This window comes from Schistocerca nitens, chromosome 2 (genome assembly GCF_023898315.1).
Source record: "Schistocerca nitens isolate TAMUIC-IGC-003100 chromosome 2, iqSchNite1.1, whole genome shotgun sequence".
Classification (NCBI taxonomy): domain Eukaryota; kingdom Metazoa; phylum Arthropoda; class Insecta; order Orthoptera; family Acrididae; genus Schistocerca; species Schistocerca nitens.
In genome coordinates this window covers 86,315,629-86,603,986 of record NC_064615.1, presented here as the reverse complement: position 1 = coordinate 86,603,986, position 288,358 = coordinate 86,315,629, and the positions used below count along the sequence as shown (strand labels likewise).

Here is a 288,358-nt window from a genome sequence, read left to right as displayed (position 1 = left end):
AAATATCACAAACACTTATCGTGTTAACTACAATTTTAACATTGACGACATGTGGACGCAAATTAACGAACATCTAGAAATTTGTAAAATAGGTATAATGCAGAAACACGAGAAGAAGCTCAGCAATCATTTTTGTCTGCTTTCTAATGAAAAATGCCCTCAGAATACATTTCAAAAAAGCAGTCACGTCTTTCATGAAACATTTTTAAATAAAACCAACATCGTCTTTACTGATAATGAAGAAGTCCTGTTAGGAAAAGGACTAAAATACAGTGTCAGCCCTAACCTGTCAGACAGAAATGTAGGAAAAATATGCTTGTTGATTTAAAAATCGGTCTCGATTATAATAAGATAGATAATGCTTCTCAACCCAGAATTGCGTATGATGTAACCCGCATGCTTGAGAAAAATGCAGCTACTTTGTCTAATGCTACGCATAACGACAGAATTTTAGTAACTTCCATTAATAATAAACTTAAAACAGCAAATGGTTTAATAACTAAATCCGATAAAGGTTGTCTAGTCATTGCTTATATTTCTGAGTATATTTCGAAAACTGAAAATTTCTTCAGTGAAAACAACATATCGGAGCTGCATGATGATCCGACTCCTGAATTACAGAAAGAAGTAAGGTCAGCCATTAACAATGCAAAATATCTTATAAAACCTTTCCAAAAGAAACTACTCATCAATATGAACCCTCAGCCCCCTAAAATTTGGTACCAGTTCAAAATTCATAAACCTAATCATCCAATACGTCCAATCTCCAATAGCATGAATAGCGCATATCACGATTTGGCCCGATTTCTACACGAAACTTTGAAAAATCCATCGTTTTCGAAAATAATTATTCCGTTCCTAACAGCCACGTTTTGGTCCAAAATATTAAAAACTTAGTATTCAGTTCAGACACCAAGCTTTTTTCCTTCGATATTAAAAATCTTTATACCAATGTCCCGGTACATGAGACGCTCTTCATTGTGGAAGAAAACTTACGTCAATTTAAAAAAGATCTTTCAGATGAACAGATTACTGATTTTATGAATCTCATTAATGTCGTTGTCAAGTACAACTACTTTGAATTCAACGGACAACTGTACCAGCAGTCTGATGGGCTGGCTATGAGCAACCCTTTAGCCGGCATCCTCGCCGACATCTTTATCAATTCCTTGGAAAAAAAAGCTGTTTAACCGTGTCTCAGTCGCTTCACTAGGTATCCTTTCTTGCACAAGATACGTTGATGATATTCTAGTCATCTATAACGGACCCGCCGATAGAATTGATCATATATTTAAACTTTTGAACGACCTCCATGAAAAAATTTCTTTCACTATTGAACTCAAAACGCCAATTAAATTATTTAGACTTGACGCTTACAATAGAAGGCAATAACATCACTTTCAATATTTTTCGAAAAGAAACGTATACTGACCAAATCGTGCCTGCTTCCTCTTTTCATCCACAGTCTCAAAAACTGGCCTTTTTTCACTCAGCCGTCCACCGAGCCACCTCCATACCACTTTCAACAGAAAAGTTTAATGAGGAGATTAATTTACTTAAAACCATAGCAGTCAATAATGAATATACGCCTAACATAGTGGACGATATCCTAAAAAAGAAAACTGCAATAACTACCACGCTCAACACCTCATGCACTGAAATTAACACAAAAAAACGTTTTTCTATTCCTTTCACAGGACCCATTTCCTATCAGATTCAGCGCATGCTTCGCAACAAATACAACTGCAATGTTGCCTTATCTACTAATAATATAATCTAAAGAGAAATTTCATTCATAATTTGAAATCCATTCGCTCCCTTACAGAAAGTTCTGGCGTTTATAAGATCATCTGCGATACCTGCTCCTCCTATTATATAGGGCAAACCGGACGTGCTTTCACCGTCAGATATAAAGAACATCTTTTGAGAAAGAACGGCACCAGTCCCCTAAATTCATCCTTTGCCGACCATCTCTTAATTACTGGACACGTACCTAAAGCCATAGGCGATAACAATATTCTGCATACCGAAAAGAAGGGGCGTAGGTTAGATGTCTTAGAGGAATTGGAGATTTTCAAACGTCTCACTCGTCATAATGGCCTCATTCTCAACGAACAGCTGCAGCTGAGAAATAAATACATTTTTGACTGTATCAAGCCATTGCTTGATCTTTGATTCAGATTTCCTCATGCAGTTTACCGAAATGTTGTTTTCCTGTCATCTTTGCTGTTTTCTTGTATGTCACAACTAACGTTCTTACGTTACAAAATGTATCTCTATTTAAAGCAGATAAATATGTAACTTCATCCTGTTATTATTAATGCTTACGTTATGCCTGAATCAGCTGCATCACAATTTCATGTGTCTAATTTTGAATGTACAGTAGCCTAGTTGTTTCTGCGGCTACTAGATGGCGCTCGTAGCAACACCATGTTTAATTGCCCACACTTTCTAAAGTGGGCACCTCAGTCTTGTTGCAACCCTTGTCCACAGTACGAGCAGCCCTTAGCGGCTCGCTATCGCACAAGTGTTCATGACGTCGGCTTTCCGGCTGAGATCTTTTTTAATATGTGACTTGTAAGTACTGCATCTTTTCGAGTCAGTACAGACTTTAATTTTATTAATGTACTATATACCTAATGTTTTAGTACAGTTAGTCTAATTCTGAAGACAACGCTCATAGTAGCGTCGAAACCAGGTCAATTTTGACTCAATATTTGTGACCGAGGGCTTATTTGTTACAATATAATTCTGACACGGTCACTGAACCTTAGCAGCTATGTTCAAAGATATGAATACGTTTTACGGAACTGTGTGCTGTGTACAGGAGCAGAAGGCTGGCGATGACTGTGCACCCTGTGATAAATGTTGGCCGTTGTTTGTGGACAGCAACGTCCCTGAAATGGACAGGCCTGTTCAGAGCCCCGATGTGAACCTAATGAAACACCTTTGAGTTAAGTGAGAAAGTCAGTTTCGCTCCAGACATCACCGTCTAACATCCTTATATTTTCAGGTGTTGGCTCTTGACGAACAGTTGGTTACCTTCCATTCACAGTCATTCAGGGACCTCACTGAAAGTGTTACCAGCAGAGCTGAAGCCTTCATGGAGACGAAGAGTAAACACATCCCACATTGATGTCTACAAATCGGGCGTTCGATACATTCGATGAGCTCGTCCATATTGCTCTGGAAGAACTATAACGTGAATATTGTCGAGGATTTTATAATATGTTAAACTGCACTTTGTTTTCTGAACACTGTTTCCAACAAAACCGTTGTCTTTTCACATACTATTATTATTACCGAGTTACATTATGTGGTTGTATTCTAACAGTACGAAAATAGTGATCCTAATCCATCTACTGGACTTCTTCGCATAATCTGTAACTGTCCCATTTGTTTTTTATTATATGTGCCCCTGGATTCGAAAAGGACCCATGTTCTAGAGGGATTCCATACGATGACAGTGAATGTGAATTCACATAAGATCTCAAAGATTTTTTTTATATGTCAAATACCTTAAAGAGTCTCTAACATTAAAGGTGATCCCATTTCAAAGTATCTATTCCATGAAAACAAACAAGACATGCAATATACATTTTTTCTCGAAATATGACAAAATGCTGTACGAGTAGGCATTTTAAGCCGCTCGGACGTCGCCGCTGAAATGCTAGCACATATGCAGCAGTCGTTCCGAATCGGATTCGGAGAGTGTATTGCCGCTGCCGGTGGTCACTTAGAACACAACCTGTGATGGTCAATTGTCTCGTTACTAGCAAAATCCACGTAACAACTGTATGCACTTGTTTTGTTCTTTAGTGTGTTCGACCACAAGTATTGTACAAGTGTCAGTGTGGGAACTTTTCGAAATGCGATAGCTAGTAAACGACTCGCACTAAAATCCTGCAACAAACACCACGAACACACTAATTTACCCTAATTTTAGTTTTTTTAATTTCAATAGGCACTGTTCCATTTAAAACGTGTATGTTAGCAAAACAATACACTTTCTAAGTGTTATTACAATCTGTTGATTGGTTAACAATACGGGCCCCTGATTAGCAGTCCATTTTGTGAAAAACACACATCAACAGCACTTTCCATTTCCGCAGTATTTGAGAAGCAAGTCTTAGGTGATTCACCCTGTATATCGTCTTCTGACACCATGTGACTGTATCTAGCAAGTATATGTTCAATAATGGTATTCTGATGTCACGAGTGACAATCATATAAAGTTTTAAATTTGTATAGTGAATGTTTCATGATTTTGTTAATAGGTCCTGTATTTTGTCTGGCTCAGCCGGCTTCTAGTTGAAGCACTTATTATTTTATACCGGAGCTTTTTGTTTGACCACTGTTTCTATAAGAAATGTTCGAGTTTTGTCCATTCCATATTCGCTTATTGTTTAACTATGTTAGCCTCACTTTAGAATTTTGTACGTAGCTGGAACAGCAACTATAGAATGAAAGCTTCTTGTACAAATAGTAAGCAGCAAACCAGTTGCAAATTGGAACGTTTATTGCAACCACTTTACCATGCTTTCAACATTTGGGAAACGTCTTCTTCAGAACTGTATGTGGCGAAATAAATAAAAAACATTTTACATTTTAAATTCCACGTCATTGTTGATTTAATCAGAGTTCTCACCTTAGACGTAGAATTAGTCCTTCTGCCACAATATTAATTCATTAGTCGCCATCGATGTTCTTCTCTTTGTTGACCGTGTGTACCATCATGAGTCGGCATCGGTTCACTTCACGAAGACGGTGGAAACCAAGGAATACAATGCCACGTCGCTATAAATAATTTTCGTAACACTTCGATACTTTTAACTAATTTTTATTCACAACACAATAAGACTTGCTGTGCTCGTCGCACAAACCATAATTACTAACTACATGGCTGCCTTTTCGCACAGTCCAAAAATCACGTCCATCCTCCACAAGGCAACAATCGAAAGTGTCCCTTAGCTCCTTGGAGTATCAAACAAAAGAGAATCCAATGTGAACTTTACAAAGATTATAATATACATGCCTCTCAATTTATCTTTGGCGCAGCTTTTAAGATATTGTATGTCTCTGCATAGGAATGTGTCATTACACGGACTACAGGAGTTGTGCGATTTGGGAAGCAAAATAATTAATGATGGCCATAGTAGAAATGGTATGAAACGTAGACTTGTAAAGGCAAGGAAAGTGCTTCAGAATAAGAAAAATTTTTTAACATCGAGATTAGATTTAAGTGTCAGGAGGTCTTTTCTGAAAGTAGTTGTTTGTAGTGTAGCCATGTGTGGAAGTGAAACATGGACGATAAACAGTTTAGACAAGAAGGATATAGAAGCTTTTGAAATGTGGTGTTACAGACGAATTCTGTAGATTACATGGGTAAATCACTTAACTAACTAAAAGATACTGAATAGAACTGCATAGACCAGAAATTTGTAACTAAACTTGACTGAAAGAAGAAATCAATTGACAGGACACATTCTGAGAGATTAAGGCATCATCAGATTAGTATTTGAGGGAAGTGATGGTGGTAAAGATCCTAGAAGGAGACCAAGAGACGAGTACAGGAAGCAGATTCAGATGGATGTACGTTTCAATAGTATAATACACTGAAGAGCCCAAGAAACTGGTACACCTGTCTAATGTCGCTTAGGGCCCCGCGATCACGCAGAAGAGCTGCAACACGAGATGGCATGTACTCGACCAATGTCTGACGCAGTGCTGGAGGTAATTGACACCATGAACCCTGCAGGGATGTCCATAAATCCGTAAGAGTACGAAGGGGATCAGATCTCTTCTGAACAGCACGTTGCAAGAATTCCCAGATATGCTCAATAATGTTCATGTCTGGGGAGTTTGGTGGACAGAGGAATGGACAGAGGAATATTTAAAAGGTCAGAAGGGCGATCCTGGAGCCACTCTGTAGTAGTTCTGGACGTGTGGGGTGTCGAATTGTCCTGCTGGAATTGCCTAAGTCCGTCGTAATGCACAATGGACATGAACGGATGCAGGTGATCGGATACGATGCTTATGTATGTGTCACCCGTGAGAGACGTATCTAGACGTATCATGGGGTCCCATATCACTCCAACTGCACGAGCGCCACAGCATTGCAGAGCCTCCACCAGCTTGAACAGTCTCCTGCATGCAGGCTCCATGGATTCATGAGGTTGTCTCCATGCCCGTACATGTCCATCCGCTCGATACTATTCGAAACGAGACTCGTCTGACCACGCAACATTTTCCCAGTCGTCAACAGTCCCATATCTGTGTTGAGGGGCCCAGGCGAGGGGTAGAGCTTTGTGTCGTGCAGTCATCAAAGGTACACGAGTGAGACTTCGGCTTCGAACGCCCACATCGATAATGTTTCTTTGAATGGTTCGCACGCTGACACTTGTTGATGGTCAAGCATTGAAATCTGCAGAAATTGGCGGAAGGTTTGCTCTTCTGTCACGCTGAAAGATTCTCTTAAGTCGTCGTTGGTCCCGTTCTTGGAGGATTGTTTTCCGGCCTCTGCGATGTCGGAGATTTGATGTTTTACCCGATTCCTGTTATTCACGGTACACTCGTGAAATGGTCGCCCGGGAAAATCCCCACTTCATCACTACCTCCGAGATGCTGTGCCCATCTCTCGTGCGCCGACTATAAGAACACGTTCATACTGATTTAAATCTTAATAGCCTGCCATTGAAGCAGCAGTGACCGATCTAACAACACTTGTTGTCTTATATAGGCGTTGTCGACCACAGCGCAGTATTCTGCCTGTTTACATATTTTTCTATTTGAATATGCATGCCTAAACCAGTTTCTTCGGCGTTTCATTGTAGTAGTAATAATATAATAAGGTAATAAAAGTACAATAACAGTAATAATGCAGAGAGCCGACAGCAATTATAATACTTATATTACAGTAGTAACGTAGTCGCGAAGCTAAACACCAAATTAAAAAAAAAAAGCGAAACAGAAAACACAGAACCACAGAACAACAGAATCAAACACTATCACAAATACTCAGTACTTTAAAAACTACATGGAATAATCAGGAAAATATAAGAGAAGACACAAGACGGTACACAATGACATACCAAGACAAACTCAGATATAAAATTAACAATATCTTCAAAAGACATTGCGTAAATGTAGCATATACTTCCGACGGTTCTATCCAAAAATGGGCCCTAAAAGTGACAAGAGACGTAGACAGGTACCAGAAAGCGAGTATATATCAATTACAGAGTAACACTTGTGATGGCATATACGCAGGACATACAGGAAGACTGTTTAATGTCAGATACAAAGAAGACATGAGGGCTTGGAAGTATGGGACGAACCGCTCCACATTTGCAGAACACCTAAAAGAACGTAATCAAAAGCCAACCTCTAGAAAAAAAGACATGAAAATATTCGACAATGAAAAACACCTCCAAACTCTGCAAGAAAATTACCACAAACAAAAAATCAAAGTAGAAGAGAAAAGCATATTGGATTAACAAGCACACATGACAAACAATTCTCTGTTTACATTAATAGATACAATAATAGAATAACACTCCAGCAGAGGATTATTATGATAATAATACCACCTAACCCCTTTCCACTCACTCGTCCATGTAACTCTCCACCAAACACCAAAACTCAAGTCAGCTGAACACCAAAACTTTCAACCACTCGCCCTAAATAACCATCGAAACACACGAATAAACATACATATGCACTCTCTCTTTCCCTCTTTCTGTTACACACACACACACACACACACACACACACACACATACACACACAGGTTTAACGGGAACAGAAATGAACAGATATTAGTTTTCAGCATATGATTCGGTTTGTTGACAACATGTACGTAAACAAACCAAATAAGAAGAGACATAACATGAACACACAGTAGTTACAACGTTAAATCACAATTTTTTTTGTAAATTATCTACAACTAAAGATAGAAGACAAATAATGATCCACAGAAATTTGCGCAAAGAAGATAAAAAATTGTGAAGAAAAAAGTTCATAATATGACAATATGTTAATGTTTAATAAATGAAGTTGTACTGCGACCTACAGCACGTGAACAGAACGCTGATGCCAGCCGAAAACGAGAATAGCTGTAAGTAATCACTTATTTACGTAAAAATTAGGACCTTAATTGTTTTATAATCTAAAAATATCGCATTTAAAAAAAACTGTATCGCTGTAGATTCCACTGAAGATGCTTTAAGGTAAAAGGCGAAATGCATTTGGAAAAAGTTAAATACATTGCAGCAAGGAAAAGCTGGCTTTTATTTACAAAACAAGTGTCTCAGAAGTCATTTGCAGATGAAGAGGATTGCACAGGATAGAGTAATATGGACAGCTTGTGGCGTCGCAACTAGTGTGCGATAGCCCATTTGTCTATTAAAAGCTTTACTTCAGAATGTATGTGGGCTGCAATATAAGCCGGTAGAGTATTATACGGTCAGTAACAGACGAGTTGTGTCCTGAAGACTGACGTCACGACCATCTGTTGCTGCTGCGCGTGTGAAAGCAGTTGAGTAGCGCTGGCAGGCCACTTAGATTATACGAAACTAAAAATATTAATAACTAATAAAGGAATAACCTGAGAAACGTCATATTTGATGTACAATCTTCTGTTGTGAAAACAAACAATATGTCATAGTCTGAGATCAAAAATGGTTGTATTTTGGAAGTTAGTAAAATTCCATAAAAAAAAGCCTAGTTTCCCGACAGACAAGAATTTAAATAAATATAGTGATGTAATAGTTCACCTTCAGTGACTATGTACGATGATCTGATAACACTTTCAGTGTTCATATATAAATTTGGAAAGTTTTTAGTTTCAGAAAACCTCTGTAATTTTTCTATAATAATAATTTCAATAATTCTAAGTAAATATGTGTATTGTGTGTTAGGGTGTGTGTGAATGAGAATGCGTGCGTGAGAGTATGTGGGACGTTCAGCATTATTAAAAATCATTCATGGAATTCTCTACAGGAACTGGCAAGTGTTACAACTCTGTAACGTGGGAACGAATCCACTAGTGGTTCCCCTACTAGTGAATGTCGGATGTCCAAGTATGTATGCTTATGTATAAGACAGCCAGAACATTCGCGACTAAATAATAAATTTCCAGATATACAGTAAAGCTTATAGTTCATTTTGTTTTGTTTTTTTAATTAGAGGGTTTTGTGTTACTTAATTTGATGACGTCAATGAGCCTAGAGAAGTGGTTGGTGTTTGCTAGATTTTGGCGCGAGCCGAACCCTAGAAGTGAGTTCTCATTGGTCGTAAGTGCTGACAGCCAATGAGAAGCGAGACGGTTGGCCGCCTAGCGAGGAGATATAGTTTGGAGTGTGGGAGAGTGAGAGGGGAGTCGCGAGCTAGCTTTGATTGGAGGCGGTGATGCTGGATGTGACTTTTCGCATTATGTGTAAGATGAAGTATTGGGATGACTTCCGCGTTATGGCCCAGTGTTAATGGTATCTGGTAGTGACCAGAAACTGTTTATGAAAACTTTAGAGTGTTGTGATAATTCGTGCTGGCCGCGGTAGTCTAGCGGTTCTAGACGCTCAGTCCGGATCCGCGAGACTGCTACGGTCGCAGGTTCGAATCCTGCCTCGGGCATGGATGTGTGTGATGTCCTTAGGTTAGTTAGGTTTAAGTAGTTCTAAGTTCTAGGGGACTGATGACCACAGATGTTAAGTCCCATAGTGCTGAGAGCCTTTTTTTTTTTTTTTTTTTTTTTTTTTTTTTTTTTTTTGTATATATAATTCGTTCCGACGAAATTCGCGAGTGAACTTTGAATTATACAGAGTGGCGATACTGAGTGTATTCTTACTGAGTATTTTATGGCGAGCATAAACTTAAACTAAAGACAACCACTGAATATCGTGTGCAGAAGTAATTGGCCGATCATAGACTGTCTTACAAGTAATTGGTTTCGGAATTTGGGAAGGTAAAAGTTCTGGCTGTTTTAGGTATGGTGATAACTGTGAGCAGAAACTTTAGTAATTTTCGTAAATGTGGGCTGATGATCTTGCTTAACGGCAATAAAGATCTATTGAAGGTTTAAATTTGAACTTCATGTTTAAAGTACGAGTGACATCCCCTTTCCGAATCATTTCTTTAAAGTACATAGACAACTTTCAGCAAATTTTACTTATAGCGGCCTCCGGCGCGTAGCTATGAGGTTACAGTTTCCTCAAAACTGCTTTTCTGTGATCTCGTAAGTAGCTGCAGTCAGGAGTTTACGTGCGAAGATCTACCGCTGTAAAGAGGTAGGTGAACTAAAATTATAAAAGAAATTGCATTGCAGCAGCGATGTATAATCCGTCGCAATTGGTGCATCGCACGCACGCACGTAAAAAATCCGTCGCAAGCTGCACCAAACCACTCTTCAGACTGAAGACCACAACAACAACAACATCAACATCAACAACTGTGCCTGCAGATTCTAATAGCCCTATGTGGACAAAACACCATAATTTTTATTGCTATTTACTTCTGTACCAGTAATTTCTAATATTAGGTTTCCATTAAGAATGTTTTAATGATATTAGCTGTGTGTCAACTTTTTCGGCCATGGTCTATAGATTATACCTTTTTTGTGGCTTGTATTATAACAATTGATTGGAAAAATTATAGATGTGCACAAACACTTCTGAGGCGATGATTACTATAAAATTCCTCATGAAGATACCTCTCTCATTCTAAATCTGCCTATTTACTGCCATGCTTTGTGATTACATAATATCAGGCACACTAATTTACCTTATAATTTGGTATTTGTAATAAAGTGCATTACGATTAATTTGTAATTACTATGTATTACTAATGTTGCGAAAACAACGTCATGTTTTTAAACTCAGTTTCGCCGCCAGTCGACAGTTCTTGTCACTTTCTTTCTGTGAAATCCTTTGCTGAATACTGCATTCTGTACACATTGTTCCATATACTCCTTTTTAATCATATGTCTAGTTTTATAGTTCAATTTTCCTTTTATTATTCATATTCTAAATACAAGATTGTTCAACTACTTCTACGGGCATAATAAAGCGCCACTGTTCTTATGCAGGGTGACCCAGAAGAGCGTTAACATTTAAAAATTAAATACTTCCCGGAATAAAGTAGCTTGTGAGTTAAAATTCGACTCAGATGCTTGAAATGACATGGGGATTATTGAAACAAAGAAAAGTGTACAAAATAGCCCACTATTTGTGCTTCATATGATAAAAAAGCAATAATTAGCATTTAGATATTTTAGTATTCAATGTGTCGACCATCATTTATCAACGGACGATTTTGTGAGTAGCACTGTACAGTAGATATGTTCTCTTTTAGCATCCGTAACGGAGATACCTATGGTCTAGGGGTAGCGACTTTGACTACTTATCAGAACGTCCCCGGCCCCGATACGGACCCAGTCACTGCTTACATTTTGAACAAAAATCATCAGCAACGCTTCCAGCATAAGATCACCCTCAGTCAGCCAACGGCAGAGCGCAGGAGCGGACAAGGTTCAGGGTACTCACTTGCACTCGGGGTGGGAAACTGCCCCTACAGCAGGAAGAATCTGCAGTGATTAACGGCATAAGAATGCACTGCACTACATCAGGGACACATAATGTGTAGCTATTCACAAGACATGTGGCCTGTAACTGAAAAAAGTGTCATGATGATTCTCTCCAGTGGTAAAAGATTCCGGACTAGTTCCTCATTCGGAACTCCTGCAAGGGACTGCCAAAGGGAAGATGACCATGAGAGAAAGATTAAATAAGCAACGAAAGGATGGCGCTCTACTAGTCGGGCAGTGGCATGGCAGAACTTTGAACGTGGTAGGAAAGCCATACAATCTGAAAACGGAAATGCCAAGGTTCAATCTAGATATAGTGGGTGTCAGTGAAGTGAAATGGAAAGAAGACAAGAATTTCTGGTCCGATGAGTATAGGCTGATATCTGCATCAGCATAAAATGGTATAACGGGAGTAGGGCAGAGAGTGAGTTTCTGTGAACAGTTCATTGATAGGGTTGTTATCATCAGAATCGACAGCAAATCAACAACGACAACGCTAGTTCATGTATACATGCCGACGTGGCAAGCCGAAGATGAAGATATAAAGAAAGTACATGAGGATTCTGAACGGGTAATTCAGTACGTAAAGGGGGATGAAAATCTAACACTCATAGGGTATTGGAATGAGGTTGTAGGGGAAGAAGTGGAAGAAAGGGTTTCGGGAGAATATGGGCTTGGTACTAGGAATGAGAGCAGAAAAAGACTAATTGAGTTCTGCAATAAATTTCAACTAGTAATAGTGAATACTGTGTTCAAGAATCGTGAGAGGAGGTCATAATAAGAGGAAGTATGATTGGAAAAGGCCGGTAGATACAGAAAGATTTCAGTTAGATTACGTAGCCCGGCAAATACTTCGAAATCCAGATACTGCATTGTATGGCGTACCCAGGAGCAGACACAGATTCACATCACAACTTAACATTGGTGAAGAGTAGGCTGAAGTTTAGGAGACTACTCAGGAAGAAGCAATGTGCAAAGAAATGGAATACGGAAGTACAAAGTAACGAGAAAGGTACGCTTGAAGTTATCTGAGGGTATAGATATTATGAAAAGGAATAGCTCAATAGGTAGTTCAGTTGAATAGGAATGGACATCTCTAAAACGAGCAGTCACAAAAGTTGGAAAGAAAAACTTAGGTACAAAGAATGTAACTTCAAAGAAACCAAAAGCAACAGAAGAAATACTTCAGTTGATGGACGAAAGAACGAGGTACAAAAATTACTAGCGAAAATCAGGAATACTGAAATACAAGTCACAAGGAACAAAGTAAATATGAAATGCAGGGAAGATAAGGCGAAATGGCTGCATGAAAAATGTGAAGAAATCGAAATGAAATGATGGGCAGAAGGAATGACTCACGATATAGGAAAGTGAAAACAACTTTCGGTGAAATTAAAACTGAAATGGTTACACTAAACGTGCATGGGAACCCAACTGTTAAATGGAGAAGAGAGAGTGGATGTGTGGAAAGACTACATCGAGGGCATCTTTGAGGGAGAGACTTGTTTCATGACGTGACAGAAGAAGAAACGGGAGTCGATGTATAAGAGAGAAGGAATCCAGTATTATAGTCAAAATTTAGAAGTGCTTTGGAAGATTTCAGATCAAATAAGGCAGAAGTGATAGATAACATTACATGAGAACTTTTAAAATCATTGGGGGAAGTGGCAACAAAACGACTATTCATGTTGGTGTGTAGAATGTACGTGTCTGTCGACATACAACCTGACCTTCGGAAAAACATCAACTACATAATTCCGAAGATTACAAGAGCAGACAAGTGTCAAAATTAGTGCACAATCAGCTGTTAGGCTGCATCCAAGTTGGTGACATAAGAATGAAAAAACAACTGGTGATCTGTTAGATGACGACCAGTTTGGCTTTAGGAAAGGTAAAGGCAAGAGAGAGGCAGCTCTCACGCTGCAGTTGATAATGGAAACAAGCCTAAAGGTAAATAAAACCTGTTCATATAATTTGTCGATGTGGAAAAGGCATTCGATAGTGTCAAATGGTGATAGATGTTTGAAATTCTGCGAAAAAAAAAGAAAAAAAGAAAGGTGGTCAGCTATTGGGAAAGACGGGTAACATGGGTAACATACAATATGTACAAGAATGAAGAGGGAACAACAAGTGGAAGACCTGGGACGAAGAGCTCGAATTAAAAAGGGTCGAAGACAGGAATGTATTCACTTGTTCTTACTGTTCAATCTATATAGCGAAGAAGCAATGACAAAAATAAAAGAAAGGTTTAAGAGTTGAATTAAAATTCAAGGTGAAAAAATATCAATGGTAAGATTAGGTGATGATATTGCTATCCTCGCTGAAAATGAATAAGAATTACAGGATCTGCCGAGTGGAATGAGCAGTCATGAGTACGGATAATGGATTGATAAATAGACGAAAGACGACAGTAGAGAGAAGTACCAGATATGAGAAAAACGAGAAACTTAATATCAGGATTTATGACCACGAAGTAGATGAAGTTAAAGAATTCTGCTACCTAGGCAGGAAAATAATCCGCTACGAAGGAGGAAGGAAAAACTTAAAAAGCATACTAGTACTGGTGAAAAGGGCGATCCTGGCCGAGAGAAGTCTACTAATATCAGAAATAGACCTCAATTTGAGAAAGAAATTTCTGAGAACGTACGTTTGAAGCACAACATTGTATGGTAGTGGAACATGGATTGCTCGAAAAACGGAAAAGAAGAGACTCGAAGCTTTTGAGATTTAATGCTACAGACGGATGTTGGAAATTAGGTGGAGTGATAAGGTAAGGATTGAGAAGGTGCTCCGGAGAATCAGCGAGGAGAGGAACATATGGAAAAAAAATTGACAAGACTGAGGGACAGGATGGTAGAACATCTGTTGAGACATCAGAGTAATAACTTCCACGGTACTAGAAGAGCTGTAGGGAGTTAAAACTGTAGAGGAAGACAGAGATTGGAATACATTCAGCAAAAAATTGAGAACGCAGGCTAAAAGTGCTATACTGACAGGAAGAGATTGGCTGCAAAAATCAGTCAGAGAACTGATTACTTAAAAAAAATAGAAGGTCGCACGATAGCGGTACACTTTCAATTCAAGTAATCCTCACAACAAATAACCTCAAAGATTGAGGTCTGGGGATCTGAGAGGCCAAGAAATACGGACTTGGCGGCTCAGCATGCGGTTCTCTCCAAACGATGTGCGCAAGAGGTGTTTCACATGTGTAGCAATATGGGGTGGATCACCGTTCTCCACAAAGGTAGTACCTTCCAGCCGGTGTTTATCAGCCAGGCTGTGGTGACTTCCTCTCCCACAACAGCTCATTTTATACACGATTCTCATTCCACGTCACTGACGTGTTGCTGTCCAGCGCCTTCTGTCGGCCAATTTTTGACTAGTTTTTGGTTTCAGTTAAAACTCATTTCATTTCAGGCATGTGAGGTACATTCACGCCATCTGGCGGCAAGTGATGTGCTATGTTAAGTTCCGATACTGATGAGTGATACTCATAGTTCAGTATTCTGTATGAAGACTTTGTTCTTGATTTTTTTATGTCCACTCCTGTACTTTGTGTAAGACATCCTGTAAAACTGACTTTGCGTGGCGTCTTGTTGATTACATATGCGGTGACGATTTCGCATTCTTCCTTGGCATTTATTTATTATGATTTGCAGAACCCAAAACACGCCAATAAATAACCTCTGAACAGAAATGTGAATAATTATTTTAGCTACATATTCAGCAGCGGATAAAGATTGAAGTATAAATCTTTTTCATCGATTGCATAGTTTTGCGGCCATATATACAAATCAAACTTTCTGACTTCCAGCACCGTCAAGTGGGCTAAAATCCACGACCTTTCGACCAGCTGCTCATTGGCTGTATTCAAGAGGTAGCTTGGTGTGTCAAAAGCTCGTGGATTTTCGTATACAAGTAGTATCTATATGTACGGTTCACTAAAACCATAAGCACTTCACAATTGTGTCTCGCTATTAATTATGTGATAAAGTAATAATGATTGGCTAGGTCATGTAGCGGGCTAGCGACTATTATAATAAATAGGCGTAGATCAGTACCTAGGCTGGCCTGGTTGCATAAAGAGCCAATCATCATGTGAGGAATGACTGCTGTACGACTTGTTATCCGACCTAGCCAGCAGGTATACTCATATTTAAATAATTGTGTGCCTTAGGACTGACATAGCATATTTCAAAGCCCTCGTTCTCCTCTTTCAAACAAACGTTTCACTTTTGCCGAAAACTTTGTAATTCAAAAGTTATTTCTATTAAAAGTATCATATTCTACAATGTTCGAATCTTAAAATTCAGGTTTCTGTGTTGTTGTCTTGTAGCCCAAAATGTTCTCAAGATGTGTACTTTTACTAAAGTAACATGAAATGTAGAACATCTAACGTCCATTAAAATTGTTGAGTGTGTTTTGTAGATACAAATGTGCGCGGTAACTTCCACTACATGAAATAGAGTCATCATTTGTACTGATTTAAGAGCATCCACACTCTACTTAATCTAAATAATGTGTCTGTCTATTTGTATTTTGCTTTTTCTGGGTTTTATGTTAATATTTAAATTATATTATCGTAATATGTAATTTAATATTTTGTAATTATTTGTCCTAGACACGTCTTTAAACAGTGTAATCAAGACGTATTATCACTACGTTAGTCAAACAGAGTAATTCAGTTACATTTTCAGCGCGTTATACCTTTATTTGCTTACTTATTAGCCACACATCCGTGTAATTATGAATGATCATTTGTGAACATTTGTTCGGCTGCTTATAGTCTACAAGTTATTGAATGTAAGTAATTCACTGCAAACAAGCTAATCATCACGGGTGTTTAAGAACAGTAAATATGAATAAAGTGAAAATTAAACTCATTGCGTTGTATACAATAATTTAACAGTTATTTAAAGCATGGAATAGACATCAATAGAAGTCCGGAGAAGAAGAACCTCTACAAGACTAATGAGGCAGTGAACAGGGTGGTAAGCTGACAGATGTTTTAAATACTTATATAATGTAAACTGGTAATTACATTTATTTGCCAGTGACTCCTGGCGGTTCTTGAGTATGACATTTTTCACAAACTTTTAAGCAATGCGAGCTGAGCAGAGTGTGAAATTCTGGTGTTAGGTGAGTGGCAGAGGCTTTGGCGAGCGGTGCCTGGACAGGAGGTGCTCGTTTCGGCCGCCACTCAGCGTTCGTCCTCAGAGCCGGACAACGTCCGCAGCCGGGATATGACGGTGAGCGCCGAGCCGCGCCGAGAACCGAAGATCTGCAGACAGCGTTCCCTCCATCACAGGCTGTTCTCTTTGCGAATGTACAAATGAAAGTAGCAAACAGGCACAGAAAAAAATCAGCAACAGTTTAACAAATCAGACCGTTCAAAACAGTCAAGGTATGTCAATTGTTACAACTAGTTCTTTATTCTTATGAACTAATGGGCGGTATCGACAAGGAATCTCAAATTTATTCCCTATTTCGGATTTCCAGAAGGATTTTGATACTTTTCCTCACAAGTCACTTCTAACGAAACTGCGTGTCTCAGTTGAACGGCTGGATTCGTGATTTCCTGTCAGAAAGGTCACAGTTCGTAGAAACCGACGGAGAGTAATCGAAGCAACCACAAGTGTATCTGGTTTTAACCAAGGAAGTTCTATAAGTCCTCAGATGTTCATAATCTATGTAAATGATTTAGGAGACAATCTCAGTCCCATCTTCGCTTTTTGCAGATGATACTGTCCTTTATCGTCTAGCAAGGCCATCTTAAAATCAAAACCAATTGCAATGTGATTTAGACAGAATACATGTATGGTGCGAAGAGAGGCATTTGACAATAAAAAATGAAAAACGTGAGGTCATTCCCATGAGTACTTAAAGGAATCTGTTAAATGTTGACTATACGATTAACCATACTAATCAACGGCTGTCAGTTCAACTAAATATCAGGGGATAACAATCACGAGCAACTTAAATTCGAACGAGAATGTGGATTGTGTTGCGGAGGAAGCGAACCAAGACTGTGCTTTATTCGCAGTACACTTAGAACATGCAACAAATCCACTAAAGAGTCTGCCCATACTACGCTTGACCGTCTTCTACTAGATTACTGCTGCGCAGTATGGGATCTTTATCAGACAGGACTGACGGAGAACATAGAAAAAGTTCACAGAGAGCAGCCCGTTTTATATAATTGTGAAACAGGGTACAGCGTCACAAAATGGCTCTGAGCACTATGGGACTTAACAGCAATGGTCATCAGTCCCCTAGAACTTAGAACTACTTAAACCTACCTAACCTAAGGACATCACACAACACCCAGTCATCACGAGGCAGAGAAAATCCCTGACCCCGCCGGGAATCGATCCCGTGTACTCGGGCGTGGGAAGCGAGAACGCTACCGCACGACCACGAGCTGCGGACTACCCGAGATGGGCTGACAGTCATAACAACGTGGACGTTTTCGTTGCCGTGAGGTCTTTTCACAAAATTTCAATCACCAACTTTCTCTACTGAATAAAAAATATTTTGTTGACGCCAACCTACATAGAGAGAAATGAACATCGTAATAAAACAAGAGAAATCACAGTTCTACGGAAATATTTGAGTGTTCGTGTTTCCCGCACTGAGTTCGAGAGTGGAACGGAAGAGAAATAATATGAAAGTGGTTCGACGAAACCTCTTGCATGCTCTTAAGTGTAAAATGGACAGAAGTCATGTAAAAGTGGAATATTCCAAAGTAGAACTGCGTAACCGTGATATGTTTAAAGTCCGCTTATGACTCTGCGGTTTCTCGAGATCACTAGGTACAAGCGGTCGTTGCAGGGCGGGGGTAGCATGCAACTTTGCAAAGACACGCATGCCTTTGATTGTGCTAAGGGACCACCGCGCGCTTGAGAAAGGATCTCGCCAACGCTAACAGGTGCAACAGTAGTCCGCCTGTCCTTAGTTATGTTCCTTTGGAGCTTTCATTTACTGCGTCTCACGCTTAAAGGTTCAGTTTTTAGCAGTCATTCAAAGTTGCCTTTGAATTAGCACTCTGTCCGAGTGGTGTACCGAGAAATAAGTGGAATCTGAGTAGTTTTCCTCCACATTTCCTTCCTTGCGGCTGGTCAGTTCCGCGAATTGTTGAGACGGACTGAAATGAAATTACTGTCTACATTTCCTAGCAAAGAATAACAACATTCAAATAATAAAAGCAAATCTAAACAATATAGTTCTCGTTCATACTCCCGGCGTCTACATGTAGAAGAACACGTGCGATTCTGGGGCCTTTGAAGTGCCGCAGCCGACCTGGTCCTTGCAAGAGGGACTTCGATCCGCGTATAGTTTGCTTCATCAAGAACCAGTTTCACAACACTGAAACAGTGCTTATTGTGCGGATATAAGATTTTATAAAGGACTTAACAGTGGTAAAAAAGGATAGATAAATATAGTTGTTAGTTGAGTGTTTATTGCTACAAAAAGTAGTTTACCTTGTAGTGAAATTGAAGTAGATAGTTCCTGGGAGCTAGTATGGGTAGGGGTTATGCTTGACAACCGGAAGAAGTAAGTAACTGGTTCCTTTTACCGAACCCCGACTGAGAAGTCAAATAAAGCATGTTAGTTAAGTCTCTCTCCCTTCTTTCAGTGGTGGTAAGACGAAAGGGGGGGGGGGGGGGCTAGGCAGGTTTGCGCGTGGGAGGTTGAGGCGTGATGCGCCTTTTCTGGCACACCAGCTCTTTGGGGTGACACTACCGATTACCCGGCTGTACTAAGATCTTTGCCCCTGTTGTGATCTCGCAGGTGTTTGGCGCTCGGGGCGGCTGGTGTTGGAATCGCTACGAGGCGCAACGACGTGCTTGCTTGGAGAAAGGATGGAAACACGCATGCTCGGCCAGCAGCGGCACGGCGGGTCTACCTTGTAAGGCGGTCGTGATTTTGTGGTGGACCTGCCTGATGTCAACTCCGGGCGCTGTTCGTCGCATTGCCTTGGTGCCTGTTTTCTCGGAAGAGACCCATCCCTGGAAACCATCTCGAACAACGCTCTCCATCGAAGGTGTAAGCGATTTTGGTGCCTTGATTTCGTTGAACGATTTGCGTTGCAGCGAGTGTACTTGTTGCTTAGTTGCCCTAATGTACGTGTTGTTGAACTAAGACAGCCGGCAGAGTAAGTAACTGCATGGAGACCAGCAGTTACTATTTCCTTTTAAAAATCCGCTGGTTGGATTACTATTAGGAAGCTGATTAGCCGGCCGCTGTGGACGATCGGTTCTAGGCGCTTCAGTCTGGAACCGGGCGACCATTACGGTCGCAGTTTCGAATCCTGCCTCGGGCATGGATGTGTGTGATGTCCTTAGGTTAGTTAGGTTTAGGTATTTCTAAGTTCTAGGGGAAGACTGATGACCTCAGATGTTAAGTCCCATAGTGCTCAGAACCATATGAATCATTTTGAAGGTCATTAGCTCGAAAGTGTGTGTGTGTTATATTTTGGTTTTTCTGGGACAGTATCCAGAAGTTTATGTATTGTCAGTATGAGATTTTCAGTGTATTTTGATTGCCATCAAATCGACGTCCCTTGTATATTGCCGTAAAATTTGTGTCACTCCAATTGAAAGCACTTAGTTATTAGTAAAGACTTGTATTCTGTAAAGCTAGTCGTTTCTACGTAGTTCCTATACATACGTGCATTTATTTGAAAGCACTCACTCAGTTATTAGTAAAAGCTCGTATTCTGAAAAAGGCAGTCATTTGAACGTAGAATTTTATGCACGTGCATTTATTTGAATGCACTCACTCAGTAGTAGTAAAAGATCAATTGGTTCTTCATTTATTATTGATCTCTTAATTTATATTAATTGATGTTTGCTTGGTGTTTGCCATGTCTTCTGCGGTCTGTCTGTGTTCCAGTTTTCTGCGAGTTGGGGTGTTTGCGAGCGGCGCCACGTTCCGCTTCGGTGCACAGAAGCTGTGACGTGCCGTCTAATGGGAAGTGACTCCCGGTTGGGCCCCCGGTTTAGGTGTTGTTTTGGACAGCTGGTCTGCTGCTTCCGGCATTTTAAGTTAAGCTACCTTTTGTCCATGGCAGCCTGGCGTCACCGTCCGTTTGGTAAGCATTTAACGTGTTTCATGTATATTTAAAAAAATATAGGTTTTTTTATTTGCTTTGGAATTTATTGTATCAAATTGTAAGTTGTTGAGCTGCAAGTGTTATTTGGGCTCTTAACGAACTGGTGTGCGTTTCATAAATCACTTTCATATTGCAAATTATTTGTCTTTAAATAAATTATCTGTGCCACATTTCTTTAAATCACTTACTGATTGTAATTTATTGTTCCGATAAGTACTGAAATCTCGGTGGTTCATCTCTTTAAGTCAGTTTTCGTAATTGTAATTTGCTGCGTTGCTTGAGAAGCCAATTATCTGTGATATTTTGGTATTGACTTGAAGACGGCCACGTGTTGTCTCTTACCTACTGTATTTTATAAATATTTTCTTTGAATAAATTGTTAATTTATTGATTTGGTAGTTGTTGTGTTTGAGTTACATTATAGGGGCATTGATCTTCCATGCTAAGTGTACCTCTTATCCCGACTTCCTCAGTCACAACAATTACGAATAATTTAAATTGGAGCAATCATGTAGATAATGTTCTGGGGAAAACAAACAAAAGGCTGCGGACTATTGGCAGAACACTTAGAAAACGCAGCAAGTCTACTAAAGAGAACTTTGAAAATTCAGCAGGTCTAATGAAGAGACGTCTACTACGCTAGTCCGTCTTCTCCGGAGTATTGCTGTGCGCAGTGCGATCCACATTAGACGGAAGGGGACATCGGAAAAGGTCAAAGAAGGGCAGCTCGCTTAGTATGATCGCGAAATAGGGGAGAGTGTGCCACCAATGTGATACGCGAATTAAGGCGGTAGTCGTTAAAACAGGCGTTTTTCATTGCGGTAAGATCTTCCCATTAAATTTCAGTCACCTACTTTATTCTCAGAGTATGAAAATATTTTGTTGGCGCCCACCGACATAGGGAGAAATGATAATCATAAAAAAAGTAAGGGTACGACTTAAGTGTTCGTTTTTCCCGCGCACTGTATGAGAGTGGAACTATAGAAAAATAGCATGGAAGTGGTTCAAATGGCTCTGAGCACTATGGGACTCAACTGCTGAGGTCATTAGTCCCCTAGAACTTAGAACTAGTTAAACCTAACTAACCTAAGGACATCACAAACATCCATGCCCGAGGCAGGATTCGAACCTGCGACCGTAGCGGTCTTGCGGTTCCAGACTGCAGCGCCTTTAACCGCACGGCCACTTCGGCCGGCGAAGTGGTTCGAAGAACCCTCTGCTAGGCAGTCAGCTGTGAACTGCAAAGTAATCATGTACCCTATAGATGCAGATGTTGATAATTGAAATAGCTGCTTCCACTGTGGCAGGGGTACTGCATGTTTTTGCTGTCCAAGGCACCCAAAAAATACGGCAAATTCTATCTCACAACAACATAACGCGCGACATCCAACCGCTCTTCTCTAGAGTTTGGGGGATGCACGTAAACAAAAAATAACTATAACGGCTTTATTTTCACGTACAGTCGACAAACAAAACTGTTACGCGGAAAATGCGTAAGTCCCACATCGGGAATTCTCAGTATGAAGAGCCACGTCACAGTTTGTGGCAACACTTTCACCCCGTTAACGGTATAGCGCAACATATTATTATACAAGCCAGGCATACTATAGACAACACTGGAAATTAATATCAATTTACCGTTATACACGGAAGCATGGGATATCGACAGCGATCGTGAAATATACAGTAGTGGAAATTAGTATAAAGGCAGCATTCTTATAAAGGTAGCCGTACAAAGGCTGAAACACACATGTACCGTATTTATTATGAAAGCAATAGATATACGTAAGACATAAACAAACATAACGTAATTACATTGTTTCTTTCTCAACGCGAGTAACAGAATAAGGCGTTTGCATCTCCTGGATGGAAGCTGGTATAGAGGAAGTCACTATCCTGTTGTGCTGTTGCACGGTTATTACTTTGTCTAACCTCCCTTCCCTTTCTTCAGTGCTGATTTTATTAGAGTTTATACGTATTGCAGTGAAACTGGCGCCACTCTTGTCGTATCGCTCTTTCCACCTCAAATTGCCTTTCACTGCGGTCAATTCAACTTGCAAGGTTCAAAATGGTTCAAATGGCTCTGAGCACTATGGGACTCAACTGCTGTGGTCATAAGTCCCCTAGAACTTAGAACTACTTAAACCTAACTAACCTAAGGACAGCACACAACACCCAGCCATCACGAGGCAGAGAAAATCCCTGACCCCGCCGGGAATCGAACCCGGGAACCCGGGCGTGGGAAGCGAGAACGCTACGGCACGACCACGAGATGCGGGCTAACTTGCAAGGATTCCCCGAATGTTTTGCACGTGGTTCATATCCGGACTACGCGTAGGGCAGGGCAAGACGACGATATCTTTACCCGCAAACCACTTTTTGGTTGCAGCAGAAACATGCACGAACTTATTATCTAGTTGAAACACAGGACTCTCGTCCCCTCAGTTGTCGTACATTCCAATCCATTCTGTCTCTACCATCTCGGTGTAAATGTTAGCGTTCATTCTAGCGTTCAACCAAGCAATGTGTGATTCACTTTTAGAGCAGAAGGCTGCACAAATCACAGCACCTCCAGCATCAAAATTTCTGCTCATTCTTTCTTGCTGCTCTGTTCTCAGATCACGTTAACAATACTTAAATCCATCAAATCCATCTAAATTAAACTTCTTCTCATCACTAAAGTTCACTTTATCTCACTTTGAAGTCCATGACGTATATTTTTCAGCAAACTCCAGTCTAGGCTGTTTATATTGGATGCTGGAGCAGTTTTCTGCAGTTGTTTCTCGAATGCAAGGTGTTCGTCATGTGAGAAAATTTGTTGTACGTGTTGGCAGTTACTGGCAGCTATAAATCAGCAACAAATATGAAGCATGACGATTGGTGGCCCTTGCTCTGCGTAAAAGTAATCGTTTCGATGCCTCAGATAATTTTCTAATTTGCCTGAACTTTCCGTTCGGTCAATATCATGCACCCGACCTAAAGAAATTATTAGTCACTGTACTTCAGCGGTTCAACTTCTTGGTCATTTGATAATTAGAGGATCCCATTTTCTGGTACACACCGAATTTTATTTGTTCATCAAATGATAAAAGTTTTCGGCGTAGCATTGCCATCAGTTTGCTTCATGTACACAGCACGCACTGTAACTAATGGTGTCTCTTTCCTGTCTGCAGTGAAGGGAAGTGTGTAAACACACACACACACACACACACACACACACACACACACACACACACACACACACACAACACTACACCAATACCGTACTGAGACGACTGCTTTATACGGAGTTACATACACTGTGCTGCTAACATCAAATACAATACCATTCGAGTGCATTTGTCGGTATATGGGAACACATTCTACTGCATATACACCGTGCACAACTATTCCAAACAACAAGGTTAACTTTCCTAAAAATACGAATGCCTTTATAACGATTTCCACTACTGTATAGTGATTTGATCGGCAGTGCTAGAGGCGCTAGTGGCTCAGAGTCAAAGTGCCTGGTCGTCATTCGTTAAACCAGTATTCGTATCCGCCATCTGGCCAATATTTTTTTATGACCCCGTCGTGGTAGGTGCCAACGGCCTTTCTGTGGTAGCTTCTCTGTTTCATGAGTACTTCACAGGTGAATATTACTCTTAGTCTTTTAGAGAACTATTGTAGTACGAAATAAAAAAATGTATCACAAAACCCTTAAAATTCTAAGCAAACTTTTTCCAACTTGTTTTAAGGACATTTGTTTCATGGGATTGAGAGAACATTATTACGTCAAGTATAGCTATGTTGATTTTAGTTCAATCTGACTTCCAGCAACATTTTATGTTTTATGAAGCTCGTCGTACAAATACATGACAGAGTAACTACTCAATAATTTTTCAACACTTCGACACGAATGAAACTGGCCATGTTATTCCTTTCATCAGATTACATATCCGAATTTAAGCACCATGCTAAACAACAATCCTCGTAACATTAAAATTCATCAGGTCGCAATTAAGCTACCAAAGAAGAAGTCCTACTAGAGACCAGCAACTATGGAAGAAGCTATAAACGGCCTCTGGAAAACGTGACTTTTCTCATGTAACAGTAATCCACATCTGCATCTGCATACATACTCCGCAAGCCACAGTACGGTGCGTGGTGGAGGGTACCCACCACCAGTACTATTCATTTCCTTCCCTGTTCCACTCGCAAACACAGCGATGGAAAAACGATTGTCTATAAGCCTCCGTATGAGCCGTAATTTCTTGTGTCTTATCTTCCTGGTCCTTACGTGAAATTTATCTGCAATGGAATTGTTCTGCAGTCAGCTTCAAATGGCAGTTCCTCGAAAAAGAACTCACCTTTCCTCCAAGGGCTCCCATTTAAGATCCCGATGTACACTGAAGAGCCAAAGAAACTGATACGCCTGCCTAATATAGTGTAGGGCCCCCGCGAGCACGCATAAGTGCCGCAACAAGACGTGGCATGGACTCAACTAATCTCTGAAGTAGTGCTGGAGGGAATTGACACCATGAATCCTGCAGGGCTTTACATAAACCCGTAAGAGTACGAGGGGCTCGAGATCTCTTCTGAACAGCACGTTGCAGGTTCAATAATGTTTCTATCCGGGCAGTTTCGTGGCCAGTAGAAGTATTTAATCTCAGAAGAGTGTTCCTGGAGCGACCCTGTAGCAATTCTGGTCGTGTGGGGAGTCACATTATCCTGCTAGAATTGCCCAAGTCCGCCGGAAAGCACAAAGGACTCGAATGGACGCAGGTGATCAGAGAGGATGCTTACATACGTGTCACCTGCCACAGTCGTATCTAGACGAATCAGGGGTCGCATATCACTCCAACTGCATACGCCCCACACAATTACAGAGCCTCCAAAACCTTGAACAGTCCCCTGCTGACACGCAGGATCCATGGATTCATGAAGTTGTCTCCATGCCCGTACACGTCCATCAGCTCGATACAACTTTAAACGAGATTCGTCCGACCAGGCATCATTTTTCCAGTCATCAACAGTCTAGCGTCGGTGTCGACGGCCCAGGCGAGGCATAAAGCTTCGTCTCAAGGGTACGCAAGTGGGCCTTCGGCTTCGAAAGCCCATATCGATGATGATTCGTTGAAAGGTTCGCACGCTGACACTTGTTGATGGCCCAGCATTAAAACCTACATCAGTATGCGGAAGGCTTGCACTTCTGTCATGTCGAACGGTTCTCTTCAGTCGTCGTTGGTCCCGTTCTTGTAGGATCTTTCTCCAGCAGTATCGATGTCAGAGATTTGAATTTTACCTTACTGGAACGCAGTGATTTGTTTCACTGAGGCATGCAGTATGTCACCTTCATGTGAGTTCATAGATCTTTTTTTTCTGCAACTCTTTGTATCCCGCTTTACAGCAGTCTACTCTATTGGTAGGCAGCATCTTTTCATTAGTGACCATGTTTTCAGTTTCTTATTATCTTATACGCTACTTTTATACTTACGACAATAAAGTGCTTTACTGCTTGCTTACGGTGAGAATTGGTGTTATCTATTGCCAGTTACCACCTTTCAGCCAGTTGCATTTCTGTAGCCAAACTAACACGTTCCCTAGTTCAGTCGTGGGAATTCGGTTCGTCTTGACTGCATCTTACGAGTATGATTAGGACCCGGGTAGTTTATCAGCATGTCAGCGTTGTCCTTCATTTTCCATACAGTTTAGGGGGATGTTCCGATGTTCTTAATGGGGGTTTGTTTTGGTGTTCATGGAGTTTGATGATACTCACTTTGTGGGCTTCAGCTGATGATATGATGGTCTCCGCACACACATTTGCCTTTTAATTGTTTCCATACCAAGCTACCTACCACGACACAATTTGCTATGTCTTATTATTTATATCGGTTCGTCATGTATGGATAGGTCGTTAGGGTATTGCCTTATATGTCCAGGGAAATTGTATGACATTTTCGGCCGAGAACTTGGAGGATTCAACTTGGTTAAGTAGAATTTAAGATCCTTGTTGGTTATTCACTGTGGTAGTGCAAACCTATTAAGTGATGTAAAGGAAACTACATGATACCTTTTTATTTCGATTTGCTGTATAACCTAGGCCCAGAAGGTATTTGTGAATATTCTTAGCGTGCCTTTTGTATGCCGTTTTTCTATTAACATGTCGACTGGCGTTGGGTTTTGCGTCAAGTTGTTTTTTGATGCTGTGACAACAAATTATATCACCTATTGGGAAACTACCTAGGCCGTAAATATTGTAGTTCATAGATTACTACTGTACTTCATAGATTACTGTATGACGTTTTACTTTGAATGAAGATCCTAGGGGTTTCCTCATCTATAACCATTTTATAGGATTTTAAATTTAAAAAAAAAGTCAATCTTTATTTCAACGGAGCCCCTGATTGTATGCTGTCTAGTTCTGATCTTTTTAATGCTTTTGCATGTTCTCTTGTAAATCTGTGACGTTACATAGGTTTATGACTAACAGATATGTACATATGTTTTAGTCTATTGTGCTGGATGTACAAAATGATTTGGTTTAACACCAATAACAAATGCGTGCACATGTTTTGGTATATTGAGCTGGATGTACACAGAGATTTGTTTTCACGCCACTACTATCATTACTTTGTACGCCCTGATGTACACTAACGTATACTCTTTTATTATGTAGGGACCTGAAAGTGGCATAATGAAATGCTGAAACTGGTAGCCTTCAAAATAAAATGAAATAACTTCTTAAGTTACATGGCTGTTGGAGAATTTCATTGACACTGACCCAGTCGCAGTCTATCCTCGGAAGGTTAAAGTCGTCTGTAACTAGTATGCACGATCTGGGTATTTAGTGGTACTGACCGTAGACAGTGTATGAATAACTCTAGAACTTTCACCAAGGAATCGTTTGTCCGGTAACAGCATCCAAACATAAATTTCGTTACACCTTCACCTGTCATACTCGACGACATAACTCCACTGTCACACTTTACTACGACGTCAATAGAGATAATATTTTTGTCAACTGCAATGAAAATCCCCCTTGCTATGGCGTCTAAGCTATCTTTCCGATATTCGTTCCATGATTCGCTAAATATCTTAGGAGTTTCCACTACAGGTTTTAGTCATCTTCCGGTCTCAATAATCTGATTGCGAGTACTTTCTTTGAGGACAGTAAATTCAAGAATTTTGTTATGAATACTTACTGATAAAATTTTGACAGTCGAAGTGTCCTTACTCTAAACGCAGTCTGACATCACTTTCTATTTATCGACTGGCGAGTGTTGGACAGAGGACCTCAAACGAGGATAGCCTGAAAATCCTTATGAATACCCGAGTAGGTACTCCCTTTGTGTGGTATACCACTGACCTATCAGTGGGTGTCCTACAAATCACCATTCGATAACGCAAGTCTAGAAATCTGCTGCGAAGACTGTCACAGAGTCGACAAAGCCTTTTTTTAAGACCTTCCACTCGGCTCCAAACCAAACCGATTTGGGAAAAATACTGGAAAATTACGCGCTCTGCTTCCACCCCGCACAGGAAGCCAGCAGCCATCTCCGCCAGCCGCCTGTATGAACTGAGGATGGCCTCAGAACCCATGCGATAGGGGTCATTGGTGCTGACGTGCCGCGCAAGGTGCATACGACTTCACATCCAACTTCAATGCTGTTTTCGCAACGCGCCTAACATTTGAGCTCCCAATAGCCAGTAAACCTCTACCATGTGCGCTTGCTCGGACCCTGCTGGAGGGCCGGCCACCTGTTGGCGCATCGAGCGAATAGGAGAGGCCAGACAGGCAGCTTTCACATCGGCCCTCCGTCTCCAGCAACGCGAACGCGTTACCACCTCCACTCACCCTGTGAGTGCGGCCAGATCCACCGCTTTCTGTATACTACGAGGTGCCTGGACAGCAGAGCCCTTGGATCAAAAAAGCGACACCTGAGGTGTTCCACGCAATGAGCCAGATACTCCGCCATCACTACAATTCGAGGCAGTAGCATGAAGGCGGCTTACCGTTACCAAAAGCGCATTCACCTCTTAGCGAACTGCAACCTGCACCCACATACAGCATGCATATATCCTAGACATGCTAGCAAGACTGTCTGACATTAGGATATCATTTACATTTTTATTCAAATGGTACTGGTTTTGCATTATGCAAATTTACATCTATTAAATGTTAACACAATGCAATAACGGAAATTCAAAGTACTATGAATATGTCTCTCCACTCCATTTTCGGCCTAGTTCAGAACAGTAATCCTATTATCAAATAAAAATGCAATCTATGTTATAGGCATTTATTTTGAAATTGGCGCAAATCGCGAAGGCGCATCTTCAGGATTTCTTTAAATTAACATAAACGTGTATATTACATAGTATTCTGACAAGGAGCCTATCCAATCCATGTTTAGTCACTATTGACTTCAGTAACTTATAAAAGAACTAGTCTTAAACAGCGTGAACCGCACTAGCCAAAAAGAAAACACTGAATAGAGTGCTGTCGCGATTGTCAAATATAAAACCAGAAACCTGAAAAGGGAAATACATTTTATAAAATTTCCCTTGTAAAACAGATAACAAAAGGACTTTTCCATTAGAAGTAGGGAAAACCGTATTGCCGATCATCAAGTTAGAACATTCCCACTATCAACCAACGTAGGTTTTCGAGATGTGAAAAATCTCTATACGAATATATCATTGGAGGAAGCTATTAAAATTACTGTCGATAATTTAGCTAAGAAAAGTTATCTTATACAAGATGAAATTCGTGAGCTAACAGCTTTCCTTAGGATCCTAACGTCCTGTTACTAATTCTCCTTTAACAACAGCATATACCTGTATATGCAAAAAGACGGGTTATCCATGGGGAATTATTTAGCGAGGTACCTAGAGAACCTATTCGTCAACAGTCTCTAATGCAATTACTTTAAGCAGAAGTCCCCTCTTGCACAAAAATATTGTACTATTGTTGATATGTCGATGATATTTTTATCATTTTAACGGTCCGAATGAAGATGTAATTACATTTTATGGCTTGCATCCTATACTATCTTTTACGCACTCACTAATAATGCTAAGTCAGCCATTGAATTATTTGGATTTAAACGTTCAGTTAGTAGATGGGTGCAAGAAGAATGTTTTTTTTCGCAAACCCACAACAAGTGATGCTGTCAACCATGCATCCTCTTGTAACCCTGTAGCTCATAAACACAGTTTCTTTTTGTCTATGACTGGTCGAACGACTAAGTACTCCGCTAAGTTACGAACATGGGTAATTTGAAATATATCCCACACTTTAATGGCCGTAAACACCGTCTCACAGATAGGATGCACCGCTCGAAATTCGCCAATATGAATAATATCGTCCACAGTTGTCGAAGAATGGTGTTACACTCACTTATTCGCCCAGGAATCGGATTCAATATCAGCTTATCCACAACAAGAATCATAAAAGAAGGTTGTATACCTGGAAGAATCCTGGAGATACTAATAGGTATCAGATAGATTATATAATGGTAAGACAGAGATTTAGGAACCAGGTTTTAAATTGTAAGACATTTCCAGGGGCAGATGTGGATTCTGACCGCAATCTATTGGTTATGAACTGCAGATTGAAACTGAAGAAACTGCAAAAAGGTGGGAATTTAAGGAGATGGGACCTGGATAAACTGAAAGAACCAGAGGTTGTACAGAGTTTCAGGGAGAGCATAAGGGAACAATTGACAGGAATGGGGGAAAGAAATACAGTAGAAGAAGAATGGGTAGCTCTGAGGGATGCAGTAGTGAAGGCAGCAGAGGATCAAGTAGGTAAAAAGACGAGGGCTAATAGAAATCCTTGGGTAACAGAAGAAATATTGAATTTAATTGATGAAAGGAGAAAATATAAAAATGCAGTAAATGAAGCAGGCAAAAAGGAATACAAACGTCTCAAAAATGAGATCGACAGGAAGTGCAAAATGGCTAAGCAGGGATGGCTAGAGGACAAATGTAAGGATGTAGAGGCTTGTCTCACTAGAGGTAAGATAGATACTGCCTACAGGAAAATTAAAGAGACCTTTGGAGAGAAGAGAACCACTTGCATGAATATCGAGAGCTCAGATGGCAACCCAGTTCTAAGCAAACAAGGGAAGGCAGAAAGGTGGAATGAGTGTATAGAGGGTTTATACAAGGGCGATGTACTTGAGGACAATATTATGGAAATGGAAGAGGATGTAGATGAAGATGAAATGGGAGGTAAGATACTGCGTGAAGAGTCTGACAGAGCACTGAAAGACCTGAGTCGAAACAAGGCCCCGGGAGTAGACAACATTCCATTAGAACTACTGACGGCCTTGGGAGAGCCAGTCATGACAAAACTCTACCATCTGGTGAGCAAGATGTATGAGACAGGCGAAATACCCACAGACTTCAAGAAGAATATAATAATTCCAATCCCAAAGAAATCAGGTGTTGACAGATGTGAAAATTACCGAACTATCAGTTTAATAAGTCACAGCTGCAAAATACTAACGCGAATTCTTTACAGACGAATGGAAAAACTGGTAGAAGCGGACCTCGGGGAAGATCAGTTTGGATTCCGTAGAAATGTTGGAACACGTGAAGCAATACTAACCTTACGACTTATCTTAGAAGAAAGATTAAGAAAAGGCAAACCTACGTTTCTAGCATTTGTAGACTTAGAGAAAGCTTTTGACAACGTTAACTGGAATATTCTCTTTCAAATTCTGAAGGTGGCAGGGGTAAAATACAGGGAGCGAAAGGCTATTTACAATTTGTACAGAAACCATATGGCAGTTATAAGAGTCGAGGGGCATGAAAGGGAAGCAGTGGTTGGGAAAGGAGTGAGAAAGGGTTGTAGCCTCTCCTCGATGTTATTCAATCTGTATATTGAGCAAGCAGTAAAGGAAACAAAAGAAAAATTCGGAGTAGGTATTAAAATTCATGGAGAAGAAGTAAAAACTTTGAGGTTCGCCGATGACATTGTAATTCTGTCAGAGACAGCAAAGGACTTGGAAGAGCAGTTGAACGGAATGGACAGTCTCTTGAAAGGAGGATATAAGATGAACATCAACAAAAGCAAAACGAGGATAATGGAATGTAGTCAAATTAAATCGGGTGATGCTGAGGGGATTAGATTAGGAAATGAGACACTTAAAGTAGTAAAGGAGTTTTGCTATTTAGGGAGAAAAATAACTGATGATGGTCGAAGTAGAGAGGATATAAGTGTCAGGAAGTCGTTTCTGAAAGTATTTGTATGGAGTGTAGCCATGTATGGAAGTGAAACATGGACGATAACCAGTTTGGACAAGAAGAGAATAGAAGCTTTTGAAATGTGGTGCTACAGAAGAATGCTGAAGATAAGGTGGGTGGATCACGTAACTAATGAGGAGGTATTGAATAGGATTGGGGAGAAGAGAAGTTTGTGGCACAACTTGACTAGAAGAAGGGATCGGTTGGTAGGACATGCTTTGAGGCATCAAGGGATCATAAATTTAGCATTGGAGGGCAGTGTGGAGGGTAAAAATCGTAGAGGGAGACCAAGAGATCAATACACTAAGCAGATTCAGAAGGATGTAGGTTGCAGTAGGTACTGGGAGATGAAGAAACTTGCACAGGATAGAGTAGCATGGAGAGCTGCATCAAACCGGTCTCAGGACTGAAGACCACAACAACAACAACAACGAACTACGTAATAGAGATCACATTGCCATTTCTGAGGTCTACAAAGAGGCAGGCGCCCGTTGACTTCGTGCATCGAGCGGACAGAGGGAACGTGAGGTTAGAACACGTTTTCGTGAGCACTTGCTTATTGGTAGGGGGCTGTTGAAAAGAATTCTTCGTTTTCGGAGCATCTAAAGATCAGCGGGCACGCCGAATCACCAATACCTTCTTTACAAATTCTTCCCGTGGCAGCTTAGGATAAAAAGTGAACTGTACTAGAGCAATCTGAATTAACAATAGTTTTTATGTCTTCGGAAGATCTGAGTCTCAATGAGCAACTTTTCGCTAAGAACAATTTTTTTTGACATTGTAATGATAACTATACAAAAATTTCGCGAGCCGAATCGTCTATGGCTAAGTAATCACCTGCAGGATTGCCATTTCTCACCCACCACACGGGCACGTGTCTACTCTTTTGATTTTCAACTGTGTACTTCTAGCACTATCTTCTACCATTGTTCTTAATTAACTTTCATTACGTAAATGTGGCCACATACCAGGCACAACTTGCGCGATTACCAGCCGCTTGCAATCAGCTGTTCCTTCGCATTAGATCAGTTCGCGGCTCGCTCTAGTACCCAATGGAATGCATACTATTGTGCGATATGTCTGTTCACCTCAAGCCTATACACACACCGGTCTTCTCCATGATTTGGTGAGTGTGACCGTCTAATAACCCTCGGTTAGATTCGTCGTGCCCATAATGCGGAAAGTCCGTTCTAATAATTATCTATTTTAGAAGGAATTTTTACACTTTTTACCTATTTAGGATTACGATACCACACTTGACAGGTGCGATTACGGTTCAAACAGTAATTACTTTTTGACTAGTGCGGTTTACGCTAAGCTAAGTTTTTTTGTAAGTTAATCCGGTCAACAGTTACTTAGCAGGGGTTGGATTGGTCCTTAGTCACGAATTTATGTAATACATACGTTATTGTTAATTTTCAGAAGTTCTGAAGATGCGCCATTAGCGGGAAGCACATCAGTTTTAAAATAAATACCTGCAACAGGATCTGCCTTTTTAAATGAAAATTAAAGTACAATGTTTTCACCCATATTTCCAGTTAACAAATATGTAACAGCATGAGAGGTTGCAATATAAAATGGAAGTAATGTATGAGGAGGAAGGCTCGTAAGCGGTGCGCCTATCACTGGCACTTATTATCTGCCACATTCTACAAGGCATGGAGGCATTTAACGTCTGGAAACATGCCTCATCGTTCTCGAAACTCTCCTTTGTATTCAACACTAGGACCGGGGGCCCGTGTCGGCCAGTGTAAGTTCATGTGAAGCTTCAATGTGGCCCCCAAATATTCAACGGGAGTCAGGCCCTGCGCTCGTCCAGAGCAGTCGATCACGTCCGTGACAGCCACCTCCATAAACCTTTGCCGAATCATTCGACCATTGTGAACCAGTAAGTGGTCTTGCTGGAACTACACTCATGCTCATAAATTAAGGATAATACTGATACATTGTGAAACAACGGTCTGGTGGGCGGTTTGCGGTTTTAAATCACCTCGGTGTATGACCATGTGGTGCATTTGACCTGCTTTCGTCGCACGGTGGTGCTAGCAGCAGTCCACATAAGCAGAGGTGTGTTGGTGCATGTCAGTACGGTGCAGTGAGTAAGTGTGCAGACGTTTTCAGACGTGCTAATGGTGACTGTGTGTTGAAAATGGCTCAAAGGTCACATATTGATGACGTTATGAGGGGTAGAATACTAGGGCGACTGGAGGCTGGTCGAAAACAGCATGTCATAGCACGGGCCCTCCGTGTGCCACAAAGTGTGATCCCAAGATTATGGCAACGATTCAAGCAGACAGGATAAGTGTCCAGGCGCTACAGTACGGGACGTACACACTGTACAACACCACAACAAGATCGATATCTAGCCATCAGAGCCCGCAGACGGCCACGGAGTACTGCAGGTAGCCCTGCTCGGGACCTTATCGCAGCCACTGGAACAGTTGTCTCCAGACACACAGTCTACAGATGACTGAACAGACATGGTTTATTCGCCCGGAGATGGGCAACGTGCATTCCACTGACCCCTGGTCACAGGAGAGCCGGTAAAGCCTGGTGTCAAGAAGACAGTGCATGGTCAGTCGAACAGTGGTCCCAGGTTATGTTAAAGGACAAGTCCAGTTATAGTCTGAACAGTGATTCTCGCTGGGTTTTCATTTGGCGTGAACCAGGAACCAGATACCAACCCCTTGACGTCCTATATGGAGGTCGTGGTTTGATGGTGTGGGGTGGGATTATGGGATTACGATTGGTCCACGTACACCCCTGCATGTCTTTGACAGTGGAACTGTAACAGGTCAGGTGTATCGGAACATCATTTCTCACCAGTATGTCCACCTTTTCAGGGGTGCAGTGGGTCCCACCTTCCTCCTGATGGATGATAACGCACGGCCCCACCGAGCTGCCATCGTGGAGGAGCACCTTGAAGCAGATTAGGCGAATGGAGAGGCCTGCCTGTTCTCTAGACCTAAACACCATCGAGCACGTCTGGGATGCTCTCGGTCGACGTATCGCTGCACGTCTTCAAACCCCTAGGACACTTCGGGAGCTCCGACAGGCACTGGTGCAAGAATGGGAGGTTATACCCCAGCAGCTCGAACACCTGATCCAGAGTATGCTAACCAATTGTGCGGCCTGTGTACATGTGCATGGTGATCATATCCCATATTGATGTCGGGGTACATGCGCAGGAAACACTGGCGTTTTGTAGCACATGTGCGTCGGGACGGTTTTCTCAACTTCTCGCCAATACCGTGGACAGATCGGTGTCGTGTGTGTTCCCTATGCGCTCATGCTATTAGCGCCAGTTTTGTGTAGGGCCACATTGTGTGGCACCACATTCTGCAATTATCGTTAATTTATGAGCATGAGTGTAGATCACTTCAGTGGGATATGTCACTGAAACCGTCATACTGGGCGAGTGTCAGCACACTATATCCCGTGGCCCGCGAGACATCCGAACAGTAAATGACTGTTTCTGATACGCTCGCCTGTAGCCTAGTGCGTTATCATGTACGGCATCCCTCGGCTATGTTAGTGTTACGCTTGCATCACACAAACAAACAACTCGACGTAAAAAAATCGTAGTATCTAGAGGATAACAACCTTCCTTCCGTGGGTAGGCTACCACGTACCTATTACAGATCTGCTCCTATTTGTACGAGAATACTCAACACAGAAGTATCTCGAAGTATCGAAAAGATAAATCCTGTATACACAAAACAATATGGAGTAATTATAACCTCTCATATAAAATTAAAAATGTCTATAAGCTCTGCAGGTAAATAAGGAGGGAACATAGACATTGCTAAAAGTGTGTTACATATGTCACTGACGCCGTTGTTGTAGTATGTTGCATTCCCACGTGTGTGTTGTACACAACCGGAGGTATCCGGGCTTATTAATACACGTGAACAGTTTTGTTTTGTCGACTGTACCAGAACAGTACTGCATGTTCAGAATTAAACACATATTCGCATTCGTGTTAATGGCCATCATGAAATAAGTTCAAATGGCTCCGTGCACTATGCGGCTTAACTTCTGAGGTCATCAGTCGCCTAGAACTTAGAACTAATTAAACCTAACTAACTTAAGGACATCACACACATCCATGCCCGAGGCAGGATTCGAACCTGCGACCGTAGCGGTCGCTCGGCTCCAGACTGTAGCGCCTAGAACCGCACGGCCACTCCGGCCGGCATGAAATAAGTATTTCGTTTTCCACAGAGGGAAAGGTTATGTTATTTTCAACCTACCTTGTTGTAGTATTTCAGGTATTTTACCATACCCTTTGAAATTTCTGAGATGAAGTTAAATATCGATGCAGTAGATACCTTTAAGCTTCAAACTGAAGTAATCTACTCGGTAGAAAGCTTAGGAGCTAACCTAGTCGCTACTGTAAGGAGCAGTCATATGAAAACGATACAAATAGAAAAAAGTAAGTGAACTGCTTATTACCTCAAAAGTAATCGCCATAACTATTAATACGTTTATCCACTGTGAGAGAAGACAGTGAACGCCTTCAAGGAAAAATGTTTCCGGTTGCCTACGGTAACATGATTGTACCCAGGCGAACACGTCTTCGTCCGACGTAAGTCGACGACCATGAATGTCTATCCTTAGGGCTCCAAACGCGGAAATCGCATAAAGAGAGATCGGGACTGTATAAAGGATGTGTAAGGGCTTTCCAGCGAAACTTTTGCAGCGTAGCCGAAATAATCTTGGTAACATGTAGTACAACATGGTCCCGTAGGTAACCGCAAACGTACTTCCAGTCTTGTTTCATGTTAGATTAAATGTATTAACAGTTATGACGATTACTTTTGAAATAGTAAACAGTTTGCTTACTTCGATACCAGTTGGTATACTTTTACGGCCAGTGTTATTTTGAATAAAATGGCTTTCAAGCACGCTCTGGCTTAAACCCGTGGGAGGAGTGATTTTGGGCCCTTACATATTGATGGACAAGCTGAATGCACTCCTGTATCGTAGGTTTCTTTGAGACACTTTGCCTGGCGCATCAGAAAACGTTACACTTGGTGTTCGGTGGCAGCTATCGTTTCACCTTCACACTTTGTCCTCAGCTCAGAGTCTAGTGGCTAGCATTGCGACCTCTAGATCACGGGGTCCCGGGTTCGATTCCCGGCCGGGTTGGGGATTTTCTCTGCCAGGGGACTGGGTGTTTGTGTTGCCCTCATCATTTCATCATCATTCGTGACAGTGACTAGACTGAGCTTTGTAAAAAATTGGACAGAGTAAAAATTTGGAATTTGTACGGACGCTGATGACCGCGCAGTTAAGCTCCCCAAAAAGCAAACATCATCATCATGACCTTCAGACTTTAGGAAGAAACGCTTACAGAGATGTGGTATGGTCATGAAGGTCCTATGTTCTGGCCTCCACATTTTATTTGTTGGGAAGCTTAAAGAAACAAGCTTATAGTACTTCACCCATGGATGTACACGACCTAACAGCTCGTGTGCATGCTGTTCGGCAATGGTAGACACATGTGTGTTGCGTAGAGTCCAGCGAAGTATGATCCAATGAGTGGCGAAGTGTTTGCAAATGAAAGACGTTCGCTCTGATCATCTCTAAGGTGAACGTTGCTCGTCGTGTACGTACTGGCGCTGTGAATATAAGCCTGGACATCAAACGTACAGAACGGAATTATTATGCACAGCACAATATGTAATCTAGAGGCGCCTACCCATTTTATTTTATGTACCTCATGGGATACCATGTTACTATATATACTATTATTTTCTCTAGGCTTTGTTTGTGGCATGCACGAAACAAAGAGGTCGTTTATGCCTGTAAGAGGTTCTCATTGTGTTTTAATGTTTAACTTAAAGTAACAGAAAGAAATATGTAAAATATTGCATTGTGGAGATATAAAATGGATACAATTTGATGCTTTAACTGAAAGAAAAAAACATCTTTGGCACACCAAAGATGTTTTCGTACATGTACGAGTCTGGACATCTATTTCCGACAGCATTGCCTCGTCTCGCTGAGCTGATGGCACACCCCCAGCACAGTGCAGAGTTCATGATACCTGTTCTTGTCCGTGCTGCACACTGTTACAATGTTGGTATAGACTTGTTTTGTTAAACTGTGATTCTAATAAACCAACTGGCGGAACCACGTTTCGCCAGAGATTCTTTTGTTTGAGCTGAGGTGAGGAATCACATGCCAACTGTCAAGTGCAGCATTATTTCTTTATCCTTTATGCATATAGTATGTGTATGTGTGTGTGTGGCTGGTTTCTCCTCCCAAACCCCTGGATCGATTTGACCAAATGTGGCACAGAAACAGCAGGCCTGACGAATAATGGCACTGTGCGATTTATAATCTCCGAGCCGTAATAGGGGTATAGATATGGGAAGAAACGTGTTTTTTCCCAACTCCTGGCATGTAGGCTGCTCTGTACGACAGGCGTCTTGCATGGAAGCTACACATGCCACTGAGGATGGCTGAGGACAGACTGAGATGGATAGACGATGAACAGAGCGAGATGGAGGAGAAAGTGGAGAGAGAGTGTAGGGGCAGATGAATGAGGGAGGTGAACGTGTAGAGGGTTAGTGGGCAGGTGAAAAAGAAAGAGGGAGGGAAAAAGGAGGGATGTGGTCAGAGGGAGGGGAGGAAGATATGGTCTGAAAGAGGGTGTGAAGGAAATAGGCAGAGAGGAGGAGGAGGAGGACATGAAGAGAGAGAGAGTGGGAGGAGGAACTAATTAGAGATGGGAGAACGAGGTAAACAGACAGAGGGAGAAAGATGTGGACACAGAGAGGGGCAGGTGGGTTCGCTATATGTACTGAAAGCATACACAGGCGAGGCTACAACTAGTATCACAAAAAATGTTCAATAACAGCACCGCTAACTTCTATTGAGCTTCGGTATCTATGTAGCAGAGTAACATGAGTTCGATGGAAAGTGTGTCACTTGCTCTGTATGTGTTAGGACACTGCAAGGTTAGTTGCAACTAATTTCTCCTCTGAGTCTACAGAGGTTCAACATACTTCAGCTTTCATGTAACCTGTAGAAAGAAGTCTAGTGGGGTGAGATCCTGGGGTTTTGTAGACCAATATTCATCGGTTACCGAAAGTAAGGGCTACCCATATTAGTTGTACGAAGTGCGCTGGGAACACATGATCCTTGAACAGCAGCATCCCTCTAACATAGAGTCAGTAAGCAAGAACAGTCTGTACATTGATTAAGTCATGGAGGCAACATGAATGGTCCAAGTTAGTAGTTGCCCACAATACCGGCACACTAGTTTACCGCGAAGTGTGTCTGATGATCTGACATATCTGTTGCACTAGTTTTCATCCACCCATACTTGCAAGCAATGACAATCGCACACATTTCGGAGCATGCTTAGCGCTCTCAATAGGCATTTCCGAGAGCTCGCTGCTTGAAATGATTAATTTCTTGTTGACTCCGATATAATACACTCCTGGAAATGGAAAAAAGAACACATTGACACCGGTGTGTCAGACCCACCATACTTGCTCCGGACACTGCGAGAGGGCTGTACAAGCAATGATCACACGCACGGCACAGCGGACACACCAGGACCCGCGGTGTTGGCCGTCGAATGGCGCTAGCTGCGCAGCATTTGTGCACCGCCGCCGTCAGTGTCAGCCAGTTTGCCGTGGCATACGGAGCTCCATCGCAGTCTTTAACACTGGTAGCATGCCGCGACAGCGTGGACGTGAACCGTATGTGCAGTTGACGGACTTTGAGCGAGGGCGTATAGTGGGCATGCGGGAGGCCGGGTGGACGTACCGCCGAATTGCTCAACACGTGGGGCGTCAGGTCTCCACAGTACATCGATGTTGTCGCCAGTGGTCGGCGGAAGGTGCACGTGCCCGTCGACCTGGGACCGGACCGCAGCGACGCACGGATGCACGCCAAGACCGTAGGATCCTACGCAGTGCCGTAGGGGACCGCACCGCCACTTCCCAGCAAATTAGGGACACTGTTGCTCCTGGGGTATCGGCGAGGACCATTCGCAACCGTCTCCATGAAGCTGGGCTACGGTCCCGCACACCGTTAGGCCGTCTTCCGCTCACGCCCCAACATCGTGCAGCCCGCCTCCAGTGGTGTCGCGACAGGCGTGAATGGAGGGACGAATGGAGACGTGTCGTCTTCAGCGATGAGAGTCGCTTCTGCCTTGGTGCCAATGATGGTCGTATGCGTGTTTGGCGCCGTGCAGGTGAGCGCCACAATCAGGACCGCATACGACCGAGGCACACAGGGCCAACACCCGGCATCATGGTGTGGGGAGCGATCACCTACACTGGCCGTACACCACTGGTGATCGTCGAGGGGACACTGAATAGTGCACGGTACATCGAAACCGTCATCGAACCCATCGTTCTACCATTCCTAGACCGACAAGGGAACTTGCTGTTCCAACAGGACAATGCACGTCCGCATGTATCCCGTGCCACCCAACGTGCTCTAGAAGGTGTAAGTCAACTACCCTGGCCAGCAAGATCTCCGGATCTGTTCCCCATTGAGCATGTTTGGGACTGGATGAAGCGTCGTCTCACGCGGTCTGCACGTCCAGCACGAACGCTGGTCCAACTGAGGCGCCAGGTGGAAATGGCATGGCAAGCCGTTCCACAGGACTACATCCAGCATCTCTAGGATCGTCTCCATGGGAGAATAGCAGCCTGCATTGCTGCGAAAGGTGGATATACACTGTACTAGTGCCGACATTGTGCATGCTCTGTTGCCTGTGTCTATGTGCCTGTGGTTCTGTCAGTGTGATCATGTGATGTATCTGACCCCAGGAATGTGTCAATAAAGTTTCCCCTTCCTGGGACAATGAATTCACGGTGTTCTTATTTCAATTTCCAGGAGTGTATCTGTCATTCTGGACAGTGAATTTTTCAACATCATATACATACCAACTGAATGGAGGTAAAAAAAAATCGGTGGAACGCTGACAGAACTTGAACTACAGAATAAAAATAGTCGGTTCCAAGGAAGCCTCTCAACGTGCATTTGAAAATATAGGACACATTTCTCACACATTTTAGTCCTTCTGAATGTCACAGTAGTACACATTTTTCTTCGGAATGATTAAGAAAGTGCTATCATGAGCAACTTGTTATTGCGTCTCATTTTACAGGGGGGAGAGATTTTCAATTCCAAGACACTTGGTCGATGGAAAAATGAGTGGGAATTTTCACAGCAGGTCTTTCTGACTGCCTTTTTGTTGGTTAGAAAAACCCTTTACGTTTGGCGGTTTGTGGGAAATATGTCACCGCATGTGATTATATCAACAATATGTATGAGGCCATTACTATCACAAATCATGGAGTTTGTACTGATCTCGGCAATCTTTGACTACAGCACCAGATCCCGAATGTGATACTTCCAGGAAAATCTTTCACACAGCATCAGTGTTAAAAATTCATTATTCGGCGTAACTGATTATTTGATCACCTCACGATAAAGCTACTTTAAAGAGAGGCATCTGTCATACTATGCTCATAAGCCCATAAGCCATGTACACTATTTTGTACAGTTGTGAGAAAATACACTCGCAGTTGGCATTGAATTTGTGCTAACCAGTACACTGTTTGTAATACTGTGAACATGTAACTCTTCACTTTTACCAAAAACCATTTACTAAAAACCATTTAATTATTAGCAAATTATTAATGTTATAGTTGTTGCTGCGGCCTTCAGACTGGTTTGGCGCAGCTCATAACGTTAAGAAGCTCTTTCTCTGCATGACTGCTATAAGTTACATTTAGCTTCTCCTTCTGATTGTAGTCAAAACCTTCTTCTCCTTCTTCAGTATGTGTCTTCCACACTTTCACCAAATTCACTATTCCTTGACACCTCCGGACTTGTCCCATCCACATAACGTTGTGCCATAAATATCTTTTCCAGTCTATTCGATGTTGCCTCTTTATTAGTTATTCTATCTACCAATCTAATTTTGAGCATTCTTTTGTAGCACCCAACTACAAAAGATTCTGCTCTTTCCTTTTTTATGGTTTCTCGTCCACGTTACACTTCTGCACAAGGCTCCACTTCAAATACAGTGAGAAAAAGGATTAAAGGGATCTCCATCACAGACACACCAAGAGAAGGGATGAGATGTGGCTAAGAGAGGGTGCCACGGTCCATCGTGTGGGAGGTCCATGGTGGCGATGGACAAAGTTGTGATGAAATTTCGTGCCAATGTGACATGATTAACCCATATTACGCCTTAAATGAACTTATGAACTTCGTTCTGTTTTCTGAATGCGTCGACACTCGAACCAACCTACCACAACAAAGGTCAAAATTTAATAATGATTGTGGTGTTGCTCACACTGCTAAATACTGCATTTTCGGGCAACAACAAAGTTATTATGCGGCAGGTGTCATTACAGCACAGTTAGTAAAGTCATTTCATGTAATAATGAATAAATTAGCCACTCATCTTTTCTTGTTTCCCATGATGGTCTCGTAAAATCATTGCTCAATCGTCGAAAATCTAGATGGTGATGATTCCAAGCTCGGATGCAAAGAGGCCTAGGTTTTATTCTGCGATATTCAAAAGTTTTATAGATGTGTTTCACAAACCATTCTTGAAGATTAAACCTTTGAAAGTTAGCACAATAGTGATGTAAAAAAATAATCAGCACTCCAAATTTAAGTTACACTTTTTTTATTACTTCTGTTGCAGTGTCACGTAACGCACAAAACATCACTTCACAGTTCAAAACATACTTGAAAACATCTTCCTCAATGTTAAAGTTCACATTTTATAAGCTGACTAGAATATGCGTCTTTCCAACATGACGTCCAAGACTTGACCTTACAGTCTCTAACTCTCTAACTAAGTAACTGCTTACGCGCCCAAAAATCAAGAGTTACAAGTACGTCAAAGATCATAGTGACAAAAGAAAGAATATACATAAGAATAATACCATTGCAATACAAACATATCGATGTATCAAACTACCTCTACATTAATGAAATCAAATCTGAATGTTGTCTCAGAAATATGTCAACTACTTTACAGAAACACAGTAGAATATTGCTGGTATGGAGAGGTTGATTTGAGGTGAGGTGATGGTTATGTAATTCAAGTACCATTACAACACCTTGCTGTTTGAAACGTCGCCGAACCCGAGGTAACGTCGCAGGGCACCGCATTGGTTCAAATGGCTCTGAGCACTATAGGACTTAACATCTGTGGTCATCAGTCCCCTAGAACTTAAAACTACTTAAACCTAACTAACCTAAGGACATCACACACATGCATGCCCGAGGCAGGATTCGAACCTGCGACCGTAGCAGTCGCGCGGTTCCGGACTGAGCGCCTGGAACCGCTAGACCACCGCGGCCGGCGGCACCGCATTTTCTCACCATTACAGAAGAAGGTTGTAGGCAGTTTTGAGTCAAATATCGTTGTTCTAAATTTCATTCGTCTACGTCAAAATTGAGTTTTGGAAAATGACCCTTTAATTCTTTTGCACAGTGTTTTTTGGAAAAGGAGTTCGTAAAACTTAAATTTACAGTACATGTTACCAATTTATATTTCAGGAACATGTTTCTGGATTTTACCGCAATGCATTTTAAATTCTCCCCACTTCGATAATTGTCAGTTATTTTACTGTACAAGTAGTAAATCTCATCTATTATATTGTCTCACTTCCTAATCTAATAGTCTCAGCATCACCTGATTTTATTCGAATTCACATCATTACTTTTTATTGCTGTTGGCATCCACCTGACAAGTCTTTTTCAAGACAATATCCACTGCGTTCAACCGATTTTCCAAATGCTTTCAGGGCCTCTGATAGAATTACGTTGTTGCTGGTCATTCTCAGAGTTTTCTATTTCTTCTTCCTGAAATGTTATTGCTTTCCAGATTTCTCCTAAATTTTATTTTCTCCTTCCGCAAGGCACAGACTGGTGGATAGGTTACAACTCCTTCTCACTTCCTTCTCAACTGTTGCTTCTCATACACGTCCTTCGACTCTTATAACTGCAGTACAGTTTATATTCGAGTTGTAGGTAGGTAATATTCCAAACTGTCACCATGTTCCTTCTTTGAAGTTTGATTATTACATTTTCCCGGACGTCTGAGGGTATTTCGGCTTTCATAAGATGGAATAGTTTCGTCATAGTTGGCTATACTATCTCAATTAACCTAAGGTAATGTTGTCTACTACAGATACCTTGCTTTGACTCAGTCCTTCCAGTACTCTGTCAAAATTCTTCTCCCAGTTTCATTCTGACCATCATACTGTAATCTAGTTTTCCTTTCCTTTCCGCATTATTGTCTTGCTTCCTTTCATATAGCCAGCCCTCGAAATGTAGCTAAGCATTCCAGCTAGCCACATCTCATCCATGTAGGCAGTGATGGAACGGATTAATACATTGATCACAAACGCGCCAGTTGCACTTGGAATTTTAAGAAGGGATAAGGCGGTGAGTGATTGCAGTGGCAGTACTAAAACTCTCTGTGCTCTTACATTCTGCAGTCGCGAGATAAATGACAGTGAATAGGCGTACGTAAAGTGTGATATCCACTGACGTGAGAACCTTGCCAATTATTAGATACCGTTACTAGCCTGAATATCTATATACTACATGATGCGCAGCTATTTATAATGGATATTTGTTCCCACGATACGAAAAATGTCGAATAAATTATAACTGTATGTACGGACTGTTTTTGATTTTCGTAGTTAATGAAATCCCTGTCCGTAAGGAGGAGTCATAGAAAGTTAATTGGGACCCCCTCAGGATACATCGCTCAAGGTGCCATAGCTGATCAGGTTTTATCAGATTCCGTTGTGAAACTTAATTATTGAATACTTGCTCCTGTGGAATGATCTGGTTCAGCAGCTGTATTGGTCAGAGCAGTCAGTTAAAAAAAATCGCGGGTTTTCACACCCCTCCAGACATATCTTCCATATTTCAGTCTCTCTTTCTTTGCTTATTAATGGTTTGTAACCGAGCTCTTAATTTTCTGTTCCCCACAGTTTGTTTCCTTTTTGTGTTACCGAGCGAGGTGGCGCAGTGGTTAGCACACTGGACAGGAGGACGAAGGTTCAAACGCGCGTCCGGTCATTCGGATTAGGTTTTCCGTGATTTCCCTAAATCACTTTAGGCAATTTCCGAGATGCTTTCTTTGAAAGGGCACTGCCGACTTCCTTTCCATCTTTCCCGAATCCGACGGGTTCGATGGCTTTGATGTTTAATTGCCTCCCCCGAATCAACCAACTAACCCTTTTCTATACGCAATTTCTCGCTTTCCCACAGTTACAAACACCCGATTTGGATTTCCGAGGAGAAATGAATGTCTTACAATACTTTTATTCACTACCGGTTTCTCTCATGGACCACTTTACAGTGGAGAAATATGTATCGTAACAACTTCACATGGCATACTTGCTACTTAACCAGGGAAGTCTACGGCTCCAAGCACTATGGGTCTTAATATCTGAGGTCATCAGTCCCTTAGTCTTAGAACTACTTAAACCTAACTTACCTAAGGACATCACACACATCCATGCTCGAGGCAGGATTCCAAACTGCGACCGTTGCAGCAGCACGGTCCGAGACTGAAACGCCTAGAACCGCTAAGCCACAGCGACCGGCTGAAACTACATCTACATCTACATCCATACTCCGCAAGCCACCTGACTGTGTGTGGCGGAGGGTACCTTGAGTATCTCGATCGGTTCTCCCTTCTATTCCAGTCTCGTATTGTTCGTGGAAAGAAAGATTGTCGGTATTCCTCTGTGTGGGCTCTAATCTCTCTGATTCTATCCTTATGGTCTCTTCGCGAGATATACGTAGGAGGGAGCAATATACTGCTTGACTCCTCGGTGAAGGTATGTTCTCGAAACTTCAACAAGAGCCCGCACCGAGCTACTGAGCGTCTCTCCTGCAGAGTATTCCACTGGAGTTTATCTATCACCTCCGTAACGCTTTCGCGATTACTAAATGATCCTGTAACGAAGCGCGCTGCTCTCCGTTGGATCTTCTCTATCTCTTCTATCAACCCTATCTGGTACGGAACCCAGAATGTTGAGCAATATTCAAGCAGTGGGGGAACAAGTGTACTGTAACCTGCTTCCTTTGTATTCTGTTGCATTTCCTTAGGATTCTTCCAGTGAATCTCAGTCTGGCATCTGCTTTACCGATGATCAACTTTATATGGTCATTCCATTTTAAATCACTCCTAATGCGTACTCCCAGAAAATTTATTGAATTAACTGCTTCCAGTTGCCGACCTATACGCATTGCTGACTTGAAGACTAAAATAGTTGATACTTAACGCCTTCATACAGGCTTAACCAAGAAGAAAACAATGCCGAAAACATGGAAACCTGTTGGCACAGCTCGTTTTTATGTTTGCAACGGTTGTTTTTTCTGCTTTATTAAGCCGGTATGATGGCGTAGTTATCTATCAATTTCCTAACGTTTTTAAGACAACAAAGGCGTATACTTTCCCGGTTAAGTAGCTAGTATGCCATGTGAATGTATTACAACAGATATTTTTTCGCTTTGAATATAGTCCATGATCGAAACCGATAGTGAATAACTCTCTTGTGAGACAGTACAGTGTGTATTTTGAATTTCTCCAAGTATATTGATGTTGTTAACAGTTGTCTGAAAAAGTTTTCGATCTATATTGGCGACCGTCTTCATTTATCCTGACGCATAATATTATTATTGCCTTAGGGACGTCGGTTCAGATCCTTTTATTGGTTCGCACTCCCTTTTTAATACAAAGAAATGTTAGGAAGCGATTTGAAGTCCGATTGCTTAGCGGGCATTAAATAATCCTGTAAAAATTGGAAATTTGTGGTAAGTTGTATAGGACCAGACTGCTAAGGTCTTTGGTCCATAGGTTTACACACTACATAGTCTAACTTAAACTAAATTACGCTAACAACACATGCCCGAGAGAGGAATAGAACCTCCGACGGGACGTGTGGGAGGGGGGGGGGGTTAAGGGGTTAGGGGGGGGGGCGCCGCGCGAACCGTGGCAAGGCGCCAAAGACCGCGTGGCTACCCCACGCGGTAATCCTGTAAAAGGGATAACAGTTAGCTTACAGTAACTTAATCCACTGCGTTATGCATACCTTTACCGCGACGAAAACTGATAAAGTACGTTACAGGGAGTGTTACAATTCCTATTTGTTGTTATGCTGATAACGCTTTACTCACTGATCAGTCTTCTTTTCTTCTTGTTTTTCACATCTATTCAGTAATTTCCACTATATCTAACCGTGACCTACTAATTTTTCTTCTAAGGTTATCCAAACTACCGATTCCATTAAGTGTTCTGACGTATCACATTCCGGCTCCTAGAACGTCAGATTTAACTTTTTCTGATCTCTTCCTTCTCTTGAGTAGACCCCGCCCTGAGATATAAATGGGGTATGTCGTATCTCCGGAAAATTTTACCGTCCTTCCTGCTGCCTTCAGCCGTTCACAGCTTCGGCATATGAGGCCAGACCTGTCGCCCACACTGCTGCTACTGCAGCAACTGACAGGGCTTCTTCTCCTTCTAAGAAATCGTACACTTATCTAACTTCGCCACGTATAAGACTCGATGTGATTGCTTCTACAGTGGGTCACTCTGTATCGATGAGAAAATCAACGCATCCCTCCGTGGCTAGGTCTACGATTCGTGGGGGAGGAGTTTTCTGGAACAGCACACTCCAGTTTGCACAATTCTAGAAAGATTAATCGGAAGCACATAGTGAATAGGCAGCTGTAATACGCTTTAAGAGCTCCAATGATAGTGTTGTCAACGGATGTCCGTGTTCGTGTTCCATTTCAATACATATTTCTATTTCGCTAGCAAGAATCGTCGATGAGAATAGTATATCATTGGCACAGCGCTGTCACAGCATTCCCTATTCGTGCAGAATACTCGGTTCAAATATTCGCTGCGATCTTCATTGTGGGTAACAAATTACGAGCGTGGGGGCTGGTACTGTAGTGAACTGAGTCAACACGAACGTTGAAGATAGGCTTCACCACGGTGCTCTGCAAACCGCTACCCCCGAAGGCAGCACGTAAAAAGTTAATTGCTTCTTGAAAGTAGGCAGGCATTTCACTATGACACATTGCTTCCACAATTACCCTAGTGTGCATTATCGTGCACGAAATAATTGAGAATCCAGATTACGGAAAAGCTCGCGCTCATATCAACGCAAGCGTGTTCGTAGAATTAAAGAACAAATTTTCAAAGTTTTAAATCTGCTCATTAACATTTTCAGACACACAGAAATGAAGAAAATAACATTTTTATTATCTTATGGAAAGCCTCTCTAGAATCACGTATCGAACACAAGATTTTAAATGTGAAGAGCCGGCCGTTGTGGCCGTACGGTTCTAGGCGCTTCAGTCTGGAACCGCGTGACCGCTACGGTTGCAGGTTCGAATCCTGCCTCGGGCATGGATGTGTGTGATGTCCTTAGGTTAGTTCCGTTTAAGTAGTTCTAAGTTCTGGGGGACTGATGACCACTGATGTTAAGTCCCATACTGCTCAGAGCCATTTGAACCATTTCAAATGTGAAGACAAACGGAAGTTCAAAATGTACGTGATCTATTTACAGGATGAACAAGATAACTCCGGTGACAAACTTTCAGAGATTGCTCAGATACCTTATACCTAATTTGGTATAAGAGACGCACGGTCCCGTCGGCTCGTAAGAGTATTAATGTAATTAGATTTATTCAGTATGTTAGCACGATCATCCTTGTTCCTATGAAAATACATTCACAACAGCCAAGAAGCCTGTAATATGCAATAACCAAACTTTGAACACACAACATTGAGTCATGCAACAGGCGAAACACGTAAACTTATCACAGAGTGTCCATTCTGTTCTGTCAGTGTACACCGCGTAACAAATGCAGAACTGTTCTCCTACACGTATCATTCAAAGTTTCGAACGCCTTGATCACGGCAGAGGGTACAGCTCAAGAATTCAAGGAGTTTGACCCATTATTTCCGTAACTGCTAGAATCCTAGCGACCGGGTCCGAACGAGTATTGACCGGAGTCTCGTAAACTAGACTTTTCACATGCCCTCAGAAGAAGAAGAAGCCCATCGGTGCTACATCTGGTCTCAGGGCATCTTCTAGGAAATGTTGGAGGCAAACATCTGTTGGTGGCATTGCCGGCCGGAATGGCCGAGCGGTTCTAGGCGCTTCAGTCCGGAACCACGCTGCTGCTACGGTCGCAGGTTCGAATCCTGCCTCGGGCATGGTTGTGTGTGATGTCCTTAGATTGGTTAGGTTTAAGTAGTTCTAAGTTCTAGGGGACTGATGGCCTCAGATGTTAAGTCCCATAGTGCTCAGAGCCATTTGCACCATTTTGTTGGTAGCATTGACACACCAATGGGTGTGGATTTTCGTCACCTCATACATGACTACTCCTAGTGTTGAACATGCCCTCGCTTGTAGAAGTGGCCTCGCCTGTAAACAAAACGAAAGCACAAAAATTTTCTGTTCATTGCTGTAAGAATCAATGTGTATTCTCCACTCGAGATGATAAAGTCCGCACATTCTGTTTTTGGCACGATTGCAGTTGTCATTCATTGAAGAATCTCTAAACAGTTGATTAGGCCCTTCACATACCCTCAGAAGAGTAAATCCACCAGTGTCATTTCTGTTGACCGAACTGACCATGGAACCGCGACGAATTCATTGTCGTCCAAACTATGCTAAAAAAAAAAAAAAAAAAAATTTCAAATGGCTCTGAGCACTATGGGACTTAACAGCTGAGGTCACCAGTCCCCTAGAACTTAGAACTACTTAAACCTAACTAACCTAAGGACACCACATACATCCATGCCCGAGGTTAGATTCGAACCTGCGACCGTAGCAGTCGCGCGGTTCCGCACTGAAGCGCCTAGAACCGCTCGGCCACCGCGGCCGGCAAAACTACGCTCCATAGACTTCCAAACATCGAGTGCTGCGTGCCAGTGCTCCGTCATATTGAAACTACTTTAGCTGGCAAATTCTCAGAGCCACACCTTCTAGGAACTGTGGGAGGCAAACGTTTGTTGATTGGATCGACACACCACTGCGTGTGGAATTTTTCCATGCCATACATGCCTATTCCTCCTGTTCAACATGCCCTCTCATGTAAACGTTTGTAATAGAACGAAAGGAGGAAAATTAAAAGTCCGATGGCTGCAACGACTGCACTTTCTGTGGATAGTACGGATGCACTTCTTGTTAACTGAAGACTTTTGAAACAGACCGGCTTGTGTTCAGTGGTCCAGCAACGCGCCGACTCCCAGAGGCAGGATTGTCGCAAAAGCGTGTGTTACAAATTGTATTCAGTATCCGGTGACATACCTCGCATAGCCAGTATCTTCCATTCTAATACGGAAGGATCAATTCTCTCGAAGGCGCTTACGTACAGACGCAAAAGCACTGTGATATGTGAACAGCTGAACATCTCAGCTTACGTATTAAACCCCTTTCTGTAGTGGATTTTTAAGCCTTCCTTCTGCTTTTAGTTTCTCCAATTTTACGACTTTCGTTCCCATTGCTGCTAGTTTCCATTTTCGGTTTTTTACTGTTTCCTAAGTCACGGACCGGGCGCTAATGACCATAGCAGTTTTGCGCCCTAAAACCAAAACAAAACAAAAAAAAATCGCAGCTTACAAGCGTTGGGCGCTCTCCCATTGCAGTCAGTGAACCCATAAGCGAGGTGCATATCGGCCAGCACTTCAACACTAAACCTGGCCACAGTATTGATGTGTATCTCTGTTAACGCACAACACTGTGGTAAAACTAAACCACAGACAGAGCCGAACAATACTAGATGCAAGCAAGAGGAAAATGAGTAAGGAGAGCATTGCGGTTGTCAACACCAAGTACCTACATCGAATTGAAACAAGACACACCGCGCATACCATCCATATTTGCAGGCGAGTGCACTGTTATCAGTGCAATACAGATACAGACCTAACTGGGACAAGAAACCAATCTAAATAGATAATTATTTAACGAACCGCCGGAATCCATGGGTCTCTGATAAGAAAATTCTCAGACAGTATCCCTGAACAACATCTGAAAGTTTGTCGGTGGTGTTTCGGTTCAGCCTCTACAACGATATATTAAGACACGTCAAGAAGTAGCTTCCTGTCAGATGGGCATGGATTAAGACATGAAGTAGTAGCAGCTTTGTGAACGGAGGTAACAGGTCGAGAAAAAAACTTTCTGGAGACGATAAAGCTTGGTAGGTTCGAAAGTATAAAGTGCAATGTAATTGGCGCTACATTTAAAGATGAGGTCAGTAGTGCCACGTCAATCGACACATTGAATATTTCGAAACTGTTATCAAGTGATGAATTCTGTATGACGCTGTCAGAGTAAACCATATAAAAGAAAATGACGAAAAATACAGAGTGTCCCAAAATAATTTATGCACTGTTTGAAACTGAATATCTCTTTAATTAAAGGAGATAGAAATATAAGTTTTGTGGGTAATAATGCAGAAGGTGATCGAAAATATAACAACGCTTTCTTTTGTTTCAGGGTAATAAACAAAGATGGCGTTTGGTTGGATCAACAGAAATGGATGCTCAAAATGTTACTGGAAAACCATGAATGTGAGTGCCACGACATTGGAGGGTTGAATATGGAACACCACCACCATCAAGGGTAACAATTACAAAAATCGAAGGTAGGTCTGGAGTCAAAGGAACGATGCATGACATGAAGAAAAGAAGGGACGTTGAGGAAAAATGAGATGTTCAATAGACAAAGAAAGTTTCGATGGCATAACAGACTAAAGGCATGTTAATCTACCAGGTCTGGTGTGGTCTGTCCTCCAGAGGGTTAATAGGGCCGTATTTCTTTGAAAAAACTGTCACAGGAGACTCTTATTTGAAAATTCTGCATGTGATAACTCCTGGTCGTAACGACATTTTTTGAAAATGAAGATTATTACTTTCAACAGAATGAGGTGCCGCCTCACTTACACGCTGATGTGAGGGCATTTGTGAATCGTTCATTTACTGCCAGATGGATAAGATGAAGAGGCATTGTGGAGTTTCTTGATCGGTCTCCTGATATAACTTCTCTGAATTTCTATTTGTGGGGTACTGTCGAGAACACAGTTTATGCTGCAAGACCAGAAACACCGCAGGATCTTAAAGAGCGAATTGAGCAAGCCTGTGACGCTGTTTCACTAGGACCAATAAAGATGGCATGTCCCTCTGTTGTAAGTCGTTGTCGCCGGTGCACTGCGGCGGAAGGAGGCCATTTTCAACATTTACCAGCTTTAACTGAACCTAAAAGTACTCCACAAACATTGTACTGTATTTCTGACTCCTTTAATAAAAGAGGTACGCCGTTTCAAACAGTATATACATTATTTTGGGACACCCTGTGTATGAACAGACTGCATCTTTTGATTCGAAAACTGTTGTACTTCGGTCGTGATGCTCAAATTTAGAGGGAAAATAAAAATTGGTTATCGTGTCAAAACACTTAACAATCTCAATAAGTTTCCTAGAGGCAGCTCCTTCGCCCTGTAGACGCAATTTAGAAATCTAGATGGGTAATTATGAGGCACGACGCGTCGTTATAATCTGAACACACAAAGAAAAGTGTGGAATGGCGTTATACTGCAATGAAGTATTTGGAGTTGGGGAGGGCTGAGGGAGAGCCCGAAAAATGACTTACTGACAAGATAGTCAGCAGAGTAAACACAACAGGAATTTTAAATGTATCACTTTTACCTTTAGTAAAAGGTATTGGGAATCAACGGTCTCACCTATTTGATCTTCCTCTTCAAGAAATATCAGGAGACTGAACACCTGAAAGTCGAAAGAGGTGTCAGACAAGTCGTGTAGTGTGTACATTAATTGCCTGTTCAGAAGCACACTGTAATGACAGTGCAGATTTGATGCAACTGAAATAAGTCTTTGAGTTTTCTTAGCTCCTTCTGAAGCACAAATCAGTCATTCCGGTATAGACAGTATGAATGTCGCCAGGCAGGATAACAGAATCAGATTTTTTCTGAAATCACACAGAGAACGAAATAAATAGACTAATTCTAAAATAATGTGGATGGTGTTGTATTGTAATTAAGTATTTGGGGTGGAGGAGGGCTGAGGGAGACCCCGAAAAATGACCTACTAGCCAGATAGTCAGCAGACTATTCATCATTATTGTGTTTGTGCACAATAGAACATTGTATATTCAAAAAGCTTACCTCTCTTTGTGAAAAACTGAAATAAAATGATCGTGTGCAATTTTTCGCTGGGAGATCCAGTCTGGGGTTATTCGATTTCCTGGTGCAAGTCTTTTTATTAGACGCTACTTCGCAGCTTGTTTGTCGAAGATGATGAAATGATGATAAGGACAACACAACACCCAGTCCACGAGCGGTAAAAACATTAATTCCGTGACAGAAACGTTACCGTTTGTTTTGAAGAGGCTGTTGTAAACAGAGATATATACACTCCTGGAAACTGAAATAAGAACACCGTGAATTCATTGTCCCAGGAAGGGGAAACTTTATTGACACATTCCTGGGGTCAGATACATCACATGATCATACTGACAGAACCACAGGCACATAGACACAGGCAACAGAGCATGCACAATGTCGGCACTAGTACAGTGTATATCCACCTTTCGCAGCAATGCAGGCTGCTATTCTCCCTTGGAGACGATCGTAGAGATGCTGGATGTAGTCCTGTGGAACGGCTTGCCATGCCATTTCCACCTGGCGCCTCAGTTGGACCAGCGTTCGTGCCGGACGTGCAGACCGCGTGAGACGACGCTTCATCCAGTCCCAAACATGCTCCATGGGGGACAGATCCGGAGATCTTGCTGGCCAGGGTAGTTGACTTACACCTTCTAGAGCACGTTGGGTGGCACGGGATACATGCGGACGTGCATTGTCCTGTTGGAACAGCAAGTTCCCTTGCCGGTCTAGGAATGGTAGAACGATGGGTTCGATGACGGTTTGGATGTACCGTGCACTATTCAGTGTCCCCTCGACGATCACCAGTGGTGTACGGCCAGTGTAGGAGATCGCTCCCCACACCATGATGCCGGGTGTTGGCCCTGTGTGCCTCGGTCGTATGCAGTCCTGATTGTGGCGCTCACCTGCACGGCGCCAAACACGCATACGACCATCATTGGCACCAAGGCAGAAGCGACTCTCATCGCTGAAGACGACACGTCTCCATTCGTCCCTCCATTCACGCCTGTCGCGACACCACTGGAGGCGGGCTGCACGATGTTGGGGCGTGAGCGGAAGACGGCCTAACGGTGTGCGGGACCGTAGCCCAGCTTCATGGAGATGGTTGCGAATGGTCCTCGCCGATACCCCAGGAGCAACAGTGTCCCTAATTTGCTGGGAAGTGGCGGTGCGGTCCCCTACGGCACTGCGTAGGATCCTACGGTCTTGGCGTGCATCCGTGCGTCGCTGCGGTCCGGTCCCAGGTCGACGGGCACGTGCACCTTCCGCCGACCACTGGCGACAACATCGATGTACTGTGGAGACCTCACGCCCCACGTGTTGAGCAATTCGGCGGTACGTCCACCCGGCCTCCCGCATGCCCACTATACGCCCTCGCTCAAAGTCCGTCAACTGCACATACGGTTCACGTCCACGCTGTCGCGGCATGCTACCAGTGTTAAAACTGCGATGGAGCTCCGTATGCCACGGCAAACTGGCTGACACTGACGGCGGCGGTGCACAAATGCTGCGCAGCTAGCGCCATTCGACGGCCAACACCGCGGTTCCTGGTGTGTCCGCTGTGCCGTGCGTGTGATCATTGCTTGTACAGCCCTCTCGCAGTGTCCGGAGCAAGTATGGTGGGTCTGACACACCGGTGTCAATGTGTTCTTTTTTCCATTTCCAGGAGTGTAGTTCGATGTTTGGACTATCCTACTCAGATAAGTAGAAGTTGGCAGTCTCGCTGCAACCAATGACAATCATTTGTGTCGAAGCTGTACATTATATCCCCTTCAATAGATGTGGATCTGATATCAGTCAATCTGTGGTGACATCCTTTGTCACCCAGTACAGTTCTTTCTCTTCAATAAATGTTCGCGAACACCCCCCCCCCCCACACACACACACAAACGCATGTACACAAGCAGTAACGTTGCATTATTTTAGTTTATAACCAAATGGAATCATTTTAACAAAATTTTGAACCAGTTCACAACAACCGACCACTTTCTACATATCAGACAACACATCTACATCGTTCATTCATGAACGAAACATGGAGAGGTGTGCAAAACTTAAGGAAGAAGGTAGTTTTAGTATGACGTGTCGCTAACTAGTAACATAGTACCATGAAACTTGGGACGTACACAGAAATAACTGTTGCAGTACAGCTCCGCAAGCCACCTGACGGTGTGTGGCGGACGGTACTTTGAGTATCACTATCGGTTCAACCTTCTATTCCAGTCTCGTATTGTCGTGGAAAGAAAGATTGTCACTATGCCTCTGTGTGGGCTCTAATCTCTCTGATTTTATCCTCATGGTCTCTTCGCGAGATACACGTAGGGGGGAGCAATATACTGCTTGATTCCTCGGTGAAGGTATGTTCTCGAAACTTCAAAAAAGCCCGTACCGAGCTACTGAGCGTCTCTTGCAGTCTTCCGCTGGAGTTTATCTATCATCTCCGTAACGCTTTCGCGATTACAAAATGATCCTGTAACGAAGCGCGCTGCTCTCCGTTGGATCTTCTCTATCTCTTCTATCAACCCTATCTGGTAAGGAAGCCACAATGATCAGCGGTAGCCGGCCGCGGTGGTCTCGCGGTTCTAGGCGCTCATTCCGGAACCGCGCGACTGCTACGGTCGCAGGTTCGAATTCTGCCTCTGGCATGGATGTGAGTGATGTCCTTAGGTTAGTTACGTTTAAGTAGTTCTAAGTTCTAGGGGACTGATGACCACACATGTTAAGTCCCATAGTGCTCAGAGCCATTTTTGATGAGCAGTATTCAAGCAGTGGGCGAACAAGTGTACTGTAACCTACTTCCTTTGTTTCCGGATTGTATTTCCTTAGGATTTTTCAATGAATCTCAGTCTGGCATCTGCTTTACCGACGATTAGTTTTATATGGTCATTCCATTTTAAATCACTCCTAATGCCTACTCCCAGATAATTTATAGAAGTAACTGATTCCATTTGCTGACCTGCTATATTGTAGTTAAATGATAAAGGATCTTTCTTTCTATGTATTCGCAGCACATTACACTTGTCTACATTGAGATTCAACTGCCATTCCCTGCACCATGCGTCAAATCGTTGCAGATCCTCCTGCATTTCAGTCCAATTTTCCATTGTTACAACCTCTCGATGTACACAGCATCATCCACAAAAAGCCTCTGTGAACTTCCGATGTCATCCACAAGGTCATTTATATATATTGTGAATATCAACGGTCCTATGACACTCCCCTGCGGCACACCTGAAATCCCTCTTACTTCGGAAGACTTCTCTCCATTGAGAATAACATGCTGCGATCTGTTATCTAGGAGCACTTCAATCCTATCACACAATTGGTCTGATAGTCCATATGCTCTTACTTTGTTCATTAAACGACTGTTGGGAACTGTATCGACCGCCTTGCGGAAGTCAAGAAACACGGCATCTACCTGGGAACTCGTGTCTATGGCCCTCTGAGTCTCGTGGACGAATAGCGCGAGCTGGGTTTCACACGATCGTCTTTTTCGAAGCCCATGCTGATTGCTACAGAGTAGATTTCTAGTCTCCAAAAAATTCATTATACTCGAACATAATACGTGTTCCGAGATTCTACAACTGATCGACGTTAGAGGTATAGGACTATGGTTCTGCACATCTGTTCGACGTCCCTTCTTGAAAACGGAGATGACCTGTGCCCTTTTTCAATCTTTTGGAACGCTAAGCTGTTCTAGAGGCCTACGGTACACCGCCGCAAGAAGGGGGGCAAGTTCCTTCGCTTACTCTGTGTGAAACCGAACTGGTATCCCATCAGGTCCAGCGGCCTTTCCTCTTTATAGCGATTTTAATTGTTTTTCTATGCTTCTCTCATCTATTTCGATATCCACCATTTTGTCATCTGTGCGACAATCTAGAGAAGGAACTACAGTACAGTCTTCTTCTGTGAAACAGCTTTCGAAAAAGGCATTTAACATTTCGGCCTTTAGTCTGTCATCCTCTGTTTCAGTACCATTTTGGTCACAGAGTGTCTGGACATTTTGTTTTGATCCACCTACCGCTTTGACATAAGACCAAAATTTCTTACGATTTTCTGCCAAATCAGTACATAGGAACTTTACTTTCGAATTCACTGAACGCCACTCGCATAGCCCTCCTCACGCTACATTTCGCTTCGTGTAATTTTTGTATGTCTGCAAGGCTTTGACTATGTTGATGTTTTCTGTGAAATTCCCTTTGCTTCCGTAGCAGTTTTGTTGTACCACGGTGGCTCTTTTCCATCTCTTACGATCTTGTTTCGCACATACTCATCTAATGCATATTGTACGATGGTTTTGAACTTTGTCCACTGATCCTCAACACTATCTGTACAGAGTAGATTTCTAGTCTCCATAAAGGTCACTATACTTGAACATAATGACTGAAAGAAATACATATGAAACGATCAGGTATGACACTTTAATTCAAAGACAACAACTACCCGCTGTTCCTGCGGTTTATGATGGTCCACTGGACATTGAAAGCGGCGGGACGTGCTTCTCAGCAGGACGTGTCATCATCGCGGATAGCAATGCACTCTGAGCAACGTGTTCCCATACTGGCCACAAGCTCAGTAATTATTTCTTGTGGTAGGGCACTCCATTCCTCCACCAGCGCGGTTGACCATTACTGGATGGTCGTCCGTGTATGTGAACATGCAGCAGTACGTTTCCCCAAAGATCGCGCAAGTCTTCTACGGAATTTAAGTCGAGCTAAGGGGCAGGCCGTTCCATTCGCCGAATATCCTCATGTTCCAAGAGCTTCTCGATCTGTGCAGTCCGGTACGGTGTGCATTGTCATCCACAAATATGGAGTTAGGGCCGAATATATTTCTGATGAGACTCATATGTCCCAATAACGTTGACCGGTGAGTGCAGCGTCGTCAAAGATTTAGAGGTCAGAACGTCATGTAACATTACGCCAACGCACACCCTAACACCTGGACCACCAACTCATCACGTTCGACGTTGTTCCGTCTGCATTACTTGTTACCACCTCTCGATATACGACGGTAGCTAAGGCAACCAGGATCAATGCCGAATAACATCGTTTACATGGCCCAGGAGTCATGTTGCGGGGAGGTATAATGTTGACCTCGAAATCTTTGAACGTGGTACACTCACCGGTCTTCGTCTTTGTGACACTGTACACCTTTGCCATTTGCTTACGTTTTTGTGACATTGTACACCTTAGATATGTGCTTACGTTTTTGTGACACTTTACACCTTTGCCAGATGCTTTCTGTTCTGACGTCGTTGTTTACGAAAGACGATGCGCGACAGTATAGAACTGCACAGCCGGGGGAGCTCTTGGAACGAGAGGATATTCGGCGAATGGACTAACCTGCCGTTCCTCCGACTGACATTCCATCGAGCACTTGCGGTATTCGTTGGGGATACGCACTGCAGCACCTTACAACCGCACTTTTAATTGAGAACAATGTTATCAGGCTTATTCTCGTATAGGGGAGAGGTGATCGATAATATCGGAAATAATTAATAGGATTGAAAAAGTTTTGATTAAAATTATCGATATATAATGTCTCATCAGAATAACGCCCGCAGCAAAGTGGGGCCTCAGGGAAATCAAAGAGGGTTTAAAGCGGCTATTTTTGTTTATAAATTCTACTATATAAACCATGCGCGGATATTGTTAGCTCTCTTGTCTTGTTTTCTGCTCTCTGAATAAGTCTACGTTGCTGCGGCGTGCGATATAGCTGGCATTTCCGTGTGATATGCCACGGAACGGATCAGGGCACTTTTGTTAAACGGCAAGAAAATTGAGTATAGCTAATTTATAAGAGACAGACTTTTGCCGTAAGGTCACGCACAAAGAATACCTGAGGAATTGTGTCCGCGAGAAGAAGTACCGTTCCGTATTACATGCCGAATAGCCGACAATAGGATTGTGGACTAAACGACGGGACGTTAAATTCAGAACTTTTAACATTGCAGCGCGTCAGCAATCGCGAATAATTTAATGATTATAAAGAATCCGCCTCGATTGCAAATAGAAACTGGATGTTGACCTAGGTTTCGGCGCGGATAACCACGTCATCTTCGGAACACACTAAAACTACAAACTGCCTAAAGAGGCATGGTCCAACATTAATACAGAACGCCCTGAAGGGCAAAAGACTCGCATAAAATATAAAATAAACGGTACGTACAGCTACTGACATGGTACACACATACCGTTTATTCTATATTTTATGCGATTCTTTTGCCCCTCAGGGCGTTCTGTTGGACCATGCCTCTTTAGGCAGTTCGTAGTTTTAGTGTGTTCCGAAGAAGGCGTAGTTATCCGCGTCGAAACGTAGGTCAACATCCGGTTTCTATATGCAATCGAGGCGGATTCTTATAATCTTCACGTTAAATTGAATATAAGAACTGAATTGGACACTTAGCTTAGTGAGCGTAAAAGCATACGAAGTTTGAATGACTGTATCGAAGGACAATAATGGAACACAGTCCTTGCTGTAATACATTTGGGTGATGAACTACAAAAATCACGGACATTTTATTTGCCGTAATTGCTGAGAGTAATTGTAGGAACAAGCTTCCTTTTCTCTATATCCGAAATTCAGTTATTCATGATTTAATTATTATGAAATGTTGTTGATAAAAAAACTAAAGTGATTCCCACAATAGCGTATCTATTAGTAAATACGAGTAATAACTAACATTCAAAGACGTTATTAACTATCTTGTCTTCGGTAACGCAGCAACAAATAAAGGGTGACCGACTGAGCAAAAAGTTAACATCAGTTATTATGAAAACCCGAAATATAGTCGCCGTTACATTGAAGATGTTTGTGAGTGCTTCATCTGATGTGAGATATAACGAAAAGTTATAGTAGATAACAACATCAGTATCTTACGTCACAGATGCCGACGACAGCAGATCGACGGAGGGTGGTTGCAGCGTCCATATGCGTCATTGTCCACCCACCAGTTATCAACCTCGCTGGTGGAGGGACGGTACGCTCTACCACAAGAACTCCTTACCAACCTTGGGCCAGCGTGGGAGCACACTGCAGTACATTCATTTTCGTCCGTAGTGATGATGCAAGGATTGAGAATCATGTCCCATCTTTTGTATGTTTAACGAACCACCGCAAATCGCGGGGATTGTAATTACTGTTTCTGAATAAAAGTTTCATTTCTAACTGTCTCACTGAGTATTTCTTTCAGTTACCTTCTGTGCTGTGCTATACTATACTACACCATTGCTTTCAGCGTAAGGTCAAAGTTTTATCGAGCTTTGTCACTCGGCACCGACACATCATGCACACCATTGTAGTTTCATAACTATAGCGACAGGAAATTTTCCTAGCACTGTGCAGCGATCTACAAAAACGTAATATTTGATCGCTCGAGGGCGATATTCAGGTCACGCACAATATGTCGTTTTATTGCTCAAATAAATAAAACTTTCTTCCTTGTTTCAAATTTCATACATATTTCATTTCATTAGATAGTTATTTCATGTTATGAAAATTTACTCTATAAATATTGCAGTTATGAATTAATTTTTCGTCGTCATTAGAATGTGGTCATTTTTCACAATTTTTTTTTCAAAAGTCGAAATCAGTCCTCACTCACTGGGTGATGGGGACCAGTCGCGGGGACTCCTCACTGCCAGCCAGCATGGGCAAGGTCTTAGAAGAGGTGGTTTACCGTTGCCTTGTTCCGACCTGTTATGACGTTATTTTCTCCGAACCTGAGTGATCGCTGCATCTCCGCTACAGTGAACTGAACAGATGATTATCCTCTCCAGTTGCTGACACGTTTTGTGTTTTACTCCACGTACAGATTCCTCTCTAGCACTGACGTCACTTTCACTGACATTATAAATACAAACAAAAATGCACATAATGAAACAATGAACATCTGAAATTTTCGCTAACAAGTATGTAGGAATTTCGACATCGGAAACGTTACGTTTACGCATGTACAGTACGCTGTTAGTAAAATGCACAGTAATACTAGGTTTGCAGTTGAACACCAGCGGTATAAAAGCACTAATTTTTTTAAAGCTTACTCTTGCCAAGAATCAATACAGACTGGTTTTGGAATTTACCATGAACGTACGTCTTTCAAAGTTACTACTCCCGTCTAATCATGACGTACTGCTCGATATAAAAATACCTTCTTTCGATCTACAGTAAACAGACTTCTTAAACTACCACTACAAGCAGATAAAGCAGAAAGGAATTTGCTTGGTAGCGAAATATAGCATAGAACAGCGGCTGTCACAGCATGGCAGTCTCCACAAAACGACGAACTGAATAAACAGTTTGCATCGATTCATTTCTAAGGCCGGGTTTCATATAAACTCAGCTATTTTTAACGCACAGTACTAATACAACAAAAGACTTACACAAAAACCGTTGCATATACAAAGTGTACTGTTCTGGACGAAAATTTAACTACTTGGAATGAATTTTGGAATACGACATTAGGAAAAGCTGGCATACTATGCTTACTTTCATTCCATATTGTCATATGGGATTATTTTTTGGGGTAATTCATCAAGCCAAGCTAAAGTTTTCCGGGCACAAAAACGTGCAGTAAGAATTATATGTGGTGTGAACTCAAGAACATCCTGCAGAAGCCTGTTTAGGGAACTAGGGATACTAACTACTGCTTCCCAATATATTTATTCCTTAATGAAATTTGTCATTAAAAATATATCACTTTTTCAAACCAACAGCTCAATTCATGGACTCAATACTAGGAATAAGAATAATCTTCACAAGGATTTAAAGTTACTTAGTCTAGTACAAAAAGGTGTGCATTATTCAGGAACACACATTTTCAATAACTTGCCAGCAGCCATAAAAAGCTTAACAACCAACGAAATTCAGTTTAAGAGAAGCCTAAAGGATTTATTGGTGACCAACTCCTTCTACTCCATTGATGAATTTCTTAGTAAAACCAACTGATTTGTATATAAGTACAACATAACTTCTGCACAATTTCAGTGCAGTAATGTGTTCATTGAAAATTTGTGTGTGTGTGTGTGTGTGTGTGTGTGTGTGTGTGTGTGTGTGTAAGTATAATCTAACGTCTGCACCATTTCAGTGCAGTTATGTTTTCATTGTAAATAAGTATTACAGTAGTTGTATTACATGTTATTAGCTTATAAATAAATAAAAAACTTTTTTATTTTAAATTCAGTGCATTAGTATTTGTAAAATGACTCTTAGTGTTCATTAAAAAATGACGATCATTCCACTTGGGACCTGTGGAATGGTACATTAGCTTATTTGTTTTAGTTGTAAATATTTGTCATGTATTGTTGTTTTTTCTGACATGTTCCACATCCTGGAGGACCTCCTCACTACGGATCAATTGGAATGAAAGTAAATCTAGAACACAAAAAATTTTATAAGAAAAAGATAGGAAGTGGTTACAACTTCCCAGTTCACCTGATACAAAATAGCCACACGATATAGAAAATAACCTTGTAATTTATGGACGTATAAGAAGAAATAAAAATTTATGCCAACCTGACCACGGGAAAAGACGCTCGATAAACAGTGCACGTCGAAAGAAGCAGTTTGTGGTTATATGCTGCTCCGTTACTCAGATTTCTGTCAAGGAAGTCCGCAATTTCATAACTGCGATCAAATATTAGTAAACATATTCACATTTTGTAAGCAGTCCATGTTGTATCCATGAAACACCAAACTCCTCTGCAGTTCCCTCTAACTTTTGACCGCTCATGCAACAGAACGTAACTTTACGTGTGACGTAAACGCACGCTTCCCCTGCGGTTACTTTAAAAATTCATGAAATGTAAACAACGACCCTCAGAATTTTTGTATAATTCTCAGAACATTGCTGATTATTCCCCTCGAAAGTTAGAGGATACCGTAATTCTATACAATGAGAAAAAAGGCCGTAGATTAGATTTATGGGAAGAACTTGAAATTTTCAAACATTTAGCGAACAAGAACAGCAAAGCTTTAAACAACCAGTTCAGGCTTGCAAGTAGACATTTTCTTGAAGGCTTTAAGCCGCTACTTCTGACCGCGCAGCCAAGTTCACTGGTCGCCGTTGGCAGTTGAGTGATATTTGTTTTCCTTAGTAACCTATTTACATTTATGAATCCCACTTTCAGTTTTGCAGTTTCTGTAGAACACTTTGTCAATCACAATTACTTTCTTTGTTTTATTATTTCACACACACTGAAGACAAAAAATCGCAATACCAAAAGCTAGTTAATGTAGAGTAATGAAATTTCGGGAATACATTTATCTAAGTAACTTACTTAAGTGATTTAAATTTCCATATAACAGATTAATGTAAGAGCGAGAAAAGCCATTGCAAATGTGAAATGATGTACATTAATAACCGGTGTACTGGCCAGACTGTTGCTAACAAGCATGCTTTGTATTAGGTGACGGACACCAGTTTGTGGAATGGACTTCTGTTGCACTTTGTCGGTAAATACAGAAGACGAGTGCCTAACCAATATGCTGCCGATATTGTTGCACTGTCGGTCGGAGGATGGCATTCACATATCGTACAGCCGTTACGGCGCCTTCCATGACCACCAGCGGCGTACGTCGGCCCCACATAATGCCACCCCAAAACAGCAGGGAACCTTCTCCTTGCTGCACGCACTGGACAATGTGTCTAAGGCTTTTAGACTGACCGTGTTACTTCCAAACACGTCTCCGACGATTGTGTGGTTGAAGGCACACGCGATAATCATCGGTCAAGAGATCGTGATGCCAATCCTGAGCGGTCCATTCGGCATGTTGTTGGGCCCATCTGTACCGCGCTGCTTGGTGTCGTGTTTGCAAAGATGGACTTTGCAATGGACGTTAGGAAGAAGTTGTGCATCATGCGCTCAGTTTGCATCGTAACACGATGCCCTGTGGCTGCACGAAAAGCATTATTCAGCATGGTGGCGTTGTCTTCAGGGTTCCTCCGAGCCATAATCCGTAGGCAGCGGTCGTCCACTGCATTAGTAGCTCTTGGGCGGCCTGAGAGAGGCATGTCATCGGACCCCCTCCGTCTAATAGGCGTTGCTCATGCATGACTGTTTACATCTTTAGGCGGGTTTAGTGACATCTCTGAACAGTCAAAGGGACTGTGTCTGTGATGCAATATCCACAGTTAACGTCCATCTTCAGGATCTCTGGGAACTGGTGTGATGCAAAACTTTTTTTGATGTGTGTAGAAATATGTGTCACTTAGGAATGAAATAAGTAAAAAGTGCAGGGAAGCTATGACCTGGTGGCTACATGAAAAATTTAAGGAAATTGAAAGGGAAATGGTCATCTGAGGGACTGACCGAAATGAAATTATAATTAATGGTGCTAAAATTAAGAGTACAACGGGAATCCACTGTTAAATGCAGAGGAGGGAGCGGATGGTTGGAAAGAGCACATTGAAGGCCTGTATCACGGGGAAGATTTCTCTCATGTGACAGTAGAAAAAGCAGGTGTCAATAGGAAAGAGATAGGGAATCCAGTACTCGAATCAGAATTTAAACTATCTTTGGGGGACTTATGATCAAATAAGGCAGAATGCATAGATAACATTAAACCAGAATTTCTGAAATCATTGGGAGAAATGGCGAAAAACGACTATTTACGATGGTGTGTAGAATGTACGAGACTGGCGACCTATCATCTGACTTTAGGCCCATCCAAGTTGCTGACAAGAATAATATATAAAAGAATGGAAAAGTAATTGAGGATGTGTTACATGACGATCAGTTTGGCTTTAGGAAAGGTAAAGTCACCAGAGAGGCAATTCTGTCGCTGCGTTTGATAATGGAAGCAAGACTAAAGAAAAATCAGAACATGTCCGTAGGATTTGTCGAACTGGAAAAGGCGTTTGACAATCTAAACTGTTCAAGGTGTTCGAAATTATGAGAAAAATAGGGGAAATCTATAGGGAGAGACGGGTAACATGTACAAGAGCCAAGAGGAAGTAATAAGAATGGACGACCAAGAAAGAAGTGCTTGGATTAAAAAACGTGTAAAATAGGGCTGTAGTCTTTCGCGTCTACTGTTCGATCTGTACATTGATGAAGCAATGATGGAAATAAAAGGAAGGTTCAGGAGTGAAATTGAAATTCAAGGTGAAAGGATACCATTGATAAGATTCGCTGATGACAGTGCCATCCTGAGAGAAAGAGAAGAAGAATTACATGATCTGCTGAATGGAATGAACAGTCCAATGAGTACGTAGTATAGATTAAGAGTAAATCGAAGAAAGACGAAGGTAATGAGAAGTATCGGAAATGAGAAGGGCGAGAAACTTAACATCAGGATTGATGGTCATGAAGCAGATGAAGTTCGGAATTCTACTACCTAGATGCAAGGAGGACATGGGAAACAGACTAGCAGTCGCAAAAAGGCATCCCTGGCCAAGAGAGAAGTCTACTAGTATCAAACATAGGAGAAATTTCTAAGAATGTACGTTTGAAGCACAGCGTTGTAAGGTAGTGAAACTTGGACTATGGGAGAAGTGGAACAGAAGAGAATCGAAGCATTTCAGACGTGGTGCTACAGACAGATGTTGAAAATTAGATGGACTGATAAGGTAAGGATGAGGAAGTTCACTGCACAATCGGAGATGAAAGGACTATTTGGAAAACACTGACAAGAAGAAGGGACAGGATGATAGGACATTTGATATACATCATGAGAGGGAGCTGCAGAGGGCAAAAAAATGTAGACGACGACAGAGATTGGAATACATCCAGCGAATAATTGAGGACGAAGGTTGCAAGTGCTACTCTGAGACGAAGAGCGTAGCTCATCAAACAGAGCTTGTGATGGAGCATGCTATGGCATCATATCGACACTCTGTAGAGCATGTCGGGTTACAAGAGCAGTATGTAGGCGAGCGTTACCCTGTTAGATGTCACTCCCACGAATGCTGTTCATGAATGGCAACACAACAGGTCGAATAATCAAACTGATGTACGATTTTGCAGTAATGGTGCGCGGTATAGCCACGAGAGTACTCCTGCTGTCATACAAAATTGCAGTCAAGACCATAACTCCACGTTTAGGATCAGTGTGTTCACCACACATACATGTTCGCTGGAGGCCCTCAGTTGGCCACTATCCAACCAACACAGGGCTATCACTGACACCGAAGCAGAACCAGCTTCTACATCTGCATCTACATCCATACTCCGCAAGCCACCTGACGGTGTGTAGTGGAGGGTACCTTAAGTACGTCTATCGGTTCTCCCTTATATTCCAGTCTCGTATTGTTCGTGGAAAGAAAGATTGTCGTTATGCCTCTGCGTGGGCTCTAATCTCACTGATGTTATCCCCATGGTCTCTTCGCGAAATATAAGTAGGAGGGAGCAATATACCGCTTGACCCCTCGATGAAGGTATGTTCTCGAAACTTCAACAAAAGCCCGTACCGAGCTAATGAGCGTCTCTCTTGCAGAGTCTTCCAAGGGAGTTTATCTGTCATGTACGTAACGCTTTCGCGATTACTAAATGATCCTGTGACGACGCGCGCTGCTCTCCGTTGGATCTTCTCTATCTCTCCTATCAACCCTATCTGGTAAGGATCCCACACCGGTGAGCAGTATTCAGGCAGTGGGCGAACAAGTGTACTGTAACCTATTTCCTTTGGTTTCGGACTGCATTTCCTTAGGATCCTTCCGATTAATCTCAGTCTGGCATCTGCTTTACCGACGATTAATTTTATATGGTCATTCCATTTTAGATCTCTCCTAATGCCTACTCCCAGATAATTTATGGAATTAATTCTTCCATTTGCTGCCTGTTATATTGTAACTGATGATGGTCGAAGTAGAGAGGATATAAAATGTAGACTGGCAATGGCAAGGGAATCGTTTCTGAAGAAGAGGAAGTTGTTAACATCGAGTATAGATTTAAGTGTCAGGAAGTCGTTTCTGAAAGTATGGAAGTGAAACATGGACGATAACTAGTTTGGACAAGAAGAGAATAGAAGCTTTCGAAATGTGGTGCTACAGAAGAATGCTGAAGATAAGGTGGGTAGATCACGTAACTAATGAGGAGGTATTGAATACGATTGGGGAGAAGAGAAGTTTGTGGCACAACTTGAGTAGAAGAAGGGATCGGTTGGTAGGACATGTTTTGAGGCATCAAGGGATCACAAATTTAGCATTGGAGGGCAGCGTGGAGGGTAAAAATCGTAGAGGGAGACCAAGAGATGAATACACTAAGCAGATTCAGAAGGATGTAGGTTGCAGTAGTTACTGGGAGATGAAGAAGCTTGCACAGGATAGAGTAGCATGGAGAGCTGCATCAAACCAGTCTCAGGACTGAAGACCACAACAACAACATATTGTATCTAAATGATGAAGGATCTTTGTTTCTATGTATTCGCAGCACGTTACACTTGTCTACATTGAGATTCAACTGCCATTCCTGCACCATGCGTCAATTCGTTGCAGATCCTCCTGCATTTCAGTAGAATTTTCCATTGTTATAACCTCTCGATATACCACATCATCATCCGCAAAAAGCCTCCATGAACTTCCTATGTTATCCACAAATTCATTTATATATATTGTGAATAGCAACGGTCCTACGACACTCCCCTGCGGCACACCTTAAATCACTCTTACTTCGTAAGACTTCTCTCCATTGAGAATGACATGCTGCGTTCTGTTATCTAGGAGCACTTCAATCCAATCACACAATTGGTCTGATAGTCCATATGCTCTTAGTTTGTTCATTAAACGACTGTGGGGAACTGTATCGACCGCCTTGCGGAAGTCAAGAAACACGGAATCTACCTGGGAACCCGTGTCTATGGCCCTCTGAGTCTCGTGGACGAATAGCGCGAGCTGGGTTTCACACGATCGTCTTTTTCGAAGCCCATGCAGATTGCTAGAGAGTAGATTTCTAGTCTCCAAAAAAGTCATTATAATCGAACATAGTACGTGTTCCAAAATTCTACAACTGAACGACATCATAAAACACAACAGACCTTCGACCTGTCCTCCAATGATTTCTCGCTTGTCACCACTGGAGTCGCAAAAGGGCAGTGGCTTAGGTACAGGGAGCTATAGGCGTCTGCCTCGCAGCTGTCCTTGAGGAAACCGATTTGTAACTGTTCCCTGTCACTGTGGTTCTAATTGCTGCTGTGGATGCAGTGCGATGCAACAGAGCCACACGCCGATGGTCTTCAGTCTCGGCTGTGCGACTTGACCGTCAGGAGTACGGTCTTCTTGCGACCGCGGTTGGCAGCAGTCATTTACAGTGTCTACATTCCTGCCAAGTCTCTCTGCAGTACCACGGAAGGAACATTTAGGTTCTCGTAGCCCTATTACTCGACCTCGTTCCAAATTAGCGAGGTGTTGATGATGGCGTCTTTGTCGCCTTAAAGGCATTCTTGTCTAACGTCCACTCACCACGTCCAGAGTCAAAGTCAACTAACACTCACGACCATTACAGCGTGTATGCAAAGCAAATCTGATTTGCATCCTCATAGTGGCGCTCCTAGTGCCACTCGTATAGGACTGGTGGCGAATCTGAATAGATATCATCGTTCAGGTGCATAAACATGCCTAACAACTTTCGTTTATCTTGCACAACTCTTTCCTCATTTTGAGGATTTTTTTTTCCACCATCGTATATTGTCCAGAACTGCATTTTTTTCCTTCAGTGTATAATGTACCCTCTTGTTTCCGGCCCATTTACCACACCCCCTGTTTTATCGTATTTTAATCTGGTTATATATTTTTTTAAGTATCTTGTTCTTCCACGTTATGTAGCTACTGATCAGGGCGGTTTTAGGCATTTTATTCACTGTTTCAACAGTTAACTTTGAATTTGGCTTTGCTTTCCTCAGTATGCTACTTCAGTCCACTTGTAATTAGTGTACGTAGTATGTTTTATGACTCGCGGCTACTTACCCTGGTATGTTATTTCATAGGTAATAACTATCCCCATCCACCCTGTTTTCTTCGCTTGTATTTTAATCTGTTACATTCCTTCTTGTACGTATATTTTCTTTCATATTAGTTACTTGCTAATTAAGACGGCTCTAAGTATTTATACCTTGTTGTACATTATGTTAACATTTTACGAAGTACATTTGATTTATATACCGTTACTTGGTACATTTCCGTGTTTATATACGTTATCTCATGCTGCTTTACGCACATATATGCAAACAATTAGCACATTTTGCTGAACCTGCTTGCTCTTTCCATGCCATATGATTTTAAGGCCTCTCTTCCTAGCCCCCTCTCTCCTTTTTTCTATTTTCATTAGTTTTATTCTGTTTTAATTCTATCTGTTAACCATTTTATTTGCTGAATTAGGTATTCGCTGCTCAGTGCGGCTGTGCGCGCACACGTTCACAGTAAGCGCCACTTACCACAGTTTATCTAACACCAGTGGCTGCATGCCGTAGTCAGTCGGCTTACGTTACTAGCCTTGTGTGTGCCATACTAAATGTCTGCTGGATCCAGTGTCAAGTGTTCTTTTTTTTTAATTTTAAAAGTGTTTACTACAAATCCCTACAGTATTTTGCTACTATCTTCAATTATGCATTTTAACTGTTGATACTTGTGGTTAACATGCACAGTGTGCTAGACAAGAGCCTTTTGGCTCGAACATACATTTTCGTCAATATCTGATTCTATGAATGAGTAAGCTCTTCTCAACATTTTAATTTGTTGTGTTTGGAATTGGTTCTTTCTCTATTTGACATTTGTATCTATTTTATAATAATTTTAGAATCTGTTCAGTATACTTCTGAAGAAGACATTTCTCGAAACAATGGTGAAGGGCTAATACACTGAATTTGCAAAAGTCATGGGATACCTCTTAGTATCGTGTCTGACCTCCTTTTGACCGGCGTAGTGCAGTATCTTGACCTGGCATGGACTCAGCAAGCTGTTGGAAGTCCGCTCCAAAAACATTGAGCCATGCTGCCTCTATAGCCGTCCATAATTGCGAAAGTGTTGTAGGTCCAGGATTTTGTGCAGGATTTTGTGCAGGATTTTGTTGGATGCGATTCATGTCGGGCGATCTGGGTGGCTAAGTCATTGGCTCGGAATGTCCACAATGTTCTCCAAACCAATAGCGACCAACTGTTGGAGGGTGACATCGCGCCTTGTCAACCATAAAAATTCCATCGTTTTTAGGAACATGAAGTCCATGAATGGCTCCAAATGGTCTCCAAGTAGCCGGACGTAACCAAGGACGCATTCCGTTCCATGTAAACACAGCCCACACTATTCTGGAGCCACACCAGCTCCCCTTGTTGACAATCTGGGTCCATGGCTTCGTGACATTGGCGCCACTCTCGAACCCTACCTTTTACAGTCGTCGGACATGGTCACGAGACCGGAAGAACCGCTGCAGGCGATGTTAGCAAAGGCACTCGCATCGGACGTCTGATACGATAGCCCATTTGTGGTGTCACCGCCAGACACCACACTTGCTAGGTGGTAGCTTAAATCGGCCGCGGTCCATTAGTACATGTCGGACCCGCGTGTCGCCACTGGCAGTGATCGCAGACCGAGCGCCACCACACGGCAGGTCTCGAGACACTTACTAGCACTCGCCCCAGTTGTACGAAGACGTTGCTAGCGACTACACTGACGAAGCCTTTCTCTCATTTGCCCGAGAGACAGACAGTTAGAATAGCCTTCAGCTAAGTTAATGGCTACGACCTAGCAAGGCGCCATTTGCACCATTGCATGTATCTCAAGATAGTCTCACTTGTATCATCAAGAATGCTCTATACTAAAGGACGATATAAAAGTTAAGTGTTCTAGTAGCTACGTTCTTTTCTTTATCACATTCATTACGAATCCTGTTCCAGACTTCGCGCCAGTCTGCGTGTGTGTACGTGTGCCCTCTCGGCTACCCGTCACTGTGGACTGGCTGCCTTGTCAGTCCACTACACCATTAACATCAAATTTCGCGACACTGTCTTAACTGATACGTCCCACATTGAGTTTTGAGGTTATTTCACTTAGTGTCACTTGTCTGTCATCACCGACAAATCTGCGCCAATACCGCTGCTCTTGGTCGTTAAACAAATGCCATCGGTCACCTTAGTGAGAAATAATGGCTGAAGTTAGGCTTTCTTGGTTCACTCTTGACACCGTGGGTCTCGAATAACGAATTCCCTAATGTTTTCCGAATTGGAATGCCCCTGTCTCCAATTACCATTCAGCGCTCAAAGTCCGTTAATTCGCGCCGTTTGGCCATAGTCATGACGTAAACCTTTTTATATGAAGCACCTAGGTGCAAGTAATAGCTGCGCCAATGCACAGCCCTTTTATACCTTGCCCGCATCTCGTGGTCGTGCGGTAGCGTTCTCGCTTCCCACACCCGGGTTCCCGGGTTCGATTCCCGGCGGGGTCAGGGATTTTCTCTGCCTCGTGATGGCTGGGTGTTGTGTGCTGTTCTTAGGTTCGTTAGGTTTAAGTAGTTCTAAGTTCTAGGGAACTTATGACCACAGCAGTTGAGTCCCATAGTGCTCAGAGCCATTTGAACCAGCCATTTTATACCTTGTGCACGTGATACTACCGCCATCTATGTATGTGCATATCGCCTGAAGTGTAAACCTTGAATCCTATAACAGTTCGTTGTTTTCCAATACTACAAAAACCACCTTCAGCATTTTATTGGTAAAGCATACAGTTTAAGATATCTGACATGTCAAAATAGGATTTATTTTAATGCTAAAGCATGCCAATAGCTTAACTGTATCAAAATACAATGTTCATAACACTGACAAGCACATTTTTCCTGCGGTATTATTTGGTCCTACACTTTTAAATCAACCCAGTTTTTTAGTTGAAGACATAAAGTCTGTAAATGAGTCCGCAATCATTTTTGGCACTTTATTTTGACAAGTCCGTCGTGATCACACGGAGTTCTTACACTTTATTACCGGTTTCGGCATACTGCCATCCTCAGATCTGCTACAAATATCTGAGGATGGTAGTATGCCGAAACCGGTAATAAAGTGTAAGAAATCCTTGTGATCAAGACGGACTTGTGAAAATAAAACGACCCAGCTTTTACACGTGTAATCATCTGAATTTGCTTCACAACAGTACATAGTATGCTATACTTTTCTTCCTTCTGTACTTGTACTTTGCGTGTATAAGCTTTTCCAGTCCGGAACTCCTACACACCTTCTATGTAAAGTTCTAAACAATTATTACCTCATTACGTACGACGCTTTGTTGTATTTAAAGTGTCAGATTCTGGCAGTAGTTGTTCTTATATATGTATGAAGTCTCAAGTGTGCGTCTGTGTCACGTGGCTGTGATGAGTGCTTGTACAGTGTGATGTGTTTGCGTTGTTACGGATGAAGGGGAAGATACAATGTGGAACTTGGCTCCCGAATATAGCCTATTCTCGAACAGCACTAACGAGGAGAACACGGTAAGCGCATTAATCCGATTTCGCAGAAACTTCTCTCAGTGGAAGAGGGCCCAAAATAAGCGAACACGTGTCCCGGCTTATCCGTAGATATTCGACCGTTTGTGAGAAAATGGCGGTCAAACTTCTCTAGGTACTTTATGCTCCTTTCACCGAGGAAGTAAATTAAGCGAAGCGATGGCGCAGATTTACGATTTTTCGCCCAATCTTAGAAACCCGCTTTTTTTTTTAATTTCTCTTCTTTCCCTTATCTACCCACGCCCATAGGAGATTACTGCAAGAATGTTTTCGAATGTATTCTGAAATAATGTCGTCCTTATTCATATGCTAATTTTATAGAGAATGAATTAAGAAGATGAAAATACAGTAAATGAATGAAAAAATTAATTAAAATTATTTTCGGTGAAACTATTGATTGATAATCAATTGCAAGTTCCAGTTTTCGGAAAATCCGTTATGCGTAGTTTGTTCCGAAATTATTGCCAACGCGTGAAATCTACAGCAATATAAACAACGTTTCTCTACCGAGTGGGCTTCATACGAAGAAACGTGGGAGTGACAAACCTGTCTTCGATGCGATGCTCTTATTGTTCGGGATTTCTATGTTCCGATGTTTCTGCGATCGATATCATCCACGGAAATGTACCAAATCTCCATCAAGAATGGACATGAGAATAAAATATAAGAATTAAGAACTGATATGAGTATGAAAAAGAGGAATATGAGAATTTAGAAAGATTATGGCACCTAAAAATACCGTTATACATATAGTATATAAAAAAAGTACGACACTTACTGTGAAACCATTCTACGGAAATTGGTAGATAAATGGAACAAAATAAGTAAAATAAAGTAACTAAAATGAATAATCGGGCACCGCTGAACTTAAGAAACGCTCGAGTATCTTCGAATAAGCCGAGACACGTGTTCACTTATTTCGACCCCTCTTCCACTGTTCGTAGTTTGTAGATAATCAGGTTATGGCTCTTGCTGTGTTCTTCTCCCAAAGGGAATTCCAAGGTTTACGTTAACATCTGACGCACGGATCGATATCAACAGTGTCACATACCCTCATGCCATGAGACACTAAGGAGGTATTTTGAATTTGAACCAGGACAGTGGCTTAAAGTCTTGTGATTAAGAACTATATTCCACCAGTTCAAACAAATTTCGGGTTTGCAGCCGGTCGTCGTTCAATACTTCTCACGTTATTTCTACTAGGCACCTACCAGGCATCTTCATGTGAGGCGTCGCAGACTGGCTAAAACCTCCTCCGTTCCGCAACATATAGCGCGCTCTAACTATTATGCGCACTCCATCCTCACCCAACGCATCCACCAGCATCTCCACCAGCACCGCCTCCTTCCCGCTCCCTGTCCTTCTCTGCCGATGACCTTCTCCTTCAACTCACCCACCTCCTCTCCGAACAGCTCAACTCCCGTCGCTCCGCCATCTTCCTCTCCCTTGACCTTGAACGAGCCTACGACCGTGTTTGGCACTCCGATCTCCTCTTCAAGCTCCAAACCTTCGCCCTTCCTATTAGCTACGTCCGTCTGATCAGCTCCTTTCTTCCCCAACATCCTTACTATGTCACCATCCATAACACGGGTTCCGACACCTACCCCTGCGCCGGTGTGCCCCAAGGTTCCGACCTTTCCCCCCTTCTCTACCTTCTTCACATCCCTTACACCTTCTCCAGTACGCCAATGACACCGCCTTCATTGCCCTCGCCCCCACCCTGAAACGCTCCCAACACCTTCTCCAATCCCATGTTGATCGGTTCACCACTTGGTAAAGCCAGTGACTACTCAAGGTCAATCCTTCCAAGACCCACGCGATTATTGTAGGCAAAACCACCCCTTCCTTACGTCTCCTCGATTTCTATCTATCTACGGGAGCCCAATCAACCTCACCCCGACCCTCAAGTACCTTGGTGTCACCCTTGATCGTCGTCTCTCCTGGACGCCCCATCTCCAGACGATCCAAGCCAAGGCACGCTCCTGACTCTGCCTCCTCAAGCTCCTTTCTGGCTGTACATGGGGTCTGGACCTCTCCACCGTCCTCCACACCTAAAATCCTCATCTGCCCTATCCTCTGCTATGCCCATCCCGCCTGGATTGCCACCTTTCCTACCTTCTACAAATCCCTTCAAATCCTGGAACGCCATGTGCTCTGCCTCGCCTATCGCAACCGCCTTCCCTCCCCTACGTGGATCCTCTATGATTTAATTCCGTTCCCACACCTCCTACTTTTCCTCAAACAGATACCAATCCTTTATACCTTCCGCAAACTTGATCCTCCTCACCCATTTGTCTCTCCCATCCTTTCCCACCCCATCTGCTGGCACACCTGTACTCCCCACCTGCTCTCCATCTCTCCACACTCAATACCCTTGCCCAAGGTGGCTTCCGCCAACTCCACCTCCCTGATGATGCCCTCATCCCCTCCATCTACCCCTCCTACCAAATTTGATCCTCCCCTTCCTCCTCCCCCTGTCTTTTTCCTCCAGGGCACCCTCTTTACCTTCTCTCCCTCCACTCTTCCTCCCTTCCCCGCTCCCCCCTGGCTTCCACAACCCCCTCTCCCCTCCCCCTCCCTTCTTCTCTCCCACTGTCCTCTCCTCTCCCTCCTACCTGCACCTCTTCCCTTTGGCAGGTCCCCAGCTTTGTGTGTGAACAGTGCATCTTCGTGTACTGGAGGTCGTCGCCAGTACTCATGTGTGTCTTCGTATCAGTGCTTCAGTGTCTCTCCATTTGTGCTCCTCTGTTCACATGTGTAAACTCGTTCTTCCCCACTGTGTTTAGCGATGAACGTTTTTTATTCAAACAGTGCGCCTGTGAACCGTTTCATTTAGTTTACTGTCTCTGTCTCCCGTTTTTGTCCACCATGTTTGTTTTTCTGTCTCTCTGTTTCCTCTATGTGGCCGAAAAGCGGCATACATAGGTCGCTGGCGGCCTACCTTTGTTGTAAAGGTATTAAAATAACAATAAAGAAAAAAATTCCGTGCATGCGTCGAAAACTTGATAGATGAACCACACTGACCACCGGCAGCGCCCTCCCTGGTGGAATAGCGGGACTCAGTCGCCCTCTGCGAGGCTGTTTGCCGCGGCCGTCGGCGCACTCTGTCGTCTTCGATTTGAGCAAATCGTGGAGATGATAGGATTTCATGCACTGTCCAGCCGGTAGCCGCTGTCACGGTTCAACAGTCGTATTTCTACGGATTCTTTAATAATGGAGTCCCCGAAAGATGTTGCTGTGGACAAAATTATTGTTTTCTCATACTCCATTGAATTTCCAGTAGAAATGCAATGTTCAGTAATAGCGGACTTGCTTGGCTTCAAAAGGCGAGTGTAACGTTGATGTTCAGTGCAGCGTTCTTTCACGGTGCGTGTGGTTTGATCTATATAAGCCATACCACACTGGCACGGTATCTTGTAAACTCCGGGCTTTCCTAGTAACAGATCGTCCTTTACCGACCCCAGAAGGTCCTCAATCTTCGATGGTAGGCGGTAAACCACTTTCACCTGAAATTTTCGGAGGATTCTTGCTATTTTAAGCGAAGTGTTGCCAACGAAAGGAAAAAAGCTAATGATTGTTCCGGCATGTTCTCCTCGTTATCCACTTCCTGCTTCTTAGTTTTAACTGTCAGTGCCCCGTTAATCTGCCGGCTAGAATACCCATTTTCACTGAATACTGTCTTTAGATGGGCGAGTTCTTGAGGTAAGCTGTCTAGATCTGAGACAGTATGAGCTCTATGAACAAGTGTTTTAAGCACACTCATCGTTTGCGACGGACGATGGCAACTAGATGCTTGCAAGTACAAATCAGTATGACTGAATGCCCTAGAGAACCATCATTCTTCCTTCGAACCAGGACATCCAAGAAAGACAAACGCTGCTTAGCTTAGGCACGCTCTCTCATCAACTTATTTTATGTTTAATCATGAATATTTTGAAAAGGCTGACGGTGTCACCATGGGTAGCCCCTGTCTCCCTTGGTGGCCAACCTTTTTATGGAGGATTTTGAGAAAAGACCATTTCAATCAGCTGCTTTGAAACCAACAGGTTTTTGGAGGTATGTGGATGATACTTTCGTAGTGCGGCCTCATGGAGAAGACAAATTAATGGAGTTTCTACATCAAAAATGGTTCAAAGGGCTCTAAGCACTATGGGACTTAACATCTGAGGTCATCAGTCCCCTAGACGTAGAACTACTTAACTAACCTAAGGACATCACACACATCCACGCCCGAGGCAGGATTCGAACCTGCGACTGTAGCAGCAGCTTGGTTCCGGACTGAAGCGCCCAGAACCGCTCGGCCACAGCGGCCGGCTTTCTACATCACCTCGACTCCATTCATAGCAACATCCGGTTGCTATGAGAAAGTCAGTTCTCCGGGAATATTTTAAAATGTATTCCACCATTTTCCCTCCCCTTGTCGTCGATGAAAATTCCTTCGACTGCCAAGATTCGGACCGGCTATCTTCCAGACCAGCACCACTATACAGGAAACTCCTCTACGGGGAATCAGTACAAACAGATCTGTCAATCAAGCCAGAGAGCGGCTTTGGAGTTGAGTTACCTTGAAGGGCTCGTGGGCGGCTGCTGCAGCCAGCTGGGCTCGCGTGAGGCGCTGCTGTCGCCACGACATCCAGCTGCGGGACACCTCCGCACGAACCTCGCCGTTCAGCAGACAGTACAGTACCGCCACCAGCAGGCCCTGCAATACACACAGGCGTATCTGTCGCAGTTACACTGACTTAGGCACTCCTACTGACAGCGTAGCTATTTCTGGAACAACTCTGTTGTTGTTGTTTTCGGGGAAGGACACCAGACAGCGAGGTCATCGGTCTCATTGAATTAGGGGAAGGAAGTCGGCTGTGGTCTTTCAGAGGAACCATTCCGACATTTGCCTGGAGTGATTTAGGGAAATCACGGAAAACCTAAATCAGGATGGCCGGTCGCGGGATTGAAACGTCGTCCTCCCGAATGCGAGTCCATTTTCTAACCACTGCGCCACCTCGCTCGGTGGAACAACTCTGTGTTAATATCGACTTAGTGAGGAAGTAATAGAGCAGACACACAAGAAGGTAGTGGAACATACACGTCTGTATAGTTACCGTTATGTTACGCTCTGCTGCAGACAGCAAAAACCACTGTGGGACAACTCTCACCGGACGCCGTATCTTCCAGAATGTAGTACGGAAGGATTAAGTTCTATGAGTCATGACTTGGAATGCCAGAAGTTTGAACGTGGTACGGACGTTAGAAAATTCGAAAAGGGAAATGGTAAGGCTCAATCTAAATGTAGTGGGTGTCAGTGAAGTGAAATGGAAAGAAGACAAGGATTCCTGCTCAGATGAGAACAGGATAATATCAACAGCAGCAGAAAATGATACACTACTGGCCATTAAAACTGCTACACCACGAAGATGACGTGCTACGGACACGAAATTTAACCGACAGCAAGAAAATGCTGTGATATTCAAATGATTAGCTTTTCAGAGCATTCACACAAGGATTGCGCCGGTGGCGATGTGAGGAAAGTTTCCAACCGATTTTTCATACACAAACAGCAGTTGACCGGCGTTGCCTGGTGAAACGTTGTTGTGATGTCTCGTGTAAGGAGGAGAAATGCGTACCATCAAGTTTCCGACTTTGATAAAGGTCGGATTGTAGCCTATCGCGATTGCGGTTTATCGTATCGCGACATTGCTGCTCGCGTTGGTAGAGATCCAATGACTGTTAGCAGAATATGGAATCGGTGGGTTCAGGAGGGTAATACGGAACGCCGTGCTGGATCCCAACGGCCTCGTATCACTAGCAGTCGAGATGACAGGCATCTTATCCGCATGGCTGTAAGGTTCGTGCAGCCACGTCTCGATCTCTGAGTCAACAGACGGGGACGTTTTCAAGACAACAACCATCTGCACGAGCAGTTTGACAACGTTGTTTGCAGCAGCATTGACTATCAGCTCGGAGACCATGGCTGCGGTTACCCTTGACGCTGCATCACAGACAGGTGTACTCAACGAAGAACCAGGTTGCAGGAATGGCAAAACGTCATTTTTTCGGATGAATCCAGGTTCTGTTTACAGCATCATGGTGGTCGCGTCCGTCTTTGGCGTCATCGAGGTGAACGCACATTGGAAGCGTGTATTCGTCATCGCCATACTGGCGTATCACCCAGCGTGATGGTATGAGGTGCCATTGGTTACACGTCTCGGTCACCTCTTGTTCGCATTGACGGCACTTTGAACAGTGGGCGTTACATTTCAGATGTGTTACGACCCGCGGCTCTACCCTTCATTCGATCCCTGCGAAAACCTACATTTCAGCAGGATAATGCACGACCGCATGTTGCAGGTCCTGTACGGCCCTTTCTGAATACAGAAAATGTTCGGCTTCTGCCCTGGCCAGCACATTCTACAGATCTCTCACCAATTGAAAACGTGTGGTCAATGGTGGCCGAGCAACTGGCTCGTCACAATACGCCAGTCACTACTCTTGATGAACTGTGGTATCGTGTTGAAGCTGCATGCGGAGCTATACCTGTACAAGCCATCCAAGTTCTGTTGACTCAATACCCAGGCGTATCAAGGCCTTTACTATGGCCAGAGGTGGTTGTTCTGGGTACTGATTTGTCAGGATCTATGCACCCAAATTGCGTGAAAATGTAATCACATGTCAGTTCTAGTAAAATATATCTGTCCAATGAATACCCGTTGATGACCTGCATTTCTTCTTGGTGTAGCAATTTTAATGGCTAGTAGTGTATAATGGGATTAGGATTCTATATAAATAGGAAGATATGACAGGGAGCGAGTTGTTCTCATCAGAATGGACTGCAAACCAACACCGACAACAATATTTGAGGTATACACGCCGACGTAGCAAGCTGAAGATGAAAAGATAGAGAAAACATTTGAGGATATTGAACAGGTAATTCAGTGCGTAAAGGGATATGAAAACCTTACGGTCATGGGGGACTGGAAAGCAGTTGTAGGGGAAGGAGTAGAGGACAGGGTTACGGGAGAATATGGACTTGGTGCTAGGAGTGAGAGAAGATCCACTGAGTTCTGAAAAATGTTTCAGCTAGTAATAGCGAATACTCTGTTCAAGAATGACAAGAGGGGAAGGTATACCTGGACAACGCCGGGAGACACGGAAGGTTTCAGTTAGATTACATCACGGTCATGCAGAGATTCCGAAATCAGATACTGGATTTTAAGGCGTACCATGGTGCAGATATAGACTCACATCAGTATTTAGTTGTGATGAACAGTGGGCTGAAGAGACATGTTTGGAAGAATCAGTGCCGAAAGAAGTGGAACATGGAAGTACTAAACATTAAAGAGATACGACTGAAGTTCTCAGAGGGTATCGATAATGCGACAAGGAATTGCTGAGTAGGCAGTTTAGGTGCCAATGGAAGAACATCACTAAAAAGGGCAATCACAGAAGTTGGAGCTGGCCGAGGTGGCCGAGCGGTTCTAGGCGCTACAGTCTGGAAATAAATCAAAGAAGCAATGACGAAAATAAAAGAAAGGCTCAAGAATGGAATTAAAATTCAAACTGAAAGTATATCAGTAAGATTCGCTGATGAGATTGCTACCCTCAGTGAAAGTAAAGAAAAATTTCAGCATCTACTGAGTGGAGCGAACCGTCTAATGAGCAAAGATTATGGATTGAGAACAAATTGAATAAGGACGAAAGAATGAGAAGCAGCAGAAATAAGAACAGCAATAAACTTAACATCATAATTGGTGATCACAAAGTAGATGATGTTAAAGAATTTTGCTACGTAGTCTGCAATATTACCAGTGACGGACAGAGCAAGTAGGATATAAGGAGCAGAGACGCACTGACAAAAGTGGCATTCCTGGCCAAGAGAAATCTACTAGTCCTAACAACTTAATTTGAGGAAGAAATTTCTGAGACTGTATGTTTGGAGCACAGAATTGTAGTGCTGTGGGACATGAACTGTGCAAAAACGTGAAAAAAAAGAGAATCGAAGAACTTGAGATGTGGGGCAACAGATGAATGCTGAAAATTTTGTTGACTTAGAAGGCAAGGTACGAGGAGATTTTCTGCAGAAACAGTGAGAAAAGGAATACCTGAAAAACACTGACGACAAGAAGAAATAGAACGATAGGACATCTGTTAGAACATCAGGGAATAACTTTCATTCTACCGGATGGGGCTGAAAAGGGTTAACACTGTAGAGAATGACAGAGATTAGATACCTCCAGCAGATAGTTGAAGACGTAGGTTGTAAGTGCTATTCTGAGATGAAGAGGTTGGCACAGGAGAAGACAGACCGCATCAAACCAGTCAGAAGACACGACTCAAAGAAAAAAGAAGTCAGTTTTTTTCCTAGTGCGAGTTGGATACACCTCTCAAACTGATAGGTGCGAAATCATCGGTTCTTGAAAACAAAGAACGGCTGTGGTATAAAAGCAGAAATGGGATACTTGGAGTGTCTCGTTTCGGTCATTATTTGTTCCTTTCTATCGTTGATTTCGAATACCTACATCATTTAAATACATAATTCATTGCATATATGCTAATTAACATATCTAATTGTTACTTTGAGGAAAAAGGCATATGGTCTTCTTTATGATTATGTAGTGCTTACAAAAATGCAGTTTTGACTGCAAACAAGAATTCTTAACTGCCGATCTTTTATAAAAGATTGTTGATCTAGATTGTGCGATTAAAAAATTACAAATGATATTTTTCCATATTCTCGTGTTTTACTCTTCACGTAAATGCCCCTAAAACTTGCAACTTTGTTTTAAAATTTTAATCCCCATCGAATCAAACCCAAGCTGACCACTTAGTACGCAAGCGAGCTACCACAGCGTCATACTGCTGTCGAGAAAATGTTTACTTTATTCTAGAATACTAAATACGCTCAGAATAAGTAGGACACGATTTTCTTGGCAATTTTTGAGAGTTTCAGTTTACCAATAAACATAAAAAATTACAAAAATCCGATTGTCGTAAGGTCTCGTTGTCACAGAAAAACAGATAATGTGGTCACATTCAAAGGTGCAATTTAATTCTACATCTGATAAGTTTGATTCATAAATTAATAAACTCTCTGGGTTCATCTTACGTACAGGGTTCGGTATACGATACCTTCTGTCTATTTCACTGCGCCGCCATGTTCATAACGTACGCTTATGAAACACTGGTCAGCTCAAGAAAACCAGCCGTCAGTCGCAATCAGATTTAATTATGGCCAACGCCTTTATTAACTTTGATTGAGGTTGATGCACCGAAATTTTGCGATGAACAGCGTTAAATGCCGAGTTTACCGCGGTTGACTTATATTCAAGGTTAGTGAACTTAGCCGTAAGCTCAACCCACCTCAGTCAAGACGTAATACAGCAAGGACACCAGCAGGTCGTGGAAGATACACGCTGTGCAGCACAGTTACCCTCATATGCACTGCGGCACTCAGAAAGATCTATTGTGCTGCAGCTCTGTGCGAACGTCGCCTCGTTTACTAGTTATCCTTATGTGACGCATTCCCACTGTCAGGACAGACAGCCATGGCACAAGTCTGTGCGGACGTTGTTCTTTCAGCGAACAGTAGAGTTGTGATCCCAGCACGTCGCGTAATATGTGCCTTCACGCCTCTCGCAGTTATTCCGCTTGATGCACTGCATCAGTCAAGAAAGATACCAGCTGGTCAACTCTCTGCGAACGTCGAATCGTTCAGGAAGGGCACAGCTGTTACACTTGCTTGCTTCAGTTGTAAACTGTCCCATAGCTATAGTAATAATCGAAAGATGCTCTGCGTACAAGTTTTGAATCTTAGTCAGCCTTCTTTTTTCCTATCGCTCCATGTCAGCTTGTTTTTTTTCTCTCGCTTCGTTATGAAACATATAAAAATAAAACTATTAGTGGGGGAAGACCGTTTTGTCTTTGGAGGTAAATGAGTATACAGATAGCTGTACGTTTTATGATTGACATTGATATATATTAAAGTTGCATTACACCAATAAATTACATATTTATAAGTGTCATTATTTCATTGACACGATTCATTTAGAATAAATAGATAGTTATTCTCTGTTTCATAGCTGATTTGGCAAGTTTTAGTGCGGTGTAACTGTCATGTATCTATCTGATGATAAAGCCAATTAAGATGTTGAATTCGGATTCCTTGTTTAATTCATTTAATTGTGTTTATGAACTTGCATATTCGTGAGAGTTTCCCAAAGAGTATTGTAATATGAACTTTCAACGTGACCATTTATGCTTCACCTTAATCATTCGTCAGTTAGTATAGACAAGTTTTTACACTAAAATAGATAATGCTACTACTTCTTTAAAGTCGACTAAAATATAATTTTGAAAAGACTAAAATATAATAAGCTTAACTTACAGTGCTTATAGAATAATATAGAAAAGAAGGTAAAACAATTAAAACGAATTCATAATACCACTAAATGAGTTTTTATTTATTTGGGGTAGCTGAAAGAACGACTGGCTGGATAGGAGGGAAAAAACGACACAGTAACGTTAAATGATCTTTTTTCCGTAAAATAAACAGAAAATGTGATTCCATTGAGTCTGAATCTGAATATCATTTATCGATGCATGCTACAGGTTTTTTGTCTTATTACTGTGAGAAATGGACTTCGTAATGGTAAAACCGTTCTGAAACTGAGAGTCAGTGGCACTGGAAAGATGCGTGTTACAAATTACTGGCAGAAAGCGTGTAGTAATGAAGTGGTTCAGTGTACAGACTGCCATGGAAGACTTAATTAATATGGGGGCTCTTAGTTTGCGAATGGGTGTTGATGAGTCGATTAAGTACTTGGAAGCGATACAGTAGGAAAAGGAGTCGACGATCAATGGAAGTTAATTAGGTGACATAGTAATTACACACAGATGTGACCTGGAGGCATGTAGCTGAAGGCTGCAACGCATGGAGAAGTCCGGAAGAGGGTTTCATCTAGTAGTGATATTAAATGGGTAATGTTCACTTACGTGTATGTAATAGAGCACAGCCCGTCACATCAGAGGAAGAGAGGAATTTCATTTTCTCCGCAGTGGGTAGCGTAGGAAAAAGCTAGACTGTTACATGAACGGAGAACTTAACAATGAAGTCTGTCTACTATCTTTTCAATAGCGTATTTGCTTCACCATGGTACATTTCGAAGTTTATCATCAACAGGGGTACAACTGGTTGTCGAAGGACCTTCATTGTGATGTTAACAAGTCAGGAACGTCTAACTGTGGGAGGTCGTAGTTAATCGTCGATAGAAATTTGCGAAGTTGAGTTTAATGTACACAGAAATATCAAACAGTAGGTGCATATTTTTGCTAAAATCTATAGTATACCTCGCAGTGAAATAATTTCCACATGTTCTTTGTACTATTATCTGAACATGCACAGTTTTCAGCAATGACATTCCTAATTTCACAGAAGGCAGATTCCATGGATATTTTAGTGGTAAAAAGAAACTAAATGGCTGGCATGTTAAACAAAAAAGACCTACTCTTTAAACTAATTATTGACCTAAATATTGTATGGACATGCTTCTCACTTGGAGAAACTAAACCTGAAATTTGTATTACGAGCCTAAAAATATAAAATAAAGAAATAACAATCATGTGATTTGATACAGAATTAAATAAGGCCACATTTTGTAGGTATACGAAGTACAAATGACTTTAATGTCAATAAATGGTTATTACATATGGTATAAACGGCGTTACGTCTAATATTTCTGCTCAGTGTGTTAATATTTCCTCCGTTCAAAATAACATCTTTGTTAAATAAATCATACATGTTTCACACTTTCTAATACGAGTTTCCACGTTTAACTTCGACCAGTGACAAGAATTAACGATATAAATAACTTTACGTAGAATATTTTGGTAGAAGGTTCCTTACCGATTAAGTTGTTTAGTGTAAGATATATGTTATGTATTACCTTTGTACTACTGGAATATCAATGCAATTTTCTAAGTTCTTTAATGGTCGTAGTAATTCATAATCTTTGATAAAATGTGTGTTCATATAACAGCGTAAACTATACATAGAAGTGACATTGCTGCAATGGTAATTGCATCATAAATCAGAAGTATGCTATATGTTTTAAGAAAAACCTGCATAAATTCTAACAGATAGTCTCATATTTTCTAATTATTTACTAAATGTAATCATATGAATGTGTGGTTTTTGTTCTTTCGTAGAAATCCAAGAGAACAGACAACATATGCAATCCGTAGCTGTGATACATTATTTGTAAATTGAAGGTGGAGGGCAGAATGGAATGAAAGAGAAGGGATAACTGATGTCAGCTGCATCGGGACATTAAGTGGAATCAGCGTCGACGACCGAAAATGTGTACCAGATCAGGATTCGGACCTGGGATCTGTTGCTTATCAGGCAGGTGTGTTAACCTTTGCGCCATCTGGGACACAGTATTACTGCACCCGCGGTGTCTCGGCAAGCCTCAGGGCCGACCCACATCCCTACTGAGGGTCATCTGCCCGCAGTCCCCGTCCATTCCCTCCGTGTTCGCTCATCTGAGATTCCCGCAGAAGGTCGGATGTACTTCTATGTCAATCAATTGTACGAATTCATAATGTCTGTTGTTTCAGAGATGTCTAGTAACCAGAAGACTCAGGTTCGAATTCTAGTGTGGTACACATTTTCGCCCGTCGCCGAGTAATATCCCGATGCAGCTGACTTCAGTAATCCTTTCCCTTTCCTTTCTCCCTCATTCACCTGCAGTTCACTTATAATGTATCACAGCTGCGGATTCCGCGTGTTGCCTGTTCTTTCGCATTCAGATATCATGCATTCATATAATTGATTGGCCTAGATGGGCGATGTATCCACCTTCTTCACTGCGGATGCAGTGGTACGACCGACCTCTCTAGGAACCTCAGAGGAGCGAGCATGGAGGAAATGGACAGAACTGCAGAGACATGGCGTTAGGTAAGAAGGAAGGGATGGTTCTAAGAAATGCCTTCCATTTGAGCGAAGAACTGTCGGAGAAGTCACATTATTTAGATGAAGTGATGTATGGAGTCCACGGCAACCGCGTAGTGGTAACATGGTCGCACGCTATCAGTCAGCGCCCTCTGGACATTACCTGGAAGGAGGCGAAGAGCTGGTCGGCGAAGAGCCACGTTATTTCCACGCGTCGGTCTTCGCTGTACGAAAGCCCCAGCAGCAAGGCGTAGTGCGCCCCGAACAGGGGCACCAGCACCAGCGTCGAGCGCGCCAGACGCCTGAGAAACAGCGAAAACAGCTTTCAGCACACGGCACGTGCGATTCTACTTCGTCTGACTGGGTCTCAATATCGCAGTGAATGTAGCTGTAATGTTCATGTGTGTCTAGGGGGCCACAGTAGAAGTGTTCAAACCTCGTAGTCACGAGGAAAGAAGTAAATTCATTAAATCTCGGAACGATGATGCACCTTTACAAGACAATGTCGTAGGGATTGTTTCTGAACCAAACAGTTTGTCGAAGATCACCAGGAAGGGAATAAATTCATTAAATCTCGAAACGGTGATGCACCTTTGCAAGAGAACGTTACAGAAATTATTTCAGAACCAAACAGTTCCTACATCTACATCTACACCGACATTTATACTCCGTAAGCCACCCAACGGTGTGTGGCGGAGGGCACTTTACGTACCACTGTCATTACCTCCCTTTCCTGTTCCACTCGCGTATGCTTCGCGGGAAGAACGACTGCCGGAAAGCCTCCATGCGGGCTCGAATCTCTCTAATTTTACATTCGTGATCTCTTGGGAGGTATAAGTAGGGGGAAGCAATATATTCGATACCTCATCTAGAAGTGCACCCTCTCGAAACCTGGACAGCAGTCTACACCGCGATGCAGAGCGCCTCTCTTGCAGAGTCTGCCACTTGAGATTGCTAAACATCCCCGTAACGCTATCACGCTTACCAAATAATCCTGTGACGAAACGCGCCGCTCTTCTTTGGATCTTCTCTATCTCCTCTGTCAACCCGACCTGGTACGGATCCCACACTGATGAGCAATACTCAAGTATAGGTCGGACGAGCGTTTTGTAAGCCACCTCCTTTGTTGATGGACTACATTTTCTAAGGACTCTCCTAATGAACCTCAACGTGGCACCCGCCTTGCCAACAATTAATTTTATATGATCATTCCACTTCAAATCGCTCTGTACTCATACTCCCAGATATTTTAACTGCTACCAGTGTTTGTTCCGCTATCATATAATCATACAATAAAGGATCCTTCTTTCTATGTATTTGCAATACATTACATTTGTCTATGTTAAGGGTCAGTTGCGACTCCCTGCACCAACTGCCTAAACGCTGCAGATATTCCTGCATTTCACTGCAATTTTCTAATGCTGCAACTTCTCTGTATACTACAGCATCATCCGCGAAAAGCCGCATGGAACTTCCGACACTATCTACTAGGTTATTTATATATATCGTGAAAAGCAATGGTCCCATAACACTCCCCTGCGACACGCCAGATGTACTTTATCGTCTGTACACGTCTCTCCATTGAGAACAACGTGCTGTGTTCTGTTTGCTAAAAACTCTTCAATCTAGCCACACAGCTGGTCTGATATTCCGTAGGCTCTTACTTTGTTTATCAGGCGACAGTGCGGAACTGTATCGAACGCTTTCCGGAAGTCAAGGAAAATGGCATCTACCTGGGAGCCTGTATCTAATATTTTCTGTGTCTCATAAACAAATAAACCTAGTTGGGTCTCACACGATCGCTGTTTCCAAATCCATGTTGATTCCTACAGAGTAGATTCTGGGTTTCCAGAAATGACATGATACGAGAGCAGAAAACATGTTCTAAAGTTCTACAACAGATCGATGTCAGACATATAGGCCTATAGTTTTGTGCATCTGCTCGACGACCCTTCTTGAAGTTCATGTAATCAATCGTATTGCTGAAAGACAATAGCAATTTGCCAATCCAACATGTAATCTGTATTCTCTTCGAAGAAGAACGAACAGAGAATGAAGGAGCTTGTGAATCTACACCACACAGACATATACGGTGAGTGCAAAGACTCGGCTTGCAAAACACTATGTTTAACCATATACAAGATTCGGCACTTCTATGTATACACCGCACAGTGTTGCGTAAAGTGCACCTCGTCACTACACAGAATATTATTGGGCCACATGTCATCAACTATGATGCGTGCCAGAAACCGAAGAGCAAATTGAGAACGTTGCTGCGAATCATGAGATTTCAGCTGCTGCACCGTCTGGATCTTGTACGGGTACCAGTGTAAAATAAATTGGAAGTTTTCCGTACTGTTGTCCATGGGACGGGCAAGTGTCGTGACACTGCACGACCCCTAGCACTGCCCGGGCTACGTGCTGCAGGCTCGGTTACAGCAGCAGCAATCTCATCAGTAGCTTCACCCGGGATAGGACGCCATCCCCTTCCAAATACCACACCACGCACAACCGTGTGTCCGAATTTCTTTATTAACCTCTTTAAACCATTTGATGACTTCCGACCTAGCCTCAGACCTTTCAGTTTGCGATACTTTCCCTATGCAGCAATGTAATTACTGCAGCTCACATAGAACATTTTCTCTAACAGCCCACGATCTCGTTTCTCAGTAGCCATACTGTTCACTCACATAATATGACAGAGTGAATGTCAGACAGTTATAGAAACAGTGTGCAGCTCCAGGTTTTTACCTGATGCCCAAACTAGAAAAAATTTGTTTTCCAGTATAAATCTGTTTCACATTAACGCATTAGCACATCTAACAAGTCTCCCTGTCATACGATAATTACAGCCTACACCGGACGTCTCTGGGTGGATGCATTTTAATTAAAATCACCCGGCATTTAACGTCGGAAGTTTCATGACGCTGTTCGCGAATGATGCTTTTGTATTTAGACAATTCACAAAGCTAGAAAATAGTGGCAAAATGAGACCTGCAGAGAGTCGAGGCGTAGTACAGGTTTATCTTTTGAACCTCAGTACAAACAAACGTAACGCACTACGCATTAATGGGAGGACAGATTTATAAAGTGTGATTATACGGTATATGAACACGCACTGGACTAAACAAATCCATTGTATGTCTGGCAGTATGCGTATGGGTCAGTTTATAGTGGAAAGTCCATTTAAAACAACAGGAAAGGCAGGTGTCACACTGAAATTCTTTAGAAGGATCTTGAGATTAGATTAGTACTTGTTCCATAGATCATGAATACGACACTTCGTAATGATGTGGAACGTATCAGGTTAATAAAAGGTGTCTATCCAAGGTATTACATTACACAAAATATTACATGACACTTAATATTTTTAATTTTTTTGTGGGGGTTGGGGAAATTACCCACTTACTATATCCAAAAATTCATCTGATGACTAGAAAGAGTTGCCATTAAGAAATTCTTTTAATTTCCTTTTAAATGCTATATGGCTATCTGTCAGACTTGTCATGCTATTAGGTAAGTGACCAAAGACTTTTGTGGCAGCATAATTTACCCCCTTCTGAGCCCAAGTTAGATTTAACCTTGAGTAGTGATGATCATCCTTTCTCCTAATGTTGTAGCCATGTACACTGCTATTACTTTCGAATTCGTTCGGATTCTTAGTAACAAATTTCCTAAGTGAATATATATATATATATATATATATATATATATATATATATATATATATATATATATATATAGGCTACAGTGAAGATCTCTAGCTCTTTAAGTGTCTGCAGGATTATCTTGGATGAGCTCCAGCAATTATTCTGATTACGCACTTTTGTGCAGTGAGCACTGTTTTACTCAGTGATAAGTTACCCCAGAATATGATGTCATACGAAAGCAGAGAATGAAAATACGCGTGGTAAGCTAATTTACTGAGATGTATATCGCCAAAATTTGCAATGACCCTAATAGCATAAGTAACTGAACTCAAACGCTTCAGCAGATCCTCAGTGTGTTTTTTCCAGTCCAACCCCTCATCATTGCATACTCCCAGAAATTTTGAATATTCTACCTTAGCTACCGATGTCTGATCGAAGTCTATTTATTAATGGTGTCATTCCATTTACCGTGTGGAACTGTATATACTGTGTTTTGTCAAAGTTTAATGAGAGCCCATTTGCAGAGAACCACTTAATGATTTTCTGAAAAACATCGGTTACAATTTCACCAGTTAATTCTTGTCTGTTGGGTGTGGTAGCTATACTTGTATCATGGCAAAAAGTACCAGCTTTGCATCTTCGTGAAAATACACTCCTGGAAATTGAAATAAGAACACCGTGAATTCATTGTCCCAGGAAGGGGAAACTTTATTGACACATTCCTGGGGTCAGATACATCACATGATCACACTGACAGAACCACAGGCACATAGACACAGGCAACAGAGCATGCACAATGTCGGCACTAGTACAGTGTATATCCACCTTTCGCAGCAATGCAGGCTGCTATTCTCCCATGGAGACGATCGTAGAGATGCTGGCTGTAGTCCTGTGGAACGGCTTGCCATGCCATTTCCACCTGGCGCCTCAGTTGGACCAGCGTTCGTGCTGGACGTGCAGACCGCGTGAGACGACGCTTCATCCAGTCCCAAACATGCTCAATGGGGGACAGATCCGGAGATCTTGCTGGCCAGGGTAGTTGACTTACACCTTCTAGAGCACGTTGGGTGGCACGGGATACATGCGGACGTGCATTGTCCTGTTGGAACAGCAAGTTCCCTTGCCGGTCTAGGAATGGTAGAACGGTGGGTTCGATGACGGTTTGGATGTACCGTGCACTATTCAGTGTCCCCTCGACGATCACCAGTGGTGTACGGCCAGTGTAGGAGATCGCTCCCCACACCATGATGCCGGGTGTTGGCCCTGTGTGCCTCGGTCGTATGCAGTCCTGATTGTGGGGCTCACCTGCACGGCGCCAAACACGCATACGACCATCATTGGCACCAAGGCAGAAGCGACTCTCATCGCTGAAGACGACACGTCTCCATTCGTCCCTCCATTCACGCCTGTCGCGACACCACTGGAGGCGGGCTGCACGATGTTGGGGCGTAAGCGGAAGACGGCCTAACGGTGTGCGGGACCGTAGCCCAGCTTCATGGAGACGGTTGCGAATGGTCCTCGCCGATACCCCAGGAGCAACAGTGTCCCTAATTTGCTGGGAAGTGGCGGTGCGGTCCCCCACGGCACTGCGTAGGATCCTACGGTCTTGGCGTGCATCGGTGCGTCGCTGCGGTCCGGTCCCAGGTCGACGGGCACGTGCACCTTCCGCCGACCACTGGCGACAACATCGATGTACTGTGGAGACCTCACGCCCCACGTGTTGAGCAATTCGGCGGTACGTCCACCCGGCCTCCCGCATGCCCACTATACGCCCTCGCTCAAAGTCCGTCAACTGCACATACGGTTCACGTCCACGCTGTCGCGGCATGCTACCAGTGTTAAAGACTGCGATGGAGCTCCGTATGCCACGGCAAACTGGCTCACACTGACGGCGGCGGTGCACAAATGCTGCGCAGCTAGCGCCATTCGATGGCCAACACCGCGGTTCCTGGTGTGTCCGCTGTGCCGTGCGTGTGATCATTGCTTGTACAGCCCTCTCGCAGTGTCCGGAGCAAGTATGGTGGGTCTGACACACCGGTGTCAATGTGTTCTTTTTTCCATTTCCAGGAGTGTATTAAGAACAGCAGAGGACCCAAGACCGAACCTTGCGGCACCCCATTCTTGATTGTTCCCCAGTTTGAGAAATCACCAGTTTTTTGCATATTATGTGAACTGCTTATTTCAACTTTCTGCACTCTTCCAGTTAGGTATGATTTAAACCATTTGAGAGCAGCCTAATTCATACCTCAGTACTTGAGCTTATCTAGAAGTATTCCATGATTTACACAATCAAAAGCCTTTTAGAGATCACAAATAATTCTAACGAGTGACTTCCAGTTACTCAGAGCATTTAATATTTCATTAATATATACAGCATTTCCCGTTGAAGAACCCTTCTGGAAACCAAACTGACATTTTGTTAAAACTTTATTTTTACAAAGGTGTGAAGCTACTCTACAATAAATTACTTTTTCAAGAATTTTGGATATGGCAGTCAGAAGAGAGATTGGGCGGTAGTTGTTGACATCAGATGTATCCCCTTCATTAAGCAGTGGTTTACCAATGGCATACTTCAGTCTATCTGGGAAAATACCCTGCTTTAGAGAGCTATTACATATGTGGCTAAGAATCCCACTTATCTCTTGGGAACAAGCTTTTATTATCCTGATGGAAATGCCATCAATTCCATGTGAGCTTTTATTCTTGAGATAGTTTGTTATCTTCCTAATTTCAGAAAGAGAGGTGAGTGGAATTTCAATTGTATCAAATGGTGTGGGAAGGCCTCTTCCATTAACTGCCTTGCTTCTCCTAGTGAACATTTAGATCCTATGGAAGTGTGGCCCATGTATTTACATACTTTACATAATTATCATTCGGCCGACACTTCAGTATTACTCGTCTGAGGCAATTACCAGATAGGATTGATAGAGGTAATGCAGAAGGTCGAAAGAGGAAAAGGGCGTTTCGTCACAAGTTGATTTAACGAGCATATAGGAGTCACAGAGACAGTGGCGAAATACACGAGAGAAGCGTTGTGAGTCACGGTGCGGTTCACTAATACATTTTCGAGGGTGTACGCTCCTAGAAGATTCAACCGATATTGTAGTGTCGTAAGCGCAGCAAGCACAACCAGATATCAGCACAGGAGTCGATAGTTCGACAACCCACACCAGAGACAGCGTGTAGCTCAGCTATTGCCGCATCAAGAAGTTTCAGTTGTGGCGCCGCCAGAGAATATCCGCCGGCACCACTACAGATGGGGCAGTTCCAGGTCAGCTCGACTACCGAGAAGACAGCCTTCTACTTGAGTACTTCGCAACCCATTGTCGGCTTCTAGTGAGTCCACACCAGCCCGTCTTCAGTCAACATCCTAGTGGGACAAGTACTGTTTACTATCCTGTCCTACCTTCTGGAATGAAAGTTGAACTTCTGGATCTGCTGCCAGAGCCGATTTGTATGAAGTTGAGTATTCGTCAATGAATGTGTGCGTTCTTGTTACTTATCATTATCAGTGTTTCAGTGTTCTACTCCTTCTAATCTCATAGTATTTTCCTCAGTACCCTATGAACATTCGAAGGCAGGGACGAGTAAATTCTTTTTTGTGGTTGTATCAAATGTACGATACAACAGATGTATTCAAAATATCCATGTGTGTACTGCCGGTCGCTGGTTCCCAAGCCTTGCTAAGATTATAGCCACAGTCGCGGTTTATAAGATCGTCATTGGTGCGAATTTCGATGGCCTCTCTAACAACATTGTCCCAGTATGTCGACGTCTGTACCAGAATCCTCGTGCGTTCATACTCCATAGCGTGATTTTCCGACAAACAACGTTCAGCGACCGCCGACTTGGTACAGACGTCGACATGCTGGGACAGCTTTGTTAGAGAGGCCATCGCAATTCGCACCAATGACGACCTCATAAACCGTGACTGTGGCTGTAATCTCAGCAAGGCTTGGGAACCAGCGTCTGGGTTAATCAAGAGTAAATCGAGCAAACGTATAGTTGTGACGACCACGGCGGACAGAGCCATCACACCGACGTCATCTCAGACGCCGTCGCAATCTGTTCCACCGCGCGACCGTGGCGCGGGGCGCGGACAACGGAGGGAGCGCGCCGCGGGCGGAGGATATTTAAATCGGCCGCCGCCGCGACCGAACCCAGTTCCCCCTGAGCAGCCATAGCGTACGGATCTCCGTGCCGGCACGTTCACAGGAGCTCAGTCCGTCAGTTCACCTGATGATGGCGACATGTATGATCGCCGAAATATTGTGCCCGTTGGACACTGTAGACCGGCAGTACACCCGTGGATATTTTGATTATCAAATACACCGGGAGAAACTCAAGAATCACAACAGATGTATTGCTTATTCCTGTGTACAAGTATATCCTACGGATAAGCAATTAACGTGAAATGAGACACACGCGAGCTCATATGGACGCTTAGCAATAATCATTCTCCCCGCGCAACATTTGCGACAATGGCCCCTTTAGATGCAGACGTAAAATCAAGCGGAATCGGAACAAGACTGCAGTCTACTCACATGTAACGCGCCCTCCGGCGCTGCAGCGTAGCCGAAGCGCGCACTTTGAGCAGCAGCATGCGCACCAGGTTGAGGAACAGCGCGAAGCTCACCTGCAATCGTTAGCACTGAGTAAGCCCACCCAGAGACTCTCACAGACATCTGCCACAGTAACCACGAAAACACGGTCATTTGTACCCAATGTAAATGGCAACTAATCGTTTGGCATAGTAATATAGCTAATAAATAATTTTCACCCACTTTTAAATTATGAATGGTCAGCCAAGTTACGACAATGAGGCACGGAGCTTTGTAGACAGCGCCTGCAATAAATAAATTGAAATGTGCTACAAGCATAATCAAAGAGAATCATGAACCTTAACAAAGTTCAGTCATTTCTAACAATTTGAGTTCTCATTTTTCCACTGTTTTGGATGATATACACATCTCTCCACATAACAGTTTTGTGTGAATGTTTCGCCTAAGGGACAGCGATTAGTAACAGTTTGCTTTGGGTGGAGAGTAGAGGTGAGTGTCGATCCTTGGGATGCTTCTCAGACTTGTGCATGTAGCCAGCCCTGCAATCGAAGTTTATTTTCTTTGTCATTGTCTTTTGAAATGATAGCTTTCACTTTTGTGTATTGCACTCTTTTTCTGAAGTTACAAGAATTACTTCAGAAAAGTTAAGTTTCTTTCGAAATGTGAAAACTGTTTCAATGTACTTAGGGGCAAGTACACTGTACGAATTTAAAATTATTGCAATAAAGAAAATTTTATCAATACTGTATTTAGTACTCTACGCGTTTCATTATTACTCTACTATACACCAGAAATCAGTAAATGAAATCAAATTTAGAAGACAGATTGTGAAAAAGCAGTTACAAGTCAAAAAGTTTTGAAACAGACATTATCGGCAGTTAACACCTTTTTCCATTTTCAATACGGGGAAAAATTATTAGAACTTCCTGTTAATTTCCAAACATCACGTGTTCCATGCAGAAGATCTTCCGTTTCAAAGTAGAAGGTGGAGCACGAGTGACGAAGAGTGGCTTAACTGTCCACACGTTATGCAACTAGTTTTGAAATTCCTAAACTTTACTCGCCATAAAACTCTGTTAAGTGAAGTATTAACAGTACCCCGTGTTAAAAGTATCTCCATATAGCTTTATTATGCAACAGTTAAATATGTAGAGCTCATAATATTTACAAACGCTGCGCAACACAACAACATGCCTCATAAGAACAAAAGCAGTAGAAAATTCCAGAAACTGCTGATGATAGTCTCTTCTTCACATTCCTTCATGCGTTTCTAAAAACTGTCACTGAACTCAAACATCAACAAAGCTATTTTAAGCTAGTGGTAGTATAGTTGATGATACCTCATAACGACTTCAGAAGAGTACACAGTCCGACCTTTTTTGTGCTTTCCAAGAAACCAGAGCAGCACTTCAACGTCTCGAATACTCTTAAACACTGAGAAAGTCACAGTTTCAGTCTGTACTTGCACTGGTCTCTTGTATACACACATCAAAAAATGTTTTGCATCACCTCGGCTCCGAGAGTTCCGGAACCTGTACAGAAAATTGGAACAGATATCAACATAAACATCATTTCGGCCATTTTTATTGCTCATGAAAACCACACATTGCATGTTGTACCACCACACAGCGAGACCTTCAGAGGTGGTGGTCCAGATTGCTGTACACACCGGTACCTCTAATACCCAGTAGCACGTCCTCTTGCATTGATGCATGCCTGTATTCGTCATGTCAACTATCCACAAGTTCAGCAAGGCACTGTTGGTCTAGATTGTCCCACTCCTCAACAACCATTCGGCGTAGATCCTTCAGAGTTGTTGGTGGGTCACATCGTCCATAAACAGCCCTTTCTAATAAATCCCAGGCATGTATGATAGGGTTCATGTCTGGAGAACATGCTGGCCACTCTAATCGAGCGATCTCATTATCCTGAAGGAAGTCATTCACAAGATGTGCTCGATGGGAGCGCAAATTGTCGTCCATGAAGACGAATGCCTCGCCAATATACTGCTGATGTAGCTGCACTTGCCGGTCGGGGTGGCCGAACGGTTCTAGGCGCTACAGTCTGGAGCCGAGCGACCGCTACGATCGCAGGTTCGAATCCTGCCTCGGGCATGGATGTGTGTGGTGTCCTTAGGTTAGTTAGGTTTAATTAGCTCTAAGTTCTAGGCTCTGACCTCAGAAGTTAAGTCGCACAGTGCTCAGAGCCATTTGAACCATTTTTTATGGTGCAGTCGCCTAGGTCCGCTGCCGGTCTCTACGCAGTGTCGGTGCGTGTTTGGAGCTGTCCGATACCTACGAGCTTCGTGGTTCACCGACCCAGGACGTCAAAGTTGAGTGGTGGTTTCAGCTGCCCAAGCCACGTCCTTACATGTCGTGGTGGCTCGTTTCGGTGCTACGCTGTTCGGGAGGTTTTCCTGTCAGCAACACCGAGTGTTTCTATTGCTGAAATTTAGCCGCCATGCGGTACAATTAAATATATTGGTTGACTATACTCCCGTATTTCAAATTCAAGTGTACCAGCGGAATTTTCTGCCTTGTGGCCGTTAGTGTTCCGGTTACCCGCCCTGGCCACTAATGTAAGTTCAGGCAGCGTCCTTTCCTCACCTGTTGTCGCTGTCCGACATGGTGTGTAATTTTGACAGCTAATACATACATCATTGTGGATTATCACGTTCGTAACCTTTTCTGTTTTAGTTCTCCTGTACTGATTGACAGCAAGCTAGTCGTTGTGTCGGTCGGTCCGTAGCTGTCCCCTGGTTGGGATCGCACGAATTAAGTGGACAGTGTGTAAACTTTTAGATGGCAGACCTCTCCCTAGTCCTGAATCGGTAGAAGTGGGTATACGTCGGGAGGCTTCGGTAGGCACGCAGTTTCGGTTGCTGGCAACATTACGTAGATGGCTGTGTTGTACAAGGTAGCCATTGTCGTCTGCTTCAGTATTTTTTTGCGCTGTACTGTTCTGCGTGTTTTTATTGTGCAGTTGTGCTAAACATTATCAAAATGAGTGAAGAGGCAGTTGCTGGCCCACCTCGGGAGTCGCTAGGCATACTGTTAGAAGGAAACCAGTATTACGTAGCGATTCTCAAATCTGGGTATTTTCCCGCGGTGGCATCTCATTGTTTGTGACGTCATATCTCTTCAGGAATGTAGCTTATTACTTTTTTTTTCGGCTAGGAACCTTCGTGGGCGCACGGAGAAGAAATAACCAAAATTTCATCGCAATCGGATGAATGGTTTGGGAACGCACAGAGGGCAGACACATACATACATTTTTATATATAGTGATTGACAGTTACGTTGTACTATATGACCTGTTTAAGTATATTTAAATTTTATAATTAATAGTTTAACATTGGGGGGAATGAAATAAAATGAAAAAAAATTGCGCGCAGTGGGAATCGAACCCGGGTCTGCAGCATTAAAAAGCTTTCATCTAATCATTTACACTACGCATGCTACAGTGACCTAACTGTTGAAACATCCATTAGTCTGTTTTGGGCGTTCGGAGAACAACTCACCAAGTTTCATTGGAATCGGATGAATGCTTTGTGAGCGCATAGTAGACAAACATACATACATTCATTCATTTTTATATATAAAGATTTTAATGTACATGACGATTTCAGTTTCGTTTACGAACAACATTTAAACCGAGTTTTACTTCCAAGCCTTTCGTCTGCTTTCGTGTAAGCATGACGCGCAATTTGTAGTGCCAGCACTGCAACTGGTAGGCGTGACTTGTCTCCACCCCCCCTCCTCTCCCCGCACTCCCCTCACAACTCTACCGTCTTACAGTTAACACACTGTAGTTGGGCCGCGCGGGATTAGCCGAGCGGTCTCAGGCGCTGCAGTCATGGACTATGCGGCTGGTCCCGGCGGACGTTTGAGTCCTCCCTCGGGCATGGGTGTGTGTGTATGTCCGTAGGATAATTTAGGTTAATCAGTGTGTAAGCTTAGGGACTGATGACCTTAGCAGTTAAGTCCCATAAGATTTCACACACATTTGAACATTTTTGAAGTGTAGTTGGACTCAGCACCTGTCTCGCCTAAGTGAACGAGGGCAGACTGATCCACGGGAGGTTACTGAGTGCCATTCTCTTAATTATCATTTTGGCAGTGTTAATGTTGTTGTAATTTAACTGTATTTTATATTTTTAATTTGGCAAGGGTAGTTGTGGGCCTTCAGCCCTGGAAACGTGTTCTCAGAGTTTCCTTCAAGTACAAACATTATCACCTTCTGCTCTTGAAAGGTTATTGTAATTTCCTCTGAAAGATTTTACGAGTTATTGTGGACCTTCCGCCATTGGTGTTGCAAAAGGAAATATTTAAACTTAATGTATTGTTTTACCGATTGTTGCAATATATATTTCCTTAATTTGCAGAATTTAGCCTTGCGGCTTTCAGCCATCTTATTACGTTTGTTTATCTGTTTCTGTGCACCTTGTGGGCCATCAGCCCTGTTAGCATCTTAAAACATTGTGGCCTTCTGCCTTCAGTAATCATCCTAGTATATTTGAAATTTTCAAGATTTAATCCGGCGGCCTTCCGGCGCTCATGATGCTGATCTCATATATGCATACGATTTATCTTATTCGTAAATTTAACTGTGTCATGTCTTTTCAAAATTGAACTTATTCTAAAGCATCTGCAAATTTAATTCTTTCAAAAGTGTATTTGTGAACTGAGTAATAATAAATTACAATTGTGAAATGAATCCAACCGCAACTCCCTTGGCCCTTTCCACAATCCCAATTACCTGTTAGCCCTGCGTAATTCAGCGGGCGTTTCAACTCATTTTGTAGCTCTACAACCATAAACGAAATGTTAATTATAACAGGCAGATACGCATTCCGAGAGTCTTAGCGATCTAAGAAAGGTATTGAAGAGTAAGAGTCTTTGTGGCTGTATTCTTTCTCGTCGTTTGCTGCTTACGTAGAGTTCCTGCGCCTGTCAGCGGCAGGAGGGGCAGACGTACTGCCAGGAGCAGAGACAGTTGAACAGAGCCGAGCCTGTAGTGTAGTAGGGATCGACGCACTCTGCAGCCCGTCTGCGACAGTCAGGCCGCAGTAGCCAATGAAACAATGGCGGTGCACTGCAACCCGCGCACTGGGCAGCTACGGTTTCCTGGATGCAGCGGCCATTAGAACGTGTCGGGCTGCACGGCAGCCAACTAGCTCTGCGCAGCAAGCTGTGAGCATTGTGTCTCGTGGAGAACGCAAGTCGCTGCCGTCGGTGCCTGTGCACTTGTCGAAGCAGACAGACGTTGACAGCTTGTAGGGCCTAGAGGAATTTCCAGTAGTGAAGGGACGCTTACAGGATGTCTTCAGATTTGTAGCGTTATCTTTCTGGAACGTAAGTTTGTAAACGACAGCATCCTTTTGTCGTGGTGTAGCGTCGCAAGTTGTTCCGAGACAACGTTTGTTTCAGGATAGCTTGCTGTATGTAACTTCGGGGCCTGGCATCTAGCGGCCTACCCGGGAAACATAAGTGCATCTGTCAATGGATGCCACGGGAAAGCTATTCAGTGTCTCTTACTGAACGCGTACATTCACCTCCTATAAGAATCTAAGTAAAGGATAGTAGTCTTGTGTAATCGCTTTCGAAATTTGTATACTGCATCTTGTTATTAATAAAAAGGCGGCGTGAAAATCTCAGCTTTCTAGCGGGCATATTTTCGGAAATAGAAAAATTAACTTTAAAGTTAGAACCATTACACTTAAGCAAATAAATTCACCTGGGAACATTTATGATTTGTTTTTGGTTGTCAATTTAAATACTCACATGAAGTATCAGGGTATAGAATTATTTAACTGAAATTTAATTTAAATAATTTCAAATACCTTACAATTTTCGTAGCATGAAATTTAGAATAATTTCAGAAGGAACTATTAAAATCAATATTTATTTTATTATGTGTTATGTGAGCCTGTGAGTAATTGAAAGTGTGTATGTGGGACATTCGTCAAATTTCAGTATTGTATTATATACCGTCTTAAGTAATGTGCAAGAGTTACACAAGCCTGTCGTGGGAAAATGATCCTAGGGGATTTACCCACTTTGTTGATGACGTATGTGTAGGTGTGATTGCTATTGTAACAGAGCAGCCAGAAAGTCAGCTGGAGTAAAATCTGTATCCAAACAATATTTCGTTTATTAAACATTACTGTAATATATGTATGTCAGATGGACGCAAAAGCGTCTGTGTATAACAATTGGTGCAGAGCAGTTTTGGCGCGAGTATGATCACGAGCGAGTATTCTGATTGCCATTCAGTATAGTCAGCCAATCAGAACTGAGACGGTTCCCGCTCGTTACCTGATAGATATACTGGGAGTGAGGCTGGAAGAAGGAAGTCGCTCGCTAGCTTTGATTGCGGACGGTCATGTTACTAGTGTAATATCTCTTTATATTCTAGTAACTATCCCTGCACAATTCTATGAGTGAATTACGTTTCCTACTTGACCATCTATATACTCCCAAAATCGATGCGCAAAGTAGTACAGTACTATTACTATTCCATGAGGGCATAATTACTCTTTGTAAAATTCTCTCTGGTGTGTTGAGAGGACTTCTAGGATCTTCTCCGTGCCGAATAGCCGCATTGAATAACTGCAATTTTGCTATCGAGATTACTAGAAGAAAGAGATTGAAAATATATTGTATGCTACTCAAGAAAATATATACTGAGCATTTACGTCAAAGGTGTGTAAGGAATTTCATTATATATGTATTCCCTAATTGGAAATTTGCACGGAGGTGTCGTTTCGTTGGTAATCAGACGGGAACTTCAGATGAATTAGAGACGAACCTGCAATTATTAGATCTAAGAGCTCCATTATTTCAACGGATAATTAAACTCTATCAAAGTAAACTTTCCGCTTGATTTGAGGTTTCTCGGCAGGCTACGCAACGCAAGAAAACCAAGACATTTTATTTACACAGGATTGCAGATCGCTTCGAATCATCGAGACTGCGTACAAGGAGAGTCATCGTCCGATTCTGATTAAACAAGTAAAGCTTAATTATAACTTTCTTGAGAGACTGTGATGACTGTGATATGGCTGCTTATGAATGAGATCATTAGTAAAATACTAATAACTATCTTTCCTCCTCGCCAGCAAACAGTATAAACACAATATTAATTAAAATTATACTAGTGCCAGTAAAAATAAAGTGTAAGATGAAGAATTACTTAGTGTTTGAGTTATTGGTGAGCTAAGTCGATGGCAGTTGTTGTTGAGGACTGCTTGGCGAAATTTCAAAGGTTTTGACTATATCTGTTGGACAGATATTCGCGTGTGAAATACTGGCCTTCATAGTACCCGCATGGCATGTTTCAGTATTCAACTACTCAGCAGTTTTAGCGAGCAGTTACTTTTTTTAGAAATACACAAGAAGGACCGAATGTAATAACTCACATTAGTGGTGAAATTAAAGACTGTGAAAACTTTGATAAATTGGGTCGGGTTTGGACAGATTTCTGGCTAATGTGTGTGTGAAATGTGTGTATGAATCGTGAACAGGAAGGAAATAGCCAATAGTTCAAATGTGGACTGAATAGTACCTTTTCTTTGGTTATCAAGGACAAAATAAACATTATTGTGTGGAAAATTCGGAGATTATTTTTCAGAAGCCAATCCATTTTCTTACTGCCCGGTAAAATTGGATGACAGTATTTCTACAGAACTTTCTTTCATAACTAGAGTTGCGCGGCTTCAGTAATTGCAGATTTTAGGTGGTGTTTTTTATCAACGCTGCTTTTACATCACCTTGTAAGTATCTACATTGCCAAGTGAAGGGACATTGAGCAGACGCCGTTCTGAGGTAGGTGAATTTTTATTTGCAGCCTGCACAGTGACAACGACGAATTGAGACACGAGAAAATAAACCGCGACCCGTCACAATGACAATTAAAAATTCTTCTCGAGTATGCATCTCTTCCTCATAAGCAAGCATTAAATTTTCAGATCAACCAAATGCCTAGTTCCCTACAATGACGCCCAGCATCGGTACTCCATTGTTTGACGAGAGGGTTTTCTCCGATATTCGCAAGCTATTTTTCAGGCAAAATTAAATGCTTAAAACTAGATGAATCACTATAATTTCCTTATGCTCTAACATCTACTGTCTGTAAGTGAACTTACAGTCAGCATGGAACAAAGCAAATGAAAGACGGAAAAATAATTTTTATAATTACAGTAAAGTGGACCTGAGTAACGTGGCTTTGCCTTTGTTATGAGCAAGCAGGCAGAACATAATTGTTGTCCATCTGACTCGGGTGATCAGTCACAACTTCAGGTCAGCTGGCTGCTCAGCATTGCGGCTGCTTTACTCAGACTGCCTATAGTCTGATTAAACTTACTTGATAGCTGATAATTCTCGTGCTGTAGCTGATTTTCTCCAATCAGAGCTCTCAACGTCGCACCAGAACCGTTCTCCGTTGCCAAACTGCCACAACTGGTCAGCTCGCTTCCTTTTCCTTATCCGGCAGCCTTTCCTGGTGTTGGATCCCGAATCGTGGGTATGGCACTTTTATTTCATATTTCACAAAACATAATAACACTATAACAAATAACACATACACATAACGATGCTAATGAAATACACCCGTTTCACACACAGCACTACGTAAACACTACTTGGAAGTTCCACACAAGACGCGATTCAGCTTCACATATGCGTTATCGTAAGCACAGACATCGGTTTATATTCGATAAGCATCACTCGACATGACGTGAAACCGATATTTTGGACATTATAATTCATCGTTGCAAATCTCGTCAAATACCGTAAACATTTTTTTGTTTAGAAATTTAATCAAAAGAGTCTGTTATCATTTTATTCAATTAATTGGTTTAAAAGTAAATTTTTCTTATTTCTGTGTTTTTATTTGCTCTTATTTTTCTACCTATCATTCCTTTTTTCGTCTGGAATCTGCCTTTGTCGTCTATAAGCTGCAATCGAGTGCAAACGAGGACTGCTCTTATCTTGGTAACACGGCACCTCGTGTAGCCCATGAGAGAACACCTTCAGGTAACCAATGACAGCGAGAAATTACAGTTTGCATTAAGCGCTGAAACTGAACTTTTTCTGTCCTGAATATGCTCCAATAAATTATCTTTAACAAGTGTAAAGAAAGCTATGGCGATTTTAGTTCTGCTGCAGATTGTTGAGTACCGCTTTCTCGGATACATTCCACATCACGAGGTTGTGGTTAGGGGGCGAGTTTAAATTCAGGGCTACAAAACGCATCTCCTGCTGCAGTTCAGTCACTCCTCATTAAAATCAGCTGGCGACAAATCATCTCGCATTTCCGACATAACTCGCGGCGGGCACTTCCAACTTTGCTGCGCGTTACACATTGACAGCATTTGTAAAGTGAGTTGCCGTGTTTGCATATTACTTGAAACCGAGTGGTAATCGACGCCGATGTGGCAATACGGTAGCTGGAAGTGACTGACGTCAGTTATCAAGTACGATGTAGCTCTTCACGCTAAGAATTGTTTGTTTGTGCACTCCGGTGCTCCTCCCACATGCGAAGAACTTATACAGCCATCCTGAGGGGGATCTATATTTCAACACGTACTCCGAAATAAGGTGCAACTTGACTTAGTGTTATAGTCATTGTTGTAGCCGAAAGAACCAATAAGTAACAGGGGAAATCGTAGAATCAATGGTGGATCGAACCGAACCCTAAAGCTTTAGCTTTGTAGTCTGGAATTTAAGCCACTGAGCCACAGAGGCACATTTCTAGACAGACCATATTAAGTTATATATCAAACAGAAACTGCTCTGGTCCAAGGGAACAAATACTAATTCTGTACAGTAAGTAACGAAAGAAAATACGATTGCATTATATCTTATTCGTTATTTAAGATGCAAATAATTTGTTGACGAATAAATTCGTTAGAATGAACTATTTATTCGAATAATTATCCAAATAGGAATTTATTCGAATGATACCCATCTCTTTCGACCACTGTACCATACGCTTCCTTTCTCTTTCATGTTACCAACTATAATGAGTCCTGGTAGTTCATTTGCTCGATTTACTAACGAAACCCGACAGCGTAACTGGATTAAAGGTTTATTGTTAATTACATACCTGACAGTTATAATCTGTTGTCACACTCCTCAACATAAATTTTTAATTTGTTCTCTTCAAAATGCGTCTCAGTGTCAGTGCAGTTTTAGCAGTCAGTCCAGTTTTAGCAGGTGACTGAAAGCGAGCATTATTTAATCGGCCGGCCAGAGTGGCAAAGTGGTTCTAGGCGCTACAGTCTGGAACCGCGCGACCGCTACGGTCGCAGGTTCGAATCCTGCCTCGAACATGGATGTGAGTGTTGCCCTTAGGTTAGTTAGGTTTAAGTAGTTCTAAGTTCTAGGGGACTGATGACCTCAGAAGTTAAGTCCCATAGTGCTCAGAGCCATTTGAACCATTATTTCATCAGCTATTCTTTCACAGCACAGAGCATAACTTAATCATAGCTAACACTTGGTTCAAGAATCATGAAAGGTTGTATACATGGAAGAATCCTGGAGATACTAAAAGGTATCAGATAGATTATATAACGGTAAGACAGAGATTTAGGAACCAGGTTTTAAATTGTAGGACATTTCCAGGGGCAGATGTGGACTCTGACCACAATCTATTGGTTATGAACTGTAGATTAAAACTGAAGAAATTGCAAAAAGTTGGGAATTAAGGGAGATGCGACGTGGATAAACTGACTAAACCAGAGGTTGTACAGAGTTTCAGGAAGAGCGTAAGGGAACAATTGACAGGAATGGGGGAAAGAAATACTGTAGAAGACGAATGGGTAGCTCTGAGGGATGAAGTAGTGAAGGCAGCAGAGGATCAGGTAGGTGAAAAGACGAGGGCTAGTAGAAATCCTTGGGTAACAGAAGAAATATTGAATTTAATTGATGAAAGGAGAAAATATAAAAATGCAGTAAATGAAGCAGGCAAAAAGGAATACAAACGTCTCAAAAATGAGATCGACAGGAAGTGCAAAATGGCTAAGCAGGCATGGCTAGAGGACAAATGTAAGGATGTAGAGGCTTATCTCACTAGGGGTAAGATAGATACTGCCTACTGGAAAATTAAAGAGACCTTTGGAGAAAAGACAGCCACTTGTATGAATATCAAGAGCTCAGATGGAAACCCAGTTGTAAGCAAAGAGGGGAAAGCAGAAAGGTGGAAGGAGTATATAGAGGGTCTATACAAGGGCGATGTACTTGAGGACAATATTATGGAAATGGAAGACGATGTAGATGAAGATGAAATGAGAGATACGATACTGCGTGAAGAGTTTGACAGAGCACTGAAAGACCTGAGTCGAAACAAGGCCCCGGGAGTAGACAACATTCCATTAGAATTACTGACGGCCTTGGGAGAGCCAGTCATGACAAAACTCTACCATCTGGTGAGCAAGATGTACGAGACTGGCGAAATACCGTCAGACTTCAAGAAGAATATAATAATTGTAATCCCAAAGAAAGCAGGTGTTGAAAGATGTGAAAATTACCGAACTATCAGTTTAACAAGTCACAGCTGCAAAATACTAACACGAATTCTTTACAGACGAATGGAAAATCTGGTAGAAGCCGATCTCGGGGAAGATCAGTTTGGATTCCGTAGAAATGTTGGAACGCGTGAGGCAATACCGACCTTACGACTTATCTTAGAAGAAAGATTAAGGAAAGGCAAACCTACATTTTTAGCATTTGTGGAATTAGAGAAAGCTTTTGACAATGTTGACTGGAATACTCTCTTTCAAATTCTAAAGGTGGCAGGGGTAAAATACAGGGAGCGAAAGGCTATTTACAATTTGTACAGAAACCACATGGCAGTTATAAGAGTCGAGGGGTATGAAAGGGAAGCAGTGGTTGGGAAGGGAGTGAGACAGGGTTGTAGCCTATCCCCGATGCTATTCAATCTGTATATTGAGCAAGCAATAAAGGAAACAAAAGAAAAATTCGGAATAGGTATTAAAATCCATGGAGAAGAAATAAAAACTTTGAGGTTCACCGATGACATTGTAATTCTGTCAGAGACAGCAAAGGACTTGGAAGAGCAGTTGAACGGAATGGACAGTTTCTTGAAAGGAGGATATAAGATGAACATCAACAGAAGCAAAACGAGGATAATGGAATGTAGTCGAATTAAATCGGGTGATGCTGAGGGAATTAGACTAGGAAATGGGACACTTGAAGTAGTAAAGGAGTTTTGCTATTTGGGGAGCAAAATAACTGATGATGGTCGAAGTAGAGAGGATATAAAATGTAGACTGGCAATGGCAAGGAAATCGTTTCTGAAGAAGAGAAATTTGTTAACATCGAGTATGGATTTAAGTGTCAGGAAGTCGTTTCTGAAAGTATTTGTATGGAGTGTATCCATGTATGGAAGTGAAACATGGACGATAACCAGTTTTTTACAAGAAGGGAATAGAAGCTTTCGAAATGTGGTGCTACAGACGAATGTTGAAGATAAAGTGGGTAGATCGCGTAACTAATGAGGAGGTATTGAATAGGATTGGGGAGAAGAGAAGTTTGTGGCACAACTTGACTAGAAGAAGGGATCGGTTGGTAGGACATGTCCTGAGGCATCAAGGGATCACAGATTTAGCATTGGAGGGCAGTGTGGAGGTTAAAAATCGTAGAGGGAGACCAAGAGATGAATACACTCAACAGATTCAGAAGGATGTAGATTGCAGTAGGTACTGGGAGATGAAGGAGCTTGCACAGGATAGATTAGCATGCAGAGCTGCACCAAAGCAGTCTCAGGACTGAAGACCACAACAACAACAACATTCTTTCACACTAATATATATTTCCACAGATAAAAGAACGACCTTCAGAAACATTAAGTATGTGTTTACCACTTTCATTTTCGTTGTATTGTAGGCAAACTTGGTGAATCTGGGGTAGGCACCACACACTTTGTCGACAGAGAACGTGGAAAACCGGCAGTTAAAAAGAAATTCTAATTCAAATGTATTCGTTTGCTTTCCGGTCCCATTAAGCACTCCGTCATCAGGCCACAAGTGGCCCATCGGGACCATCCGACCGCCGTGTCATCCTCAGTCGAGGATGCGGATTGGATGAGCTTGTGGTCAGCACACCGCTCTCCCGGTCGTTACGATAGTTTTCTTTGACCGTAGCCGCTGCTATTCGGTCGAGTAGCTCCTCAATTGGCATTACGAGGCTGGGTGCACCCCGAAAACTGGCAACAACATATTGCAGCCCGGATGGTCACCCATCCATGTGCCAGCCACGCCCGACAGCGCCTAACTTCAGGTGATCTGACGGGAACCGGTGTATCCACTGCGGCAAGGCCGTTGCACCGGTCCCATTAGTGTCACTTCCTTATGATGAAGCTGCATAGTTAGTGTTTCTGTTTCCTTACACCCGTGGCAAGGCAACGCGTCTGTTGCCCATCACCTGGCGAGTGACCACTGCGTGATACCGAGTGAGTGAACTACCAACAGCGTGATACCGCATGTGCGTACATAGCGGTTGCAGTCCTCTAATGAAGGTATCTTGCTATTTCTTGCTGCCATAGTTGAACTGCGTCCGTAGAAACTAGGAAGGCAACCGTACCGACCGACCGCCATCTCATCCTTAGCCAAAAGGCGTCCTTGCATGCACGTGGTCAGTACATCACTCTCCCGGTTGTTCTCAGTTTTCATGACCGGAGTCACTACTTCCCAGTCAAGTAGCTCCTCAAATGGCCTCATAGGAGATGATTGCCAACAGCGCCCTGCAGATCTAGACGGTCACCCATACAAGTGCTAGCCAAGCCTGACAGTGCTTAACTTCGGTGATTCGACGGGAACCGATGTTAACACTGCTGCAAGGCGGTTGGCCTTATGTGTTTGTTCTTAAGGACTGCAAGTGTGTTGCGCAGATTTCTCTGTACGAGGGAAACTAATCACCACTCCCACATATTTCAGACTCTGTAGTGCTGCATATTTCCAGCTATGGCACAAATTAGCATTAGTAAAAGGAGATATAACTTGACGTGTGAGAATTTGTACAGCAGGTTTCTTTAATGACTTCAGTCAGTAGTCCTATGTTCTGTCATAACAAAGTCTAAGCAAAATCAGCGTAATTCAATTTACCATTAAATCATTACTCATCCTATATATCTTGTAGGATAATGATAGGGGCATTTGGCTAGGTAAACTGGTCTGTATTTCTCAACAACCCTAGTTTATCTGAGGAAAAGGACTGGAAGGTGAACACTTGTGTCATGAACGAGAAGCAACGGTCATGGACAATAGGCCGAGGCTGTAAACCTCACACCTTACAGTGAAAGGTGGCTACACTGAGCCACAGCGCCAGAGATCGCTAGAGAGCATTGTTCCGCCGCCTCCACTGGCAGTGATTATTGAGAACTCGTAGTGGGCAGTGCTTGTCGAGGACTCGTAGTAGTCAGTTCGTGTTCAGATGTGCTAGTAGGGAGTGCTTGCTGAGATGTGATACTGAAAAGTTCTTGTTGAGATGTGGTAATAGCGAGTCGGTGTGGAGATATATTGTAATGATTAGAGTGATTTTGGTCAATATATGAAGGTAACGAAACTTGATTTATTTTTCATTATTTCCACGTTTTAAATAATGCGTCATTACAGGTTCAGTCAACAAAGCATCTGGCTTGTGTTCTTGTATTAGAGTGTAATTCTGGTTTTCTTGAGTAATTATGGTATTTTTATTTTCTTTAATTAATTCAGTATAAATGACATTTAAAATTTCTTGTGTTATTGAAGAAGAATCGTGCCAGATGCGTACGTTGAGTCATACTTCCACACACAGAACAGTTACACTTGTGCTTGGTTTCGTAGGTTTTTATAGTTGCTGGGGACTTAATTAATTAATTGTGTTAATGAAAATTTCCATTTCATTCTTTGTTATTGTTCTAAGCAGTCAGATTGCGTAATAATACTAGTCAGGGCCAACCGTTACGAGACTTCGTAATCGGACAGACAGCTACTAAAGCAAAAAATTAAAATTGTTTGCATTCTATTTTAATTAAGCCCCCATGCACGTGGATGTATGTCATTCTTAGAATTGCGGAAGATCTTAAATTTCCGAACAGTCAAAAAGTGTTTATAGTCAAAGTTTTCGCCTCGTGGCGACAAAGACCTACCGCGTCTGTCCCAGTTTGAATGTCGATTATTGTCAAGTTCGCGCGCCTGGCGCTCTCTTGTTGCGTCCCGTAAATGAAACAAATTATTTTCTTCAAACCCCTGTGGTATCTGCGATTCTAAATTTCCTTTGCCGTCTTTTCCTACGATTTCGCCTTCAATTTGTTTGACTTGCTTTTTTAATGCCTCAAATTCCCTTTTCACGCGTTCATTAAATTTTCCCTGATTTTCAACATGCTTATTTATGTTCTGATACTCTTCGGTTTCTGCAAATGGCAATGGTGCTGTATCATCTGAATCTCTGTCCCCATGTAAACTAAGATTTGTCAATTTATCTGAAATCTCCTCAACTCTTTCCGATAAGTCACCTATTTTTTCTTTCTGTTTATTTACGTCTTCCGTAAGTGTCGCGACTCGGGTTTCAGTGTTGACACATTTGGTAGTTAACTGTTCATATTGTTGTGTTAGATTATTTATTCTGTCATTTGGTACGGATTCCTCGATTCTCTCAAATATTTCTTTCTTATCGTGTGCACGTTGTAAATTTAACTCTGAAAATTTTTGTACTATCACGCGATCTCTTTCTTCCTGTTCTCTATCCTGTTCCCTTTGTCTAATCTCTACTGCAATTAATCTATTATTGTGAGAATTCAAAATCGGTTGTACTTCTTCTCTGATTTCTTTCTTTAACTCATCTTTCATATTTTTGAAACATGTCCCTATTCGTGAGTCTAACCGTGTTTCCATTGTTTCCAACTCTGTTTCTAAACGTGTTGCCACTGTTTTTAATTCAGATCCTAACCGAGTTTCCATTGTTCCCATCCGTGTTTCCATTTGTGAGTCTAACCGTGTTGCCAAAGTTCCCATCTATGTTTTTAATTCAGATCGTAACTGTGATCCCAAATTTAATATTTCACTCATCAACTGTTCCCTATGATCTGGTTCGAAATTCTTTTCGCCCCTAACATTTCTCGCAAAACCAGTTTCCTTCGTCATAGCTATAAAGCTATCTGTGTTCGATACTATTACAGAATCTTCTGTCGTTAATCTCTTATTCTGTGAATTTTCTGATTGAGAAAAATTTTGAAATGGTTCCGGACTATTTTCCCGACTTATTACATTGTTTTCCACTTCATTATCCATCATACTGTTTTCCTCTGTTGGCGAGTTCGCCATGTTAACAATTTCGTCATTCTCACTATCCATCATTTTTGCCTTTTTCATTGATCGCGTGATCATTTACAAAATATACAAAACTCGTCACTATAAAAAAAATTACACACAATGACACTTTATCATCAACAAAATCATTCACACGAGATGTTTCCCTCCATCACGATCATCGAACAATTGAAATAATTGCACTAATTGTCAAACCCATAGACAAGACAACAGAAATGAAATTTTGCAAAAAAAAAAAAAAATACCATTAGAAGAATGACAATTACCAGATCTACACATGCAATATAGACTACAATTACTAAACTACAAATTACTACAACAAACCTACTGTCTACTATTTCTACAATCAGAAGAATTCCAAGGGACGATCCGAAGCAGCGGTCGCCACGTACATGGGGGCTTATTTAAAATGTAATGCAAATAATTTTAATTTCTGCTTTAGTAGCTGTCTGTCCGATTACGAAGTCTCGTAACGGTTGGCCCTGACTAGTTATTACTACGCAATCTGACTGCTTAGAACAATAACAAAGAATGAAATGGAAATTTTCATTAACACAATTAATTAATTAAGTCCCCAGCAACTATAAAAACCTACGAAACCAAGCACAAGTGTAACTGTTCTGTGTGTGGAAGTATGACTCAACGTACGCATCTGGCACGGTTCTTCTTCAATAACACAAGAAATTTTAAATGTCATTTATACTGAATTAATTAAAGAAAATAAAAATACCATAATTACTCAAGAAAACCAGAATTACACTCTAATACAAGAACACAAGCCAGATGCTTTGTTGACTGAACCTGTAATGACGCATTATTTAAAACATGGAAATAATGAAAAATAAATCAAGTTTCGTTACCTTCATATATTGACCAAAATCACTCTAATCATTACAATATATCTCCACACCGACTCGCTATTACCACATCTCAACAAGAACTTTTCAGTATCACATCTCAGCAAGCACTCCCTACTAGCACATCTGAACACGAACTGACTACTACGAGTCCTCGACAAGCACTGCCCACTACGAGTTCTCAATAATCACTGCCAGTGGAGGCGGCGGAACAATGCTCTCTAGCGATCTCTGGCGCTGTGGCTCAGTGTAGCCACCTTTCAACAGTCCACAAGACATGTGGAATCATGCTGATCGAAGGAACATGTGTTATCGAAAGTGAATGTCATATAGGCTATTTTTAGTATAAAATATGTTTTCGACTGAGTGTAGCGTCACCAAATGTGACACCTTTCTTTCTAAAAATAATTTGGATGAGTGGTTTGGTAAGAAAAGCTTTCCAATGAGATACAATGAAAACTCAGTACACAGTTCGTTAGAGCCATAGGAGAAAGAAGAAAATTCTGCAGTGGAATCCTGTTTGAATATCCTTGACCGACCGAGGCGGCGCAGTGGTTTGCGCACTGGACTCGCATTCGGGAGGACGACGGTTCAAATCAGCGTCCGGCCGTCCTGATTTAGGTTTTTCGTTATGTCCTTAAATTGTTCCAGGCAAATGTCGGGATGGTTCCCTTAAAAGGGCGCGACCGACTTCCTTCCCCATCCTCCCTTATCCGATGGGACTGATGATCTCGCTGTTTTGTCCCCTCTCCCAAAATCAACCAACCTATCAGATATCCTTGGACCTATAGGGTGATATTTCTGTTCTAGGTCTGTAGTTGATCATCTTTCTTTGAGTTATGTAGCTTATAGCTGTTGTTCGGAACACTGATGTCAGCTGTCACTTATCCATGTTGCTGAAACGGCTGTAAATAACCTGGTAAAAAATGCACTATCATACAAATCCTTCTTGTTTCTCTTCCTTATTTTTCTCAAAGCTATAAAGCTTGAACACCCAGATAAACCAACTCTTAAGTCACAAACAGAATACTCATTACTTTATTATGGATTTATTTTTGAATGTTAACAGTTAAGAAAATCGTGATTCTATGATTGTTGTTGTTTTCCGAATCTGTAACAGCGCCATTTGCGTATCACTATACAATCTCACTTTTGTGGATAAAAATGTAGCCTAGCGGCAGTTGTTACACCCTATATTTCCCATGTTCTGTAGTGCCGTTGGAAGAAATTTCAGGACACGTGTTTCCATTCTCGTTTTGTTCCTTAAGTCACACTCTAAATCGCATTAAAAATTGCCAGTACTGTTTTGTAACATTCTGTATACTGAATTGCAACTGTTTGATCGAAATGCTTTGTTTTTCAGAAGCATTATTTAATGAACTTTGTTTCAACATCCTTTGTTTCTCCAAGTATCCTATCACATAATACCACGAAATTGTTTCGTTAACTTCTGGCTGTGGTGAATAAACAAATTAACTATGGTTTAAACGGCTGTTGATGGACAGCAAAATATCACTATTATAGTATCCATTTTTACAAAACGCTTAATTGTATTCCATGTTATTAAACAAAAAGTTTTGACTTGAAAACCGTGGAAGATTCAGCTACGCACTAACATAGTACAGTTCTTATGTACACTATGGCTTCAACTAACACCTATAATAATAGCAAATTACTTTTTCGAGATGTAAAATTAAGTCATCGTCTGTGGAACTACTTCTAACATTAAATAATGGTTGACTTTTGTATACTAAATCATTAAAGAAAATATGGTTCCTTGGAAGCAAATAATGTGTAATTATTACTCGGAAAGCAATCAAGTACAGGGAGATTTCTCATGACATAATACAATTTTTTAAAAAAATTATGCAACAAATTGCCGCTTTGAACAATCAGTTAACAACTAACAAATTCTCCGAATTCCTTTCCAGTGTTCTATTGGTGCCATTGCCCATTTAAAATGGTGGTATCCTTATATTTATAATCACCCACTGTATAAAGCCAACGCCGTTCTTTTAGTACAGTATGAGTAGGGTGACGTATGTGCTGGAAAACGAAAGTGAAACTAAAACCATCATACCAGATTCCAATTGACACATAGTTCGCAATGAATTCATTATATTATATCAATGACTACTTGACTGAGTTACAAATTACGTATTGTATTATACGTAATTTCCCTGAATTACTATTCCATTCTCATTTATCATTGTTGCATGAATTATTAACATTGCTTTACTGAAGTATTTTCACCAAATTCAACCGCCAGCAGCATCGTTAATTGAGTTTTTTAATTACCTCGTTGCGTACTTTTTCAACTTATTCGACCAAAGTGCAGTTAATCAGAAAAGAGGCTTATTTTTGCACGCAGTAAGTGTCGTGACCTACTGCATAGGTGATTCGTAATGAATACTGAATTCTAATCAAAGTAATTTTCTCTGTTTCTGATTGAAATACAGAAGAGCTGATGCGTGTTGCTGTGTACAGATTTCTAGGTCAGTTTGCCCAAGTCTTGTTCAGTTGTCAAGAGATACCATAAGAGCGCTGAGGCCCATTGTCTAGCGCGACGGAACATTTATTTAACTGCTGGTATTGAAAAGTTGCATGTAATTTTCTTTAATGTTTTCTTTTTAGTAGCGTTTTACGTGTAGCCCTTGTTACAAAAATATTTCGGCCAGAGTTCAAAATTGTAACAAATATTTGTATAAATATCGTTATCCAGTTCTTCCAAATACGTACTTTACTTGGAACAGATTTTTATTTGACATTAGTTGTCGTCAGTTAAAATGGAGTACGCCGTTATCCCGTGCCATACAATAAAGTAACTGTTGATCGTAGGCGCTCTAGTTAGTCGACAAGCAAATACAAATATATTAGGAAGCCAAACAGTTACATTACAAAAAACTATCACGAGTTTCTGGTGTTTCGGACTAAATTGTCGTTGCGAAGACATCCAGTTCAGTGACATTCATTAATACCCCCGTTTTCTCCTAGCAGTAAATAACGTCGATGTGCTGGAAAGAGAAATTACAGACCGTGATCCATCTCCAGTGACTTCTCCAGATCTCTCACGATTTTATGTTCACTTGATATCTTCTCTTGTCTTTATTATTCTTGCGTTATAAACAATAACTCACAGCTAGGTATTTTTTCACCCTGAATGATACGGAAGTCTTTCGTTTTAAATCTAAATGCAGCACTCATATTTTCCTGAAACTAAATGCATTGCTTAAGGCGAAACGTCTCACGCCAGTAGAAGTATAAGAGGCAAAATACACAGGAATGGTCTAGAATACTAGATGTATGAATATTAGTGATTCATTGTCGAATCCTCATCGTACAATCCTCTTACGTTTTTCGTTGGTAATCTGTCTTGTTACAGTTGTCTAAGGGACACTCTGTACATTCCCCTTACCTGTGAATCGCATCAATTCTGAACATGATTGGGTTTATTCTTCATCTCTTTCCCTTTCTGCAATCTACATTTCGATGAATCTTAGCTTCAGGCATTTTGTTCACAACATACGTCAAATTCAATATCATTCCCTCATTCGTATCGTTTCCGTTACTTTTCTTTTCTCTCCTATTGTTGGAAGTAATCGTTCGTTTCTCATCCCGTCAGCTCATTTCATGCTAAGCATTTTTCTCCACAACATTTCAAAATTATTTAAGTATTTCTCTCCTTTTTTTACTGTCTTTGATTCGCTGCCCTGTAATACTGAACGGGTAGTTTGAAAACTCTTTCTTTAAATGATTCTGAATCGTTTTGCCGTCAACAGGCCTTTCCTCTCTCAAACTGCACTTTTGAGATACAAAGCCTATTTCATCGACACAGATTCCATTCCCTCTCATCAATGTTCCTGCGTACGCTTAGTTGTAACAAGGTCTTTCCCTTTAATGACACTATGGTTTAACCATGATGTTAACTGATTATAATAATCACTTTGTTCTTTTATTTATCCTATCCTCTTTCATGACTCTCTCTGTCATTAACCGTAGTTATTCCTTTTAATTCTGTCAACATTGCTTCATTATATACAGACATAATTGTTTTTACAAGTTATCCTCTAACAGTTATGTATTTTACTTTTCTAACCTTCAAAGACACTGTGAATATGTGTATATAATGTTACGTTAAGTAAAATCTTCCGAAAATATGTTGAATTAACAGAGTATAGCAGTCACAGTCATTTCGGTAATTTTAAAAGTTTATTCTTTCCTAAGGAAACAAATATTTAATAGTGCTGCCGTCTGATAACGTAACCCACATTTGAAACGATCACAAGTACTAATTTTGTAAATGGTATCCTGTATAACTAATAATGTAATGGCTTCGTATCTCCTTTGAAGCAATAACACTTTTGTATTTGTAGAGGTGTGGCAGCTTTATATTTGAAATCCTTTAAGTTGTTTTGACTTGTGTTTACAAAATCTGCTGTAGAACGGAAAGTGTATGTATGTATACAAACAGCCGGCCGCTGGTGGCTGAGCGGTTCTGGCGCTACAGTCTGGAACCGCACGACCGCTACGGTCGCAGGTTCGAATCCTGCCTCGGGCATGGATGTGTGTGTTGTCCTTAGGTTAGTTAGGTTTAAGTAGTCCTAAGTTCTAGGGGACTTATGACCTCAGCAGTTGAGTCCCATAGTGCTCAGAGCCATTTGAACCACTTTTTTGTATACAAACATGTTTACTCACACTGTGCTTCAAAAACCATGTATCCACCACTGAAAACAGTGAGTTACTCTTCCGTTTGTGTTAGTTCTGTAAACTTATGTTCACAATGTTCCCATTTTTAATATACCATTGTAATGTTACCAGGACCAGAATTAAGCTAAATCTGAAAAATAATCTATGCAGACTGTCAAAGCGGCTGAAGTTAAGCACCCAGGGCTCGAAATGCATTGTGTATTGAAATAAAATCACGATTGTTCTTTATTTTAAGAAGGTAATACATTCAAGGAAGAAACACCGACAGAAAAGGATAAAATCAAAATACTGACATCATTTCATTGTAATGATGGAAAGCAACATTTTTCACTTAAAGAGTTGGTGTTTCATCTCTTGATTTTCCTGCATAAGTATGGAAAAAAAACTCGGTGGCAAACAAGAACCTTGTCCAAAATCTCATCCAGGACCCATCTAGTCTATCGCCTCATTATCAGTCCTTACTATAGCTGTTTGTCTTGAGCGTAGTTCCTTTATCAGACTTTCGTACTTCCAGTCTGCACCATTATATTTTAATGTTTCCAGAAAGATACCACAGTCAATTCTTTAACAGGGTACTAGGTACGGTTCAAATACTAAACATGTGCAGCCCTTGACCAGTTAGATATCAGGTGTTATAGCAACTGCTGCAGTTCGCAGGGCACATAATATTTACGTACCGTCCATTTTCCATCTTTCATTATTCAGAGATGTAAAGTACAGTATGTGACAGGTTCCTAACCAAATTTTAAATCAAATCTGAAATTATTTTGACTGCACAGTTTCCTCTTATCTATAAAGGATTATCTAATTAACACTGCAAGCATTTGTTGTGTAATAGGCCAATGAGTTTACTGTTTTGGTTAAATGTTTGTCTCACTTGGCACTTTAGTAGTGAGAAATACTAAAATTTTGAATTTATTATTAAATCTCAGCCACTGTGCTACTTTGAAACCCGTAAATGGCCGGCAGATATCATAACATAAAAATAAATAATATACACATAACTAGAAAACTGACTCTTACGACATCGTACATATAATCTGTGGTCGCATTGTAATTCTGTCAAAGACAGCAATGGAGGAGGGGGAGATTAGTGTTTAACGTCCCGTCGACAACGAGGTCATTAGAGGCGGCGTACAAGCTCGGATTAGGGAAGGATTGGGAAGGAAATAGGTCGTGCCCTTTCAAAGGAACCATCCTGGCATTTACCTGAAACGATTTAGGGAAATCGCGGAAAACCTAAATCAGGATGGCCGGAGACGGATTTGAGCCGTCGTCCTACCGAATGCGAATCCAGTGTGCTAACCACTGCTCCACCCCGCTCGGTCAGAGACAGCAATGGACTTGGAAGGGCAGTTGAATGGAATGGACAGTGGTTTGAAAGATACAAATACACATCACCACAAAACAAGGTTTCTGGGATGTAGTCAAATTAAACCAGGTGATGCTGTGTGAATTAGGTTAGTAAATGTGACATTTAAAGTAGGAATCTAATGTCCAAACGATATAGACTATAAATTTTTTTACTATTACCTGACTATGTATTTCTTGTATTTTTTGATATTAATAACGGCTAGTTACTAGCCGAAATCTAGATTTCCTTTAATAAAGCTTGAATGGGAAGAACGACTCACTGCTATGCTCCACCACTTTGAAAGACATATCACAGTCGTTGAGCGCATTCCCCAATTATAATGGAAGGCAGCTTGATGGTTTAAAGTAGTAGATGACTTTGCTGTTTGTGCAGCAAAATAGCTGATGATGGCGAAGTAGGATATAAAATGCAGTCTGGTAATAGCAAAAAAAGCGTTTCTGAAGAAGAGAAATTTTGTAACATCGAATATAGATTTAAGTGTTAGGAAGACTTTTCTGAAAGCATTTGAATGGAGTGTAGCCATGTATGGAAGCGCAACATGAACGATGAGGCGATTAGACAACAAGAGAATTGAACCTTTTGACATGTGGTGCTACAGAAGAATGCTGGAGGTTAGATGCGTAATCACTTAGTTAATGAGGAAGTACTGAATATAATTTTGGCAAAAAGCACAACCTGACTACAAAAGGGACTCGCTTGATAGAGCACAACCACGCGGAGTGACCTCGCGGTTTGAGGCGTCATGTCACGGATTGCGCGGCCCCTTCTGCCAGAGTTCGTGTCCTCCCTTGGGCATGGGTGTGTGTGTTGTTCTTAGCAAAGTTAGTTTATGTAGTTTAAGTAGTGTGTAAGTCAAGGGACCGATGACTTCAGCAGTTTGATCCCTTAGGAGTTCACACTCATCTCAGCTTCCTTTGCTAAGTCGTTACTGAAGGGCAGTGCGGGGGGGGGGGGGGGGGGGGAAATCGCAGTCAGAGACCAAGAAATGAATGCAACAAATAGATTGAGGAGGATGTAAGTTATGGCAGTTATTCGGAGATGATGAGCCTCGTACAGGATACAGCAGCACAGAGAGCTGCTTCAAACCATCTTCGGACTGAAGACTCCAGCAATAACATGATCTGTGAATGGTGCAATCTTGAAGCAATTGCGGCTCGCATTATTAATCGAGGTATAAAATGAATCAGATTCTGATAGACCTTCTTTTCGGTCTCGTGGAAAGCGTCCGAAGCAGTTGTCGATGGTTCTTAACTGTATGTCATGGGTTCATACGTAACAGATATATGAGAAAACACTGGGGAAAAACCATTCTTCCAGGCTTATACTAACAACACAGCTTTGGTTAACAATTATCTCCGTTTTCTCCCTTTTTCATTTATCTATGATTTTTAACTTTCTCCTTTGTCCTTTGTCTTAATATGCATGTAAATAATAGTCTTACACTCTCTACGATCGTATGGTGTTTTAAGGACACACAACCATCTTAATAAAAGTAACAAAACAGTACAGAATTGTTACTTAATACTTGCCAGGCATCATATTTTTTTCTGAATAAATATGCAGTTGTGCACTTTTGTACCTACCATCTTATCATATTTATTTCTGCTGTAATACTAATGTGTGGCGTCTTCTGAATAATGACATTTCACTCCCTTTTTAGTATCTTCATAATTAATTCCTTATTCGCCTACCTCCCTAGAATGTACTTGTCCAAAAACCTCTGGTTTCTTCTTTTCCGTTTTTCTACTTCCCCTGCTTTCACTACAGAGTTTTGATGGTTATCTAATTCTTTATTCGTTATGCCCTGTCAGATTGCGTTCCTGACCTTGTTAACTTGGTCTGACAGCTTCCTTATCTTCTACGTTTCCCAATTTCATGAAATTGCTGTGTTTTTTTGTGTTCCACTGTCCACGTTTTTCCAATGCCTGTTTTATCTGCGAATGTGTAGTTTGCTACTAGGATTCCAAAGAGTTTGCGTTCTCTGTTGGTGTATTCTGTGGCACTGATTTCTTGAAAGTCCTGCTTCATTCCTTCTAACACAATGGTTTCTACCTCTTTTTTATTATTCATTGTCTTAAGCAGCATTTTTTAATCTAGTGGTCTCCATTCTCCTGATGTGACCATACAACATCAAGCGTTTCCTATGTACTGCATCAGTGAAGTTGTTTATTGTTTTGTGTAGGTGTGCAGTTTCTCTTTTCGTCCATAGATTTTTCTTATTGGAACTATAAATTTTTCTTAGATTTTTCGCTCTTCCGCTTATTGAATTAATTTTTGAACTGCCTGCTAGATTTTAGTTCTCAGGCATATAGTGCTTCAGCCAAGAGAGTTGTCTAGTAATGCCGAAGTTTCGCATTACGGGATATCTCTCGTTTTTTTTAGTGATTCTGTGATACGCTGCATACTTAATGGAGCTTGGTGGCTCTTTCTAAATTGGCTCTAGTGTTGTGTCCCGATTGTAAAACGATTTCTCTTAAAAAGACATGTATGAAATTTTCCCCAATTTCGCATTTTGTAGGAATCTCCTAACGTGTTTACCTAAATTTTTCATCTTTTCGTATGATTTTTGGAAGCCTATCTTTGATGCTATCTCGTGTACCTTCTGTATGGTGTATTTGAGTTACTCACTAGAGTTAGTGAAGACAGCTAGATCGTCAGTAAAATTTGTGTACATCACTTTGATTCTCTGTTCCGATGTTCGTACACCGAATTTCTTTTCCCCAATCTATGATGACTTTGTCCGACGCAGAAGCGGTGAAAGGCCATGTCTTTTTCGAATTCCTGTCCGTTCTTTAAAAGGACCAGATTTTTCGTCAAGAAACTTTACCTGAGATGTTGTGTTCTGAGCCTCGGCGGCTCACTGCATATCGAACCTTGCCTCTGCTTTGATCTTCGCAAGTAGGTTGTGACTCGATCGCCAAGTGGCTCTCTAAGGCGGACAGAAAAAGGGGGTCGCCGGAGAAAAGTGAGAGCAGTACAAGCCTAGCAAGTGACTCGAGCAGTGGTCGTCGATTAGGCGTCGGCAGCACTTGTGGTGTGTTGCGGATTAGCCGGGAAGTCTACGCACTTGGAGGCCTTGACGGCTGTTCCCGTGCGGACCTGCTTCACTCATCTGCCAACTGGAGAATTTATGCTATCAGACGTGGACTCTTGGAAGTGCGTTAAGGTGTTTTTCCTGCGCTTGCGTCACTTTATTTGAACATGTTTCCTTCCCTCTAAATCTGCAGATGTGGTTACTCCAAAGTTGGTTTAAGTGCATTTTCCTGTTTTCTCCTAAAATATGAATTCATATTCATCATCTATTGCGTAGTTTAATTTCACGATCCGATAATTTCAGGATGATGGTGAATAGCAATTCAGGTTGCCCGCGCCAGGGCTTGACTTCTTTCACTGATACTGTTATCTTGACAATCTGCGCTCATTGAGGGTATTTGTTATTTTACCCTCTCTCAGTGCTGGATTGTAGTCTGTTGCGGGCTGCACTGTGTATTGCCGAGCAGAAGTCGTATTCGACAACCTTGTTATTCCGTCAGATATTTTCTAGGGAATACTGGATGCTGCCTCTGCGCTGTATAAGCTATGACTGTAAGGCAGATTTGAAACTGGATATTTCGTGAATTTTAATGCAGTTTCGACCCAAGCATTTTAAATTTCCTTGGGTTGTTCACTTCATTTGGCTGTAGCCCTATATATTGTACACTCTGTCGAAACTGTGTCACTTCATATATAAGATAAGCTCTATCTGTTTTGTATTAATCCTCAAAGTCTTTGACACAGTTTTCGAGTGTTTGCTTTTATAGCTTGTGCTCTCCAAGCGGTCGCCAAAGTTTGTGTTAAAGAAAAGGGTTTTGATTTTCTATTTTACCATATCTTCGGGTTGTGTATTGAGATCAGTATATATTTTACTGTTGTTGTATTTTTATATTTCTGAAAGAAAGGAAGGTTCATATGTTAACGATTTCCTAAAAACGTTGATGGGCGTGGAGAATTTCGCCTATGCTATTCACTAAGAATGCTGCTAATAGCAGTTATCCCGTATTATTCAAAATTACTGTCAATAGCAGGGGTTGTGATCCCCTTGATTTTTTGGCTCGAGTTCTTGTCTTTTATTGCCATTACCTTTTAACTTCTATGGGCGAATTATTATCAGCATGGTTGCGCCCCTTGGGTGTTGTTACTTTTTGTAAATAAATTTTGGGAATTTTGCTTATTCGTTCAACCGTTTATTAATTGCTAAAACTGTCATTAATTGTTTCATGTGAAATGAGGTGTTTAATTACTGATCTCTTCCCCTCTAAGGTCATCCAAACAAATGTTGAAGTTCCTTTAAATTAAATTATTGTTTTTTTTTCATTTGAAAGCCTTATATTGTTGAATTGTTGTTTTAAAATCGTAAACTTTGATTGAGTTTAAAGAACCTTTACATTTCCGTGTAAAGTTTATTGCTTGTTTTAATTCTGAAATCTTTTATGAATAAATCACATTCTGTGCAATAAGTGGAGAATGACGATTCAAATCCAGTGGTCCAGTATTTTCTTCAAAAACCTTATTGGCAGATTTGGGGCGTCAAGGCTGCCACGTAACGGTGCCTTTGAAGGTCCGGCAGATTAGTTCTCAAGTCTGCCTCTCTACTCTTAGATGTTCTAAAATGTCCAGAACGGTTTGTCTGTCAACAGAGTCACACGCCTCCCGAAGACATAAGTGTTGGAACTTATTCACAATATTGCCTCCAGAGACCAAATCTGCATAGCATTCGTTATACCTTTCCTGGAGCCTGCTTGATATTCACCAGTCAAATGATCTATTAGTTGTTCAGTTGTGTTTAAGAGAGCTTTGCATAGAACCTTGAAAACGCAACAGATATACAGTGTGGTCCATTGATCGTGACCGGGCCAAATATCTCACGTGATATGCGTCAAACGAAAAAACTACAAAGAACGAAACTTGTTTAGCTTGAAGGGGAAAACCAGATGGCGCTATGGTTGGCGTGCTAGATGGCGCTGCCATAGGTCAAACGGATATCAACTGCGTTTTTTTAAAAAAAAAGGAACCCCCATTTTTATTATATATTCGTGTAGTACGTAAAGAAATATGAATGTTTTAGTTGGACCACTTTTTCCGCTTCGTGATAGATGGAGCTGTAATAGTCACAAACATATGGCTCACAATTTTAGACGAACAGTTGGTAACAGGTAGGTTTTTTAAATTAAAACACAGAACGTAGGTACGTTTGAACATTTTATTTCGGTTGTTCCAATGTCATACATGTACCTTTGTGAACTTATTATTTCTGAGAACGCATGCTGTTACAGCGTGATTACCTGTAAATACCACAATCCAATAAATGCTCAAAATGATGTCCGTCAACCTAAATGCATTTTGCAATACGTGTAACTACATTCCTCTCAACATCGAGTAGTTTGCCTTCCGTAATGTTCGCATACGCATTGACAATGCGCTGACACATGTTCTCAGGCGTTGTCGGTGGATCTTTCAACTTTCCCCACAGAAAGAAACCCGGGGACGTCAGGGCTGGTGAACGTGAGGGCCATGGTATGGTGCTTTGACGAACAATCCACCTGTCATGAAATACGCTATTCAATACCGCTTCAACCGCACACGAGCTGCCGGCCGCGGTGGTCTCGCGGTTCTAGGCGCGCAGTCTGGAGCCGTGCGACTGCTAGGGTCGCAGGTTCGAATCCTACCTCGGGCATGGATGTGTGTGATGTCCTTAGGTTAGTTAGGTTTAAGTAGTTCTAAGTTCTAGGGGCTAATGACCACAGCAGTTGAGTCCCATAGTGCTCAGAGCCATTTGAACCATTTTTCGCACACGAGCTATGTGCCGGACACCCATCATGTTGAAGTACATCGCTATTCAGTCATGCAGTGAAACATCTTTTAGTAACATCGGTAGAACATTACGTAGGAAATCAGCATACATTGCAGCATTTAGATTACCATCGATAAAATGGGGACCAATTATCCTTCCTCCCATAGTGCTGCACCATACATTAAGCCGCCAAGGTCGCTGATGTTCCACTTTACCGTTGCCCAATAGTGCATATTATGCCGGTTTACGTTACCGCAGTTGGTGAATGACGCTTTGTCGCTAAATAGAACACGTGCAGAAAATATTTCATGGTCCAGTAATTTCTGTTGTGCCCAGTGGCAGAACTGTACACGACGCTCAAAAAGTCATCGCCAAGCAATTCCTAATGCGTAGAAATATGGTACAGATGCAATCGATGTTGATGTAGCACTCTCAACACCGACGTTTTTCAGATTCCCGATTCTCGCGCTATTTGTCTGCTACTGATGTGCGGATTAGCCGCGACAGCAGCTAAAACACCTACTTGGGAATCATCATTTCTTGCAGGTCGTGGTTGACGTTTCACATGTGGCTGAACACTTCCTGTTTCCTTAAACAACGTAACTATCCGGCGAACGGTCCGGACACTTGGATGACGTCGTCCAGGATACCAAGCAGCATACATACACACTCCAGTTGGGCATATTGATCACAATAGCCACACATCAACATGATATCGACCTTTTCCGCATTTGGTAAACGGTCCATTTTAACACGGGTAATGTATCACGAAGCAAATACCGTCCGCACTGGCAGAATGTTACGTGATACCACGTACATATACGTTTGTGACTGTTACAGCGCCATTTGTCACAAAGCGAGAAAAGTGGTCCAACTAAAACATTCATATTTCTTTAGTACTACACGAATATGTAATAAAAATGGGGGTTCCTATTTTAAAAAACGCAGTTGATATCTGTTTCACCTATGTCAGAGCCATCTAGCGGGCCAACCATAGCGCCATCTGTTTTCCCCGTTCAAGCTAGACGAGTTTAGTTATTTGTAGTTTTTTCATTTGATGCTTATTTCGTGAGATATTTGGCCCGGTCACTATCAATGGACCACCCTGTATAATGGTTTTCTTCCAGTCCTATATAATCGTTTCAGTTTTCCATGTATATGCAGAGAATGCATGAATTATTCTTATGAGAACATCCATTTTTAACATATCTGCAAGTATGCCGTTGTTTCCAGATGCTTTGTTATTTTTTAGTGATTGAATTATCTCTCTGATTTCTTGAGTTGTTGGAAGCTGAGATTGTGGGTCTGGTATATGTCTTTAAAATGCAATCTTTCCACTGGGAAAAACAGTTTCTGCATGTTGTTTTTGTTTTCTGAACGCTTAACGTCTCTTCTCCTTCATCGTTCTTCACTCGAATTTAATGCTTAGACGCTTGTCCATGTTATTTTAAGCACTTTATCTAAAATGATCAAGCTATTTAATGCAATGGTTAAGGCAATGGAAGTGCATTCTTGAGATTTGGGTTTCATTTCCCTCTTGAACATCCGTATATATCAGATTTACGGTTTCCCAAAACTTCTTATTGCTGATGCCGGGATGAGTTATTTTAAAATAACAGAGTCATGTTACACCCTAATTTAAAGTACCTGAATGCAGTCAAGATTTGGAATTACATGAATCAGAAATGATGTTATTACAATTCAGTACTCAAACTACACAGTGGAGTTAATATTCACTTTGCAGTCACACATGATTCTGGATACTATTTTTAACATACAGTGTAGCAATGTCAGTGAGTAAGACTTGGTTACCAGTACGGAGCAGGCCATGGGCAGCTGAAGCAGTAGGAAGACGCGCGACTGCTGGTTGGTGGTCCAGCACAGGGTGTCCTCCAGCTCCAGGCGGGCTACGGCCCACGTCGCCACCACCACCATAGGCGCTCCTGGGAAAAATATCAGCAACAGTCTGTAATAAATCTTCTATACGTCATTCAAACATCGGAACTCCGAGAAGAGCAGAGGGAGGGCAGTGCAGAGATATTTGGACCAATTACACCTATCCTACGATTTGCTTTAACAATCATTGACATCGACTACATCTTCGTTTCCCTAATAGGGACTCATCATTTTGCAGATCAGTCCTAAATAATTAAAGTGGCTTAATAATTTCATTATTCTTGGGAGTCACGGTGTTGTATAATTGTTTAACTCTCAGGCTACGAAATTTTTTTTTGTTTCATTGAGTACCACTTGGGTCATGATGACCCCAAGCAATTTTCACAGGAAAAAATCGCGCTATTTTAAGGAACTAAAATTAAAACATACATTACAGCTGTTCGTTGTAACACTTATCATTCAGTTGTTATAGATGTTAAATCCAAGAAACAAAAAAGAAAAAAAACAAAAAATAAATAAACTGGGGCCGACTGACCCACTGATATTCAGTGGAAAGAAAACATAAATAAATTGTAATTTTTAACAAATATGAAACTGAGCAAAACATGATTGGGTAAATATGAATCAGAGGAAGAAAGTGACATATTTTAAAAATAACAGCTTTGTAAATAAGGGAGAAACACGGGGTGTTCAAAAAGTCTCTCCGTAGTGCCGTATGATTGTTAGCCGCGCGTGCCGAATGCCGCAGTGAATATACCGAAATAAACACAGTGAAATACAAGTTATTAATTTATTGAATATTCATTTTTCCTTACAAATTTTCACATTCAATATTGCAAGTGTCCCCCCTGTTGTTCAATACACAATTCAATTCGTCTAATCATGTTTCCAAACACAAGCTGTAACATCTCTTCTGCAACAAAAGCAGTGAAAGAGGATATTGCAGTTTTCAATTCATCGATGGATTTTGGATGGTTTTTATAGACAGTTGCTTTCGCTGCATCCCTGAAGAAAAAGTCAGGTGGTTTTAGGTCAGGCGATCGTGGAGGCCAAAGTCCCTGTGAAATTATGCGATCACCGAAAACATCAGCAAGCAGTGACATTGAAACGCTAGCTGTATGCGCGGTCGCACCATCTTGTTGAAAATAACCGTTCAGTATTTCACTTAACACAAGTTCTCCTCTGAATGGATACAGAATATCACTGCAGTATCGTTGTGCGTTTATTGTTTCGTTTGAATGAAGAGATGGGACCCACAATCCGACGTCTAGAACTTGCAATCCAAACTCCTATTTTCACAGAATGAAGTGGTTCCTCATGAAAACACAATGGATTTGCAGTACTCCACATACGAGAATTTTGCGAGTTCATGAACCCGGATACATGAAACCACACCTCATCAGTGAAAAACGTTTGATTAAGAATATCACTTCCATTTCGTTGAACGAAATTTCTGAACCATTGACAATAATGCAGTCTCTTGCCACGATCAGTATTTTTCAGTTCTTGCACGACTGTCACTTTGTGTGGGAAAAGTTCTAATTTTTTTCCTTACAGCTTTGTGGGCCGTTCCGACACTGACATCGATTTCCTGGGCGAGTTTTCTTACAGACTTGTTCAGACTTATGGACATTTTATCGGCAATATCGAATAGTTTATCCTCAGACAAAACGCTAGGACGACCACTTCTCGGTGCATCTGTCACTGAACCAGAAGTTCGAAATTTGTTAATCAAATCTCATACCGTATCGCGATGTGGGAGTGTTGTCTCCGTTGTTCGACTAAAAACACGTTCTTCAATGGTTAGCATTTTAACAGTGACAAAAACGAAACAAACGAACAAAAGAAATAAACTTAAACGTTCACGTCAACACGTAACGACACACACCAACGATACTACTGACGCTGGCTGAGATAAACGAAACACTGAAATGTTGGGAAAGTCCACTTGAAGGGAAGTAACCCAGGCAGGCGAACGATCATACGGCACGCGCGGCTAGCAATCATACGGCACCGCGGAGAGACTTTTTGAACACCCCGCACATTTTCAATGATCTTATGGAGTCATATAGACACCAGTGGTACTAGGAAGGTTAAAGGATACCAGTTTAGGCATTTCACTGTCGTTTTCTTTACTTTTGGAAACTATTGGAATTTTGGCTGCAAGTCATTCAGAATTATCCTGCAGTAATCGCATGCACTCTGACAAATTACTATAGGATATTAACGATTCACTGTAAAATAGCTACAGAGACGAGACTGCTATTGTTCCCAAAAGTAAATAAATGAGAAGTGAAATTACGACACATTTATTATTTAGACAGTCAAATTGTCATTTGATGAACGTTTGTCACCATTTTGCGCTGTAACACAGTGGGCTGTCTTGCCTTAAAACAAGAAAATGTCGTTTCCGTGGTTCATAAGCATAAATCTGCTTACATGAAATGCTTGCTCCTGGCTCGAAAAGATACGCTTGCTTTTGGAGTTAATGTTGTGTCGACAAGTGGTGCCGACACAGTGTTTTGAGGGGGCCGAAATGCACGCTATAAGCGCACGAAGGATGGCGTGAAGTCTGAAACAGGAGACGTAATGAATGCTATAAAGAAAAGTACGTAGCTGCGGAAATACTTAACTTTAATCCATCCTTGTGGTACATTGCTCTTGACGATACAAGTGAGACTCTTAAGATACATGCAATGTTACTAATGGCGCCTTGCTAGGTCGTAGCCATTAACTTAGCGGAAGGCTATTCTAACTATCTGCTCTGCAAATGAGCGAGGCTTCGTCAGTGTGCATCGCTAGCGACGTCGTCCGTACAACTGGGGCGAGTGCTAGTCCGTCTCTCGAGACCTGCCGTGTGGTGGCGCTCGGTCTGCGATCACTGACAGTGGCGACACGCGGGTCCGACATGTACTAATGGACCGCGGCCGATTTAAGCTACCGCCTAGCAAGTGTGGTGTCTGGCGGTGAGACCACAGTTAACACCCTAACAAATACACTACCCGCCATTACAATTGCTACACCAAGAAGAAATGCAGATGATAAACGGGTATTCATTGGACAAATTTATTATACTAGAACTGACATCTGACTACACTTTCACGCAATTTGGGTATATACATCCTGAGAAATCAGTACCCAGAACAACCACCTCTGGCCGTAATAACGGTCGTGATACGCCTGGGCATTGACTTGAACTTGGATGGCGCGTACAGGTACAGCTGCCCATGCAGCTTCAACACGATACCACAGATCATCAGGAGTAGTGACTGGCGTATTGTGACGAGCCAGTTGCTCGGCCACCATTGACGAGATTATTCAATTGGTGAGAGATCTGCAGAATGTGCTGGCCACGGAAGCAGTCGAACATTTTCTGTATCCAGAAAAGCCTATACAGGACCTGCAACACGCGGTCGTGCATTATCCTGCTGAAATGTAGGGTTTCGCAGGGATCAAATGAAGGGTAGGGCCACGGTTCGTAACAAATCTGAAATGAAACGTCCTCTGTTCAAAGTGCCGTCAATGCGAACAAGAGGTGACCGAGACATGTAACCAGTGGCACCCCATACCATCACGCCGGGTGATACGCCAGTATGGCGATGACGAATACACGCTTCCAATGTGCGTTCGCCGCGATGTCGCCAAACACGGATGCGACCATCATGATGCTGTAAACAGAACCTTGCCATTCGTACACCCAGGTTCGTCGTTGAGTACACCATCGCAGGCGGTCCTGTCTGTGATGCAGCGTCAAGGGTAACCGCAGCCATCGTCTCCGAGCTAATAGCCCATGCTACTGCAAACGTCGTCGAACAGTTCGTGCAGATGGTTTTTGTCTTGCAAACGTCCGCATCTGTTGACTCAGGGATCGAGACGTGGCTGCACGATCCGTTACAGCCATGCGGATAAGATGCCTGTCGTCTCGACTGCTAGTGATACGAGGCCGTTTGGATACAACACGGCGATCCGTATTACCCTCCTGAACCCACCGATTCCATATTCTGCTAACAGTCATTGGATCTCGACCAACACGAGCAGCAATGTCGCGATACGGTAAACCGCAATCGCGATAGGCTACAATCCGACCTTTATCAAAGTCGGAAACGTGATGGTACGCATTTCTTCTCCTTACACGAGGAATGACAATAACGTTTCACCAGGCAACGCCGGTCAACTGCTGTTTGTGTATGAGAAATAGTTTGGAAACTGTCCTCATGTCAGCACGTTGTAGGTGCCAACCTTGTGTGAATGCTCTGAAAAGCTAATCATTTGCATATCACAGCGTCTTCTTCCTGTCGGTTAAATTTCGCGTCTGTAGTATGTCGTATGTCATCTTCGTGGTGTAGCAATTTTAATGGCCAGTAGTGTAGTTATGTAACTAAATCTCTAATTTACGTGGGATCTTAAATTCGTGATCGTGGAAAGCGTTCGGCTGAAGTTGGTGGCACAGGCAGGCTCGTACAGTGAGACGGTCTGCAGCACTTACCCCAGCCCAGAGCGACGTAGCTGGCGACGCGCCCGGCGTGGGCGGGCAGCGCGAACACCACCAGGTTGTGCAGGTAGAGGCCCTGCGCCAGGATCCACGAGAAGTTGGCCGCGATCGACAGCTGCCACAGGCTCGTCACCAGCTTGCAGCGCCAGTGCTGCCGCAGGACAACACGTGCCACTGGTCAGCTACGGGAAGCACTTCACTGAGGAGCCGTACACATCACTGGACGGCACGTAGCGCTGTGCTACTCCCTTTTCCTTGCTATTTCCCCTTTCTTTTATTATTGTAAAGTGAAACGTAAAGGCCAAAGTGAGACTGTACTATTGTCAGGAGACAGGAAGCAGTTTTAATAACCCTGTAACACTAACCAGTAGTACTGACAAGGGGAGGCCGCCAATTGTGAAATTCAGATTCGATTCATACTGCGCATAATAAAAGCTCATGGCCAGAAGTGTAATGTGGCAAAGCACCAAGATGCACTTCTCAGCCGTTGTCGAGAAAATCGACAGTTAAAAGAAACTGTTGCGGTGAAATACTCTCTACGATTTATAATTTTCTACAGGTCGTGGCGCAGCGCTAAGCGCTCGGGTTCGTAATCCGAAGGTCCATGGATCGAATCTCGCGCCATGCAATTTTTTTTATTATTAGTTTTTTGTAATTCAAATATATATATAAACTATTAATGAATTGTACCGCCTCCATTTTTCCGTTGTTTAACAGGGTGTACCAAAGCTCTCCCGTCCGCACTGATTTTCGACGATATAAGTTGCGCTAGGGACCGCATCTATCTTCTTTCGAAGTTAGCAGGCAACTACGCTGTTACGCGGCGGCTCGTTTCGACCCATTCAACATCTGCCCTTCAAGTGTATCGAGCGAGTAACGGAGTTTATATTTCATACCTGCCACAGCAAATTTGTGTTCATGGGGTCTATTCTAATTCGAACGTTTGACTTACGCTATACGTATTCGTTTCGGAATATCGTTTCTACGTCTTCCGTTAAGTATACGTGGTTAACATTATGAACACAATTAATAACATTTGTGAAATACAACTTTGTTCGCGGAAAACATAATGATGTTCGAAGTCGCCAGTTTTTCCACGACAAACGACTTTCAACAACTTATTATATGCATAATTGTTGCAACTGATTGCCGGGAATTATATATATATATATATATATATATATATATATATATATATATATATATATATTTGAATTACGAAAAAAAACAAATACTAAAAAAAAAAGTTGCATGGCGCGAGATTCGATCCGGCGACCTTCGGATTACCAACCCGAGCGCTTACCGCTGCGCCACGGCGCTGTCGAAAACTATTAATCGTAGAGAGTATTTCACGCCAACGGTTTCTTTTAACTGTCGATTTTCTCGACAACGGCTGAGAAGTGCATCTTGGTGCTTTGCCACATTACACCTCTGGCCATGAGCTTTTATTATGCGCAGTATGAATCGAATCTGAATTTCACAATTGGCGGCCTCCCCTTGTGAGCTGTGTTCATAGTGGAAGTGACAGTTAACAAGTACTTACGGTGCTGTTAGTAAGGAAGACGATGTGTCCGTCTTCATTGTAGGCGACGTCTGATGCGAGACCGACGCCGTCGACGAAGAGCGCGTCCTTGAGCAGCCCCATCAGGGAGCGGAAGATGAACGAGGCGAAGAGGTGCATGTACAGCCGGTACCGCGGGCAGCGCAGCCGCCTGAAACCACCGGTACGGCTGGCTCATAAGCGAGACAAAGACACTTTGCAGTGAGTATTTGCATTTAGCGTTTAGGTGAGCTCACATTACCTCCTCAGTTTATAACTGCATGTCCCTCGGCTGGCATGTTCCGAAATATTGGTCACTGTGGGCTGAGTAAGAAAAATCTAACGTAACAAACCCGCCTGGCTAGCCGCGCGGTCTAACACGGTGCTTCCCGAGTAGGAAGGCGTGCCGGTACCCGGCACGAATCCGCCCGGAGGATTAGTGTCGAGGTCCGCTGTGCCGGCAGATGGTTTTTAAGGCGGTTTTCCATCTTCCTCGGTGAATGCGGGGTGGTTCCCCTTATTCCGCCTCAGTTACACTGTGACGGCGATTGCTGTGCAAACACCATTTCCACGTACGCGTACGCCATAATAACTCTACCACGCCAACATTTAGGGTTACACTTCTGTGGTATGAGAGGTTCCCGTGGGGGCCACTGGGGCCGAACCGCACAATAACCCTGGGTTTGGTGTGGGCGGCGGTGGGGTTTGTGGACTGCTGTGGTCTGTTGTGGGTTGGGAACCACTAAGGGCTACAGCTGGGACGAAGCCCCTCCGTCGTTTCAAGGTCCTCATTTTAATACACACAATACACAATGTAATAAAACTACTCACAAATATATAGGTGACAATGACTCTTCTTCCACAATGAATCTTTCACTCATGAATCTTTCACTCGGTAGTCGAGTGGGCGTTGTTTTGCACTTCCTGGTAGAATAAAGCTGTATGTCAGACTGGCAGTCGAACCCTGAACCTTCCCATTTGTGGACAATGACCAATCTAAGCATGACCAAGCCGCGGTCTCACAACTTTGCATCTCTCAGTAACTCTCTCCTACTTTCCAAGGGAGCTCTTCTGTACACCACGCGGCACTAGTACTATTGGAAGCCGGGGTATTCCGGAAAAATGGTTTAACTGCAGCCCTTGTAATACGAATACATTCAAAAGAAAATATATTTCAGTTTCAAATGTTTCTTCTACACTTTCATTTAATTAGGTATATACTTACTGATAGTAGTGGCCACGAACCTACTATGCTGTCATAGTAGGACGAGAGGTGATACTCCTACGTGGCGCGTCCCAGGTGGCGGATAGGGAAGTCCTCACCGGTTTACTGGCGGACTTGAGTGAAATAAAATAGCTCTCGCGGACCAAACACACCCTCTGCGGTTAACAACCGTAGTTGTAAATCGGAGCTTGCTCCAACTAAGGTTGACAACCTTCGAAAGTCAAAAATGGAAAGGTCTTTTAGGAAAGAAATTCCAGCGTTCTGCTAAAAAAGGCAGGAAAAGGCTACATCGGATTCGGTGGGTAGTCAACTAGAAGACAGCAACGAATCGGAGCGTTTGCAACCATCTCAATGCACACTAAAACACAAAAAGAAGATTAAACATGAACAAATAAATTATATAGCAACACACAACATACACTCACTACTTCAGCCGGAAAACTCAAGGAGCTCATAGATGAACTAAATAAACAAAAAATTTTAATAACAGGGATCCAAGAAATGAGAAACACCACAGAGGACGCATTCGAATCACAAGGATACAGAATTTATAATGGGAAACCAGGACCGAGGGCAATGAAACAATGTCTCCAGTTTGGAACAGGGTTTTTAGTAAACACAAAAATAATAGATTCAGTAACAGATTTCCAAGCAGTATCATCAAGAATTGCGACTCTAAGCTTTAAAACAATGAATAAAACCTATACAATAATAAATGCTCATGCCCCAACAAATGAAAAAAATTGTCTAACAAAAACGAAGGAAGAGGTAGATAAATTTTGGGACCTTCTAGAACAAACTGTGAACAGAGTAAATAAAAAGAATGTAAAAATCTTATTGGGAGATTTCAATGCTCAGTTGGGAAAAGAAAGGAAATATAAAGATATAATTGGAAAATGGAGTCCACATAAATTTACGAACAAAAACGGTCAAAGACTTGTAGAACTCTGCAGATAACGCAACCTTACATCTAAATCAACATACTTTAAGAGGAAGCCAAGTAAACTTAAAACATGGAAACATCCAGACTGGAGGAAGGGCGAGTGGCAGCTAGACCATGTCTGTATGGACAAAAATTTTCATAAGGAGATCCACAATGTTAAAGTACTGAGAGGAGTAGACACAGGCGCAGACCATTATATGGTTAAAATTAAAATCAAATTCACTTAGTTAAAGAAGAGGACCGGAAAAACTAATAAAATAAGAAGGAGGCTTGACCCACATCAGCTAATTAAAAATAACAAGTACCAACAAATAACACAAACCATCAAATTAACACCTGATCTAGAACAACTAGTGCCTAGTCTTAAAAAAGAAGCAGAGAATCTAGCTCCCTTGAACCCACGAAGGAAACATGCATGGTGAACATGAAGATAGACACTATGGTTTAAGTTTCAAACACATAAAACTGAAGAAAATGCCATCAACCTAAAAAATGAAAGAAAAAAATACACACAACATATTAGAAGAATAAAGAATGGATTTCATAAAGATGTTATAAACTCTGTAGACGGTAATTATCATAAAACCAACTCCAGGAACTACTATAAAATCTTTGGGAAACAACCACAACAATATGAGACCCCTACACTAATACTGAAAGATGAAAATGGGAGAATGACACACAGTAACAAGGAAAATGCAGAAATCATGGCAAAAGCATTTAGCAAACTTCTGAATTGTGAGGAACCCAAAGAACTCTTACAAATCAACATAAATACCCCAATAAAAACCAAACCTAACAAACTAGACCCTCCAACTTTACAAGGAGTAGAAAAAATTCTTAAAGAACAAAAAAATTATAAGGCATGTGGAGAAGATCAGGTTTTTGTTGAAATGTGGAAATATGCAAGTGACACAGTCAAGACCTCCTTACACATGGTTCTAACAAAAATTTGGGTAACAGAACAATTTTCCGAACATTGGACCACAGCTATCATCCACCCACTACACAAAAAGGGAGATAAGAGCAACCCAGACAACAACAGAGGAATCTCTCTCCTAGACTGGACATACAAAATTCTATCCAAGATCCTATATGAAAGAATCAAGGAGCAATTAAAAATGGCTCTGAGCACTATGGGACTCAACTGCTGAGGTCATTAGTCCCCTAGAACTTAGAACTACTTAAACCTAACTAACCTAAGGACATCACACACATCCATGCCCGAGGCAGGATTCGAACCTGCGACCGTAGCGGTCTTGCGGTTCCAGACTGCAGCGCCTTTAACCGCACGGCCACTTCGGCCGGCAAGGAGCAATTAGAACAGGAGTTAGGGGAATATCAGGGAGGTTTCAGATCATGGAGAAGCTGTGCAGCGCAGATAGTTTAAAATTGATTATGGCGTACTACAAGAAACGGAACAAACCTCTGGCAATAGCATTTGTAGATTTTAAGAAGGCATATGACTGTCTCCACAGACCTTCAGTATTAAAAATTTTAAGAAATCTAGGACTCCATCCAAAACTAATTAAAATAATACAACTCACTCTAACCAACACCAAATCAAAAGTGAAGTTTAGAGGAGAAATTTCGGAAGTATTCCTCATAAAACCAGGCTTAAGACAAGGTGGCTGCCTATCACCATTACTGTTCAACTGTGCACTGGAACACATAATGAGAGAATGGTAGAAGCACAATCCAAAGATGATAAGAATTGGAAGCGCAAAAGATGATATTAGCTTAAACTGCTTGGGATTCGCTGATGATCTTGCTCTCCTAGCCAACACCGCTCAAAAAGCCAGGCAACAAGTGGAATCACTACAAGAAATAGCAGAGAAAGCAGGCCTTAGAATATCATTTGAAAAAACGGAGATTACGCTAACTGATCCACCACTTGCAAACAAAATTACAATAGGAGAACAGGAAATCAAAATTGTTGATAAATTTAAATATTTAGGTGAAATAATAACATACAATCTAAATGAGAAGCCATCATGGCAGAATAGAATAAAAAAACTGAACTACGCAAATTACATTACCAAAACTACATACAACAAAAAAAGCCTATCTATAGATGCAAAATTAAAACACTATAAAACAGTTACACAACCAGAAATAACGTATGCAGCTGAAAATATCTTCAAAACAACTAATATAGCAGAAAGTGACAGAATACTAAAAATAGAAAGAAGAATAATTAGGACATGTATAAATAAACAGTATAAAATAAATGGACATTGGAGAATAGCATCAAATGAAACAGTATATATGAAAATGGAACCAGTCATGAGCACAATCAGGAAGAAACGCATCTCATTCTTTGGACATCTGATGAGAACTCCAGAAAACAGAATTAGTAAAAAAATAATACAAAAATTGTGGAATAGCAAGAGTGACATTAAATGGATCACAGAAATTAAGGAAGATATAAAAGAACTTCAAATTACAGTAGATGACCTAGAAAACAAGACATAGAAAACCAGAATGCTGCAAGACCCGCAAACCAGACTACAAACGATAATCAATAAAATGAGTACAGGAAGCGTGGTCTCAGATGAAGAAAGAAAGAAAATATCTGAAAGAATGAAGAAATATTGGGCAGACAGAAGAGCAAAACACCTTTCATATAAGAATAGACTCTAATAATTATATTACCTAAATATCATATTAAGTTACTGTTGAACCAAATTGTATCCCTGTGCAACAACTTGTTTACGACTTTGTATTTTTGACTAGAGTGGTCCAATGAAGGCCATAAAATAAATAATAAAGTGGCCTGTTCATTATAGTTTACTGAAAATATTTATCATAAATTCTGTTCGATTAGTGTTACAAACACACAGTGTAAACGTTATAATTAATGATATTTCTATTGGTGACTGAGGACGGAGTACTGAGCAACATTTACACCGCAGTAATTATAGCCATTACAACCTGTATGTTTTTAGACTGGGTAATATCTCCAACAATTTGTGGCAAGAGCAAATCACTATTGCTTCCCTTCCCCTGGACAGCAGGTCAGATGTTAAATTTTGAAGACATCGACGCAAAATTGTTAGTCTATACTGGCAGTCGAACCCAGAACCTTGCCATTCGTGGACAATGAGCAATAGAAGCACGACCCACTCACTTTTAGTGGAGGAGCTACAACAGTGCGGGAACCATCAGCAAGCACAATTGTGATGTGTTTGTCGGATGACTTTTTGACGGAGAGGAAAAACAACCAACACACTGATGTGTATAAATATTAAGGCACGACATACAAAAATATCGGCACTTACACCCATTACCCTCTGTATATTCTTCAATAGGGCGTGAAATATACAACGAAGCGCCGAACAAACTGATACAGGCATGCGTATTCAAATACAGAGATATGTAAACACCCAGAATAAGGCGCTGCCGTCGGCAACGCCTATATAAGACAACTGCCTGGCGCAGTTGTTAAATCTGTTATTGCTGCTACAATGGCTGGGTATCATGATTTAAGTCAGTTTGAACGAGGTGCTACAGTTGGCGCACGTGCAATGGGACACAGTATCGCCGGGGTAGCGATGAAGTGGGGAATTTCCCGTACGATCATTTCATGAGTGTGTCGTGAATATCAGGAATCCGGTAAAACATCAAATCTCAAACATCGCTGATACCGGAAAAAGATACTACAAGAATGGAATCAACGACGACAGAAGGGAATCATTCAGCGTGACGGAAGTGCAATCCTTCCGCAAATTGCTGCAGATTTCATTGCTTGGCCATCAACAAGTCGCAGCGTGCCAACCATTCAACGAAACATCATCGATATGGGCTTTCGGAGCCGAGGACCCACTCGTGTACCCTTGATGCCTGCACGACACAAAGGTTTTAGCCTCGCCTGGGCTGTCAACACTGACACTGGACAGTTGATGACGAGAAACGTTGCCTGGCCGGACGAGTCTCGTTTCAATTTGTGTCGAGCGGATGGTCGCGTACCGGTATGGAGGCAACCTTATAAATCCATGGACCTTGCATGTCAGCAGGGGACTGTTCAAGCTGGTGGACGCTGTGTAATGGTGTGGGGCCTGTACATTTGGAGTATATGGGGGGGGCTGATACATCTAGATACGGGTCTGACAGGTGACACCTACGTAAGCATCCTGTCTGATCATCTGCATCCGTTTATGTCCACTGTGCATTCCGACGGACTTTCGCAATTCCAGCAGGACAATGCTACCCCCCATCCGTCCAGAATTGCTACTGAGTGGCTCCAGAAACATATCTGAACATTATTCAGTATATCTGGGATGCCTTGCAACTCGCAGTTCAGAAGAGATCTCCATACCCTCGTACTCTTACGGATTTATGGACAGCACTGCAGGATTCATGGTGTCAGTTCCTTGCAGCACTATTTCAGACATTAGTCGCTCCATGTCACGTCGTGTTGCGGCACTTCTGCGTGCTGGTGGGCGCTCTACATGATATTAGGCAGGTGTACCAGTTTCTTTGGCTCTTTAGTGTATGTTCTCACACGAAGCAATTGGTGAATGATTATTTTTCATTCCTGCATATGTATTATTCACTAACTTTTCGATCATTGTACTATACCAGCAATGTTTTGAATCATTTGGTACTAGAAAGTTATTGCATGCGATCTTTCTGATCATATCTAAATTCAGAGGTGTTTTACTTGCAGCACATTATTCCAATCGCAACGTCCGAAATTTTCCTTTGTGCGGTTATTAACCTCATCTGTATTACTAGTATTATAATTTTAGAAGCTTTCGAAATGTGGTGCTACAGAAGAATGCTGATGATTAGATGTGTAGATCACACAACTAATGAGGAGCTATTGAATAGGGTTTGGGGAGAAGAGAAGTTTGTGGTGCAACTTGATTAGAAGAAGGGATCGGTTGGTAGGACATGTTCTCAGGCATCAAGGGATCACCAATTTGGTATTGGAGGGCAGCGTGGAGGGTAAGGATCGTAGAGGGAGACCAAGAGATGAATACACTAAGCAGATTCAAAAGGATGTAGGTTGCAGTAGATACTGTGAGATGAAGAGGCTTGCACAGGATAGAGTAGCATGGAGGGCTGAATCAAACCAGTCTCAGGACTGAGGACAACAACAACAACAACAACAACAATTTTATTTACCGAATTCCCGTAATATTTTGGCACGGTTAATTTGCGCATGTGTTTCCGAATTGGAATTATTATAGTACAGACGTTTTAAGTGGGTTAAATAAGCAGCTCAACATACCACGACGTATGCGTCTGAATTAGTGTTCGTAATAACACTGGATAAAACGAACGAACCAAGCTCTATCTGGATGTGATTTTAAATCATTTATGAGGTGGGGAAATACTAGCGACACTTCAACATGAAACTGACTTACTCGAAGATGAATAAGAACACCAGAGTGCTTACTGAATAGTACAAGATATATTAACGTTTGATTTCGTAACAAAAACAAACGATATGCCACAGATAATATTCTACAGCGGTGGTAACGAATGTACTAACGTGAAAAGTTACTTCAGTCTAATTTTTCTTCTCCCTAGCCTTCATCCCGCCTAGTACCGATCCGTTTCTTCAGGATTTGACAAATTTTATTTCATATTTTACCTGTGTGGTAGGAAGCCCTTCATAATGCCACAGTCGTCAAGGTAACCTAAGACAGGGAAATCGTGTACGCCGTTTCTCAGAAGACGGTTGTATTTTTTTTTTTTTTTGTATGTTATCGTAGTTCAACAGTTTGTGTATCGTATGATCTGACGAGGAATTTGTGAATCAGTAGAGCTTTTGCCTAAACGAACGCGGAAAACCGTCTAAAAATTACATTCAAACAATCCCGTGTACCAGCCCACGGTCGGTAATAAGCCAGTCTAATTCACTCATGATCTGGCTCACCTCGCTGTCTCACAAGCTAGCACACTGCGTGTTATGCTGTCTGTCTACTTCGGACTAATGAGGGGGTATAAGCGATAGATGATAATTTCTCCATTGGCAAAAGATTCCAGCAAAGCTCCCTATTCGAATCTCCGGGAGGGGACTACCAAGGGGGAGGTGACCATGAGAAAGAGGTTGAATAACAAATGAAAGGATAACGTCATACGAGCCGGAGCGTGGAATGTCAGAAACTCCAATGTGGCAGGGAAGCTAGACAATTTGAAAATTTAAATCCAAAAGCTCAATTTAGGTATAATAGCGGTCAGGGAACTGATATGGAAAGAAGACAAGGCTTTCCGGTCAGTTGAGTATAAGGTAATTTCAACAGCAACAGAAAATGGTATAACGGGAGCAGGATTCGTTATGAATAGGAAGGTAGGGCAGAGGGTGTGTTACTGTGAACAGTTCAGTGATAGGGTTGTTCTTATCAGAATCGACAGCAAATCAACGGCGACAACTATAGTTCAGGTATACTTGCCTACGTCACAAGCTGAAGATGAGGATGCTGAGAGGGTAATACCGGGAGCTGAAAACCTAATAGTCATGGGGAACTGGAACGCAGTTGTAGGCGAAGGAGTAGAAGAAAAGGTTACTGGAGTATATGGGCTTGAACCAAAGAACGAGAGAGGAGAAAGACTAACTGTGTTCTGTAATAAATTTCAGCAAGTAACAGCGAATACTCTGTTCAAGAATACTTGGAGAAGGCCAGGTGGTACGATAAAATTTCAGTTAGATTACACCATGGTCAGACAGAGATTCCGGAATCAGATATTGGATTGTAAGATATAGCCAGGAGCAGATATAGGCCCAGATCATAATATAGTAGTGATAAAGAGTAGGCTGAAGTTTAAGACATTAGAAAGATTCAGTACGCAAAGAAGTGGGATACGGAAATACTAAGGAATGATGAGATACACTTGAAGTTCTCTAAGGCTATAGATACAGCAATGAGGCAGTACAGTTGAAGAGAAATGGACATCTCTAAAAAGAGTAATAACAGAAACTGGAAATTAAAACATAGGTACGAAGAAGGTAACTACGAAGAAACAATGGGTAATAGAAAAACTACTGCAGTTGATAGACGGAAGGAGGAAGTGCAAAAATGTTCCGGGAAACTAAGGTGATGTGTCGGCAGCTGGGCCAACACCTTGTAGATAGAGGTGGCTTAAAGGGCACGCGAGACTAACGCAGACGGACGTGAAGTACTGGAACAGGATACGTAATTAATGCTATGAAGAAAAGAACGGAGCTTCTCATATACTTATCTTTAAGGTCTTCTTGTACATCTCTATGGTGAACACAAGTGAGACTCTAATTACAATCACTGTAAGGCTAATGGCGCCTTGCCAGTTCGTAGCCATTAACTTAGCTGAAGGCTATTCTGTCTCTCGGCTAATGAGAGAGAAAGGCTTCGTACGTCTAGTCGCTAGCACTGTCGTCCGTACAACTGGGCTGAGTTCGAGTCAGTCTCTCGAGACCTGCCTTGTGGTGGCGCTAGGTTTGCGATCACACAGTGGCGACACGCGGGTCCGACATGTACTACAGGACCGCGGCCGATTTAAGCTACCACCTAGTACGTGTGGTGTCTGGCTGTGACACCACATAAGGAATACAAAAATACAAGACGCTGAGGAAGGAAATAAATAATAAGTGCGGGGAAGCCAAGACAAAATGCCTACATGAAAAATGTGAAGGAATCGAAAAAGAAATTGCTGTCGCAAAGACTGTCTCAGCATATAGGAAAGTCAAAACAATCCTCGGGGAAATTATAAGCAAGGGTGGTAACATTAAGAGTGCCACTGAATTCCGCTATTAAATACAAAGGAAAAAGCGGGTAGGGGGAAAGAGTACATTAAAGGCCTCTGTGTGGGGGAAGATTTGTCTGATGTGATAGAGGAAGAAAGAGCAGTCGATTTAGAAGAGATAGGGGATCCAGTATTAGAATCAGAATTTAAAAAGAGATTTGGAGGCCTTAAGATCAAATAAGACAGAAGGAGTAGATAACATTCCATCAGAATTTCTAATATCATTGAGTGACGTGGCAAGAAAACGACTTTTCACGTTGGTGTGTGGAATGTATGAGACTGGTGACATACCATCTGACTTTCCGAAAAACATCAACAGAATTCCGAAGGGGGCAAGAGTTGACAAGTGCGGGAATTATCGAACAATCGACTTAACAGCTCATGCATCGAAGCTGCTGACAAGAATGAAAAAGAAAATTGTGGATGTGTTAGATGACGATCAGTTTGGCTTTATGAAAGATAAAGGCACCAAAGATGAAATTGTGACGTTGCAGTTGATAATGGAAACAAGACTAAAGAGAAGTCAAGACATGTTCATAAGATTTGTCCATCTTAAAAAACCGTAGACAGTGTAAAATGGTACAAGATGTTCGACATTAAGAGAAAAGTAGGGATAAGCTATAGGAAGGGACGGGTAATATACTATATGTACAAAAGCCAAGAGGGATTAATAAGAATGAATGTCGACCAAGGATGAAGTGCTCCGATAAAAAGGCTACAAGACAGGGATGTAGTCTTTCGCACATCTGTTCAATCTGTACATAGAAGAAGCAATGATGGAAATATATTAACGATTCCGAGCGAGATTGAAATTCAAGGTGTAACTATATCAATGATAAGATTCACTGATGACATAGCTATCCTGAGGGAAAGTGAAGAAGAATTACGTGATCGGCTGAATGGAATGAACACTCTACTGAGTACAGAATATGGAGTAAGAGTAAGTCGACGAAAGACGAATGTAATGAGAAGTAGCAGAAATGAGAACAGCTGGAGAGTTAATATCGGCACTGATAATCACGCAGTAGATGAAGTTAAGGAATTCTACTACCTAGGCAGCAAAACAAGCAATGACAGTCGGAGCAGGGGGGGAGTTGACATCAAAAGCAGACTAGCACTGGTAAGAAGGGAATTCCTGGCAATGAGAAGTCCACTTAATTTGAGGAAGAAATTGGAGCACAGCATTGTATGATAGTGAAACATGGACTGTGGGAAAACAGGATCAGAAGAGAATCGAAGCATTTGAGATGCAGTGCTGCGGGCGAATGTTGAAAATTAGGTGGACTGATAAGGTAAGGAATGAGGAGAGTGTGGAAAAAAGTGATAAGGAGAAGGGACAGGATGGCAGGACATCTGTTAAGACACCAGGGAATAACTCACAAGCTACTGGAGGGAGCTGTAGCGGGAAAAATCTGTAGAGGAAGACAGAGATTGCAGTGCATCCAGAAAATAATTGAGGACGTATGTTGCAAATGGTACTCTGAGATCAAGAGATTGGCGTAGGAGAGGAATATGTCGCGGGCCGCAGCAAACCAGTCAGAAGACTGATGATCCTAAAAAAGAAAAAAAAAGTGATTCCACAATGCAATGTCTCAGTGCTATTGTGGCAGATATGTGACAGTCCACAGGAAACATTCAGAAAGATGATCATAATAGTCCTCACTTTTCTAATAACACTGATAGGCCTACAATCGAAATTACTCTGAGCAGTACATTAACATAGATCGATTCGCAATATTGTTGAAATTCTGTGTCTTGATTCCATTATGTGTATATATACTTTATTTTGTAAGATCCCATTTCATTAATGTGGTATTAAATCAGAATTAAATTATTCGTACGAACTGTTTCCATCATACTTACTAACACTGAAGACAGTTATTCAGCAAATAAAACCGGAAGCGACTGTGTAATTTTAAGTTACGTAAGGACATGGACATCTCTAAAAAAGATAATCACAGAAGTTGAAAAGAAAAACAGAGGTCCATAGAGGTACATCGAAGGTGAATGAAGTGAAACAAAAATTAAAAAAAATAAAAAAATTGCTTCTGTTGACGAAAGAGGGAAGTACAAAAATGTTCAGAAAATGTCCTCAATATCCCGCAATACTAGTCACAGAAATGAAATAAACAGGAAGTGCAGCGTCCTAAGGCGAAATGGCCACGGGCAAAATGTGAAGAAATAGAACAATAAATGATTGTTGGAAAGACTGACTCAGCGTTTGCGAAAATCAAAACCGCCATCGTTCAAATCAAAAGCAAGAGCGGTACCATTAAGAGTGCAACGGGAATTCCACAGCTAAATGCAGAAGACGGAGCCGATAGGTGGAAAGAGTACCCTTAAGGCCTCTAAGAGGAAGAGGAATTGTCTCTTATCGTGGTACGAGAAGAAAAAGGAGTCGATTTAGAAGATATAGGGAATCCAGTATTAGAGTCAGAATTTAAGAGAAGTTTGGAGGACGTAAGATCAAATAATGCAGAAGGGGTGGATAACATTCCATCAGAATTTCTAAAATCACTGTGGGGAAGCGGCAAGAAAACGACTATTCATATTGGTATGTAGAACGTATTTCACTGGCGATATACTGTCAGACTTTCGGAGAAACATCATCCAGACAATTCCAAAGACTGTAAGATCGAACAAGTGCGAGAATTATCGCGAAGTCAACTTAAGTGCTCAAGCACCCACTTTGTTGACAAGAATATTGCACAGAAGAACGGAAAAGACAGTTTGGGATTTGTTAGATGACGATCAGTTTGGTTTTATGAAAGATAAGGCAAAAGAAAGGCAGTTCTGACGTTGCGTTTGATGATGAAAGCAGGAGTGAAGAAAAATCTAGTCACGTTCATAGGATTTGTCTACATGGAAAAAGCTTTCGACAGTGTAACATTTTCGTAATATGTTCGAAATATTGAGAAAAAAACAGGGATAAGATATAGGAAAAGGAGGGTAACATAGAATATGTGCAAGAAGCAAGAGAGAACAATAAGTGTGACAAAGCAGGAACGAAGTGTTCGGATTGAAAAATTGTAAAACAGAGATGTAATCTTTTACTCTGTACATGGAGAAAGGATGACCGGAGTTAAAGAAAGGTTCAAAAGTCGGAGTAATATTCAAGGTGGAAGTATATCAATGATAAGATTCTCTGACGACATTGCTATCCCCATTGAAAGCGACGAAAATTTACGCGAACTTTTGAATGGAATGCAAAATTTAATGTGTACAGAATACGGATGGAAAGTAAATAGAAGAAAGACGAAAGCAGTGAGGAGGAGGAGCAGTGAGAACAGCAAGAAACTTAACATCGTAATTGGTGATCCCGAAGTAACTGAATTTAAGGAAGGATTTCTGCTACCTTGGCAATAAAATAACATAAGACGTAAGGAGCAAGTACGATATAAAAAGCAGACAATCACAGGCAAAGAGAAATCTACTTGTATCAAATACAGGCTTTAATTCGAGGAAGAAATTTCTGAGAATGTATGTTTGGGCCACGGCATTGTATGGTAGTGAAACATGGACTATGGGAACACCCGAACAGAATCGAAGCATTTGCGATTTAGCGCTACTGGTTCAAATGGCTCTGAGCACTATGGGACTTAACTTCTCAGGTCATCAGTCCCCTAGAACTTAGAACTACTTCAGCCTACGTAACCTAAGGACATCACACACATCCATGCCCGAGGCAGGATTCGAACCTGCGACCGTAGCGGTCGCGCGGTTCCAGCCTGTAGCGCCTAGAACCGCTTGGCCACTCCGGCCGGCGGCGCTACAGGAGAATGTTGAAATTACGTAGATGGACTGATCAGTAAGGAATTAGGAGGTTCTCCGCAGAACTGTCTAGGAAAGAAATATATAGAACATTCTCGGGTGACTAAATACCACGAAAAGACGAAAGGTTTGCCACAGTTACTAATTACAAAAGCAGTCTTAATGCAGTGATTATCATTCTTGACCTAGAGTTCATACAGCACAGACTACGTAATGCGGTGAAGCACATGGCAAGATTAAAAGGGCATCTGATATTCAGTAATGAGGATGCCATTTTAATAAAATGCGAGGTGCACAATGGTTGGAAAATTAAAGACAACACTTATTCATCGGCGTACAACATTACAAAAATCACGACCTCTTCGATATCCGCTATGAATGTTTGCATACCTGTTTCATTTAAATGTACAGTAATTGTTACTGCTGTGAAGACACTATGATAACATTTACCTTGAGTTTAAATAAACTATATACAACAAATATTGAGACTAGCTATGTAAGAAGTAATTTTTGTAATTTAATGATTTGAGAAGATGGTATGTTGAGTCTCCTGAACGTTTTATGTTAGACTGAGTATCACATGCCACTTCAGTCTTGCCATGTTCTTCGCCGCAAAACATCTGTGCGCTGTACGTATTCTAGGTTTTTGTAATTACTAACTGTGCCTCGTTTCCGTCTTTCTCATGGTGTAGCCGGCCACTGTGGCCGAGTGGTTCTAGGCGCTTCAGTCTGGAACCATGCTGCTGCTGCGGTCGCAGGTTCGAATCCTGCCTCGGGCATGGATGTGTGTGATGTCCTTAGGTTAGTTAGGTTTAAGAAGTTCTAAGTCTAAGGGTCTGATGACCTCAGATGTTAGGTTCCATAGTGCTCAGAGCCACTTCAACCATTTTATTTCTCATGGTATAGAGATAGAAAACTGAAACTCTGCCCGAACAGGCCATGAAGGCCCAACGGTACCGACCGGCCGCCGTGTTATCTTCAGATCACAGGCGTCACTGGAGGGGCACGTGGTCATCACACCGCTCTCTCTGCCGTACGTCAGTTTACGAGACCCGATGGTATATAGACACCTGAGGACATTCCGTCTGTGACTGAAACTGGTTATTTAGTAATGTAACAATACGAATGCTGCAAATAATGATGTTTCAAAAACTCCCAGAAGCAGCAAAACATTCTACCCTCGAAACAATATACATACTTTTGATTTTAATGATAAAATATTGTTATTGGCTCGCAGCCCAGTTGCACAAAACTTTTCCCATAACCGCTTACGGGGTTTAGAGCGTTTTGAAATGTTCACAAGTGAACAACAGAATCCGTCCGCCACTTGGAGTACGCCAGATACAGTTGGAGTACGCCAGATACACTTGGAGTACGCCAGATACAGTTGGAGTACGCGCGCGACGCCAGACCCCTGCCCTCACTCCCCCTGGCTCACCTGGTGGCGGACAGCGCCCCCACGGCAATGAGAAGCGCTACCAGCGAGACGGCGTACCCCGCCTGCGAGGCCGACTTCACCAGGGGCAGCCAGCGCTGCAACACACAACACACCACACAGGACGGTTCATCAGGCTATCTGAGATAGGTTATCAGTTCCAGTATCAAACAACTTAAGACACTTTCACAGAAAAAGCTCTGCAGCGACAACTTTTGGTTAGAAAATGCCATTTATTTTGCTAAGCTTTTTATTTTGTTAGATAGTTGTTTACTCTTCCATTGATAATTTATCACATGTCACACAAATCACAGTTTTTTTTTTAAATGTACTGATTTCAGCATGCAGTAGGATAATTGGGGAGAAGAGAAATTTGTGGCACAACTTGACTAGAAGAAGGGATCGGTTGGTAGGACACATTCTGAAGCATCAAGCATTTAGTATTGGAGGGTAGCGCGGATGGTAAAAATCGTAGAGGGAGACCAAGAGATGAATACGCTAAACAGATTCAGAAGGATGTAGGTTGCAGTAGGTACTGGGAGATGAAGAAGCTTGCACAGGATAGAGTAGCATGGAGAGCTGCACAAACCAGTCTCTGGACTGAAGACCACACACACAACGTGATGCACTGCACACACACACACACACACACACACACACACACACATACGCATACATACATACATAAACGTGCGCAGTCACTCCCATACGCTATCTGTTATGGAGTTAGTCACTGCTTGATATCGGTTACATTGATAGTTCAGTATTAACACTACGTGACTGCTACGAAGAACTGAGTCATAAAGCAGTTGTCAGAATTTTTTGACTATCAGACGTCGAATGCCATGAGATTTTTTTATTGGGTACTACAGTATGCTGCATATCTCGTAAAATTGACAAAACCATTCACTAATATCCTGAAATATTCTCTCACACAATTAACCGACGAATTCACCGAAAAGTATTCAATTTTCTTACAGAAATATGAATACCTCTATGTACAGTAATATATACACTATGTGATCAAAAGTATCCTAACACCCCAGAAACAGACGTTTTGCATATTGGGTGCATTGTGCTGCCACCTACTGCTAGGTACTCCATATCAGCGACCTCAGTAGTCATTAGACATCGTGAGAGAGCGGAATGGGGAGCTCAATGGATCACACGGACTTCGAACGAGGTGAGGTGATTGGGTGTCACTTGAGTCATACGTCTATAGACGAGATTTCCACATTTCTAAACATCCCCAGGTCCACTGCTTCCGATGTGATAGTGAAGTGGAAACGTGAAGGGGCACGTCACAAAAGCGTTCAGGCCGACCTCGTCTATTGACTGACAGAGACCGCCGACAGTAGAAGAGAGTCGTAATGTGTAATAGGCAGACTTATATCCAGACCATCACACAGGAATTCCAAACTGCATCAGGATCCACTGCAAGTACTATGACAGTTAAACGGGAGGTGAGAATGCTTGGATTTTATGGTCGAGCGGCTGCTCATAAGCGACACATCACGCCGGTAAATGCCAAACGGCGCCTCGCTTGGTGTAAGGAGCGTAAACATTGGACGTTGAACAGTGGAGAAACGTTGTGTGGAGTGACGAATCACTGTACACAATATGGCGATCCGATGACAGAGTGTGGATACGGCCAATGCCCAGTGAACGTCATCTGCCAGCGTGTGTAGTGCCGACAGTACAATTCGGTGGCGGTGGCGTTATGGTGTGATCGTGTTTTTCATGGAGGGCCTTGCATCCCTTGTTTTGCTTGGCACTATCACAGTACAGGCCTACATTGATGTTTTAAGTACCTTCTTGATTTCCACTGTTGAAGAGCAATTCGGGGATGGCGATTGCATCTTTCAATACGATGAGGCACGTGTTCATAAAGCACTGCCTGTGGCGGAGCAGTTACACAACAATAACATCCGTGTAATGAACTGGCCTGCACAGAGTCCTGACTTGAATCCTATAGAACACCGTTGGGATGTTTTGGAACGCCGCCTTTGTGCTAGGCCTCATCGACCGACACCGATACCTCTCCTCAGTGCAGCAATCCGTGAAGAATGGGCTGCCATTCCCCAAGAAACCTTCCAGCACATAATTGAACATATGCCTGGAGTGGAAGCTGCCATCAAGGCTATGGGTGGGCTGTCACCATACTGAATTCCAGTATTACCGATGAATGGCGCCACTAACTTGTTCAGCGAAGGGTTCGGATACTTTTGATCACATAGTGTATTGTTCTAGGTGCAAGACCGTGTCTGGCATGTCTGCAGTCTATGGCCGCCCATCTTTATGTGCGCTTTGAGTTTCTTCAGCTCAACTGGACCTGTTTTCTTTCTTACTCAGAACCACGAACTACCGACACTTGCTTATATGGAGATGTGGTGCGTATGTGTCGTTACGACCTCAAGTTATTTCCATCCCTTACTCATCACAAGGGAATATATTGTTATCTTATGAGATAGTATCGCGTCACGCACCAGGTTGCAATAGAAGACACCATCACTTTCGTCGTTATTATCTTGTATGTTACTTAAGTTCCAGAAAATGCATATATATAGTTCCGTGCCATAGTGGAGAGAGAAAAATATAAACTCACGAAATATCGGATTACATTGTCACTAGATTCGTTATTTTCGGATAGATAAAACACAGAAATTTGTTCTTAACAGAATGAATCATTCAATGTGGCACTAAATTCGGGAATATCTCTAAGCTGTGTTAGGACATTATACATTCCAGGCGAGACCAGGGCAAGTTATTATACGGGGCAGCTCTTTACATGCGGATACTAATTAAACAGTGGTAACAATGCAAATTCCTCCCAATCGATGGTAGCACCTGATAGTACATTTCTCCTGCTGGTCGCTGGAGTATTAGAGGGACGTTTCTCCACTTGTTTGTAATTTTCCCTTCTCCAAGTTATTTTTAGCACCAATGTAGCCTTCTGTATTTAAGTGGAAGTGTTGTATCATATGGGAGTCTTAACTTCAGGTGGATGATAAAATGTTTAAAATACCCCTGCTATTGAAAATTGATACTTGTCTGTGACAGAATGTGGAAATGGCAATTATGTGGCAGTTTGTTACAGTTTGATTGGGGATAGTTGCTATAGGCTATGTTATGTGAAGTTTCTTATTATGTATTCCCATGTGAAGACAACTTGAGAAATTAGGAATTGAAGGCAAACAGAGAAACATATAGTTAATCAGCAGCAAAAGGGTAAGTCAGTTTACCAGTAATCTGTAAAAACTGAATAGACTTTTCTGTAATATTTGTAATATATTAAATGAAAGAAGGATAAAAATAGGTAATACCAAACTGCACCACTTTTGATCAACGCTTAACCGGTTTTACTGTATGTAATATATTACCCCACCTACTGAGAGGCTAATGGCACGGAAAAGAATTAGATACAAGAAATGCTACCAAATTTACGTATGTTAGATGGATCCTTTGGCTCTCTCTCTTTTTACTTTCAAAAACATCAAAAGGACGCATTACACAACTCTTTCTCAGTTAACTGCCTCCCATTCAGCAATTTTAAACATCCCGGTGGCAGCTATCATGTACTTATTCAAAAGAGATGGTGGCGACGTAATGTAACCACTTAACAATCGGCCAAGCTAGACCCTCACAAAATTCAGCTGACGCAGAAGATATGCCTCACAATGTAGGATGCTTCCATCAATAACCCAACTGTGCTCTTTTCCGTTCATATCATATATCCAACATGTCTTCTGCTAGAATAATGCCATAAAATTATTTCTTTTCAAAGTTCTCCGCTTATCACCTCTCTGTAAATTCTCCATAACGCCTTACTCAACTGTAAGTACTCCCTCTTCATAACAATTATCCATCTTCAGCCTTCTGTCTGAAAATTCTGTCTTAATTCTCTAAAACATCTCTTTCCACACACTTATCACGCATTAAATTCTGTCAGGGTACCGCCCAGTTTATGTCACCGACCATGAGGATGATCTCTCCATGCATCAATTTCCATTCTTGGGGAATATCACTGAAAAAAACACTAAACTTACCGCTTCACGAATTCAACGAGAATCAGCCCAAAAGCATGTTCTCAGTTTACTTGCAAAGCTATTCTCTGTGAATCCGACACATTTATTACAACTCTTTTGTATCACAATGTTACAATACTGCCAGAGCTTAGTGAAACAGTAGTCTTACTCGTGCATTTCGCTGCTCTTCCTTGCTTATACACAAGCTTCAGAATTTTACCTGCATTACACCTGGTGTCTACCCTCCCTTCTGAACGATAGGGCAACTAAAAACTGCCAATCATCAATATGAGTAACGGATAGCCAGCGACCTCTTCTTCTTTCTTTTCTGCTAATAGAAATCTTCTATTTCTTCAAAACTTTTTTATAGTGATGCGAGCAGACATTCATTATTTACCGGGTCCACATATCTCTATTCACTTGCCAGAGGATACTGCATTGGTCATGTTCTGCTCGTTAGTCTGTGGGCTGGGTATCGACATTTCTATGATTTCTACAGGACCGACATGATTCTAAGAACTGTCATTGCGATCAAAGTTGTGCCTATTATTGCAATTATTTCTTGAAGCTCTCTACTTGGGACTTGAGTTCCACCTGCCATTGCTTCGAATTGGTTACTAATGTGACTGTCATCCTCTCCACTCCTCTGACGTGCGATTTGAAGGGATATATGTTTCTTGGTTGTTGCACCTGTACTCTCATCTCACTTTCCCTGTCGTAAGTTAGCACTTGGAGAAGAGACTGGAATTCTCATATTTCCTCGGTCGTCTGGCTGTGACTATCTTACATTATAATCCAAAAGTTAGCACTTGGAGAAGAGACTGGAATTCTCATATGTCTTTCCTAGGTCGTCTGGCTGTGACTATTTTACATTATAATCCAAAAGTTAGCACTTGGAGAAGAGACTGGAATTCTCATATGTCTTTCCTAGGTCGTCTGGCTGTGACTATTTTACATTATAATCCATATGGCAACTTGGTTAGCCATATCCTCACCAATTTTGCCACCTCATATGGTACACTGAGATATTGATACCTCCTCATCATTTCTATGAAAAACTATTTCGTATTTCCATAATCTGAGTAATTGCATTTTTCCGTCATTCATATTCTCAGTTTCGTTTGGTCCTGGGTGCTCTTCGAACATAATTCGTCCAAAAATGCCTGTTTTAACTCATGGTACCTTTTACAACCACGCATCAACCACTTTCTTGCAAAGCTTCCTCGCTGAAGAGTCCGCCGAAAGATTTCGGTTTTTGTATCAGATTCCACGACTTGGATAAAGTCCCCTCAAATGGTTCAAGCCCAATTTGTGTGTGAGGATTATTTGTGGGATTAGGAAAAAGCGCCTGCTATTGTTCTCAAATGAAGTGTCATCTCGTCTCGTCCTCATCATAGTCAGTTAACGTTTTTGCCTTGCTTTGTTTTGGATACGTTGATGTGTCACGAATACAGCATAGCCTTTCCTCAAAATCGCGAAGTTCCCCTCATACAGAACGCAAGTGTTTATTTTCAGTAGTGCTACCATCAGACATACCTGTTCTCAGCACTGATCTATTGTGACTCACAAGGTACTGAAATTCAGATAACGCTTCTCTGTTTCTTTTATTTCTTTCTTTTATTTCTTTTAGTTTGACGCTCCCTGAAGCGTAATAGTGACTTCAAAATTTAAGGGGCGGCAGGTTTCTAACCCAGGACGGAGGACGTTTAGATTTCGAATTTTCTTCAGTTTTTTTATTACAGAGGCCACTCAGCTCTCTAACCAAACACGCTGAACTACCGTGCCGGCAAACTATATCCACTGCACCATGTACACAGCACATAGACCACGGGTACATAACTGGAATCTATATCCTCTAGTAACATAGAAATGAAAGATGCAAGGCATTTTTCCAGTTATGGCAGTATACAGTTATCGTCAAGACCATTGTGAACTGACAATATTCATTGCAAAAGCACAAAAACCAAAGCCTTTTCCCCCAGTCAGGAAAATGTGTGAAGGCTGTCTGGCCGGCCGAAGTGGCCGTGCGGTTAAAGGCGCTGCAGTCTGGAACCGAACGACCGCTACGGTCGCAGGTTCGAATCCTGCCTCGGGCATGGATGTTTGTGATGTCCTTAGGTTAAAAGGTTTAACTAGTTCTAAGTTCTAGGGGACTAATGACCTCAGCAGTTGAGTCCCATAGTGCTCAGAGCCATTTGAACCATCTGAAGGCTGTCTGCGGGCGCCCCCACGCAGCAGTGAATTTCAGCACATCACGCTATCCAGCACGGGCGGCAGCAGCGTTGTTTTAGCGACGAGATAACGCAATTTGCGGGGCTGATTTCGGGATAATGCGCTGCGTTTGAGACAATTAGCCACGGGCAACGGCTGCGGCCGGCGCTCGCTACAGACTTAGCACAATCCACTAAAGCGAGCGACTCGGCAGCTTTCTGGCCGAGCGTCGGAGACAAGGAAGCAGCATCAAAACTGTGGGAACTCGTACACTAACAGCAGATCAACCTACGCGACGGCCACACGTACCGGGAGCTGAACGAATTCAAAAACTGGATAGCAAAGAAATGTTCCTATCACGGTTCTGATTTTCCTAACATTTGCACAGCTCTTCTGTTCTAAGTTACCGAACACTCACGAGACGCAAAATTTATTTCGCAACACTGTAGATTAATCTACAACTAACAATAACTGTACCACTTTTTTGGATACTAGCCACATTATATGGCAGTAAGTAACAAATAGGAGAAGCATTTCCATATATTACTTATAAAGCAAATATTAAAGCAAATAAATACTGTACGTTTTATTTGATGAACTGAGATATTTCAGTAAACCTACGGAAGTTCTGCTCAACATTATCAATTTGATACGTGCATGTTGTAAGGAAGATTAGCAAACAGAGATGTTCACTCCCTAACGCTTACTTTCACCATTACCTCATTAACAAATCTCAAGTTTCTGATGAATAGAGGTAGTGTTAGTGGTCATATGCTTTTGACGCATGCCTTAATAGGGTTTTAGGCACATGTTGCTTACGGTTTCAAATAAATACAAACCTGTCTGGTTGCTGTAATCTAGTGCGTTGCACTTATACCCTCAAAAGTCATTCATCCACGATGGACACCTGTTTGTGAGCTACAAGGTACACAACACGTATACATTGCATTGTGTACTCTTGCTAACACGGAATAACGGGATAAAAGAAGGTGTATTCAATGCATTGGGGGCCTTAACCTGTCAAGTTGGAGAAGGCTTTCGGTGCCTTTCACACCAAAAAGCAAAATATGAGGGGTGCGACCGGCATCGCATCCATATTCATAACTGTACCAAAAGGGGATTAGATTTCCTGGCATTAAAAATGGTACCCAAAAGTGGGAAACAGTAGATACCAATTAATTTCTTTCAGGAAGAGGCTATGACCAAACCTAAAGCTGTGAATAACTAAACGGATAAAAGTGATAAATGCAAGTTGTAGTGCAGTTGGATGCTGCAGTTACAGCAAATATCTACACTCAATCGGGAAAACCATAATAATTAAAGAAGTAAGATAGCTTCTTGGGGAAACCAGAGTCCCCTGATTGTCCAGTTCATACAGCCTTTCTCAGGAAACTGAGGACAGATTCCAGCTGCAGTAGCGATCACTTGGCTAGCTCATGAGGTAGGAGAACAACGTGTTTGAGACGGAGGGGGTAAGTGAATAGTATAGGGTCTAACTTAGTTAATTTAGGTTTTGTAACGAAACAATTCTCTCATGCGAGTATTGAAAACTGACTACTCAGAATGCCAAACAGACGTGCAGTTTCGCTTCCACAGCCAGAGAGGACACCTGGTGCTTCTCCTGGTGGTGAACATCAAACAGCGCACAATGAATACCATCTCAACAAATCAGAAATCAAAGATACTTTGTATAGCACAACAACATTTACAATTAAAGTTTATAAATGAGATATAGTCGCTGAGAGACAAGACTGACTAACAGTACTTGGAAAACTTCCGTTCTCTTGGTTCACACTACTGGATTTGAGAAGCTCATTCCCAAAAGGTACCAAATGTATAAAATCTAATTTGACAGGAGAAACAAAAAACATTTTACAACCAGAGTAGCATAAGAATACGTTTCATAGCTCTGTTACTGAGACGCATTACGCCAAGTATCGTTGTAATTTTTTCATTTGTTTAATTGTTATTGCGTAGAAACAAATATATCTGGTACCTGTTGGCAGAAAACTGTGTTAAATTTGGTAACTGTTATTTTGGAGTTAAATTATGCCACTATAAGCACAAAATGTAGTTACTTGTTTCATCTGCAGTGTTTTGTACGGTAGTTTTCACTCTTCCTGAGTTATTTTGAACTGTTATTAACTTAAAGATTTAGAAATATTGCAGAACAATTTTATTTCATTAAATATTTTACTCATTATTACCATTTTCACACAACCTGAACAATGAACTAAATGGAATTCCCAGACATTTTCTGCAGTACTGTTATCGCCATGCGCAACAATATCAAAGATCTGCTGTACAACAAGGTCTACAGGTGAGGAGGAGGTAATCCACGAACAGCTGTCATTCGTAAAGAGACTGACGTCATCACAATATCCTCTTCCTGGAAATGTGTGGTACATTACTTCGTTCCTAAGTACATTAAAGAGCATCCTTTTGCTACAGATTTGTGACTAACGTCACCGGAAGATTCTGTACTGTTATATTCATCAGTGCTTTTTTGTAAAAGGGCACATCTTCTTCTGAATATCCCGTGTCCACAAGCAGGTTAAACATATATTTTTTGCAGGCCTGACACGGCTTTTTAAAGTTTCGAATCCTTGCCATAGTATTATCATGTTTTACTGTTTTTCTTTGAGTTCTGTGTTCGGAATGAGGTGATTTCTCATAGAACGGTTAGCGGTTGTCAACCAACGAGATCTGTTCGAGCCTGCGAACTAATCCTCTTCACTTCCATTTTCTTTATGTGTTTTGAAGACGGCGTACGGACTTTGGACATATCTTGCCAGTTGACCCAGTTAACATCAGCACCTAACACATGCAATTTTTGAGTACCTTTGAAAAGGATGTTGTACACTTCTGGCAAAAGAATAGAACTTTTTTACCTTTTACAACCAGCCCAAAAGCCCTGTCTGGATGCATCTAGGAATTTTCTCTAACGGGAAAGAACCACTCTACTTGCAAATTGCCTTGATGTGCAGTTACTGAGGACACGAAAAGATTAAATTATATTTTGTTCTGCGATGAAAAGCTGTCACAAAACACTCTGACTGCATCATTTTGCTCCTTATTGTAAATAGGAAAGCAACAAGAAAAAGTCACGCAAACAAGAACATATTTCATTAGGTCCCCTATCCCCCCTCTTTCTCCAGCTAGAAGTGTAGTGTATTCTCATCAACAGATTTATCTTTTCCCACAATCGCAATACCGGGAATGTAGCACCACAGATGCCCTTATTAATAGGCCTGCCCAATTGTAGTTATAGGCAGAGGTTGATTTTGCATCAGATCAAAATTCACAGTCAATGAATTTTCAGGCAGCTGGTTGAGGTTCTGGAAAAATGCCTTCGCCCTGAATGTACGAATCATGCGTTGAACAACTATCTCCCTCTTCCCTTCTGTAGATGCAGCTGTTTCAAATTGCGTACTGTATATCAGGCATTAGCTGCAACTGCCCTGTTTCGTACTTTCAAACCCTAACTCGAATTTGGTAACAAATATCTGTAAAAGAAAATAAACTGTTATGACGATTAAATACTTAAATATGAACTAAATTATTTAAATGTTGCAATGAATCATAAGAACTCCCAGTACAGAAATACGAGTGCATGGTTATGAATATGAGAGTACGCTTTCTTGTAAAGTTCATTACAAAATTGTTTTTCAATTCTCAACCGAAATACACTCCTGGAAATGGAAAAAAGAACACATTGACACCGGTGTGTCAGACCCACCATACTTGCTCCGGACACTGCGAGAGGGCTGTACAAGCAATGATCACACGCACGGCACAGCGGACACACCAGGAGCCGCGGTGTTGGCCGTCGAATGGCGCTAGCTGCGCAGCATTTGTGCACCGCCGCCGTCAGTGTCAGCCAGTTTGCCGTGGCATACGGAGCTCCATCGCAGTCTTTAACACTGGTAGCATGCCGCGACAGCGTGGACGTGAACCGTATGTGCAGTTGACGGACTTTGAGCGAGGGCGTATAGTGGGCATGCGGGAGGCCGGGTGGACGTACCGCCGAATTGCTCAACACGTGGGGCGTGAGGTCTCCACCGTACATCGATGTTGTCGCCAGTGGTCGGCGGAAGGTGCACGTGCCCGTCGACCTGGGACCGGACCGCAGCGACGCACGGATGCACGCCAAGACCGTAGGATCCTACGCAGTGCCGTAGGGGACCGCACCGCCACTTCCCAGCAAATTAGGGACACTGTTGCTCCTGGGGTATCGGCGAGGACCATTCGCAACCGTCTCCATGAAGCTGGGCTACGGTCCCGCACACCGTTAGGCCGTCTTCCGCTCACGCCCCAACATCGTGCAGCCCGCCTCCAGTGGTGTCGCGACAGGCGTGAATGGAGGGACGAATGGAGACGTGTCGTCTTCAGCGATGAGAGTCGCTTCTGCCTTGGTGCCAATGATGGTCGTATGCGTGTTTGGCGCCGTGCAGGTGAGCGCCACAATCAGGACTGCATACGACCGAGGCACACAGGGCCAACACCCGGCATCATGGTGTGGGGAGCGATCTCCTACACTGGCCGTACACCACTGGTGATCGTCGAGGGGACACTGAATAGTGCACGGTACATCCAAACCGTCATCGAACCCATCGTTCTATCATTCCTAGACCGGCAAGGGAACTTGCTGTTCCAACAGGACAATGCACGTCCGCATGTATCCCGTGCCACCCAACGTGCTCTAGAAGGTGTAAGTCAACTACCCTGGCCAGCAAGATCTCCGGATCTGTCCCCCATTGGGCATGTTTGGGACTGGATGAAGCGTCGTCTCACGCGGTCTGCACGTCCAGCACGAACGCTGGTCCAACTGAGGCGCCAGGTGGAAATGGCATGGCAAGCCGTTCCACAGGACTACATCCAGCATCTCTACGATCGTCTCCATGGGAGAATAGCAGCCTGCATTGCTGCGAAAGGTGGATATACACTGTACTAGTGCCGACATTGTGCATGCTCTGTTGCCTGTGTCTATGTGCCTGTGGTTCTGTCAGTGTGATCATGTGATGTATCTGACCCCAGGAATGTGTCAATAAAGTTTCCCCTTCCTGGGACAATGAATTCACGGTGTTCTTATTTCAATTTCCAGGAGTGTATATGACATGAACAATAATCAACAATGTAGTAAAGTTTAAGTAATATTAAATGAGAGTAGATAGCAAATTGCCCTGTAATACAAGATACCCCAGAAGTTCCACGTTGTTCAAAGTTTCCGAATATTCAGGTCTACAGGAAGATATTATCTCCCTGCTGCTGCACCTCCGCCTAATGCTTTTCTCTGCATTTGAATAACTGAATGTGGGAAGAACTCACTTCTTGAAGTCTAATCAATTCAACTGTCAATCTTAACCCACCTCTCTTCTCTGGACCATTAACACATGTCTCATGTTTTGCGTTTGCAACATTTTCAACCATTCTCTAGCTATGTTGAATTCACTTATAAATGTATCTCAACATAGATTTACCACCCCAGTCTGAGAATTTGTTTATATTTTACTGACATTGTCTTCTTGGCACCTTTACCACATCCCTGATTGAGTCTGCACGTCTCCGGTGAAACTACATCAGTGTATGCCGGAATGAACTCCTTCTGTGAAATAGAATCTTTATTCTCATAGAAACTGTTATGGAACTCCTGAAATTCAGTTGCTAATAAACGTGCAGCACTGCAGAAGCCGCTGTCATTCACAATTAATTTGAGGCCTAACACTAGCATTTTTGTTTGCTTAGTTTGTTTCGCGACACTTTTCTTCCAGTTTTTCCAGTCTACAAACCCTTGTCCACGTATTTTCCGTTTTTATTGGCGATTCACAGTATTCATCCATCAGGCTCCATAATTTAATTAAAAGTCACAGTGAAAGAAAACGTTACAGACGTCCTTACAGAGTACAACGTCATTTAAATAAATGTCGGCCATGTTTGTGATGTCATTATCAAGAAGGGCAGTGATTGGCTTCCAAGATTTGGTACTTCTTGGAAACAAAATAAGACTCGATTTCGTACTCTTCGCCATGAACCACAAGTCTTAAGGGGAAATATATAACGGATTGGTACGTTTCGGAGTACATAATAGATCTTATAATATACTCGTAGGTAACGGATCTAAGCAATGCTGCAAATTCTTATCTCATTTTTCAATTTTTAGGATTTGGACCTAAATGTGCTGACCCATGAGCACAACTGCCGACTGGGAATAAGACAAAACAACTGTCTGGGGAGGACACCAATACCCTAGAGACGTCGTTGATACCAATAAGAAACACTCAAAACTCAAACGGTGCCGACTCTGTGCAATTTATTCAAATTCTTTGGTAGACATAGCCTCTGCAGCTTGTAAGTATCGGCTTAGGTCCATTCAATTATCTACATACGGTAATTCCTTACTCAAAGCGATTGGTACTAGTACCGTTTAAAGTACTGAATGTTCCGACCAGATGGGCCCTTACAAAAATTAAATAAAATAACAGCTCAAAAAATATAAAATCTTTTACTAAGACCAGTTACAAACAATAGTAAGTCACAGGTCCCCCAGAAAATTACAATAAATTGATAGACTCGGTGGCCGATTAAATAGGAAAATGCAAAAATTATTTAGAAGGTAGCAGCAATGTACAAACTTTTAAAAAAGATACGACACCATGGGCCGCTAAACATTTACCCAAAAACTGATTTAGGTTTAAAACTAATCTCGCAATAATGGCGGATTCTACGTGATTTCAAGGTTATAAATGTTTATCCAAGTGGTCTTTCTTTTTCTTTTTTTTTTTTTTCATGGAACGAGACAGTTAGAGAAATCACAAATCCTGACGAAAGGTTGGCTATAGACCTTAAATGACAATATTACAGAGGGTACAGCACAGTGGCCGATTAAATTTCAAAAGAGAGACCAAGCTTTATAGCTGCTGTCGGTACTGGGCCCGTTGGGTTGAATAGAAAATTACAGCAAGTTAAAATGGAAACAATTATTACTTTTAGTCGGGGGTCGACTAACAGAATCAAGCCACAAACAAGTAGAGCCTCGTAAAGACTCAGGGAATACCTCACTTAAATTACAATTAGAGCAACAGTTCTAATATTTGGGTTAAATCAGCGCAGTGGCCGTTCAGTCGCTTAGTTAAGAAGCCAGGCTCTACTAATAAGTCAACACTTCTAAAGCCTTTGACCTTGCCACACTTAAATTATAAGCAGAGCAACACTTCTAATTTTTGGATTAAATCTGCGTGCTGGTCGTTTACTTGAGGCAGCCAGGCTCTACTAAGAGCCACTTAAGGAAACAATTGAACAGTTCTAACGCCACGGCACATGCCGGTCTTAAATTACAAATAAAGCAACAGCTATAATTTACAAGTGACACTGTGTACAGTTTTAAGCAAGTAACCGTTAGAATTTACTCAAGGTGAGCTCGAGTTCTTGCAATTAGCCCGACTCTACGGCCGAATAACAACCTTCAAGAAAACAGTAGATACAGATTACAATTTAAAAATGCGTAACTCTCAGAGCCGAACAGCAGCTCTGCGGAGGGACCCCGCATCAGTGTCCCATTTTGGCTCCAGTAAGACCAAAACATGTAATTTAGCTGCCTCACTCGTGACACTGAAACACACTAAAAGTGAGTCTAAGTTTGGGACTACTATTTGTCGGTACCACACTCACGCACTCACTACAGCTGCAAAACGCATTACAGTCTATAACAGTGTTCAAAGAAAACAACAGAGAAAACAGGTTCATGACAATTCCATGAAAGCTCCTGGGCAAAGGCCGAAGTGTGGGGAGCCATTAACCAACGTCGTCATCCAAGATCGCCAAAGCACAAAGTCTGGATGACAAAAGGGGAGCGAATACGATAAGGCCACACACTTACAACCGAATAAGGCAGTTTCCGCTACTAGGTGATATCATCCGACGCTTCCACGAAACCATTGGTTCCGAATAATAATCTGAATCGGTCTGACACTACTAACGTCTCACATTCGCTTGCTTAAATGTTTGACGCCGGGTGAGAAATAACCACCAGGCGAACGCAGTAGCTCAGTCGCCATGAGAAAATCGTAAGCTCAAGCGCACACGCACCAACCCGCGCGCCCGGTAATGGTGGAAAATTCACTGCAAGACGCATCGGGATCACGTCTGCACTTCCCGCCCGGACCTCCAGCTTCCGTCGACACGGCGGCGTTCCCGTCACTCCACTACCGCTTCCGCCCCTCCTCAGACCTCCAGGCCGTCTCCAGCGCCTCCTAACCCGCCAGCGCCCTCTACGAAACTCAACTCGAAGCAGCAAGCTCGGTATGATAAGACGGACAACTCAAACAAGAACGAGCGGGCACAGCTCAATAACCATTTAAAATATCATAAAAATTATAACAATAAAAACGCCAAGGATGATGAGATGCATCCTATGCTGCGTATCTATACACATATCATTTTATTCGCAGATACCGGTTTCACGTCAGTATACAGGGTGAGTCACCTAACGTTACCGCTGGATATATTTCGTAAACCACATCAAATACTGACGAACCGGTTCCACAGACCGAACGTGAAGAGAGGGGCTAGTGTAATTGTTTACTACAAACCATACAAACTGCACGGAAGTACGTTTTTTAACACGAACCTACGTTTTTTTAAATGGAACCACTTTAGTTTTGTTAGCACATCTGAACATATAAACAAATACGTAATCAGAGCCGTTTGTTGCAATGTAAAATGTTAATTACATCCGGAGATATTGTAACCTAAAGTTGACGCTTGAAACCTCCGACGTTCAGCTGCAACATACATCGCGTTTCTACAGAATGATCTGCCAACGTTGCTCGAAAATGTCGCACTGGAAACGCGTCGACGTATGTGGTATCAGCATGATGGTGCACCTGCACATTCCGCAATTAACACTAGGCTGACCCTTGACAGGATGTTCGACGGGCGTTTCATAGGACGTGGAGGACGCATAAATTGGCCAGCTCGGTCTCCTGATCTTACACCTCTGGACTTCTTTCTGTGGGGTACGTTAAAGGAGAATGTGTACCGTGATGTGCCTACAACCCCAGAGGATATCAAATAACGTATTGTGGCAGCCTGCGGCTACATTACACCAGATGTACTGCGGCGTGTACGGCATTCATTACGCCAGAGATTGCAATTGTGTGCAGCAAATGATGGCCACCACATTGAACATCTATTGGCCTGACATGTCGGGACACACTCTATTCCACTCCGTAATTGAAAACGGAAACCACGTGTGTACGTGTACCTCACCCCTAATTGTAATGTACACCTGCGTCAGTGAAAAAGACCAATAAAAAGGTGTTAGCATGTGGACGTAATGTGCTGTTCCAGTCTCTTCTGTACCTAAGGTCCATCACCGTTCCCTTTGGATCCCTACGCAATTCGGTGCTCTCCGATACACAAGATCGAACAGCGGAGGAGTGGTACTCAAGCGTCAACTTTAGGTTACAATATCTCCGGATGTAATTAACATTTTACAATGCAACAAACGGCACGGATTACGTATTTGTTTATATGTTCAGATGTGCTAACGAAACTAACGGGGTTCCATTAAAAAAAAACGTAGGTTTGTGTTAAAAAACATACTTCCGTGCATTTTTGTATGGTTTGTATTAACCAATTACACTAGCCCCTCTCCTCACGTTCGGTCTGTGGAATCGATTCGTCAGTATTTGATGTCGTTTACGAAATATATCCAGCGGTAATGTTAGGTGACTCACCCTGTATATGGAACATCAATTCACAATGGTTACATTTTCATAACGTAGAATGACATTTACGGAGTCCCACAGGCAAGTTACCCACGGTAAGAGTCAATCGAGACGGGTAGGCTGTCGTAATAAAATTGAATACACCTAAGAGACAATTGTCAAAAGTTCTGACGATTTTATAGCACATTGTTCAATAATTGTCACCCTGTAAGTGATTAACATTCTACGATCACAGGATAATGAAAGAACTCGATAAGCCATTGCAAAAACCGTCAGAATGTTGGATGTAATCGTGCCAGCGTGGATGCATTGCGTTGCACAGGTGCCGGTGTCAGTTTGTCGGATAGCGTTGCTCTTGGTCGGTGAAAACAGGGACGGTTAACGCTGGAATTGTAGTCCGATGATGTCTTCTATGTGCGTAATTGGAGACAGATCTGGTGATCGATAATATGTAGAGCATAGTGAGTTAAAACAGCAGTACGTGGACGAGATACCAGATGGCAGTTATAAGAGACGAGGGGCATGAAAGGGAAGCAGTGGTTGGGAAAGGAGTGAGACAGGGTTGTAGCCTCTCCCCGATGTTATTCAATCTGTATATTGAGCAAGCAGTAAAGGAAACAAAAGAAAAATTCGGAGTAGATATTAAAATTCATGGAGAAGAAGTAAAAACTTTGAGGTATGCCGATGACATTGTAATTCTGTCAGAGACAGCAAAGGACTTGGAAGAGCAGTTGAACGGAATGGACAGTGTCTTGAAAGGAGGATATAAGATGAACATCAACAAAAGCAAAACGAGGATAATGGAATGTAGTCAAATTAAATCGGGTGATGCTGAGGGAATTAGATTAGGAAATGAGACACTTAAAGTAGTAAAGGAGTTTTGCTATTTAGGGAGTAAAATAACTGATGATGGTCGACGTAGAGAGGATATAAAATGTAGACTGGCAATGGCAACGAAATCGTTTCTGAAGAAGAGAAATTTGTTAACATCGGGTATAGATTTAAGTGTCAGGAAGTCGTTTCTGAAAGTATTTGTATGGAGTGTAGCCATGTATGGAAGTGAAACATGGACGATAACTAGTTTGGACAAGAAGAGAATAGAAGCTTTCGAAATGTGGTGCTACAGAAGAATGCTGAAGATAAGGTGGGTAGATCACGTAACTAATGAGGAGGTATTGAATAGGATTGGGGAGAAGAGAAGTTTGTGGCACAACTTGACTAGAAGAAGGGATCGGTTGTAGGACATGTTTTGAGGCATCAAGGGATCACAAATTTAGCATTGGAGGGCAGTGTGGAGGGTAAAAATCGTAGAGGTAGACCAAGAGATGAATACACTAAGCAGATTCAGAAGGATGTAGGCTGCAGTAGGTACTGGGAGATGAAGAAGATTGCACAGGATAGAGTAGCATGGAGAGCTGCATCAAACCAGTCTCAGGACTGAAGACCACAACAACAACATGTGGACGAGCGTTAATCGATTCGAAAACACCTCCTGGAAGTCGCACCGCAGACCGTAGGTTGCAATACTTTTGCATAGATGATGGATGAAGCTTGCACAGGACGGACTATGGTGGAGAATTGTATCAAAGTTTGCACTGAAAACGCCAACTACTCAAATTAGAAATTTTCATAACAAATTTAGAGCACCGTTTCGGCTACCTTTGTTGGGTGTTTGAAATCTCCTTCAGGAATATTCTGATGTGGATGTAAAGCTAATTATTTTAATATAATATAGAATGTAAGTATCCAACATTTCTAAACGATCAACATGGAACTCGTCACATTTTCTGAGAACTTTGACTCTACGTATTGTAGATGCATGTGGATTGCAAACAGACACAGGAATCGAAATGATTTACTGCTATATCACATTTCTCGCTATTTGTCAATGCGGTATGCTTCCACAGTTCTTTACACTGAGCAACCTCTAAGTGGACGTTGCAGAACATTCAACGGCCAGTTGTAATTACATTCACTAAGTTGGCATCAATCCTATCTGTATATCGATAGTTTTCTACATAGAACCACCTTACACTATGTGATCAAAAGTATCTGGACACCTCGTTCAAAATGACACACATCGGTAATTCTGGAATTCAGTATGGTGTTGGCCCACTCTTAGCCTTGATGACAGCTTCCACTCACGCAGCCATAAGTTCAATCAGGTGCTGGAACGTTTTTTGCCGAATGGCAGCCCATTCTTCACGGAGTGCTGCTCTGAGGAGAGGTATCGATGTCGGTGTTCCAAAACATCCCAAAGTTGTTCTATAGGATTTAGGTCAAGACTCTGTGCAGGCCAGTCCACTACAGGGACGCTAATGTCGTGTAACCACTCCGCCACAGGCCGTGCATTATGAGCAGGTGCTCGATCATGTTGAAAGATGCAATCGCCATCCACGAATTGCTCGTCAACAGTGGGAAGCAAGAAGGTGCTTGAAACATCAATGAAGGCTTTATGCTGTCATAGTGCCGCGCAAAACAACACGGTGTGCAAGCCCCTCCATGAAAAACACGACCACACCTTAACACGGCCGCCTCCGAATTTTAGTGTTGGCACTACGCACGCTGGCAGATGACATCCACTTGGCATTCGCCATACCCACACCGTGCTGTCGGATCGCCACTTTGTGTACCGTGATTCGTCACTCCATAGAACGTTTTTGCTCCTTACAGCAAGCGAGGCGTCGTTTGGCATTTACCGGAGTGATGTGTGGCTTATGAGCAGCCGCTCGACCTTGAAATCCAAGTTTTCTCACCTCCCACCAAACTGTCATAGTACTTGCAGTGTATCCTGATGAAGTTTGGAATTCCTGTGTGAAGGTCTGAATAGATGTCTGTCTGTTACACATTAGACCCTCTTCAACTGTCGGCGGTCTCTGTCAGTCAACAGACGAGGTCAGCCTGTATGCTTTTGTGCTGTACGTGTTCCTTCACGTTTCCACTTCACTATCACATCGGAAACAGTGCACCTAGGGATGCTGAGGAGTGTGGAAATCTCGCGTACAGATATATGACTCAAGTGACACCCGATCACCTGACCACGTTCGAAGTACGTGAGTTCTGCTGAGCACCCCATTCTCCTCTCTCACGATGTGTGACTACTGAGGTCGATGATATGGAATACCTGGCAGTAGGGGGCAGCACAATGCACCTAATAAGAAAATCGTACGTTGTTTGGGGGTGTCCGAATACTATTGATCATACAGTGTACGTTTACTCTGCCGCATACTTTTTAGAACAAAGGACCACGTACACAGCTGATAAACAATTGTGTGCTTTTTGCTATAAACATCTAGGGAAGAGAGCGGAGCTAGAACTAGGTACCTCGTACAGGGACGCATCCTCTGGCGGCTGGTCGCTGGTGACTGCACCACACAGCGTGTAGTTGGCCCACGTGGCATTCTGCTCGTTGCGGTACCACGTACCTGACCAGGTACACAGCTTACTGGCGTACTCCTGCGAACAAAGTGTTGATGTGATTTAGCAGTGAAGGATGGTTAATTCGGGGGAGGGGCTCAAACAGTGAGGTCATCGGCCCCATCGGATGAGGCTGGGGGTTGATTTGGAGGAGGAGACCAAACTGCGAGGTCATCGGTCTCATCGGATTAGGGAAGGATGGGGAAGGAAGTCGGCAGTGTCCTTTCAAAGGAACCATCCCGGCATTTGCCTGAAGCGATTTAGGGAAATCACGGAAAACCTGAATCAGGATGGCCGGACGCGGGATTGAACCGTCGTCCTCCCGAATGCGAAGGGAAGAGGTAAGGATGGGGAAGGAAGTCCGCCGTGCCCTTCCATAGGAACCATCCTGGCATTTGCCTGAAGCGGTTTAGGGAAATCACGGAAAACATAAATCAGGATGGCCGGACGCAGGTTTGAACCGTCGTCCCCCCGAATAAGAGTCAACGTCGCTCACGCACAGTTTTAGCGCTCAAATTCCAAGTCTAACATAACATGTCGGATTATATAGACTGCCCGAGATCCGTCCTCCGTGACATCGCATATGAACAATACGTGCAACACACAGGAACCCGCAAAGCATAGGGGCTTATATTACGTACTACCCAATCATACCCCTCTTCATGAAATGTCTTTTCAAGTTTATTTTTGTAGCTATCGGACTATCAGCCTAAAGTATTTGAGCTTCACGTAGAGATCACACTGTCTCACGAAAATAACCTGACCATGTGCCGAAAATGAATTCTGAGCCTTGGTAAAATTTGCTGTTTTAAAGAGCGCGCCGCAGGGCGTAGTGTGAAGCAGTCGCCCTCCGTTTCTCGCGGTGGCACCGCTGTGGTAATCGCAGCTTTGGTGTCGCCCTCTGGTGGAAAAAGGGGAAAGGTTGCCGGTTCACGTGCATTTAAGGGGGGGGGGGGGCTATCAGCTCGGCGGTTGGTCAGTCGGAGTGAGTCTGGGTCAGTCTGTCAGTGTCGGCGAGTCTGGTCAGTTGGTCAGCCGGGTCAGTGTGGGGAAGTCAGTGTCTGCCGTCCGGAATGCTAGTATGTGTTAAGCCGCCAGACTGCTCGAGTTTGTTCAGGCAATGCTCATTGGTGGTTGGATCGATCGGTTGGTCGGTCGCGCACTGGGACACAAGAAGACTTGTCCGTCTTGAGCGTCGGCGCATGTAAGGTCGCCACGTCAGTCCGGTGGGCCGCGCCGTAAAGCGAGGGGTAGTGGCTTCGCGGCCGACACGAGAGCAAAGGGAGTCAACCCCCTGCGTCCGTTGAAGCGGCTGGTAGCGGACGGTTCGGGAGAGATTTTTGGGGTTACTGCGCCAAGTCTTCGCCATAAATCGCAGTTATTAGAAGTTAAGTGATTCGTGATATGTTGTTCAGTTACATGTTAAGCTCTACTTGTTTTCTTGGTCAGTCTTTCGTCCCCGACTTGCTCGTTTGTCCCTCGTCCGCATTTGTTAGGCAGTTAGTGTCTGTCTGTCTGTCTGCCGGTCTACCGTACGTTAATAGCTGCCTCTGTTGCTTGTCGGATTCGGTGTTAACGAATTTATTGCTTAAGGTGTAAAGGCCGAATTCCTGAAATATGTTTTTATCTTGCCTATCATCTTGAGAGGTGGCATATGTGTAATGTAGAGCATGTTTGTACATTTTAGGTAAGACTGCATTTCATGGGTTTTTATTTAAATGTTCATTTTAGTGTATAAAGTTGCCACCCTGCCACCGTAAGAGTTCTTTTAAAAACAAGTTGCAATTTCGGTGGCAAATAATTTTTAATGTGAGTGTTTTGTACCATTTCCATCCCTCCTAGCCGGCTTAAGTGGCCGAGCGGTTCTAGGCGCTACAGTCTGGAACCGCGCGACCGCTACGGTAGCAGGTTCGAATCCTGCCTCGGGCACGGCTGTGTGTGACGTCCTTAGGTTAGTTAGGTTTAAGTAGTAATAAGTTCTAGGGGACTGATGACCTTAGAAGTTAAGTCCCATAGTGCTCAGAGCCATTTGAACCATTTTTGAACCATCCCTCCTATGGGGTGCATAGTTTATGTGTTTGTGTGAGTTCTTAAAATTTTTAGTTTAAGGTCACATGGTGTGTTGCAGATTTGCACCAGTGTAGTCTTTCAGAGGCTGTTGTGAGCGGTCGTGACTACGGGTGTGTTAAATGGGAGCAGCTAGGTTCTCAGCCCAAAAGCTCATACTATAAAAAAAAAAAAATATTTATGCCTCTGAATAAATTGTAACTTGATATTTACAGGGTGCTTCCTGATTATGATTTTAAATATGTTTCAAAAAAAGTGGGGCTTTTAGGTATAAATTTCCATTTATTGAAAAAATTTAATTTGTTTTCATCAGTTAGCCACTGGCAGCTACTTCCACGTTCACATAGTGTGATTAAATGTGTTAATGTTGTTGATGAATCACTAGTAAATAAAGTACATTCTTAAGAAAAGGTTTTGAAAGTAAATCCATGGTTCAAATACGTTTCTGTTATATGTTGTAAGCATTTGATTTATGTAATCTAAGAATGAAAAATGTCGCTTTAAAGTTACGGCAGTACAGGTCATATTATCTGGTGTGAGATTTAAAACTTTCCCGGCGTACAGATTGTTCCATAAAATTTCGAGCGAACGGCCGGGTGTTTGCAACTTGCCGCCACGATATTTTGGAGCAGAATCTTCTGACCATCTTCAGGTGAATACTGACAGGAAAGGGAGTGAGCTCTCGTATTTGAGACCCCACCGGCACATGCTCGGTGTGTCTAATAGGCGTTGCGCACGCGCTGTTTGTCTGCAAGTATGTGCGCTGCGTCGCGCGCCCTCAGTGGTGAAAACTGACTTCATCGATATCAGAAAAAAATTGTTCAAATGGCTCTGTGGCTCTGTGCCCTATGGGACAACTTGTGAGGTCATCAGTCCCCTAAAACGTAGAACTACTTAAACCTAACTAACATAAGGACATCACACACATCCATGCCCGAGGCAGGATTCAAACCTGCGACCGTAGCGATCGCGTGGTTCCAGACTGAAGCGTCTAGAACCGTTCGGCCACACCGGCCGGGTCGATATCAGATCGATTGTCTTTGCATGGCAAAAGACTCCGGCTCTCTCAGAGCAGGAAGTGTTTCTATGACGGGATTCCATAAAGAATTTAACTGGAAACTGAGTCTCGACCAGTAAGGGACTACTTATTTACCATACACTGGAAATACACTCCTGAAAATTGAAATAAGAACACCGTGAATTCATTGTCCCAGGAAGGGGAAACTTTATTGACACATTCCTGGGGTCAGATACATCACATGGTCACAATGACAGAACCACAGGCACATAGACACAGGCAACAGAGCATGCACAATGTCGGCACTAGTACAGTGTATATCCACCTTTCGCAGCAATGCAGGCTGCTATTCTCCCATGGAGACGATCGTAGAGATGCTGGATGTAGTCCTGTGGAACGGCTTGCCATGCCATTTCCACCTGGCGCCTCAGTTGGACCAGCGTTCGTGCTGGACGTGCAGACCGCGTGAGACGACGCTTCATCCAGTCCCAAACATGCTCAATGCGGGACAGATCCGGAGATCTTGCTGGCCAGGGTAGTTGACTTACACCTTCTAGAGCACGTTGGGTGGCACGGGATACATGCGGACGTGCATTGTCCTGTTGGAACAGCAAGTTCCCTTGCCGGTCTGGGAATGGTAGAACGATGGGTTCGATGACGGTTTGGATGTACCGTGCACTATTCAGTGTCCCCTCGACGATCACCAGTGGTGTACGGCCAGTGTAGGAGATCGCTCCCCACACCATGATGCCGGGTGTTGGCCCTGTGTGCCTCGGTCGTATGCAGTCCTGATTGTGGCGCTCACCTTCACGGCGCCAAACACGCATACGACCATCACTGGCACCAAGGCAGAAGCGACTCTCATCGCTGAAGACGACACGCCTCCATTCGTCCCTCCATTCACGCCTGTCGCGACACCACTGGAGGCGGGCTGCACGATGTTGGGGCGTGAGCGGAAGACGGCCTAACGGTGTGCGGGACCGTAGCCCAGTTTGATGGAGACGGTTGCGAATGGTCCTCGCCGATACCCCAGGAGCAACAGTGTCCCTAATTTGCTGGGAAGTGGCGGAGCGGTCCCCTACGGCACTGCGTAGGATCCTACGGTCTTGGCGTGCATCCGTGCGTCGCTGCGGTCCGGTCCCAGGTCGACGGGCACGTGCACCTTCCGCCGACCACTGGCGACAACATCGATGTACTGTGGAGACCTCACGCCCCACGTGTTGAGCAATTCGGCGGTACGTCCACCCGGCCTCCCGCATGCCCACTATACGCCCTCGCTCAAAGTCCGTCAACTGCACATACGGTTCACGTCCACGCTGTCGCGGCATGCTACCAGTGTTAAAGTCTGCGATGGAGCTCCGTATGCCACGGCAAACTGGCTGACACTGACGGCAGCGGTGCACAAATGCTGCGCAGCTAGCGCCATTCGACGGCCAACACCGCGGTTCCTGGTGTGTCCGCTGTGCTGTGCGTGTGATCATTGCTTGTACAGCCCTCTCGCAGTGTCCGGAGCAAGTATGGTGGGTCTGACACACCGGTGTCAATGTGTTCTTTTTTCCATTTCCAGGAGTGTATTTCAGCCAAAATATGCTGAATATTAAGAATACATAAAGTTAAAGCAGTTTTTCGTCCTCCTCCTAAAATCTCGGCTCTATTGGGATCTATTAAAGAGGACTTAATGTTGCGCAAGGCATGTGTTTACAGAAATCCGTGTGAATGAGTCGATTACATAGGACAAACGACGCGCACTCTGCAAAGTAGAACATCAGCGGCATACTCACCTCCTTCGAGCCAAAAAGTCCGCTAAAGCCGAACATTGTACTTCCACTCGTCACTTGATGAAATACGACCCAACGAAAATTGTGGCCCATGCGTCAAACTTCTGGAGATCTATCATCAACGAATCAGTGGAAATAGGACTGCCTGAGTCACCTACTAATCGAGAAGGCTGTTTCCGGTTAAATTCTGCATGGAACCCCGTCATAGAGAAACTTCGCGCTCTGCGTAGTCGGCGTCGTTTCCGATGCAAAGACAATCCATCTCATATTGATGAAGACAGTTTTCACCACGGAGGACGCGCTACGCAGCGCACGTACTTGCGGACAAAAAGAGCGTGCGCAACGCCAATTGGACACATCACGCATGTGCAGGTGTGGTCTTAAATACATGAGCGCAATGCCTTTCGTGTCGATATTCACCTGAAGATGGCCAGACGAATCTGCGCTGAAATATCGTGGGAGCAAGCATCAGACATCCGGCAGACATATGACTTTGTTTTATTTTTCCTTTTGCACGTAACAGACTTCGCTGAAGAAGGCTACGCTCATCGTCCTCTCTGAGAGTTACATTTGTTTCACACTCACACTGAAGCAACCAGTACTACGTTGCGTCTCCTGATTAATTAAGCAGTTAGTCACTGATCATGGAAGCCTTTTCATTTACGCTCTATTCTCACTTACGCCCTCTATTCTCCAGAACAATTACCGATTCACAAACACAACACTGTATCAACCATAAATCTCTTAATTAATCATTCGTGCCTTCCCATGTATAACTGTAATACTTTTCTTCTACAAAGCGACGTAAGACTTTGACCTATTAATTAGATTTCCTACAAATGCCTACACATTATGTATCCACGGCGCGGCGGGGCGCGACCGTTCTGTACGTAAGCTCAACACCGACTGTTCACGCCACGCTAAGGCGGAGATTCATCCCTAGCGCTGGGGCATTGTTGTCCCTATACAGAAGCACAATGCTCCCTCAGAAAAAGGAGTGTTTGGCTTTCAGAAATCAGTGATAAGTAATTAGTACCTTAAACACAAACCAAATAAAGTTTTGCATCAGCCGGGTTCCCAGAAATACTGAAGATAGATGTTGACTGTGTATATTGTATCTCAGACGCAGTTCCTTAGACTGTTCAGAGATGTCACTAAACCAGCCCAAAGTTGTAAACAACCATGCATGAGCAGCGTCTATTAGACGGAGGGGGTCCGACAGCCGATAAGTTCCAGTCATTCCAGCAGGAAGGAGGTACATGGCTCGTGTTGTCTGTAGTTAAAGCATGCGTTTCTATAGCGCCCGTATTGTTACTTTGTGCCAGGAAGAGCTCTAAAAAATGGAAGTGTCCAGGCGTCTCGGAGTGAACCAAAGCGATGTTGCTCGGACATGGAGGAAATACAGATGAACTGTCGATTACGTGCCTCGCTCATGCTGCGCAACGGCTATTACTGCAGTGGATGACAGCTGCCTATGGATTGTGGCTCGGAGGAACCTGTAACATTATGTGATTGCCTTATCATTTTAAATCATTAATTAATCGAGCAGTCGCTCGGCAACAGCTACAGTTAGCAAATAATGTTGCGAAAATGTAAAAGGTGAACGACCTGTGACGTAACTTGTTTATTGTCGAAGCGCCGTCAGAGATGCAGTGAGATATTGACTTTGAAAACCGCGGCGCGAAAAACGGACAGAAGAAGAACACTTTTATACATTTTTTTTTTTTTTTGAGGTACGAGATATTCTCGATGAACAGTTACTCATTCTTCTCTTGTCTCCTGTAACTTGTGTCGGACGCGCATGTCTTGCCGCCGTATTATTATTGTTAAAAATAATATTGTTTTAGTGTAAAGTAAATGTGTAATACTAAAAGTGCCTAGCAGTAGATTTATTGTGCGACGTGTATGTGAAAACGTCAAAGGAATTGTTTTCATTACGAGAAGTGCCAGTCAAAACGGCATCCATGTTAAATTCTTCATTGCAGTGTAAGTTCGTCTATTAATTGCCATAAATTCAGAGTTAAATGGAACTGGTGTATGGACTATTCATTTAATATAGGATCTATGTCTCACTTCTTCATGAAACTATTTAATTTTCTTTATGTTTCTGCCAAATAGAGAGTTCACAGTCACGAATTCTTTCGTCGAGTTCGGACGGAAGTTGCATGCTAAACTACGGTCCCTTAGGAAATTCATGTTGAGCTATCCAAAATAATTATATTTTGAATAGGCATTTACTCTCCTCTGCAATGTAACTACCGACTGATCTGACGATCCAACAAGAAACAGCCGCACACGGTCGGCGTTCGCAAATATGTTTCCACCGCTGATTATAGCTATATGTTACAGAACGAAAGTAGCATATTGTTATAATTAGCGACTACGAACGGGGACATTTATAACTCTTTGTTTATGTATACACATTACGTAAACATATCGTTATAATTGGCGCCCGAACAGGGACGCGAATTAAAAAAAAAAAAGGAAAAAACTTAAAGGAATAAAAATTTATGTAAGATAGGCATTGTGGAAATATTTATAAATAATTGTAGCTAAACTTTTGCTTTTTATTTGTTACATGGCATCAAACACCATCCAATAAAATTTCCATTGAGCGAAAGAAACGAGATATTCAGATAGCTATATGTTACAGCACAAAAGTAGCATATTGTTATAATTAGCGACTACGAACGAGGACATTTATAACTGTATGTTTATGTATACACATTACGTAAACATATCGTTATAAACCGTAACAGCAACGCCACCATGTTGAATAATGCTTTTCGTGCAGCCAAAGGACGTCGTGTTACGACTCAAACTGTGCGAATCGGCTGCATGAGGCACAACTTCACTCCCGACGTCCTTGGCGAGGTCCATCTTTGCAACCACTACACCATACAGCGCGGTACAGACGGGCCCAACAACATGCCGGATGGGCCGCTCAGGATTGTCATCACGTCCTCTTCACCGATGACTGTCACATATGTCTTCAACCAGACAATCGTCGTGTTTGGAGGCAACCCGGACAGGCTGACCGCCTTAGACACACAACCGAGCGAGGTGGCGCAGTGGTAAGACACTGGACTCGCATTCGGGAGGACGACGGTTCAATCCCGCGTCCGGCCATCCTGATTTAGGTTTTCCGTGATTTCCCTAAATCACTCCAGGCAAATGCCGGGATGGTTCCTCTGAAAGGGCACGGCCGACTTCCTTCCCCATCCTTCCCTAATCCGATGAGACCGATGACCACGCTGTCTGGTCTCCTTCCCCAAAAACCAACCAACCTTAGACACACTGTGCAGCGAGTGCAGCTAGGTGGAGGTTCCCTGCTGTTATGGGGTGGCATTATGTGAGGCCGACGTACGGCGCTGGTGGTCGTAGAAGGCGCCGTTACGGCTGTGCGATACATGAATGCCATCCTCCGACCGACAGTGCTACCAGATCGACAGCATACTGCGAGGAATTCGTGTTCGTGGAGAACAATTCGCTCCCCCATCGTGTACATCTTCTGAATGACTTCCTTCAGGATAACGATATCGCTCGACTGGAGTGGCCAGCATGTTCTCCACACATGAACCCTATCGAACATGCCTGGGGTAGATTGAAAAAGGCTGTTTATACACGACATGTCCCACCAACCAGTCAGAGGTATCTACGCCGAATCGCTGTTGAGAAGTGGGACAATTTGGACCAAGAGTGCCTTGATGAATTTGTGTATAGTATGCCACGACGAATACAGGCATGCATCAACGCAAGACCACATGCTATTGGGTATTAGAGGTCCCGGTGTGTACAGCACTCTGGACCACCACCTGTGAAGTTAGGAAATTATGTTTATGCACACTTGTGCTGTGTGTGTTTTTTAGTTCAATCACCTTAAAGATAGTGGCGTATAACTTGACCGTCTGTTGTGTCGTATTAAAAAAAATGGTTCAAATGGCCCTGAGCCCTATGGGACTTAACATCTGAGGTCATCAGTCCCCTAGAACTTAGGACTACGTAAACCTAACTAACCTAAGGACATCACACACATCCACGCCCGAGGCAGGATTAGAACTTGCGACCGTACGGTCGCTCGGTTCCAGACTGAAGCGCCTAGAACCGCTCGGCCACTCCGGCCGGCTGTGTTGTTGTATCAGCTTGTGTTACGACCGTGTAGCTACTATATACACGTCTGACATCGTCAGCGAGGGGGGCGATATTCGTTTACCTTGCTCTGAGTAATAATAATATGCTCTTTGTCAAAGTCGCTTATCTCAGTGGATTTCGCCATTTGCAGCCCTTATGTTCACTAGGGTTTCTTTACAGTCAGTACTGCCATTAGGTTGTTGTTTATTCACAGTGTTACATTTACACTTACACAAACATTATTTCGGGTTCAATGTGCTATTATCAAGTGTTTTGAGTGTTATACATTGTCTAATATGGCATATTGTCGTATTAAAATACACTATTAGACACATTGTCTAAGAGTCGATATATCTGGCAGAGCCTACTGCTTTGTTTCATCACTGAGCATACCATCTCGACTCAACATGGTATACTCAAGATGGTATACTCAGTGATGAAACAAAGCAGTAGGCTCTGCCAGAAATATCGACTCTTAGACAATGTGTCTAACAGTGTATTTTAATACGATAGTATGCCATCTTAGGCAATGTGTAACACTTAAAACACTTGATAATGGCACTTTGAAGCCGAAATCATGATTGTGTAAGTGTAAATGTAACACTGTAAATAAACAGTCTAATCGCGGAACCGACTTTAAAAAAATATATTATGACTGTGGCCCCTGATTATAAAAAAATTATTCGCTAGGGTTATCCCCAATCCGTGACTGCTCCTCTTACACTCTTTTGTTGCCGCGTCACGTGCCCGCAACGCCACCTCTGCCGAATGAGCACAATGCTCGTGCACGCACGTTTCGTATCACACGACTCGTCGTACATTGTTTAACATGGAACTCTGGAGCAGACCTCCCGTTTATGTTCAGTGTTGACCCATCGACATCGTCAATTACGATTGCAATGAGCACGGGACCACCGGGACTCGACCGTCGATATACGGCTCTTCTGGTGGTCGTCTCCGCGAACGCGGTTCGAAATATGCAGCGCGCCACGGACACAGGCTGGTGGGAGCAGTATTACGCTATGGGAGACATTCCATTGCGCTTACATGGTACCTGTGGCAGTAATCGAAGTCACGCTGATAGCTGAGAACCACCTGTAACCTTTGATGCTTGATGTCTTCCCTGACGGCCATGTCACCCTTCAACAGTATCATTCTCCTTGTCTCTGAGGTAGAACTGTACTGCAGTCGTTGCAGAAGCATTGCAGTGAACTCACGTTGATGTGTCGGCGAAATTCGCTTGATGTAAATCCTGTGGAATACATTCGGGTCGTTATCGGGAGCCATCACCGTGTATGCAAATCGGCGGCCCGTTATTTACACGAGTTACATGACTTGTGCGTAGAATGCAATGTCACGCACCCCCACAAAAGTAGCAACAAACTGTCGGATCCCTGATACGCAGAATCAGTGATGTATTTCGTTCCAAAGATGCAGAAACAATTAAGCAGGTGGTCATAATTTTTCGGCTCATCATTGTATTTGTTTGATTGTATTTTAATTTTCTATCATCTTGTTGTATGATATTTTCTGCTAGTATTTAATTCGCTGTTGTATTGTTCTTCCCGACTGCACGTACATTGGTGAATTTAATGGTGTCTCTCCCGCGTTTCCTTGTATTGTTTTCGTGTGTTCCAGTTGTAATCTGGGGATGATTTGTCTATAGTTTATGTGTGGACCCAGAATTGCTGTCGTGAATTTTAAGTGCCTTTAAAAATGCGAGGGCATGTGGTTCGTTATATGGGCATGTTATATTGTTATCCAAGTGGTCTGTTATGGGTGTCTCCTTAGTTACTTAGTTGAACTCGAGTACTACTGAAGGAACAACATACGAGTGTTTGTTGCTGTCGTCGTCCACTTATCTCAGTGCCGGTCCTTACGTTTGCTTTGTAACGTCCTACGTCATAAATGGTTCTCACTTAGTGGTGATCGAGTACCCTAAGCCGCAGTAAGATGGAAATGCAGTCCTCTATAAAAGACTTAACAGATCGTTGTCAGTAAGTTGGACACAAAATAAATCAAAACTGTTATGCATCAGGTAGCTACAGGGCATTAACACTGAACGGCATCCTAAACAATGTTACAGAATACGTTTATCTGGGGCAATTAATTGACACAAAAGGGAATCTGAAAACTAAAATTTTTCGACGAATTAAACTGGGTTGGAGGGCTTACGGAAGGAATGCAGTCTACTTAAAGAAGACAGTTTTTGATCAGTGTGTACTACAGGTTTTAACGTACAGGTGAGAATCTTGGACTTTAAACGAATTTTTCCAAAAGGAAACTTAGAACAGCTCAGAGAGCTATGGAAAGGTCAATGTTAGGTCTCACTAAGAGAGATCGACAGAAAAGTGAAGACATTCGAGCAATAACAGCGGTAAAACATATTATAGAACGGGTTAAAACTCTAAAATGGCAGTAGGCAGGGCATACTGCACGAACGAAGGACGGAAGATAGACAAAATCAGTTTTAGATTGGAGTCCTAGAGAAAAACGAAGACCACCAGGGAGACCACCTGATCGCTGGGATAAGGAACTCTGGAACGTTGCCGGCTTCAACTGGCAGGAGACAGCAGAGGACAGAGATGCATGGAAACACATCTTAAAAATGTATTTAATAACTTAAACAGGTTACATCATGTATAGATTGAATTAGCTGAACAATAAAGTAGGTTAGTAATATAGCACGTCTAATTTTAAGTTATTGCTAATGCCAGTTTAGTTTTAAATGGGTCCCCAACTTGAACTGAAGCCAAGTTTAAGCTACGGCTAACGCCTCTAAGAGCAGTCGTAGTTTGTTATAAGGGATTATTGTCCGCCCCGATAGCTGAGTGGTCAGCGCGACGTATTGCCGTCCTACGGGCCCGGGTTCGATTCCCTGCTGGGTGGGGGTCAAATGGTCAAATGGCTCTGAGCACTATGGGACTCAACTTCTGAGGTCATTAGTCCCCTAGAACTTAGAACTAGTTAAACCTAACTAACCTAAGGACATCACAAATATCCATGCCCGAGGCAGGATTCGAACCTGCGACCGTAGCGGTCTTGCGGTTCCAGACTGCAGCGCCTTTAACCGCACGGCCACTTCGGCCGGCTGCTGGGTGGGGGATTTTCTCCAATCAGGGACTGGGTATTGTGTTGTCTTCATCATCATTTCATCCCCATCCGGTGCGCAGAGCGCCCAATGTGGCGTCGAATTTAATAAGACCTGCACCAAGGCAGCCGAACCTGCCCCGCAAGAGGCCTCCCGGCCAATGACGCCAAACGCTCATTTCAATTTCCATAAGGGATTATTGACAGAGTACTAAGTGGCACAAAGCTGATTAAGGTAGAAACTGTGATTTCAGTCGTTTGAATAACCTTCACTGTGACTTAGAGCTCCTGCTGTTTGTTGATGTGTACTAGTTTGGACTACTAGCTTGGAACATAGAGAAATGTTACAATTAAATAGCGAGTGCCTGATTGTGTCCATTATGCATGTTGGTTCTTTAATGTTCAAAATTTACTGTGACCTGATTTTCATTAATGTATTTCCGGTTTATGTTTAAGGCACTGCCTAACGGACTGCTTCATAACACACTACTGGCCATTAAAATTGCTACACCAAGAAGAAATGCATGTGATAAACGGGTATTCATTGGGCAAATATACTATATTAGAACTGACATGCGATTACATTTTCACACAATTTGGGTGCATAGGTCCTGAGAAATCAGTACCCAGAACAACCACCTCTGGCCGTAATAATGGCCTAGATACGCCTGGGCATTGAGTCAAACTGAGCTTGGATGGCGTGTACAGGTACAGCTGCCCACGCAGCTTCAACACGATACCACAGTTCATCAAGAGTAGTGACTGGCCTATTGTGACTAGCGAGTTGCTATTCCACCATTGACCAGACGTTTTCAATCGGTGAGAGATTTGGAGAATGTGCTGTCCGCGGCAGCAGTCGAACATTTTCTGTATCCAGAAAGGCCCGTACAGGACCTGAAAGATGCGGTCGTGCATTATCCTGCTGAAATGTAGGGTTGCGCAGGAATCGAATGAAGGGTAGAGCCACGGGTCGTAGCACATCTGAAATGTAACGTTCACTGTTCAAAGTGTCGTCAATGCGAACAAGAGATGACCGAGACGTGTAACCAAAGGCACCCCATACCATCACGCCGGGTGATACGTCAGTATGGCGCTGACGAATACACGCTTCGAATGTGCGTTCACCGCGATATCGCCAAACACGGATGCCACCATCATGATGCTGTAAACAGAACCTGGATTCATCCGAAAAAATGACGTTTTGTCATTCGCGCACCCAGGTTCGTCGTTGAGTACTCCATCGCACGCGTTCCTGTCGGTGATGTAGCGTCAAGGGTAACCGCAGCCACGGTCTCCAAGCTGATAGTCCATGCTGCTGCAAACGTCGTCGAACTGTTCGTGCAGATGGTTGTTGTCTTACAAACGTCCCCACCTGTTAACTCAGGGATCGAGACGTGGCTGCACGAGCCGTTACAGTCATGTAGATAAGATGCCTGTCATCTCGACTGCTAGTGATACGAGGCCGTTGGGATCCAGCACGGCGTTCCGTATTACCCTGCTGAACCCACCGATTTCATATTCTGCTAACAGTCATTGGATCTCGACCAACGCGAGCAGCAATGTCGAGATACTATAAACCGCAATCGCGATAGGCTACAATCCGACCTTTATCAAAGTCGGAAACGTGATGGTACGCATTTCTCCTCCTCACACGAGCCGGCCGAAGTGGCCGTGCGGTTAAAGGCGCTGCAGTCTGGAACCGCAAGACCGCTACGGTCGTAGGTTCGAATCCTGCCTCGGGCATGGATGTTTGTGATGTCCTTAGGTTAGTTAGGTTTAACTAGTTCTAAGTTCTAGGGGACTAATGACCTCAGCAGTTGAGTCCCATAGTGCTCAGAGCCATTTGAACCATTTTTTTTTCCTCACACGAGGCACAACAACAACGTTTCACCAGGCAAAGCCGGTCAACTGCTGTTTGTGTATGAGAAATCGGTTGGAAACCTGCCTCATGTCAGCACGTTGTAGGTGTCGTCACCGGCGCCAACCTTGTGTGAATGCTCTGAAAAGCTAATCATTTGCGTATGACAGCAGCTTCTTCCTGTCGGTTAAATTTCGCGTCTGTAGCGCGTCATCTTCGTGGTGTAGCAATTTTAATGGCCAGTATTGTATATATGAAACCTTGTTAACGTTCTGCGATTAAATCTTATGGCAATGCTTAAGAAATGCTCTTTGGCTTTTTTATTTTTTATTTTTTTAACGTTATAGGACAGTGGTGCTGTGCCTCGCAGCGTGACACAGTCACTTATGGAGGTCTATTCGACAAAGCAAGAGTGTTCCACTTATCTGCGTCTTACTCTTTTGACAGCTGATTTGGTGAATGACATCGATGTCAGTCATGCCGAGCCGGTACTGCCGGTACGGGTCCTCGCTTCCGGCGCTTGGGTCACTGAAGGGATATCGGCCGTCTAAACGACCTCTGCATGCAGCAGACCACTGATGCGCTTTTATAAATAAACAAAAACAGACAAGTATTTTAAAATAAAAATTTGTGTCAGCCAGGAACATCGTCACAAAAAAAAAAAAAAAAAAAAACACGGCAAATGCGATTACCAGATTTCCTAGAAACTTTGTTCAGGAAAGAGGTTGCAAAATAGGCGAACACTTGTCTTTGCTTGTCCGTAGATATTCGACGTTTCTGAGAAAACGACGGTCATAATATTTCGAGGTAAGTTACATGCCTTTTAGCGAGTAACTGCTTCAGCCGGAATAGTGTTACAGAGGCTAGCGTTGTGGCTCCGCAGTTTTGCGTTCCATGTTCGATACATGATTATTGTTGTTAAATTTTTTTATTTATCTTGGAATATGCGTAGAAGATTATTAGATATACGCTTGCCAATGTACACCGAAATAACTTTTTCCTTATTACCCAACTAATTGTACGTCTGATGAATGAATCAAAAAGAAAAAAGGGTCCAGGTGCGAGGAGGACTCGGGCACAGAGGATTCCGTACAAACCGTATTATGTGAATGGCAGTTCATCCATTCCTGAAATAGAGGATTTCGACGAATTTTGCCTGTTTCCGACATTGATAATGGCAAGATTTCAGTCCCTGGGATTCGACGACATTCGAGAATGTTTTAATTTCAAGTTTTAAGTCGCATTACAAATGACAAAAGAAAAAAAATTTCGCTTGATATACTTAAAAATTTATAATTTTCTGATTTTTCCCTTCGTTTTAGTGTGAAACCATCCATCTTGGTAAATTTCATGATTCTAGGTCAACAGGAAGTGCCCTGTGAGTTTTGATGAGTGAGTTTGTGAGTACCGAAATACGTGACATAAATGCCCATATACACACACCAACAAACGTTTTGCATCATCCCGGTTCCTAGAACTCCTGAAGATAGACGTTGACTCTGGATACTGTGTCACAGACACAGTCCCTTTGACTGTTCACAGCTTTCACTAAACCCGCCCAACGGAGGGGGTCCGACAACCGATCAGTTCCAGTCAAGCCACCAGGAATGAGGTACCCCTCTCGTTTTATCTGTAATTCATCCACGCCTAGACTGTCAATACCGCGGTTCGATGGCGTCTGCATTGTTACCTTGTACAAGGAAGAGCTCTCAACAAGGGAAGTGTCCAGGCGTCTCGGAGTGAGCCAAAGCGATGTTGTTCGGACATAGAGGAGATACGGAGAGAGAGGGACTGTCGATAACATGCCTCGTTCAGGCCGCTACCTACGGATTATGGCTCCAAGGAACCTTGACAGCAACGCCACCATGTTGAATAAAGCTTTTTGTGCAGCCACAGGACGTGCGCAGTAGGCTGCCGGACGCGCAACTCACTCCCGTCGAGGTCGATCTTTGCAACCACGACACCATGCAGCGCGGTACAGATGGGCCCAACAAAATGCCAGATGGACCGCTCAGGGTTGGCATCTTGTTCTCTTCACCGATGACTGTCTCATATACCTTCAACCAGACAGTCGTCGGAGGTGTGGTGTTTGGAGGCAACCAGGACAGGCTGAACACGTTATACACACCGTACAGCGAGTGCAGCAAGGTGGAGGACCCTGCTGTTTTGCGGTAGAATTATGTGAGGCCTACGTAAGCCGCTGGTGGTCATGGAAGGCGCCCTAACGGCTGTACGATACGTGAATCCCATCCTCCGACCGCTAGTGCAACCACATCGGCAGCATATTGGCAAGGCATTCATCTTCATGGACAACAATTCGCGCCCCATCGTGCACATCTTGTGAACTACTTCCTTCAGGATAACAACATCTCTCGACTAGAGTGGCCAGCATGTCCTCCAGACATGAAACCTGTCGAACATGCCTGAGATACATTGAAAAGGGCTGTTTATGGACGACGTGTCTCTCCAACCACTCTGAGGGATCTACGCCGAATCGTCGTTGAGAAGTAGGACAATCTGGACCAACAGTGCCTTCATGAACTTGTGGATAGTATGCCACGAAGAATACAGGCGTGCATCAATGCAAGAGGACGTGCTACTGGGTATTAGAGATATCGATGTGTATAGCAATCTGGACCACCACTTCTGAAGGTCTCGCTGTGTGTTGGTACAACATGCATTGCGTGATTTTCATGAACAATAAAAGGGTTTATGTTGATCTCTATTCCAATTTTCTGTACGGGTTCCGGAACTCACAGAACCGAGGTGATGCAAAACTTTTTTTGATGTGTATGTTGTGACTGCATTGACTTAGAAGCTAACATATAACCGCAAAGGGACTATAGACATGATAGGTGTACCCCTTCTTGACAAGAGAGTTTCGAACAGTCGGAAAGACAGACGGTCAGACAGCCAATAAAGTGATCCTATAAGGGCCCTTTTTTCAAATGATTAAGGTACGGCACCCTAAAGAAAATAAGTGTATAAAAAAATCATAAATGTTTTTTGTTGAAATTCCTGTAGTGTATCTTGGTTGATATTCAATTGTAAGCACCACTTGTCGAAAAATTTATCCGTTATACATGGTTATAGTGCCAACGAGTGAAATCTTCAGCAGTGTCTTTAAGAAGTTTCTTTTCCAAGTGAATTCATGGGAAGAAATGTCGCTGTGACAAAGCTGCCCTCGCGCGGTGCTCATTGTGGCCGGAATTTCTGTTTCGAATGTTTCTACGAACGGTATCACACAAGGGAATGGAATAAATGTTCCTGGAGAATAGAAACCCGCTGAAAATACCATACACACACACACACACACACACACACACACACACACATATATATATATATATATATATATATATATATATATATATATATATATATATATATATATGAAAATACGTAGCACTTGTTGTGAAACACGCTCTTGTATCCCCTAACTTGATAAGAACATTCGTCTAGTAAATGAAAAAAAATTTGAAACGATAATACAGTATCGAACACGGGACGAAAAAGTGTGATATCGTGATGCTAACCATTGTGCCACCAGCAGGGCTGAGCTTAATGCTCGCTAAAAGGCATCTAAAGTACACCGAAAACTTTGATAGTCGTTTTCTCGGAAACGGTCGAGTATCTACGGATAAGCCGAAACACAGTTCGCTTATTTTGGCTCCTCTTCTACTGAATGAAGTTCCTGGATAATCACTTTATGGCATTCTCTGTGTCGTCATCGTCAATCACAAATACCCAGCTCTTCATCCCTCCCCCACCAACGCGCTCTGCACGTTTCACCTATCTTCTCATGACCATGGAAGGTCATGCACGGGGTTCTCCATTTTTCCCTTAGATTACAGTTTATTGGAGTGTACTGGCCATTATATACCCAGATTGCTTGTCTAGATTTTAGTCGGGTCTGCAGTGCGATAAATCGTTCAGTGTTACATAAACTGGTGACCAAGATGGTGTAGGCGAAGACCAATAGACATACAGGAGGATTCAACAATAAATCAGATTGTTTACATGAAAGTGTGACTGAGGTTACTGGGGGCTCAGATTCGATACGCAAAAAGTGTTAGCAGCCATGCAAGGTAATATTAAATTCATAAAAGCAAACAAATGAATCTAGAAGGTTGTTGATTTTAAAAATACGGGCATTTGCGACTGAAATGCAATCAGACAACGAGGCATTGAGATTAGAGATTGTGGAATCTCTGAATACAGACTAAGAGTCATTGAAGAAGGATATGGTTGCTACGGAAACAGATTTTGAAGTGCAAAATCGAGGTTGTGGGGAAGGAAGTCCTATCAGTTAAAAAAGTGTTTAAGGAGCACATAGAGACGACTTAAATTAGGATAATGGGACAGACAAGCGAACAGATTTGAAAGTAAACATCGAAATCAAGAACCTTAATGAAGAAAATATTGCAAAAGGCATTTCAGAGACAATTTCAGAATTGATTGGGGAAGTAGATAATATGAAGATATTTTGGAATCTAGAAAAAAGTATATTCACTAGAAAAGAGTAATAAGGGACAGAGATTTACCACAATTATCAAAAAATGTTGTCAATGGGTCCTTCGCAGAGAAGTGTCTTGCTGGAGATCATCTTAGATGGGCAGTTAAGACACTGGAAGAATGAGGTACATTCTGAAAGTTCATTAAACCGTTCAGAGAGAAATCCTAGTGGAAACATTGGCAACGATAGCAACGAATATAATTCCAAGAATTCGCAGAGTATTAACGATATTCACACGATTCCATGTAGAAAAGTTGTGAAAGTTTGTCCAAAACTGTGGATTTTACTGAACCAGCAATGTGTGGGGGAGACTGAAGCTATTCCATACAGCGGAGGTTACCAAGCGAAGTGCAAGAGAACATTACTGTAAAGTGCATTGATTCTTACCTACTTTTGGCTCGAGTAAACGAAGTAGTTGTGCATAATAGAAAAGTTAGTATTGTAGTGAAGGAATTAGGCCCCCAGCTAAGAGACCGGATAATGATTTTGTAATGAGATCAGCAGTGATGAATAGAGGACGTCTAATAGGAACGATAGGAGGAAGAAATCGAAGATATTATCTAGGTGGATAAATCCGAGTGACAGGAAAGATGATCTGCAGATTAATAAAGGGCTCAACTGTGGCAGGAAACGAGCAGTGACCCTATGACGTTTACAGACAATGTGTGCTGATAAGGAAAATAAGGAGATCGAGATCAAATATAAAAGGGAAATCTCAGGATTAGCGTAAGTTGAATAATTGTGGGTCAGGCAAAAGTAAGGCATGTTTACAAACATTTCATTCAGAGAATTTTCGAGAGGAAGGAATAAGAGTTAATCAGAGCAAAGTAAACGGCTCATTGTTGACGTATATTGAAGCAGTCGAGGAGAAACTTCCTGGCAGATTAAAACTGTGTGTTGGACTAAGACTCCAACTCGGGACCTTTGTCTTTCACAGTGGTCTACAGACTGAGCCAGTCAAGCATGACTCTTGATTCACCCTTGCAACTTTACATTCCATGATTGTTATCCTTGAAATTTTTGCAGGAGAGCTGAAATTTGATAGGTAGGGGATGAGGTATTGGCGGAAGCGAAGGCCTAGGAAAGAGTCCTGAGTTGTGCTTCAGTATTCCAGGCGGTAGAACACTTGCCAGCAAAAGGTAAAGACCCAGATTGCACGTCTTGGTCTGGCACACAGTTTTAATCTGCCAAAAATTTTCATATCAGTACAACACCCCGCTGCAGAGTGCAAATATCATTCTTACAGCTGAAGAGAGGTTTCTGTGAGATAGCTTCAGGAGTAATGAACAAAAAAAGGAAGTTGAGAAAGCATGAGAAGACTCATCTGAAAAGTAGTAGTAGGAGGTGTCTGATCCACTTAATAAAAGATGTGAGGAGGCATTATTACTTTGACGGTAGGAAACGAGGAGTCGGAAGTCAGTCAGTGGTTTGTAAACGATGTGTTGGGAAATGGATTCATGTACAGAATGCAGATAAACTCAGCTTTCCCAAGAGGAAGTCATGGAAAAATCAGAGAATGAGCTGCCTGACAGGAGGGCAGGACTTGTTCAATGTCAGTAGGAAAATGATGCAAAGCATAAAAGCAGATACAAAAGATTTAAGGAATGAGCTAACTTAAGGGGCAAAGGGGATGAAGATAAGACACAAAGTGACCATGAAAATGAAGAGGGATAAAGGAACGAGATACTACATGATGGGACCACAGATAACGAATTATTGAAATTAGGCTATTTTACATAAGGAAGGAGAAATTGGTTGTTATCATAAATGGCCTAGCTGAGGAGCAGAAACGTGAGTTGTATGAAAATATGCAGGCAGACGGGAGAACCAAGATAGATTTCGAGGAGTCTAGAAGGAAAAAAGCCACGTGATAAAGGGTTACCCCAAGAGGGCAAAAAAACTTAAGAGTTATATGGAGCGAGGAGGAAATGTCGCTTGGCCAGGATAATGTGGAAAGAAATCAGTATAAGGTATCAGAATAATAACTGCTAAAAGAGTTAAGGGCATATCGCAAGGTAGAGCACACGTTATTCGACTTCGATAGTGAAATAGCAGCATTCTCAGAATCTATGTATGAAGTTTTAAAACACCAACAAAAGTCAAGCAGAGGTCAGTGATATGTACCAACATAGTATGGGTGACAGACAAATTATGTAATCCGATTAGAAACAAACATTTCTAGAGTCTGGTGTAGGAGAACTGAGATTGAAGTACAATGTTTTGGTTGTTTCTGATCTGAGGATGAATGCAATTTTAGGAATGGACTGGATACTGAAGTACAAAGTACAAATTAATTGTGATACATGATGTTCACAGATTAAAATCGAAGAAGGAGAAGCGATGACAGATTTTAAAGAAATGATGATAAATAATGGAGAGGAAACAAACGTGATCCAAATTAGGCCCATTCGAAAGAAGAAGGAGAAGAAGAAGAAGAATAGGGAGGAAAAAGGAGTGCTGTTGCTGAAATTATTTCCCACAAATTCGGAAAATGAAGAAGTTGATGAGCTGCAAATGAATAAGTGTAAACTATCTGTCTGAATGTAACAGGGAAGGAGAAGTTTGACAAATAATCAGGAAGCTTGCAGGAATAACTGAAGAGGGACTTACTTAACGTTGTCAGAAAAAATACAAAAGTAATTTCTGAGAAGCAAGGACAAGTAATGAAATAAGATAGCAAACTCAGTGTCAAACCACATGAACCATTTAGTGTTAAGCTCTACCATAGCCCTATTGTTAAGACAGAGCCTATAGCTAAAGCTTTAGAAAATATAGAGAAATAAGATGTAAGAAAACGAAGTTTAAGCAAGTTTAGTAATTTATTGGTGACAGAAGTCTTTAGCTGGTAATTGATGTTAGAACTTCAAATATCATTGTACACTAAAAGAATATTAGGCCAGAGAATGAGTGTACAGGAATTTGAGGGCACAAAATGTATGAACCACTTAAATGTGACAACCACTCATTGGTAAATCCATAGGCCAAGGGAGACAGAAAATATACAGCATTCATTTTTGGAGGAAAATGCTATCAGTTCAAAGTAGTACCATTTCGGTTAAATTTATCGTTATTTGCGTTTAATACGGCATTAGTTCGAGTGATAGGTAGAGAGCTGAGCTCTATAATTATACTAGTTGTGGATAATATACTTACTGTAACAGAAATGCAGAAATGAACACTAAGAGTACTTGGTGTTTTGAACATTAATGAGAAGAGGCATTATGTTCAAATTGAAGAAGCTAGAATTTGTAGAGAAGTAATTACTTTATCAGAGATATAATTTAGTAGAGGGGATCTGGAGACACCCGGAGAAAATACTAATTATTCAAAAATGTCCAGCAGCTCTGAATAAAAGAACAGTTAAAAGTAATGTAGGCCCCACCAGACTCTGTTGACAATCTGTTTCAGATCAAGAGTTCAAGGTACTGTCTTTTTCAAAACTTTTGAAACGAATTGTTACATTTATTTTCACTGGAAGTTATCAAACTGTAAAGTCGAACGCTCCAAAAATAAATTGTATCATTCTACTTTGAGCTTACCATTTAGTATGAGAGTGGAGTGTAGTAGATGTGGGACCACTGTCGAACTCTCCCAGTTAGGTGGAAGCAAAGGAAAGAGAGCAACACATGATGTATTAGAGAGAGAGAGAGAAGAGAGAAGGAAAGAGTCGCCATCTGGCTCAACGTGAAGGGTTACTTCGTACCTTGTTTCACAGTTCCACGTCATCTCAGACCCTAAGAGTTTGTCAGTTGAGTTAGCCGATCTCGAAGACGCCTTTCATCCAAATGGTTATGGTGAAAGAAATTGCACGTGCGTTGCGCTAATGACAAACTGTGCACCAGGTGTGTGATGATAACACCAAGGTGACTCCAAACTCTCCGGCCTTTATGCCTTACACAGGGACCATTTCGAATAGGAGTGGTCTATTTTGGGGAAATATGATGTGAAGTGTGTTTTTCAACCAATATCCAAAATCAGTGTCCTTTTAGGTTCCATAAAGAATAATCTTGATTTGTGTAAGGCGGGAGTCGATCGTTTTCCTTACAGTTATGGTATGTCATATATTGATCAATCAGGACTGTGGAGGACAGGTGTACTAGGCGTAAGAAGCACACGCACTTACTACAGCCAAGCAAATCCTCCACTGCAGAACATTGTCTTGACACCAGTTATCAATGGAATATAACATCACGGAGATTCTGGCATACATTTCCAGCTATTGGGGTAGTGTTATTAATGAAGCTGTTGAAATTAAATTAGCAAGTAACGTTATAAATAGGGAATGTGGTTTTTGTTGTAGTTCACTACAGAATCGTGCTCTATCACTTGTCAAAAAACAGAGGGACAGAGTTTTTCTACCTCATCCGTTGATTATTAATTTCACTATCGATAATTTATGATGTTGGTCATCTTTAATATGTGATGACGCTAGTGTTTAAAGTATTCATGTGAGTTGTGTATGTGTGTTTGTGTGTGTGATATCTTTACAGAGTTTCTGTGGCAACCGATGTTTTAAATTCGCTTGACTAGCGCTTACTTGATACAGTTTAGCCTTGAAAATTGCAGGGTGTGCCCCCGTCAAAAAACCTGCGGTTGTCGACGACGTTAATTGGCTGCATACCCGTAAGTTATCTGAACGTTGTTTACACCAGGAGAAGCAGAGGAGGAAACTATGGTGTTCACCAATCATAAAGTGCTGATATTTTTGACGGGGTGTTGATTATTGCATATCTGGTTGACATGGTGGTTACTATTTCTGCAATAATATCAGGAAATAGTGAAGTACATTCCTGTGAAAGAAAGTCAAATACGATGTTCTGACAAGATTGCTCCTGGGAATGAAAGGGAACTAGTGAGTGTAATAACAGGTGTCTAAAAACCTTTTATGTTAAAGAAGTGGTTGAGAGAAAATAGTAGAAGAAGCTTGTAAAAACCTCACATGTAAAAAAAAAGGTGACGTGTGGAAGTTCATAAAAACATGATTCTGTAAGAAAAAGGAGATGAACGTAAGGAAACATCTATAGAATTCACAGTGAGTTTTGTTTTAGAGGAGGCCAGGAGGATCTGAACACTGGTTAGTATCGTGTCCTAATACGTACATCGGAGATTTAATAAATGAAATACATCTTAAGTTAGCGGCAGGTTGGGCCAGAAAAGCGCGTAGACAAATTACATGGGGGTGTGCGCTTTGAGAACACAAATAAACTTGTCCGTAATCTCAAAAAATGTGTGAAATATGCCAGTGGTCAAACTGAGCAACATGATCAGATGGTTGCCTTTCCAAAGAATAAGTCCATTGGTCTTAATGGAGGTCCTAGCAGCGGATCTACATGCACACTTACTCAAATCTAAGGGTGGGCATTGCCACACTTTTGTGGTACTGGAAGTTTATCAGTTTCCACTAAAGAGTGCGAAAACTTAGTGATATTCAATAAATTCAAGAAGGAATATTTCAGTGATTATGGGAAGCTATAGTGTGTCTATGGGCTGCAGTTCATTCTGGCAGCATGGAACGTTGAAGTGGTATACAGGGTGACACATAAATGAGGAAAAATATGTCGTGAAAATTGTCACACACTGAGCTACAAACATAAATTCGCTTTCCTCGTGTTCCTATGTCGATAAATGAAAATGCAACTGAATGGTAAAAACCTGAAAATATGAAGTGGACTTTGGATGTTACTGTGCGCCGAAATTGGCCAAGGGGACAGAGCGGCAACAGGGCACAGCACGTGAGTGTTGTAGGTAGTCTATCAGCTCACGAGAAGGCGAGGCCTGCGGCGTCAAGCGACGATCTGCGTAACACTGTGAGCAATGAAAGCGTCCACATCTATCTCGTATCCGTAACGCTGGCCGGATTATGTATCGTGGCCAGTTGGTATAGGGAAAGGAGGGGCTGCACTACTGTACATGCATATTTGATAATTTGGTTTTTGTGTCCCAGGCTTAGTTTTAAGAAACGAGTACATAGATACAGAATACAAAATACATCTACACAGGCATGTGGCAGTTAATACAAAGGAACACAATACAGCTGTACAAATCGAAACTAACATAGAAACACATGACCAGAAGCTACAGTGGTGGTTTATAAGTACTGTTCGAAATGACGGCCACAATCTTCGCAGGAAGGATTGCTGAACACGATCCAACATGTCTGTATCACTTTGCGTAATATGACAGGCATGTTGTATTTTGCATTGAAGGGTGTTGACATCAACAACCTTCCCTTCATAAATCACAGGTTTCAGATGGGCCCACGAAAAGAAATCCATTTGATTCAGGTCTGGCGATCTTGCTGCCCATTCTACAGGGCCTCCAGGACCGATCCATTTCGAAGGGAAGGCATTGTCCAGGTGCCACCGCACTGTACCGCTGAAGTGAGCGGGGGCACCATCGTGCGTGTACCACAGTTTCATACTAGAGGCCAGACTAACGTCTTACATCAATTTCGGTTATGTAGCATCCAGGAAACGCGGATACCGCTCTCCTGTAAGCCTTTGTGGTAGCACATGTGGCCCTATGAGACGGTGATCAATAATACCACACCAGATATTGACACCTCATCGTTGTTGGTACCCTCGTATCACTGTGCTGTGAGGGTTTTCTTCCTCCGACTGGTGCCAATTATGCGAATTCACTATACCCTCCTTCTTGAAATAGGCTTCGTCAGTGAACAGTACTGTTCGTGAAAAATGCTGGTCATGGGTCTGACGCCGTAAGATAAAGGTGCAGAAGTCCAGCCTCCTCTGGTAGTCTTCCGACAATAATGCCTGTACCTTCTGCATGAGAAAGGGATGGAAATGGTTTCTATGGAGTACTAGTATAACAGTAGATTGTGACATTCCGACCGCAGTGGCGAGAGACCTGGTGCTAACTGGTCGTTCCTCCAACAGTTTGTAACACTTTTTCTTCGTCATCCGCACTGTACGTCGACGGTCAGCCACGACCCTGAAGGTGCTACACATGCATCATGCACCCTCAAGCCCCTGTCTACAGAGTAAAACGTTTTAGCGGATGGAAGGCGCCGGCTAGGAAGCCTCTCGTGATACAGTTACCTTGCAGCGTCAGCTCTTCCATCTGCAAGCCCATAGGTGAAGTGGATGTCGGCGTATTACTCGTTTCTGAAACTTGCCATGGTGAGTATAGGGCAGAGTGAGCAAAAAAAAAAAAATGTCTCTGAGCACTACGGGACTTAACATCTGAGATCGTCAGTCCCCTAGAACTTAGAACTACTTAAACCTAAGTAACCTAAGGATATCACCCACATTCATGCCCGAGGCAGGATTCGAACCTGCGACGGTAGTGGCGGCGCGGTTCCTGACTGAAGCGCCGACAACCGCTCGGCCACACCGGCCGGCCCAGAGTGAGTAGCGCAGAGGTGTTGTAAACACGTCATGCACGCCGCGGTTTTACTTCCGCCATTGACCACTCTTCCCGATCACAGGACACACATTCCCTTACATGAGATTGTACACTCCGTTACCGCCGGCAACTTGTGATTCACAAGTTCTGATACAATTTTATATACATTACGATGGGATCTTTTTTCTTTACAGACCAATGGAAAACCTGGTAGAAGCGGACCTCGGGGAAGATCAGTTTGGATTCCGTAGAAATGTTGGAACACGTGAGGCAATACTAAACTTACGACTTACCTTAGAAGAAAGATTAAGAAAAGGCAAACCTACGTTTCTAGCATTTGTAGACTTAGATAAATCTTTTGACAACGTTAACTGGAATACTCTCTTTCAAATTCTGAAGGAGGCAGGGGTAAAATACAGGGAGCGAAAGACTATTTACAATTTGTACAGAAACCAGATGGCAGTTATAAGAGTCGAGGGGCATGAAAGGGAAGCAGTGGTTGGGAAAGGAGTGACACAGGGTTGTAGCCTCTCCCCGATGTTATTCAATCTGTATATTGAGCAAGCAGTAAAGGAAACAAAAGAGAAATTCGGAGTAGGTATTAAAATTCATGGAGAACAAGTAAAAACTTAGAGGTTCGCCGATAACATTGTAATTCTGTCAGAGACAGCAAAGGACTTGGAAGAGCAGTTGAACGGAATGGACATTGTCTTGAAAGGAGGATATAAGATGAACATCAACAAAAGCAAAACGAGGATAATGGAATGTAGCCAAATTAAATCGGGTGATGCTGAGGGGATTAGATTAGGAAATGAGACACTTAAAGTAGTAATGGGGTTTTGCTATTTAGGGAGTAAAATAACTGATGATAGTCGAAGTAGAGAGGATGTAAAATGTAGACTGGCAATGGCAAGGAAATCGTTTCTGAAGAAGAGAAATTTGTTAACATCGAGTATAGATTTAAGTGTCAGGAAGTCGTTTCTGAAAGTATTTGTATGGAGTGTATCCATGTATGGAAGTGAAACATGGACGATAACCAGTTTTTTACAAGAAGGGAATAGAAGCTTTCGAAATGTGGTGCTACAGAAGAATGCTGAAGATAAGGTGGGTAGATCACGTAACTAATGAGGAGGTATTGAATAGGATTGGGGAGAAGAGAAGTTTGTGGCACAACTTGACTAGAAGAAGGGATCGGTTGGTAGGACATGTTTTGAGGCATCAAGGGATCACAAATTTAGCATTGGAGGGCAGCGTGGAGGGTAAAAATCGTAGAGGGAGACCAAGAGATCAATACACTAAGCAGATTCAGAAGGATGTAGGTAGCAGTAGGTACTGGGAGATGAAGAAGCTTGCACAGGATAGAGTAGCATGGAGAGCTGTATCAAGCCAATCTCAGGACTGAGGACCACAACAACAACAACGATGGGATTTGTTCTTTCCCGTATCTTTCAATCGCTGGCAGGTACACATCAGCTCATTGGTGTGTCATGTGTTGTATCTATGGGTGAATGACATGTCGTGCTCGCGAGGCTCGTCGGTATCTCATTCAATGGTTAACAGGTGTTTTTGTTTTACGTACAAAGTACACCGAGGAGAACGAAATTAACAACGGTGCGTCACGTGTTATGCATAGCAGCATGCGGTCCTCGTCATATTTTTCCTCATTTATGACTCACCCTGTATATATTGCCCTAGCATACTGCTTCCAGCCACTTGGGGTAGCCGCGCGGTCAGGGGCGCATTACAAGGGTTCGCGCGGATTCCCCCCGTCGGAGGTCCTACATAGGGCATGAGTGCGTGTGTTGTCCTTAGCTTAAGTTAGTTTAAGTTAGATTAAGTCTACCGATCTCCTCAGCAGTTCGTTACCATAGGAACTTAACACAAATTTTCAATTACCATCCAGCATCTAACCCTGCAGATGCTGTATAAGAGAGATGGGGTGTTTCCTGTAGTTTCAGATATAGCACTTGGGCAACATTCATGTTGTAAATAGAAGATGTATTGAACAAAGCTGTATAAGGGAGCACTAATTTTACACCCTCAAGGGACTATGATTGGAGGTACAATTCCTAATGCAGCCGGCCGGGGTGGCCATGCGGTTCTAGGCGCTACAGTCTGGAACCGCGAGACCGCTACGGACGCAGGTTCGAATCCTTCCTCGGGAATGGATGTGTGTAATGTCCTTAGGTAGGTTTAAGTAGTTCTAAGTTCTAGGGGACTGATGACCTCAGAAGTCGAGTCCCATAGTGCTCAGAGCCATTTGAACCCTAATTCAACAGAAGAATTAGTGAGCTGAATATAGAAGAGAAAATTAGTGACGAATAGCGAGGAAAAGGTAAGAATATATAAAAAGTGATATGATAAGTGTGGTGTCACAGCCAGACACCACACTTGCTAGGTGGTAGCTTAAATCGGCCGCGGTCCTGTAGTACAAGTCGGACCCGCGTGTCGCCACTGTTATCGCAGACCGAGCGCCACCACATGGCAGGTCTCGAGAGACTGACGTGAACTCAGCCCCAGTAGTACGGACGACCTAGCAAGGCGCAGTTATCCATATCTGGAGAGAGTCTCAATTGTATTCACCATAGCGATGTACAAGAACAAATTAAAGTTAAGTATATGAGAAGCTCAGTTCTTTTCTTTATAGCTTTTACCACATATCCTGTTTCAGATTTACGCAAGACGGCGTGAGTTACGCGTGCCCTATCGGCTACCTTATTGTGGACTGGCTGCTCTTGACAGTTCACAACAATAAGTGAGTTAATGGGGTCAGAAGACTTGTTTCTGGTATAGACACATGAAACACTTAAAATGATCAATTCGGAGATATCAAAATCCTTTAACATCTATCGACGGCTGCAGAAGATCGCAAGAATTCCGCACTTAAATGTTTGGTTCGTCGAAGATAAAAAAAAGCGGAATATCGTAGATTTCAAATAATGTAATGTAAAGATCAATAAATAAGATGAACATATAGAAACTGGATAGAAAGGACAGCCTCTGCTCAAACGTGAGAACTGGGGCAAAAGATAATAGAAACTGACATTGGTCCTAAGAAAGTACTGACTGGTTCGATACGTGGAAAAGAGAGTCTTGAATAACTACCCCTAGCAGATATGGAGTAATTAGAATAGGCAATGGAGACTTAATCTTATCGCTGTCATGATAGTCAAATCACTGACTGATGGACTACAATACCTCCACATTTTTCCACTATGGGTTCGTAATCACGAATCAAGGAGACAGTATTAATATTTCCTGTTGGATTACAATCGTTGGCCAGAGCAAATAACTAATTTATATGCTAGCAGAAATGAAGGTGTAGGCTTCACTTCAGTTGTAACTGAGAATAAAAAAAATAAATGTAGATGGTCAAGCAGCCCAACAGCATGAGAGGTTATGTTATGTTATGTAGGTCAATGACTGCGGAAGTAACTTTCCCACACTGAAGATTGTAAATATGTAGAAAGTGTCAGTGACTGTGACAGTTTAATAATACCGATGTGTATGTAGGTAACGGTCTGGACGTATAGAAAACTGGGGAATCCAGATTGTTGTATGTTTATGTTGTGAGTCACTCCAGATCAAGAGGAGAAAGTATTTTTTTTTTTCATTTTTTGTACTTGATACTTCAAATTGTTGAGCATAATTAATGCCAATAGTCACTTTTGCATTTTATTCATGATCATATTTCTTGCATTTTTTGGGGCGACTTAATATTCTGTGATTAAACCACGCCCAAATTTACCTTCATTTTGTGGGTCCATTTAATACCCAAATGTGTTTTCTGAGCTCAATTAATGCTCAATTACAGTTTCCTTCTTGAATTTAACTAACTCATTGATTTCAATAATTTTTCCGTAAAAGGAACTAACTATGTAAATATTTCTAGTATTCAAATAGGTTAGTAATTTTGAAAGGTGCATTGTCGGGAGAATCGTGTTGAGCAAAGCTAGCTACTGAGCTTAAATACTTTTCTTCTCGCCATTCTTTCATAATAATATGAAGGAATTTGGGAGCAGTATAGCGGCGTGGCTAGGAAAAATTTTCTTAAAATTTACTAAAGGAGTGCAATACGGAATCAAGAGGCTGAAGATGGACGCCGTAGTAGCTTTTGCATCGTGAACCATGGCAGCAACATGTGAAAGTCCGTGGCAACAAGTAATAAGCCTTTTATTTGTGGAGAGGAAGCAAGACAAATTTAATTCTTACATTTTTGTACCATGTAATAACTGCTTATGAGGTGAGATTTAGGACGGTAGTCGAGGGAAATTCTAAGCTCTAAATGTACAGGGACCCAGGGATAGGTTAAAATATGAAATGGATCCATTTCTTGGCGAGGAAGGCGTGGAGGAAGCAATGCTACGGTTGTCATTAGTAATGGAAAGATCAAGGGAGATAGAGGCGAATGGATCACTGTGGTGGTGGCATGATATGAGGCAAGAGACTGGTGCGGAGCTTTCGACTACGTAGTCCAGCATGCTGTCTCCAGGTGACATCGTCGGCAAGATTTCAACTGGTGGGTTGTGAGACTAAGAATCACGAGATAGATCTGCTCGTGACGTCTAGGTTGCATACGGAAGAATCTTATCTGTAAAATGTCGGCACTGTAATGCCAGTGTATTGGGAAGCAAACAGCAAGTGCTTACGCTTGCTGGATCATCGTCTAATAGTGTCCATTAACGGTGTAGCACCATGGTAGAGAACTGTTTTTGTTAACTTAAGGGACTCTAGTGTTCAGAATGGGTTTATTGAACTAATGATTTTCTTTATCAAAGTTTTAAATAATCCAAAAGGTAGGATTTACTACTTTCGTGGCAGTGGGGTGCAAGACAGGAGCAAGGAGAGCCTGGTCTGATATCACCATCTGAAGAACTGCATCCTCAAGATAACTAAGTGCACAGTATCGATACCTGTCACTGTAATCATAGTTGTTCTTTCAGACATTTACGTTTGTGGCGTGGCTTGTTGCTGGAAACATGATTACTCTCATTAGCCTGCTTATCAGGGTTAACAGTAATGGAAAATTCAGTAAAAGCTATTATTCATTTTACTATTTATTATATAAGCGTGGGATTGACTTATTCTGAAGAGTTAAGATTTGTCTTTCGGCGCTACCATGCACGGACTGTGGATCGGAAGTTAGAAGTGTCTGCACGTAAAATGGTACATAGCGAGTAGTAGCCGTGGCTGAGGGGCGCGGCGTGTTGCCATTGTGGAAAAGTGAGATTTCGCTTGCCTGATCGTCTTGTAGCGCTAAGGGGGATTTACGTTTTACGGCCCTAGGCGGAGCTTCAGGGGCAGCCGTTCGACTTTTTAGAGCACTTCTATGGGGATTGGCAATACTGGCAGGAAACGTGCTAGTGAAGAAATTATGATTCCCCGAGACAGAGAGGAATGCGTTATTTGATAGCCTGATAATCAATGCAGCCAACAGAAAAGGAAATATGACTATTTGTAGCCAGTAACATTTAGTGCAATAGAAGGAGCGTGGAAGGAAGGTCAAGAGCTAGGCAATGTAACGAACACAGTCACTTGAATGCATCAAACGGTGTGAATAATTAAATCAGGGAATCGGATTCTTGTTGGTACACCAACAAGGCTGCAACAGAAATTGAAAAAAAAAAAATAAAATCAAAGAATCGCTGGATAGAGTGATAGACCTCTAGCTCAGCTAACAATAAATAAACGAAATAACGAAGTCTCATAGCAACAGATCAGCGGGGACCATCGCATCATATATATATTTTATGTGCTATTTCCTACTAAAATATATACATTGTATGCTTGTCATAAATAGGTATGTTGTGCTGCATGCTCCCCCAAGACGGCATGCTGGACTCTGTTTTCGAATGCCAAAATGAGTTGTGGGAGCTTGCTCCGCACCACGTCACTTGCCTGGTACCATGCCACCGCCATAGCCTTCCACTTCCATCTCCTTTCACAACCGAAGCATCAGTGCACCTTACACAATTACCTTTATTACACTTTTCTATTTACACAATAGCTTTTGACAAAGAGAACTCAAAATTGCTACAGTGTTCACAGCTAAAGTACTTCTTCAGACAGTTTCGGAACTCCTGATGCTTGACGTCATACCAAAGGAGTAGGCCTATGGATTCAAGTCAGGAATTGTAGAAGCTCAAGTGAGAAATCATACTCTTCCAACTCACTGCGTAGCACAATGCCTTTTAACAAACTGGATAGTAGCATCCCTATGTAGAAAGCACAACTTTCAAAATTTAACTACCGATGGACGGCTAAATACAGTCAGGTTTGCACTTCATGCAACACAGTGAGACAGGCACCGACATTAGGTACCCATGCATTTATTTGGTGCCGGCCGGAGTGGCCGAGCGCGAGCGGTTCTAGGTGCTACAGTCTGGAACCGCGCGACCGCTACGGTCGCAGGTTTGAATCCTGCCTCGGGCATGGATGTGTGTGATGTCCTTAGGTTAATTAGGTTGAAGTAGTTCTAAGTTCTAGCCCATAGTGCTCAGAGCCATTTGAACCATTTATTTGTGAGCGTGACTGATAACAACATTGGTAGCATGATTCAGTTCTACATTCGCTCTGAGGTCTCTCCATAATGTGGCGAAATAGCCTCCCAGTCACTAACATGTACGTTTAATACCACAAGATGTTATATGTAAACCTACTGTAGTTGGAAAATATTCTGTTCTTCCTCTTGGACAATATTCCATACTAGTCGTTAATCGACTGTTATCGTATGTGTTACTCCACATAACGGAATGTTACTCCTGTAAAAGTTAGATATGCCACGATGCACACTTGGGAGACAAAAGTCACGTTATCCTCCTAATACTGTATCGGAACTCCTTTTGCGCGGTGTAGTGAAGCAACTCGATGTAGCATGGACTCAACAATTCTCTGAAAGTCCCCTCCAGAAATATTGAATCACGCGGCATCTAAAGCCGTCCGAAACTGCGAAAGATGCAGAATGTTATGCACGAATTTAAATCTCGATTATGTGCCTTAAACGTTCGATGTGTGGCCAAATTATTCGCTAGAATTGTCTAGTTTGTTCTTCAAACCAGTCGTGAACGATTGGGCCCTGGTGACGTAGCGCATTGGTAATTATAAAAATGCCCTCTTTGTCTGGGAACATGAAGTCCATGATTCTCTGCAAATGGTCTCCACGCAACAGAACATAACCATTTCCAGTCAATGATCGGTTCAGCCAGCAGCTTCACAGAACCACCACCAGCTAGCACGCACAGTTCCTTGAGGACAACTTGGGTCTATGGTCTGGAACCAGCGCCACATTCGAACCGTGCCATCACCTCTTACCAACTGAATTGAGATCCATCTGACCGGGCCATCGTTTTCCGGTCGTCTAGGGTCCAACCGATATGTTCACAAGCCCAAGAGAGGCGTTGCAGGCGATAAAATGCTCTACATCTAAGTGCCTGGCAGAGGGTTCATCGAACCACCTTAACAATTCTCTAGTATTCCAATCTCGCATAGCGCGCGGAAAGAATGAACACCTACATCTTTCCGTGCGAGCTCTGATTTGCCTTATTTTATCGTGGTGATCGTTCCTCCCTATGTACGTCGGTGTCAACAAAATATTTTGGCGTTCGGAGGAGAAAGTTGGTGATTGGAATTTCGCGGGAATATTCCGTCGCAACGAAAAACGCGTTTCTTTTAATGATTCCCAGCCCAAATCCTGTATAGTTTCTGTAACACTCTCTCTCATATGTCGCGATAATAAAAAATGTGCTGCCCTCCTTTGAACTTTTTCTATGTACTCCGTCAGTCGTACCTGGTAAGGATCCCACACCGCGCAGCAGTATTCTAAAAGAGGACGGAGAAGCGTAGTGTAGGCAGTCTCCTTAGTAGGTCTGTTACATTTTGTAAGTGTCCTTCCAATAAAACCCAGTCTTTGTTTAGCCTTCCCCCACAACATTTTCTATGCGTTCTTTCCAATTTAAGTTGTTCGTTATTGTAATACCTAGGTATTTAGCTGAATTTACGGCTTTTAAACTAGACTGATTTACCGTGTAACCGAAATTTAACGAGTTCCTTTTAGCACTCATGTGGATGAACTCACACTTTTCGTTATTTAGGGTCAACTGTCACTTTTCGCACCATTCAGATATTTTTTCTAAATCGTTTCGCAGTTTGTTCCGATCTTCTGATGACTTTATTAGTCGATACACGACAGCGTCATCTGCAAACAACCGAAGACGACTGCTCAGATTGTCTCCCAAATCGTTTATATACAGTAGATAAGGAACAGACAAGGGCCTATAACACTACCTTGAGGAATGCCAGAAATCACTTCTGTTTTACTCGATGACTTCCCGTCAGTTACTACGAACTGTGACCTCTCTGACAGGAAATCGCATATCCAGTCACATAACAGACGATATTCCATAAGCACGCAATTTCACTACGAGCCGCTTGTGTGGTACAGTGCTGTTAGCAAAGGCACGTCGGGTGTCAGCTGCCATAACCCATTAACGCCAAATTTCACCCCACTGTCCTACGGATTCGTTCGTTGTGCTTCCCACATTGTTTTCAGCTGTTATTTCATGCAGTGTTGCTTGCCTGTAATCACTGACAAGTGTACGCTTTTTCTGCTGCTCTCGGCCATTAAGTGAAGTGTCCGTGATGAGAGATAATGCCTGAACTATGTGTAAGGGGTCTGTAGGCCCTTACTATAAATTTGCACTCGGCACAGGTCGATAGGGCGAACAATCGATTGTGTCGTGTTGCGAGAGCGAGTGTGGAGTTGAGCGAGTGCCATGTTGCGGGTAGAGGTGTGTGGAGGTGTTTGTTGAAATACAAGGCTTTAACGGAGAAGGGAGTCGCCATCGCCGTGGTTAGACCCCTTTGTACTAGAATAATACCGGGAAGGTGAAAAAGTATTATTACGAAAGTGATCAGTGACATTTCTAGGGCCGATATTTGGTTTCGCGTCTACCGCGCCGGCATCACCTTGGATTGCAGTGTTGGATGCAGTGATTGATTAGCGTGTGACGATAATGGAGAATGAAGAGGCCTGTGCTAAGATTAGCCGTAATTAGATATGTATGACGAAGGCAGTGGCTGTCTCCTCCTTTTTGTGTTTTTGAGACGAATATAGGTTCGTAATTAGTGAAACTGTGTTGGTGTTTTTCTTGTTACCAGACATTTCATTATTACAGTATTGAGAAGGACGAACTGGAAAGTAACAACTTCCGTAGCAGTCAATTCCGATTGCCAGCCCTATTAGGTACACGGTCACATTAATAATAATTATTGGGCTGCTATTCGATCAGATCAGATCGGGATAAATAAACGGAGGTGTTACATATGGTAAGCTCGGCACACTCGTGAGACGGTAGTCGCTCATGGCATTTTAACAGGAACCATCCCAGCATTTTCTTGCACAACTAAATTAGTGACATCACACAAAACATAAATCAGGATAACTGGATGGATACTATAGCCTTCAGCCTCCATAGTACAAGGCTAGTTTGTCTGAAAGAGTGCAAGCACATTTGATAGAAAAATAGTCTTATTTACTGGATCTCACAAAGAACGTATTTCTGAAAGTCAAGAAATAGTCCTACATGGTTGATCTCTCAACACCAATTTCTGGACACGCTATGGTAAGGCATTACCTGTTGGCAACTGGAACGCATCAATCATGTTTGATTTCGAATTGATTTATCAACAACTTTACATTTGCTTGCTTGAAAAACTGAACCAGCATCGGTTCATCGTGAGTGCTGAGAAAGAGGATATGACATTGTAGGACGTGTATATTTCTATTGTCTATTGTCAAACCACAATTTATGAAAGATGTTTATATTTTATTAATAGGATTCAGTAGGAGTAATTAATATTTGTCTTGTTGGAAATAATTGTGGTAGCAGGGAATGTATGCACCAAAGTATTGTTGGCAAGGGAGACCGCAAATTGATATAATTTTAAAAAGGGCGGGAGAGTCTGCGCATGGATACATTTTAAGAAAAGAGCGGGAAAGACAACGCATTGATACATTTTGTAATGGTAGGAGGGATTGTCTGCACCAGAAAGCATTGTTAGCAGCAGAGACCGCACTTTAGCGTTCGTAGGAAGTCAGTAGTAAGCGAGATGTGAAGCGAGTCGGTAGCAGGTCTGAAGCGAGAGTTTGAGAGGAGCGGTGTGCCTGCCAGCCACCAGCTATGATTTACAAGAGATTATAAACGGATGTACAGAGACATCAGCTAACTATTATCATAAGAGAAACTAATATTATTGAATTATTTTCTTTGCGAAACTCAAGACTACTGAAGGTATGTTTGCGCAATGCTAGTTTTAAGATTATTGTAAAAAGTAAGTCCCATTTGAACGTTTGTAAAATCATTTCATTACCAGAAGTAAATATTTGAACAAACGTTTTCAGAATATAATTAATTTTTGGCAGCAATGTTGCATTACTGATTGTAATCCATCCCAAAAACCATCAACGCGAAATTTTGCAAAATTTTATTGTTGTCAAGAAAACGTTTAACTATGAATTACATACCGTCAGTCAAATTAATTAAAGAATAACGGCAGCTTTGCTATTAAAGAATAACGTCAGCTTTGATAATAAATACAACCATTTATTATGACAGGTCACCAGCAACTAATAGAGTATAGTAAAACAGAGTAGGTATATTCATGTCGCATTTCGATGTAGCAGTCATATGGCGATCCAGTAACAGTAAAAAAGGTAAGGAACAGTTTTGGATTATTGCAGGTAACGACTGAGGGCCACGACGACGACACATTCTATGTTTCGTCGAAATAATCAGAAAATAACTTTTAATAAGCAGCATTTCAAATTGTATGCGAAGATTGAGAAGGAGAATTAATTTCAAAGGGAAGATTTCATTTGTTATTATTAAGTAAGAGGCAGAAATCTTAAGGAAATGTTTCATGGATTATTGTAGAACTGAATCTTGCGTAACAACCAAAGAGCTATAGAGGAGACGGGAAGGTTTCAACGTTACCATTATCAATTATAGAACTTAGTACAAGGTTTATGCGATCATTTTACATGCTAGGTATGTTAGTGGGAACTGCCGCTGATACCTGAAAGGCGCTCTTTTACAAGAAACTTCTGTTGTAAAAGGCTAACTCGAAGCATGCACTAACACGAATGTTGTTCGTGTCTGTGTTGTGCAGCAGGTAGTCCCTCACCTGGGCGCGGAAGCCGACCACGTAGGAGGGGCAGGGCTGCCTCGCCAGCGCCCCCGCCGTCGCCGGGCCCCAGCAGGCGATGCCGTCCCACTCCACCCCACACCGGCCGGCGGATGCCTCTCCTGCTGCTGCTGCTGCTGCTGCTGCTCCTGCCGACACAAGCTGCGCGGTTATTACCGTAGAGGCTGCATCCGCTGTGAACGCAACGCAGTAAAAATCGTTCAAACAGCTCTGAGCACTATGGGACTTAACATCTGAGGTCATCAGTCCCCTAGAACTTAGAACTACTTAAGCCTAACCAACCTAAGGATATCACACACATCCATGCCCGAGGCATGATTCGAACCTGCGGCCAGAGTGGTCAAACGGTTGCAGACTGTAGTAAACAAACAGGCAGTTTTGGTATTTTCTTTCCACATGTTACCTCCTAATGCACCATCTTTGCTTAGTCCATTATATAGTAGTCGATGTAAATACGACTGTAAAAGGAACCTGTGACCACTGATAGGTCTCTATATTTACATAGCTGACTCTGAAAACAGTTCCGTTCGAAGGCCTTGGAGTCCAATCAAGCAAAATCGCCGTGACCAATGGGGCAAATATCCCACCGGCGCACCAGGTTGAGGATACCGGTTTGGTACAACACCGGGCCCTGCGGCGTGAAGAAATCCGTAACTGCCTGCTGCACATCCTCGTCAGACAGAAATCGTCAACACTTCAAGGCATTTTTTAACGGATCAAAGTCATGAAAATATCATGGGGAGAGGAATGGACGACAGACAGATGCTCGAGACCTTCCCACTTGTATTGGCGTAACTTCTGCGGGGCTGGCCTCCCAGATTGACAAGCGCCTTGTGTCGAATCGCGACCAGCACTGAACTTGGCGCATTACTCCACGACGGTGCTTCCCGACAGACATGCTGCCCCATACTCATTCTTTATTCTTTCTCCGATGGATGTCTATCGGTGGTTGTTCTCTATCCTTGTGAGGTGACAGGTTTTGGGGGGCGGATGTGAAGACAGTGTAAGCGTATTGTCATATCGCTGGCTTAGTTGTGGAGTATCTTTGCGGGCAGCCGCGTCTGCAGAGTCGAGCGCGGGAAACGGAACTGTTGTGTTGTGCAGTGTGTAGCTCTGCGTGTGAGAGGCATTGTTAGCATGGAAGTTGAAGTGTTACTACAAGTGCTATTACAGTAAAGTGATAAAATAAGTAAATAATTCAGAGGAAAGTGGGTGAAGAAGTAATTTAAAAATCAGCAGTGCTGCTGATAACGTATTTGTGTATCCTCTCGTTGCGTGTCGTACCGTACTGTATCAATCATCCGCGCCGTGTTCGGTCTCCCAGAATGAACTGATGTGCATCAGTAAAAATTAGTCGCCATAAAAGGGTGCAGTCAAGTGCCAGTGTCTTGTAGCGAGCGTTGAGGACGTGCGTTCGATCATCGTGTTTCCACATTATCAACAATCAGCCGCGCCACGACGGTTACGCGCACGCTCGTACAATTGAGAACTGACAACTGAAAAATTAACTTTACGAACAGTGTTATATCATTACTAGTTTCAAGCAGGACTATTACCAGATATCTGTATGTGTGACGAGCGTAAGAAAAAAATGTTCAAATGTGTCTGAAATCTTATGGGACTTAACTGTCAAGGTCCTCAGTCCCTAAGCTTACACACTACTTAACCCAAATTATCTTAAGGACAAACACACACACCCATGCCCGAGGGAGGACTCCAACCTCCGCAGGGACCGGCCGCGACGTGCGTAAGAACTTTCGTGCGATCATTCGGCTTCCGCATCATCAACAGTCACCCGCGTCGTGTCGGTTACGCGTACGCTCGTCTGAGTGATATTGTGGACAGATAATCATCAAGATTGTTAATTGGGATAAACATTTATAAATTAGAATGTAAACAGTGCAACGTGCGATTTCCTTTAATCGCCTCAGAATGTAGTTGTTCGTACCAGACGTAGAACAGGGTTGTGTTCTGACGTTGAGTGGCTCCCCTGACTCGCTTGCACATTTCGATGGATAATTTCAGACAAGCCAGCGGCAGTGTGGAGCAGACCAGTACGACCGCCGCGGGATTATCAGGTACGTGGTGTGGACGGGGCGCACGGTCTAGAAAAGCAGAAGCACAACCAGTTTAAGGGTCCCCCACCCATTTGTACTCCCGGGCGTGTTACAACCGCAGTTTCTGTAGTAAAAATGGCGGCGAAGTGGCAGTCGAGAATCTGGCGTGCTTACATCTAACAAGGGAACCTCCCCATCGTAGTCCCCTCAGATTTAGTTATAAGTTGGCACAGTGGATAGGCCTTGAAAAACTGAACACAGATCAATCGAGAAAACAGGAAGAAGTTATGTGGAACTATGAAAAAAATAAGCAAAATATACAAACTGAGTAGTCCATGCGCAAGATAGGCAACATTCTGGAGTGGCAACAGAAGACAGCAAAGGAAATTTCTCACTTAATAAATCGTTCACCAGTAGAACCGTACAAACATACCGTCGTTTGGTCATCGCATGGACTTCCGTACGGAGAACGTAATACTCTAACAGGCAATCCCTGAAAGCGTTCAAAACAAATACGTCGCTAGGCGCGGAAGAAATCTCAGTTCGGTCTTACAGAGAGTGCTCTACGGCATTGGCCGCTTACTTAGTTAGCATTTATCACGAAATTATCGACGAGCTCGAAGTCCCAAGTGACTTGAAGAAAAAAGCGCAGGTGTCTCTTGTGTACAAAAGAAATTAGCAAGATAGTTCCAAAGATAATAATGTATATAGACAGTTTATTCACCCCTGAAATCGACGATCTCGACCGATTTTGCCTGTTGCTGACGTTGATACTGGCAAGATATCGGTCCCGAAAATTCCACGATCTTCGAGAATGTTTTAATTTTACTTGTTGAATAAAAACTCTCCGGCTCATGCTGTTAAAGCACTTTTATTAAAAGGTCACGGGCAAGACCCATCGCTCGTCGTCAAAGTAGTAATGACAAATAACCCGTTATAGGACGATAGTCCAAGTTAAAGTGATTGGGCCGGGAAGTGTTCTGCCAGTTTATCTCACTACAATCAACGAGTAAAAAAAATTATGTAATATGATGTTGCGAAACAGGTTGTGACTTTAACAGTATGAGTGGAAGACGTTTTATTCAACACGCTATTGATCGCAGAATTTCGGCTGCGGTTGCCCTCATTTTAAAGCTAAGTATTAATTTTAATTTGAAGTCGTATAACAAAAGACAAAAGAAATATTTTTTCGTGTTACATAATTACAAATTAACAATTTTTGTATTTTTTTCTGTACTTGTACAGTACTGTGAAATCTTGCTTCTTGCTAAATCTCATGATTCTAAATGAACGGTAGTACCATATATGTTTTGATGGGTGAGTTTGTGGTTATCAAAATACGTGAAAGGGCCGTATCATTCGATTTCATTGACTTAGAAGCTTAAATTTATTACACTGCCAAAGAAATATAGACTTCAGTATGCCACATTAACTTTAGCTTGAAATGTGTACCCTGAGAAAAAGGGGTCTCAGCAGCCGGATGGACAGACAGACATTTGGATAACAAATGAAAAACTTTTTTTCCTGTGATATAATTACAGATTAACAATTTTGAATTTTTTCCTTTACTTGTCCATTGAAACCTTATTTCATGCAAAATTTCATGATTCTAGCACATAGGATAGACCCTACAAGTTGCGATGAGTGAGTTTGCGATCAAAATATGTTGTATATATTGCCTTTCTGTTGATTTCATTGACATAGAAACTTATAGCTTTTACGCTGCCAAGGAAATATGTACCTTAGTATGTGACATTTGGATTTCCGGAAAGTGTTTGACATGGTGCCCAACTTCAGATTGTAAACGAAAAACCGAGCGTACGGATTACGTTCCCAGGTACGTGAGACCTTAAAGAGCTATTAATTAGTAGCATTCAGTGCGTTGTCCTCGATGGCGAACTTTCATCACAGAATAGGGCATCATGAGAAGTGCCTCATATTCTCTATCAATGTAAATGATCTCACAGACATGATGAGCAGTAATCTGCAGTTGTTTGCTCATGATTCTGTGATGTACGGAAGGAGGCATCGTTGAGCGACTGTAGCATACATCACGACTGAGACTAAATCTTCAGATGACATGATGAATGACAGCGTGCTCTAAATGTAGAGATATGTAAGTTGATGCAGATGAGTAAGAAAAACGTTCCTGTAATGTTGGAATACAGTCCAGTGGAAATATAAGGGGCTTAGTGTTATATCAAAGCACTGGAAGTATATGAACTGGTAAAGAAAATGTTTGGAGAGAGAACAGGCAGACCCTAAAGAGTAGTGGATTAGCTACTAGTGAAATAGAAAGCAAGTGGATACGTGTGCAGTAATTTCTTGTGGTTCCGAGGTACAACGCAAGTTCCAAGGGCCACTTTACTCTGTCAACTTGTAACTTTCTACATGTACACCTACATCTACACTCAAATTTTGCATGCCTCCGTAATGTGTCCCACGGAGGGTACATTATACAACTACTAGTCATTTCCTTTCCTGTTCCACTCAAAAAACAGAGCGACGGAAAAACGTTTGTCTGTATGCCACATAGGGGCATTAATTTCTCCAAGTTATCTCAATGGTCGTTACCCAAAACGTTCGTCGGCAACAGTTGAATCGTTCTGCGGCCAGTTTCAAATGGCGGTTACCTAAATTTTCTTGGTACTGTTTTGCTAAAAGAACGTTATCTTCCCACCGAGGAGTCTCATTTGAGTTCACGAAGCGTCCCCTTAACACTTACGAGTTGATCGAACTTTCCGATAAGAAATACAGAAGAACGTCTCTTCGATGTCCTCCTTTAATCTGAACTCGTGGGATGCCAAACAGCCGGCCTTGGTGGCCAAGCGGTTCTAGGCGCTTCAGTCTGGAACCGCGTGACTGCTACGGTCGCAGGTTCGAATCCTGCTTCGGGCATGGATGTGTGTGATGGGCTTAGGTTAGTCAGGTTTAAGTAGTTATAAGTTCTAGGGGACTGATGACCACAGATGTTAAGTCCCCATAGTGCTCAGAGCCATTTGATGCCAAACACTGAGCAGTATTCACGACTGGGTCGCTCTAACGTTGTATGCACTGTCTCCCTTGAAGATGAGTGCCCAATAAATTGAAATCGACCATTCGCCCTAACTACTACTTCCTTACGTACTCTGAAACGTTACGCCTGGATAATTAATCGACGTTATAACACTAAGCCCCTGACATTTCCACTGGACTGTACAAATTCCGCAATTTCTTTGTTTTAGTTGACATTCCGGTTGATACAAATTAATTTTCCAGTTTTCCTTTATAACGTTTACCCAATACTGAAACTGATCATACAGGAACAAAACCTCACATTCCTGGAAAAAAATAAAATCTAATATTTCTGTAGTAAAGCTGTTACGTACTGTGATAAAGTGTCACAAACTATAAAGTAAAAACATGTACATTGCTTTGAGCATTGTACTAAAAAACTTTGTCTTCTGTTGTCAGACAACGCCTCTGCTTACGGAAACGTCGTACATACTGGTCTTCCATGTCTTATTAATTGACACACATTTAGTCCACTGAAACGCTAAGTGGAAAGTAGAGTATAAAAAATATGATCGGTTACAAGAATTTTTTCACTGCACGTCTCTCGAAAGTTACTGAATCAATATAGCAGTAATCATTAATTGTACCAGTAAGCTTTTAAAGAAACAATATTTCACTTCAATCTTGCTAAAAGGTTAATATTGTTTCACTTCAATGCACATTCCACTACTGAATGTATGTACATATGTGTGTGTGTGTGTGCGTGAGAGAGAGAGAGAGAGAGAGAGAGAGAGAGAGATAGTGAACGAGTGAATGTACGAAAATGCCTAAATGCTTCTATCTAACTTCTCTTAAGTTATCAGTGTCATCCTTTGCCACAATTTGGACACATCGTCTTGATTAAACTTGTAAGTAGGCTGTTTAGGTTTTTTTATTGATAACGCCACCTCAGTATGAAAATCACCGGCTGTGCCGTGTGCAGTCTGTGGCTGCTTTGCATTGTTGTAATACTCAACCATTGTAGTGTTAGGCAGCTGGCTGTGAACAGCGCGTAGCGCTGGGCAGTTGGAGGTGAGCCGCCAGCAGTGGTGGATGTGGGGAGAGAGATGGCGGAGTTTTGTAATTTGTCATGATATCAAGGTAAATACATTGTTTGTTCTCTATTAATATCTTTCATTTGCTAACTATCCCTATCAGTAGTTAGTGCCTTCCATAGTTTGAATCTTTTATTTAGCTGGCAGTAGTGGCGCTCGCTGTATTGCAGTAGCTTGAGAGCGAAGATTTTTGTGAGGTAAGTGATTTGTGAGACGTATAGTTTAATGTTAGTCAGGGCCATTCTCTTGTAGAGAATTTTGAAAGACAGATTGCGTTGCGCTAACAAAACATTGTGTGTTGAAAGTCAGATTGCGTTGCGCTAAAAAATATTGTGTGTCAGGTCAAGCACAGTCCTGTGTAAAAATTGTCAAAAGGGGACGTTTTATATGGCGACCCTGCCAGGATACCTCACTGGAATCTTCTGATTTTTTCCTTGTAGTTTGTGTAATTAGTGTAGATTTTGTTTATTGCTAGCGCGTAATTATAGAGAGAATTTCCTTTGTAGTTGTAGTTTTTCATTGTTGTACAGTAAAACAGTTGTGGCATGCATGTAGATTTGCAGCAAGTATTTCGCAGCTGCGCTTGCAATTAACTAGATATTATTTTCAGTGCTATGTTAATGTGTTTTCTTATTTTTGCTCTTCAAATTGTGTTTTTCTGTTTGTCGTGTGAAATACTGTGACAATAATGGCGTGTGAAAAACGTAACACATGGCTCCAAAGCAAACTGAGAAATAATAGTGACGACGAGCGTAGCTTGCCAGCACCACTGTGTAATGAATTAACAGATGTTCAAAGTAATAATTTGGTAGCTGTGCATAGGGAAATGGAGCGGGCTGCAAACAATGGCGTAGACAGTGAAACAATCAGTGAGCAGGGAAGCATTATCGATCGGTCGGTCGGCAACAGCTCGCCTCAGGAATCCGAAATGACAGGACACGATCTCGCAAATACTGTAGATTCAGGTTTTGGATCCTCACCGTTTTCTCAAATAAGTCAAGACACATTTTCTGCTTGTCAAAATGTGAATGTTGCCGGTGCAAATTCACTGCCGAAAACCACTGAGGAACATGTTTCAGACACCAATGCATTGTTATTACAATTAATACAACAAATGGGACAAACACAGCAAAAGCTTCAAAAATTAGACACAATTGAGCAAAATCAGAAACAAATGGAACAAAATCAGAGTCAAACACAGCAACAGTTAGACGCAATGGAACAAAATCTTCAAAAGTTAGACTCATTGGAGCAAACTCTTGAACAAACACGTGAGGATTTAACTACTGAGTTACATAACATTGAATCGAAATGTCAAAAAGTCTGTAATGACGTAAAAACACAAATTTGTGAGCATTTCCAACCTATTTTTTCGCGTCATGAAAATGCACTACAGAATCACGAAGCAGCCATAAAAGAACTGCAAACTACTGTTCATGAAAATCATGAGACCTTGCAAGCTAAATTTGACTCAGTTGCATCTACCGATTCGGTTATGCAACTTGAAAAAACTCAGGAAAACTTGAAGGACACAGTAGATTTGATTTCAACACAAATTGACACTCTGAAACTTGGTTCAGAAAAACACACTGAGGAAATGTGTTCACTATCGGAGAAAGTAGGCGAACTTTCGGATCAGGTCACTAATTTATCTACGAAGGTAGATGATAATCTGAATGACACAAAACCGGTAGTCTTTAATGACACAGAAGAGAGCGAACAAATTAGGAAACTGAAACAAAATCTGAATCAACACCAAAGAGAAATCCGGGAAGTACAAGATCAGCTGACACAGGTAATACAAGAATTACGTATTTCAGAGGACACTCGCGCCCCAACACGGGAAGAGGGACATAGAAATATGGAACAACCACAAAATAATAACACAGGACACTTCGGAAATTATGTAAGAAATTGGCAAGGCACACCGAATTTAGAGATGGAACCGCCGACACGACGTAACAATGACCGATATGCTACTCGCCGACATGATGACTTTGACTATAAGCTGTTCATTACTACACGTAAATTCAAAACGTTTAAAAATTCTGCCAACGACATTCATCCACAAGCGTGGCTCCATCAATTCTCTCATTGTTTTCCCCCCAACTGGTCATTAGAACACAGATTAGAATTTATGTGTGGCTACTTAGAGAATGAACCAGCTGTAAGAATGCGATCGGTCATTCACGATTGCCACAGTGAAGGAGAATTTTACCATGCCTTCCTCTCAGCATATTGGTCTCAAGCCACACAAGACCGAGTAAAACATGGCATCATAATGATGAAACATTTCGAACAATCTGAATTTTCCAGTATTATGAAATATTTTGAAGACATGTTGCATAAGAATCAGCATCTTTCAAACCCATACAGCCCCTCAGAACTCATCCGCATTTGCTTAATCAAACTGCCTGAACATTTGCGACATATTATTTTGGCAGGACGTTGCAAAGACGACATTGAAGCATTTCAAGGACTCTTACAAGAACTGGAAATTGACACTGACAATCGCGGAACGCACGAGCACAACAATTACAGATCACATCTGTCGAAATTCCGCGATGAAAGAAATAATAACTGGACGCGACAAGGCTATTCTCACAACACGAATCGTGACCGAAACAGACACCACCCGTATAACAACCGTTGGCAGAGTAGTAATAATTACAGGGAAAGATCACCTCTCCGCAGTAATGACTCTCACAGAGACAATCAGAGAAACAGACAATATGGGAACCAAAACAATTATTATTAAGGGAGGCAGAATAACTTCAGACGCAACAGTTCGGCGCACAGTTACGATTCAGGGAGAAATTCTCCACCACGTGACGGACAAGGAAGAAACTACGGAACCTACCGACATGACGACAGACGATATATTCGTAACGACAGACCTGAATTGCATCAGAACTGGCGGGATTTAAACACGGCAGGGCCCTCTCGGCAAGGCGAATTTGTAGAAGTTCGGTCTCCGAATCCCATTAACGACGCGCGCCAGCAAAGAGGCAGGCACTGACCCGCACAGCAGGCAGCTGCGTGCGCCAGCTGGCTCAGGGAAAAATAACATTGACGCTAACCTTAAAAAAAATTCCAGTATTCTTTACCGACGTATACCGCATGATAATTGCATTCAAGTCAAACTCTGAGTACTATGAAGAGTAAAGGATTGCACCACACTTCACATGTAAAACCGTTTATTAAAAGATAATCTGCTTTTTTTTAATGCAACATTTTGGTTTACTTGCAAATACATTATGGATTCAAGGTGCTTTCTGAGAGATACCAGGTGACACACAGGTTAGTTTATGTGACAGCTACACGGTTTTATTACGACGCTACTAATGAGTGACAGTTTACAATGTTGCTTTTGAGGTGTTTCTGTTTTATATTTGCACAGTTTTCTGAATTCTTCTGGAAAGTAAAACATGTTTTAGTAGTAACTTTTGTGGTATAGCAACAATGAGACAGCCTTTTTCGTGGCACAACAATACGTTACTGTACAGTACTTTCTTCATCACGCCAATAAGCGTAATAACTACGATATCTATACACAAAGCATTTCACTTTTGTTTATCATGAGGTAAGTACATTGACTTTTGTGGAACTCAGCTTTCGGAGGACGATATCTACGACACTTACACAGAGAGTATCTTACAACAAGACGCACAGTTTAGCGCTACAGGACGCGTATTTGAGTGATTAATTTTGTACTTGAAACATTTATTTTTAAAGATTTTTGAATTACAAAGAAAGTTTTCCGAGATACATTTCATTCCATTGCTGTAATCTGTAACACCTGAGGGTATAATTACATTAATCCTCAGGGGGGTACACGCTTACTTTGTGTACCATGTGTGTGGCAACCACAAGGAACCCTAGCTAATATGGTATTTGCTTATACAACTTTACACATCGGTACCATATTTCTCTAACACACAAATTACACAGCTATCTGATCATTTAACTGAGAGATAAACTTTTTTTTACTACATCACTTACACATATTTACGCAATTACACAGTTGGGTAACTTCACACTTATGAAATTCTATTTTGTCTGTACTTTGTGAACTGTTCATATTTTTTTCAGAACCATTGTGATACTATGAGAGCTTTGAATGATGTATTTGGTAAGGGAGCACTATTTTAAAGTACGTTTGAGGTAGATGACACTATTGAAATGAGCAGAGAATTTTTTTAGGTTTTGAAATTATTGGAGGAAGCTACGACGATTTTGAGATTTGACTGAGATGTTATGATATTTTTACGACGACGATGTGTATTACGCTGTTGCGGTATGTTTATGATAAAGAAGCTGATGCTATATGAGGAATTTGATTATGCTATGTATCTAATGATGAAGTATTGAAGAAGCGTCAACGAATTTGTATATGTGTAATAAGGTAAGGAGTAATGAGTAGCGGTTAGGAACTCTGCCTTGTGAAGACGTATGTTGGAAACCGAGAATCGTACTTTTAGAATTATGAAATGTGTGTAAATGCGTGAATGTATCACAATGCCGACGAAAATTTTTTGGAAACTGTTATATTCATGGGATTTTGTTTTTACAGGTTTGCAACGCTAATTCTTGACCTGTGAAATATTTTTATTTAAGACTACCATTGTAGCGGAAACTGCTGTCGTAAATATTTCCGTACGAAAGTTAAGTGACCACCTGCACGTAATACGTCGTGGGCACACAGCTGTGTCAGACACCTGGGCGACAGCCGCCCGAACAAAAAAAAGCCATTAGCCTTCCAGCGGCACAGGTAGAAGAAAAAAGAGGCCATTATAATCGCTATTGACGTTCCTTTGTAGAAAGCATCGCAACATTTCACGGCTATTGTCGTGCTAGTTGAGAGAAATGCCATATGGCGACAGAAATGCCTAATGAAATGACGAGAAATATTTTTACATCTGCACACCTGATTACGACAAGCGTCTTTCTACGAGAGTTAACTTATGAAATGCCACATGACTATTGAACGATGTTCTTATGCTTTGCTTTGTACATAGTTGCTTATTTCATTTGATATCTAGTTTCTAGCTGCACTGCTGCATTGGTTCAAATATAATTTTATAGATGTACTAATTTAAATATTTTCTGTCTGCAGATCTATTAAATAATAATTTTGTAATCCACATTCTTTGAAAAAGGAGCTCTTGGAATGGAAAGAACAATAAGAAGGGACTAATAACAGGAACTGCATACATAATTTTCTTTTCTAGTATTTAGGAATCTTTTGTAGAATTAGTTTTTGTGGTGCACCACTTTAATTACTTAGACATTAAGATGTGATTATACATTTCCCTTATCTGCATTGTTATCTTTAGTGTACTATTTTTTCTGCTTGAGCTATGTCATGTTTAGGTATAAGTTGCTGCTGTTTGCCAGGCATAGTGTTATTGAATTTGACTTTGTATTATTCTGTTAAGCCAGTTTTACTAATGATTTCTTTTTATTGTTTGCTGCTCATTGCCTTATATTAGTTGTAATATTGCTGCTTGCTTTGACAATTTCCATTTTTTTTCATTGCTATTTGTATTAATTGTTTTGTGCTGCTGCATTGCCTCGTCCCTTAGTTTAGCATCTGAGCTCAGTAGATATAAGTTAGCTTAAGAGGGGGTAGCCTATAAGATAATGAGTAGCGATTAATTGGAAAAAATGCATTGAGAAGCTATACAAGTAAAGTACAGAAAGCAGGTATAGATAGGACTTTTGGAAATAATGAGGAATGAAGGGAGATCTCCGAGAAGTAAAGAAAGTTTTTGTTTGCAACATACTGCAGTAAAAGAAACCCTGTCCTTTCCTTGTGTTATCCCACTATGTGTTTGTGTTCCCTTGTGTATTTATGTTTTTCCTGTATTTATATGTATATCTGATAATACTTATGTTGTAGAATTTTTCTAATACTAAGCTACATTCACTATGATGAGGAATACTGTTATCCTCAAATATAATTTGCATTGATAATATGTTATTTACTTTGCAAAGATGTTTAGATATTTATTCTGTTTTGTTTTAATGCTCATGTGTAAAGTTGATGTTTCAAACGTTATTCTGATCTTTTATGTATTTACTTAAGTCATAATTCCTGTAACACTGATGTATATGTTTATTTCTATTCTTTTGTAAAGCCCCTATTCCTACAAATGTTATCTGTATTATTATGTTTTTAATGATGTATTTTGTACTTTTGTAATTGTATTCTCATGTTATAAAATTGTAATTGACACCATTTCTTCAAATTAAGTTACATTTCACTGCACACATTTCTGTTGGTCATACTATATGGACAACATGTGACAAGTAGGGACTGTTAGTGTTTGCACGTGTGTTAATAATTCAGCAAGGGACTGGATAACAGCATTGCTGGTTCTAAGGACAATTCCAAAAACTTTGTGAGTGCACAAGTGGTGGTTATGGACTTGCTATATTGTCCGCAAGACTCTTCGATGGTGATTGTGCACCTGCACATTTGCAACAGATGGCTGCTGGCCATCTCTACAAGGACTACAGTGGGTCTGCGTCTTTGCTGACTCACCAGTACCATTATTTCTACAAGGACTGCAGTGGGTCTGCGCCTCTGGTGGCCCACCAATACCGTAATCTCTACCAGGACTACAGTGGGTCTGCTCTGTCATGACCTACCAAACGATACTCTTCAAAACGTCGAATGACTCGGCTGTGGGTTTGCTCTGTTGTCGCCCATTACCTGTCAGCATGTCAAGAGTCAGCACTGTCTTTCCGTTGGAAGGGCAACACTACTTCTTCAAGACTGCATGGAAATCCACTACGTCTATGAGCTTTGTCTTTTACTGCTCAGACTTTGAGAAAAACACTGATATTTTACTGTGATGAACGATTAGGACTGTATTTATGGACTGTGAGAAAATTTTAGCTTTTGACCAACATTGTATCAATAAGTGTGTGCATTTGATTTCTTTGTTATTGTAATTGTGAAAAAAAATTTTAACAAATATGTATTGGCCAGTGCCAACTAAATTTGTAAAATTTTTTGTGGGGAGCATGGGGGCTATGTAAGTAGGCTGTTTAGGTTTTTTTATTGATAACGCCACCTCAGTATGAAAATCACCGGCTGTGCCGTGTGCAGTCTGTGGCTGCTTTGCATTGTTGTAATACTCAACCATTGTAGTGTTAGGCAGCTGGCTGTGAACAGCGCGTAGCGCTGGGCAGTTGGAGGTGAGCCGCCAGCAGTGGTGGATGTGGGGAGAGAGATGGCGGAGTTTTGTAATTTGTCATGATATCAAGGTAAATACATTGTTTGTTCTCTATTAATATCTTTCATTTGCTAACTATCCCTATCAGTAGTTAGTGCCTTCCATAGTTTGAATCTTTTATTTAGCTGGCAGTAGTGGCGCTCGCTGTATTGCAGTAGCTTGAGAGCGAAGATTTTTGTGAGGTAAGTGATTTGTGAGACGTATAGTTTAATGTTAGTCAGGACCATTCTCTTGTAGAGAATTTCGAAAGTCAGATTGCGTTGCGCTAACAAAACATTGTGTGTTGAAAGTCAGATTGCGTTGCGCTAAAAAATATTGTGTGTCAGGTCAAGCACAGTCCTGTGTAAAAATTGTCAAAAGGGGACGTTTCAAACTGACAGTTACTGACATCGCACATAAACAATGGAGATAGGCAGGTAAATGAAGAATAAAAAATTAAAAACATATCACTGTCAGTGCTCAGATATCACTATTGAAATTCATATTGTGGTAAATCGCATAATATCGAATCCACGCTTGACACTAGAATGTGGTGAATGACTACTCTTAGAGGGGATCTAGGGAAAAGTTAGTTGATTTCATGGTTCCTGGAACCAAGGTCTAATCATCATTAATTAGACGAAAAGACAACTCTTCACCAGAAGTGTGAGGAACATTGGATGCCTGAGAGGTGAACACAGATAGTATTAAAAAAGTAATTTACTGAAACAACAAAGATGACGAGGAACATAACTATATACAGGGCGATGAGAAATTCGTGCACTCGGACTTCGCAGTGCGATTCCTCACATACTACCAATACAAAAATGTGTATGACAAAGAGTCGTCCTGCGCATATATCCGGCAGTAAACAGACGTTAAAGATTGGCATTCTGACAACACATCGCGTGCACAATAACTGCCCCTATCAGCAGGTAGAAGTAGAACTTTGAAGTTGGTGAAGTAGGTAGATTCTTGGGTTACCATGCAGGAGGTCACAATATAGAACCATCAGATACAAGTCTTGACGCATCTGGCATTTATAAAATTACCTGCAGCCAATGTAAGAAATATTATATCGCTTAAACAGGCAGAAGTTTCAGAACCCGATTCAAAGAGCAGTTAGACTGTACAGGCTTGATAAATGTAACAAATCAGTAATAGCAACTCACATTAAAGACACAGGCCACCCTTTGAAAATGGAAGACAACCTCGAAATTTTACACAAAATAGGAAAAAGTAAAAGGATGGATGTCATGGAAGAAATGGAAATTTTCATATATAACACAATGCTTGGAGATAACATTCTTAATGAAATAACCGTATTCAAAAACTCAAAATTCTTCAACAGTCTTAAGCCAGTTCTAACTCAATAGATTCAAGAAATGTCCATGTAAATAATTGACTAGTACCAAGAATATCGATACAAAACCTCGATAATCGATACAGTCTCACATGCTACAGTCCGCCATCTTATGTTGTGTGTATAAAATCGAAGCAATTTGTGCAGTGACAATCAGTGACAAAATATAATGTGCAGTAGTGTATTGTCAATCAACACCTCCGCCATTATACCAGTGATGTAAGTGAACCAGCAAGATGATGTAACTGAAAGTGATCAACTGTCATATAAAAGCCTTTCACACTATTTTCGTAACACATAACTGATGCAAATCTATCTGCATCCGATACAGGCTATACATAGTCAACAACAAAGAATAAAACCAGCAGAAGACATCACTGACTTCGATTTCTAGATAAACACTGCCCCCCTCCTTCCCCCCCAAATGCCACACCAGCAGCTACACTAAAAAAACAAAGTGTTCTAGATTAATCTAGTTTAAGACTGTTTATTTTTAAGTAACATTTCTCGATGTATGTATGTATGTAGAAACGCTTGAAGATGAACAAAACATGTTCGAAACGCGTTGCAATATGTTAGATTAAGCATAAAATAAAAAGTGACTGGTAGCGGAAACTTGAAATAAATAATTAGAGAAAACATGTTTTAGCTTGGATTGAAAAAGTTAACTCTTCCAGTCTCTGAGAGGTATTCTTATGTTCTAATTGACAAGACAGAAACACTTCGTTTACAAGCAAAGTTTAAGATGTGTGAACCAAAGTAATGCTCTTTTTAATACACTTCTTGGATGAAAAACATTAACACAGCATTTATTTTCAAAGCCTTACAAACTTATGATGGTCTTTTTATAAGGGGCCATCACTCTATAAACATCGAGATAATGGATATGGTTGTTAAGAAGGCCTTGGTGTCATCATAATTTGCCCTTTAAATTAAAACGGAAGCATCTGTGCGTTATCAGCATCAAGTCAACGGGAGAAAGATTATACCCTTCATAAAATTCATTTTTGCTGTGGATGTTGAAGCACCAGTTATTCCAAGATGTCGTTCACGGAAAATGCTGTACTATATGGGAGATTCGTAACAGTGTAAAACGATGGAAAAAGTGAATTTTAGGATGTACCGTCGTCGGCCATGTATTACGTTCCTCCCGAATGTTACCACCGTGCCACCATCCTCTCCCTCTCGACGAAACCCCCTAAAACTGTAACTAAGTGCAGACAGATCTGCAGACGATCGACATGAAGTACAAGGACAGGTAATATATGCCCGACGTATATAAAAGCAAGGACCTGAACATACACAGAAGAAAAGATCCATGTGGTGTCACTGCCAGACACCACACTTGCTAGGTGGTAGCTTAAATCGGCCGCGGTCCATTAGTACATGTCGGACCCGCGTGTCGCCACTGTGTGATCGCAGACCGAGCGCCACCACACGGCAGGTCTCGAGAGACGTACGAGAACTCGGCCCAGTTGTACGACGACGTTGCTAGCGACTATACTGACGAAGCCTTTTTTCTCTCATTTGCCGAGAGACAGTTAGAATAGCCTTCAGCTAAGTTCAAGTCTACGACCTAGCAAGGCGCCATTAGCCTTATATAGCATGTATCTAAAGAGTCGCACTTTGTATCGCCACAATATCCAGATGTCTCATCAAGAACGATGTATACAAAGGAAGGAATAAAAGTTAAGTATTAGAGGAGCTGCATACTTTTCTTATTAGAATTCACTACTTATCCTGTTCCAGAATTCACGCCCGTCTGCGTTAGATAGCGTGCATTTCGGCCTCCTCTATCTACAAGGTGTTGGCACATTCACCAACACATCAATCCATTTCTCTACGGTTACACTACTGGCGATGAATGACAAACAGCTGTGAGTAACACACAGGAAAGGTCATGAAAAAGCAGTTGTAGGATAATACGCTAGACTGATGTTCATTGGTAGGACCCTAAGAAAATGTAGGTCATTCAAGAACGGAGTGGCTTATAATGCACTCATTCGAGAGATTCTTCAGTAAAGTAAATTTCTTAATTGTATTTTTCAGCTTTGGATCACTCAAATAATGTCTTATCTAGTTTCGACTCCTTAGCAAACTAATCCAACCATGAACTTGGTACAAGAGTATTATAACAAGTGACTAGGAATAACGGTTGTGAAACAAAGGCTGTACCTAACATGCGCAACAACAGTAACTAAGAACAGTACAACTAGTATAGATTATACATGGTCGTGTTGGTTTTCCAGTCAATTCGTCAAAACTGGAGTTTTCTTATGATAGTTGTATTGCCACAGAGCACTTGTTAGTGGCATATGAGATGTAAAAGTTTGAAGCCTGTTTCGCGGTCAACGAGAGGATGGCAACCTATGGATAGTTGTGAGTGAAGTAGAACAAAAATTATTTCGCTTTCACCAATAAAGTTACCGATCAAATCACCTAAGTAAACTGTTATGTTTCAGTGAAGTGAATAATGATGGAAGTCCGTTCAGCGGACATATCATTGTGTAGGGATTATTGAAGAGGTGTGTTTCAACAGATATCACAAAACTTCCTTCCAGCACTCCACGATGGCTGCCGGCAGACCTCGCACACCATGAGTTCCACCAATGGTTCCACGAAATTTCAGGGCTGCTATAAATGAATCAGTCATTTTCAGAGTTCTATATTTCGTAAAACGTTACTAGTACAAATATGATTGGTGCACGAAAAGGACCGTAACTTCACCGACTCTGCAGTGCGCCCACTAGCTAGCGTTACGAGCGCTGTGCCTCAACAAAATGGCGTCACTGCTAGATGAGAGCTTCCGTGTGTGTTTAAATATGTGAAATACTTATCTTTATAATAGTGCATTAGGAACTGGTAAAGGAAAAGAATCTCCGCGCAAACGCAGTATTGTGCGTTGGTATCGAAGATTTAGGGACACTGTCTCGGTAAACCGGGGAAGTACCGGTCGACCAATGACACGTACAGAAGTTGTGCGCAGTCCAAAAAAAAAAATTAAAAAGTAATAAATAAAAATAAAAACCAGAAAATTTCATTTTTAGCTACGAAACAACTTTACATTTATCTCGCCACAGTGTGAGAGTGTAGGGCATTGGAAACCCTTATGAAACTGTAGTGCATGAATATTCGCTGAAGTTCTGATAAATCTTATTTTGCTTAATCCATAACGTACATGTGATCTACTGTTCAACTACACTACATGGTCAAAAGTATTCGGACACCTGGCAGAAAATGACTTACAAGTTCGTGGCGCCATTTATCGGTAATGCTGGAATTCAATATGCTGTTGCCCCCCCTCCCCCTTAGCCATGATGACAACTGCCACTATCGCAGGCATATGTTCAGTCTGGTGCTGGAAGGTTTCTCGGGGAATGGCAGCCCATTCTTCAAGGAGTGCTGCACTGAGGAGAAGTATCGATGTCGGTCGGTAGCGCCTGGCACGAAGGCGACGTTCCAAAACATCTCAGAGGTGTTCTATAGGATTCAGGTCAGGACTTTGTGCAGGCCAGTCCATTACAGGGGTGTTATTGTCGTGTAACCACTCTGCCAGAGGCCGTGCATTCTCGATAGGTGCTCGATCGTGTTGAAAGATGCAGTCGCCAACTTCGAACTTCTCTTCAACAGATGGGAGCAAGAAGGTGCTTAAAACATCAATGTAGGCCTGTGCTGTGATAGTGCCACGCAAAACAATAAGGGGTGCAAGTCCCCACCATAACACCACCGCCTCCGAATTTTACTGTTGCCACTACACACGCCGGGTATTCGCCATACCCACACCCTGCCATAGCCTCGCCACGTTGTGTTCCGTGATTCGTCACTCAGCACAACGTTTTTCCACTGTTCAATCGTCCAATGTTTACGCTCCTTACACCAAGCGGGACGTCGTTTGGCATTTACCGGCGTGATGTGTGGCATACGAGCGGCCGTTCGACCATGAAATCCAAGTTTTCTCACCTTTCGCCTAACTGTCATAGTACTTGCAATGGATGCTGATTCAGCTTGGAATTCCTGTGTGATGGTCTGGGTAGATGTCTGCATGTTACGCATTAGAACACTCTTCAACTGTTGGCGGTCTCTGTCAGACAACAGACGAGGTCGGCCTCTACGTTTTTGTGCTGTACACGGCCCTTCACCTTTTTACTTCACTATCACATCGGATACGGTGTACCTATGGATGTTTAGGTGTGTGGAAAACTCCCGTATAGACGTATGATACAAGTGAAACAGAATCACCTGACCGCGTTCGAAGTCCGTGAGTTCCGCGAACCACCCCATTCTGCTCTCTCACGATGTCTAAGGACAGTTGAGGTCGTTGATACGGAGTACCTGGCAGTAGGTGGCAGCACAATGCACCTAATACGAAAAACGTATGTTTTCGGGGATTTCCGGATACTTTCGATCACATAGTGTATATGTATCTTCCCGTCCGTGATTCTGGCTGGACATATTGCGTGTATTGAGACAACAGTTTGTGTATTTGTGTAAAAGTTTTTACAATATATCTCCTGGAAAGGGAGGCAGTTTCTTTCAGTTCTAAATTGCTTCATCCTAAAAACGATACCTGAATACACTGTAATCTGCAAACTTCGGAATACACAGCGATGTTATTTATGATTCTATTCCACTGCATTCTTCAGCACGGAGTTGGACACTACAACTTCTTCTTCAAGAAAGAAGAGAAAAATATCTCTCTGTTCAAAGGAGAGTTAATATGTCGATTAATTTAGACTGCTAACGAGAGACTGTAGAGCTGCGAATTGCTGCTAGTGAAACTATCCTCCAGCCCCACGCCTCGAAATAATCCACATTATTCGCATTTCCTTACGGTGTCAGTACCTGAATAGCAGTATAGTGTGGAATGTCATAGAAGAAGTATGGTCATTTTTTTCTTCTGTCAGAAGACTGTGACGGGTAGGCCTACTTCTTACCGTGAAATATTGCACTTATTATTGTTTTCCAACTGACTGCTGATTCCGAGAATTTAATTTTCCAGCAAAACAGGGCATCCTCTCATTAGTGCATTGACTTTCGTTACTATTTAAAGGAATGACTTTCGCGTAGCTGGGTTGGGTGTATTGCTGAGAATCATCAGGCTCCTCCATTGGCCCCATAGATCGCCTGACCAAAAACCTTGTGAAATTTTCCGTTAGGAATACATTAGGACCGTTTTACGTACCCCCCACTGTCAAGAACACTGTAACAGCTCAAAGAACGCATCAATGCTGCTTCGAAGATAGTTGACAGGACTCTGCTACATAAAGTGCGGAACGACTTGATTACCGCTTGGACGTGTATCGTACGACCAGACGGTCATTCATAGAACATTTGTAGAGAGTAAAATACAAACCACGTGAGTTTATTGTTCTGTTCGTGCATCAGTCATATTTGTGCATGTAATACTTTGGAAAATATAAAGCTCTGAAAACGAATGAATCATTTATAGTAATACTGTATTTTAAGAATCAGACCTTCCGGCCAATCAGCATCGCAAACAGAATTCAACATATCCATGCTTTCTGCCACGGCTATTCAAAGTATATCTTCAACATATGCTGCAAAACGCAGGCCATCCTGGGGAATTGCTATCCCCTAAAAACATTTCAGTCGGCTGAGACCACCAGCCATCTAACGGTTTTAAGGCAAAACCTGTCAGGACAGAACCTTCCTTCCCTGGAAACTGGAAACCGACCCTGGCTCAGGCAATATCTGCCGGACCAGGACACAGGCGCAGCCAGGACACGATACGTTACAATCATTTCGAATGTACTTCGACGAGGTACTATGCACCATATTATGATGCTTCTTTTGTATATTTACGTTAGTCTGGTCTTGCAATTTAGTTCCAAGTATATTACAATCTCCCTTTTCATTTCTTTTTAGACAGAGCACCCAGTGACTTGCTAATTAAGTCAAAACTGTTTATTTGTGCGACCAGAGGCACAAGAACAAAGAGTTTTTTGCACAAGAACGTCAGTGAATTCCCCTCAAGCTCTACGAAAGATCATTGTGTACTAGTAGGCTTAGCAGATGAAACAGAGAAGATCCAAAGAAAAGCGACCAAGGTTTCTTCCAATAACCGAAATGCTCATCAATGTCCACTGGCATACGCTACTAGAGAGGTGTTGTCCATCATGGAAGGGATTGCTGTAAAATATCTAAGAGCGTACATTCCAGCAAGAGTCAATCATCACGTTAATTCGTCCAGCGTGAGTAAATGTGGATGTTTAAGAATTGCGAATGAAACTGACAGTGAATACCCGAATTTCGCGGTAGAGTATCCCATGGTGCTTACAGAACCATGGATCTGTTAAGAGGGGGTCATCCAACAAGCAGCAAGAGTGGAATAGTTTCATCTGGTTTTCTACAAGTAAATATAGTACCACGTCCCAAAAGTGCTACAGGGCAGCTGGATATTTTATGTTAAAGAACGTTATTTTATTCTTCTCAAGTCCATCTTATTGTTGTGGAAATTCGAGATACTGATTTTATAAACTGATCTTGAAACTCTCCGACAGGCAAATAAAATTATATTGTTTCTTTTATCAAGGTTCTCTACTCTAGAGAAACACCGTCGCAAGAACATTTCCGGTTAACACCGTCATAAGGAACTAATAGGTTTCTTAATCAGCTTTTAATATTTTTCTTACCACCACAGGCATTACTTTAGTTTTTTCCGTATTAACAGGCCTGGTCTGCTATGCACGTGTCAGTCTGCTAATTTATTTAGTGGTAGCTACCATTAATGACAACAGAAAGTAGGTAATTTTGTTGAATGAGTGTAAATATAACTTTAAATATCAACGAAAAGGGAAACTGATCTTAGTAGAAACGAAACAGGGACTCACTGATTACTTCATGGTAGTAAATGGCTAGCCACGAAAAGTTTTGTCTAAAGTGCGTTACTTGCAATACCATCAAAAGTCATCATGTATATCAGATCAGCATCTACTGGATATGATGGCGTCACAGTCCAAATAATGAAGCTTATCATTGACTCACTGGTTACTTCATGGTAGTAAATGGCTAGCCACGAAAAGTTTTGTCTAAAAGTGCGTTACTTGCAATACCATCAAAAGTCATCATGTATATCAGATCAGCATCTACTGGATATGATGGCGTCACAGTCCAAATGATGAAGCTTATCATTGACTCACTACTGCCCACTATAAATCTTCAACTACATCTTGAACAGAAGTGCTTTCCCTGAGTCCTGGAAAGCGGGACTTGTTAAGCCACTACCTACAATGGACGTTGCCCCAGTGTTATCTCACTAACGACCTACTTGCATTCTTCTTGCACTGTCCAAGGACTTAGAATATACATATAGTCCACGAACACCTAACAAACTGCCTAACTACAAACAGCCTGCTACCGGAATACAAAACAGATCTCCGTAAACATCACAGGACTTTATGTGCCCTAGCAAATGTAGCAGATGACATGAAACTTGCCATGGACAGGTGAGTTTCGTAGACTTCAGCAAAGCCTTTGACACTGCCGGCTTCTTCATTTTACTTGCCAATCTCAGCAGCTTAAATATCTCGCCAAGTACGGTGCGATGATTTTGGTCATACCTCACATCTCGCCAGCAATGCGTCATTTCAGGCACCATAAAGTCACAATGGAGAGAGGGTAGTGTAAGGGGTCCCACAGGATTTGGTATTAGGTTCTTTCTCTTTTCATTGTACGTAAATAATGTGTGAGCAGTTTTGTTCTATTGCAAATACGACATGTACGCTGATGCCCTCCGGCTGTACCTAACTGCAAAACAAATAAACCTAGAGACAGTTGTCGAGACCCTCAGTACCTACTTGCGTTCACTATCAAAATGGGCTCAGGAAACAGGGTTAAAGCTCATCCCATCCAAAACTAAAGTGGTACTGGTTGGTATTCTACGCTCTTACCTCGTAATATCGGGAATCCCTAACATCCTTAACCCTAAATGGTGCCAATATTAATTTCTCTGTTACAGCAAAGGACCTAGGAGTAATAACAGATGAAAAATAAACTGAACTCGGCTCTTAAATGGGATGTGCAGGAACGCGTCAGCACCACTCCATGTCCTACAGAAATATAAAAAGCTATTTCCGCTTGACCTGAAAAAGAAACTTGTACAAAAACTTATACTTCTAGTTATTAATTACAGCGATTTTATCCTGCAAGGCCTTTCTCAAAAACGTTTACCGCACCTGAAAGTAGTTATGATTGTGTTCGTTATGTGTGTGATGTACAATTCTTCGATCATATTTCACCATCATATGCACAGATATCCTAGATGTGTTCAGACAAGTGCAGATGTTTCCATACTCATTGTTTTCTCTACTTTCTTGTCAACTAACACTGTCCCTCCCTCATATCTCTCTCCGACCTTAACTGTTTTATCCTAATAAAATGGCAGAAACACCCGTTTCCGTCAGAGAAAAATCCCCTCTGTCCAATTCCATAGTTCAGCTACTTTCTGGAAGTCCTTCTCAGTAGCAAGGTCTAATAACCTCTCACATTATATTATAGAACTAAATAACTTCTCCAGCTTCAGAAGACTATTAATGGCATATCTACTACGGCAACAATAAGGATTACCAATGTTTCTGCACGTACCCGTTACCCTTATACGCCCTCCTTCCTCTTCTTCTATGATTTTTTGCTAGTGTAAACTCCCCAGAACCCGCTGTATCAGAAAACACCTATTAATTACTTCTGAAGCTACCACTACCATTATTGTTATTATTGCTATTATTATTGTAATTATTATTATTATTATTATTATCAATGTTAGTGGCAGCAGCACAAATATGTCAGTATTAACTTTGCTAATCTGCATTCAGTATTATTTACTCACATTGCCACTTCAGACACTCAATCATTTTAATACTATTTCTCATATTAAAATTATTATGTCTTAGGAAACAGTGATACAACAAAGGTACTATATATGTGAAATCCTGGTCCGATGTAAGAGACGACCTGATGGACATAATCAGATCAGGCTGAAGAAATAAACAAATAAATAAGTCACAAGTTCAAATGAATAATTCTTTTATGCTTGTACTGACAAACGATAAGCATTGCGGCTGGATTCCGCAGTGCAAGGTAAATTTAATTATGAGAGAGCGCTTGTAGGGCACTTTGAGTTGCGTGGCCGGTGTTTGTTTTGCTGATAACAAATGGTGCCGTGAGTGCCCTTGCCCTACGGTACTGAAGTTAAGCACGCAATCTGACCATGATCGTGGGTTTAGCGTTTCGGAAAAAGAAGCATTAAAGTTTTATATCCCAGCAGTGGAGCACTATCTTAGACCAGGATGTGTGAGGATACCAGCCATGGATTGGCTGAACTAACCATGCTTAAATTCTCCTGATGTGATTTACAGAAATGTTGGAATTATGCGTTCTCAAGTCCCGAACATGTATCCAGTGTCAAGAAAAATGCCACAAATCAGTAACATTATCCGGATTACAGTGGCAGTTGTGTATTGTATACGAAAAGGACTTAATCCAATTAAAGTCTTACAATAACTAAGCAATATATCTAGGCACACTACAAGATACTTCACATTATGGTTAAGTCACCATGGTAAGTGATAATAGAGACGCGTTCTGAAAATTAAGTGGACTGACAATAAGTAATGAGATTCTGAAAACCGATGAGCAATGTAATGTGTGGATAAACACAGACTAGAAGAAGGGACAGGCTAATAGGACACGTTTTAAGAGCTGCAGAGAGCAAAACCTGTAGGGAAAGCGAGAATTTGGAACATATTGTAAGGATGTAGCGGCATCTCGACTGGGAGTCGTTGGGACGAACTGTCCTTATCTTTTGGCCGGCCGTGGTGTCCGTGCGGTTCTAGACGTTTCAATCCGGAACCGCGTGAGTGCTACGGTCGCAGGTTCGAATTCTGCCTCGTGCATGGATGTGTGCGATGTCCTTAGGTTAGTTAGGTGTAAGTAGTTCTAAGTTCTAGGGGGCTGATGACCTCAGATATTAAGTCCCATAGTGCTCAGAGCCATTTGAACCATTTGTCCTTATCTTTTGTTTAGCAGCACAATGTATTAGATACAGACAAAACAGAACTATATTTGCAACTCTGTTACGTCAGTTAAGCAGAACGAATAGTAATAATTATTTAAGTGAAAAAGCTTTTTTATATAACAAGTTTTTAAAACGTACGAAAAGGTATAAAATAGTGTCTCCCAGCCCCATACAGCTTCCTAACCCCACTCAGAAACTCCTGAAAATTCGTGCTTGTGAATCTTCAATAGCTCTGACAATACTTGAAAAATTTAAAAAGAGAAACGTGAGGAGCATGCTATAGACAACTGATAATGAATAGTTCACCCAATCAGAAAGTGTTATTGCACTGCAAATGATAAGAACTATTATGTGATTTTGTTCAAAAACAGCTACTCTCTACATTCAGTGTTATTATATATTCCATGCCCCCCACATCACTCTTTTTAAACCTTACAAGTAGTTTCACTGATGTTAACAATTTACAAGTCCAGATTTTCAGTGCTATCTGTATGCAGTTAGTTGAAATTAGTTCCTTCTTTTTAGTTCGTTTCAAAGCGTTGTATTACAAATTATGAATTTCAGGTTTATTTCAGTTTCTCTTCATCTGAGTCAACCAATATATTGCTTCCTCCCGCGTATATCTCGCGAAAAGACCGTGTTGGTAAAATTAGAGAGATTAGGGTTAACTCGGTGGCGTGTCAGCAATTGTTCCTACCGCGAAACATTCGGGACTGTAACAGGAAAAAGAGGAATAGCTGTAACATGCAAAGACCCTCCGCTAAACGCCCGACAAAATAAAACGAATTACTATAGCAATGTCATCGTGTTTCGAGTTATTTGAGAGGTTAGAGGCTCTAGCTCATCGAGAAGTTAGTTTAAAATCGATTGTAAAATTTTTACCGAGCGGAGAAACAGGCAAACAAATTATACCAGCCACACACCAGACAAGAAACGGAGTCAGCACTACATTGTAACCTATATCTGATCTACGGCGGATGTTTCAAGTCTCTATCTCATCATCAGGTCAGTTTAAAATCAACTGCAAGATTTCAAGCGGACAGGAAAACAGACAAGAAAGCACCTGAATAAAATTGTGTCAATAAAAAAACCAACAATGACGTTGACATGAGACTAAGTTAAGTTTCTTAATTAGACGTGTGACTTCAATTGGTACATACACTACAAGATAAAAATACGCACCACGAAGGAACTGTAAGAACACTGCGGATATCGATACATGTGACGCACATGTACAGGCAAACAAATGACTACAATTTCCAAAAAATTGTGTGGTTTATTCAAGAAAAAGAAGTTCCTAATTCATCAAAGTCAATGAAGCGTTGGTACTCCTCTGCCCCTTATGCAAGCATTAATTAATAGAGTTTGTGGACGTCCTAAGCCATACTAAAAACTGTCATAAAACATGGAAATGGCTAAAACATAATAATAAACTATGAAGACAGGTAATTGTATGTTACACATAAAGCAAGAAAAACTTTCACAATTCTGAATAAATATTTATGACGATCTGATGATATTAAATAAAAGAACTATTAACGTGTGAAAAGAACAAGCCGCAGTTTATGCCAGTACCAAAACAGAATTAGAGTAACACATAACCGACTGTGTTTGTAAGTGGGTACACATACATATATACTGAAGCACCAAAGAAACTGATACAGGCATGAGTATTCAAATAAAGAGATATGTAAATAGGCCGAATATGGTGCTGCGGTCGGCAACGTCTATATAAGACAACAAGTGTATGGAGCAGTTGTTAGATCGGTTACTGCTGCTACAAAGCCAGGTTATCAAGGTTTAAGCGAGTTTGAACGTTGTGTTATAATCGGCGCACGAGCGATGGGACACAGCATCTCCGAGGTAGCGATGAAGTGGCGATTTTCCGTACGACCATTACACAAGTGTACCATTAATATCAGGAATCAGGCAAAACATCAAATATCCGACATTGCTGCGGCCGGAAAAACATCCTGCAAGATGAGACCAACGACGACTGAAGAGAATCGTTCAAAGTGACAGAAGAGCAACCCTGGCTACGTAGTCATCCGCGCGGTATTTCTTGAATAAAAATCTCTCGGTGTATATGCAGGTGTACATGACGCGGCATGTACACCGAGAGACTTTTGTTCAAGAAGAGCAACCCATCTGCAAATTTCTGACGATTTCAGTGCTAGGCTATCAACAAGTGTCAGTGTGCGAGTCATTCAACGAAACATGATCGATATGGTCTATCGGAGTCGAAGGCCCACTCGTGTACCCTTGATGACTGCATGACAAAAACCTTTACGCCTCGCCTGGGCCCGTCAACACAGACTGTTAGACTGTTGCCCGGTCGGACGAGTCACGTTTCAAATTTTATCGAGCGGATGGACGTGTACGGGTATGGAGATAACCTCGTGAACCCATGGACACTGCATGTCAGCAGAGGACTGGTGAAGCTGGTGGAGGTTCTGTAATGGTGTAAGGCGAATGCAGTTGGGACGCCTGGTACATGTAGATACGACTCTGACAAGCGACACGTATGTAAGCATCCTGTATGATCACCTGCACCCATTCAAGTCCATTGTGCCTTCCGACTGGAGGTAGTTTGTGGTACGTTTCTATGGGACCTCACTGCTGAGGTCATCGGTCCCTAGGCTTACAAAGTACTTAATCTAATTTGAACTAACTAACGCTAAGGACAACACACACACACCCACGTCCGAAGGATGACTCGAACCTCCTACAGGAGGACTAAAGGGAACCGTAGCAAGGCGCTTGAGACCGCGCGGCTTCCGACGGACTTGGGCAATTCCAGCTGGACAAGGCGACAATGGGACCCTTCGAATTCCTACAGAGTGGCTCCCGGAACACTCTTCTGAGTTTAAACACTTCCGTCGGCCATGAAACTCACCAGACACGAGCTTATCTGGGATGCCTTGCAACGTACTGTTCAGAAGAGATCGGCACACCCCCCCCCCCCCCCGTATTTTTCCGGATTTATGGACAGCCCTGTACAATTCATGGTGTCTTCCCTTCCAGCACTACCTCAGACATTAGTCGAATCCAGGCCACTCGTGTTTCGGCACTTCTGGGTGCTCGCAGGGGGCCCTACACAATATTCGGCAGGTGGCTCTTCAGTGTATAAAAATATTTCTTAAGCCCCTCACAGTGATTTACAATTTCATTAACACTCTCACAGTGGAGCTACGATCATTATAACAGAAAACACATCCAGCGCCAGACCGCACTTGCAGAACACAAACAGAGCCATGGTGGACTGAAAAGCTAAAGTGTTTTGATTTTTCTTTTTATGACTCTCACCGGATCAATTTTCTGTGGTGCTCGGCTGGCAGTGCGGCAGACGAAACAGACAGCTGCTAGATTCTTACTCACGGCTTCGCTCGGACCGTGACTAACCTGACCATTCAGATGTAGCATGTTCAGGCCGCGTTCTCATCAGGTTCTGTTACCAAGCGCGTCTCCTTCAATGGGCTTGAACGTGGAAGCATCGAACCCACGTGTGGTTGCTAAGAGTATTGCGCTAGTTTGACTTTTAAGTTACTACGCCATACTGAGCAGAGGCTGCGCAGGCAGAGTAGTAAGGAAAGTGCAGCATGTCACACACACTAGCAGGACGCTATAGTATTCACTGCTGTACTACAACATTCAGAGATACAATAGGGAGAAGACCTCTGTTCGTAGTAGATTTACAACAACCATTTCGACTTTCCTGCTTTGAAACGAGCTTCGAAATTTCGAAGATTTGACCCTTTTTTGATAGTGAGGACTCAGCATGTCTCCTTGGACGCAGAGTTACTCCGATGGAAGAAAATCGCAATACCAAAAAATAAGTAATGTAGAGTAATGAAATTTCTGGAATACTTTTCTCAAAGTCACATAGTAAAGTGATTAACAACGCAAGGTCACAGGTTAATGTAAGAGCAAGATAACCTATTGTAAATGTGAAACGCTAGTACATTAATACACTACTGGCCATTATAATTGCCACACTACGAATATGACGTGCTACAGACGCGAAATTTAACCGACAGGAGGAAGATGCTGTGATATGCAAATGATTAGCTTTTCAGACCATTTACACAAGGATGGCGCCGGTGGCGACACCTCCAACGTGCTGCCATGAGGAAAGTTTCCAACCGATTTCTCATACACAAACAGCAGTCGTCCGGCGTTGCCTGGTGAAACGTTGTTGTCATGCCTCGTGTAAGGAGGAGAAATGCGTACCATCACATTTCCAGTTTTGATAAACGTCGGATTGTAGCCTATCGCGATTGCGGTTTATCGTATCGCGACGTTGCTGCTCGCGTTGGTCGAGATCCAATGACTGTTAGCAGAATATGGAATCGGTGGGTTCAGGAGGCTAATACGTAACACAGGCCGGCCGCGGTGGTCTCGCGGTTCTACGCGCGCAGTCCGGAACCGTGCGACTGCTACGGTCGCAGGTTCGAATCCTGCTTCGGGCATGGATGTGTGTGATGTCCTTAGGTTAGTTAGGTTTAAGTACACTCCTGGAAATGGAAAAAAGAACACACTGACACCGGTGTGTCAGACCCACCATACTTGCTCCGGACACTGCGAGAGGGCTGTACAAGCAATGATCACACGCACGGCACAGCGGACACACCAGGAACCGCGGTGTTGGCCGTCGAATGGCACTAGCTGCGCAGCATTTGTGCACCGCCGCCGTCAGTGTCAGCCAGTTTGCCGTGGCATACGGAGCTCCATCGCAGTCTTTAACACTGGTAGCATGCCGCGACAGCGTGGACGTGAACCGTATGTGCAGTTGACGGACTTTGAGCGAGGGCGTATAGTGGGCATGCGGGAGGCCGGGTGGACGTACCGCCGAATTGCTCAACACGTGGGGCGTGAGGTCTCCACAGTACATCGATGTTGTCGCCAGTGGTCGGCGGAAGGTGCACGTGCCCGTCGACCTGGGACCGGACCGCAGCGACGCACGGATGCACGCCAAGACCGTAGGATCCTACGCAGTGCCGTAGGGGACCGCACCGCCACTTCCCAGCAAATTAGGGACACTGTTGCTCCTGGGGTATCGGCGAGGACCATTTGCAACCGTCTCCATGAAGCTGGGCTACGGTCCCGCACACCGTTAGGCCGTCTTCCGCTTACGCCCCAACATCGTGCAGCCCGCCTCCAGTGGTGTCGCGACAGGCGTGAATGGAGGGACGAATGGAGACGTGTCGTCTTCAGCGATGAGAGTCGCTTCTGCCTTGGTGCCAATGATGGTCGTATGCGTGTTTGGCGCCGTGCAGGTGAGCGCCGCAATCAGGACTGCATACAACCGAGGCACACAGGGCCAACACCCGGCATCATGGTGTGGGGAGCGATCTCCTACACTGGCCGTACACCACTGGTGATCGTCGAGGGGACGCTGAATAGTGCACGGTACATCCAAACCGTCATCGAACCCATCGTTCTACCATTCCTAGACCGGCAAGGGAACTTGCTGTTCCAACAGGACAATGCACGTCCGCATGTATCCCGTGCCACCCAACGTGCTCTAGAAGGTGTAAGTCAACTACCCTGGCCAGCAAGATCTCCGGATCTGTCCCCCATTGAGCATGTTTGGGACTGGATGAAGCGTCGTCTCACGCGGTCTGCACGTCCAGCACGAACGCTGGTCCAACTGAGGCGCCAGGTGGAAATGGCATGGCAAGCCGTTCCACAGGACTACATCCAGCATCTCTACGATCGTCTCCATGGGAGAATAGCAGCCTGCATTGCTGCGAAAGGTGGATATACACTGTACTAGTGCCGACATTGTGCATGCTCTGTTGCCTGTGTCTATGTGCCTGTGGTTCTGTCAGTGTGATCATGTGATGTATCTGACCCCAGGAATGTGTCAATAAAGTTTCCGCTTCCTGGGACAATGAATTCACGGTGTTCTTATTTCAATTTCCAGGAGTGTAGTTCTAAGTTCTAGGGGACTAATGACCACAGCAGTTGAGTCCCATAGTGCTCAGAGCCATTTGAACCATTTTGAACGTAACACAGTGCTGGATCCCAACGGTCTCGTATCACTAGCAGTCGAGATGTCAGGCATGTTATCTGCATGGCTGTATCGCATCGTGCAGCCACGTCTCGATCCCTGAGTCTACAGATGGGGACGTTTTGCAAGACAACAACCATCTGCACCAACAGTTCAACGTTTGCAGCAGCATCGCGGTGAACGCACATTGGAAGTGTGTATTCGTCATCGCTATACTGGCGTAACACCTGGCGTGATGGTATGGGGTGCCATTGGTTACACGTCTCGGTCATCTCTTGTTCGCATTGACGGCACTTTGAACAGTGGACGTTACATTTCAGTTGTTTTACGCCCCTTGGCTGTACCCTTCATTCGAACCCTGCGAAACCCTACATTTCAGCAGGATAATGCACTACCGCATGTTGCAGGTCTTGTACGGGCCTTTCTGAATACAGAAAATGTTCGACTGCTGCCCTGGCCAGCACATTCTCCAGATCTCTCACCAACTGAAAACGTCTGGTCAATGGTGGCCGGGCAACTGGCTCGTCACAATACGCCAGTCACTACTCTTGATGAACTGTGGTATCGTGTTGAAGCTGCATGGGCAGCTGTACCTGTACACGCCATCCAAGCTCTGTTTGACTCAATGCCCAGGCGTATCAAGGCCGTTATTACGGCCAGGGATGGTTGTTCTGGGTACTGTTTCCTCAGGATCTATGCACCTAAATTGTGTGAAAATGTAATAACGTGTCAGTTCTAGTATAATATATTTGTCCAATGAATACCCGTTTATCATCTGCATTTCTTCTTGGTGTACCACTTTTAATGGCCAGTAGTGTAATAATCGGTGTAAAAGCTGCAATGTTGAATGCAAGAATACAAACTTGATTGCATTGTGTTGAACAGCTGGTGGACGTCAGTCTGTCGGATAGAGTTCCAGGTCTGTTGCACTTGGTCTGCCATTAAAGGGGCACTTAATGTTAGTTGTTGTTGAAGAAGGAAATGTCGTCCAGTGATGCACATAAGTGGAGAGAGGTGACCGAGAAGGCTACGGCAATATGTCGACACCCTGTAGAGCATGTCGGGTTACAACAGGAGGTATGTTGGCGAACGTTATCCTGTTGGAAAATGCCCCCTGGAATGTTATTCATGAACGGCAGCGTAACAGGTCGAATCGCCAGGCTGACGTACAAATTTGCAATCAGGGTGTTTCGTATAATCAGGAGAGTGTTCCCGCTGTCATACGAAATCGCCTCTCAAACTCTAGGTGTAGGTCCAACGTGTGCAGCACACAGACTGGTTAGCTTCAGGCCTCCTTGTAACCAATACACGGGCATCACTGGCAGCGAGGCGGAGCCAGCTTTCATCAGAAGACGCAAGACCTCCACCCTGCCCTCCAATGAATTCTCACTTGACATTAGTGAAGTCGCAGATGGCGGTGGTTTAGGATAAGTGAAATGCACGATACAGGGCGCCTGGCTCGGAACTGTCCTTAATGTAATCGATTTCTTAAAACTCGTTGTGTCACTGTGGTGCCAACTGCTGCTCAAATTGCTGCTGCAGATGCAGTACGATGCGACAGAGCCATACGCCGAAAACGATGATCTTTCTTCTCGGTAGCGGCACTTGTCCGTCCGGAGCCCGGTATCCTTGCGATCGTACATTCTCGTGACAACCGCTGTTAGCAATCATCTACAGTGGCACAGTGCACTATCGCAGAAGGTACGTCCAATGCATCGTAGTTCCTTTATACGACCTCGTTCAAACTCAGTGACGTACTGATAATGGTGTGGTGAGTTAAATAGCATTGTACTCTCATGTAAGTATATGGCCGAAAGAGTCAGCCTTCAGGAATTGTGAAACGAACCCAGTCCCCCAGGACAGGATTTCACAAACGGCGCAGATTCACCACGAGATGGGGAAACTCACAGGTGTCTATTGTCTATTGAAGCCTAAGCACTGTAGTGTGCGAGTGAGACAGACGAGAACCTACGTCATAGGGAAATCCAGTAGAAGGCTTTTTGTGGCCAAGGAGACGTAGCAGTATTAAATATGGTGGACCTAAAATCGGCCATAAAGGGAAAAATTTATGAAAACTAATTAATTCTGTAATAGTGCAGGGAATGAAGCCACAGTAATTTTAATGTACCATCCTCCATAAAACTTCATTGTGATCCCAATAAAACTTGAATATTGATCATATATATAATAGTTTTTAAAAACACAAACGTTGTAAATATCAACTCTGTAACTATTTGTTTAAAAGATAGAGTAAATTGAAATTATCATTATTTTTAATTAAGCATCAGATCATCATTTGTTCCACACAGAACATATTGAACGATGACAGCATAACACCTTATCGAATCATTAGGTAATAGAATATTTGTTGTAAAGTTTAGTGCATAATAGCTACTTTTATTCTTTATTTATTTATCGGAATGCACGTTGGTGCAAGGCAAATGGCGTTGACATTCAAAGTTAACAGGGAAATTGTATTGACTTTATGTAAAAGAATTTAACGTTTATTATGTAATGGATATTATTGTTACTTTATTTAGAACGTGAAAGTGATCAAGCTTTGATTATTTAAATATGTTAAAATGTAAGGTAATGTAGAATAAGCTGTAGCCAATCAGATGGACGGTTTCAGGAAAGGGAACTGCGCTAGTCAGTTGAGCGACGATATTCGGAGCGCGGGAAACGCGGCCGGAGACGGGCAGAGGGCTGTGCTGGTCGAGACACCCAGGGGACAGTTCGGATGGAGACTCGAAAACGGACAGTGCATCTGGAGGTACCGAAGTGGACAGTTCTGGTCTAGATACTAAAGAGTACAGTTTGGCTGGAGACACCAAAGAGTACAATTCGGATTGAGAGGCGAAAGCGGACATTCGGTCTTTAGGCAGCTAAGAAGTGAAACGACTTAGAAAATTTCACGTTGTGTGGTATCGCGGGACAGTCTCTGAGCGGTGAGCAGCCGCACGCCTGGTGTGATCTCTAATTTTTCACGTAGATAAGGAGGTGTAGTATCGAACTTTTAATTCGAGATGAGATTGTGAATGATCGAAGTGAGTCAAATGGATATGCGCTCGAGTGTAACAGTAGCTCTAAATACGACCACTTTCGCTTTTAGTTTTCTTTCTGAATAAACATTATTCTAACCAAATCGCAACTGTGGTGCCTACATCATTTATGGGTCGTTTATTTTATTTCCCGATATTATTATTACTGTTATTATATGTTACATTAACTTCGTATTTCGCAAACTTGCCATCAGCCAGACAAATTAACCAAGGAGTCACAAGTGTCTAATTTAGGGCGTGTAATGCGACACGTGCGGTTCAACCCCTAGACGAGTTTGGCCAAGACATTTAAAAAATGCTCATATGTGTGTGAATTCCTAAGGGACCAAACTGCTTAGGTCATCGGTCCCTAGACTTACACACTACTTAAACTAACTTAAGCTAAGAGCAACACTAACACCCACTCGAACCTGCGGCAGGAGTCAAGACATTTAAAACGAAGAGGGACCGCATGTGAGCCCGAACGTCTTTGGGATGTTGTCACCTTAAAGGTATTCTTGACTAACATCAACTCACAAAGTCCAGTCTGAAAGGTAACAAACACTCACGACCGTTACAGCACGTATTGAAAGCAAACTTGATTTGCATTCTCATAGTGGCGCTACTAGAGCCCCCCATAAGTGACCCTGCGAAATTGGAATAGACATCATCCCCGAGATCTAGAAACATGCCTACCAAATTTCGATTATGTCGCACAACACCGTCTTCTTCTTGCGATTATTTTCCATCATTGCATATATTATGGGCCTCGCAATCAATATTGAGTGTAATGTCGGAATTCTAGCTCCTGTTGAAGTTAACTATAGTGACATACTGAAAGAAAATAGCTGCGCTGCTTTTCATTCAGCTGTATATACCATTTCAAAGTGGAGCAAAAATCAACATCTTGCTTTGAATGTTCAGAAATGCAAAGTTTTTCATTTCTCAAAACGTAGAAATGTAGTGTTTTGCGACTAAAATATCAAGAAATCACAACTGGAATTCAACTCATACTAATAACTGTGTATCAGTTTCTGGTGTTACGATATAGAATGATCATGTAGGCTGAGTCATAGGTACAACAGGTGGTAGATCTCTGTTCATTTGCAGAATACTGGGAAAGTATAGTTGGTGTAGAACGGAGATATCTTACGAAACATTTATGTTACTCATACTAGAATAGTGCTCAAGTACGTCAAAACCACACAAACAGGGGATGTTGAACGTAGACAAAGAAGGGAATCAAAAATGTCATACGTTTGTTTGATGCCCGAGAGAGCGTCACAGAGATGCTAAAGAAACGGTATTGGGAGATACTTGGAGACGCCAAGAAAATAGCGAAGCCCCCCTTACAGAGTTCCAAGAAACAGTATTGAACAGTCTAGGAATGTACTACAACTCTCTAAGCACCACCACAAAGACAAGACAGAATGTTAACCACCACAGCTGTATCGATACACCTTATGTCGCGGCCAGTTCTTCCAAAAGAACATCAGTTTACGCTTCCAAAAAAAAGCATTTATGCATAAGAAATCATCATTGCACTAATATTATGACTCGATGAGGATTTATAATGAGGACTGTAGGCAATGTAGCCTGATGATTTTCTTATGAAAGAAACCGATCATGACAAAGTAAATATCAATACAGGTGAGATGGTTCACATTAATATTGACAGTAATCAGATGTAGAGTTCAAGCTGATGATTAAACTGTTTCGTGGCCTACAGTAAAAGTAATAAATAAAAAAGAGAAGGGAATAAAAGTTAACAGCAAGAAGACAGAAATAAGACATTTGATGATCATCGTAATAACACATTTTTTTGAAGATGATTATGTTTAAGGTGTATCTGAAGCAGTTCAAGAATTGGAAACAAAAATAAATAAACGTTCGAGGTAAGATCAAGAACCTGGAGAAGGAACTTCTGGATATAATCCTTACCCTCATAATAAAGCTAATATAATAGAAGATAAAATGGAAGTGAACGATACTGAAAATACAACAGTTGGTGATCGAACAGGTGCTATGCGTTTTAGTAGTGGTACTTTTAGTGGTGGTGCTTTAAGTCATCAAGATAATTTTTTTACGTGAAAGTCTCTCAGTCAAATTAAAAATTGTGAAAAAGATTTTATAAAACTCATTTATTTCAACATGTGGTTCTCTTTACTGTTGAAATGGTTTTAAAATGACAAATAAAAGTATTGTTGGTGCAAAAAGATGAAGTACATCCGGAGCTCTGTGGTATTACAATCATTTAGCACATGTTTTATCTCCTGGTCACTATGAAAGATCGCATAAGTGTTCTCTATGTGAAAAACATTGAATTAAATGATAATCCTGACAAGAGCTGAAGATTCATTTAGAACAGCAATTACTTTGGCCAGACTAGCAGATATTCCGAGGGTTCTCTTTTTAATACATAATATTGGTGGTAATTTAGCTGTAGTTCATGTAGTTGTATCGCATAATTCATCTGCAAATAGTCCGATCGAAAATAACTGAAGTTGCAAAAAGAAGAGATACAACAAATATTGCATGGAGGTGACTCAATGATACTTACTCCTCTTCTTTGTTGTGTTCCTAGAAATTAGCCAAATTATGATAGTTGGTTGATTCCAGTTGGTGAAAGTGATAATACTGGTAATATGTGATCTTGTGGTTACAGCTAGGATCATCCTTTTTTAAGTTGTATTTATCATGAAGCAACTGCTAGCAGAGATGCTGATAACTGTGAATGCTTTAGTTGATCGTAGACTGTAAAAGTGGGACCAATAAGCTTTGGGTTTGCTGAAAACGGTGGCACTTATTTTACAATCTCTAATTTTTGGTAGATATGATAATGTGGACAAAAATTTAGCATACTGAGAATCACTTAAGCAATCATTCTTTCCAAGTTCTATATGCATGAAGAATAGGAAGGAATCTTATTACACTGAACAGTAGGTGCTACACGGCAGAAAGAGACGAAGATCCTACCTTCAACGAGTAAAGCGATACTCGTCTTGTTATATGGGACTGCCATGGTTTGGTGCAAGTTGTACTAAATTATTACGTTTGTAATGGGTAATTTTTCACAGGAGCAGAATACTGAAATCTCGTGACGTGGTTATGAAAGGTTGTCAAGTGGAAGTTTTGCGGGAAGCTGTCCACTAGTAAGTCCTCGATCATCCTGCAAAGGACATAGGGTACAAAATGTTGCCACAGTTCTGTATTCTGACAAGGACCTTGTGACTTTTTCTTCTTTCGCCGCCTGAAGAAAACATTGTACAGAAGGCATTTCCATAATGACGACGGATTGATGGAAAGCGTCCTGAACAGCCAAAATACAGACTTACAACCAGTGTCTCCGGTAAGTCGTCTGTCGCTGGGAAAAATGTAATGAATATTTAAAGGACTTCTAATATCCTGTTTCGTGGTTGCAGCTAGAATATTTCATGATAATAATTAAAACTCTGTCGGCCTCTCCTGCCTTTTATGACGTCAATACATTGAAGCAGCCTGCAAATTAGCGAGTAAAAACAAGCGTTTTGTAATGGTCATTCCTTTTAATAGGTGATCGTGTCGTGATTTAAAACAAATTTATTGAAATATTATATTTGTGGAAAGAAAACTGTATGCTAGACTTTCATTGGAACCTAGATCTCTGCCTTCAGTGGCAATGCGCTAGCAATTATCCCATTAAATTGTCACGTGCAATTTTCGCAGAAAATATTCTGTTTATATAACAAGAATTAATTATGTATGTATGCAGATTGAAAAAATTTGTATCAAGACCAGGATTCGAACCCGAATAGGCTGAGGAGAGATTGGTAATTTGAATTGAGGAGGGGGACGTGCTAGGGTAGTCCGTGCAGGCGTGTATAGCCACTGTGGCCAGTGTGACGTAGTGGTTAGAACATCTGCCTCGTGAGTGGGAGACCCGAGTTCGAATTACTGCCTTGGTGCAAAGTTAGATTTGTGACTTCAGTCTGCATAAACATATCATAGATGTTTGAGACTTGAAAAGGTCTCTGGAACTGCATAGATTCGTTTGAAAATAATTAATTTTGTTGGGAGTGCTTCGTAATATCATGGAAGAACCTCTGCGAGTTTGCGAAGGAAGGAGGAGATGCAACTGAGAAGCTGAAGCTGTGAATCGGTCCGGGGATGCATCTGTGGCATATCGGTAGCGTACTGCTCGCGTTTGGAAAAGGCCAAGTCTCCAATGCAAGTCTGGCACACTATTTTCAATTGTCACATAACAATCGTCACCTCTAATAACCTTCTTAGAGTAAGGAAATGTTTACAGTTTTTAGTAGTGTATTCAGCTATGGAAGAAATGGACCGGAGATGGATGGTGCAAATACACAAGTTCGTGATATGGTTGGAAGTGGTTGTAGCAGCAGAACTACATGTTACCTCCCGCCTCATACTGGGCAGCTCTTGCGTGACAGGTCTTCTCCTGCTGGGCCAAAGCCTCCAGCTGCGCCCTCAGGTACGTGGCAGACCTGCAACAGCGGGAAAAGACACTAGCATTACTGAACGTTGTGGCAATCAGAGCAAATCAAGGAATCCCAGGGAACCTCCTAATACAGTCATCGAAACTGGCTGAAATAGGTTTCTATATACATGCAGTTCCGAGTGAAATTGCTTAATGGCCTCGTAGAGGTACAGTACTCTCCCTTATTAGTCACACTTACGCTGTAAACATTGCGTTCCATTTGGGAGGACTGCAAATGATAACAGTTCATCTGGCAGCATCTGATATGAGGGAACATGCGCGAAGGTGACATCTACTCCATAATCACTTGTAATTAAAGTTGGAGAGCTAAGATACTGGATTTACCATGTTTCTCCCACTTGTAATTACAGTTTGCATCTGTTTTCAATTTACTTGCTTATATAAAATTATTACGGCGGTGTGTGAACATACCTCAAAGAAAGTAAAATAGTCAGTGGCCTGTTTTGATTCTAAAGATGTGTTTCGGTCGCTAAACCATGTTCCCTTTATGCTCTGCAGCAGTGTAGCAGCCAACATTCGAATTACCACGTCGTCAGCCCATGACGTCTAGAGTGATGAAGAAGTCGAACTGCAGGTCAAGGGATAATGTTGGAAATTCTACGGGGTATTCTTGGCTAATGCTATTTTTGGTGGGAAATTTGCAATGCTGAAAGATTGTAGCGAAATGTACGATGAGCGGTAGAGTGAAGAGTGATAACGGAACTGGCAGTTGGCCTGAATGTAAATAGGTGAAATATGTTACGCATAAATAGGCGAAGATATCCGATACCATTCAATTAGTATCTATAAATAACCATCTGTAGGAACCTACATTACATCTACATCTACATGACGACTCTGAAATTCACAATTAAATGCCTAGCAGAGGATGCATCGAATCACCTTGAAACTATTTCTCTGCCATTCCACTCTTGAACAGCGCGCGGGAGAAAAGTATACTTAATTCTTTCTGTGTGGGCTTTTATTTCTCATATTTTATTACGATGATCATTTCTCCCTATGTAGATGGGCACCAACAAAATATTTTTACACTTTGAGCATATAGTTGGTAACAAATTTCATAAGAAGAGCCTACTGCAACGATAAACGCCCTTGTTTTAATGATCGCCACCGCAATTAGCTTATCAAACCCGTGGCACTTTCTCCTCTATTTCGCGATGATACAAAACGATCTGCACTTTTTTGAACTTTTTAGATGTCCACCGTCATTACCATCTGATGCCGATCCCGTACCGCGCAGCTGTAATCCAGAGGAAGGCGGACAAGCTTAGTGAAGCTGTCTTTGCAGTAAGTCTGTTGCATTTTCTGAGTGTTTTGCCAATAAACCGTGCCACAGTCTTTGATTTCCTTTCCCCAAAACATTACCTGTGCTATTGTTCTTAATTAAGTTATTCGTAATTGTAATCCCTAAGTATGTAGATGAATTCATAGTCTTTGGATTTGTGTGATTTATCGTGTAACCGAAATTTAGCGGATTCTTTTTAGCACTCACGATTTTCTTTAACAATAGTAAATTGCCACGTTTTGTACCTTACAGATGTCTAAATAATTATGCACTTGATTTCGATTATCTGATAACTTTACAGGGCATCATAATGTGTTAAAAATGTAATAGCGTTGCTCAGATTGACACCTAAATTCTTCATGTAGATCAGGAACAGCAATGGGAATGTAACGCTTCCTTTGGGAACGGCAGATATTAAATGTGTTTTACTGACTTTACGTCAGTTACTACGAACTGTGACTTTCCTGATAGGAAAGTAAGATGCCAGTTGCACTACTGAGACGACACTCCAAAGGCACGCAATCTGAGAGAAGTCACTTGTGAGGTATAGGGTCAAAATCCTTCTGTAAACGTAAATATATGGAATCAGTTCGACATCCCCTGTCGATAGCGCTCATTGCTTCATGAGAATAAAGAGGTAGGTGTGTTTGAGAAGGACGCTATTCTCCGACTCCCTGTTTATTATTTCTCAATAAACCGTTTCCTTCGAGGTAATTCACACTGTTCGAGAACAGTATATGTTCCAAATTCCTTCTGCAAATCAACAATAGTGATGTGGGTCTGTGATTCAGCGGATTGCTCCTATTTCCTTTCTTGGTGCAACTTTCCTGTCTTTAAGTACGGATCTTTCGACGAGCGAGGTGTTGTATATGACTGCCAAGTATGGACCTATTGAAATGTCCCCTTAGAAAAATTATTGAATTACTGTGCTGGTAAACCCCTTACATTATTTGCTTTTCAAACAGTGAGCATAACTGAATGTACTCAGACATTTCGCTCTTTACCTATTCTGATCAACACTAAACTGTCATCCAATATTTTTAGCGCAACGCAATCTGACTTCCAAAAATCCCTACAAAAGAATGGCTCTGACTGACAATAACCTATACCTTTCATGAATCACTTACCTCACAAAAATCTTCGTTACTCGAACTACTACAATACAGCGAGCTCCACTACTGCCAGCTAAATAAAAGATTCTAACTACTGAAGGCACTAACTACTGATAGCAAATGAAAGATTTTGATAAAGAACAAACAATGTATTTACCTTGATAGTGTTCAAAAGTCATTATATATATATATATATATATATATATATATATATATATATATATATATATATATATATATATATATATATATATCAGTTCATGGCATCCAGTCTTACAAATTTCCTTTTTCTGATGGACACACGTCCAAATCGTCCGCTCTCAAAACTCCGCCATCTCTCTCCTCACATCCACCACTGCTGGCGGCTCACCTCCAACTGTGCAACGCTACGCGCTGTTAACAGCCAATTGCCCAACACTACAATAGAGAATATTTCAACAACACCAACCAGCCGCAGACTGCACACAGAGCGCTACGTGGGGTTACCAATATAAAAACCTAAACAGCCTACTTACACTACTGCATCACCACACTGTAAAAGGAACCTGACTAGTTTATAATCTGGACCTGAGGCCTTGCCTTTATTAAGTCATTTAAGTTGTTTCGCTACACCGATGTCTACTTTTACGTAGTTGCTCTCGATTCGAATTCTGCAATATGTGCTTCGGTTTCTTTGGTGAAGAAATTTCGGAAAACCTAAACAGATAGTGGGAAAAGTAAATGCCACACTTAGATTCATTGGGAGAATCATAACGAAATGCAATACATACTGTATGAATGCATTCGTCACCTACGAAGGCAGATGGTTTGAGAACTGCCGTAAGTCAATAACTAAAGAAGTCTTCCTAATGCCACTTACGACGGTATTGGACGATTTATACTATTAAAGATATAGCTGCGGATTCACTTCATCCCCGCCATGCTAGAGATCTGTCAAATGTAGCTCATTCTCGACAGAGGTACCGTGTCAAACACTTGTTCGACCGGTTCTTGGGAACCCTTCTTTAGTATGGAACCCAGATGACAGAAACGATGACAGAAACGATGACAGAAACAAGAAAGACTAGGTAAAACCCAACGAAGAGCCGCGCGGTCGACATGGGATCGTTTAGTCACCGCCAGAGCGTTTTAGAGATGCTCAAGAGACTACAGTGGCAGACGCTACAAGAGAGGAGTTTTACATCATTGCGTTGTTTGTTGCTGAAATTTTCGAGAGTGCTTCTTTCCCTAAAGTCTTGAAATATAGTCATTTCTACCACTTACAAATCGTGTAAGAAACTCGACGAGAAATCTGAAAAATTATAGCTCTTACAGACGGTCCTCGAGAGTCGTTTTTCCGATATAACCACCTTTAATTAGACTGTTAAGGGGGACGGAGGACAGACGGTGCCACAAGAAGTAGCCTCCCCCACAAATCGTAAGACTGCTTGAATAGTAAAGGTGTAGATGAGTCCCAAAGCTCAACAATGACCTCATAGGATTTCTCGAAATATACCATATAGATCCTATGATCCACCAGATCTGCCCATTAGGACCTGCTGCAACCTGACGACGCCATCGATCTGTCCTAACCAATCTGGGCAGACTATATCTAAGTGGCGATATTATCATAGCGAAAGCTCTGAGGCCTCCTTTTGTAAGATGTTTAACAACCGATGCCTATCGAACTTTCTTATATCTGAAGTGTTTTCTGGGGGGGGGGGGGGGGGAGGCGGTGCCGACGACGTCGCTGACGAAAGTAAATACTTCGCTGTATAAAATTTTTTTGAGAGGCAGATATTTACAACTGGACCTCAAGGGATCAGTTATGCGAAAGAGTTATACTGAATATTGGCGTTTCCTGATCAAAAACAACTACCTTTAATGGCCGAAAACAAACTGCAAATATGAGAGATATTTCATTAACAGGCTTTCACGCTTAATTTTCATTTTTTAGTACAATTTAATGATGAATAAGCGCCCACTCATCACCTGCGTTGCTTTATAGTTGAGTACAGTAACTTTCGTCTTGATCAAATTCTCAAAATATCCGTGGCTCCATGCCTCCAGTAGTGCCTTTGAAGTTAAGCCTGCTTATTAGGCTGAAATAATCATACACCCTTACTGGAGATCCTCGGCTTGTTTGACACTTAAAGACCTAAAAGCACATTCTCTGTCCGCAGATAGCCCTCCTAATCGTATACCTCATTTAAAGTCCCACAAAGAAAGGACAGGTATTCAATAATATTCATATATTTCGTATTTTTCAATAGATGAAAAACAGTATCGTAATTATTCCTGCAGAAATGCTTTGACATTTGGTGCTAGCCAAAAATAAAAATAATGAAATAAAATAGAAAGAAAAAACGTGAAATGATAATAAAAATATGTGCGTATCAGTCATTCCATATCTACTGAATAACTGTAGATGAAGTCTTACTCAGAAAATACTGAAATGTTTAATGTTATTTGTTTAAACGACTATCTGAATGAGCTACTGAAGTAGGCGACTGCGTTTGTAATTTAAAAAGCTATACGTGGATACCATTATAAATTTTTGAATTAGGAATTAACACCTTTACAAGATCTTTTTCCTCTCACATGTCGCAAAATATATGCACATTTTTGTCACATTTCTTGCACCTAAAAGACCTAGGTTTATCTATAGCCTGTTAACCCCTGATTATTATCTATAATGAACATATTTACTTAAGCATAATGATGCGCTAATTTATACGTCAACTTTACGAAACACTAAATTGGCGATAACATATTAACCTGTTACGAGATGTCATGAGGAAGATTCGAAACCACACCAGTGAGGACGGATGCTTTGCCCAATATCACAATTGGCCTGTCGACAAATGACCTAGCTGTAGCTTGTAAGCGTTATTGCACGTGAGAGAATGGCGACTGTTACAGAAGCAGAGCTCTGTCGCGACTTTGTGTATCATCTCTCCGATCTGGTTGCAGGTTACAGGATAAAATATACTGCTGTATCTGAACTCAGAAGAGACCTGACACTTAGGAATGACTCTGACACCATTATCAGTATAGTGAACAACCGTTTTAAGAACTTCTGACGAATATGTCGTTATCGGCTCTTTTACGAGGGTAAATAAGGAGGTCTTTGCTCCTATTTTTTTTAGCCAAATTACGACTGTAAATGACAAGTCAACATTCGCGGAGTTGGACCTTACTTGGCTCGTGCCGGCCTTATCTGCCGGTAGCTCCGCCGCATGTCGCTGCTGTCAGTTGTTAAAGATGGCGGCTGTGCCACACACGGCCAGGGCGTCAGAGCAACGAAGTATGATTCGTTTTCTATGGTGCAGGGGACGGACGCCCATCTAGATCTACAGGGAAATACAGCCCACATATGGGAAAAACTGTCTCGCTTTGAGAACTGTTTGGTGGTGTTGTGAGTTCGACAAAGGCCGTAAAGTCTTGCATGACAATGACAGTTGGGGAGGCCGCGTTCGTCGCTGGCTGACAACATTTCCCGCGTGGAGGGAATGGTGAAATCAGATGGGCGTGTGCACATCACGGCCATTTCCCGGGAGCTTGGCATATCGTACGGAAGTGCTTACGACACTGTTAATGGGTCCTTTGGGAATCGGAAGGTTTCAAGCTGGGTGGAGCCTAAGCAGTTGGGGACATGATGAAAGGCAAGCAAATGATGTCTTCACTGAATCATCTTGAACGGTACTCCAAGAGGATGAAGGTTTCCTGGACCGCATTCTTACTGGCGATGAAACGACGATACCATGTTTCATGCCGGAATCCAAGCAGCAGAGCACAGTGTGGAAACAGCTGGGTTTCACTTCCATCACGGCTACACTCCATACAAATCCTTTCAGAAAACTTCCTAACACTTCAATCTATTTTCGATAGACAGTTACAATGAATTCAGTCTCTAATAACCGCCCAGCAGATGGCTAGAACGTCACAAATTTAGTAAGAAAAACTAATGGACGTAGAGATTGAGGTATCTGTTTGTGGTGTAGCTGTGACAACAGTGGTCTCCATAGTACAAATGGGTACAAAAAATAAGCAGGAAAGTCTCTAGCCGGCCGTTGTGGCCGAGCGGTTCTAGGCGCTTAAGTCCGGAACCGCGCTGCTGCTACGGTCGCAGGTTCGAATCCTGCCTCGGGCATGGATGTGTGTAATTTCCTTAGGTTAGTTAGGTTTAAGTAGTTCTAAGTTCTAGGGACTGATGACCTCAGATGTTAAGTCCCATAGCGCTCAGAGCCATTTGAACCATTTTGAAAGTCTCTAGATCCTCTAACTGATAATGGAGAAGCTATTTCTTTTCTTAGTCAAGAGCTATAATCATTTAATTTTTTGGGGTGGGGTTGAGCACTTAGACAAACTGTGGCTCAAGTCTGACTGAATACTTGAGCGTACTCTGGAAAAATATGTACGAAACAGAACAATTAATTGTAGAAAATAGGTTACAAAATACTGGTGTTAATCTTCGAGAAGGAGTGCCTCATGCAAAAAGTTAAACAGGATAAACCACAAGTCATCAGACAAGCTGATAATGCGCTTGCCTCAATTACGTAACTATTATTGATGATCGACTTGTGTGGAAATTCCAATAAACTTAGATCATTGGTAAACCGCGGTCGAGGTACAAAAAGGAACTAACATAGGTAATAACAACAGAAGGAAAAGAAACTGTTAACTCTATCTTCAGAAGTGGAATCACAAATACCACGGAATACTGCGATCTTTCATTTGCCTTATCGCTCAAAGATGAGTGATATTAATAGGCATAAATGGTGTATTAATGTAGCTTTAATCGCTAAAATGCTGCCACAAGTTCGCATTGTTGCCCCGCCAAGTTTACACAGAGTCTTCGGTTGAATTAGGAACAAATTTGACCAATAATCTACCGCATATTCCTTCTACAGAGTACACTCCAAGACCAAAAAAACATGCACCGCGAAGGACTTACCCGAATAGAACGTAAATCGGTATATGTGATGTAGGTATACAGGCCAACAAATGAGTTCAATTTCCGAAAAACTGAATCATTCATTCCAGAGGAAGAGCTTCACAAATTAAGCCCTTATAGCCCTTCTGCAAGCAGTTATTCAGCTTCTCATCGATTGCTAGAGATGTTGGATGTCTTCCTAGGTGGTATCGTGCCGAATTCTGTCCTACTGACGCCTTAGATCGTCAAAATCTCGAGCCGGTTGGACGGCCCTGCCTTCAGTGCTGCAAACGTTCTCTAATGGGGAGAGATCTGGCAACTTTGCTGGCCGAGTTAGGGTTTGGCAAGCATGAAGAAAGGCAGTAGAAACCCTCGCCGTGTGCTTACGGGCATTGTCTTGCTGAAATAAGCCCAGTATGGCTTGCTGTGAAGGGCAACAAAACGCGGCGTAGACTATCGACGTACCCCTGTGCTGTAATGGGGCGCGGGTGACAACCAAGGGACAACAATGGGAAACCAACCTGACTGTCGCCCCTCATACGTCCCGACAGCCAAGGATGATGGTCTGGGGTACGGTGTCTTTTCATAGCACGACCCCTCTGGTTGTCATTTGTGTCAGCCTTACAGGACAGAGGTGCGTCGAAGAATTTCTACGCCCCGTCTTGTAGCTAGCATGGTCGCCGGATCTCTCTCCATCTGAGAACATTTGGAGCATATTGCGCAGAGCCTTTCAGCTTGTGATTTTGTGGATCTAATGCGCCAAGTGGACAGAATTTGGTACGGTATCCCTCAGTTGGACATACAAGAACTCTACCAACCAATTCCAAGCCGAATAACTGCTTCCATTAGAAACAGTAAAGGACCGACGCGTTATTGACAAGCTCAGTTTGTGAATCTCTTTCTCTAGAAGAAATCATCAGATTTTTCTGAAATTGAAATCATTTGTTTGTCTGTGCATGTACGCCCAACGATTTCCGTCCTAATCAAATAACTGCTTCGTGGCGCGTGTTATCTCCCTCTCTCTCTTTTCAGTGTATTCTTCCCAACGACTGAAGAAGATCACAGATAAGACCCATTTAAAATGTGGTAGACGTAGTTATTCACAAATTTGCTGCCCTTCACTTCACACGTACATTTGTATCAGAGATTTTTTGACATCTTTCTAGAATGTCAACGATTGTACTTAATATAAAGTTACACTCCAAACAGAATTCCTTTCAGTTTTACTGTTGGTTACCGGTTTCTGTTATACAACAACCATCGTCAAAGAGAGTGCGTTATTACCAAGTAGTTCCATGCTACTGGAGGTAACTACCAATAAAACTGAAAATTTAATTTATTAATTTCTTTATACATGTATCGCATGTAAAACGTACGGCGAGTTCAAATATAGTGACTCGTCAAGAACAATATAGACTTATCCATGCAAGCCAGCAAAGCTTCCCAAAACATCCATCATGATAAGCCCTACACCACATGCGGCGACGTAAGTGTCATGGATGGTGGTAACAAGTTGGATTCGTTGTTTCTAAACTCTCTAACGACTTTTTATGAAGTGTCATATAGGCGTCTATTAAATGTGATACGCTCATAAGAGGTAGGTCGCAAGTTTTGCGACTTTATTGAAACTTTCGTCACTGGTACAACACAGCAGAACGGACGAATGAAATCATCTTTGTATAAAGAAGACATCGTGTGTGACTCAGGACATTGTACTAAAATAATTAATACCTTAACAAAAAATGGTGGTTGCAGTCATAGAGATGAAAAAGTTGTCTAAGAGAAAGAGTTATCCTGTACAAATTGTAATCACAAAAGTAATAATATTCTGTCACATGTCGATAAATACCAGTCTCTTGCAAAGTCTTGCAAATAGATCTTAACATAGATAAATGTAAAGTTGAGGACTTACGGAAAAGTAATAAAAACTCTTAAACGACGATGAAAAGATTCAGATATGTAATACAGGGCGGTAGGAGTACAGGTACTGATATTAAGACATTGGTACCTAAGCGTGTACCCACCTCAGCGTTTTAGTTGTTCTTTTTCTGTTCGTCTGACAGCGCCCCCGCAAACACATCACTTAATTAACTGCCTGATGTTTTCCGTACCGTAAACTGGACTGCACTGCAAACTGGACTACGCCTATCACGATAGACTATCTTTTGCCTCCACGCATCCACACTTGAATACCTAACCTCCTGCCAAGGAGAAAATGATCTTTAATATCTTGCTTCTGCCACGCTTACTAACCAACCAGAATTACGAGATACCACTCGTAACAGCTATAATTATCAGTCTGCAAGTGACGTAAATACTGACGTAACATAACGTTGTTCAGTTCCATGTCAATATTCATCTCTAGAAATACCGGCATTTAAACCTCTAAAACCCCGTGTAAATACTTTTAACTATGTGTAGATACAAGACTTTGAAAAGACGCTTGCAGATAAATTAAGTGGCATAAATTCTATTGAATGATAGAATTGTCTACAAAATAGACATCTTTTAACAAACTTTTACGTTCCATACTCGCATATTACTCACGTGACAGAACTCATATGAGATGTGACTAATAAGGGAAATAGAACATATACAAAGAAGTGTGGCTGAAGACGCAGCAGACTTCTCTCACTAATGGGAGAGTGAAAACTCAAAAAATTCATGGCGGTCCAACACTCGGAAGGAGACACTGTAGATTTCAGAACAATGTGGTTGGAATACTTTAACAATCAAATTAATTATGTAAATTATCACAGTACTTCAGAAATATGTGTATCGATAGTTCAGCGCATAGTAGAAAGTCTTATCTCCCTACACTTACGAGCAGCGTGAAATAAAGATGTAGAGAAAGGTTCAGGTCTTTCATGTTTCTGCGAATCAGTTCTATGACCTCAGCCAACAAATGAGCTGTTCCTCTGCAGTTAAACTCCCGCCTACTGCTCCGTCTCTACTGACGTCGACGTTAACGAGAGCAAAAATGATGAATATTTTCGCTTTCTTTCTTTTCCTTTTATGTACCTTGTGAACAACTGTTCGTCTTTCTCATCTGGCTTTGCTTTCAGTGCCTTATTTGCGTCTATCCCTTCTTTCCTCCGCAATTCGCAGTATTTTTGATCTCCACCTCCAATATTAACACTCGCCCATCTCATTCAGTTGAAAGCTTCACTTCAACATACAGTCATTTTTCTTTTAGGTTTCTCAACTATCCCTTGCCCAAGTTTCTTTCGCCACTACTACCTATTAGTTTTGGAACTACCTTAATTTTTCACCTTACTAATGTTTCTTGTTCCCAGCATTTCCTTCTCTACGCACAGTTCGTATACGCCTTTAGCATTTACTTGGTCGAGTGGTCACTACTGAGAATTCAGTGTATTTTTGTCAGTTTTTAATCTGACAAGGATCAAAAAATGGTTCAAATCGCTGTGAGCCCTATGGGACTTAACATCTGAGGTCATCAGTCCCCAAGAGCTTAGAACTATTTAAGCCTAACTAACCTAAGGACATCACACAGATCCATGCCCGAGGCAGGATTCGAACCTGCGACCCTAGCGGTCGCGCGGTTCCAGACTGACAAGGATCAGCTGTGCTCTCTTTTTATACCTTCTTATGGACATAAAGTTGCATTAATTAGGTCTCCCATGTTTACATATCCATTGGAAGGGGACTATCAGGATCGTTCACTGGACAAAACAACAGCCAAATCTCTGAGCTACCTTTGTCCAATACGAGATTGTGTTCCGTCTTTAATAGCCGCCATTGTTTATGGGGATTTAAATCTTAAGTTTTGTTCTCTCGTTAGAGTCTTTGAAACGATACGGACATACAGAAAGAGGTGCAGCAGTGGCTGACACTAATCTCACTATAAGGAGTAGCAACACTGATAGCCTGCACTGCAAACTTGTTTTACGCTTGTTGGGATTGATTTCTTCAATTCCTTCCATTCTTCCCTATCCACAGTACCAAAAGCTATGTTTCTCGTAAACTAGTTTTTGGTAGGCTGGCTCTGAGCACTATGGGACTTAACATCTTAGGTCATCAGCCCCTAGAACTTAGAACTACTTAAACCTAACTAACCTAAGGACATCACACACATCCATGCCCGAGGCAGGATTCGAACCTGCGACCGTGGCAGTCCCGCGGTTCCAGACTTCCAGAATGCAGCGCCTAGAACCGCACGGCCACCGCGGCCGGCAGTTTTTGATAGGAAAGAGTCCTTTAACATTTACTTGCTCCTAGAGACAAACGTGAAGTATTAGTGTACAATTGAACTTTTTATTCCTTGGCGAAAGAATCCTTGTAGCTTCGAACTCTGATTATATCCGTAACAGATTTTAACGTTTCTGGAACCTGTCTGAAAACATTCATGTGAGCCGTAAGGTGGATTAATGATGTCATATTGGCTCCAAATTCCACCACAATTCTGCCCAAGGCCCTTGATGTATCACACGATGGAAGGTCGTCACAGCTCTTACCCACGTTTAGTCGCTTATTTCGACGCCCGTGAGGTGGTGGTCAGAATCGCGACACCCATCCTTGAAATCCTGCGGTTTTCTTATGGGTGACCAAGGAAAAAATTTCAGACACACCGCCGCCCAGAATGGACACAAAAAGGCCTCAGGAGATGGCACAAAGAGCGTAAATGAAACGATCGCTTCCCCTGGGACGTTGATTCAGACATATTTTATTGGTAGAAAACGACGCTTCGCAATGCGACGAGCAGCAGGAATACGATATTGACAGCGGTCGACACTGCTGCAGAAACTTCGACACAAATTCAGCCTCACGGCTTCTGAAGGTAGGCACCACATAGGGGTGTTGAAGGGGTTGCCAAACCGTCAGGAGAGGGAGCAGCAGCGAGGCGGAATTTGTGTCGGAAGTTTCTGACACGCACATTTATAAAATACTTATCAAAGGTGCGTGGCATCGAGAGTGTTGTGGAACTCAAGCCGTGGGGCACTTAGAGCGACCTTTTACCGTTTTATTCCCGCACGAGCTAATGTTGCATGTCCCAGTGATCACGCCACAATAGGGCTCGGAAAAGCTTGGCTGAAAAGAAATAAGCACCCTTTGCTGCCTCGGGTCATGTTTATACACACATCAAAAAGTTTTGCATCACCTCAGTTTCGAGGGTTCCGGAACATGTACAGAAAATTGGAATAGAGATCATCATTTCCGCCCTTTTTATTGCTCATGATAACCGCACATTGCTAGTTGTACCACCATACAGCGAGACGTTCAGAGGTAGTAGTCCAGATTGCTGTACACACCGGTATCTCTAATACCCAGAAGCACATCCTCTTGCACTGATGCATGCCTGTATTTTTCGTTGCAAACCATCCACAAGTTCATTAAGTCATTGTTCGTACAGATTGTCTCACTCCTCAACGGCGATTCGGCGTAAATACCTTGTAGTGATTGATGGGTCACGTCGTCTATTACCAGCCCTTTTCACTCTATCCCAGGCATGTTCGATAGGGTTCCTGACTGGAGAACATGCTGGCTACTCTACTTGAGCGGTGTCGTTATCCTGAAGGAAGTAATTCACAAGATGAGGCGTGAATTGTCGTCCATGAGTACGAATGCCTCGCCAGTATGCTGCCGATATGGTTGCACTATGGGTCGGAGGATGGATTCACATATCGTACAGCCGTTACGGCGCCTTGCATGATCACCTGCTGCGTACGTCGGCCCCACATAATGCCACCCCAAAACAGCAGGGAACCTCCACCTTGCTGCACTCGCTAGACAGTTTGTTTAAGGCCTTCAGCCTGACCGGGTTGCCTCCAAACACGTCTCCGACGATTATCTGGTTGAAGGCATATGCAACACTCATCGATGATGAGAACGTGATGCCAATCGTGAGCGGTCCATTCAGCAAGTTGTTGGGCCCATTTGCACCGCGCTGCATCGTGTCGTGGTTGCAAAGATGGACCTGGCCATTGACGTCGGGAGTGAAGCTGCACATCATACAGCCTGTTGCGCACAATTTGAGTCGTAACACGACGTCCTGTGGCTGCACGTAAAGCATCATTCAACATGGTGACGTTGCTGTCAGGGTTTCTTCGAGCCATAATCCGTAGGTAGCGGTCATCCACTGCAGTAGTAGCCCTTGTGGCGGCCTGAGCGAGGCATGTCATCGACAGTTCCTATCTCTCTGTATCTCCTTCATGTCCGGACAACATCGCTTCGGTTCACTTCGAGACGCATGGACAATTCCCTTGTTGAGAGCCCTTTGTGGCACAAAATAGCAATGATGACGCGATGGAACCGCAGTATTGACCGTTAAACTACAAAATGGTTCAAATGGCTCCAAGCACAGTCCCCTAGAACTTAGAAATACTTAAACCTAACTAACCTAAGGACATCACACACATCCATGGCCGAGGCAGGATTCGAACCTGCGACCGTAGCAGTCACGCGGTTCCGGACGGAAGCGACTAGAACCGCCCGGCTACCGCGGTCGGCAGGTTGAACAACAGACAACCGAGCCGTGTATCTCCTTCCTGGTGGAATGACTGGAACTGATCGACTATCGGACCCCTCCTACTAATAGGCGCTGCTCATGCTTGGTTTTTTACATCTTGGGGTGGGTTTAGTGACATCTCTAAACAGTCTGTTTTCAGGAGTTCTGGGAACCGGGATGATGCAAAACTTTTTTTGATGTGTGTATTTCGTGGAATGATTTTGAACTGTGCATTATGATTCCACTCTGTATACCAGAACAATAATTGTGGTCGCGCTACACACCATAGGTATCAGATTACGTTCAATGCGGCCGCAGCACCCCGATGTCCTTAGTTTATCGTCTGAATACTCAGCAGATGGCAGCGGTGTAGCACGATGACAAGAACGTCGTCCTGTTAGTCATCGCACTACGAAATGTCGTTCTTGACCTCGAAATGTGTGGGAATCATCGCCCCAAGGGTAGAGGTTGTTCCATGGACGCCGGTTACGCCACACCTTGAGTCCTCTTCGTGTAGATTCTGAGCGGGATGTGTCTGAAATGTTGTTCTCGGGCACCAATAAGGAAACAGTATCACTTCAACGATGAGTGTCGCGATTCTTACTTCATGTCGCAGAGGCGTCATAACAGTTGGTAAAATGTAGGTAAGAGAGGGTGTGACAACCTTCCCATTGTTTGACACGGCCACGGTGATTTTGGGCAGATTTGTGGTGAACTCTTGTGCCAACGTGACATCATTAACCCACCTTACAGCTCACTCGAATTTCTGATCTGTAGCATCTATTTTCCTATGTCCTGACGATCCCAAGCGTGAGTTGCAGAGCACCAGGCTTTGGCACCATTACAGAGGATGGCTGTAAGCAACTTTGAGCCAAGTGTCAAACTTATGCGTCGCAAAGGGGGTGCCAAAAAAATGATTCTTCGCTTGTGTTACCCCATGCAGCTAATTCACTGCCATATTAGGTGGTACATCTTATTGAATGTATTACCTGTGACCGACCATATGAACACTGAATAAAACTATTAAATCAGCAATTTCATTATTTGGCCAGTAGGTATTCTCCTACAAAGGCAGATGGGCTAGTGCTTGTGCTATTTCATTAATTTTGATTTACAGTGTGTCCGAAAAATGTCTTCACTTATGGATGTACTTTAGTTTTTAAATTCTTCCCTATACAGTATCCCCCCCATTACATACTTCCTTATGGCATTTGTAGTGTGACAACGTGCCGTCTAGTGAATGCCAGGCAAAGTCAAGGCGCAATGGTAGAGAAAGTGGACGCTTATGCCCTCTGTGGGCCAGAAGCGAAGGCAAAACGGAAGTGCTTCCGTCTGGTGGCAGCTAAATTCAAGAACGCTATGTTTCTGGCTTGTGCTGCACTCTGACAGCTAAATAACAGGAGAATTAAACTAAATAATATTGTTACGTGTAGTAAAAATATAAATGTAATATTACTTTAATATATGAAAATTACTGTAATTGAATATTGTAATGCTATGGTATGTTTAATTGTAAATACAGGACTTGGCGTAATGTAAAATAATGTTTAAGTGTGTGGGGAATCCCCGAGAATGAGAACAGTGTACAGGTTGGCGCGTAATATTGGCGGTAGAAGTAAGTTGGCGTAGCTCTGACGCTGAACAAGTGTTAAGTGGCGTAAAAGTAACTGCCGGTGTGTGCTACGGTAACGTTGCTAACAGACCATTTAGAAGTGAGCTGAAAACAGATATGGACTTCGTTTACCGTATGGCTACAAGCTAAATGGACGCTAAGGCTTGTAAGACGCGGTATTTCGACGGAGATGGGCTGTGAGCGGCAAAAAAGTACGGTTTCCCGCTCTGGGGTACATGGCACTGCATGGTGCAATGCTGCGTTAATTGCGACGAGTTGCTTGTGCCAACGGCAAGGTGTGAAGGGAACAGTAGCCGCATCCAACGGCGTATTGTGATATCAATAACTGATGAGGTCCATTGGTGAGCTCACGTCGGTAGCAACGAACTAGAAGTTATCTTACAAGAGTATTATTATGAACACTGGTTGTTATACCGACGCCATTAGCAGTACATTTATATTATGTGAATCAGTTTGTGTAATAGTCAAACCAAGTTCTCTACAGTGTGCAAAGTTTGGAGGCAATAATAATTTTGTGGTTTAAATTGCATTCCCCGAGTGTAATCAATTATTTAAAGAAAATAGCTCATTATTACGTCATATACAGTGATTTCTATGTGCTGCAACATCAGTGAAAATTTATGGTGCGTGAATATCGGCGTAGCTATATTGCAAGAGAAAATAGTCGGAATTAACGCCGAATTTGCCAGCAGACGCCGCTTCATGCAACGGATGGAAGATGCCAGGTACTGTGCCACCTTAATTACTATCCAGCTCGATGTGGTGGCTTTTCAGTACATTGCCATAGTAAAAAAATTATTCGGTTCCGTCCGAGCTACGTGATTCTCAATTAGTTTTTTCAGTAACTATATTGAATTGACAAGCAGATCTATATTGATCTTTAATTAAGCGTTCAAGGAAATTGCTGCCACCACAGTACACATTGGACCTTCAGCACAATGCAAGCTCAATAACATTAAATTAAGTAATTACAATTGGTGTAGTTTACTTTAACCTAAAACAAGTTCAAGTGTTTATCATGTGTGTATTGTATGTATTGTGAAACGATTTCAGGCTGTGGTATTGTTTTAAATGAATAATGTCCACCTGCTAGGCAATATCAAACATACAGAATTAAGTGCTCCCTATTCAGTCACTTCAAAGAGATTATCAGTGCTACTAATAATCAAATATAGACGTAAAAATAAGTTTATTACGCGGCATTATCATTATTTATTCCAAAAATTCCGTGTAGTAGTTGGATCACCATATTGTGTCTATTCAAACCTATTACACGCGAGAGCCACTTTCCGGAACTCCGATGCCGCATGGTCTAATAACAATACAGTAAATTCGGGTAGTGGCATCGCACATTCAAACAGATTTATTTCTTAGAAACACAGAGCACATGTGAATGCGAGTTGTCTTGAACATTTTCTACTTAAAATACGTAGAAATAGCCTTCCGCAGTCTCACAAGAGCTACCTCAGAACGCAGGTCGGGCCAGGTGCCCACGTCTACTCACATGTTTTCCTTGGCCCGGTGTCTTAGACGCCCTGAAGTCGACTACCGCCTTCGGCGCCTCAGCGTTGTTCCTCAGGCATGTTTAGGCAGCTAGTGTCCCGTAAGTGATTGCCTGCAAGCAGGGATCATATGTCCGCCGATCGCGTGACCGAGTTGATCAACAACATCCGGCTACCCAAGCAGCAAGCTATGCTAGGCAACGATGGATGAGGCTTTAGCCAGAAGAAATATTTGTTTCCAGTAGTTTTCCCAAAATGATTTTTTCTGTGGTGTAATATTTTTAGATGAGAGATTGGACCTCCAAAGGAGTTTTAGTTGGGCTAGTGCGCAGAAATAAACGCACTAATTTCTTAAAAACAGTCCTTAATTTCAGATGATAATTTAAAGTTTTACTAATATCTGTATGAGTCACTCTATAAATGCAGAATGACATGCTCTCGCAATTAATTTTCTTATGGTTTTATTAAAATTTCCGGATATCTACACTAACAACTGAACGATAATGCAAAACTTCATCGTCAAGATGATTTGTTTTGTAAGTATGAGTCCACAGCCAGAGTAATTTTAAAGAAAACTTGAATCCTGCATCTTCTGGTTTCTTTATTCGTAATTTCATAATACAAATAGTTCAGTTTAAATTCGTTGGTCATGACGAGGCACAAATCACCAAAAACCATTCAAAGGGTTTAATAACTTATATTGCTTTGCCGATGACCGATGAGGACAAATCAAAAAATTCGTTCAATGCAATGAACATGTTATCTTCCAAGAAGATTTTTGTACATCACACAGTATGAACTTTCTAATATTATCATATAATCGTAGAACCAAAACTAAATAAAATAATTAAACGTAAAGTAAACCAAATAACAATATTAATAACAATAATTACGATAATATATTTATGCGTATGAGGATAAGCTCTTGGAGTACCATGATAATTTACGGATACGATAGCGAAAACGGGAGCACTGCAGCAAAGTTTACAAGCCAGCATTGATGCAATCATGGCGCCGGCTGCTTACTATGCAAGGGGCGTAATACAGAGTAGCGTAATGGAGAAGACGAAGGCCATATATAATATTTTTGTAATCAGGGAAACCCACGGCTGGACAAGATAACAGATAAAAATTCCGAGAACAACATTTCATAAATTAAATATTCTTCACCTAATAACACTAACATCAGCCATATCCAGATATCCACTCTAATAGCCGTAAAACAACTACGTCAAGTTATTATGAAGTACGGAAGTAAAAACTTCAACTGCCAGGATCACTAGATCTAAATTTATTTACGATGACCGGTTTCGACGAATATGAATTGCCATCATTGGATCTGTAAAGCATGTGTATAAAATATTAAAAGCATAATCAGGTCAGATATAATAATATGAGATACTTATTTTCACGAACGGATGTGTACAAGATGTCTTATGCTTGAGTGACGTTAATCATATGTATCATTTTTATTACCTTCTTATGAAGCCACACACAGACTATTTTCACAGAGAACGTGCATCCTAGATAAGCTCTTTCCTTCATTCGTTATTGCACAACGCATATAATTAGTTTCAAATTCTTTGGTCACAATAAAGCACGCAATACCGCTCTGCCAAGGGAAAACCTTAAACTTAGGCTCGTAGATATCAGAATGTTCACAATTTTCAATTATCAGGCGATATGGCGCGGTTGTTAAATAACCACACTCGAATTAGGGAGAAGCGAGAATCAAATCACCGTTTCGTCATCCAAAGTAAGATTCCCTTACATTTCATTGTATCCTTTCAGGTGTTTTCCGTTTGTTCCCCTCCGCACCCATAGTTATCCATTCGAAACAGTGGTCTGCCTCTAATGAGCAATGTATATACAGGAAATCAAATCCGATATGTTTCATTTCTTCCAAATTTTGAGTACGTTCTAAACTCTCTTTAAAATGATGCTGAATCGTAACTCACACTTTTATGTTTTCATATCTGCTTCTCTGAAGCTTGTCGATCGGAAAATGACAAGTGCTGCACATAATTTTATTCACTAACAAGTACGCCAGATCGGCCTGTGGCCAGATATCCATCTTCAGCAGCAAACAATAATACGTTGAATGTTTCTTCATGGAAACCACAGTGAGTATATCATGATTCGCACAGTCACTTGTGTATAAAGTCATAGAGAATATATGGTCTTAAGTACGTGCTCCTACAGTATGGACATGCTGTACTAGCTTTTAGGAGGAAGTGAATGATTGAATTAGCTGACCTGCCTGTTACCGTCTCTCCTGTAACTTGATAAAACAATTGTCATCTGCAAATCTTCTCCGTAGAGGCTTCAGATCTGTTCTCTTACTGCAAGTGTTTCGATTGCCAGAGCTAATTATTTAAAAAAAATGAAGTATGGGGGGGGGGGGGTGAAGATACAGACAAGTACCAGACAGTAATTTTGTAAAAATCAAATCAGTGTATTGTTCGCCTGAAACGGAAAAATTGCGTGGTAGACTTCTCACACAGAGGAAAAAAAATACATAGGAAAACTATGAAACACAAAGGATAAATCGTCCATCCCCTAGAGAGCGGTATGTGGAGAAACGAGATAAGCTCCTTGAAATGGCCATGATTAGTTACGGATACGACAGCGGAAACGAGGCAATTGCAGCGAAGCTTACACGTTAGCGCTGATATAATCATGGTACTGGAGGCTCGCGATGTGAGCGGCTTAATAGCGTAATATAAACCACAGAAGTACCCACGAACATACTATCGCGAAGCATCTTCACTGAAATTGGACAGAGTGTACACAACGCTGCTTTAAAGGAGGTAAAATCCAGTTAATACTGGATGAAAAAAGGTGGCAACTTCCGCACTACGACTATTAGCGTAGTGGTAGCTTCTAAGATCGGCAAGTGAATGGGGCTCGTAGAACGTCTCTCCGTGGTTACGTAGACTCGGGCGCAACTCACTAGTATGGTCTCCTCCGAATAAAAACAATCCTACCGCCAACTTTATCGCGGGGCGGCAGTGAAGATGGTTCGTATGTCTTCCGGTCAGGGCGCGGCTTGACATCATAGCGTTCCGGATAGGCAACCTGTTGTGGCATTACGTCAATGAACAAGGGAGCAACCAGTATCCCAACGCAACGACATGTCTGCAGCCGACATTTGAACTTAACAGCCCCGACATTTAATGATTATCGGCATCTTGCGTTCTTTTTTATGTTTAACTGATCCATGGAAATGAAAAACAATCCACTCCCACCATTCGATGGTCTTTTATCTTGACAACACATCGGTAATTTCCAACGGCCAGGAAAAATGTATACCAATGAATAAATTGGTGAATTAATTTTATCGGCTTATGAATTAATTAAGCAAGAGGCCTGTGATTATCATCGTTGGAATAGTAATTTCGGATACTGTATGAACCTGCGATCGGAAACAATATTATTACATAAGTAATTTAACTCAATTTTTTTATGAACCGAAGTGCACAGCTTCTCAGGCTTCTCCGCGTAGACGTCTCAGAAAAATCGCATATAAAATTTTATGTTGTGTAGGATATAACAGGTGTAAATGGTAACCAGCGTCAGAGTTTCATGCAGATAGGTTGGTCACATTCTTTAGCTGTCATGTGGTATTTATGAATAATTTAATGTATGACTATTCTAATAACAACCGTTCTTAGCGCTCTAGTTTCCGTATGATCTGGGTCCTAGGGCGATAGAGTTTACAGTCCTGGTTGTTCCTGGCATATAGTCCCGCAGACTAACTTTACTTTCCCTCCAGTAGACTAACGTTCAGTAAATATGTACCATGAGACAACAGAAACGCTCTTTTTTTTCAGCCCCCTAAAGTACAGAATAGGACAAAAAAGTTTTGAGTAACACAGTTAGTATTCCGAGCGATGGTTTACATGATGTGACATGATATGATTATAGGATTACTTCTCTGCAGCTGATGGTTGAAGTGGTCACTGTAGCAAAATCTACTAATACGAGGCTTGCTGGGCCCTTTTTCGATCACGACCGAGGTATATACTTCCTACAAGTCGGTCAGGGGCTTGAAGATGGCGTAGTAAAACGCTGAAACTCGTTGTCAAATAAAATAAGGTTGTAAATTTGACGGTTGAAAGGTGCTTAATTTGACATCCTCTATCGAATAGCCGAGTGTCGCAACCATGTCCAAAAACATGGAAATGCAGAGACTTGATATGGTTATAGTTGTCAGCGTCACAGGAATACGACAAGATAAGTATTAGAGTGATCTTGTTTCTCACTTCCGAGCTGTGGGAATCTGTCTGCCCATTAATGTTGCTTTCTGCACGCGGAATCATACTATGAAAATATTTCTTTGTTCCTTGTCAGAATGTGGAATCGTTTGCGGTTTATTTTCTGTCGATATGTAAACCCTTCAGTTGCCCATCTCAACACTATAACACTAATATTTGCAGAACAACACTGTGGACAATTTTAGTAGCTGTTCAGTATGGTTCAAATGGCTCTGAGCACTATGGGACTTAACATCTGAGGTCATCAGTCCCCTAGACTTAGAACAACTGAAGCCTAACCAACCTAAGGACTTCACACACATCCATGCCCGAGCAGGATTCGAACCTGCGACCGTAGCGGTCCTGCGGTCCCAGACGGAAGCGCCTAGAACATCTGGGCCACTCCGGCCGGCGGTGTTCTGTAGATTGATGCTATTTTCCACCTAAATATGTAACCTGTTCCACCACAGTGCAAGCAAGAGAGAGTTGATCGAGAAGAAACCACTTTAAAGTACTTCCATTGCCATCCACCAAAGAAACGGTCATAGTGTGTTAGCAGTGCTCGATGAGTCAGCACCTTGCGTAAGTATTATTTATAGGCGATCAGAATGTTTGTTTTTATCACCTTGCATTAATCCTTTGTTGTTGTTCTTCACCTTGCTACGGCTACAACATTTGCCATCAGAATGGATCGGGATTCGTTCGAGAAGAGAATTAGTAAATTATTAATTTAATAGGACTGGAAGTGTAAAACTCAAAGTGCACTGAATAATTTCTGATTCGTCAAAAACATTCAAATCAATACCGCCCAGATATCATCTGCAGGAAGTGCGGCGACCCGTATTTATAATGAGACTAACGACTTAACAAAATGCAGCACGATGTCGGGGATGTCCCGACGTTCACAGGCACATATACGTCATCAGCTGAGTCCTTCGGAAATACGATACGATTAGTAATCTCGGGTTACATACTGGTAGTGTCTCGCGATCTTATAGTTGTAAGAGATGTCGTGTTTACCTTGAATAGCTGCCATCTGAAAAAAATCATAGCAATTACCAGTCACATTGTAACTAAATACGAGTCTTACACTGTGGTTTATAACTAGATCGAGTCAAATATAAAGTTGTGCACATCACAACATATAAAATATCGTAACATATAAATACGCGATTAATGACTCACTATTAGAATTAACCGAGTCATAAAAAAACAACGAGATAACGATATTTTTATATATGAGATGGGATGATCAGATTGGCTCAGTCAGTCAGCCTCGATAATTTAAATACGCTGATCGTCGCCGCAAGCGATTGCTTTAAAGAAATATGTAGCAACTCTACTGGAGTAAGGATCAAATGAATGGGACCCACATTACGTTTGATTAGCTTTCAGAAGAAAAGGCAGTTTGAATTCACTGGTGGAAAAGTATAAAGAAGATTTTGCACAATCTGACACCTTACAAAACATATCTTAGATCCTGTGCAAATTCTACCAAATTCTTCCAAAAAAACAATAATCAGCGTAAAATTCAGAAATTATCTTAGGAGCGCAACATTCCGCTCCTTTAGGAAACGAAATGGTTATTTACTAGAGGTTACTGTGAAAATTATGGGTGTGAAATCCTTGTAGTGATATGAATGCTTTTGCCCAACGGGGAAAGGCAAAGGAGATGGTGGGAAAAAGTGGATTAGAATCAGGTAATGAAAGGTTGCAGATTTTAGTCACAAAAATAAACTCATGATTGCGAATATTTTTTCAACATCATCCTTCGAGAAGATACACATGGGGCTATCATGATGTGCACAATTGTTGAATAACGTGTTAAAATCAGGTTACAGATATTAAGGCCTATCCATCACAATGCTCTGAAAGTGGCATTTGTTCGCAGTTATGAAAAGCGAGCTAGAGCTCAAGAAAGTCACGAAGGAAAATGCAAATAAACGGATTGTAATAATATTTTTTTTATAAATCCTCGGCATCTGCGTAGATTTACAACAGATGAGACCGAAATATAGGAGAATAACATGAGACAAAAACTTTGGGGGGCCATAAGAAATTATAATTTAGAAGTATCTACAGAAACAAAAGGTCGGCAGAAGGGAAAGAAACGGAAAAATAAATGTTACCACCGAATATTTTAACGAAATTCAGACACTCAAACCAACATGAAAATCAGCAGAAGTGCAACATCAAGAGAGGTGCAAGATATGCATGATACTAATCTCTTTTTGATGTCTATATGATACTGAAGGATAACGTAAAACATATAAAAAAGATTAACTTAAATAAGTCAAATAAATCTCTAAAATATTTCTGTATAAAGAGCCGAAATATAGGTAGAAAAACTACGAATTAAAATTCCATTTATTGAAAACACGTTTCAGGCAGTGACCTAGTGCAGTCTTGCCCGAGATGATGTCATAAATATAAACGAGGAATCGGCCGACGGCTCAAGGAAGAATGAGACGTGCATGTCTTGTATACAAATGCAATGCTCTGTGCGCTCTAGCTGATAAACACCCCATCAACATCTGCTATACTTACATAGCCACTTTTACATACTAGTAATACGATGACATGTGCCTCATTTCTGGGTATCAGATTGAATGGTAAAAGTTGTAAGAAAACTGTAGCAAGGAGAATTCTCAACAGCCGCCTATCATCGCCAAAAACATTTTACTGAGTGCTATACGCTCGAGGGAGTAGATCCATTTGTTGCACCGTTATGAATTGGCAACTAGCGCCGTCCGTCCACGAACAGTGTGTGTGACGAAGATAATTTGTACCAATGCCGGGTTCAAAAATGGTTCAAATGGCTCTGAGCACTATGAGACTCAACATCTGAGGTCATCATGTAACAATAACAACGCTGTGCTATTGTACATGTAATTGTTTTTTCTTCTGATTTTCGATAAATTAGTGTAATCGATGTTCTGTTTTCATTTCCTTTTGTTTCATGCCATTATGTTAAAGAAACTGTAAACAATTTTCGATATGAACAGTAATGTTTATGTCAAATTTCAAGCACCCTGTCTGTAGGGGAGCGGTAAAAGGTGGATGGCAGGCGAGCGCGGGAAAATGCACACGGACGCGGCATGGCGTAACGGGCTCAGCAGTAGTAGTCGGAGTTGGGCATTGATCTGTGCAACACGTTCTGGATCGAGGAGGCTCTCCTGGAAGACGTGGTTTCATTGAGCCTCGGATGTGCCGTTTCCAACTCCTATACAGCATGGCAATATTCCATAGGCACTAAACGGAAAAGTATGGCGACGCTAAGAAGAAGCAAAGTGCCGATACATTGCTGTGATTGTATGTGTGCTCTGTGCCTCGCCATCTCGCCGCCTGCCGACCGCCGCAGCGATACGAACAGGTTGAAACTTTTAGTAATGTATTCGAGTGGACCAGTGTTACTTTTGTTCCATACTGTTCAATAACAACTTAAATTTTACCAGAACTGTCCTATCAGTTAATTATCCTCATCACTAACCTAGACAGGGTCCTTTCCACATGTTGTGCAATCCGAGTGTCCCGAAATGAAGATTTAAAGTTTATGTTAACAATAATTACCTGCAGACCTATCTATGTTAGAATGATGTTTAAAGAACTTTGTTGTTAATGAATATATAGGTAAAAAGCAAAGGTCTGACAAAGTTGGAAGATAATTTTGAAATTGAATTAGTAATGGAGTTTAATTATTTTGAGGCAGAAATAATGGTAGTTAAATGAGCAGGAAATAAGACAAAAAGAGTAATAACTCATATATTGGAAATCTTGAGTGCTTAATGATGTCAATAATCAAAATTTTCAATACAGTGATCATAACAGTTTCAGGGTCCCCGCCTCCCCTTTTCTTTTCTATTCATTTGAATTCTGAAGTGCACTGAACTGATTTGACCAGCAAAGTTAAAGTCAATATAAAACCAAAATTTTTAATGTTTTACCTTTTTCAAAATTGACATTGTATGTGTGTTTCGAAAGTGCTATTTCTAGGGTAACCCATGCCCGATTTTAATCAGATCAATAGACAGTACGAAGTTTGTAGTAAATATTATAGTGTTTTGTTGTGTATTTATGGCTTGTCCATGTTAGTACAGAAAGTGAAATTATTAGTTCAGTAGATTTTCTGGTTCTAAAATTTACCATATTATGCAGTGTTATTACGTGTTGTTTTGTATGAACGTACATCAACTTGTACAGGGAGGAAACTTAGTTAATGCCTAATTAGGCTGGCGACCGTTTTATTAACAATTTGGTAGCATCTTCTGTGTTGTTTCTTGTTCGTCCTGACGTGTAGTTTCATTTCGTACTTGCTTGACGTATCATTGTTACTACTGAGTGGGTGTAAGTCTGATTTGCCTCCATTCAGGTACACGCGGTCAAAATCTATACAAAAATCCTTTCTCTTAAGGTGAAGCCCGTCAACTTACCATAGTACAGGCTTTAAAGAGTATCGTGTGCAGTAGTGCAGCGTTACAAGTGGCTTCCGTGACAGGACTATTTGTTCTGTTGGGGCATACTACGTAATAAACCAAATTTGGTATTTCATAGTACAATCTACGTAAATGCTGCTGTAGCGTTACAATCAGTCCACTAGAACTTAGAACTACTTAAACTAACTAACCTAAGGACATCACACACATCCACGCCCGAGGCAGGATTCGAACCTGCGACCGTAGCGGTCGCGCGGCCTCAGACTGAAGATTCTAGAACCAATGCCGGGAATCGAACCCAGGTCTCCTGCTTACTAGGCAGGTGCGTTAGCCACAAAACCACCTCGACACAGCGGTTAACACAACTGCTCGGATTACCCTGGAACGCCTCCCTTCTCGATCTAAATTCTCCAGTCTGTTCCCTCTTGGCTTAGTGGCTAAAGCACCTACCTAGTTGGCAGGAGAGATGGTTTCGGTTTCTGGCCACGGAACAAATTTTCAAGCGCTGCTCCAGTATAACTACATAAAATCGTATCTGTATGAGACCAATAAAGTCTCTTAAATTGTGTCATTTCATTCTAATATAATATGTTGCAAATTGTTGTAGAAAACTGAAGAATAGTCGTTAGGGCTCACAAAACGTCATTAGAAATGTCAAAAAGGCTTGCTGTGTAAGTACTGCATATGAATTATTTATATTCATTTATTATGCAGAAGGAGTAAACGTTGCTACATAAAGATTACCGACGAAAATTGGACTTTGCAACTTCATTGAAAGTCATAAATTTTCAAGAGCAATCCTTTCCACTAGTGAAGTCTCTTTCACGAGGAGAAATGTTCAAGTGGACAGAAGAAATGGCCCACAGAATGCAAGTATGAGCATACCATCAAAAGTAGGATGCCTATATCAGATGTGGCACTATCGATCGTTATCCCATACACCCACATGTGCTACCTGCAATGTCAACAGCCTTCCCGCAGTGGTAATAGTGTCCTCGTCAGATCATCGAAGTTAAGCGCGGCTGGGCACGGTTAGCACTTCGATGGGTCACCTTACGGGTGGGCCAAGTGCTGTTGGGAAGCGGTGATACCTGAGGGCTGAGGATGACACGGCGGCCGGTCGGTACGATTGGGCCTTCAAGGCCTGTTCATACGTTTTTTATTTTTTTTTTATTTTTTATTTTTATTTTTTTTTTTTTGTATCTGCAAAACCGACAGCAGAGCGACGTTCGGCTTTCCTGGGAGGTTTCTCATTAAATTGGTGGAAATGGTCACGCCTTCTATAAGAAAAAGTTGTTCATGTATGATGAGCTTTCACTCGTTGTGCACCATATTACGAGTCACTTTACCAACTTATGCATGTCTGCAGGTGAGGATATTCATCCGCCAAAGAACTGTTAACATTCATAGTGAAACCTTCAGCTGAATGTCAATTCTTGTCGTTCAAAGTGGATTGGTCGCGGAGGCCTTATTGCACTGAAGGCTATATCAGCAGACCTTAATCCATTGGATTTCCTTTTATGAGGCCACCTGAAATATCAGTGTTATGAAGGGCTAATTTCTGACATCAACACACTATGATGCCGAATACAACGTGTCTGTACCGCTATAGGAAGGTACCAAGTCATGATGATTACTGTTCAGTTGTTCTTTTCCCGAAAACTCGACGCTTGCCAAACGCAATGGCCACCACTCCCATCAATAATTATGAATCGTTAATGCAGCTTATGTTCACGTGTTTTATCGTTATTTCCAATTTTCTCTCTTTTCCTACACTGCTTTTATTTTAGCCAGTAACTCAATATTGGCATTCGGTACTTTTGTTTAACTGTTCCTTAATAACTAGCTCTAACAAAAAATATAGTAACAAAATGCATTCATATTAATACAGTTTTTTTCTGTTCCCTTACCCTAAGCTAACTGGCTCCTATTCATACTGTCAATGAAAGGAAAAAAAGAGAGTGATAAGTGAGCATTGTCTTTGTTTGCATCGACTTAGACTGACTGCCATCTCACGATCAGCTACATAGACTACTACAACTCATATTAGTTGTGCAGTGTCGATAGTATGTTCTCCAGGCATACGCACATACGCAGGGACAGTTAAAAGTTTCCTTCACAGTTCACGATTGTATGAAATTCAGGTGCATTACCGATTCCGAAACAGGTACATGGGAAAGACAATTTGGTGTTTGTAGCTTGTTGTGAGAAACTATGTGCAAAATACGCTTTCTCACTTACGACTCACTCACCCTGTGTTCAAACGGCTCCAAGCACTATGGGACTTAACATCTGAGGTCATCAGTCCCCTAGACTTACAACTACACTCCTGGAAATGGAAAAAAGAACACATTGACACTTGTGTGTCAGACCCACCATACTTGCTCCGGACACTGCGAGAGGGCTGTACAAGCAATGATCACACGCACGGCACAGCGGACACACCAGGAACCGCGGTGTTGGCCGTCGAATGGCGCTAGCTGCGCAGCATTTGTGCACCGCCGCCGTCAGTGTCAGCCAGTTTGCCGTGGCATACGGAGCTCCATCGCAGTCTTTAACACTGGTAGCATGCCGCGACAGCGTGGACGTGAACCGTATGTGCAGTTGACGGACTTTGAGCGAGGGCGTATAGTGGGCATGCGGGAGGCCGGGTGGACGTACCGCCGAATTGCTCAACACGTGGGGCGTGAGGTCTCCACAGTACATCGATGTTGTCGCCAGTGGTCGGCGGAAGGTGCACGTGCCCGTCGACCTGGGACCGGACCGCAGCGACGCACGGATGCACGCCAAGACCGTAGGATCCTACGCAGTGCCGTAGGGGACCGCACCGCCACTTCCCAGCAAATTAGGGACACTGTTGCTCCTGGGGTATCGGCGAGGACCATTCGCAACCGTCTCCATGAAGCTGGGCTACGGTCCCGCACACCGTTAGGCCGTCTTCCGCTCACGCCCCAACATCGTGCAGCCCGCCTCCAGTGGTGTCGCGACAGGCGTGAATGGAGGGACAAATGGAGACGTGTCGTCTTCAGCGATGAGAGTCGCTTCTGCCTTGGTGCCAATGATGGTCTTATGCGTGTTTGGCGCCGTGCAGGTGAGTGCCACAATCAGGACTGCATACGACCGAGGCACACAGGGCCAACACCCGGCATCATGGTGTGGGGAGCGATCTCCTACTCTGGCCGTACACCACTGGTGATCGTCGAGGGGACACAGAATAGTGCACAGTACATCCAAACCGTCATCGAACCCGTCGTTCTACCATTCCTAGACCGGCAAGGGAACTTGCTGTTCCAACAGGACAATGCACGTCCGCATGTATCCCGTGCCACCCAACGTGCTCTAGAAGGTGTAAGTCAACTACCCTGGCCAGCAAGATCTCCGGATCTGTCCCCCATTGAGCATGTTTGGGACTGGATGAAGCGTCGTCTCACGCGGTCTGCACGTCCAGCACGAACGCTGGTCCAACTGAGGCGCCAGGTGGAAATGGCATGGCAAGCCGTTCCACAGGACTACGTCCAGCATCTCTACGATCGTCTCCATGGGAGAATAGCAGCCTGCATTGCTGCGAAAGGTGGATATACACTGTACTAGTGCCGACATTGTGCATGCTCTGTTGCCTGTGTCTATGTGTCTGTGGTTCTGTCAGTGTGATCTTGTGATGTATCTGACCCCAGGAATGTGTCAATGAAGTTTCCCCTTCCTGGGACAATGAATTCACGGTGTTCTTATTTCAATTTCCAGGAGTGTACTTCAATCTAAGTAACCTAAGAACATCACACATATCCGTACCAGAGGCAGAATTCGAACCTGCGACCGTAGCAGCAGTGCGGTTCCGGACTGAAGCGCCTGGAACCAGCGGCCGGCTCACCCTGTGTATGTAATGGTATTAGTGGCAGGACTTTCACTGATAAGTAATTTCTGGAGTTATATTTTTGAAGTGTACGTTTTCGTAGACCTGAAACAACTACAAACGAAAATAATTAAAAAGATATGGCAACATAATATCATATTCGCTGCGGTGCTACGAAACAATGTTGAATATTAAGTGGTTAGAAAAATACAATAAGTCAAAAGTTATTACAATGTGGTAAGAAAATGTGCGTATGGGGTCTTCCGGAAGGAGAAACACACTGATTCCACATATTCAACTTATTTATCAAGAGAAGGAGAAACTGTGAAGGGATGATTCCAGCAGTGAAGGAATATTTCGATATAATTGTAGGGCAGGTTATAGAGGAGGCGGACAACATCATCAATTTAGTGACATACTGACAGTTTCGGAAGAAATTCACACTTTAACCAGCCGTTCTCTCTGGCAAGCTACGAGTAAAACGTAGCACTTGCCAATTCCAGGGTGAAGAGTAATGTTCAGCTCGACGACGAGCAGAAGAAAAGAAAGAAAGAAAGAAACTGCTTGTATTCCTTTCGAACAGCGAAATATTCATTAAGTACGTCATAATATTAATTGAATACGACAGAGAGTATCTGAAAGCGTAATCTGAGCTTGGTAGGTATGCTGCCCGGTTACGTGGCTCTTAATTCCATTTCATTCTGCAGCGTGACAGAATATTGGATTCCTGGTATTGCCGGCTAATGTAATTATATCACCTTCACTTGTCATCGGCGGTAGCGTTTTTGAGAAGAGGCGGCAAGGCAAACGGGAGCCAGATTGCAATTTTGGAAGTGGTGTGAGGTAATGATTTTCGATTTGACTGGTGAGCCCGGAAAGAGAGTTAGCTGCTCTGTCTCGCTCGTTTTGCCACCTACCCACGACGCCTCTCCCTGCCCCCCCCCCCTCCCCAAGAAATAAATAACAGTGCGGCACAGCGCCGCGCTCGTTCACAATAATCACCATTCCGGAGCACAAAACACAGTAATTATTGCTCTCAGCGTAATTGCTCCGACGACGACCTCCGGTTCGTCCTTTCGCGCTGCGCGCCAGGTGCTGTGCCGAATAACGAACAAGTCGCGAGCAGCTGTTAGCAACAGGCAAGCGGCACCTGGTAGCGTGCCCCTAGGAGGTGACTAACCCGCGACACACTGTTACCAGACAAGCCAACACCACAGTTCCGCAATCTGATCGACAGAACGAATGCTGGCTATCCGAGAACCCACAGCCCAGATGTCGAAAAGTGCCACCGGTATGAAATACCATGTCAGTTCTCGTCGTCTAAGAAATAACTTTTAATTTTGAAACAGAATAGAATGCCGAAAGCACTAACGGACAGAGAGAATGGGATAGGAGAGATGTGAGACCTATGAGGTGAGCACGAAATGTAACACTAAAAGTAAATTTTGGCTCTATTTCTTGGATGCCATACTCGACGAGTCTAGTTTCTAGCAAGGTTACACGCAGCTTCTGTCATGTCTTAATGCACTGTCCCTCTCTGACAATGTTTTGCTAATTCTCCACAGACGGAAGTATGGAATAATAAGGCGTTCTGTTTTCTTTCTCATACCTACCGACGCTTATCGCTGAAGCTGCGGTGTTGTGCTGCTCTTTGTCATTTACTATGCGGTGTCTGTCTCGTGGTTCAGTGACCTGTTGTGTTCCTCCAAGTGTGTACTATAATGACTCTTCAAATGTTTTCATTCCAGTCTTTGATCACAATATCAATTTTTTTACGATGGCCGGTTTCAGTCAGTTATGACCATCCTCAGATCTCCAGTATAAAAATATATACACCTAGTGAGCAGTGTGTTTTTTAAGACAATACAGCAACACGTGTCACAATACGTAATGCTGTATTGTGATGAAAGACACACTGCTCACTAGGTGTATATATTTTTATATTGTAGATCTGAGGATGGTCGTTACTGACTGAAACGACTCATCATCAAAAGAACTGATATTATGATCGGAGATTGGAATAAAAAATATTTGACAGTATTAGATCACTGTTCATATAGGTGACTATGTCGCAGCTGGTGAAAGTATAATGACTCTGGTTGCATAACCAGGTATTCAACCATACTTAGTATTTAACACTTCCGTTTATTATGACACTTTTATTGAGCCTTGCTTCGACTAATGAAGGCAGTTTGTAACGAAAAGTGATAATTTTCACGCACATAGTGAGTAGTTGGTATCTGACTTGTTCATTTAATGATTCTGTAAAAGGTTAATTAAAATGAGAAATACGCAATTATTTAACGGTTCTATAATTAAGACCATGAAGCAAATTGTTTCTGTATGGTCTGAGATGCTTGTTAGTTTAATATTTATTACTATGAAAAGTATAAAATTCTGGCAAAGAAAGATGGAAGCCATTAGACCAAGAAACACAAGATCTGGTACTTGTTCCGTTTGGTGAACGCCTCTCCTACAAGAGAAAAGGCGCCATAGGAAGACACGGTAGACAGCGTTGAGACAGCAGTAACAGGTGGCTCTGTCGCGTTCCATTGTGGGGAACACCTTTTATGTGAAAAAGTTTACCACAGACAGACAGATCAGTGGTGAACGGCCAGTCAACAGTGGCAATGAGAAGCCGGAGAACGACGCATTGACTCGGCTGTCAACCCGAGAATATTTTACCATCAATGAGAGGTCCTGTTTATGTGTGCTGCGCAAGGTATTACTATTTTATGCTAACATATGCATACATTATTGTAAAAACACATTTATTAATACCTCTGCGTAAAATCGTCGCCTCTGGTAACTATTGACAGTGGTTACAAGACTTACCAAGCTAAATTATGGTGTTAAAACAATTGCAACACTTTGCTTCAGGCTGATTTTACCACTGGCAGACATTACGACGCCATTGGCTTATAATTTTAATCAGAGAGGAGTAGAATTTGCGAAAGTGTTTTTGATACATCCTCTACTGCACTACATATGATAAGGTAGGCTATTTATTTCTTTTTCTTCTAGAAGGAGACCCAGACTTAATTCAACACGTACTGTCAGCAAGTGTATTTTTTGGCTGTTTAATTTCAGGTACCAGTTTCATTTTACGTAATTTCTATATTACCGGTGGCCATTGCTGTGGGTAACAGCAGCTACAATGCATTGATTCAGTTTAATGAGCTACGATACCATGCATTCATGAGAGGCCACTTTGTTGCAGTAATTCAGTAAAATTTGTTTACATTAAATGTATTTGCGTAAGATCATCCGTTTGAAGTTTTAAGAGTAAATTATCTTCATTTAAAAGATGACTATTAACTTTCACGGTTCCTTGAAAAATTAAAGTAATGACAGGATGTCGATAAACATTTTGGTAGTTTCATTTTGGTTATAAAAAGAATTATAATTCATATAACTGTTTCAAATTGATTTGACCAGATTTACTTTCTAAATATTCGTTCCCTCCGAGCGCGACGACCGAAATAAGAATCAGTCTAGTTAAATTTCAGGAAAACGTTCTCAAGATGAGGTTAGCTACAGATCTTGCTGTAGTGGTGAATGCAGCCACTGGAGAACGTAGAGTATCAGAACGATAATTCTAAGTAAGCAATGAAGTGCAATGAATACCTTGTTGTTATATACAATGGCCCAATAGTCTGTCTACTAAATACTTCAGAAGACGTTCGATAGCCAAATTATAATTCATATAACTGTTTCAAATTGATTTGACCAGATTTACTTTCTAAATATTCGTTCCCTCCGAGCGCGACGACCGAAAATACAGAATGAATTTACATGGTTTCCAAAGTGGTAATATTGTTGCTTCAGTTCGTGAGTCCAAAATTAGACACTACGGAAGACACACAAAATCGTAGAAAGGTCACGCTACTTCGCAGACGCGACCAGACCCCTGGTGCTCTGTCACCGTTTTTCCTTAACCTTTTTCCCCCTTCCTTGTAGTGAACAAAAAATAAACACCTACTACATGAGCAAAATGCTGCAGGTACTTAGGAAACAAAAAAAAACTCTCTATTGATTGAATTACTTGAAAAAGTAAAAAACTACACTTTCTCAACATCATCAACATCACTTTTTAGGGAGGCGCGTGAGAAAGAAAACAAATAGGCTGCAGATACAGAGCCCCCCTTGAACAAACATGTGTAAGGAGAAAAAAATTAGAGGTTGGAGAGAAAAGAGAAATGAAAGAAATGAGGAAAACTTGCTGCACCATGCTCCAAATCGTTTCGCCACCAAAACAATTTCCATTCAATCATTGATCAGCAGAAGGGGAACGTGGGATCGTCCAGTCTTGGATGACACGTTTCGTCTAGATTCCGGCTCCGATGCTGTCGAAATTATTCTGTAAATAGTTTGGGAAAGTGGGCCGATAGGTCGATGTTGAAGAAGGGTGTGGTGCTGTACTTAGAGACGTGTCCAGAAGCCCGCCGGATCTACATGTCGTCCCGGAAGAGATAGTTGATAGTCATGACACTAATCCATGTGATGGCGTGCCACTTAGACGATGGAAACTAGGTCGTGCAAGTATGTATCAGCATGGAGGGAGAGACGTGATGTGGGGATACTCAAAGGTAGAAAGCCACAATCTTCTGTAGGAGTGTATAGACAGCTGCTGTTGCAACACACTCGAAACGGTGTAAATCTGTATCTTCGACGTCGCACTTGAGACATAGGGGTGAGTCGAACAGCGCGAACCGATACAGTTTCTGTCTTGTAGTATATTTGCCGTTGACGAGAAGGTATAACGTCGCGGTGGTTTCAGTGGTGTGGTATGGTTGGTGGATCGTTTTCCAAACTGTAGGCCGTGAAAGCTGCGGGTGACGTGCTTCGATGGAGTTTCTGGGTGGGGACTTTCGGAGAAGGCGGTTGATGTCTTGGGTGGTCGTCTTCCTGATTCTGGGGAGCTCGGTAAATATGTAGCTGCATTCCAAAAAGAAACGGCCGATGTGCGACGTCAGAGGTGGAATTTGTGCCAAAGATGTCGGTGGGCGTTTCGAAACAGGTGCGAACTCGGTGGTCAACATTCCAGTAAAACTAGCATTTGGGCTTTTCCATAACTGGAGCATAGCGTTGGTGCTCTCACGTTAACCAGATAGAGGCCGCCATCCCACTTCGGTAAGGCGAGGGCACCATACTGACTTTGAAGATGTGCCCCGAACGTATAAAATACCAGAAAACCGCCTGTAGTCTGGCCGCCATTGTCGCAGATGGGTAGAATCTGTGCGATGTGGGGTGTCAGGGCTGCCAGATGGGTACTGACGAAGATGACTCCCTGGCACATATTCAGAGGGCGTAGTAGATGATCCTGTATGTTTGCCCGGATGCGTTGTAGTAGCGCCCGAAAACTGATTGCCGAGGTGCGGCGAATATCTCGCGTGTACACCAAGCCAGGACAGCGAAGGGTGCCCACCAGTTGAAAGGCGGCTACGCTGTACGTGGGAAGGCCACAGCCGATCTTCCTGATGTATGACTTTGCGACGTTCATAGCGCTCCCTACCCCTGCACTTTAACGGGTGATCCATTGCATCGCATTTTGTACGTCGGCAGCTGAACGTACGACGAGTGTCAAGTCGTCCGCGTAGGCACGGCAGCGGAACTCATGATCCCGCAGTGAAATACCTGTCAAGCGTCCTCGTAATCCGCAGATGAGTGGTTCCATCGCAATGGCATAAAGCACCGCCGACAATGGGCAACGCTGTCGTACTGAGCGTTCGATACGTATGGGTTCTGTAAGTCTGACGTTGACGAGAACCCTGGACGTTGCCCCTCAAGGTAGCCGCATCATCACCTTCCTGAACGTCAGGGCAATCCGGTCCATCACTCCGTTGAGTAATGCATGATTGAGACGGTCAAACGCTTGATTGAAGTCGTTGGAGATTGAAGCGCCTGACAGTCGCGAGTGTGTTGCCAGAGCGACCACATCCCCATATTCACTGAGGGCAGTCTGAATGCTATTATCGCCACCTAAGAATCTTTGTTGATGAGAAACAGTTATCGTAATACATTTTTGAGTCGCGCAGCTAGAAGGCGTGTGAAAATCTTGAAGTCGGAATTGAGTAACGTATTCCTTATTTCCTCCTGCAGGTTTCGGGACTGATATGAGTAAGCCAGCGGCAGTGGAACTCATGATCCCGCAGTGAAATACCTGTCAAGCGTCCTCGTAAGTGCCGGGCTGGACAAAAGTTCCCAGTACATGTCCCTCCATCGTGGCAATATCAAATCTTGGAAGGTTCTGTAAAATTCGAGCGGTAAAAAATCCGGGCCTGGAGAGCGATTCAGTGACCCTTTGGCCACAGCGATAAGGACGTCGTCAGTGATCATTTCCGCAGTCAGGTGGGTTGGCACTGTGGCGTTTAGTACACAGTGGATCTCCTGGGCAACCTCAGCAATGGCCTCTGCAACGGCAGGTACTTCTTGATAGAGAAGTCTGTAGTGTGTTGTGAAGGCATTGGTAAAGGTAGCTTGTGAAGTCAGCCGTCTTCCATCAGTAGGTCTAAAGTTGTCATTAAGGCCCGTCGGCGTTGGCGAACATTTTGAACAATATGATGCATACAAGGTTCTTCACCGTTAATCCTATCTTTGCCATGTGCCCGTATAATGGCTCCTTCTAGAAGACACCCCGGTCAAGGTAAAAATCTTTCCCTTGATGCGTTAAGCGTCTTTTAGATGGTCTGGGGATGTTCCAAGAGCTAGCATAGAGTGCTATAGTAGAAATCTGTTGTGTGGTGATTCCATGTGGCTTTGGCTCTGCCATAGTGGGCCAAGGTGCGTCGGATGGCCAGTATGGCGCACAGCAACCACCATTGTAGTGTGCCATGTGTCGGTGATCTGTGGTCGACATGCAGGGTCCCGCAGTAGCGTAACGTTGAATTTCCAAGGCCCTGCGCTGCACCATATAGATTGTCTATGTAAGTTGATGGTACAGATGTAGATGTCATGATCCGAAAAGCCATACGGCCAACGTTCTGCGTCGAGAAGATGGCTCGTGAGGTATGTATGCCTCGGGCAGTCGCCGTGTACCAGTCTCCGAGGAGATGAAGGGGGCGAACGAGGAAGCGAAGTTCCAGACATGTGACGAAATGGGAGTATTGGTCTGTAGGCTCAGGAACACAACTGAAATCTCCGCTTATGATGAGTTGATCGTATCTGCCAAGGAATAAAGGTCTGATACTTTCTGTGTAGAACTGGGAGAGATCCCCCCGTTTACCTGTGCCCGACAGGGCGTAGAGATTTATGATTTTGATTTCCTCACCTGTTATGGTCACCCCTCGTGCCGTTGGGAGATATACATCGGAAACTACAATCCCTTCTAGGATGAATATGGCTGCGACTGTGTGCATTATAGAAGACGGGGCGCCGTACATCTCGTATCCATAACACCCAGACCAAGTTGCTGTCCTCAGTTCATGTAGTAGGGCGATGTCGATGTCCGCTGCTCTTAGTGCGTTGCGGAGCAGTTGAAGTTTAATGTGGGAGCCGATATTATTGGTGTTGATGGTAGCTGTTCGGTATGCCTGGTGGAGGATCATTGCTGTTGTAGCTGGTGAAGGTAGCTGTGGTGGATTGTGGATGTCCATAATAGTCGCAAGAGTCGTCGTAGAAAATCCCCCATTTTAGCTTTGGTTTAACGGAGAAACAGACCTCTTTTCCGCATCAGGTGAAGGTGATAAATTCCCGCCATCCACGCATGAAAAATGTCAGTCAGTTTCAATATTGGTAAGAGGTGGCAGCACTGGCCGAGTCAGCTCAGTTGCTTCGGTGACGAGGGGCGAGCTATGTCCCACAGCTTCTGGGCGTGGGTGTTACTCACGGTGCCTGTTAAACGGCTCACCATCTTGTGGATGACTCGTCTCCATTCCAGAGGAAAATGAGTCACCATGTATGCCGTCAGATTCATGAGCCACCTCCTCGTCCTGTGGAGGTGGCTCAGTGGGCAATTCTGATGTCTTGTGGAGTTTTTTTATCTGTTGTTTGGGCAACTTTTGCTTCCACCAATATGTTTAGTGTGTAAGAAAGGAAGAGATTCGCGTCAGTACAAAAGCCGCGGATGCTATGATGTGGCCTTCAGTCTCCATAAAACTCTCGCTGATATCCTTGTGAACTTCTAGCGTGGGTGTGTCCAGCTGTAAGTCATGTTCGCAGGCGGGACTGCCGGTATGTAGTAACTGTTGCCCTATCTTGACGTCGTTGTTTTTCCGGGCCGTGTGAGGGTTGTGTGAGTGTGGCTGTTCGGTTGGGGACTCAGGAGGAGCCACGTCCATGCCGTGCGAAAACACGCCATGACCACTGGCGGCGCGCATGGACTGCTGGATGGAAGAGTTGTGGTGACGAAGGTGCACGACCTCGTCGTAAACCTGATCCTGCAGGCTTCAAGATGAGTGATTTCAAGTAGAGAAACCTCCTCCACTCTGACACCTCGCGTTTCTCCAGTAACTTGAGTTTGTGTTGCTACTAGTAGTGTCGCCGAGGCGAAGAGCAGCGAGTGGAGTGCTTGGGCAAAGTGGATCTGATTAGTTTTCCTCGACTTCTCATTACTATTTACTGCGCTAAGCTTGTTACAATTTGTTAAGTTCAACCAGTGGAAGTTTCCCTGCCTGGTGGCCACTAACACCCCAGTTACCTGCCCTGGGGATTAGTGTATGTAATGACAGTGTATGTTTCCTCGCCTTCCCGCTGTTGTCCGGTAAGGCGTGTAGTTTTGACTGCTTTCTTGATTGTAGGCCGTTTGTGATTCTTCTACTCTTGTGGTAGTGATTCCTTTCTCGTGCTGGGCGCTCTAAACACAGGTGTAGTGCAGTCTGCCGGTTCCCGCTTTGGCGTGTTGTTCCATTCTTGCATTTGGTTTATTGGAAGTCAGGTAGCTTCAGCAAGATTATCATTAGTTATTCGTTGGACTGCCACTAGTCGGAGTTACCATCTTGTGAGGTGAATGCAACTCTTGTCTGCCTATCTCATTGCTCGCGAAATTTTTTTGTTGCCGGACCTTCTCAGAGGTCGATTCCTGGAGCACCGTCTGTGACTGGTCCTTGTATTTTATTATTGTATTATTTATTACCAGACCTTGTAATGCCTACATTAAAGGTTACGTATGTCTAGTTAATAGTCCCGGTCACCTTCTGGAATAAATCTGACAGTGTAAGGATTTTGTTGCAAGGTCACCATCGTCTTATTTCACCCCTTTGGTGGTCGGTTGCTTGTTTCTTTTAATTAACCTTTGCTTGTATTTGCTATTTTACAGTAGGTTTCTATTTTTTTATGTAATTGACGTTTCTGGCGTGTAAGGCCTTCAGCCGTGATTGTGGTCATTTGCTTTGAAAAGAAAATCGATATTTGTATTTTAGCAGTAAGCATTAAAACCGTATTTACTGCCACTCCTGGCGTCTGATACTTTCTGCTGTGTTTGTGGCCACTTACTTATTAATATTTCAATACCTGTAAGTTGTAATTGCAGCGAGTTCATAAACATTCATAATTTATTGTCATTCTTGGCGTGTAAAGCCATCAGCCGTGATCACAGTGGCTTGTTTCTTTTTTTCTTTTTTTTTTAAAGCATTATCTGTATCTGTATTTTATGGTGATTTGTTAAATTGTGACGCACTGAAAACACTATTATTTACACAGTTGTTTATTCCTTCATTAATAACGTGTGGTGTTTTTTTATTTATTGTTGAGTCTGGAATTATTGTTTTAAAAATAAATGTGTGTAACTGTAAAAGGCAAGCAATATTAACTGATTACGGCTCCATCCACAATCGTAACCGAATCCTGCCTTCCCTATAGCTCGTCCTGTGCGCTACTTTTTAAGTCGCTTGCTTGCTTGAGCTGTAGGCGACTTGACTCATTGTAGTATCTTAACAAAACCACTTAGAAAAGGACATACCGTTTCTGACGGAAACATCACAGCACAATCTGCCGCAATGGAGATCAAGTAAGGTTTGATTCATCTTTATACTCCTCTGTCATACTGAACCTCTCTAGTGGCTACGTCGACTTATTTGTCAGACTCGAAGATGTAGAGTATCACCTCTAAGAGAATGACATTCAAGAATATTTGACTGACAGAACGAGTAGATTACTCTGCTACTCGAGCCTTCATGAGAGAGATATATCCTTTCTTTCAGGAGTGCTAGTTCTGCAAGGTTCGCAGGAGAGCTTCTGTAAAGTTCAGAAGTAAAGCTGTGGGTACCGGACGTGAGACGTGCTTCGGTAGCTCAGATGGTAGAGCACTTGCCCGCGAAAGGCAAAGGTCCCGAGTTCGAGTCTCGGTCGGGCACACAGTTTTAATCTGCCAGGAAGTTTCATATCAGCGCACACTCCGCTGCAGAGTGAAAATCTCATTCTGGAGATTAGAGTCCATGACAAGGGCAAAAGGGCACTCAATGTTTATACCCCACTGGTTATTAAGGAAGGAGAAAAATACGGGCTTTGTTTGTTGGTGTCTATATTATTGCAGGAAGAAAACTTGATTAAATTGGTTATTTGCGGTACAAAGCATGCGATATTTAGCACCTCAGACACCAACAGTGGCTGAAACCTGGGAGAGCATCGATTTAATCTGAACTTTAATTAAAGATTCAGGTAAGTCATTCCAAGATAATTGAGCTCTATACCAGAGTTCATCAATCGCTGGCCAGTGATAGAGTGCCTGTCCCTGGGCAACCCATTGCTAGATGTTGTTAGTGGGTGAGAGTTCTCGAAGAAGTGTTCGTTAGGCCTACATTCTAACGTCATCTATATCAAGATACGTCGTGACAGCATGGGTAATATGTGGTCTTGAGTTACACTGTAGAAAGATAGTGTCATGGATATCACAAAGATAGGGTACAGCCACTGGCCTTAACATGTTAGACATGTAATAGCTGCTATTCGAATTAACAGCTGCGTCCATGTGAAGATGGTGAATGTAGTCTGGTAACATTCATGCTGTCTGAAGCTTTTGCAAGTAGATATGTTCATAGTGATGCTACACTACCTGTTATACTACATTACCATGACCAGTGAATTCGTCAGGCACATCACTATCGACGCAGCTCTCTCTGCTGCCATGTCAGGAGAAGCTGCAACTCTGTTCCCTATGGTGGCAGACAACAGCTTCAGACGCTGTCACACTGCGTGTGTGAATACCAGCGTTGCAAACAGTTTTCTTGAAGTACCATAAATGATTAGATGTACGATCCATATGTCTACCCTCTTCTGTGCCAGTCATGTGAGGATGTTGAGATACAGAATGGCATTGAGTTGGCCCTCCTGAATCCATAAATTCCATATTTTTGTATGGTAGTCATAGTGTAGCGGCACCACAATTTAGGATAGTTGTGTGCTATATTCGGAGCACGAGTTACAGCCAGGTGCGGGCCGGTTTGCAGTAAGTTACGCATACCAGCAGTTGCGAAGGCAAATAGAGGCCACAGGGGTGTAGAACTTCTGGAGAGGGCGCACACAGCAGTTTCCATGGCGCAAGTCACAGGCAGAAGAGGGCCACTGGCCAACCTAAGTGTTATTCAGATGTGCCACGAAGTAGCATGCTTGGCAAAACAGAGGGGCACAGCCGAGTATAAATAGGTGCCGTTTTCTAACGAGCTTCATTCAAGTGTGGCAGTGGTGGGCCACTCTTCAGCTCACTACCATGGGCAGTCATCTCGGCTGCCGACACACACCGGAGGCTTCCGAGGCGAGAGCTGCAGATTCGGACGCTGGATCGCATACGGTCATTGCCGCCACATTCTCAGCTATGCCAGTGAGGAAGAAGCAGCAGCAGGGCCAGCGTATGGCTCCCGGTGGAACATCGCAGCTTACAACAAGCAGCGCTGAGTCGGCTGCTGGATCAGCCGTGCTGACATAATCAGAACTCAGCGGGCCGGCCAAGGCCGGCACGACACAGTGTTGCATTGCACAGGCTGCTGGGGTGCTTCCTCAGCATTGTGGGGCCGTGTGACACAGACTGAGGTGAATGGAGCTCTTTAGTGGAAACTAATAAATCATTTGGAAAGTTGTCGCCGAGTTTTAATACGGCACCTTCTGGCACCCATCCACCACCTTTGATGTCTTCCCACTGCATTTGGTCATCCTGATACATTCAGTGGCAGAAGTCGCCACAACAACATGTTCCTGATCAGTGCTAGCAAAAATATCATGGGTTGACAAACTGCAGTCACTATAGGTCAGAATCCTGCTACTATCGAATTTCCTCACATGCTATTAGACATTTCTACTACTTACATTTTGCATAACATGGTGTTCTCACAAACAAACAACATTCAAGTAAGATTTCTGTTTGAGAAACCTGATGTGTACTCTTCCCTTATGTACAGAATGTAGTTGGCAGGTAGACAGTAAGGTACTGTTAATTCAAACTAATAGTAGCTTACCTGCCACAAATTCCTAATTAACAAACATAGCATGTGATCCTGCTAAAGCAGAGCCGACCACAGCGAGCCAAACACTATGTGCATCGAATTTGTGTGCCATGGATGGGCCAAGACTCCGTCTGTATCCCCTTTGCTCGTTCCTTCGCGGAAGTACTTGGTAAAGCGTGACAATTTATTTAGTATCAGTATCTTCAGTTCGGAAGAATCGTGCTGTCAGCGCTGTTTACCGTTGCTAGTTGTTCGTAGTATGGACAGTCGCAGGTGCAGAGGTTGTTTGTACTAAAAGAGGCAGTGCAGCTATCTTTTATCAAATGTTTTTAAAAATGAATGGAAATGACAGAAGAGGGGGATGAGACTTGTCAGTAGATATTATGCAGTCACACAAGCGATAGGTACTGCAAATTTGTTAGGGAACTATAATTACAATACCATGCAGTAAAAATTTAAAGATTTAGTTGACAGTGAGAGAGCAAAGAATTACAACGATCGACAGACGAGATTCATTGTTCAGTACATAAAGAAGCACTGTGTGCGAAATTTGCAGGTGCGCAGCGCGTGAAGATACTGGCGGTGTGAACAGTAAAATCTCTGACGTCGCATGTTTTATTGGACTGTCATATGCAACTGTTTTCGATGGAATTGAACGAAGAGTATAAAGATCTTATGTATCACTGCAAACTACGTTGGTTAAGTGAAGGGCAAGCCTAGAACGATTTATCGATTTGAAACTTGCTATTGTTGAATTTATGAAGGAAAGAGCAGTTCAGGAACAAAAGTTAGAACGCGAAATGGGTTCAGACTTTGCATTTTAAGTGGATATGACCGCAGACTGCCCACAGTAAGACATTCCAAGGTGAAGAAGAAATTCTTTCTAATTTGATGTGGACGCATTTGAAAAGAAAAGGGACAAATTCAGACATACGCAGTCCACTTCCCGAAGTGGCTTGGAAGTAAAACAATCACTGCCGTTAAAGAAAACTCGAGGTGTGAAGAATTCATTGTGGTCTTGGAAGTATTACAAGGATAATTTTCTAAACGTTTTGAGGACACTCAATCTTACAACTGTTTCTGTTTCAGAGACTGTTTATCATTTCGGTTGAAAGCGCTCCTGCACATGTGCAGATCTAACTAAGTGACCCACAGGGGAATTCCCGTTTTAATTACAAATCATTTTACTTCAAAACAGTGCAGGACGTATACTTTGCTTCCCTATTCTAGAGTTCCTACGTCTCCATGATGAGGTTGCAAAAGTACCACAATATTTCGATCGACATATGTGCGTGAAAGACCTTTTGTCGATTACGAAACTAAATAAGTCACGATTATGTGGCAACTTCAGTGCGAAAATCTGTGAAATTGTCTGCATCTGCCCGTACACCGACAGTTTGTGCCAAATAAAAATTATGTCTGCAGCACGCCAAAAGTAAATGATACTGAAAATTTGTTTTATGATCTGTGATGTTGAGAAATGCGAAATATAAAACCAAATCGTATTGCACTGGCATTTAAATGCGGCGCGTTCGCAGTTCCCCTTCCGCACCCTCCTCACGCTCAGATAGCGTGGCCTGGCGGTGTGGTAAATGTGTAGCTAAGCTCAGCATTGTGGCACTTGTGTCATGGCACGGCGCCCGAACCGAAGTCTTGGCCTTCCCTGTACTACGGTGCTGTTTTAATGTGGATGGTGACTGTAGTAAGGAGGCTTGTTTATTCATTAACCCGAGAACGCTTCAGAGATATTCTCTTCCTGTCGATCAAGTACGGCTTCTCTCCCAAGTTACTAGAACGTTGCAGCACCGACGTGATATTCATGCTGCTTTCCCGCGTTATTTGACGAGCACCTATCTCATAGGTTTACGATAGCCACGCTGCGAGTGAGTGTTTCGACTTTACCGCCGAATCTTGGCAGCGTCGTCCCAGCGAAGAACTTTACGGGCAATCACTGCTGTAGGCCGTACCACACCAGTCTGGGTCGCGTTTTAATGCCTGGATGCGCCCGCCCCACGCTGCCGCTAATGACAAGTATTTCGGGCCGCTGCCGAGAGGTGCCTCTTTTATGGGGGCCATGAAAACCCCACGTTGTATTCGTAAAGGCAGAAATTCGCAAAGCAAGTAACGTTGCAACTCGGTGTAATTTCATATTCATTGCGCCCTACATTAACCCTGTCCTGAGAAATACGCATTATCAATATCGAAGACGACTCATTTCGATGGTTGTCTTTCATTGTGACAAAAAAAGAAAAAGATAAAAATGTTTAAGACTGTTTTATGGGGAACTTCAGTGTTTATTTCACTCTCTAGAGTTTGTTGTATGCAGTCAAATGGCGGAAATATTTTTTCCAAAATTTTACGTGGCTGTGGACCTAGAAAAAGAAAGAAAAGTCATCAGTTGTAAGAAAAACAGAAATTCCAATCAATAGCTCTAGATGTTCCGTAAAACTCTCTAACCTGGAATAAGTGTAATGAATTTACAATGAAACAGCATTATCACTCACTGTTCACAGATAATTAGATGTGTTAAATCCTGTGCACCTACTGATAACATTCTTTTTCTTGAGTAATTGTCATGTGTGTAATATTTATGGTATCTCGTATGTACTCTACCCTAACTCATACTAGATACTACAGTCAACAAAGTTTATTGAAGTATTGTTCCTTACCTGAGCATCACCCATGTGGAATTGTTTGTTGACTGTTTTACGAAAAATCAGTTGTTGATTCATCAGAACATGTCAGAGAATAGTTCATTCATCAAATGTGGAATAATCTGCTTGGCATTCTGCATCCGTTTCCGTACATACATATATATAAATCCGTAAAATGAATGTGGTCCACACTCGTCCAGCTGAAGGCAAGTCCTATGACTGTCATGTAGTGTATCAACAGTTCCTCTGAGATTCTCAGACAGACGTCTTCGATATTCACTGAATGAGGTTTTTGTATGTATTCAGTTTCTTCATCTCTTGTTTTAAGCCAACCAGTATGATGCTTCACATTCACATCTTGTGTGAACCTGATGAGGACGACGCACGGTTAAGATTCTGCCCCTCATTCTGGAGGAGCAAGATTCATATTTCCATCCAGATATCCATTTTAGATTCGACGTTACTTCGTTACACATGTCTCATCAGAACTTGCTTTCCGCCTCTACTGACTTCTCTTCATTCTTGCCTTATGTCAGATGTGTCCATGTAGTTAGTGTATCACATTTACATTGATGGCGCTTGTTAAGAATTTTATCTTATAATGTTCTGAGTATGTATCTGATCTGGCGATAGTACATCACAGCATAAACCGGACGAGAATTACGTTCAACTTACAAACTATAAATGGAAACGGTTCACTGGAGATTGCCTGAGCTTGCTGTCATAGTTATTTGCAATCTACTTCAAAACTCTAAGATTTAATATATTAATTTTTATACTGTTGTTGTGGTCTTCAGTCCTGAGACTGGTTTGATGCAGCTCTCCATGCTACTCTATCCTGTGCAAGCTTCTTCATCTCCCAGTACCTACAGCAACCTAAATCCTTCTGAATCTGCTTAGTGTATTCATCTCTTGGTCTCCCTCTACGATTTTTACCCTCCACGCTGCCCTCCAATGCTAAATTTGTGATCCCTTGATGCCTCAAAACATGTCCTACCAACCGATCCCTTCTTCCGGTCAAGTTGTGCCACAAACTTCTCTTCTCACCAATCCTATTCAATACCTCCTCATTAGTTACGTGATCTACCCACCTTATCTTCAGCATTCTTCTGTAGCACCACATTTCGAAAGCTTCTGTTCTCTTCTTGTCCACACTAGTTATCGTCCATGTTTCACTTCCATACATGGCTACACTCCATACAAATACTTTCAGAAACGACTTCCTGACACTTAAATCTATACTTGATGTTAACAAATTTCTCTTCTTCAGAAACGATTTCCTTGCCATTGCCAGTCTACATTTTATATCCTCTCTACTTCGACCATCATCAGTTATTTTACTCCCTAAATAGCAAAACTCCTTTACTACTTTAAGTGTCTCATTTCCTAATCTAATTCCCTCAGCATCACCCGATTTAATTTGACTACATTCCATTATCCTCGTTTTGCTTTTGTTGATGTTCTTCTTATATCCTCCTTTCAAGACACTGTCCATTCCGTTCAACTGCTCTTGCAAGTCTTTTGCTGTCTCTGACAGAATTACAATGTCATCGGCGAACCTCAAAGTTTTTACTTCTTCTCCATGAATTTTAATGCCTACTCCGAATTTTTCTTTTGTTTCCTTTACTGCTTGCTCAATACACAGATTGAATAACATCGGGGAGAGGCTACAACTCTGTCTCACTCCTTTCCCAAGCACTGATTCCATTTCATGCCCCTCGACTCTTACAACTGCCATCTGGTTTCTGGACAAATTGTAAATAGCATTTCGCTCCCTGTATTTTACCCCTGCCACCTTCAGAATTTTTATACTACATCTATCAAAAACAACCTGTTGATTATAAAACTATGTTTACCGGAAAGTCTAATGCACTTAAAATTATTTCATAAAATATTACATCACATACTGTTGTTGATAAGGTGTCCTCAGTTATGAAGTTGCGTCATATTTCTCTCCAAGCGTCTTCAGTGTGCGACCTTTCGATACATTTACTGTGCTGTTCTTCTGGACTCCACTGGTATCCCTCGTTGGCTGAAAATTGTCGAAAGACAGTGGCGCATTCACTTACAAAAGGCTACTTTCCGGTGCTTTTCCGAAGAAGTGGAGTTGCTCGCACTCTCATAAATAGCGCCTTCAGACGAAGAGGAAATAACGGTAATAATAATGCACATAAGAGAAACGAGAAATTTACTTACATTCTGTAAGAATCGACAGAAATCTTGGGACGTATGGAGTAAGGGCGACATTTGTTTCAGGTAACACAAGATAAAAGATTAATTGAGACGTGCAATAGACATGCCTGACTTCTTCCACACTACACGAGTATATGAGGTGAATTTTAGTTGTGGCAAAGTATATATCGGCGAAACTGGAAGGGCAATAAAGAATGAATTGAAGAGCACAAACGCCAAATACGTTTAAGAAAAGAATAAAATCAACAGTAGCGAGTTACCGACGGTAACATGACCTGGTTATGGATTTTAAAAACTTACGCGTGATAGCCACAAAAATTCATACTTACAAAATGAAAGTACGTGAAGCAGTCAAAGTACATTTGTGTAAATACCATTTCAATAAAAATCACGTTTACACGCTGCCATCTTCGTGGCTACCCGCTACCACAAAAGTAAACACCCAACCAAGATGAACGAGGAACTACCAAGAAACAACTGGGGAGGCACAACAGCAATAACATTGTACATTTCCTGTGTAATTCAGTTCCAGCATCAGTAATCGCCCAATGACGATGGTCCACCAACAGCATCCCAGAGACTTTTAATCAGTAAATCCACTTCCGTTAATGCGCGGGAAAGTAGCCTTTCATAAGTGAACGCGACACTTTGAATAGGTTTTAGCCAACGAGGGACACCAGAGCAATCTTGAAACAGATCGCCGGCCTGTGTGGCCGAGCAGATCTAGGCGCTTCAGTCTGGAACCGCACGACCGCTACGGTCGCAGGCTCGAATCCTGCCTCGGGCATGGATGTGTGTGATGTCCTTAGGTTAGTTAGGTTTAAGTAGTTTTCAGTTCTAGGGGATTGATGACCTCAGATGTTAAGTCCCAGTGCTCAGAGCCATTTGAACCATCTTTGAAACCGACCAAAGTGCCGGCCGCTGGTGGCCGAGCGGTTCTGGCGCTACAGTCTGGAACCGCACGTCCGCTACGGTCGCAGGTTCGAATCCTGCCTCGGGCATGGATGTGTGTGTTGTCCTTAGGTTAGTTAGGTTTAAGTAGTTCTAAGTTCTAGGGGACTTATGACCTCAGCAGTTGAGTCCCATAGTACTCAGAGCC

At 42.3% G+C, this 288,358-nt stretch overlaps 1 protein-coding gene across 1 annotated transcript; it reads right to left on the bottom strand.

The window, feature by feature from the left end:
• Window positions 1-77,102: 77,102 nt before the first annotated feature.
• Window positions 77,103-240,775, bottom strand: LOC126234847 (secretin receptor-like). Its single transcript, XM_049943588.1, has 11 exons — window positions 240,765-240,775; window positions 240,484-240,572; window positions 202,202-202,395; window positions 165,150-165,281; window positions 145,865-145,959; window positions 130,760-130,928; window positions 129,211-129,367; window positions 124,641-124,771; window positions 93,712-93,803; window positions 85,681-85,819; window positions 77,103-77,273 (listed from the first exon to the last, which is right to left on the bottom strand). Exons 1-11 carry the CDS (start codon window positions 240,773-240,775, stop codon window positions 77,103-77,105), a joined length of 1,380 nt encoding a protein of 459 aa, XP_049799545.1.
• Between the last annotated feature and the right edge of the window lie 47,583 nt (window positions 240,776-288,358).

Bases quoted from the DNA above. Each gene is read 5' to 3' on its own strand.
- LOC126234847 (XM_049943588.1), bottom strand. The intron at 124,772-129,210 runs GTAAGTGCTGCA...TATTTTTCCCAG, and splicing joins CTACGTCGCTCTGGGCTGGG to GAGCGCCTATGGTGGTGGTG. The intron at 85,820-93,711 runs GTGAGTAGACTG...GCTGTTTCTCAG, and splicing joins CGCCGGAGGGCGCGTTACAT to GCGTCTGGCGCGCTCGACGC.